Source organism: Sarcophilus harrisii, chromosome 3 (genome assembly GCF_902635505.1).
Source record: "Sarcophilus harrisii chromosome 3, mSarHar1.11, whole genome shotgun sequence".
Classification (NCBI taxonomy): domain Eukaryota; kingdom Metazoa; phylum Chordata; class Mammalia; order Dasyuromorphia; family Dasyuridae; genus Sarcophilus; species Sarcophilus harrisii.
The window spans coordinates 401,871,719-402,160,076 of NC_045428.1; the positions used below are offsets into that span (position 1 = coordinate 401,871,719).

Consider the following 288,358-nt stretch of genomic DNA (forward strand, 5'->3'; position numbering starts at 1 on the left):
AAAGAGTTGCAAGAAGAAATATATAGCAAAATTATATTAGTGGAGAATTTCAATCTCCGCTCTATTTTAACTAGATAAATCTAATGACAAAATAAACAAGAAAGAAGTTAAGGAGCTAAATAGAATTTTAGAAAAGTTAGGTAAAATAGACCTTTGGAGAAATTTTAATGGAAATAGAAAGGAATATACCTTTTTCCTCAAAGGTACAAGGCACTTAACACAAAAACTGATCATGTATTAGGGCATAAAAATTGGGGCATGAGATATAATCAAATACAGAAAGGCAGATATAGTAAATGGTTCCTTTTCAGCTCATGATGCAATAAAAATTATGTATAATAAAAGATCATGAAAAAAAATAGACCAAAAATTAATGATCTGATCCTAAATTTTGAGTGAGTCAAACAACAAATCATAGAAACAATAGATAATTTCATCCAAAAGAATGACAATAATGAGGTAACATACCAAAACTCATGAGATACAGCCAAAGCAGTTCTTTGGGGAAATTTTATACCTCTAAATTTTTACATGAATAAAATAGAGAAAGAGAAAATCAAGAAATTTAGTATTGAGAAAGGAGGACAGAAATGGATTGGTGATTATGGTGGGAAAAGATCCAAGTGAAGATTTATTTAGAAGTGGCTTTTAACCATATTCATAAAGGCAGTACAAAAGAGCCACTGGAGAGGGGAAGATAATTGTTGAATATGGAAAAAGAATGGAATCAAAGATACCAGTAAAGAGATAGGTCTTAGTAAGTTCTATAACCTCTTCATATGAGAGAGGAGAAAGAATAGATGATGAGTCTTGGCAGCTTTGGGAACTACAGAAATGAAGGGAATATTTATTGGATGGCCTTGATCTTCTCATCCTTCATGTTGATCCTGTCTTGATCTACCTCTAATCTTTAAACTAAACCTGCCTTCTGTCCCCTTACAAAGCCTTCTTGTGGAAACATATTATTTTTCATCAAAATAGAAATGTTATGAAATCATGTTTTCTCTTGTATAAAAATCTCTGAAGAGGACAAATAAACAGAATCAAACACTCCCCAGACTCACTTCTCTAAATAGGGAAAAAAGTGGGGGGAAATAAGAAAGAAACTTCTTCCCTCTCACCTGTTCAGCCCATAGTGTGGTTGAATTGTGATCTTCATCCTCTAGATACAGAAGATAAGAATGACAGAAAAGAACAGCATAAAGAGTGGACCCTAAACTAGTCTCACCAGTTTATTTTTATTAAAACTTTATTTTCAAAACATATACATAGATAATTTTCAACATTCATCCTTACAAAACTTTGTGTTCCAAAATTTTCCCATTCTTTCCCCCACCCTCTCCCCTGAACAGCAAATAATCCAATATATATTAAACATATGTAATTCTTCTATACATATTTCCACACTTATCATGCTGCACAAGAAAAATCAGATCAAAAAGGAAAAAAATGAAGAAAATGAGAAACACAATGCAAGCAAACAACAGCACAAAGAGTATTGTGATCCACACTCAGTCCTCACAATTTTTTTCTCTGGGTGCAGATGGCTCTCTTCATCACAAAACCATTGGAACTGGTCTGAATCATCTCCTTGTTGAAAAGAGCCATGTCCATCAGAATTAATCATCATATAGTGTTGTTGAAGTATATAATGATCTCCTCCTGCTCGTTTCACTCAGCATCAGTTCATGTAAGTCTCTCCAGGCCTTTCTGAAATCATCCTGTTGGTCATTTCTTACAGAACAGTAATATTCCATAATATTCATATACCACAATTTATTCAGCCATTCTCCAACTGATGGACATCCATTCAGTTTCCAGTTTCTGGCCACTACAAAGAGGGCTGCCACAAATATTCGTGCACATACAGGTCCCTTTCCCTCCTTTATGATCTCTTGGGATATAAGCCCAGTAGAGATACTGCTGGATCAAAGGGGATGCACAGTATGCACAGTAAGCCCTTTGGGCATCGTTCCAGATTGCTCTCCAGAATGACTGAATTAGTTTACAACTCCATCAACAAGGTGTATGAGTGTATGGATGCATGTGGTGTGTGGTCTGAGAAGAGACCAGTGCAAAGGAAGGGAGTGCAAGGGGCCATCCAATCTGATTCACCATGATGAACACAGTTATGCTGTGGGCAAACATGCTGTTTGTCTTCTCACTGATGCTGGCACTGACCTTTGGCTACTTCATCACCACTGGCTGCATGTCTCCTGAATTATGCTAAAAAAAATATAGAAAACGTCATGGGACCTAGAAAATGAAGTGATCTGGGATTCATTACATTTAATGTAACCACTGATCTAGAGAATATATTTGATTGAAATGTAAAGCATTCACTTCTATATTTATCTGCAGAATATCCAATAAAAAATAATTCTCTGAACTAAGTTGTCCTTTGGGATGAGATTGTTCTGAGAGGTGATAATCCAAAGCTGCTGCTGAATGATGTGAAGTCAAAATATACATATTTTTTGACAATGGAATGTTGTACCAAATGCTAGAATTCTACCTCTTGTGATAGGATCAGGATATGTCTCTATTCCATTCCCAAATACATTTGAAATAATAAAGAATTATTAAATTATTATTCTAAGTTTGAGCAACACATTTTTGTACTTAATGGATTTTATCTCATTTACCCCATCCATTTTCTTTTTTCTGTCCCCTCTTCTTTGGTCCTGAAAACAAGAGATAAATTGCTTTTAGTTGTAACTTTTACAAAGAAATTAGGTTTCTTTCTTTCTTTCTTTCTTTCTTTCTTTCTTTCTTTCTTTCTTTCTTTCTTTCTTTCTTTCTTTCTTTCACAAACCAAGATTGAAAAACATAACTGAGGGCATCTAGGTGATGCAGAGAATAGAGGACCAGCCCTTAAGTCAGAACACTTAAGTCAGGACAATCTGGTCTCATACACTTAACACTTCATATCTGTGTGACCCTGGACAAATCATTTAACCCCAATTGCCTCAGCAAAAAAAAAAAAAAAAAAGAAAAGAAAAAGAAAAGAAAGAAAGAAAAACATAACTGAAAGAGAAAGTAAATGGGTGACAAAAATTATTTTGATTGACCACCTGAATGAAATATTACCTTTCTTATTAACAAATGTTGAAAAACCCTCAGTCTTGATTTGTAAAATATGTTTAAAGTATTCTTTGCATTTCTATTATTCTTATAGAGTGAAGAATATAAAGGATAGTTAAAACTTTCCTTTTTCTTTCTTTTTTCTTTCTTTCTTTTATTTTTTTTACAAATAGATAATCAGCAATTTTTCCATTTAAAGGCTAAATATCTTCTTATATGCTGTAAATCAATCTGTAACAAAACTTTTTTAAAGCCTCTTAAGTGACCCAAATGTGTGTCTTTTAAATGCTTTTTTTTTTTTAAACTTTCCTTCCTGTGATCTCTTTATATAACTTCAACAGAGATTTGAAGATTTCAACATGGTTCCCCCCCCCCCTTTATAATAAGTCTGTCCTGGTGAGTATGCCTAGTATCACTGAAAGGGGATTCTTTAAGGTTCTACTGTAGAACTACACTTTGAATCTAACAGTGTGAAAATAGTACCATCTTGAGACAGCTAACAGGCCAGTCTATGGAGCCATATCTAGTCATCATGTTTATTACTCTGGATGCTCTGATACCTAATTATTATGTCATCTGGTGAGAGGGAAGGAGTGATTGTTTGTTTTTTTTTTTTTTTTTTTAATTTAATAGCCTTTTATTTACAGGATATATACATGGGTAACTTTACAGCATTAACAATTGCCAAACCTCTTGTTCCAATTTTTCACCTCTTACCCCCACCCCTCCTAAATGGCAGGATGACCAGTAGATGTTAAATATATTAAAATATAACTTAGATACACAATAAGTATACATGACCAAAACATTATTTTGCTGTACAAAAGAATCAGACTCTGAATTATTGTACAATTAGCTTGTGAAGGAAATCAAAAATGCAGGTGTGCATAAATATAGGGATTAGAATTCAATGTAATGGTTTTTAGTCATCTCCCAGAGTTCTTTTTCTGGGTATAGCTAGTTCAGTTCATTACTGCTCCATTAGAAATGATTTGGTTGATCTCGTTGCTGAGGATGGCCTGATCCATCAGAACTGGTCATCATCTAGTATTGTTGTTGAAGTATATAATGATCTCCTGGTCCTGCTCATTTCACTCAGCATCAGTTCGTGTAAGTCTCTCAGGCCTTTCTGAAATCATCCTGTTGGTCATTTCTTACAGAACAGTAATATTCCATAATTTTCATATACCACAATTTATTCAGCCATTCTCCAACTGATGGACATCCATTCAGTTTCCAGTTTCTAGCCACTACAAAAGGGCTGCCACAAACATTCGTGCACATACAGGTCCCTTTCCTTCTTTATAATCTCTTTGGGATATAATCCAGTAGTAACACTGCTGGATCAAAGGGTATGCACAGTTTGATAACTTTTTGAGCATAGTTCCAAACTACTCTCCAAAATGGTTGGATTCGTTCACAACTCCACCAACAATGAATCAATGTCCCAGTTTTCCCACATCCCTCCAACAATCATCATTATTTTTTCCTGTCATCTTAGCCAATCTGACAGGTGTGTAGTGGTATCTTAGAGTTGTCTTAATTTGCATTTCTCTGATTAATAATGACTTGGAGCATCTTTTCATATGACTAGAAATAGTTTCAATTTCTTCATCTGAGAATTATCTGTTTATATCCTTTGACCATTTTTCAATTGGAGAATGGCTTGATTTTTTATAAATTAGAGTTAATTCTCTATATATTTTGGAAATGAGGCCTTTATCAGAACCTTTGACTGTAAAAATATTTTCCCAGTTTATTGCTTCCCTTCTAATCTTGTCTGCATTAGTTTTGTTTGTACAAAAACTTTTCAGTTTGGTATAATCGAAATTTTCTATTTTGTGATCAGTAATGATCTCTAGTTCTGCTTTGGTCATAAAGACCGGGAAGGAGTGATTGTTGATAATATCTCAAGAATTTATTTATTGGCATTTTAAACATTTTTGTATTGTGAAAATTGGAGAGTTAAAAGGAACCTCATAGGCACAGATGAATTCATTTGAATGTTCAATTATAAACAGACTACAATTAGATATAGTTAGCATACATACTCACCTTCATTTAGTGCAAATCAAATAGAGGTACAGCAGGTAACAAAATTTTAATTAGCATTAAACTTTTTTACAAATTGGCCTTACACATGGAAAATGGGAAACCAGAGAACAACTTACCCTCAAAAGTACGTTTAACTTAATATAGTGATTATGCAATCACTATGCATAATTGGCAACAATCAAATGGCTAATTCTTTGTTAAGAATTATTCAGATTACCTAACAAAAATTATGTTTCATCTCAGTCATAATGATCACATTTTTATAAATGCAAATTTAACAAGTTGCTATTATGATTAATAACAAATTTAACAGATTACTGGTATGATTAATATTATAACCACTTATAAATCCTAGTCTTGAACTATTGACAGAATTCATCAGGATTGAATTTCACTTCTCTAAGCTTCAAGGGAAAAAAATAAGATAAATGTTTCCAGTGTGTGTTTGTGGCAGAGAGTTCCTTTTAGCACAAGGAATACTGCTTAAGAAAACAGCCCATTGGATAGGGAACACTATTAGGAAGGATAACCTATTCTGATCCAGCTTTTCCTTGTCCAGTAGCAAAGTAATTATCTTTTAGATTCTCCCAGGTCTTGCAAATTTAAATCTCTTTAGTTAATATGGACTAATATCAACTTGGAAACTTAGAGTCTAGGCAGACACTGAAATTAATTGGGCTCAAAGAATAAGGGCATGACCTGATTTTACAAAGAAAGCAATGGTATCCAATAAATGGTATCCAATAAACTTATTGTTTATCCAATATCTTATTTGAGCTAAAGACCTCAGTTCACATTGGGTGAGTTTGATGAAGATGAAAACTAAGATTGATCTAATACAATTTGTTTACTTGATATGTAAGTATAGTAACACCCCATTTAACCTGGAAAGTTTGACCATGGAGCAATTTGGTTAATTGATTAGTAGTCTATTTGTACAATGAATTTACTCAAGGCAAGGATATTCCAGTTTCTGAATAAAGGGCTTGTATGCCAGGAAAATTTTTGAGGGGTACAATCCTATTGGTTAATTAGTTAATCAGTTAATCAGCCACCAGATCAATTTTAATGTTAAAATTGTCTTTGAAAGAGGTTTCATTTTAAAAAAAAATAGAAAAATCAACTTGTCACTGACTTTTAAGTAAAACTGCACATAGAGTGAATAAACATTTCAGAAATTCATGAAAAATGATTTTGAAAAATAAAGTTTAAATCAAAAAGTCCTGAAAAAACTGTAGGCACTTGGAAGGCACTTGGTAAAGACTGTGTTGTGATTAAAAAAAAAAAAAAAAAAAAAAGGCTGTGATAAAAACCTAAAGCTTCAGACTGCCTCAGTTTTAGTTAATAATATGTTAAAAGGTAAATCCAAATTTCTCTTTAATCAAAATTACAGTCACTGTAGTGACAATGTTAGGTTAAAATGCAAGAATACATTAAATGTTCTTTGGGTATAAGTTAAATAAAATTTCATCAAACTAAATTGTACTCTCTTATAGTATTTTCCTGTACTTGCTGTGGGTCTTCCCAATCTGTAGACAAGCCTGAATTTGGTTCCTTTAGTTTGTGGCTCTTGAGAGTTAGTATTACCACAGTAATTAAAGTGGCTTAACCAGAAGATTGCAGTCAGATACATTTAGGTGCAAATTTTGAGTCGCAGAAGGCTGCACAGCTTTCTGCCTGAAACTTGTAGTTTAATATGATGGAGTTTGCTTGAAGGTTCCACTTCCTTGTGTGGATGCTAGTTAACCAGATTGTTACTGTGCATTAATTTAAAATGAAGTGAAATTCTTGGTGTGGTGAAAAGTCATAAGCTGGGAACTCTGGCAATGTTGGTAGTAACCAGACTTGTGCCCATACATTTCTACCTTGTTTACATGACAACATAAAACTTTTTTTTTAAGTTCTTTTTTTTTAAATAATAACTTTTTATTTTTCCTAATATATGCAAAGATAGTTTTCAGCATTTACCTTTGCAAAATCTTATGTTCCAAATATTTCTCCCTCCCTCCCTACTTCCTCTTTCCTTGAGATGGCAAACAATCCAATAAAGGTTAAACACATGAAATTCTTCTAAACATATATGAAGTAGTTTTTGTGGTGACTACCAATAGCTTAGAGACAATTTTTTTTTAAAAAGTTGCATTTTGTTCAATGAAGTTTGAGCAATTGTTCATTTAATAAAGATTTCATGAGGAAAACAATGGACTACTAAAGGCATAATTAGTGATGAGTGATTAATTTTCTTAATTGTAATAAATATTCAGCATTTTTATTAATAACATGGTTTGCAGAGGAAAAATGATGAAAAAACAAGAGTCCCATACCTACTAAATGTCAGTGGAGAAATGTGAACCCAAGTCTTCCGGACTGGGAGATGGTGGGGTCATTATGGTATACTGTCTCCAGAGGCAATCTGAAAAACTATCCTCATTGTACAAATTCAGAAATTAAGACCTAGTAAAGGCAAATTACTTTCCCAAGGTCACAAAGCTAGTTGGTGGCAAAGCCAAAAGGGTACAGTTAAGGATTCCTTATTCCTATTTTAGTGCTCTTTCCATTGCATCCAACTATGTCTGTAATTGGATTATTCTTGGAATTTTTGAAGGATTTTTTTGTTGAATTGTTGTTGTCTTAAATTTTAAAGTACATGCCTAATGTTCTGAGAGTGCTGCTGCCAAAAAAAAAAATAATAATAATAAATTCTTAAAATCTGCCATAGTGATTTCCAAATATTTTGGGACCTCTTTCTATTGTCAAACCTTTTTCATAGGCCTTCCTACATGATAGTAGTTATATTTTTAGTATTTATTGATTGTGAAACTGACTGAAACCCACAATGAGTTCGTTAAAATTGTAAAATGGATTTATATTTTGTTCATTGCAATGTCATCTATGCACATTTTAAAAATTGTAATGATTATATTATCTGAGGGGAAGTTAGGTGGTTCAGGGGATAGAGCTCCAGGTCTAGAGTCAAGAAGCCTCATCTTTGTGAGTTTGAATATGGCCTCAGACACGTAATAGCTCTGGGATCTGGAGCAAGACATTTAATTTCTGTTTGCCTCCCTTTCCTTTTCTGTAAAAAGGATATGATATTAATAATACCTACTTCCCAGAGTTATTGTTTAATATGGGCATTCTGCTATAGGGCAACAAGATGACATAGTGGATAGAGCATCAAGCATAGAATTAGAAAGACCTGAGTTCTAATATGGCCTCAGACACTTACTAGCTGTGTGATTCTGGGCAAGTTACCCAACCCTGTTTGCCTCAGTTGACTCATCTGTAAAATGAGACAGAGAAGCAAATGGTAAACCTCTCTAATATCTCTGCCAAGAAAACCCCAAATGGAGTGAGAATCAGACATACTGAAAACTGATTCAACAATATATTATAAGAGCTATCACTTCTTTAGGCTATACTTAATATTTACTTATGTATGAATTCACTTGTGGACTCATGACCCCCAGGTGTATGTAGTCAGGGAACACATGATAGGAGTCATTGGTCTGAATGATAAGCTGCCTCACTTTGCCCTCTGCTAAAACATTTTTCTACTTAACCAATCTAATCTAATAAAAAGTAACCTAAGTTCTCTAAACACTTTTAAAATGTACATTTAGGGAGAAAAAAGCATAACTTAACAGTCTTTATCTTATGTCAATAAAATATTTAGCTAGATAAGTGACTACTTATTGCTTGACTGAACAAATCACTTAACCTTTGGGGCAAGTTTCTTGAACTACTATAGATAATTCTTGTTGCTGTTCAATCATATCTGACTTTCTGTCCCCATTTGGGGAGCAGTTTGCCATTTCTTTCTCTAGCTCATTTTACAGATGAGGAAACTGAGTCAAGCAGCTAGGAAGTGTCTGAGACTGGTTTTGAATTCACAGATGTGAGTCTCCCTGACTCCAGAGTGAACACTTTTTCCATTATGCAATCCTTCTACCTCTAATCCTATGAAGCTAAGACTTGTCACTAGACAGATAATCAGTCTGATGATATTTGGGATTCCAGATACAAATAGACACAAAAAGAAAAAATTGCTTCTACCAGTTTGCTTTCTATTGTTATTATTGCTGTGGTTTGCTTTTATTCTGGAGGTGGACTATGACTTCAGGGAGGTGATGGCTTGCAAGTGAATTAAATTTAAGTGAGGGAAGGCTTTCTCCTTCAGAACCATCTGAAGCTGCCAGATATAGATCTGGATGACTGGAGATGACCCTGGAAGCAATGGGAGACCTTGGCTTTCTTAAGCTAAAGTCTTCAGCAGGTCTCAGGATAAGGCTTTGTTGATTAAGGCCATATGCATTTAGTGACTAAAGCTAGATAGCAATTGGTGATGGAAGACAATACATAAAATGGAGCTCTAATAGGAGAAAGGGGGAAGGTTCTCATAATGGAGCAAGGTGGAAAAAAGTAGTGCATTACTCTTTGATCCAATAGTGTCTCCTGGGTCTGTATCCTAAAAAAATCATTAGAAAGGGAAATGGACCCATATGCACAAAAATATTTGTAGCAGCCCTTTTTGTAGTGGCAAGGAGTTGGAAACTGAGTGAATGCCCATCAGTTGGAGAATGACTAAATAAGTTATGGAATATGAATGTTATGGAATATTATTGTTCTATAAGAAATGATCAGCAGGATGACATTAGAAACATCTGGAGAGACTTACATGAACTGATGCTAAGTGACATGAATAAAAACCAAGAGAACATTGGACACAGCAACAACAAGATTATGTGATGATCAGTTCTGATGGATGTGGCTCTTTTCAACAATGAGATGAGTCAAATTAATTTTAATAGACCTCGGATGGAAAGTGCTATCCATATCCAGAGAGAGGACTATGGAAACTGAATATGGATCAAAACATAGTGTTTTTATATTTTTGTTTGTTTGTTTTTCTTTCTCATGATTTTTTCCCCTTTTGGTCTGATTTTTCTTGTGTTACACGACAAATATGAAAATAAGAACAATAACAACAACAATTAAAAAAAAAAAACGATGAGAGTAAGAGGAGGAAAAGGATGCTCAGGTGAAAAGGGATGATTTCTTGAATTCTGGCTTTCCAACTTCCTGTGATTGGCTGGATTTCTGCAGCTTCACATGGGAGGAAGGGTAGCTAGGTGGAAGAGTGGCTAAGGCGCCAATCTTGGAGTCAGGAAAACCTGAATTTAAATTCAGTCTCTTACTACCTGTGTGACACCAGCAAGTCCCTTAACACTATTTTTCTCAGTTCTCTCATCTTCAAAATAATCTGGAGAAGGGAATGCAAACTACTGCAGAGTCTTTGCCAAGAAATGGGGTCACAAAGAGACAGATACAACTGAAATGACTGAACCACCTGGGCCCCCTAACTTCTCCCTGCCCATCTAACTTTAACCATCAGTGGTTCTGCTAACCGCTAACCTGTTGTGATTCAACAGGAAGGCTCAGATGTTGGACAAGTTCCAATTCTTTTCTAATAGTTATAGAGCCACTCTACTGGGTGGAAACACCTTGGGGAGCCCCAGACTTTCTATCTTTCTCAGAAGGTTAATGTCCTTTCAGAACTCTGCCTTCTTCTGGGCAGCTGCTCTATCCTGTCAGTCTACAGGGTGTGCTTGGTGGGAATTTTTCCAACTAGAATTAACTCTCAAGCCTTTCCCTCCTGACCAAACCCTGCTTGGTTCCTGTACCTGTATTATTTTACTGAGCCCTAAATCACCGTAACTCTGGGAAAATGGAGTTACCTCCCAACAGGCTCAAATACAAAGTGTTTTAGTTTTTGCACAGATTCAACAAAACAAAGCATAATAAAACATCACAAAACTGTGGGCTTACAGCTTCTCTTAGACCCAAGAATTCATCATGGGTGTGTTTCAGAGGAAATAACTTGGTTTATCTTTCTTTGAGCCAGCAAAGGAGTATAAGAAACATAGCATAGCCCCCAAATGATGCTCTCATGTCTCTCTCTGACCCTGGAGTATTTAATTATTATTTCTAAGGACTGAGAGATATATCTCCTATTAAGTTTATATGTTAAATGAATATAAACATATACATGTATACATATACATGTTTATGTGTGTATATACAGGTCAGTGTATAAGTATGTATGTATACAGTATACAATATACTGGGTAGCACACTGGATAGAGTAATAGTGTTGACAACAGGAAGTCCTGAGTTCAAATTCAATAAATCACTTAAGCTCTGTTTGTCTTTGTTGTTGTTGTTGTTGTTTTTTTTTTTTTTTTTAATATGGAAAGGGGAAAAATAATAGCACCCACCTCCCAGGGTTGTTGTGAAGATCAATGAGAGGATATTTGTACTATATAAGTGCTACTTATTATTATTGTTATTATTATTCCCTGTGTTGTTCTAAGTCCTCAAGTCTGCCTGCATAGTCATCCTCTTACTCTCTACTATCCATCTCAGGCTCCACCGTTCTGACCAAAGGAGGAAGAGCTGAGGAGAAAGAGCTCTGTATAGTCCCTCAGCTTTTACCCTTAAGACAAGTCCCTGATGTGTTTCTGCTCTTTAAGGTTTCCTTGGGGAACTGACTACATCTCTCAGTCTGTCCAGCTAATAAATTCAACAAATCATTCAATAAACCAGCTACTATGTGAAAGATGCTGTAGTAGTAATTGGGAACACAAAGGCATAAAAACAACAACCACCAAAACACACTATAGTCCCAGCCTTCAGGGAGCCTACATTCTACTAAAGGGCACAACTCATAGACAGATGCGGAGATACAGGTTAGTTTTAAAAAGGAGAGAGCATGAGAAATTAGGGGAATTAGGAAAGGTCTTCTAGTAGTCAGAGAAACAGAGAGGGGGAATTAAGTATCTAGGCAAAACCAAATGGTAAAAAGTAAGGGAATGCAAGAGTTGTTCTTGTCCTCCTCCTCCTCTTCTTCCTCCCCTTCCTTTTCCTCCTCCTCCTTCTCTTCCCCCTTCCTCCCTTTTCTTCTCTTTCTCTTTTTCCTCCTGCTCTTCCTCTTTCTTCTCTTCCTCCTCCTTCTCCTCCTCTTTGTCCTTCTACAAACACACACAATTTGGCAACTTGAAGCCCAGAATCCTGACAGAGACAGGTAAGTGTCCAATGAAGCATCTCTACAGGATGGTATTCTCTGAGTTTGTGAATCTTGAGTTGAGCAAGGGCTGGACATCCAAAATAGATTTCTTCAGAGTTATTTTCCCTTATTCAGCTCCACACGGGAGCACTGGTTAGAGTGCTAGACCTGGAATTAGGAAGCCGTCAGGTCAAACCTAGCCTCAGACACTTAACTAGCTAGGCGATGCTGAGCAAGTCAATTATGTGCCAGACGCTATCTTAAATGCTAAGGGTACAAATAAAGGGGGTGGAGAACCCTACTTTCAAGAAGCTCTTGGGGGGGGAGACAACAAGCAAAAAAAAAATGTACATTTAATTTATCTACAATGTAAAAGGATGGTAACCTCTTAAGAGAAGAGATAGGAGAAGAGAAGGGTGGAGTAGAGTAAGTGTGGTGGGAAGGAAGACTGAGAAAGGTTTCCTGAAAAAGGCTGAATCTAAAGACTTTGAGTTCAAATGTGAATCAAGCTTTTTTGACCTTAAACAGCTCACTCTATCTCAGATCTTACTTCCTCATTTACAAAATGAAGATAATGGATAGAAATAAAGTAAAAGTAGATCTATTTCATTTTTGTTCAGACAGCTAATGGATAGAACACTAGGCCTAGTGCGAGGACTATAAAAGTTCAAATCCTGCCTCAGATATACCTGTATAATCCTAGATAAGTCATTTACCCTCTACTGATCTCAGCCTCAGTCAAACTGAGACCAGTTGAAGATCTTTATTCAAAAAGGCCAAGGTCTCCCATTGCATCCAGGGCCATTTCCATTTGTCTTGATTTTTCTCATCAATAAAATGGAGATGATAATAGTTCCTAATTCATAGAGCAACTAAGGTGGCACAGTGAGCACTGGACTGGGAATCAGGAAGATTAATTTTCATGAGTTCAAATCCAGTCTCAAACACTTATTAGCTGTATGACTGAGCAAATCACTTAACCCTGTTTGCCTCAGTTCCTCTTCTGTAAAAATGAACTGGAGAAGTGAAAAAGCAAGTACTCCAATATCTTTGCCAAGAAAATCTCAAAATGAAGTCAGGAAGAGTCAGATACTACTGGAATGACAACAATAATTCTTTAAGTGTTGTGAAAACAAAATGAAAAAATGTGACGTACTTTATGAATCTTAAAGTTTTTTTATATAAATGTTAGTTATTATTAGTCTTTGTAGTACCTAGCATGGTGCCCGGCACACAGTAGGAGATTAATAGATGCTTGTTGATTGATTAGACTAGACTTTTCAGCTCTAAATCTATGTATGATCCCATATTCCCAGAAATGTTGATAGCAGAGAAGCCTAGAGCTAAAGAACTGATTCGCTACCAATCCTGATCATTTAAAAATAACAAAATTAATAATAATAGTAAAATATTAAAATGATGATGCAAATCAAAAAAACAGACAAAATTTAGTAGCTGTTTATACAGTTTTTTCAAGACAATCTCTATCACATAAAAGAGAGTGTAACTCTATCGTGTTAGTGTTATCGTAGTCAATGAAATTTTGTAATAACATTTTCCAAGAGAAAAAATATTAAACTAGTGGGCAATTAAATTTTTCTTCCATTTCATATACATGCTGATCTAACTTAAACACTGAAGTTCCTTCTTCCTTACAAAAAAAAAAAAGAAAAGAAAGAAAAAAGAAATTCTTTGAACAATTATAGGTCACATACTCTCTCATAGACACCTTACCACAAATGTTAAAGTTTGTGATAATGATCTTTTCAGAATCTTTATTTCATGATAGTTAAACCATATAGTATGTTTTAGGTATTCTATTTTGATAGCATCCTAAGTTTTCAATGACTGTGTCTTCCAATAATGAACTGATTGAAGCTGCACATCAAGTTCTTCAAGAAATATTCATGAAGTTTATCAAAAGACTCTCTTTCAGGTTCAAGTTAAACCAAAAAAGATACAAGCAAAAAGCTCTCATCATCTCTCTCTAGCCACCCTTGGAAACTTAGCACTTGGAAAATCTGAAATGTGGAGGGTCACAGATTTTAACAAAGCTTATACCAACCAGGAAATTGCCTGTATTGACAGGCAAGTGATAAGCAATGAGGACTTTTTATATGCAGAGGTTAGACCCAATAGATATCAAGCATTATAGCATAAGTATCATAAAGGCTTAATTAATTATACCTGTCCAATGCAAGGGGAATAGAAGGGTAAGGTATAAACAAATATTTGGAGAAAGGTATATGAGATTTTTATAAAATCTGTAGTTGAACTGAAGCAGAAGCAGATGAATAATTTGCTAGATCACAGGGTTATCATCCAAAAACATCTTCTCAAGTCAGAAAAATGTGCTAACTCTAACAAGGTAGATTTAAATAGCAGTAATTCAAGTTTGGCCTTTGAATTCATTCGTTGATGAGAAAGATGTGGTTCGATAGCAGCTTGTTTGAGAAAGATGAGGGAGTTTTCATGAACCAAATATTCAATATCAAATAATAGTGTTATGTGACAGCCACAAAAGCTAAGATGGTCTTTGAATGCATTGAGGCCTCACTTACAGAATATCTAGGGGATCTTGTGTTTAATTCGAGGCACTACATTTTAGGAAGGACATTGATAAATTGGTGAATTCCCAGGAGAAGGCAAACATAACAATAAACAAACATTCCACATGAGGATTGGACGGAGGAACTAGAGATTTGGGTCCTGGAGAAGAAAATCTTCTGAGATACAAGATGGAAATCTTTAAGTATTTGATCATGTAATGTAGAAGAGAGATGAGGTTTGTTCCATTTGGATCCATGGAATAGGACCAGGAAAGATGAATCCTAATTGCAGAGGCAAATAGATATGATTACATTGGATTTGCCTTCACTAACAATCTTCAAGCAAAATCTACATGAAGATTTGCCAAATATATTGTGGTGAGGATCTTTTTCAGGTTTGGGTTAGACTAGGTGACAAGTAAGGTCCTTTCCAATTCTGAAATTCTGTGATAAATCAAAAACCTCATAGCAATAGCAGTCTGATACATCATTTGGATAGACCAACACAGTCTATGCTCATGATGTCCCCCTGGACTGTTATATTCCTCCATCATCCAATAGGGCTTGATATAGAGTAGATACTTAAGAAATGTTGAAAGAATGAAGGAATAAATAATGACCTTGTATATAAGAAATATCTTACACAGTTGAGGATCATCCTCCTGGATAGTAGTAAGGAATTCCATATACAATTATATAGGAAAAACTCCAGCCTTTTTAGTGAATCATCTTAAAAAACAATAACAACAAAAACCCACCCCACTCCCAAAACTCTGGGACCAAAAGCTTTGAAATTGTGCCAAGACCTAGGCACATTGTACAAACTGAAAACAAGAGATGAAAGCTTCAAAAATAACTTTTATTACTGTATAAAAACAGTTAGGAAAAATAGATGCATTGTTCTACAAGTAATAAAATATTCAGATCATTTGAAAGTCTCCCATGAACATATTGAGATAAAAGGAATTCTTTCAAGATGAAAACCTTTTGTTTAGTTTAAAACAACTGTCTTCATTTTAAAGTACAATATACATGATAAGTAATGATTATTTATGTACTCTACTGTACTTTCTTATGATTCCTAGTTCAACATAACCATTATACTATGTGTTTCTATTTTAAAATGTCACTGTCAAGAAAAAAAATTTGCTATCATTTAACTCCTCACAATTCAAACAACAAATTCAATTCAAAAAACAAAGTTTTTTGGTTTTTTTTCCTCTTTTGGAGTCATAAATTAGTAATCACTGTGTTGACTAGACCTAATGGTTATGCTCCTTTTCTGGGACTTGGACGACACAGCACCATAGCCAGTTCCTTGGAATTTCAGGCTCAAGAGAGGAAAAGGCCTATACCAAAATGGCTTGTGCATTTTGGGTTCTATATAACCAAAACCTTTCTTACTTTGGACTCTGAATAACCAAAACCACTTGCCAGTATGTTCCTTTAAAGTGCTATTGGTTTCTTTGTCACATAATTGCAGGTTTTAGGGTTTCTCTTCTAAATATCTGGGCTTGAGGAAGCCATCTAAATACTGAAAAGAAAGTGGCATGGCAACCATTCATTTTGATTTATGGAGCAGGAAGATATTATCATTTAATGACATTCATTCAAAAAAGTATATTCATTTAAGTTTCTTGACAAAACCACCGTTAGAAATTACTTTGGTGCTGGTTTAAATAAGTGTTAAAATAAAGCTTTCTCTCCTGGAATTAGATTATGGGGTGAGCCAAGCCAGACCATCTCTACTGATGATATAAGCTATAATTACTTTGGGTAGATTCAATCACTTTTTGGGAATATTTAAGGTTTCCTTTTCACCTATTCTTTTAAACTTAATATGAGATATTTGGTGGTGAGGCAAGATCCTTTAAGGGGAAATATCAGTTTTTGAAAGATAAAGGTGCAATTATCATTAGTACAAAAGCCAATTAAGAGGAATCTAAGACGAAAAGATTTTCTAGACATATTTTACTATGGATTGTTTTTTTAAGAGGCTATGTAAGAAGGCAAAGACACTCCTCTAATGTCTTTTAAGATTACTCTTAAATTAGCTTACAAGAAAGGTTGAATAAAGGGCTAAGATAAGTGGTGGCCCAAATAATTAGTAATGGGGTAATAGAGTCTAATAGCAAATCAAGAATTAACTTTTCTCTGACATCCATTTTTTAAAATCCTTTATAAAATAAGAAAAGTAATCCCAAGTGCTAAGAATTCAGCATCCAAAACCCCCAAATCAACTGAAAAATGTCTTTGCTTAACATATAGTCTTTAATGAACCTTCTCATGAATCTTATTGAATTAGAATTAGAGCAGTGGTATCAAATTCTAATTAGAATTCTAATTAGAATTATAGCAGTGATGCCAATTCAAAGAGAAATGGATCCCTATAATCACATATTGATTTAGAAAGTCATAAATTTACATTACCTATTTTTATTTATCCTGTTAAACTTTCCCCAATTACATTTTAATTTGATTATGGCATCACTGTTGCTGGCCTAGCATGTGGCCCTTGAGTTTGACACCTCCATTTCAGATAATTCCCTCCAAAATGGGTTGCCCCCAAACTCCTAATGTATGTGTATACTTGAAACAATACATATACCTATGAAAAGTTATTTTTTCCCCAAGCAAAGTTTCAATCCATTTCTTTACTGTACCTAGATTAAGTTTAGTGGATTTTTTCTAAATTTATTTACTGATTTCATAGAAATTGACATAGTATGGAGTCACTATTCTGACAATGCTATAAATCCATGGGAAATAGTTGACAAAGCAAAGGAAGAATAAGATAGCGCATTTTATTGGCACTCAAGAAATACCTGAGTGACTAGCCAAAGCAGTAGGCTGGGAGTTTATAGATGAATATGATAAAATATAGATGGCTTTTTATCTATTTAAACAATTTCTGGTTACCTAATAAAGAATCAATTTTCCTATTAAGCATAAAAAAAAACCTTCTTAAATGTATTTGCAATATTAGTGCTATTACAAAACTTGTGGGAGGAAAATAATGAAACCAACCAAACACAAATTTTGAGAAGGTAGAGAGCTTTCCCACTACTCAAAGTTCCAATACAGGGGATACAATGGAACCTTGAGAGACTAAGTAATGATTTATAGACTTAGATCCTATTCACTTCTAAGGCCTCAGGAATAAAATTGTGGAGATTTATCCAAGATCTGGAAAACTAGCTATTAGCTCTGATTTATCCTACAGGCTTCTCTCTGACTTTCATACCCAATTTTGTCCAGATACTAAAATCCAGAAGAATAAAAACAGCCAGTGGTGGAACATTACATAGAATATAATTACATTACATCAAACTATCCAGAATCAAATGGACTCTGGTTTTGAAAGCCCATTTCAGCTGACAGGGGCAGAGAAAGACCAGTTATCTTTAAAGTCCCACCCCTTAGCTATTTGGAATTCAGTCACAGGAGAGAAATCCAGTAGGTAAATTCTCCTATTTCGCTTCTTCCTTAGTCTGATTGATTTTGGTATATCACTAAGATTCAATGAAGACTGAGGTGAGCTCAGGTGCGCACACTTAACTCTATAAAATTCCCTACAACATGCATCTAAATCCCATGTTACTCCAGTTTAGAGAAAATAAAGGGCAAAACATTACTTTAGAAATTGGTCAAGCATTAGGGATTGTTCTAGCAGAAGCTTGAATATCTCCCTTAGAATGACCCCTAGCCCCAGGACTGCACTGGGGCCAATTTGGAGGGACTCACCTGGCCAAAAGCCAGTGTGATCCCTGGGACCAACCAGTTACAAAGTCATTTCACAAGGATTCCAAAATCTAAGCTCATATTGTTAGGCCCAAAATGAACCCACATTAGGAAGCTCTTCTACAAGCAGAAAGGAAAAAATAGAAGGGCACAATATGCCCAGTTTATCTTGCTGACTTTTCTTAGATATATGTAATATTTTTACTATGAAAACAGAAAAGGGAACAAGCATTTATTAAGCACCTAATGACACCTAGGTTTCTATAAAAACAATGAGACTCAACAATAACTTTAGTCTTCCTTGAGACCTTTGATACAATCCTTCAGTCCTGTCTAACTCTTGAGATTAGGAAGCTGAAGGAGAAACTGAAGATGACAGACACTAGGTTATAGTTTAAGGTCAGGGATGTTCTAGTCAATCAAAGTAAACCATAAACATTGACTAGGTATGTGTTCTTTGCAAGGCACTTAGCTGAACATTTGAGGATAGAAAAAGATAGGATACTATCAGAGAACTTACAGTCAGTCTAGGTTCTGAAGAAGAAAAAAGTTATGTATGTCTCACAAGATTTTATCTAAATTGATCATATTCAAATCAGTTCTAGCCCTCAACCATAGCATATAATCTTTTTTTTTTTTTTTTTTAACAATGCAACTTAATACATCTGGTTAGAATAAATGGATATTATACAATTTAATGGTTTTTGTAGCTGAATAGAAAGGCACAGCTGAGCTGGAGATGTTTTGAAGTGAGATTATAAGACAACATGCAAGAAGTCCTTTACATGGTTGATCTCTGGCCAGCCTCATCCAGTTTGAAGTTCCTTTTTCTTGTTGCAGCTTCACTGTCCACATCAGATTTGTCCAAATTGCCAAAGTCGCCTGTCACAGAATAATCAACACCCTCTGGAGTGCTTCCATTTGGCTGAAGAAGTTTAGCATTTGGTTCTTTGGGACGCTGCCACTGAGGCCTAGTGACTATCCAAAAAATGATAGCACCAAACACCAGAATGAGAACGCCAAGAATATTGGTAAAAATAGCTTCTGGTGGTAATTTACTATATTCAGGATTTTTCCTTTAAAGAGAAAGAGAGAATGATTAAAAATAAAACCATACGTCAGTGTGTGAAATCGAATGTTAATTTATTGCTCAAAATAAAATGCCTGAAGAATTTATAGGACCAATTGGATATTGGGTTCCTGTGAACTAAATAGGGCAAGGATCAGAAGTATGTCTGCAGTGTCTCTGGGCAAAGTCATCACTTAACCTCTATAGGTTTTTTATCATCTTTAGAAAAGGGAAAGTTCAATGCTATATTACGTGCTTTCAGAAAGCAAATATTTAATACAGAAAGGATGAAGTAGAGAAATGATGAAATACTTCATATACTTACAAGGAAAAAATCAATTTTTCTGTCACTCCCATAAGTGCTGTTGCAATCACTATTCCAAAGATGAGCAGACCAGAATAAACATGGATTGGCATAAGAATTGCTCGGAGTGCCGGGGAAGCAAAAGGAAGCAGAAATATGAAAAAACCTAGAAGAAGCTAAACATAATAGACAAGTATTGAAAGGTTAAAATTTAATTTTTATTATTTCTACAAAAGGTACATTTTATTATTTATTACTACAAAAACACATTTTATTCCTTTTTTCTACCAAAAATGCTATTTCTTGAAAATGCAAGCTCAAAGTCAAGGAAATGTTTTTATCTCTAAAAAAACAATCATTCCTCAACGGCACATTCACCCTATCCAGCTCAGCCAAGAAAAGCTGCTTTGGTGATGAGAAAAACAATGTCATCATATGAGTAAGAGAAGAGATCTAAGGGAAAATTTTCTCTGTTCCCTTGGTAATTAAGTAATTGCTACAAAAGGCAACAAAGGATTGTTCTTTAAGTGGAGACAAAGAAATTTGTCCCTCTTTCTACAATATGCCTTGCTCCTTTCATTTTATTATCTCTTTCTTATTGTATCATATCCATATTCATATTCCCACATAAGTAGATACATAAATGGCTCTTAAAACTCCAAAATCTTCCAATTCCATATTGTTACATTTTAGACTCAAGATTGGTGTCAATTCAGTAAATAAAAAAACCCAGGTTACTATATATTCCTAGATGCTCAGGTAGATCTCATAGATCCATGAGAGCTCTTAAAAGGGCAGCTCCATATCTATGGGTACCTATGTGTAGATTATAAATTTTTGATCCTGTGAATAGCTCAGGTAACTTTTAGAAGGGCAGAGGGACCTGTATCATCCTACTCCAAGAATCTTGGGGATTCTTTATTTCCTTCCCCATTTACATCCTGAGTTCTTTTTTCAATTGTTTTACATTTGGAGGAGTTTTTGCCTCCTAAAGGACCTGTCACCCATATTAGCATTGTGAATATTCTCTCTGAAGGAAAGAATACATAAGCTGCTCCTTGCTGGTTCTTTTCTTTAGGTATCACTGCTCCTTTAAGTATAATGGGAACCCTATAGGTTCTTGAATTATTAAATTTAAAGGAATATTTTCAGGTACCTTCCCAGGATGGAGTGGGCGAGCTCTGTAAGGGTGGCAGCCTGATGAGAAAAGCATTAACGTCCACTCCACATCTTTCCTGATTGGGGTCAAAGGATTAATGGGAGATGAGAGGTGGGGGGGGGGGGGGGAAGATGGAAGGAAGAGAAAAACACAAAAACCTAATGTGCACTCAGAATGAGTCTAGGAGGAAATTATAATGAGGAAAAAATAATTAAAAATACTATCAATAGTCTGTTTTGCATATTTATTTAGCACTTAATACTGCAAATGGAAGCTCTGTGTATTTGAAATTAAAAATGGTTCACAGGATTTCCCCCAGTGATTCACATTGTTCCTGGTTCCCTGTCAGTGAACTTGGCTTCCTCCTTCAGTAATTATTTTAGAATTGAAGGGCAAGCTTTTTTATGTCTAGGTTTTGCTTCCTATTTCAAAAGATGGGGATCAGATCATTAACTCTAAGCATTTAACATGAGTACATTTCTGAAGAATCGATTTATAATTCTCCACTGGGTAAGTAACAGAAAAGGTGAGTGAAATAAAAGATGGAGAAGAGAAAGACCAAGTAAGTAAATGATGTGGAGACCACGTAGCAAGGTAGACAAGTTAGTAGCGGAATATTTTCTATAAGAGATGAACAAAAGGGAATGCAGAACAATAAAATGTAATAAAAAGAAAATAGAATAAAGGCAGGGAAGAGGGGCACAATTCTGCAAATGGGACCATAATAGTTGGAGAGGTTTGCCATAAATGACCAATCTTCATTTCCTAATATTTCAAGTCCTAATTTTCATGAGTTCCATTCTTCTTTTCTGTGTTATGGGTCTATCTTTGAAAATTTGAAAATATTTCTTTCATCCTTTGTAGTATTATTGTGATTTTCCTTACCACCATTCCTTTGTGGTCAATTCTTTTATGGTTTTCATTCTAGAAGAGGACCGTGACATCAGGGTGGTGATGCCATGACATGCAAATGAATTTGATTTAAGTGAGGGAGGATTGTGCAAAGTCACCTGCCTCACTTTCTCTTCCAGAGCCATCTGGATCCAGTGGCCAGATATAGATCAGGAGGATTGGAGATGCCCCTAGATAAAGTAGGAGACCTTGGCCTTTGTAAGCTAAGGTCTTTCCCAGGTCTCTTTCTGACTGAGACAACACCTATTCAATTCTTTTGTGGTACTGGGGAAAGAGGCAAGGAGAAGACTGGGTAATTAGATGGCCTATGAGACACAGCTCATTACTCCTGAGTAATTTTCTCACTTAAATTTTCCCAACCTTCCTTATGTTAATTTTAAAGATAGGGCAAGAATCCTCACAGAAATGCACATTTCTCATTCCAAGTCTTCCAAAATTCCTGAAAGGCCAAAAGATCTTACTGAGCCGTTCTGGAGTAATTAAAAAAAATTTTTTAATTACCCATTTTTGATCAAAATCTCCCAAAATCCAGAGTAATATAAATCAGTGTAATATAGTGGGAACTTGCCTACAAGTCAGGAGAAAACTGGGTTTGAATGTAAACTCTGGAGCTTAGTAGCTTTATGATTCTAGACAAGTCATTTACCTTCCTGGGTTTTGCTTCCTCATATATAAGTTAAGGATATCAAGGACATAAGAATGACCTAAGGGAAGCATTTTTGTAAAGCTTAGGGCACTAAATAAATGTGACTTTTAAAATCACTACTTATGCTTATTAAGTTGGCAAAGTGGTAAAACATACATGCAAATACTAAATCACAAGCAATAAAAATTCAGTGTTGGTGGGCCTCAGGATAGGTATCTTTTTGGAAAATAACTTGGTAAAATACAATAAAATTAGTCAGACTTGACCTAGTTATCCCACTACTGGCACCTTGTTTGAATGATGTTATTAAAAGAAGAAATATTGATCTAGCTAGCAAGTATCAGCAGCAGGTCTTTCTGAATCCCAAGCCAGTTGTTTCTCCACTATAATAATCATACACAAATACACATAATTATTTGCATGTCATTTTGATAATTTTCTTCTAAGTTCTTATAAAATTTTGATGTTATTTTTATATAGTTGTAATTAATGGGTCCTTCAAAGATCAGCACAAGTATTACTTCGTGTATGATATCTTCCCTTGTCCTCTCAGCTGCTAATGCTGCCCATTTTCTATTAACTTTTAACATATCTACTAGGATGTTTGTTTTCTAAGATAAAAATTTAATCTTAAGGTTAGGGACAGTTTCATCCCCAATGCCTAGCATAGTGCCTGATAAATAGAAGGCACTTTAATAAACGTTCATTGATTAATTGGTTGTTGCTATTATTCTGGTTTCTTCCTTCTACAACACCTTATGTGTATTTTTTTTGTTATTCTTTATATTTGTCTTTGTAGGGCTTTGTAAAGCTACCATGAAAAATTGCCATTAATAATTTCATTACATTGATTTATTTTAAATAATAATTGCATTTATTCAACTGTCCCACAATCTTTGAACAAATATTCTTACTATAAAGCTGTTACAACTGTTGTTGTAATAGCTAGATCAATGTTTTTTTTTTTTTAATAACATTATCTGTATAGGTAAACAAAGTTCCTCAGCAGGACTTCTCACTATCAATGAAATCACAGATTTAGTCTCTATCTCTTGATTTTTTCTTTTTTTTTTTTTTTAAAGTACAAAGTAATATCCCAAAGGATTAGTTCTGCTCATTGTTCTTTGCTCATTTTATATTTTTAAGGCTTATTCTTCTCCATAAAACAAAAGGCTTAAGAGAGAAAAAAATTAAAGTTCTAAAGTAAAATTTTTAGATAGTAATAAAAATAGGAAAAATAAAAATATTGAATAGGAAATTAAATAGGGAAAAATATTTAGAGAATAAAGAATAAAAACATTGGTTCCCCTTCCCCCTCCTAGAACATTTAAGATAGTCCTCCTTCTTCCAGGTACACAAACAATTCTAAGCTCATTGGACTCAATAACTTTTGTAATAACTTTTAGTTATTACATTCAACATATAGCTAAATGTGTCAATAGAACCTTCTTTTTTGGAGCTATTGGGTGGAATGGAGTTCAATTTGTTTTATAAAATTCTGTTGAACTCATACATATATAACTTGTACAGAAAGTGAGACAAAGTGAAGAAAAGAAAACTATTTTTGCATCTTTGTAAGTATTACATTAACCATATATATATAATATATATATACATACTTGCGCTTATAAATTTCTATCATTTACTTTTAAAATGTTTCCCTTTACAAACATGCTATAATTAGGCCCTTTTAAGATTCCATAAAGAGATTTTGCTCACTTTATGAAATAACGCTGTTCCTAAAAAACAGGAGTTTCCAGAATTTCAAGTTTTTATTTTCCCTAGGAGGGAAAAAAATACATTCACTATCTCCTACTGAAATTTAAAAGGAAAAATGTTACTCTCTGATTGCTGTGTTTCCTATTTAAGGTTATATGGAAATTTTGATTTTTCCATGATATGAAGATCTCTTCCTATTCTTGTGGAGAAAATAGCAGGGATGTGGAGTAGATGATAATACAATTAGACATATTTAGAGTCAGTTACATAACTACACTTAAAGAGTCTTTGCTAATGGTTCAATGTTAACATGGCAGGTTACCAGTGGAGTACTCCATGAATGTGGGTTTGACTCCTAACTGTTTAAAAATTTTATCAATGACTTGAACAGAAGTATAGAGGTATGTTCATCAAATATGCAGATGACACAAATCAGAGAGGGGTTGCTAATATATCAGATGATAAGAGTCAAGAGCCAAAAATATCTTAGCAGATTGGAACATTGAATAGAATAAAAGAAAATCAATAAAGATAAATGTTAGTCTTACACAAAAACAATGTTATTTATGTCTTATCTATCTCTCCCTCTTTCTAAATGAATAAATTTTATTTTTTTTTAAAAATCCCCATTTTAATATTTTAATTCCCCTTAGTCTATTGAATGATTTAATTCTTCCCTGCCAAACAAAAGGGAAATGAATTTACAATTTTCTGAATGTTCACCCTTTCAATAATTATTTGAAAAATGACATAAGAATAACAGGTGAATGATACTTACAGTTCCAGGCTTACATGGATCAAGTTTAATGTTAAGATTGTTCCTCAAAATTTCTCTTCAGTTGGTACTCACAGAATATTAGTAAAGGATTGATTTTCTACAGCCCATAAACTGCCCTAGGAATATACAAATATACTTCCCCACACATACACACATAGACAACCACACATATATATTTAACATATATGTTTAAAGGGTCCTAAGTTCTCATGAAACACTTAGGCTAGCAATACATCAAATATAGAAGGTAAGCCTAATTTTACTCCAAAGAAAATGAAAAATTCAAAAGACTGACACTCAAGATTGTAAATATTCAAGACAATTTCCCTTCCTTCTCTGGTGAACCCCATCTCCTCTAGAGAACTACACATTCCTCCAAAACACCTCTTTCACCTCCCACATGAAAAAGAAGGAAATAATTCTGCCAAGAAAACAAAATCTATAAGTTTTATTGAGTTATATAGACCTGTTTAGTCTACATAAATCATAGAAACAATAAAAGATAAAACTCAGATTTGTTCACTGCAACGTTGTCTCATGCTGCTCCATGGCATGGTGTTCTGAAAGTTCTCTTCTCTCAAATAGGCCTAATCTAGGAACTTGGTGTTATCCAAATTTCTGTGTCCAAGAGAACAGGTCCAAAAACTCAGCATTGGCAAAAAAAAAAAAAAAAAAAATCTTATTGCTGCTTCACCACCATGTCTAGCCATTACCATTTCTATGGTTCCATGATCCTTCCTTTTCAAAAAACAGCCACATTGTTTTTTGGAGGTGACTTGGCAATTAGTGAGCCTGGATGTGTCCAGCTGGCTTCTTGCTGGCTATCTCACCTCTTAAATCGCTTTTTGCTCCCTACTGTAACAGCCAGTTCCAAATGTTAAACTGAAATACAGGATTCACTATGACAAGAGCACTCATTCCCACTCTATCAAGAAGACATTATCAAAGTCAGAAGAAAGTCTCAAATGTAATGCCAGTGGGAACATTTTTATATCTTCTCTAGGTATTATCTTCACTGCTGGAATAAAAGACTTATCCTTGAACCTCTTAATTAATCTCAACCAAATTTCTATTGGTCATCCTCACTATATTTCATTGCAGAAACTCCTTTATTGTTCCTTATCTAGTTGGATTCTTTTTTGAAATTTATTTTGAAAATCTATCTTACTTTAATTGATGGGACTTTGTATAAAACCACTAATTATCTGTAAGAGCAGCTGGTAAGTTATTACTAGAAGTTGACATAATTTTAGACACCAAAAGAAAAGTCATTATTAGAAAATCTAAGGAAACAGCTTGCTGAAGTTGTTGCTCTTTCAAAATTTGCTGAGTGTTTCATGACTAAGTTGACCTTTTTCTTTTCTTCAGTAGGACAATGTCTACTGTCTTCTTTTTTTATTTTCTATCCTTTTAATAGGTTGCATTGCTTTTCACTATGGTCCTTCCAAGTTTATTCTCTTAACCCAACTTTAAAAATTCTCCCCTTCTGGAGATGATTTGACTGATGTTACTAGACTATTTCCATATCAATAATAGGTTATTGTGTGGTTTTTAGACAAAATGAAATTGCATACAGATGGAGTCTGAATGTAGATTGAAGCATTTTATTTTTTACTTTGTGGGTTTTTTTGTGTGTTTTTCCTTTTGTTACATTTTTTTCTTTCACAATATGATTAACATGGAAAATGTTTAACTTGATTGCAATATATAAGCTATACCAGATTGCTTTCCATCTTGAAGAAACAGGAGGGGAAGGAAGGAGGGAAAAAAAATTTGGAACTCAAAATCTTATTAAAAATTAATGTTGCAAACTATCTTTACATAAAATTGGAAAAAATACAATTTACATAAAAATAAGAAAAATTGAAACCTATCAAATGCCATTTATGGATGACTTATTTGTTTTCAATCAAATAGATGACTATGACTCTATTGATGAAAGGGGGGGAAAGCTTCTTAGATCATGGAGGGAGGATCTTAGCATTGAGATTTCCACATCTAGAACTTGAGAAACAAAGAAAAAACATTAGACAGTTACACCTTTTCTGCTTAGAAGTAGGTCCTTGCTGGACATTAATACCTACTAAGAATTTAATTTAGTCCCATGTAGTATCAGATTTACCTGTCACATTTAAAACAACAGTAGAAAAGATTTAGTATACTGGGAAAATAAGTATATGTATGTGTATAAAATAAGAAAGAATAAAAACAAAAAGTCCCCTGCCTCCTGACTATCCTAACAATTACATCCTCCTCCTCACCCATGCTTTAGCACTCATGAGAAATCAAGTCTTTCATTTATGGGTTTAAAGGAAGAAACAAAACCAAAATTCCCTTGTATTATGAAGGATAAGTATCTAGGGAGACCTGTCTTAATTTTACATGTAGGACTCACAGGGACAGCTACTGAAAGTGCTGGGAAAGAATATACAATCTTAAAATTTTTTCTTTCATTCTATATAGTCTTCATCAAGTATGTCCCTTGAGTGTGATGATGGGAAGAGGAATGCAGACTAATCTCAGATATTTAGATAAAAGCATTACTAAAAGCATTACACACATGATGATTCTTTAGAAACTAAAATACAAAACCGGTTCTTGTTAGGAGAAGTTTTTTAAGCTGTCAATTTGTAAGTTAGTGGCAAGCCTATTGAAGCATCTCTCTTACTTCATGGAAAGTGGAAACCCCAGGCACAACCACTTAAAAGTGAACTGATCCATTCTCAACAAGTGAAGCTTTATTTCTGCTCTTAGTTTGAAGTCAAAGAAGAAGAATCAACTTTTGTATGTGAACAGAAAGTTTCTGTTGTCTGATAATGTTACCACAAACAAAAACAATTAAAGAGATGGACATATTATATATATATATATATTTTTTTTTACTGAAGCAATTGGGAATAAGTGACTTGCCCAGGGTCACACAGCTAGTTAGTGTTAAGTGTCTGAGGCCAGATTTGAACTCAGGTCCTCCTGGCTTCAGGGCTGGTGCTCTATCCACTACATCAACTAGCTGCCTGGACATATATATAAAGTAAAATTATGGAACTTAAAACCAGTTTGTCAAAAGTGTGCTTGTGCATGAAAAGGATTGGGGGCTGTGGATGCTGATAATGCAAGATTAAAAATGGTTTCACTTTTTTTTGCCCTTTAGAAAAGGAGGAATTATTTCAGCTATTTCTTCCTTCTTCCAATAGAATTGGATCATACCCTTATATCAACTCTGGCAGTTCAATATTTCTAAAAATAGATTTCAGAGAACAAAAGAAAATAGCTGGAAACCAACTGTCCTGGAATGTGCCTTGTATGCCTAGTTTCAGACTGAATAAACAACAGTCATGAAATGTGTGTGTGTGTGTGTGTGTGTGTGTGTGTACTCATGCATGCATATACACATGAATATACACAAAGGGAAGCCAGAGCACAGAGAGGCAAGACTCTCAGACTTTTCTAAAATTTAAATATCATTGATAGGAATTGAGAGAAATTCATTCTTAGCAAAGATAAGCAGAAGGGCACACCTACTAAGGAAGGCTCCCTAAGTGGAATCAGTAAATGTGACTCAGGAGATATTGTTCGTTTTAACTATTCTATTTAGAAATGCCAAATCAGACCCTGTGAGAGCTGTCCTGAGGAGTCTGTATTGCAGCTATGATTTCCCACTAATGACATTCTTCCTGGAAGCCTTAAGACAACAAGAATTTAGTAGTAGACATGGAAATAATGTACAATGTAGAAAAGGAAGACCTACTATCTTAATATAGTAATGTAGGATCAAAGGTTTATAGCTGGAAGGGAATTTAGATAGCCACTAGATTACCCACTTTATTTTACAGATGAGGAAATGAAGTCTAAGAAATGACTTTGCCAATATCTCTTATATATTCACTCCCATCCCTTCCCACATCATCCAAGACTAGCTTCCTTTTCTTGTTCATCTTTAATTGCCCCTTCTCCACTGGACCTTTCCCTTCTGCCTATAAACATGCTCATCTCTCACCAGTCTTTGGGGGAAATACCTTCCTTTCTTCCCCTTCATTGTTAAATTTTCCTACTGAGTGGATGTCCATATGTTGGGGAATGGCTGAATAAACTACAGTATATGAATGTAATGGAATAGTATTGTTCTGTAAAAAATGATAATCAGACTGATTTCAGAAAAGCCTGGAATGATTTATATGAACTGACTGATGCTAAGTGACGTGAGTAGAACCAAGAGAACATTATGCAGAGCAACAACAAGATTGTGTGATGATCAATTGTGATGGACTTGGCTCTTTTCAATAATGAGGTGATTCAAGGCAGTTCCAACAGACTTGTGAAGGAAAGTGCTATTTGTTAGCAGAGAGCACTATGGAGACTGAATATAGATCATGGTACAGTATTTTCATCTTTTTGTGGTTTACTTGGTTTTTCTTTCACTTTTGATATGATTTTTTTTCATACACAATATGAAGAATATGGAAATATGTTTAGAAGAATTAAACATGTTTAATCTATATCAGATTGCTTGCTCTCTTGGGAAAGGGAGATGAGGGGAAAGAGGCAAAAACATCTGGAGTCAAAGTTTTGCAAAGGTGAATGTAGTAAACTATCTTTGCTTTTATTTGGAAAAAGATAAAATATTATTTTTAAAAATTGCTAAACTTTCCTTCCATTAACTCTCCTTCACTGTTCTTGAAAAAGTCCCTCATGATCCACTGGTTCCTCAACCCCTTCCAACCAGGTTTCATAATTCTACTGAGCCTATATATGTGTGTGTGTATATATATATATATATATATATATATATATATATATATATATATATACTGAGCCTATATATGTATAGATATATTTATATATATATATTTATATATACACATATATATATATATATATATATCTTTTTATTTACAAGATATATACAGAGGTAATTAATTTTTCAGCATTGACAATTGCCAAATCTTTTGTTCCAATTTTTCCCCTCCTTCCCCCCACCCTCTCCCAGATGGCAGGTAGACCAATACATGTTAAATATGTCAAAGTATATGTTAAATACAATATATATATACATGTCCATACAGTTATTTTGCTGCACAAGAAAAATCGGACTTTGAAATAATTTACAATTAACCTGTGATGGAAATAAAAAATGCAAGCAGATAAAAACAGTGGAATTGGAAATTCTATGTAGTGGTTCACATACTGAGCCTATTCTTTAAGATATTACCAATCCTCTTAATTGCCAATTCAATGACCTTATTCCAGTCTTCATCTTCCTTGACTTCCCTATAGGTTTGAATCTATTGATCACTTTATATTACTGGATATTCTCTCCTCTCTGAGCTTCAACCAATCAGCAAGCATGCATTAAATTTCTGCTATGTGCCTGGCATTGTAGTAGGTGTTGGAATTATAGATATATTAAATAACTCCTTTTTTTTTTTTTTGCAAAGGGCTTAAATTCTAATGGCTTCAAAGATTTGGCAGGATCCTGGTTAACTTTTTACTTCTCATACTCTACCTTACCCTTTAATGTGGATATTCCTCAAAAGTTCTTTCTTACTGTCCTGGTCATGGAGCCAGTAAGTGTCTGAGATCACATTTGAACACAGATCCTTTGGACTCCAATAGCTGATGCTTAATCCGTTGCCCCACCTTAGCTGCCCTTCAAAGCTTATTTCTGCTCCTCTTCACTTCTCCCTGGATATCCTTTCCCTTTGCAATTCATTTGCTCCCACAGCCTCAACTGCCATTTCTTCTTTTTTTTTTAAAATAGCTTTTTATTGACAAAACATACGCATGGGTAATTTTTCAACACTGACCCTTGCAAAAACTTCAGTTCCAACTTTTCCCTTCCTTCCCTCCATCCCCTCCCCTGGATGGCAGATGTTAAAGTATATGTTAAATACAATATATGCATACATATTTATACATCAACTGCCATTTTTTTTTCTAGAATGCATTTATTTATGTCTTTAAGGATTGATATTTTTCAAATAAAATTTTACTGGCATTTTGTTTTTACTTCAGCCTACATTTCCTAATGTATCTCTTCCTCTAGCTGACCCCTAGAAATCCATCTCTCATAGTGGTCCTATTTAGTGATTCTCAAAAGATAGTGGCCCAACAGTTTTGTGTTAAATATTTTTAATGGCATCTAAAGCAGTAAGTTTTATAAATAATTTTATTTTCTGTGACAGAAAAGTCACAGAATAGTGCATGTTTGAATAAGAATAAGAAGGTGCATGTTTGAAGCCCTATAAATTTGCAGTCATTGTAGTAATTATATGCCCTTAATAAATAAAGCTAAATGAGTAGAATAAGCTTTTGTTAAATTATCCAGGAGCTTCACAATATTTCTTTTTGTTATTAAAAACAGTTTGTTGAATGAAAAACTCTGGGAAACACTATCCTATAATGAAACATAAAAAAGATTTAAAAAAACCCAACAAAACAATCTAGCAAGAACAACTGAGACATCAAAAAGTTTGACATCATATGTGGTATTCCATACCTATAGTTCCCCACCTTTGTTCAGAAGAGGGTTGAGAGGAAGGTTAGGGATTCAAGATTGAAAAGTACTTCCTTTACAATTGCTCTTTGTCAGCAGTACAATGATTTTATCCCTATTTTGTTTAATGAGAAAACTTATGAAAGGCTCAGAAAGATGCAGCAAATTGCCCAGTCACTAAAGTAGTGACAGAGTTGAGATTTGTATAATAATCTATCAACTGCCATTTCTAAGAAGATGATTTACAAATCTATATACCCATCCCTAACCCCTTTTTTGAAGTCTGCATCTACATGTCTAAATACTACATGACTTCTTAATCTGGCTAACCCATCAACAAAGCTAACCCATCCACAATCAAGCTCATTAGTTTTCCAAAAAATATCTCCCTGCTTTGACTCCACTGCTTCTCTGTGGTACGTGGTTTCCTAAGTTTGAAACTATGGAGCTGCATTTGACTTTTCTCTCTTCTAATCTCTCTCCAAACCCTTTGCATCTGGTTCCCTTTCTCTATTCCCACTGCCAACACCCTGATCAAAGCCCTCACTAAGTGCCTCCTAACAAGTATTCCCAACTCTATTCTCTCCCCTTTGTTCTTCATGCTTCTTTGGGAATGATATTTTTAAATGTTGTATTTTTTATTTATTTCATTAAACATTTTTTAATTATATTTTTAATTTAAATTTTCAATATTTTATTTTCCAAATCATGTAAAGATTGTTTTCATTTATTTTATTTTTTTTATTTTGTTCCCTTTTTTAAAAATTTATGTTAACACATTGTTTTATGAATCATTTTGAGAGATAAAAATCAAAGCAAAAAGGAAAAACCATAAGAAAGATTAAAAAAAAAAACATAAAAAAGAAGTGAGTATAGCGTGTGCTGATATTTTCATTCAGTCTCCTTAGTTCTTTTTCTGGATGCATATGGCATTTTCTGTCTGGAATCTATTGTTTTGAATCACTTATCCGCTGAGAAGAACCAAATCTTTCATAGTTGATCATCACACATTCTTACTATTATTGTATACAACATATTCCTGGTTGTCTCACTCAGCATCAGTTCATGTAAATCTTTCCAGGTCTTTCTAAAATCAGCTTGTTCATTTTTTATAGAACAATAATATTCCATTATCTTCACATATCACAACTTGTTCAGTCATGAGAATAATTTTTTTAATAGATTTGTCATGTCTTTTTCTTGCTCTGAAGACCTGAATTCAAATCCTACCTCAGAAACTTACTAATTATGTAGATCTAGGCAAGTCTTGATTTTTCTCAATTTCATTCTGTAAAATGAGGATAATAATAATAATAATAATACCTAGTTCTTAGGGTCATTGTGAAGATCAAATGATATAACACATATGAAGCTCCTTGCAAATCTCAAAGTACCATGTAAAAGCTAGCTATTTTGACGTATTTATTCTTTTAGCCACAAATCTGAAATTCAGGATTTGGCCAAGATTGGAGGGATGGGAACTTTACATTGCCCTCGTGAGTCAATCCTATGTTATAATAGCAAGGGATTTCATTCATTTACTCTTTCATTATTTAAGAAATAATTGATATCCACAAAATCATAGTGCTGGAGAAGGTATGAAGACTATCACTTACAACAGCAATATCAAACACCTAGTCTGCCACCAACAATATTCAGGCTACAATTCTCTTTAGTGCATTCTGAGTCAGACTAAAATGTAATGGGAAATATTTAACAAAATAAAAAAAAGAATAGTATACAGCATACATATTGTTAAAATGTGTTTTTCTAAGTCAATATATAGCCAGTAGGAATCCTTGTGCATACTTTAGTAGACCCCATTTCTAAATGAGTTTGTCACCACCATCTTAAGTTGTTTCCATTTGTCTATTCTCCTGGATACCACTTTAGTTCATGCCCTTATGAATCTTACCGGGATTTTTCCAATAATTTCCTTGCCACAAGTTTTTCCTTATCTTTTAATTCATCAAAGTTTCCAAATCTCAGATCAAGAATAACTGTGTCACTTTCCCCATCAAGAAGAATTAGTGGGTCCCTATTGCCCCCAGAATAAAATACAAATTCCTCTGCTGGCACTGAATATCCTTCAGAATCTGGATGGAGCTTACCCTGCTAGGCTCAGTGTGCATTAGTTCTCTTTACTTACCCTACATTCAAAATGGCATTCTTGCTGTCCCCCCACATTTTATCTCTGGTCTTCCTGATTTTGGATAAACTGTCCTTTATATGTCTGAATGTTTTCCCTTCTCTGTTACCTCTTACATGAATCCTTTCCTGATCTCCTCGTTTTTAGAATCTTCCCCAACTGTGTCGATTTGTACATATTTTGCATTTACTTGTGAGTACATTTATGAATATGCCCCTCTGGTTTCCAAACTCTGCCACAGTGTGCTTGGGATACAAATTCATTACTTTATAAATGGAACTATTATTTTTTTTTTTAGCCCAGAGATACCATGAAAAAAAATTGTTGAGTCACTATGGGCTATATGAACCAAGAAAATTTAGGAACCTCTGTTCTATACATTATTTCTTCTTACTCATTGAGAAGAAGGATAGTTTGGGGTTTATGTTTTTGTATCCCCAATATCTCACATGGCATATAATATATATTGGGTGCTTAATGCATATTTAGAAAATGAATGAAGGAAATAAAAGCATGATCCTGGACTCAATTTGGGATTAAAAGATATATATTTAAATTTCCAAGAATATTAGTCAAGTACCATTTAATCTTTGTAACATCAGAAGAAAACTAGGAAGTTCCATAACACATGGAAAAGTGACCAAGGAGAAGCAAGCATGAATGTAATGGGTGGTGAACCATATACCTGGAGGAAACAACTACTGCTCCATTTAAGAATTATCAAGTAACCAAAATTAGATTTCATGAGGATGCTGCATGTATCACAAGCTCACCTTCATGCATATGCACTGACACATTTGCACACAACATAGACACATACATAGACAAATTCTAAATCTCATATTTTAGTTCAGTCACTAAATCCTACAACTTTTTAGGCTGCTTTAGGGGGAAATGCATGGTGAAAACAAACATAATAAAAATAAGGAGAGAAGAATGATGACTGCAAGAAATTCATCAAGTATAAAAGATCTTATATTATCTAATTTGCCCATTTGGTTTCTTTAGGTCTTGTTTATCAATATTTTTAAGATTCTGACCTGTGCAGTGTAAAGTATGACAGCAGTCAGTCCAATCCAGCTGTGCAGACTATACATGTTGGGAATGGATTTGGCATTGTGGAAGTCAAAAACAGATACCAGAGCAATAATTGCAAGGATCAGAGCAACAGCATTTAATCCAGCATGGATGGATTTCATTAGGAGTTTGCTGCATTTCCAGGTCCAGGGTAGTCTGTAGACAATAATTGCTGAGGAAAGAAAAAAAGGGAGGGGGGGAAGAGAAATATTTTCAAAATAACTAATAGAAAGTTAATGATTTATCTATAGTAATCATAAGTAATCATACATAGTATTATCCCAAAATTATCTCTAAAAAGTCTAGTTTCTCAGAAGAGAATTTTGAGCCACCATGGATTTAGTAGATAAAGAATGGGCCTCAGAGCCAGGAGAACCTGAGCTGAAATCCTATCTTTGATTTACATTTTGTACATACTTCAAGCAAACCACTTAACCCCTAAATGTTCAAGATAGCTCTCTAAACGCAAAATTTGCAGAGAAGGTGCTGTCTTGGATTTTTAAGGGAGTTTCTGCATCCAGTAGTTCATAGAAACCACATATCCTATCCCTAGTACTCACTTAATAGATTTCTAGGCTATTGGAAATAATGGAAAAAATGGAAGTAATTCTCTACAACTATGAAAAGTTATATTAATTTAAGGATAAATAATATTTTATTTTAAATAACACAAGCTAAAAACTTGCCAATTTATTAGGGTCCTAAAGTAACACATACATTACTTCAGGAAAAATGGAAAGCTCATGATAGCTGCTGAATTTCCTTATCATTTTCCTTTTCTTCTTAAGTCTTGGCAACTGTCTAAATACCACAATACCAGACATGTTATGAGCACTTTCAAATGTTTGCCAACTTGATTAACTGATGTGTGGTAAAGTTAGAGGACAGGTATTTACATAAAGCATTGGATCCCTAGAGAAGGGAATGGCTTATGTGTATTTAAATAAAAATAGTTCATACTTTCATCACGTTTCACACTTTTTGGTCTTAGGATCATTTTATGTTTGAGAACCCCAAAGAATTTTTGTTTATATGGGTTACTATTGACATTCACTATATTACAAATTAAAACTGATAAAATTTTAAATTATGTATTTATCATTTAAAATAATAAATCCCATTATGTTAACATAAATAACATATTAAAAATAACTATATTTTACAAAACAAAAAAAGACAGTGAAAAGAATGGCATTGTTTTACATATTTTTGCAAATCTCTTTAATGTGTTGATCAATAAAAGACAGCTGTATTATTCCCCCTGACCTCTGCTATTTTTTGCAATGATTTGTTTTTATTGAAGTATATGAAGAAAATCTGGTCCGAACCCTTGTTTTTGAATCTGTTTTTGCAAAAGGAAGGCATATTTTAATAGGGAAATAAAGTCTTAGCATTATTGCGGAAATACTTTTTACTTTGTTGATCTCCTGAAAAAGTCTTTAGAATTTCCAAAAGCCCACAGTCCATACTTTGAGAACTGTTGGTTTAGGAAATACTTTTGTTATTAAAAACCTTGTAAGTTCACCAATTAAATTTTCTGAAAGCTGTCAGGGATTTCTGTGGCTTAGAGCTCTACTTGCTACTCTAAACCATCTCCAAATAGTTCCTTTATGGTTTATGGTCTTTGGCAGCTAAAAAGGAGAGTTTCTCCACCATTTTCCTAACAATGAAATCACAGACCCAGACAGAAACAAAAAAATAAAAATGAAGGTTACATTTTCCCTTAGAGCCAAAATTTATGCTAACACCATCAGGGATTTTATTTGATGTAACTAAACATGTAGAACTGGATTCATCCCACCTGATACTGTGATGTATAATTGTGGCCAAGTTACTTAAGCTTTCTGTACCACTTAGGAAACTTTTAAAAATTCTAAATCATAGTTGCTGATCAGGAGTTTCCACAATGAGAATTTTCCCACTGTGATGAAATCATAGGTCTGGGCTTTACAAAGAAACAAACAAACAAAAAACTCCATCAAATCCCCAAAAGACAATGTCAGTGTTCTTTTTCTTCATTAAAAAAAAGTGTTGAACCAGAGGATACCAGTTTCAATAACTTTTCATTTCTAAGATAGCTACTGCAATTGGAAGCAAAGAGGACAAATGAGCAGTGTAAGCTTGAAATCATAGAGCTATTATAAGGGACTTCAAAGGTTATCTAATCCATTTTTTCATAATCTGTTCCTGCTTTTATAAATATTTAATAAATTGATCTCATTCCCAAGAATGACTGTCTACAATGAGTATATTCCATATGTATGTGGAGTCTGATATCTTTCTTCTATTTTTTCCCATTGCAAATCACCCATTGAGCTTTCTACAAGATTTTTCTCAAATCTCAAAAATAGACAGATTTGGGAATGTAGGATAATTTCTATGAAAATTTTAAGTGACCAGAATTTTCTAGACTTTTTTGGAGACAAGGGAAAAAAGAGAAATGCTTCTGAAACAATTATCAAGATAACTTTCTTAGAGATAACCTGAACAATTCTTGAAAATCTGGAAGGCTACCCCCACTTCCAAGACTTGCAAGTTTCCTATCATTGGATAAATTGGTTCAAGTTATCCTGATCATGGCTTTCTTTCAGGTGAGCTATTTCACTACTTATACTTCATCATTTCAACTGTAACTGCTTTCTTCAAGATGAAGGTTAACAGTGACCCCCTAACTGCAAAAGTCAATGGCTTTTTCTCAGTTCTTATCCTTCTTGATTGGCCTCCCACTAGGTTTGACACTGTTGACTAGACTCCCTATCATCCCCCACTCCTTCTAATACTCTCTTCTCCCTTGGCTTCTGTTATGCTACTGCTACTAAGTTATCCTAGTTTTCCTCAAACATTTCTTACTGCTCCTTCTCTATTCCTTTCAATGATTTCTCTTTCTTCACCCACTTCCTTAATATAAGCATTCACTAAGGTTCTCTACTCAGCCTCCTTTACTTCTCTCTGTCTCTGTCTCTGAATCTGTGTCTATCTCTGTTTTTTTCTCTTACACACACACTCTCTCTCTCTCTCTCAGACCTTTATTTTTCTTACTTCTACTAATTATACCAATAGCCATCTATTCACAAAACTTTTAATTGTTTGTTTTTTTCTGCCTCTCTACATCCTATTAATTTCCTGTTCCACATATATTTCCATTTCTACTGATGTCATCATAATTTAAATCATTATTAACTCTCACATAACCACTATTCTCTCTCATCTTCCCTCCTCCAATCCATTTTACAACCTTCTGTTAGATTAATATTCCAAATACATAGCTTTAGTTACAGTAATCCTCTATCCAAAAACCTTCTGTGGCTTCTTATTGCCTACAGAATAAAATATAAATATCTTAGTTTGGCATTTAAGTCTCACCCCAATTTAATGCCAGCCTACCACTCCATCCTTATTTCATACTACTCATTTTATGCTGGCCAAACGGGCTGTTTATTGTCCTCTGAACATGGTTTATGCCTTCCTATGTCTTTGCTTTTGGAGTATTCCTTGGAATGGCTTCTCCCTTCATCTGTTCCTTGTTAAACTCTCTCCATTCAATTCTCAGCTCAAATTCATCTCCTCCATGAAATCTTCCCTGATCCCTTAGCCATTATGAGCTTTCTCATTCCTGAACTCGCAACACTTAATGAGTTTTCTGAAATCTGAAGTTTTTTTTTAATCATTTGTTCTCCATTAACTTGTTTCATACATGTTTTGTTATTGCTTAGCATCATCTCCTCTAATCCTTACCATCTAAAGCTGTTTGTTGTTCCTCTTCCAAAATTTTCTTGGAATTCCAAATCCCTCTTTATATCACTTTCTTTTTTTATTTTATTTTTATTTTCTAAAATTTTTTTTTAATTTTCAAAGCATATTCATAGATAGTTTTCAACATTCACCCTTGCAAAAGCTTGTGTTCCAAATTTTTTTTCTCCTCCTTCCTATCCCCTCCCCTAGACAGCAAGTAATCCAATATATGTTAAACATGTGCAATTCTTCTATTCATATTTTTATAATTATCATGCTACACCAGAAAAATCAGATCAAAAAGGAAAAAAATGGGAAAAAATGCAAGCAAACAACCACAAAAAGTGAAAATACTATGTTGTGAACCATACTCAGTCCCCACAGTCCTCTCTTTGGATGCAGATGGCTGTCTCCATCACAAGACCATTGGAATTGGCTATGTCATTGTTCCTTTCCATTAGAGCTTAAGGGAATCCAACTTATGAAGAAGAAAACCAACCAAAAATGGTCTGAGTGGAAAAGGATTCCTTTGTTCACATTTCTGGAGAGAGCTGAGTCTCATGATCAAGTCACATTCTCAGCAGAAGGTGCAGAAGACTTTAAACCCAATTCCTCATTTATGTTCAGCCCCTTAATAATTGTTCATCAATCAGGGTTCACTTTCACCTGTCAGGAGCACTTCCTTTTTAAAAAGTATTTAAGCAGTCAGGGATCTCCATGGTTTGTCTTTGCATAATGAGAGAGATCACCGATCATCAATTTATTGATTATCAGCCAGACTAATCCCAAGCCCCTGGAATTCTTTCCTCTCTTATCTCCAACTCTTGGCATCTAAGACTTCCTTCAAGTCTTAGCTAAAATCCCCCTTCTGTAACAAACCTTTTTCTGGCTCTCCTTAGTGTTGGTGCCATGTCCTTCAATTTACACTGTATAAATCCGATTTGCATATTAGTGTGCGTGTGTGTGTGTGTGTATGTGTGTGTGTGTGTGTGTGTGTACTTTGCCTTTCTTTACATAACCAGCATTGAGCACAATACTTGGTACTTGTTAGATACTTGGTAATTGCTTGTTGATTTGACTTGACTCCTACATTGACTCCTACAACTTTGGTCAAATTATCATTTTTTCTCCTAATTATAACACTAAAACAAAATTTCCAAGGCCTGTTCCCACTCCTTCAGCAGGCAGACAACATTTCTTTTCATCACATTTTGTTCTGAAGAAGTCCTTTGCTCCTGAAGGCAATGGCGTGTCAAGGAAAATTCTAACTAAATGCATGTCATGGAATGAAAATACAGCCTCAGAGGATTTATATCATTCATATTCTTATAGAAAGATGGAGACATTGCATAAACTTATCAATTTCTAAACATGCAGAACAATTCAAAAACAAAATGAAAGATTTTTTTAGTAAGAGGTATCCTGAATTGATATTGAAAAGTTTGTACTTTCAAAAAACTAGAAAGGATACTCAAAAATCATTTAGTTCATTCCTTTGATTCTAAGTACAATCATGTATAAGCCAACTATTAGAAATCCAGTCTATGCTTAAGCAAAACAAGATGTCCAAACCTCTTGGTAATAATTTTATTTGATCATTCTCACTCTTAGGAAAATTTTCTTTCCATTCCCTCATGCTGGAATTTGAACTCATTATTGCTTAGCAGAGGTAACAAGTATTGGATGGACAAAACCCCAAGTCACAGATACAAGATGAAGCAAACTTCTGTCCGACCTATGATACATTGCAATTAACTGTGGCACCTTACCTTGTACTTGGTTGCCACCCCAGTCTTTCACTGCCGTAGCCCCCATTATGCAGGGAATACTCCCCCTACAGACAACCCTTTCCATTTGCTACTTCTAATCTCTGGGGATCAGTTTGTTGCTTGTACTACAGGGGTTCAGGGCTAAAGACACTGGGTGGTGGGATACCACTCTCCACTCCTTTCTTCACCCAACTGGACCCACTGGAGCCCTATTGTCCTCTGTAGCCCATGTTACGCTTCCGGGCAAAGGATCCAGCATGTAGCCAAATCCAGTCAGTGACAAGTCTTACTGAATTTATCTCCACAACATATTTGTCATCCATCCCTTTTGTTTTCCCTGACACTGTTATCCTAGTTTATTTTCTCATCATTTCTTGCTTTCATTTTGCACCAACCTTCCAAATGATCTTTGCTTCCAGTCTCTTTTCTCCAGCCTATTCTCCATCAAGCTGCCCAGTCTGAAATTAATATCTGCTCTAGTCATTCTCAAGATCAAGAAGCCTCAGAGGCTCCCTATTGCTATAAACTATGAACTTCTGTTTGGCACCTTAAAATCCAAATCTAGCTTCCAGGCTTATCTAGCATTACTCTATTCTTACACTCATTTTTCTAGTCAGATGGGTCTGTTTATTATTTCACCATCTGCCTCCATGCTTTTCACAGCCTTTCTATAATGCCTGGAATACTCTTCTTCCTTCCTTACCCCAACTCCTAAAATCCCTAGCACCATTCAGGGGTCAGTTCATGTGACCCTTCCTTATCTCCTCTACTTGTTAATGCTAAAACTTATTGGTCTGTCTGGGTTTTTTGCCTTTATATATACTTAATAGCTACCTGTCCATGCATAAGGCATTGGAGTATAGTGGATAAAGAGCCACCCTAGAATTAGATTCATGGTTTGCTTCTAGCACATTATGTCTGTGTGACCCTAAGGGAGTCACTTAATCTCTCAGAATGTACAATTCTATAAGAATGTAAATCATAGAGTAAGTGCTGACCTGCCTTGGTAGGAGTTTCTCCACTTTGGCATATAATTTTCTAGTGAAATCACAGATCTAATTTCTATCCTTATCCTATGTAGTCTTATTTCTCCCCAATAAAATATAAGTCTCTCAAGGACATTTGTGTCTTTTGCAAATCCAGTGTTTAGTACAGAATCTAGGATATAGCAAACACTTAATAAATGCTTACTGAATTTAATTTGGATCTTTCTTCCTATCCCTTCCACCTCCTTTGCTAGATGGATTTCTTCTTGGTGACTAGAATTCCTAGTTGTTTCTGATGCTTGGCATTCCACATACAACTGATATCTAATCCAATATCTAATTCTTCCTCAGAAAATATGAGAAAACCTTCCACAAGTTTTTATTTCAATGTGTGGCAATCTTTTTTTCTAAGCTAAATATATCTTTACAAACCATTTAATGAATTATCTTAATGATGGATTATTAAAATCATTAAATCTACTTTTATGTATCTTTACTTTATGGAGAAATAGATCCCTAATTGGTGTATAACATGTATTACATTCAAACCAAAGTTCAGATAAAATATCAATTAGAGCCAACTCCCATATAGTGGTTTCTTATGCAGTTATAGGTATTATATTTCATTCTTCCACCCATTCAGCACAATAGTGGTATTCTCTAGTAGCACAGACCTTTTCCAACAAGGCAGTCCTAAGGGAATTTGGAATTTAACCACAGAAATCCTATAAAATCTGAGTTTTAGACTGATAGTCAAAACACTAATGTATTCTTATTCTTATTGGCTCTTCTGAATTTCTCCTGGTTTAGTACTTTTTCTCCTTGTGGCCCCCATCCCCTTTCTCTAGTTGTCCTTTGCTGGACCTTCTATCTTCTCTCCACAACTAACTCAGTACCTCATTAATTCCTTCCTTTCTTTCCCCCTATTGCCTCTGGGCTCTGATTTTCAAAGATTCAGCTAGAAATTAAGGTTAATTAATCCCTAATAATATATCAAGAGAAATTAAAGAGTTAATGTTTTATGCCTTCCAGGCAATGCCTTCCTTTTGAAAAGGGACTTTGAACTTAAGGAGCAAGTATAATTATTCAAAGGAATACTTAATTATAACTGTGGAAATTTCAAGCACCTTAGCAGGAAAATGGAGATATTTGAGGATAGACTATTCTCTAATATTTCACAATGGAGTAAAGTTAAAGCTTAGAAAAATATAACTTCTTGATATCAGAGATCACCTCCAACTACATGGAATCAGCAAAAATCTTCCATAGATGATTCATTCTGCTAAAGTAAAACTTTTTTCCTTGTACCTTCTTTTCCAAATACTCCTTAGTCCTTTCTACCCAATACGCCCTCTGCTTTAACTTCATACAGTCACCTCTTTTTTGTTGCCCATGATTTGATTAAAGTGTGTTTTAGATCTCTAGTTCATTTTCCTTTTAATTTCCATTTTTATTATGGCCATAAGATGCAAGTTTCATGCCTATATTCTTCTCTTAGTTTAAATGAGAAACATAGAATCAATCAACCAATTAACAAACACCTAATTGAGCACCTACTATGAATCAAATACTATTCATAACAGCTTCAAAGACAAAAATGAAATAATTCCCACCCTCCAGGGGTTTATATTCTTATGAATCATAGATTTATAGCTATCAGAAATCATCTAGTCCAATTCCTTAATTTTACAGATGAAGAAAGAGAGGAATTGGACACACACACACACACACACACACACACACACACATGCACACACAGAGCAAGCAACATTTTGGCCTATCAGTCATACACAAGTACTAGTTCTCTGCTCTGCTGTAAGTAGAGCAAAATTTTTGACATTCCTGAATAAAAAGAAATGGCTGGGTTAGAGTTCAGGAATGCAATTTCCCTTAATGAAGAATTAATATGGGATTGTCAAGTATTAAAAGTTTTAGTTATATCACTGGGAAAAATATTCATGGCATCTCCAGCCTCTTCTTTTCTTTCTATCTGTCCTAGCACATAGCTTTTCAATATCACATTCTGAGCCCAAACAACTTGCTCTGTAAAAAATCAAACAGGAGAACAAGCTACAATTTCAAATATAAATGATTCAAACAGGTTATAGTGTCTGAGATAGAATAAAGTATTCCTCTGCTGTTTCCTTGATAACACTAACCTGGACACTGATTTTACACTATGTTCCTTGGTCTATGCAGGATGATTACATCTTTATGTTAGCTAATTTTAAATTTTCCACCTATTCACTAGATAGACACATTTCTCTATTTTGGTACAAATGTAATAAGATGAGTTTGATAAACATCATTAAGCTCAAAATGAAGAATCATCTACATCAGGTCTTTTCATAAGACCATTATTTGTTCTTTCTGGTGAATCCCAAATCCTCTTAGCCACATTGTAAAAGGATGTATAAATGCAAAACAAAAATTTTTCTTAAAGGGAAGAGGATTACACATTAAATTTTGGCAAAAGAATTCATTTTCAGAGCATTTTTGTGTTTACAACATTTTCTTACAACAATCCTATCGAAGAAGTTAGTTGTACAAATATTTTTACTCTGATTTTATAAAGAAAATGGAGTCTCTGAGGGGGTGAATCACTGAGCCAGCATTATTCAACAGTTAAGTGTTCAATGTATGAATGGAACACAGATTTCTTAACTTTAAGCCCAGTGCATATTTATGTGGCTTCCTTTTGAGCAGAGGTTAAAAATTTAGCAAAAGAAGTCACAGTATCTTGTATGAATATTCCTCATCTCAAGTGTCTTTAGTTTCTAAAGAACTGTTATTTGGATCAGCCCCCCCAGACAAACCCTGATATTTGATCCGAGGGCCCCTTTGAGTGGACTTTCCCCTTCTTGGTTGCTGTCAGCTAAGATTTGCTGTTTCTGTAGGGCCCCTTTTTTCCTCTGGGTCAGAATCTGAAAAGCAAAGGTATGCCAGTTCTAAACGATAAACCCAGAAAGCAAATATTTAGAAATTTTCATTGAAAAATTAATTATGAATGACAAATTACAGTAAGGCTCTATTCATAAGGTTACTTCTCTTCTTGGATTGCTGCATGTTAAAACTTGAAAAATTTTACAAAGAGAACTCTATTTGTAAAAATGAATGTTTTTCATTTTTAACATCATATGGATGGGTACCTACACAGCATATCACAAATTCTCACAATCCTTTATATAGAATAATAATAACTCATTTATGCAGCACCATTAGAGAATAAGCTACTTGACCTCAATTAACTTTCCAGACAGTTAAAAATCACCCTTTTAAAGTACCAATACTTTTAAAAATTTTAATCATTTTAAGAGAAATCTTTAAAAAAATAGTTTGTAGACTAACTTGCATCCTTAAGCAATGATTTGAAACAGTAACTTACTTAAGCTTTTCTTGATAATTCAAGATCATAATTATGAACATCAATTACTGTACCCAGCTATAATACAGTGGTGCTCTTAGGGGCCATTAAGGTGGGTGGGGCTATTTCCCCCACCTTATTGGCCCCAGAACGTTAATGGGTTTTTTGTTCATGTATTAGCTTTTTATAGTTTTTCAGTCTCCTCTGTTGTCAGCTGTCACTTCTTCCATTCAACACATCTGTTCCTAAAAGCCCAGCCTTCTAATAATTTACTGCTCTAGAAATCCTTATAACTAAGATTACTAATAAAAATAGACCAGAGTAGGGGCAGCTAAGTGGCGAAATGATAGAGCCAGCCCTGAAGTCAGGAAGACCTGAGTTCAAATCTGACCTCAGACACTTAACACTTCCTAGCTATGTGACCCTGGGCAAGTCACCTAACCCCAATTGCCTCAGGAAAAAAAAAAATAGACCAGAGGTGGCTAAGTGGGTGGATTACCTGAGTTAATTAAGCATTTCCAGTATTAATGAGATGATGAGACCCAATCTAAAGCAATGATGATAATGAAGATGAAAATGACAATGAGGAAGCTGAGGTTCAAAAAGGTTAAACAATTTGCTCAGGATCACATACCTTATTAAGTGTGTATTAGGCAGAATTTTAATTTAAGTCTTCTTCACTTCAAGACTGGCACCCTCTCTTATGTATCACTTAGTAAGATCCTATGTAAATGACATCAGGTTGTGGTTTGACACAGACATTTGTACTAATGAAATCGTACATACAAAAAAAAACCAGCAGAAGAGAATATACTCAATCTTTCTAATGTCTCTCTGGACTGAGCTGTCAATCAGCAACAGTTTTAATTCTTTATTAAACCATCAATTAAAGAGGGATTGTAGGAATGTCAATGGACCACCTGTCTTCTTCCTTCATCTTCCTTTTACTGATATAACTGGAAAAGGCCTTAGACAGGCTTAGGTGGCCCTTTGAAAATACAAAATTCTAATTAAAAAATTCCAGGGCAGCAACAGCAAATTCTCAGGATGCAACTTTATGAGTTACATAATATGAAAAAATTAAAACTCAGAGAAGTAATGCGCCCAGAACACCTGACTAGCAGGTGACAGAGATAGGATTTGCATCCCCATCCCCAGCTACTGATCCTTGTTCTACACCATGTTGCTGCTGCTTAATCTTGCCTTTACCACCTCATAAATAAGATGAATGAAAATTACTGCTGGCACATAAGTTCCCCCAAATAGAGCATTGACCACAAGTGCTCTAGTGATGTTACAATCCTGTTTCCAGATAAATGAAGCATTATATACTGCTAAATGTTTACCTAAAGTGGTCACATAACGACAACTCCTCTTTTTAAAATTAATCTCAAAAATAGGAAGTCATGGAATATATTATTTTAAAATACCACCAAAAAATTGCAACTGTTCTGTAAAGGAAATGAGAATTGATTGAAAGACTAAATAGGAATGTCTTTTTACTTAGTTAGATGCCTATCTGGAGGCTTTTGCCTGATGTAGAGGGAAAAGAAAGACATCTTAATAAAGGGAAGAGAGAGGAAATCAATAGCAGCTGTTTATAACTGAAACAAGAGTCTTCTGTCAGTCCTTCTAGTTACTTTTTTTTAATCCAGAAAAACAAGTTGAAATGTGAAAAGCAATGTATGTTTAAAGTAAATGAAAAACCTTTCATTTAAAGTTAAATTTCAGAAATCAGGTACTAGAGTATTATACAGGGCTGAATATCTAAGAAACACTGGATTCTAATGCTTTTTCATAATTAACTTTTTGGCAATCAGCTTTCCAAAGTAATGAACTTACCTGACTTTGAACTTAATTACTGGAAAATTTCTGAGCTCCTGCTGCAAATGCAAATATAAAACTCGGTAACATGATAACATACTATTTCTCTAAGATAAAGTCCTGGTTTTGACACTCGATGATCCCATCCATAATAAAAATACCATTGTTGCTGATGATTCTTACAGCATTTATTAAAGATCAGAAAATTTAGGATTCAATTCAAATATTTATTAAATGCCAATTATGTACAAGTCATTATGTTTGCTAAGCAAAAAAGATAGAAATAAAGATGAAAAAATGACACTGGCCTTTCTCTTAAGAAATTTAAAGTCTAACAAGGGGGGGATATCATGTATACAAATCTATGAACTTGTCAATAAGTCAACAGTTTGCCCAATCACTGGAGACACAAAGATAAAAGGGAAAGGGTCCTTTTCCTCTTAAAGAGCTTATATTCTATCAGGATGACACTCTTGTTTGTCTTATGATTGCGACACAGTGATGAATAATTAGTATGATACAATGCCAGAAATAATAAAGAGAAATGAGTCGTCTCAGCAATGAAACTGATTTCCAGAGGGAGAGATCACTATCAATCTAAGGAGGTAAAATTCCCCAAAGAATGGGCTTCCAAAAGCATCTTATTTCTGGTGAATCCATTTTTGCATTAAGCAGAAAACAAGAAATAAAAATCTTCCCACATAAAAAAACCTTAATTCTTTGAATTAGTGCCCTTGGGCAGAGAGGCAGCTTGATGTGGCAGAGAGTAGATTGACCTGAGAGTGAGACCTACTTAGGAGCAATGTGACCACAAACAAAGGAAAGTTATGTGTTGTAAAGGAAAGACTGCAAGATTTGGCTTCAGAAGACACAGGTTTGAATCTCAGCTCTGCCATTTTGACTAAGTCACAACTTTTCTAAGCTACATTTTTTAAAATTACTAAATATAAAAAATGACCTGAGGATAAGGCTGACTATAATTCTTATTTCATAGGATTCATGAGAATAGTTTTAAAGCAAGTAAATCCTTAAGTGATTATCTATACAGTTTCCTACCTTATAGAAAAAGAAACTGAGTTACAGAACAACTAAGCCACTTGCCCAGCATCCTACAGGTTAGTAATTGTTTAAACTGAGAGTTGAATTCAGGATTGTTGTCGAACTCAGACAAGATATTCATATCTCTGAATATTAGAGTAAGAAGATGCCTCAGAAGCTCCCTGATCCACCTGCATTTAAGTAAGAATTGCTTCAACAGAATCCCTGGCAAGTGATCATCAAAAAAACTCAAGGAGCTGGCAAATTCCTGTGTAGCCTGGCCAAGAGAGGCCTACCCTGCCATTCCTATTCAGGAGACCATTTCATAATATATTGAGTTAAAAATCTCTGTGGTAACCACTGGCAGGGTTTTTGTATTACAGAAACAGCAACTAGCTGTTCTCAAGTTTAAAAAAGTGAGGATGGGGGAGAAACAATTGGACATTTCTAAACAGAGTATTACTGCTAAAAGCTTTGTATTATATCAAATCCTATAAAATGTCAGCTAGTTAAAAAATGTTTTTAATGCAGACCATAAGAGCAGTTTCTCTTTCTCTTCAAATATGTGAAAGAATTATACACAGAATGTCAATTAAAAGTATATCCAACCTTCCTGAGACTCAAAGATTTTAGCTAGGAAAGGGTTTCAGGGCAGCTAGGTGGTTTGGTACATAGAGTGCCACTTGGAGCCTAGAGGACCTATGTTCAAATCCAGCTTCAAATCCACACTACCTGTGTGACCCTGGGCAAGTCACTTAACCCTTTTTTCCTCAGTTTCCTCATCTATAAAATGAGCTAGAGAAAGATATAACAAACCACTTCAGTATCTTTGCCAAGAAAATTCCAAATGGGGTCAAATCAGAACAAGACTAAATAACAAACAGCATAAAAGAATGCTAAAGAAAGACTTAAATATTAATTGTTAATAATTTTTATTGGCTAGAATTACAGAGTAGGTTGATTTGTCACATAAGGACAATATAGTTCCAACTAAGTTGGAAAAGAAACTCAGAATGGTTGTTTGTTTTGTTTTGTTTTGTTTTGTTTTGTTGGCTCTCCTTTAAGTACATTAAAACATGCATAAAGCAAAAAATAGGCATTCATATAGCTGCATATTTATGGTCCCTCTCCATCCTTCCTAAGTAAAGCCAAATACCTCAAAAGCACACCCACCCTAAAATTAACATGATTATACAAAAATAATAAATCTACTCTATTTTGGAAGATCCAGGCTTTCACAATCTACAGATGAACCAATTTAAAAAACCTGAAGACAAAATTTCTCTGATATTAATGCATTTCACCTAACCACATCTACATGAAGACTTCTGACACCCATGAATTAAATCATTTTTCTTACCTACTTCTTTATTCATCCCTTTATTTGAAAATGAAAAATAAAAATCCAAATGATGAACTCAGGTTGCAAACTCTTAGAAGTTTTGAACATCTGGTTTTCTGGTTAAAGGACCTAGCAAATGAGCATTTATCAATTTTTAAAAAAATTATTATCTCAATAACTAGCAAAATCAGCATTCAGCTCCCTTTGTTCTCTAACCCAACTCCAAATGTTATGCTTGCTCTGCTTTACTAAGCTGCCTCTCTCTAACCTTTACCACTTAAAAAAAAATCCTAGAGCTCTTTCATACATATTCTCAGTATTTCAAAAATAATTTCTCCCTTTTCTTAATTATGTTACCACTTGGTCCTTTTACTGAATTTTCACATTATATTTTGTACTGTAGTTACTTATATTTGATTATTCTATGCTTTTTAAAATGTGAACCACTTATTAGGAAGATCTTTTTTATTTGTTTGATTCCTTTCTGTGACCTTCTTTTTCAAAACTGCTTCTCAGATTTCCAGGTGATACAATATAATGAGAATTACTCCTTTTATGGAGGAATAAAATCCTTTTCAAAGTTCTCTTTGCCACTCTTTTCATTCAGCTCAGAAATTATGATATTTCCACTGGGTTTCTTAATTTCCTTAGGTTTAGAGTTTTTCTAAGTCTGTGTGTAATTTCATTGGTTTAGGAACTTCCTCCACCAAAACAGGTCAGCCTTTCTCTGAAATTCATAGTCTTAGGTATTTGCCTACAGCATTAAAAGTTTAAATGATTTGCTGAGGGACACACAACCAATCTATGTCAAAGATGGTATTTGAAGCCAGATGGTTAAACTTTCAATGTGAACATTTAGACATAGACAATCTGCAAATGCTACAAATTGAGGCTTGATTTGTTTTGTGAATTTTCTCTACTTAAGAAAGTGATTGAGAAAATGTTAAAAATGCAAATTAAATTTATAAGTGTGTTGTGAGTAACATCTTTTACCTTCCCTCTCCCTCCCCCCACAGAGAGCCAGCCATTAAACATTTGCCAGCATATCATTGCCTCAAAGTTCCCTTTGGCAGGTACCTGAGCAACTCTAAAGATTTGGTCTGAACAGTTGGAGAAGCTTTTCTTTTTACTTTTACTCAGTAGGGTGAGTGTTTAAATTGATCTTAACCTCTCTGGCTCAGACTTCAGATGATCTTCCAAGAACGAAATTATGCTTCAGTGGCTTTGGATAGAGTAATTTATCAGCATAATTTCCTCTTTTCAGTTTCACAAATAATGCCTATGAATTATGCTAGTAAATGGGGTATGGAATGGTCACTGGTACTCTTGTGATGTCTCATTTATTGTTACATGCCAGAGAAAGCTCCTAAAAAGATAGATAGTGCATTAATAGCATCCTTCACTACCTATCACTGCTGGAAGGAGGATTGCTACTTCCATAAGTACTAAAAGGCCCTCAAACAGGCTTGACCTGAGGACTTTTCCCCCTCTCCCAATGGAATGAGCTAGATGTACTTCTCTTTTGTAATACAAACTTAAACATCCAAGGCCATCTAATGTTAATGGGAGGAAAAACCTTATGGATAATTAAACATGGTTTCCAAATTTCTTTTTAAACATTTCTAAATGAATTTAATGTCTGACCAAAGTACAAACTTAAATCCCAGGCCACTAAACAATAACTTCAGAAATGACGGTTCCAGGTCCCCATTAATTACAGAACAAATTTGTGTATGTATATATATATATATATATATATATTATAAATAGTGGAGCTGAGACTTCTTTCATTACCCCTATCTACCATGCCCAACGTGGTAGGCTTAAAAAAGATTTATTCTGTGGGGTACAATTCCCAAATATATTATTTCTCAGTCCTTTCTTCCTCTGCCCATAACTTTACATTGTAGGATATTACAATGTAATTGCAACTAATTACATTAATTCCCACACTTTTCCTAAAAATATCTTTAGCCAGCAGACTCGCTGACCCACTTGGGTCATGGACATATTATGATTTATAAAACTTTTGATTAGATCTAAGGTTTTAAAGATCTAATTCTTATAAAGAATTTTAAAACTTTCTATGCTCTTACTATTCTGAGTTGTTTTATAGTAATGTGCTATATTTAATCCTCAGTCCTATGCTTCTTACACCCAAAAAGAAGTCTCAAGGCACAATCCAACACAGAACAGAAAATGAATGCTTTTATCTTCCAAAGAAAAGAACTTTGCTGTGTCACATCCCTTTGACTTCTACAGTACCAGAAGCTAGAATAAACCGCATCCTTCCCAAAACAAATATTGAAATGACCAAACAGAAGGGTCTATTGTCCAAAGCAATTACTTTACTTTACTTTTAACTTAGCCTCTCTGGGCTTCGGGTTTTCCTCTTCTATAAAATAAAGGGATTGACTTCAATTCTACATCTATGATCCTAGCATTCTGTGATCTCCCAGGAACTGTCAGTACTGTATGGCAGTCTGTATTCAGTCTTGCCCAAAAGGAAATCATGGAAACCAGCAGCAACTCAGCCCTGAGCAAAAGCAAATAAGGATTAAATCATCCAATCCCACATCTAGTCAAACCTAAAAGACTTTGTGTTCTCTTAAATACTTTAAGGGAGCTTAAATGATTTTTTTTAAGGAGGAACTGAGAACCAAAACAAATGAAGACTTTTACTGCGGTTACTGGATAACGTCATATATTATTTTGACAAAACTGTCACTGAAGTGAAGTTTTTTCCAAGAACTGGACTCCGACCTGGCCAGACCCAGAACCCTTCTCCTTTTGTCCCGCTGGACCAGCCCGTATCCTTCTCGTGACAATGCAAGAGAGGATGGATGTAAATCAAAGGAGGTGGGGAAAATGAGAGAGGTGGGGAAAATGAGAGAGGCGGGGGTGGGTGAGGGATGAGAACCCCTCAGCATCTGGGGCGCTCCCGAGTGACGGGAGACGCTACCCCGCTGAAGCACCACCCTCAGCTTCTGTCTCTGGTCCATGCCTGAAGATCTCCAGTGACTTGCTGCAAACAGTCTGCAACAATCATCTCCCCGCATCCAGTCCCGAGGCAGCTCTCCGGCTCACCCCCCGCGCGCAATCTACAAAGTGTTCTCTTCCGAGAAACTCTCAAACTGCCTCCCTCTGCAGCCTCCCGTCTCAAGCTTCTCCGGCTGACCCCGCTCTCCCGTTCCTTCCCCCCCCCCCCCCCCCCCCCCCCCCCCCCCCCCCCCCCCCCCCCCCCCCCCCCCCCCCCCCCCCCCCAGGACCGCCTCCCAGAGCCTTTTCTCTCTTGCGAAAGCAACAAGCGCTTCTCCGCGGGCCTGCAATCTGTGCTTTACAAACTTGTGCCCGCAGAGTGCTCTCGGCCAGCGCCCTCAGCCCCGCGCGGTCCGCTCTGGCCAGACCTCGGGAGCCCCGGTCCCCGCCTCGCGCTTTCCTTGCAGGACCCTCGGCCTTCCTCCCCCCACCCTCCAGCCCCAGCTCCCGCGTAACTTCCAGTACCGAGGCCCTGGATGAAGACGAAGCCGGTGACGGTCAGCACTGGATGCCAGTTAAACTCCGGGGAGCCCCCGTCCCAGCCGAGCCCATCCCGATAATGAAGGACCCAGATGAGGGTGAAGAGCACCGCCAGGAAGCCGAGCAGCAGCGCGGACACCAGCAGACCCAAAAAGCCCCGGTAGCCCTCCATAGCCTTCATTGCCCCATACTCCGCACGCTAGCCCGTGCCAGTCGGGAGCCCGAGCACCGGGCAGAGACGAGGGAAGGCGCAGCAAGGCCTCCGCGGCTGCTGGCCACCAGACTGGGCGGCGGGGCGGGGGCAGCTGCTTCTTCTCTGGGCTGTCCCCGCCCGGGGGAGGGGCCCAGCCACCCTTCTCCCCAGCCCTGGGATGTCCTGCCTCTTGCGGGGAAAGCTTGAAGAAGGTGGGATGGGCAGAGGAGAAAAGGAACTGGGCAGTTGGCCCTTAAAGAAAATGCTCTCGAAAAGGATCTCTGCGCCTCGGGGCTACTGTTTCTTTAGTCCCGCTGAACAACTCTCCTTCACATAGAGACGGTCCCTGGTTCCACTTACTGAACATTTCTTATTTTAGCGTAGTCCCTGCAAGCAGAAACTCTCGGGGTTTAGGTCTAGCGGGTTTTGTTTATTTTTGGTCCTTTTTCTTTCTCACCGAAAATGAGACCTGTCTGGGGGAAGTTGGGGCGAGGAGACAAGGGCAGGGAAGAAGAATGTTGCAGTAGAAGCTGAGCTACATTTGAATTCAGAGTTTGAATCATTTTGAAGAAGTCATTTAACCTCTCTGGCCCTCTGTTTCCTCGTCTGAAAATTGATAGGATTGACCTAGAGTCCAGAGGATCTCCATCTCTTCTAGCTCAAAGATCTGTTTGGGTGTGCTTATGACCTATAAAAGTTGTTTTTAAGTGGGTCCCGATCTTAATCTGTGTGGAAAATTTAGGGTCTAGCATGGACAAGGAAATATCAGGAATGTAAGTGCCTGATCTGGGATGCTATCCTGTTAGGGCTTTAGCTCCCCAAATAAGCATGTGGATTTCAGGCATTATGGGGATAAGATAGATGTCTGGCTCTTGTAACTTAATATTTGGTTTAAGGCTAGAGTTTAGCACTTGCGCAGGATTGTATAATGGGGGGGAAAGCACTGGATCTGTCTGGATTCAAATTCTGCTTTCTGAAGCTTAATACTTAACTTTCAGTTTGCTCAAATCTAAAATGAGAGAGGAGGTTGGTTTAAAAGACTTCTGATATCCCTTCCAACTCAGCAGCTATGATCCTTTAAATTCACATTCTCAAACTGCAAAGCCAGGATATTTTCCACTGCCTTATATTATCATCTAAAAAATTATGCCCATTTCACAGATAATTAAACCAGGGTTTGGAAGTTATTAAGGAACTTTGAGAGTAGGTCACAGGTGGTACAATAAGTGCTCTCACTTTTTCATTTTGTTGCTGTTATACATAGCCTCCTTTCATTTTTATATTTTTGCCTCTTTCCATAATAATAATAGCCTTCAAATTTACAAAGTACATTGTACCCAAAAGCTCTATGAAGTTGGCCACATAAGTATCATGCAAGAATTTTGATCACAATTTTTCATGGGACAACTCAAGCTTAGAGATGTTGGAACTAGTCCATATTCACATAGCTAGTTAAGTGCTCCATGTCAATCGAGCTGGAATACTATTATTCTGATACAAAGACCAGTGTTTTTATTACTATGCTAGCTACCTTTTTTATATAGCTAGTTCTCTATTTCTAATACAGTAATTAGTAGCTTGTCAATGTCTTTCCTAAAATGTTTTGCTTAAAAACAAACATGAGAAATTATATTTTGCTGAAAGTGTTGACAGGGCAATTCTTCATTTGGGCTTTCATTCTGACTGATGAGGCAAAAATTAGAACAAAAAGAATTAGAAGGATTTTATTATAAGCAAGTCAAAATAGCAACGCCTTGACAGGCTGATTATTGAAGATCATCAATGACTTCAAGGTGCAGACAGCTTTTATAAGTAATTTTAAGACAATCTAGGAAGTCCACCTCAGCAAAAGAAGTTAGGCCCTTGAATCTCAGTTCCTCCTAAAAATTTGCAGGTAAAGTTATGTGACAAAGAGCAGGTGATACAAAAAGCTATAGACTCCGTGTCTCCTTCCCTACCAGAGCCTCCCTAATACTGATTATTAAACAGGGCTGGGAACAATGGGAGGTTGTCTCCATAACTCTCAACAAACAGATACCAGAGAAAATGAATTAATTTCAATACTTAATGTGGCATAGTATTTAAATTCTTAAAAGAAGTTAAATTTCAGTTAATGGAAGAAATAGATAAAATTACAATGAGGGATCTCAATAATAATCTTTTCAGAGTCAGGCAAATCTAACATAGTATTTCTTGTATTACTCCATAAATATCTCTGTAATATATGTGTAAAATATATCCCATGTCAGATACGTAGAGTTAAATTTGAGAATAACATAAACATCTCTGAAATTTGGCTCATCTCTCTCCAAGGGAGATTCCTGATTTGACAGGAGCAAGAAAAAGGGTTTGTCTTTCTTATATGCTATCCAGATTATCAATGTCTGCCTTAGATTGTGGTGAGTACCAAGTTCTGAACATTTCGATTATAGTTCTGAACATTTTGATTACAGTTCTACCAGGGCAGGGGACAAAAGGATCATCATCACTCCCTTCTTTCTGGAAATAATATAGCCCAAAGATCCATTAGCTTTTTTGTCTGCCAAATCATAGTCATATTGAGCTTGTATTAAAGTCCACCAAAATCCTAGATCTTTTCAGACAAATTGCAATGTAATTAACTGTGGCTTCCCCATTTTGAATTGGTTATGAAAGACTTTTACTACATTTTACCAAATTACTCTCCAGAAAACTGCTACGTAGATTATCTGCTTGCTTCTCACAGGATGTTTGATATTGTGTTTGATCATTTTCTTTTAGCTAGTATGATAGGTATGTGTGCTTATGCATATATACATGCATATGTATACACATGCATGTGCACATACATGATGTATACACACATATATGCATATGCATATAATGTATACATTATATGCTATATATGTTACTGTAAACTTATGTTCCTCTGCAGAAAAAGATAATTTCAAAGAAATCTAGGTAGGTGGAGCATATCCAGAGGACAACTAGTGTAGCAAGAAGTGTGAACACCAAGATTTGTTGAAGGAACTGGAAATATTTGACCTAGAAAGAGAAGAATTAAGAGTTCTTCTTATAATGTGTTGCATGGGAAAATTGACTTCTAAAGAAGGAGAAAGACAAAAGATGAAGCACAGGTTTGGTAACTTGTCACTTTTACAATGGGAGGTTTAGACATAGGGTGCTCATGAAAGACATCTTTAATTTAACTAAGCTCCATGACATATAAACCAAACTAAAAAAATATGCTAGGTAACTCCATTTGGAAGCATTATAATGCATAAAGTAGCAGATTATGCCATTATTAAGCAGTAGCCTAAAATGTTTTTAGAATTTTATTTGCCTGTCCCCTATATTACAGGTTTGGCTTTATAGCCACAGGATTAAATGGTACAGCTAAATTCTCTGTCATTTGTGTATTTTTAAAGCCTTTCATATTTAATTTCTAAACATATGTGAGTTAAGGCATCCTTGATTTATAGGGTCTAGGAACTGTATCTATTGCATGAAGGGAGCCTGAAAGAGAGAGAGAACGAGAAAGAGTGCATATTTGATCCAAGAGAGATAAGAGATAGCATAAATCCAGAATTTAACTATATTTCTGAAAAGCCTACCTTCATATTTCCTGTCCTACATTATTGTTGAATTGCTTTAGAGTCTGAGGAAAAAAATGTGGCTTCATCCCCATCCCCTGACATATAGTGGATTATGAATACCAGAAACCAGTCTGACATATTGGAAATTTTTTAAACAATTCTTTGAGTACACAATATATCTCTTGATAATCTGACTAAGATATACACTGGATCTTCTTAATCTTATGCCATTGTTAAACATTGAGTTGCAACATAACTTCAAGAAATTTTTTACTTTGGTTTCATATTTTCCTGTTACTTCATTTGTGTAGCATATCTGTGAGCAATGAACAAAAAGTCATATTTCTTATTCTACCTGTTCCTAAATAAAGAGGTACTATTGTGAAATAGAAAGTTCTTTTTGAGCACACACACACACACACGTACACACACACACACACACACACACACACAAACACACACACATGCACCATTTCCTTTGCAGCTTAATTTTTCCTTTATTCCTATTCAGTGTCGATGTGCTGCCTCCTGCTTGCCTATGATCACCACTCAAGTTGACCTTCCACATGCAGTACACTATGGTCCAGACCCATCTCTTTCCCTATTCGAAAAATTTACCATTCTTGAGTTTCATTCCTTTTCATCAAACAGTTACCTTTGGAAACATCTGAGAGTTCAATCCCCACAGGTATTATTATCAACTGAAAAATGGCTTAATATATCACCACTTCAGAGATATTTACATTTAGGAAAACTATAGTAACTGAAATTGTTAACACTTTGCTCAAAGGAATGAATTTCTAAAGATAAACTTTCTGGCACTATGGCCCTCTTTTTTATAACCTTAGCACTTAACAGTACCTGGTGCATAGTAAGTGTTTAATAAATATTTAATTGTAGATAGGTATTCCAGAAGTCCATTTTCCTCTTGATTGTGTATAAAACTGGCTTTTTCTGTAACAAAAAATGAAAACAAAACAAACAAAATTACTGTACCCTGCAAGATCCAAGCTTCAAGAAGCTGAGCAATTGCTTTTTTTTCCCCCCTGACCCATTTTAGACTTGCTTTCCATATCCAGTAAATAGTCAAGATTGTCAAAAGGAATGAAAGGAACTATCTCATTTATATAGTACTTTATGGTTTTCAAACAAATTCTAGAGTGGAACTAGCTTTTTTATATCCTATGAAAAAGATGGATTTTGATTCTAGCAGTGTTTTTATAAATCAGAAAAATAAAGCTTAGTTCTGGGGGCTGTGACAGATAGAAGCGAATATATTGCATTCCCTGTATATCATCAATTACTCAGGTCCTCAATGACAGTTTTGTGGAAATATTATGCCATTCAAGTTTGTATTTTTTAATAGTTTTCCAGTTTGGCATTGCAAAGAAGAGTTAATAAGAGGAAATAATGGTGAGAAAGAAAAGGAATCTATCAATCCAGATTCAGATTCCAGGCTTACTACGGAATGCACTAATCAGAGCTGAACATTGTTCAACACCACACTGAGACTTTAATTCAATTGTATTTATACTGACAAACATGTGGGAGGCTTAAGTAACTTGAGATTGTGAAATCAAGCCATCTGTAGTGGAAGAGGCCAATGAGGGGAAAAATGAAAGCACTGCATTTCTGGAGAGTTCCATTAAAGTGAGATTGTTTCAGAAATGCATCCACTTAATACCAGATTTAGTATTAAGTCAAATATATATCTCAGAAAATTTTAAAAAATTTCTTACATCTCTTATGTTCCCCAATATATCTTCCATTCCTTCCAGAGAACCATTCCTTATAGCAAAGAATAAAAGAGGAAAAAAAATTCAGCAATATTTTTAAAAAGGTTTTTTTTCCTACTGTTTTGGTAACACATTAATAAATATGTATTATTTTCTTTGAATGTATGCCAACAGTTCATTTCTTTAAAGCTTCATTTTAAAAAAAAGACACATCTACTATTATAACATAAGACAAATAGGATAAATTGTTCTTGTAACACTTTTAACTAATATTGATTTTTTAAAAAAATTCCTTTTTATTGTTATGGAATATTATTGTTCTATAAGAAACAATTAGCAGGATGATTTCAGAGAGGTCTGGAGAGATTTACATGAACTGATGCTAAGTGAAATGAGCAGACCAGATCATTGTACACAACAACAGCAAGACTATGTAAGGAACAATTCTGATGGACGTGGCTCTTTTCAACAATGAGATGATCCAGATCAGTTACAATGATCTTGTGATGAAGAGAGCCATCTACACTCAGAGAGAGGACTGTGGGAACTGAGTGTGGAGCGTAACATAGCATTTTCACTCTTTTTGTTGTTTGTTTGCATTTATTTTTCATTTTTTTCCTTTTAGATTTGATTTTTCTGTGCAGCAAGATAATTGTATAAATATGTATGCATATATTGGATTTAACATATATTTTTACCATGTTTAATATATATTGGAATACTTGCCTTGTGTTCCAATTCCCCATTCTTTTCCCCCACCTTCTCCCCTATGAACATTATACACAGCAACAATAAGATTATGTGATGATCAATTCTGATGGACATGGCTCTTTTCAACAATGAAGTGATTCAGGTCAATTCCAATAGATTTATGATAGAGAGAGCCATTGGCATCCAGAAAAAGGTCTATGGGAACTGAGTGTGGATCACAACATAGTATCTTCACCTTTTTTTGTTGTTGTTTGCTTGCTTTTTGCTTTCTTTCTCCTTTTTTTCCCCTCTTTTCATTTGATTTTTCTTGTGCAGCATGATAATTGTGGAAATATGCATAGAAGAAATACACGTGTTTAACATATATTGGATTACTGGCTGTCTAAAAGAGGTAGTGAGGGAAGGGAGGGAAAAAATTTGGAACACAAGATTTTGCAAGAGTCAATGTTGAAAACCATCTTTGCATGTATTTGGAAAATAAAATGCAAAAAAGAAATAGTAATAATAATACATAGTCTAGTAAAGCATCAGGCATTGATGTGGAAAATATAGATCTCATTTTGCATCATCTTCTGTCAAGAAGTGTACTCTATGCTTCATTAGTCTTCTAAAATCATGATTAATCACTGCTTTGATTAGAATTCTAAAGTCTGTCAAATTATTTGTCACTTTGTAAATTGTTTTTTTTTTTTTTTTTTCACTTCACTCTGCATCAGTTTATGGAAATCTTTTGATTTTTATCTGAATTCTTCATATTTTTCCTTTCTAATGTGATAATATTTATTCCATACCATAATTTATTCATCCTTTTCCCAAAGGATAGAAACCCATTTTTTAAGAAAACCTACATTGTTTCCAGTATTTTGCTACAACAAAGAGAGTTGTTATAAAATTCTGATATATATATGGGTCCTTTCCCTCCATCCTTGTGTTCTTTGATATAAACCTGAAATTAATATCACTGTTTCAAAGAATGCATACATTTTAATACCTTTTGGGGAATAGTTCCAAATTGTTTTCCAGAATACTTGGACCAATGGACTTGGACCTTGAATGTGTAACCTTCTTTGGTCCACTCAACTTGGAATTTCTTTCTAAGGCCTGCTCCCTTCTCCCATTGGTGAATTTCTCTTGGGGCCTCCATTTTGGAAAGTATTCTTTGCTGTTCAACCTTAATTCTTCTGCCTTTGCTTCTGCCTTTCCAGACTTGGACATCATTACCTTTTCATCTCTTCCTTCCTTCTTTCCTGATTTTTAGCTCCCTTACTATGTTATTTTCCTTCATTAAAATGTAAGCTGCTAAGGGGCCTGCAGGAACCTTCTTTTTACTTATATTTTGTACCTTCAGATCTTAGCACCATACAGAGGATCAGTCCATAGCTCCACTAATAATGTATTAGTGTGCCTGTCCTTTTTGTTGTTGTTGTTGTTATTGTCTTTTGCCAGTCTGATGAGAGTGAGGTGGAACTTCAGAATTATTTTCAATTTCATATATTTTTCTTCATCAACAGGATGATTATGAGCCACATCTAAACCATAGCCCTTTTTACCAGTATATTTTGGTCTTGCTAGATAGTAGTATAGAATATGTATGTAGGCTAGTGTAATTTAATACAGATAAGTGAATATAATATTAATTGAATTCATGGTTGGACCAAGTGAAATCCAGTAATTTTGGAGTTAGAAATGGCTCACTTGTGAGACTCTTGAAAGCTAAGGCTAAGTTAAAAAGTCATTCTTTAGTAGCATAGTTTATTAATATGCATCTTTGAAATTGCTGTGAAACAGAACCTTTAAACTATCTTGCTTTAGGGCTAAATTCTAGGGTAAAAGAGAAATGCTTGAGGATTTTTATTTTTATCTCCTTTCCCTACCTTTGTGAACACTAGAATTTTAATTTACCTTTGTTAAGGAAACAGTATTCCAACTGATTTTACTAATCTCTAATTCCAGGTGGCTATGAAAGACTAAGAAAAAGTTTTCATTTACCTTCTGCCACAAAAATAAATTTAAAATGACAGTGAATAAAATATTTTCTTTTATTGAAAGAGTAAGATACACAACATACAGAAGCAAATGGACATAGTAGTTATTATTTGATAAACCCAAAAGACCTGAGCTACTGGATTAAGAACACATTTGAAGAAAACTATTGGGAAAATTGGTAAGGACTTTTGTGGGGAGCGGGCACTAATCTACAGCCACATAAGGCCAACCTTGAATAGGCTGAATCTCCTAATCACATTATACCAAAGACTTCCTGAATAGGAATCTCCTAAGCACATCCTAACTTTGAATAGGCAGATTATCTAGGCATCCCCTAATCACATCATAGAGCTTCCTGCCACCAGAAACATCTGAGCAGTTCATCCTTGGGCGGGATACCAACCCTTTGTCTAGGACCCCCACCCTGTACTGTGTTTGAACAACCCTGCCTTCTTTTCTACTGCTATATATATCTGTACTATTGCACCCATTAAAATGAGGCTTGATCAGATGGATTTGTCTTGCCTCCATTTTGCGCATCCCCTCTCTCTTGCCCTTATCTCTTTTCTTCCAGGATCCACACACTCTGCCTTGTGGGCAGAGGCAGACTTTGGCAAAACAAACAAACAAAAAACAAACACAAACAAGGCACAGATCATATCTCAGGTCATATGCTGAAGAACTCCAAATGGATAAATAATTCAGACATTAAAGGTGACCTCATACACAAATTAGAGAAACAAGGAAGTCATTGCCTTTCAGATCCATAAATAGAAGAGTTCATAACTAAACAAAGGATAGATAAAATGGACAATTTTGATTATGTAAAATTAAAGATTTTTGCATAAATTATAATTCTCTTTCTTGACCAGTTCTGAACTTTGAAATCATGCTTCCAGGGCCATGGTATCCCTGATCTCCCCTCAGTGCTTGGTGTTTCCTTGTCTTGGTACTACCAACTCCCTCTGAGGCTAACTCAATCAAGAATACTATCTCTCTGGAAGTTCTGATTCCTTTCCCACTGATGTGTTCTTTCTGAGGCCTCCATTTTGGTGAGAGGCCCTTGCTAGCCATCCTCTATTCCCTTTTTGTCTCTGCTTCTGACTTTCTGGACTTGGACACCAATACTATTTTCTCTCTCTTTTTAGATTTTTAGCTCCCTTGTTGTGTGTTATTTTCCTCTGGTAGGCAAAGGGGTTTATAGGAACTTTTTCTTTGCTTGTATTAGTGTGTGGCTCAGAATGGGGGCACCATTTTTTAAAAAGGCTGGAGAGATCTCTAGGAGCAAAGCAAAAGTTTATTGTACGTTCTCGTGAGAATCAGGCATTGCACCCATTGATTTTCACAGCTGTCCTGAGAGATCTCACCTCATCTTGTTCATTAGTATTTCAATACCTTAGTATCATGCAGGAAGCTAGGTGGCATAGTGAATGGAGTGCCATGCCATCTGGAATCAGAAAGACTCATTTTCACGAATGCAAATCCAAACTCAAATATTTACTGATTGCATAACCTTGAGCAAGTCACTTATGAATTGGAGAAAGAAACGGCAAACCATTATAGTATCTTTGCCAAGAAAATCATCTCTAAATCAGGTCATGAAGACTGGAACATGACTAAAAAACAATTAAACAACTAGACAGCATCATGTACACACTGGAAGTACTTAATAAATATTTCTTTTCTTCCTATGAGAAGGGAAATGAAAAACAGAAAAAAAAATTGCAGTGTTTTGCCAATAAGGGTCTATTTTCAAAGATATGTAAAGAACAGAGTCAAATTTGTAAGATTAAGAGCCATTCAGATTATAAATAAATTAGAGCATAGGATAGTTTACCTCTCAGACCTGTGGAGGAGGAAGGAATTTGTGACCAAAGAAGAACCAGAGATCATTATTGATCACAAAATAGAAAACTTTGATTATATCAAATTAAAAAACTTTTGTACAAACAAAACTAATGCAGATAAGATTAGAAGGGAAGCAACAAACTGGGAAAATATTTTTACAGTCAAAGATTTCTGATAAAGGCTTATTTCCAAAATATATGGAGAATTGACTCTAATTTATAAGAAATCAAGCCACTCTCCAATTGATAAATGGTCAAAGGATATGAACAATTTTCAAATAAAGAAATTGAAACCATTTCTAGCCATATGAAAAGATGCCCCAAATCATCATTAATCAGAGAAATGCAAATTAAGACAGCTCTGTGATACCACTACACATACCTCTCAGATTGTCTAGAATGACAGGGAAAGATAATGCTGAATGTTGGAGGGGATGTGGGAAAACTGGGACACGTTGTTGGTGGAACTGTGAATACATCCAGCCATTCTGGAGAGCAATTTGGAACTATGAGTCAAAAAGTTATCAAGCTGTACATACCTTTTGATCCAGCAGTGTTTCTACTGGGCTTATACCCCAAAGAGATACTAAAGAAGGGAAAGGAACCTGTATGTGCCAAAATGTTTGTGGCAGCCCTTTCTGTAGTGGCCAGAAATTGAAAACTGAGTGCATGCCCATCAATTGGAGAATGGCTGAATAAGTTGTGGAATATGAATGTTATGGAATATTATTGTTCTGTAAGAAATGACCAACAGGATGATTTCAGAAAGGCCTGGAGAGACTTACATGAACTGATGCTGAGTGAAATGAGTAGGTCCAGGAGATCATTATATACTTCAACAATACTATATGAGGATCAATTCTGATGGACATAACCATCTTCAGCAATGAGATGAACCAAATCAGTTCCATTTGTTCAGTAATGAAGAGAACCAGCTACACCCAGTGAAAGAAATCTGGGAAATAAGTGTGAAGTACAACAAAGCATTTCTACTCCCTCTGTTTTTGTCTGCTTGTATTTTTTATTTCCTTCTCAGGTTATTTTTACTATATTTCTAAGTTCGATTTTTCTTGTGCAGCAAAATAACTGTGTGGACATGTGTACATATATTGTATTTAACATGTACTTTAACATATTTAACATGTATTGGACTATCTGCCATCTAGGGGAGGAGGGAAAAAGTTGGAACAGAAGGTTTTGCAAGGGTCAATGCTGAAAAATTACCCAGGCATATATCTTATAAATAAAAATCTATTTAAAAAAAAAAAAAAAGATTATGAGCCATTCTTCAATTGCTAAATAGCCAAGGATAGGAACAGGCAGTTTTCAGAGGAAAAAATCCAAACTATGAAAGAATTCTCAAATCACCAGTAATTAAAAAAATGCAAATTAAAGCAAATCTGAGGCTTTATCTCATCCCCAACAGATTGGCAAAGCTAACAAAAAGGAAACAATAAATGTTAGACGTGATGTGAATTGGTTCGGCTGTTCAGGAATGCAATTTGGAACTTCAAGGAAAAATTACTAAACTAGGCAGCTAGGTGGTGTGATGGATAGAGCACCAGCCCTGAAGTCAGGAGGACCTGAGTTCAAATCTGACCTCAGACATTTAACACTTCCTAGCTGTGTGACCCTGGGCCAAGTCACTTAACCTTAATTACCTCAGGGGAAAAAAAAAGAAACTATGCAAAGCTTTGACCCTCCTACTAGGTGTATATCCCAGAGATAGAAGAAAAAAACCCATATAATGTAAAAATATTTATGGCAGCTATTTTTGTGGTAGCGAAGAACTGGAACTAAGGGAATATCTACCAATTAGGGAATGGCTAAACAAATCATTATTGAATTTGAGAAAGAGAACCCCAAAAGTTTGGAGTCACAGACTGCTATGGAGAGGTGTCTCAAAAGAATTTGCAAGCTTAATATATTTAACATGTATTGGTCATGCTGCCATCTAGGGGAGGGGGTGGGGGGAAGGAAGGGAAAAATTGGAACAAAAAAATTGTCAATTGTCAATGCTGTGAAATTACCCATGCATATAACTTGTAAATAAAAAGCTATTAAAATTAAAAAAAAAAAAAAAAAAAAGAATTCACAGCTTGAATTCATCTCCTTAGCCAAGGGGCAAAGCTTTATTGCAATTGTAATGTCATTACAAGTGGAATGAATTGTAAGGGAATTCAGCAGAGAAATAGAATCAAAGAGAGACATTTATCCAGCTTCTATCATAGATATGCTAATTCGATGGCTCCTAGGTAGGAAGGAATTTGGCACTCATTGACCAGATTATTAGTCAGCAATGAATTGAGGAGGGGTCTTCGGAATTTGGTTATCATTTACCATCAGATTATCTGTCTGACAGTCAGCAATGAATTGAGGAGTGGTCTCCGGAATTTGGTTATCATTTACCAACAGATTATCTGTCTGATAGTCAGCAATGAATTGAGGAGTGGTCTCTGGAATCAGTCAGATTGTCAGAACAGAAGCATTCCTAGGTTGGGTGTGTGTGTGGGGGGGAAGTCAGAGCACTTTGGAAACAGATAGATTGCCAGAACAGAAACCCTCCTAAAATCAAGGGATCACAAAGTCATATTACATCATCATGCTGATGCAGGTGTGGTCCCTTTAAGAATTGATTTGTTCCTTTTCCAATCCTTCCTAATTGATGCATTATCAATCCAGGACCTTTTGATTCACAAATCCTGGTCCCTTGGAATTCCAATAGAAGATCTGGGCCTGTCCCAGCCCCACCCGGATCAGCCAACTTGGGATTCCACCCACAGGCCCCTCTAGCTGAATCTCTCATTATAAAAGAGTTAAGCTGGAATCCTCTCTTTGCAGAGGTTCCAAACATGCCAGTCTTACACCTGGCATGCCAGGACCCTCTGTCCACTGGAATCCTGTTTCTGGTGCTCTTCTTATCTCTTTATCCTTACCTATTTCCTTAACCTTACATCCAAAACCCATACTAAACCTCTTTTATCAATCTAGCTTTTCGGGTCTGTAATTCCTATCCAGGGGACTCTTTGCTCCACTTCTAGACTCATTTAACTCCGTATCCTTGCGTGAATCCAAAAGGGTTGCAAGGGAGCTCTATTTGATTCCCTGTACCCCAAAGCTGCCACTAGACCTCAATTAAATCCTAATTTCATTTAGGTACCCCATATCTATCCCTCATCAATGATATGTGAATGTAATAGAATACTACTCTGTCATGAGAAATGATGAAGGGGATGGTTACAGAGAAACCTGGAAAGATCTGTATAATTTGATACAAAGTGAAATAAGTAGTCGGGAGAACAGTTAATATAATAAAACCAACACTAAAAACCTAACAACTTTTTGAAAGTCTTCAGGCTCTGATCAGTGCAATGACCATTCATAATTCCAGTAGATTGATAACAAAGCATGTTATCTACTTCTTGACAGAAAAAGTAATAAACAGTCAAAAGAAGAATCAGTTTAAAGTGTAAACTAATCTGAATGATCTTATGGAAGTATATGGTAGAAAACTAAGAGGAGTGTTGCCTCATAAAAGCAAGAAGCAGAAAAGGGCATAAGTTTGCACAAAGTTTGTCAAGAGACCTAAATTAAATGAAAATGAAATTTATCTAATCCAAGGCTAATCTCTTCCAGTTGAAATTTGTCAGATAATTTATTAATATATAAATATATCTGCTTGGATAGGGCTTCAGATAGTCAGAGGTGACTCTAGTAGTCAGAACATCTTTTCTGACCCAAGTAACTTCCAACTTACATTTCATAATGATCATGAAACAAAAACTGAAATTGCATAGTGATGTTTAATCTTAGTTTTTGTTGCTGTTGTTTGTTTTGGATAGAGGCTTCAGCTTGTCAGAAAAATTTATGTTTAAACCGTGCTATGGACACTTCATTAGCTAATTCCTTGACCTTAAGGAAGTCACTTAACTTTCATCTGCCTGTTTCCTAATCTTCAAAAAAAAACTCTTGCTTTGCTGTGTTGTTAGGAGACTAAAATGAGGTTTATGTAAAATGTTTAGCAAACACAAATAAAATCTAATAATTCTTCTTTATTTCTTCCTTCATGCCTTTTAAAAAAATAATAGTAGCTTTTTTTTTTTCAAAATACATGCAAAGATAGTCTTCAACACTTATTTTTGCAAAATTTGGTGTTCTGAATTTTTTCTTCCTCCATCTCTTCCTTCTCCCCTCCAGACAGCAAGAAATCTTCAAGACAGCAGAGAGTAGACAGAACTTTGCCTGAACTTTCTGACTTTCCTCAGAATCAACACTAGATCAAGATTCTAAACAGATTTTGGATTGACAGAACCCACAAATATTTGGACTATAACAAATTTCCAGCAAAAGATATTTTGGAAGGACTTCAAGAAAGATCTGTCTCAATTGGGCAGGAGTGGGGAGGGGGGAGAGGAGGAGAGAAAGGGAGGTAGGATGCAGTTCAGAGCAGAGAGGCCCCAAGCAGGGAATATAGTGGGAGGCTCTTAGCCAAAATACAGCAACTTTGGCTACCTCTGTCCTGTCCTTCAGAAGACCTTTTTTTTTTTTTTTTTTTTTTTTTTTTTTAAACTTGTTTCATATATTGGTTTGGTCAAAGAATACATGATGAATTGGGCTGTCCCCAATTACAAAGTTCAGATTTATAGGTTATGTAAATTTTTTTATTGAATCACATTATACTTAAATCTTATTATTTGTTTTTATATCACCTTCATTTTCAAATGTGCGATGTGAACTGGGGATTTACAGCAGGAAAAAATTTGGGGAGAAATGACTGCCATAGAGCATTCAAGTATTTGATAGATATATAATTCAAATACTTAATACTATATAAAAATCATTTCTCCCTAAGTCTTCTTCTCCAGGTCTATATCTCAGTTCCTTACAACAAATCAACATAAAGCAAGATGTGGAATTTATCAGACTAACTAATATTTCCTTGTAAAATATAGAAAGTCTGAAGGGATATGACACAGGATAGATATATTTTAACAAAGGAAGAAATAAGTCAAATCTTTGGATGACTTGAGATGAAAGCACAAGGCATAGAAAAAGAGAAGACCAGATGGGACAATTTAGTGGAGCCACTAATCTTATAGTGCTGTATAAGTGCTAGCTATTTATTGTTTGTTTTTGTTTTTTGCCAAAACATTATAAAAATGCTAGAGACTGGTGAACCCTTAAAAAAAAAACTTCCTAAAATCAATTATTTCCACCTTGTTACTAATCCTAATAATTTCTCTTTTTTTCTTTCTTTGGCAATCAGGGTTAAGTGATTTGACTAGAGTCACACAGCTGTGTCTTCCTGACTCTGTCTACTGCTCTATCCCCTGCATCAACTAACTGTTCCAGTGTTACTTTTTCAATCCAGTCCATGATAAAGAAAGGGATATACTTCTCTTAACTGAATTAAACAAAAAGACATCCTTTGCTGCATTTAATAGTTAATTATCCAGTCCTATTATATATTCTCTCTTCTTTGGGTTGTCATGATAGTTTTTTTCCTTGTTCTCTTAAAAAAAAACAAAACTTTTTATTTCAAAGCATATAGTTTTCAACATTCACCCTTGCAAAACCTTGTGTTCCAACTTTTTTCTCCCTCCCTTCTCCCCACCTCTTCCTTGAGACAGCAAGTAATCCAATATATGTTAAACTAGTACAATTCTTCTATAAATATTTCCACAATTATCAGATCACAAAGAAAAAAAAGAGAAAGAAAACAAAATGCAAGTAAACAATAACAAAAGTGAAAATACTATGTTGTGAACTATATTCAGTCTCTACAATCCTTTCTCTGTGTGCAGATGGCTCTCTCCATCACAAGATCATGGGAACTGGCTTGAATCACCTCGCTTTTGAAAAGAGCCATGTCCATCAGAATTGATCATCACATAATTTTGTTGTTGCTGTGTACAATGTTCTTTGGTTCTACTCACTTCCCTTTGCATGTCATGTAAGTCTCTCCAGACCTTTCTAAAATCATTCTGCTGATTATTTCTTATAGAACAATTATATTCCATATATTATATATCATATATATCATAACTTATTCAGTCGCTCTCCAACTGATGGGCACCCATTCACTGTCCAGTTCCTTGTCACTTTAAAAAGGGCTGCTAAAAATATTTTTGCACATGTGGGCCCTTTTCTCTTTTTTATAATCTCTTTGGGAGACAGGCCCAGTAGAGACACTGCTTTTCCTTGTTTTCTGTTTGATTGCTCCTCAGTCTTTTAAAAACACTTTAAATTAAATAACTAATTTTTAATGCATATTGCTTTATGAATCATGTTGGGAGAAAAAAAATCAGAGCAAAAGGGAAAAATAGGAGAGAAAAAAAACAGAAAAAAAGAAATGAACATAGTATGTGTTGATTTACATTCAATTTCCATAGCTCTTTTTCTAGATGCAGATGGTATTTTCTGTCCCAAATCTGTTGCGATTACTTTGGATCACTGAACTAACTACTGAGAAGAATCAAGTCTTTCCTTTCATAGCTGATCATCGCACATTCTTGTTGTTACTGTGTACAATGTATTCCTGGTTCTGTTTGTTTTGTTCAGCATCAGTTCATGTAAATCTTTCCAGGCCTTTCTAAATACAGCTTGTTCATCACTTTTTATAGAATAATAATATTCCATTACCTTCACATACCACAGCTTATTCAGCCATTCCCCAATCAATGAGCATCTACTTATTTTCCAATTCTTTGTTACCACAAAAAGAGCAACTACAAACATTTTTTGCACACGTGGGTCCTTTCCCCTCCTTTGATTTCCTTGGGATACGGACCCAGTAGTAGCACTGCTGGGTCAGAGAGTAGGCACAGTTTTATGGCCCTTTGGGTATAGTTCCGGATTGCTCTCCAGAATGGTTGGATTATTTCACAATTCCACCAACAATGCATTAGTGTCTAAGTTTTCTCACATCCCTTCAAACATTTATCATCATCTTTTCCTATCATTTTAGCCAATCTGAGAGATGTGAGGTGGTATCTCAGAGTTGTTTTAATGTGCATAGTGATTTAGAGCATTTTTTCATGACTATAGATGGCTTTAATTTCATCATCTGAAAATTGTTCATATCCTTTGATCACTTATCAATTGGGGAATGACTTATATTCTTATAAATTTGACACAGTTCTTTATATATTTCAGAAATGAGACCGTTACATGGCTCTCTTCAACAATCAGATGATTCAAACCAGTTCCATTTGTTTAAATGAAGTGATAAAGTGAGTCATCTATACCCAGAAAGAGGACCATGGAAACTGAGTGTGGACCACAACATAGCATTCTCATTCTGTTGTTGTTTGCTTGCATTTTGCTTTCTTTTGCAGTTTTTTTTCCTTCCTTCTTGATCTGATTTTTCTTGTGCAGCAAGATAACTGCATAAATATGTATACATATATTGGATTTAATATTTATTTTTAACATATTTGATGTATTGGACTGCCTGCCATCTAGAGAAGGGAGTAGGGGGAAAGAGGGGAAAATTTGGAACAGAAAGTTTTACAAGGGTCAATGTTGAAAAATTACCCATGCAATATTCTGTAAATAAAAAGCTTTAATTTAAAAAAAAAAAAAGAAAGAAAAAGAAATGAGACTGTTACCAGAAACACTGGCTGTAAAGATTTTTTCCCAGCTTTGTACTTCCTTTTTTTTTTTTTAATTATTATTATTATAGCTTTTTACAAAATATATGTATGGGTAATTTTTCAGCATTGACAATTGCAAAACCTTTTGTTCCAACTTTTCCCCTCCTTCCCCTCATCCCTTCCCCCAGATGGCAGGTTGACCAATACATGTTAGATACGTTAAAAGTATAAATTAAATACAATATATGTATACATGTCCAGTTATTTTGCTAGTATTTCCTTCTTAATCTTGTTTCTGTTGGTTTAGTTTGTGCAAAACCTTTTTTTTTTTTTTTTTTTTTATTTAATAGCCTTTTATTTACAGGATATATGCATGGGTAACTTTACAGCATTAACAATTGCCAAACCTCTTGTTCCAATTTTTCACCTCTTACCCCACCCCCCACCCCCTCCCCTAGATGGCAGGATAACCAGTAGATGTTAAATATATTAAAATATAAATTAGATACACAATAAGTATACATGACCAAAATGTTATTTTGCTGTACAAAAAGAATCAGACTCTGAAATATTGTACAATTAGCTTGTGAAGGAAATCAAAAATGCAGGTGGGCATAAATATAGGGATTGGGAATTCAATGTAATGGTTTTTAGTCATCTCCCAGAGTTCTTTTTCTGGGCATAGCTGGTTCAGTTCATTACTGGTCCATTGGAAATGATTTGGTTGATCTCGTTGCTGAGGATGGCCTGGTCCATCAGAACTGGTCATCATATAGTATTGTTGTTGAAGTACATAATGATCTCCTGGTCCTGCTCATTTCACTCAGCATCAGTTCGTGTAAGTCTCTCCAGGCCTTTCTGAAATTATCCTGTTGGTCATTTCTTACAGAACAGTAATATTCCATAATATTCATATACCACAATTTATTCAGCCATTCTCCAACTGATGGACATCCATTCAGTTTCCAGTTTTTAGCCACTACAAAAAGGGCTTGTGCAAAACCTTTTTAACTTAATGTAATCAAAGTTGTCCATTTTGCCTTTCATAATGTTTTAATTCTTCTTTGGTTATAAATTTCTCCCTTCTCCAAAGATCTGAGAAATAAATTATTTCTTGTTCTCCTAATTTGTTTATGGTATCATCCTTTATGATCAAATCATGTACCCATTTTGATCTTATTTTGATATGGAGTGTGAGATGTAAGTCTATGCTGAGTTTCTGACATATTATTTTCCAATTTTCCCAGCAATTTTTGTTAAATAGCAAGTACCTATTCCAAAAGCTGGAATTTGAGGTTTTATCAAATACTAGATTACTATAGGCTACTCAGTCTTTATTAAACCACCATTTATATGACACCTCCTAGCTATAGGTGTATTCTAAGGCTTTTTCTTGGGCCCTCTCCTCTTTTCTTTACACCTTCTCTCCATGACTTCATTAGCTCTCATGACTCAAATCATCATCTCAATGCATATAACTTCCACATCTACGTACCAGTTCTATTCACTCTTCTGAACTAGCCTGCGATTATGAACTAAAACTCTTCATTATCTGACTTCCTGCTTACCTTTCTGGTCTTATACTTTCATCCCCTCCACACACTATAATACCCAGCCTAATTAATGTTCCTTGCACATAACATTCCATATTAATGTACATGTCTAAGCTTATATTCAGTTGGCCCTACACATTGACAGAGAAGACAGTGCATAGATGGTGATTTGAAAGAAGCCAGAACAGAACTGGGACATATTTCAGAAAAGATGACTGCTTAAAATGTGCATTTCTTGAGTCTGGCACCTTAGACTGACATATAAGCCTTCCCTGAAACTTCAAATTCTCAGGATTGTTGTGAGGATCAAATAAGATGGTAATTGTCAAGAATTTAGCATACTATGTGGCACTCATGTTTTTCTTTATAATTCCCTAAAATGTTACCTGAAAGAAACAATAAGGAGAGTTATCTTCTGTCCTTCTCCCATTAGTTTATTGGTTTCATGGTATCTAAGGGGAAGGCCATCTAGTCCAACTCTTCCCTATTTAAACAAGAAACTCTTCTATAGCAGGCTGGAAAATGGTTTCCTATACTGCTGAGTTGTGCTCCCTGTAGTTTCTACCCATTTCCTCTAATTTTGCCCTCAGTCAAAAACTGACAAGGTCAAAGCCCAATTGGAACATCTGGTCATCTTCATCAAATGCCCTGTATCACCACTGCCCCTCCCTTCTTTTCTTTCCCCTGCAAAGTAATATTCATGTTATTAATGAAAGCTTTGGCACTGCAGCTGGAAAGGACTCTGCCAAAAAATAAAAAAGACAACTCTCCACAAAAACTATGGAAACTCCCCCAAATCACCAATTGACATCATTTTAAAAAACATATAAAATTTTATTAAAGCCATTTAACACCCTTTAGATCATCAAAGACAATTACTATATAAATACAACACCAAAGACAACATTTTCATTAAACAGATTGGCTAAATGGATAGGGACTCTTTAATAGATTTGCACATAGGCTTCTTCAATCAACAGAATTTATAATATCCACATCAGTTTATGATAATATTCATTGAAATGTGGTTTTCTTTATACCATTACTGCACAGATACCTATACATACATATATACACATATGTGCATACATATATATGTGTATCACAGTATCATAGATTTAGAGCCGGAAGAGACATCAGAAGCCATCTATACTCCAATACTCTCATTCTGCAGAAAAGGAAATAATGGATAAAGGAGATTAAATGATTTACCCAAAAATCACACTGGTATTGTTAATGTCACAGATTGGATCTGAACTCAGGATTTTGTTTTCTGCCCATACCCAGCTCTATAGACAAGTAAAGTAACAATTTATTTTAGCATCGGCTTACCCCAAATCTGCTCGAGTTTTACAATTTTAGGACAGAACATGTATGTAAAAAGTACTCAGCTTACATTTAAAGAACCTCATTTTCAGTGAGGTTTCTTACACATGGTGTAAAGAAGTCAAGAAAGATATGTCTTCTGAAAGGTGAGGGAATGATTATTAAATGGCTTCTTAATGGTCTTTTTCAGCTCAACATTTCTTTAGATTACTAATTCAACCTTTTTCAAAACAAAAAGTCCACACAAAATCTTCTAAAAACACTTTTTGCAAAACAAACTTAAAACATGACTTAAGTAAAGACTTAACTGTGAGGTCCTTGAAAGCAGACAGTAGGTTTTTGGGAAAAAGTTTTAGTCCTTTATATCCCCAGCATTAAGTACAGTGCATGATATACAGTGAGTGTTTAATAAGTAAATACTTGTTCACTTGATTTGATTTCAACAAAGACTTTGAGGCCTAAACAGATCCATCCATCTTATAGTACAAAGTTATGCTTCTCTGAAACAATCTTGGAAAAAGGAGTTCAGTCAGTCAACGTTTTGTTCTTGAATATGATTTGAGGTGTCCCAAACTCTAGTCTTTTTTCCCCTTGGTATCTGGCACTTGTCTTTCTCTTGGGGATATTCTTACGCAGTTCTCTTGTACTTTTTGTTTATAAAATCATTGAATTAGTCTGTACTTAGATACAGTTTGTATTTAACTGTATTTGGGATAGCACCAAGGAAACAGCAGACACATCACTGCTTCATTATAATCTTAATCTTGACCTATTGCTACCAACAAAAGTATTTGCTCTGAATTCCTCAGAAGCATTATATTAAATGTTGTTATTTATCATGCTTTGGGAAGAATGCTTTCTTCAATTAGCAGATACAGGAAAATACAACAATTCAATAATATGCATAAATTTTTATCTCATTAAGTAAGATTTACACAGGAAACAATCACTCTTACTATTTCAGAGCGTTACATATTACAATAATAGGGCCAGAAAGATTTTTTTTCACTCTATTCTTCTTGTTCCTAATTTTAAAACATCTGAGATAATTACTTCCTTTTCTATTAAGGACGTCACTCTTTTTTTTTTTTTTTTTTTTGATAATGGGAATTGGCTCTAATTTTTTTTTAACCTTCCAGTTCTATTGCCTACTCCACTAAGCTGGGAGTATTTGACATCTGTCTTTCTTTAGCCCTAAAGATGTTTGTAGATTTGGTTTTTATTTTTAAATTTCTAAAGGCAGAATTTAAAGGCAAGACTGATGTCCCTCATCATATGGGAGTAGGCTAAATCTGGACAAGAAGACTGTTAAAGATATTCATTTAAATGACCAAAGCTTAACTCTAATATTAAAAGCTTCCTGCACTTGAATATGTTTATGATTCTTCAGACTATTTCCTTCCCTTTTGTATATGCCAGAATTAAATGTCTTTGAAGCTGAAGTAAGGAAATGTGTTGAACATGTGGATGGTAAGCAATTGGATCTCTGAAACAGGAACCACACAAAAATCCTCCCTTTGCTTAGGCTACCTTTTATTCCACATCTTGAACAAAGGGGAGTCTTCAGTAATCTCCAAGGACCCTGATTCAGATCTGTTATGACAGAGAAGGATGAATGCTCCATTATCTTTAACTAGAAATTTGGCAGAAGGCTCATTCTCTCTAGCTATTAAGAAACTTACCAAGATCAGTAGATACTTCCTGGACTTTCATATTCAACATCTGAAGTAAAAAGAACTGCCATTATGAAGGGCATATCCAATCAGCTGCATCTGTGTGAAGCAGTAGTTTACAAAAGGATTCTGACAAAATGAGGGCAGAGGATGATCCACCAAATGTGGGGAGAGCCCAAGTCCAATCATCCCATCTGTGACAGTAAAATTTTATGATATCTTCAATCAAGATTAAACTTGGTTGTCTGATCAGAAATGAAGAGACCCTATTTCTCCAAATCCAGATTTATAACAAAACTTGTCAGGATCAGTCTATGATACAAATAACCAGCACCCTGTGGGAAACAACACTACAAAGAGTGTTTAAGGGAAATAGCACCTAATCTTGATAATGTATACAAATACAGCTCCTATGACACATATGTAAAACTTAAAAAAAAAATCCTGATTAACAGGTATTTTTGGCTCAAAAATAAGTCTTTACCCCATAGCTATAGACTTCCCCCACCTCAGGGCACAGAGGTTAAAAGAGGTATTCTCTATCTTTTCTATATTTTGCTTATTCCTGGGAGAAGGGAAAAGAGGGCAGGGAGCAGATGGGCATTTGGGGCACATAGTTTCTATCATTGAGAGCTTTGTTATGTTTTCTGTATAAGCTCTTTTCATATAAGTATTAGGGATTTAACCTGCATCTAACTGCTGGGTTCTTTCTGCTCTGTTTCCCAGGCTATGCCTCTTTTGGGTTCCACTGGGGAAACATAGTGGTATAAGAGATGTTGGAATGGCAAGTGGCATGTATGAGAGCACAGAGGTGTACAGCATTTCTTTCTGCTATAGACATCCTTTCCACTAGTTGCCATCAAGGAAAGAATGAAAAATTGGGCTCATAATGCAAGAAAGTCAGCTGGAACTTTAGCCTCAGTCTGAGCTTATCCATAGCTCAGTGCTTTGTCAAAAGTTTCAGGAGCTACAACTCAAAGAGTAAAGTTGTTCTCCATTCCTTTCCTCATCATCACCATTATCATTATCACCATTATTATCATAATCTTTTTCTTCTTGTCCCCCCGCCTTTTTTTTTAACTGTTCATGTTTTCATCTTCTTCCACAGCATCACATACCATCTGGTAAACATAGCAGCTGAAGACTCTGTTGGGTTTTTGTTCTATGTGCAAAACTAAGTCTCTGTCGAAGTAAACTTCATGGCTGTATGTCTGTAATTGAGAAAACAACCATGAATGGAAACTTCATTTGACATACCCCTATTTTTTTTTTAAATATCACATAAAATATTTCCATTAAAATCTCAACAGAAGAGACCAATGATCAGAATAGCAAATGCAATTATGTATCAAACATTTTGATCTAGCAAATATTTATATAAGCACTTATTATCTGTTATATATGGTAATCCCTTCTACAACCTGGGGATTAGGGGTACAGCACCTTTTTGATCTGGAAAATTCACATAAAAATTTTTGACCCTCTCTTCATACTACAGAAGTTTGGGTTATTATATTTAAAATAAAGTATGTTGACATTATACAATATTATACATATATTCTATGCATTTCTGAATTTCTTTTTTTTTTCCCACTGAGGCAATTGGGATTATAAGTAACTTGCCTAGGATCAAACAGCTAGGAAGTATTGTATCTGATTTGAACTCAGGTCCTCTTGATTTCAGAGCCAGGGCTCTATCCACTATGCCATCTAGTTGTCCTCCATTTCTGAATTTCTAAACTTTTTTGGTGTCAACTGCTAACTTTTGCATGTCATCTGTAGCTTCTGCAAAATTCCTATTTAATTTCTTTTGTGAACCTGAAATATATCAAGACTGCAATGAGGAAAGTCGTGATTTGGTAGGGATAAATGTGGTAGGGCTAGCTTACAAAGCCCCTCATATAAATTATCCTGCTTGGTTCTTAAAACAACTTTATAAGGTAGACACAAGGAAGGTGTTTTTCCATTTCAGGGATGAAGAAATTCAGACTCCAAGTTGTTAAATGACTCACTCAGGATCACGTAGCCACTTAGTGGTGATGGCAGTACTCAAATTCAGAACTTCTGACTTATGTCAAATATTATTTTTGTTATAAGCTGCTATTCAATATATTCTTAGCAGCTATCAAGACACGGGGAAGAGGACATTGTTTTCAACCTTCATAGAAGCAGAGATTACCACCACAGGAAAACCATCAAAGAAAACAAGAGATGATCAAAATCCCTGCCTCAAGATGCTACTCTTTGAAAGAAACCAAATAGAATAAAGAGCAGAGAAAAAGACAGGTGATAATGTGAGGGACTAGAAAATCATACATTAAGTGAGGGGAAAAAATACAACTCTCCTTTTAGGAGCGAGTCCCCTGCTAAGGAAAAAGTACTCATTATATTCTTCCTGCAGGATTTTGGATCCTGTTCATGCTTTCATTAGTAGTTGTAGAGAGTCTGGTTAGAATGCAGCACAATGCCAGACACACCCTGCCATAAATGTCAGATTAGAGAGAGGTTCCAAGGCTTGGCTTTAGTGGTCTTTACTCACCACATCCCATGACTCCACTAATGGAATGCTCTTGAGTAATGTCCCATGTTCATTACAGTGGAAATCCAGGTGAGCTTTTCCCTCAGTGTCCAGCTGAGTAACTGCCACCACAGAGAGCAAATCCAATTCATCTTCATAGTCTACAATTTTGAAAGTCTTGATGACAGAAGGGGGATGGATGATGTGGAAGGGAGAAAAGTAACTCTGGTTATTTAATTATAATCTCTGTGTTCATGCTTAATGTATTTTGTTTCTTCTGAAAAATGAGGAAGAACAGGCAGAAGGGAGAGAGGCAGGGTATTCTGGCATGTCTATTCCTGCATCAAGAAACATATCACAGCCACAAGATCGTTAATAGTTAAGCAGAATCCTGTAAAGGTCTTGATGATCTCAGGTGCTACTATTCCCTGTGCATTTCAGTGGAAAAATTATGGTTTAGAGCAGGTAAGCATGAGCAAACTAGGAAAGGATGGAAAGAGTAACTGATATATACCCCAATATTTTGGCACTGGTATCTGGTTGTTATCCCCATCTTGTCTGTTCTATTATGACTAATTAATTACTAATTGGATTAACTATACACTGAGGTCAATTCTCTATGGAGTTTTATTAGACAGATGAAAATGATGTACTAATATCTATGGATCACTGTGCAGGGTCTTGTAATCATGTGAAAGTCTTAAATATTCACTATGGGCATGGCTTACTTAACAGTGTACCTACCAATACTCCTTTACAATAATAGCAAAAAATATTAATATGTTACAACCAAACCTCATTTTAATACTATCTAAACTCCACTGCAACATGAAAGTGGCTATCCCTTCATTTTCCCTAGCAAGCTCTCTTTGCCTAGCAATTGATGAAGGATGACAAATTTGGTGGTCATAAAGCTATTCATTTCACTTTTTTTTTTTAGCAGCTCTGGTAGAAAGTTGTATCATATAGTGAGCCACAATACAAGTATATATTTTATAAAACATAACACACACACACACACACACACACACACACACACACTTTCCTCCCATTCACTGGTCTTGCTTATGTGTTAGACCAAATAAAATCAATTCCCCTGTCAAAAAGACAGCTCTTTGAATATTTAAAGCCAGGTAATCATGTGTTTCCTTTTTCTCTCACTTTCCCTATGTAAAAACAACCCTAGTTCCATCAATTGTTTCTTGTATAGCATAGTTCCTAAATTCTTCACTATACTGATAACCCTATTTAGTATTAATTTCAATTTATCAATTTCCCGCAAAATAAGGTCTCTGGAACTGAACACAATGCTTCAAATTTGGTCTGAGCAGTACAGAATATAGTAGGATAATAGTTGCTTTGATAGGTATACTCTACTATTAGTGTAATTTAAAACCACATTAGTTTTTTTGGCAGTTATTTGGCAATGTTGACTAATACTGAGTATGAAGTCAACTAAAACCCCTTGAAATCAACTAAAATTCCTTTCAGATGAATCAAACGAGGTTTCTATTTGGGCAATTGATTTTAGAATCTAAATGTCAGAATTTGAATTTGCCAAATTCAATTTCTTCTTGGTCATTTTGAACCATTCTTCTGGTCTGAGATATTTGATTTATGCAAAACCCTTTAGAATGCTTTATCACCTGACAATATACTTGAAAAGAAATATGGACATTTTTTCAAGGAAAAAGAAAAAAAAAATGCTATCTTCCAATCAATACTCAACAACTTAGGCCAGAGACTGCACTGACCTAAAATACTAGAAATACAACGTTCCCCACACTGTTGCTATCATTGTGTTTATAACAAGAAAACAGTTAGACAAACTCTACTAAATCATCAGTTTTCAATTTATATCTTTCCTTATTTTTCCAGTCCCTTTACAGATTTTCACAGGTGTGGCAGGGAAAATATCTCCTAGTATCCCCAGTCTTTTTTCCTTTAAAGGTACTAAAGTTGTTCTTGAGGCTTATTGGATCAAAGGACTAAAGCTTGGCTTGTTGATGTGCTTCTTGGTCACATTAAAGCACCACTACCACCAATTAAAAAAAGCACAGGAAACACAGAGAAAGAGAAATTGTGCTTAACTGAGTCAATGCAGTCTTTTCCACAAAATATACTTTCCTTGCTCTGAATGTCCTTCCTCAATAACTAACTATTAGGTTATAAGTATCTAATTTAATTCCAATACTGAACCCAAGATATCAGCCTGACCTGGTCAGCCCTGGTCTATTTTACCAGGGACATTCATACATTTATAAAATGAATATATTATGACAAATTGGTTCTATTCATCACCTGTAGTTAAATTCCTACCTCTTGTTCTGGGTCATCATCCAAAAGATTAAGACGTTTTTTTACCACTCGTCCAGAAGCTGTAACAGTTAATAAGCTTTTGGTCTAAGATTTCAGAGAAAGAAACAGATATGAAAGACTTTACCACATGCACAGAATAAATATGTCAATCTGCATTTAGAAAAATGAACTCATACCTCCATACTGTATTCAACAATGTCTTTAATCAACAAAATAACAGAATTCAGATTTTTTCCCACTAATATAATTAATATAAAAAGTTAATAATCCAAGGGTTTACAAATGTTTTTCTTTTTTGCAATCTACCATTACAAAGTTTACTGCCAGAAAGGGAACAAGAAATATGAGAAAAAGGGTCATACAATGAAATCATCACTGATCTTTTTTTTTCTTATGCATTAGTATGTCACAGTAGTTCTCAAAATTTCTGGTCTTCAGGACTACTTTATAAACTCTGAAGATCCCACAAAGAGCTTTTGTTGTACATGTTATATTTATCAATATTTATTAAATATTTACAATTGTTAGAAATGGAAATTTCTTATTATTACTATTACAAAAACAATTTTGACCTTACAGATCCCCTAAAAAGACCTCAGGTTGGGAACCCAAGATCTCTAGCCACAGTCTAGAATAATACAGATAAAGTGTATGCACTTTTAGGAATTTTGTTCTCCAAAACACCACTTAAATAAGGAAAAGGGTTCCTGAGGCTAGACCTAACTATGTGGCTCTTGAGAACCTCTAAATCTAAGGTAACCCAAGAATAAAAAATAATAATAGGATACAAAGGGCAGATGTTTAGCAGTGAAAACAAAAAAAGAACAGAAATCACAAGTAAAAGATGAATTCACTATAATTAACTTCTAAATCACACCTGTGCATATACTAAATATTCATGTCTAAAGTCCAAAGGACAGATTATTCTTGTAATCAGTATGGAAAGGTCTACAAGTCATGCCCAGTTCTTTTTGGCCACATTCATATGCACATAATGATGATATTTCAATATAAAAGACAATGGTATAAAAAGAATTTTATAGTACTATTGCCTTACTTTTTCCTCTCTGTCAGCCACAATGACAAAATCTTCAACGACCTGATGCTGGGTCTTGCTATTTTCTATTTCTTTTAATTTCAAAATTCTGAAAAAGAAAACAAAAAAGAGGATTATAAAATTCGAAGGCTCTATCTAAATGTCAAAATCAATTCATGTCAGCAAATGAAGATCACAGTAAAAACATCAAACTGCTTATAATTTTTCCTTGGTTCCTTTTGTAATACAAATACAATTATAAGTTCATGCCTTCATGTCTTCAATATTTTAAAGGCTTACAAATGCTAAATAGGGAAAGGAACTAAAAAAGTAGGTGCTGTTGATGTATGTGAAGAATACAGCAATGATTATGCACATAATTGAAGAACTTGCCAAACTGAGGTGAGAAAATTTACTCTGAAAACTGCATTATTTCCATTTTGCCTAAGATTTTCTACTTCAATAATGGCACTATAAAAGATTTTTATGGGTTTAATTTTTATGGATTTGCATATAAAATGAGATCTATAGGAACGACACTAATAGATTGTTTCAAATATGACTGAAATAGTAACTAAATTGAATTGGAGGACTTGTTTTTTAGGTAGTTTATGTCAAAGAGAAAGGACAATATTTAAACTTATCTGACTTACTCATTGTCCTCTCCCGCCCTTTTTTTAGTTACATGCAAAGTCTAGAGTTTGGCCCTTTAAGTTTTCTGAATGAAGATAGACCCACATATAGAGTTAAGTAACAACAACAAAATTAAATTTCTATATCCACCTATGAAATCCTAAAGGACTATGCTAAAGGGACAGAATAAGAGACAGGAAAAAAAGAGTTCTGGGTAAAAATAGATAAAAATGATGGAGTTGGAATGAGGAAGTCCTGAGTTCAAATCCTGCCTAAAACATTTACTTACTGTGTGACCCTGGGTAAGACATTCAAGATCAATTTTTTTTCAGTTGTAAAAACGAGGATATGTTGTGAAGATCAAAGGAAATAACCTATGTATAGTGTTTTGCAAATCTTAAAGTACTATTAAAATCTTTATTATTATTTTTATATGATTTTATATGATGATAACTCCTCCTCCTCTTAGTACATCCCAACATTTAAATTACTGGCAGCTTTTTAAAACCTGAAAGAGGCCTATTATCTTCATGAACTTTATATATCTTTACCTCAAACACAAACTATTTTAAAATAAACTGATGACAAAGAATAAAAGGCACATTTTATATGAGGTAAAATATCTCATGGGACCCCAGTGTGATCACTGAAAAATAAAAGAAGAAAAACTCACTACTCTATTTTTTTCCTATTGCATCTTTTCTCTCATTTTTTAGAAGTCAAAGAGAAACAATGAAGTTAGCCTAAAGACTGTGGAACAGGAGTAAGCAATCAACATGAACATGTTTCCCTTCCTAATTTCAATCTATCAATGTTAGAGACATTTTACTTTGCCATGGAAAAGTAATCAAATGGTCATTTTAAAGCTTTGGTGTGTTAGGCCTAGAAAGCAAGAGCACACTACAGAAGAGGAACCCTCCTTCCCAAAAAAGGAATGTTCTCTCTTTAGGTTAATAAATCCTTTCCTCTCCAGTTATAAAGTCAGATCATGTTGGTTTGTTTTCTTTATTTAGCACAATGTTGTGACATTAATCCCTATCAGAAAGAGGCATAGCTAAATATTCATCTGACATGCTCTTATTGACAAAGAAAAAACAAGCAGAGTCCTATTATCCAAGAGGAGAAAGCAACAATTATTTTCTTTCTGTTAGACTAAACATAGGGACTACAAATACAAACAAAAAGAAAGACAATCCTTCTCAAGAAATTTGCATTCTAATGGGGAAGACCACATATAAATGGCACCTGAAAAGGAGAAGGAAGGGCAAAACTACAAAACAAAACAGTTTGTTCAAACACTTACCAAATGGGTTAAAAAAGAGGGAGGCCGAAAGAATAAACTCAAGTTTTCCTGAGGCCTGTCTTTCAAGTATGCTAGTTAGCATAGCACCAACTAATTATTTCTGCAGCTTCTTCAGTAATTACCTCATAAAAACAGAGATGCCAATAAATGCTATGAAAAGCTATCTTTATAGCTCTATGATGACTAATGACAATACTTACTTGACCTGATTTGGACCCACATGAATTATTCTCCCAGAGGCATCAGGATGGAAATATATCCAGTCAGATTCAAGTGAACAACAGTTCATTTCTTGGATCCCATTTTTTGCCTAAAATTGGAAGAAAGAAATTAGGGGAAAGAGCAATAAATTATAGAACCTTATAATTATATTCATGCCTGCTCACAGATCAATGCTTACATGTCCAACTACTGTTCATTAAGGGATACTAGGATTAACGTAAGGTTCCAAACTAGAGGAAAACCCCCCCAAAATCAAAACTGGACAAATTCTGGATTTACTCTGTAGTTTCATACATATTTCACATACTAAGAAAAAGATTTCAAGCAAGTATAAAATGGGATAAAAAGAAAAACAAAAGCCAGAACGAAATCTTGTGTTTTTCACTGACATATAGGTAATCATGAAAATTTTCAGAGCTTATAATAATAGGTTCTATTGGCAACATCAATCAGAAAATTATATAATACAAAAAGAGTAATTAAATGGGATACTGCATAGAAAGTGCTTGAACAAGTTTAAAAGTGGTACATACATGTCAATTCTCAGCCCTCCACCCCATCCACCAGTGATTGGTTCACTACAGGGAAACTAGCATTTATTCCATAATTTATAATCTGTAGTTGCCTGGGGCATTAATGTAAAGGGTGTCTAGCCCAGGTTCACAATGTAGAGGTGAGGCATTGAAACTAGTTCTTAACTCTAAGACTAGCTTCCTTTGCATTGTTCAAGGCTGTCTCTCAACAATTATGATGATGATGGTTACTAATTATTATTATGTAAACTAAATATCAGGAAATACTTGCCACACAGCTCTATTTGAATCATGCATTCAATAATTTCTGGAAACACTTTCTTCAATTATATTACTGTGCTAAGAATAGGTATGCTCCATATAAACATTCTTTTCTCTGCCCCCTCCCTCCCCCCAAGAATCCAAAACACCTGGAATCCCAGTTGGGCACCAATTAATTTCTGTATCTTTTCTCAAGATGTTTAACTATTATCATCTTCTCGTGTGTAAAATGTAGCAACATCTTTCCTGTCAAAGTTATTGTCTAGTGTGTAAATGTGAATAACATTCTTGAAGGTTAGAAAATATGAAGAATGATGAGTCCTAGCAGAAGTCATTAAACATCAAAAAAGTTCTGGAAATAAAAACAGCTTAGTACAGCACTGTGGGAGGAAGGGTGGGTGGAGAGAAAAAAATACAACAACAAATCCTATATGAATAGTTTTTAAAAGAAATATACCCAAGCAGGAAAGAAATTCTCTTTAGAATTTGTTCCTGCACATCTGCTTTAACATAAGTATCTTTAAGGGCAGCTAGGTGGCACAGTGGATAGAGCATCAGCCCTGAAGTCAGGAGGGACCTGAGTTCAAATCTGGTTTCAGACACTTAACACTTCCTAATTGTGTGACCCTGGGCAAGTCACTTAACCCCAAATACCTCCTGAGCAAAAAAAAAAATAAAAATATATACACACACACACACACACACACACACACACACACACACACACACACATCTTTAAAATGCAAAGGTCTCGTTACCAACACTTAGTATCTACTCTGGGAGGGAGGAAACGGAGCAAAGGAGGTCTGGAAGCCTTGACCCAATGCCTTTTCTCTTCTTCACACTGCTGTTCACCAGAACTATCATTAAAAAACCCTAGAGGTGTCAGACCCTGTATTCTTTTACAGAGGGGTTGGTGAGCAGATAAAACACTGAACAGTGTTTTAGGTGGTAGGAAATATTTTTTAGGAACATATACTTCTGCAATGGTAAGCACTTGCCAGGAAGGATTATGACACTGGCTTATTCTAGGAAGATTGGACAAAATGAGTCACCCATTACCATGGTATGATCTTTGAGCGCACAAATATGGAAGACGCCTTTTTGTTTCTTCTTGTTAGGAGTGATGATGTAGTGCCACGGATAGCCACCAATCTGAAATGTGTTCTCCAGAGAAGATACTTCAAAAAGCAGCGGAGGAGTATCTATAGAAAGAGGAAAGAAAGTTACTATTTTACCTGTAGGATAGATTTTTTAGATCATCTTGAGCCTTCAACTTAGAATTTCTGTTGAATAAACTTATAACATTCCATTATAATAAGTGAGAGTAGCATGGAGAGAGAAATAGAGAGGCCTTGGAGTCTTGAGTGCAGATGCCCCTCAGACATAAATAGGCTGGATAACCCCACCCAAGGCCCTGAATTTCTCAGTACCCCAGACAACTCTTTTAAATCCGGGTTCGTCACCTTTTATGTGTCAAGGACTCCTTTGGAAGCTTGAGAAAGCCTATGGACTCTTTCTGAGAATAAGGTTTTTAAATACATAAAATGAAATATATTAGATTACAAAGAATACCAATTTCTTGACAGAGTTAAATATCAAACCAATTCAAAACCATAGCTTTAAAATCCTTGCTGCAAGACAACAGATGGCAAAAGAGTAACCTATATGCCCTATAGGAAAGGTTTAGCATTTCTACAGCTAGCAACTATGCTGTTTTTAAGTGAGCAAAGCAAATTATACAAGCTACTTCACCAACAACCATCCTAAGAGGTTGATGTTATTACCACCACTACTATCCATATGGCAATAACAGAGGATAAGAGATGTTGAATGACTTGTCTCACATACAGTTTATGAGGGTATGAGACAGGATTCAAAATCAAGTTTTCCTGATTCCAAATCCAACACTATACTGAAGTCATCTAGCTGCTTTCTAAGTTTACTTGCAAGGAGTTGCCTACAATCACTATTAAATCTAGTAGAATCACTAGTAAAGATGAAGTTCAAAACAAAAATAAAACTACAAAGAAGGCAGCACATCTAAGGAAACAAATACATTTATAATAAAGTTACTACATACCAAAAAAAAAAAAAAAATTGGAAAGAACAAATGAGAAAACCAAAAGGAAATGTACCTTTGAATAGAAGGCAGTCTCCCTATTTCATCTTTAAAAATTATCTACACCAGAGTTCATAAACAAAGGCTTCAGAAACTTCAAATAACTACAGCTAACTTTCTTTGACTGGAGTATCATGTAGGAAAGATATGTGAAGTAGATGAACTATAACTCAACAAATTAAATCCTTGGTGCAATGGAGAGGGAAAAGAATCAAAGAATTCCAAAGCACCTGAAAAACACATAAAGCTAAATATGTTTCTGAGCTTTATAGAATGGCAGCCATCCTTTGTAAAAACAATAATAGCTTTTTTTAAAAAGCACAAAACAATTTTGTGATATCATATTGCTTACCTTCTTAATGGATGGGAGAGGGGTAGGAGGAAGAGAAAATGGAAGTAAAAATGTTCAAAAATTAATATTAAAATAAATAAAATGTAATGAATAAAAAAACTCCAATAAATTATCAAAAGATAGGAATAGATAATTTTCAAATGAAGAAATTAAAGCCATCTATAATTATATGGAAAAACACTTTAAATCATACTGATTAGAGAAATGCAAATTAAGATAACTCCGAGGTACCACTTCACATCTATCATATTGGCTAAGATGACAGGAAAAAATAATGATAAATGTTGGAGGGGATGTGGGAAAACTGGGACATAATACATTGTTGGTGAAGTTGTGAACTGATCCAAGAGAATCATTCTAGAGGGCAATTTGGAACTATGACCAAAGGGCGACCAAATTTTGCATACTTTTTGATCCAGCAGTATCATTACTGGGTCTGTATCATAAAAGAGAGAAAAGGAACCACATGTGTAAAATGTTTGTACCAGTCCTTTTGTAGTGACAAGGAACTGGAAACTGAGCAGACGTTCTTCAGTTGAGGAATGATCTGAGTAAATTATGGTATATGATATGTAACAGAATATTCTTGTTCTAAAAAAAATAGTGAGGAGACTGATTTAAGAAAAGCCTGGAAAAACTTCATCAACTAATGCTGTGTGAAGCAAACAGAACCAAAATATCCAGAAGACTATAGGGACTGAATGTGGATCACAATATAGTATTTTCACCTTTGTTATTGTTGCTGTTTACTTGCTTTTTTGTCTCTTTTCCTTTTTTTGATCTGATTTTTCTTGTGCAGCATGATAAATGTATAAATATGTTTAGAAGAATTGCATACTTTTTAACTTATACTGGATTACTTGCTGTCTAGGGGAGAGGGGAGCAGGAAAATCTGGAACATAAGGTTTTGCAAGGATGAATGTTGAAAACTATATTTATTTTGAAAAATAAAAACCTTATTAAAAAAATAAAATTTTGAAAAGAAAAAAAGGAATGTTGAAAACCATCTTTACATGTAATTGGAAAAAAATATACTACTAAAATAAAATTTTAAAAAGACTTTAAAAAGGAGAAAAATTTTATACAAGTTTAATAGTGTAAATGAGGTATGAATTATATGTGTGTGTGTGTAAGATTATCTTTTTAATGCTCTTAAGCATTGTTTCTCAAAGATTAAGTGTGTTATGATGTCAAGGTAAACATTAAAAGAAATGAGATTTCAGATGTCATTGAGCAACCTGATCAATCTTGATTTCAGCAACCTCTTGATAGAGAAGTGATGATCTCTAAGGTTTGGAATGAAGATGTACTATAAGAGAGGTCTTTCCTACTGGAGGGACGCAATGGGAAATATCAATAATATATATATATATTTTAAAAGCATCAATAAAGTTTCTTTCTTTCTTTTTTTTTTTTTTAAAGATTAACGTGTTACTTATTGTTACTCCTAATAACTCAAGTCCAGAAAGTAATCTAAATGAAGTGTTTTAGGTTCCACAACTTAAAAAACCCTGAACTTTAAATATAATAACATTAAATTAAATATAACAATAAACATAATAACAACAATAATATAACAATACATAGTGCTATAAAGTTTATAATAAAGTTTAAACTTTATCTTCTTCATAATTCCTCCTTCTGAGGGATAGTACTGCATGTATCATTATCTGCATTTGACAGTGAAGGAAACTGAGGCTAGGAGAAATTACATGGCAGTGCTATTCAACTCCTCTGAATCTAATCTTTTTCCTCTAAATTATGCTGCCTCAATTATGTGTTATTTTTCTTAAATGAATGATTCAAAGATGAAAGAACTCCCTGAACACCAACATACTATTTTAGATTTCATATGTTTTTCTCTCAATTTAAAAAATCGTGATTTTTTTCTTTTCACATTTTCTAGCACAGCACAGTATAAATGCCTGGTTTCTTTAGTGACACCAATATATGAAAAACTATTTTCCTAGAGCAGTCCACTTTCAATAAACTGGTGATTTTAACCCTTCCACAAAATCCAAGGCGTATGTGTAAAAGTTAAACCTGAATAGCTTCATTAAGAACATATCACATTTTGATTTCTCTTACACAATATGACATATAGAACTGTATCAGGTTACTTGCTGTCCTGGGAGAAGGGGAATTATAAGAGGAGGGAAGAAAAATTTGGAACACAACGTTTTACAAAAATGAATATTGAAAACTCTATATGTATTTGGGAAATATTATTTTAAATATCTGGAAGAGAGCAATTGTGATGAAGAAAAGTCTTGTGTTCCTGCCATATGTCAGCTTGCTGACAGAACCAGAGATGGTCAGTCTAGAGAAGATAAGTCTCAGGGAATTATGGGATTTGTGGAAACCTCTTATTCATATCTTTAGTGACCTAGACATGAATCTCCTTTGCCTGATCATTCTTCAGATCATCGTTTCTAACTGTAGGTGTCTCATAGAGTTCTGTTTTGAACCCTTTCCTTGCCTCCCTCTAAACTACTTCACTTGGTGATCTCATCAGCTCCCTTGGATTTAATGACTATCTCTATGATGATGATTCTCAAATCGACCTATTCTGCCCCTAATTTCTCTGTTCACCTCCAATATTGATATCTCACTGCCTTTCAGACATTTTGACCTGATAGGCAAGTAGAACCTTTAATTCAACATCTCCATTATTGAATTCATTATCTTTGCCCCCAACCTTCTCTCCTTCTGGCCTTCCCTTTATACCACCAGCCTTCCAATCTCTCAGGCTCACAGTGTAGGTGTTATCCTTAAATCTTTACCATCTCTCATTCTCTATATCCATTCTGTTGATAAGGCTTATTGATTTTACCTTTGCAACATCCCTTAAACACAGTCTTTTCTCTCCTCTGACATGATCACTACTCTGGTCAGGCCATCATCACCTTATACCTGGATTATTGTAACAGCTTGTTGGTGGATCTGTCTGCCTTCTCCCTATAGTTCTCCCTACATCCATTCAGTCATCAGGAATGATTTTCCTAAAGTGCAGCTCTGACCATGTAATCCTCCTGCTCTTCCCCCAACCTCTCCTCTCCCCCCAGCAGAGCCATTGCCAGTCATCTTAGATAACCCATGTCTTGCCATTGGACTCTGAAGACTCTGGAGAAGAGAGTAAAGCTGATGACTTTATACAGCACTAGCTCATTTAATTCAATTTACTTGCAAGTCAAGACCTGACACTTCTGTTGTCATTGGCCCTCTTTGAGAATAAAGAACTAGCAACAATACCGTATTTACCGCCTAAATAAATTCCAGTGGTTCCGTATTACCTCTAGGATCAATACAAAATTTTATGTTTGGCACTCAAAGCCCATCATAATTCAGTCTTTCCTACTTCTCCAGTCTTCTCTTACCTCACTTTCCAATACATATATCCCCCATGTTTGGAATTCTCTCTTTCCATAATTCTATCTATGGTTCACAAAAATCTCAACTATAGGAAGCCTTTCCCAAACCTTCTTAATTCTAAGGCTTTCCCGCCCTTATTTCTTATTTTTCCCATATATAGTTTCTCTGTATATATTTGTTTGTTTGTTTGTTTCCCCAATTAGATTGTAAGCTCCCTGGAGGCAAAGAAAGACTGAATTTTGCTTCTTTTTTGAATCCTCAATATCATAGGAGGTACCTAATAAATTTTTATTACCTGACCAACAGTAACATTTAGAGATTTTCTCACAATAAACTTTGGATAGAAGTATAAGAGACATAAATTTGTGACTTTGGGAGAAACCTTCAAGATTATATCAAATTCACATAGGCCCAGTGTTTGGGGGACTGGATTAGAAGAGTAATAATGAAGAAATTGCTCTCTGATAAAATCATAGATCTTGTGAAGTCTGAACCTAATTTCGACATACAAATTATCATGAATATCATCTTTCTCAATAACTATGGTACTTGGCTCAGTCATGCTCTCCGTGCATTTCCTCCGCCATCATCCCCAGCGATAGATATAAACATTCATATTGATGACCTTTTGAATACTCTCCCTTCATAGCCTTAAATTTCTCAAAATTTTTGACCTCTATTGGGACAGTAAGGTATAGTGAATAAATCGGTGGATTTGGAAATAAGAAACTCTTAGTTCAAATCTTACTTCAGAAACTTAGTCAATGTGTAGTCACTTAACCTCTCTGGGCCTCAGTTTCCTTATCTGTAAAATGAGGAAGTTGACCCTTCTAGCTTTAAATCTATGATCTATCATCATTATATTTTAGCCACTTGGGTAGTAACACCATAAACTTCCCTGTCACTTTAAACTGTTCCAAAACCAAGATATTCAACTCTAAAATTTACCTCTCTCACCACAAGTTTGAGTCCACTTCGCTAATTACTCCTATAACTCAGATAAAAAGAAAATCTCCCTCCTCCTGATCTCAAAAAAGCTATGCTCTCTCAAAGAGCTCATAGTTTAATTGGGGAAAACATACTATATACAGGATAGATTGGGATAGTCTTAAAGAAATGTCACTAAGATTAAGGAGGGCCATAAAACATTTCTAGCAGAAGGTGTGATTTTAGCTGAGACTTGAATGAAGCCAAGGGTGCCAGAAGGTAGCTATAAGCTATAAGGAAGGAGAGAAGTCTAGACAGGGAAGACAGCAAGAAAAAATGCTTAGAATCAGGAGATGAAGTCTTGTATAAGCAACAGCAAGGTGACCACTTATCATTTGATAATAAAGTATGTAGAAAAGAGTAAGGTATAAGAAGGGTATATATATAGAAAGGTAGAAAGGGGCTAGGTTATGAAGGTCTTGAAAAGTTAAACAGAAGATTTTATATTTGATTCTGGAAATAATCAGGAACCAATTATTAAATAGGGGGAATGATGGTTAGACTTGCAGTTTAGGAAGGTCACTTTGATAGCTAAGTGTAAGATGGACTAGAATAGGGAAAGATGAGGCAGGCAGAATTACACTAGGGTATAATAGTCTAAGCTTGAGGTGATAAGGGGCTTGGTCAGAATGGTAGCAGTATGAAAGGAAAGAAGAGAACATACATAAGACATATTTCAAAGGTAGACACTATAAGACTGGGTAACTAATTTGCCTACTAGGGAAGTGAGAGTAAAAAGTTGAGGGTTACACCTAGGTTATAAGCCTGGATGACTAGGAAAATGAGGAATTTGTGAAAGCAATAGGGACGTCAGGATGCAAGGAAGGTTGGGAAGTTAAAGATAATGAGTTCAATTTTAGATACATTGAATATCCAAGTAAGATGTCAACCAGACATTCAGTTTTAGATGTCCAAAAAGTAATCAGAAATGCAAGAATAGAGGTCTTTAGAGGTTAAGGCTAGACAAATAATTCTGAAAAACATCTGAAAAAGAGATGACAACTAACAAATGTTGATGAGATCACAAAGTGAAATAATACAAAAGGAGATGGGGAAAGGACACAGGACAGCAATTCTTAGGGTATACCCATGGTTAGCAGCCCTGGAAGAAATCCAGTAAAGGGAGACTGAGAGACAAGAGTCAGACAGGTGGGAGGAGGAACAAGAGAGAATAGTGGCATGAAAACCTAGAGAAAAGAGAGTATCAAGGAGAAAAGGGTGACCAACAGTGTCAAAGGCTTTAGAGGAAGGATGAGGACTGGAAAAAAGACATTAGAATTGTCAAGTAAGAGGTGATGACTTTTGACAGAACTTTGGTTGAATGATGAGGTCAGAAGTCAAATCTTAACTAAAAATTTCTCTCTGGCAAATTTTCCCTCAGAGCACTTTATTTGGATCTTTGCTGTTCCTTTCTTATTCTTAACACTGTATTATTCTCATCTTTGTATGTCATCATCCCCTAGGCTCTCTGAAGGAAAAGATGATCATTTTTCATTTTTGTACTCCTACTGCCTAGCACAATTCCTTGCAGAGGAGGTATTGAATAAATGTTATGCTGAATTGAGATGAAGTGACCCTGAATAACTCCCGCTATCCAGACTCCATTCCTGTTCTAGAGCTTCCTCTCACTGAGTGGCACATCCAGTGAAATCAAGGGCCCTCAAAAGATCAAATGAGTCCACAAACCTGCCACACTAGATCTGCCCAGGTCTGACAGAGCTTTATTTTCAGTGTGTGGAGATGCGCATTAAGAGAATGTGGACAATTTTAGCAGCTAGTGATTCTATGAGGAGCTTTCTAATAATTGTGTAAATTCAGTCAAGAGCAATTATGATATTTGAAAATGAGGCTATGGTTTGCAGAGGGAATTTCAAAAATCTTTTTTTCAGGAAATTCATCCCTTCCACCTCTGAAATCAGGGAAACTTAAGAAAAGTCAAAGGACAGACAGATCCTGAGTTTAGGGAGCTGAAATTAAGTTAGAAGAGGGAAGGCATAAGCTGTTGATGTTCACATGAGAATTATAACAAGAACTAAAGCCAGGCATGGAGCAATAACATCACAGCCAAGAAAGGACAAAAGCTTTTCTCCCTACCTAGTCTCCATTTTCAATTCCTAAATGCTGCCACAGCCTAGTTGGGTTTTGTACATTACCTCAAAGATGTTGTGAAGCATTAAGAGATTCTTGGCTAACACATGTTCTGATATCTATAAAAAGTTCTATGGGAAAGGAGACGTTACAAGTGTACGGATATCTGGTAGGTAATCATTTATGTGTATTCTCTAATGCAGCAGAATGCAGGCTGGACTCAGAGGCAGGAAACTTGGGATCTAACCCTGGTTCAAACACTTGCCATCTGACTATTAGTGAATCATCTCTCTCGTTTTTGATGTCAACATCTGTAAAATGGGGATAATAGCATCTGTACTACCTATGCTAATAGGTAGCATACCTACCTACTGGAAGGAAGGCATTCTGTTAAAATTTTCACAATTATAATTTTTATAAATGAATCACTTTGATCAGCAACATTTATTAAGTATTTGCCATTTATTCTTTCAAGATGGTGAACATACTTTGAAGAGAACATACCTGTGATTTTAATATTACAAGGAATGCCAAAAGGTGATTCTCCTACAGTTCCAGATGTCCCACCCCATCTGCATGTGCGCCCCAGGTCAAGTTTCTGCTGCATGAACTAAAAAACAAACAAAAATTTCAAACCATGTCTTTAGCACTTCTATTCTTAAGAAGCACTTACTTCTCACCCCCACTCTCCCAATCATTTTAAAAGTTACATTTGCTTCTCAGAGGCTGCTCAGTTTCTTTAACTTGAAATCCACATAAGGTGCCTGTTCTCTTGATGTAAAAGCATATTATTAAAGAAGAGCCAACCTCAACTCATTCCCTGAAATTAATTTCAGAGTGGTAAATTCCACGTTTCATTACCTGCTCTGTGATGGCCTGGAAGCTATAGAGTCTGATCAGTCCTGAGTTATGCATTACAATCAACATTCCATGAGAAATCGTGGCATCTGTGACACCACTCCCAAAAATCTGGGAAGAAAGGCAGAGTTCACTTGTGAGAAACCCCAGAGAAAACATTGCCTCCAAACACTGTCGCTACGGATACATCATACTGCTTTGATAGACTTGTTTACTATTCAAATTACTCATCTAGACCTGCTGCCTGTTGTTTTAATTTCAGGATAAAAAAAAATAATTCAGCACTTCTTAGTAATCTATGGAATAATAGGTCTGTGACAGCAGAGAGCTAGAAAATCAGCTACAGAGCTGAGGTGCTATTACGGGTGAACTACTGGAGTCTAAGGCTCTGAACACTAATGGGATCGGCGTGTGCACAATGAGTGGAGAACATACTCCTTAATGATGCAGCTGCATTCATTTGGTTCAGAGAGCTTTGTACATACCCATTAAGAGCAACCCTGCTCTCCATGGAAATATGAATACATTTTGTCCATCTAATTCTTAATGGATACCACTCTACCATGCATGTACTGCCAGGTGCCCATTCTTTATGCTAAAATGTTCTTTATAAAGAGAGATTTTTATTTAGCTAATCATTGGTGGAGAGATTGAATCTGGGAAAGGAATTCAAATGAGAAAATGCCAATTCCAGAATTTTACCCATCCTTTTGTTTTCTAAATTTCTAATATCGTTTGATTTTTCAGTCAGCCTTATAGGGAGCCAGGTCTTTTATCCTTAAACAGTCACATCAAAATCATCAATAAAACTTAGAAGGAAATGCAGCATGAACAGAACTTAGCTAGTGATTTAGATTTCTATCAATGTCTTCACAATGGATTCTGTGAATGTTCTATTAATTCTCTATGAATAAACTAGATTCTGTACATGTAAAGCAGCTAAAGGCCAACATAGAATAATATCCATAGCAAGGAAGAACAGTTTGAAATTAACAAATTTCTACCTTGATGGTTAATAATGTTCGCTTAATTATACCTGCCTTAATGGTATGGAAGAATCTGGTGAGATTCATTTTCTAGTGTGAAATATAACTCTTACAGAAATTAAATACATATCTGTGTTATCTGTATGTAATATATATCTATATAGGTACATATTCACGATACATAGAAAACCTATTTCTATCTACATTCATATATATATCTTCTATTATATATAGAAATACACACATATATATCTCTATATATGTCAATACACACATATCATCTAAATATGTTAGAAATGGGTCTTCTATTACTTAATTGCTCCTGTTTTACTATTCAAATCACCTCTCTAATCTTGGTGCTTCAATTTCTGGTTTTGTTTTTAAAAAATAATTCTGTACTTCTTAGTAAAAAAGAAAAATATCTTTTGTTATACAAGTAGGTATTTAATAAAGGTTTAAAGAATAATTTAATTCAGAAAAATCAGATTTAGAAATAGCCACTAATCCAGGGTAAAGAGCAATTTATGCTAGGGGAATTTAAGACTATTGATTCTATATAATTTGAAGGTAAGCTGCCAAAAAAGTATTTTGGTTTCTTTTTTAATGAGCAGGTGAAATTTTTGAACTTATGAGAAGGCCAACATAGGTAACAGAATAAACTTTGAGATTTCCACTTTCAAATTAAGATAACATTCTATTTCCATTTTTGCCTATGTCCACATTTAGTTATGCTTTAATGAATGCTCTGATAAATATACTTCCTTAATTATTCAATATTAGAAGATATTATTTTGTTCATTAACACATCTACCATCATCTTATTCTTAAGATCTATACATAAAACAGAAAGATTAATCAACTTTAGAAAATGAGGGGGTCTAGCATTCTGAAACACTTGGAATGCAAAAATAGATTGATCTAACTACCTACTAATGTAAGGTACTGGGAATACAAGGAAAAAAAATAAAATGTTGCCTGTGCTCAAGGATCTTAAATTTTACTAAATTTAAAATTTACAAGGAATATAACATGTATCCTGACAAGCAAAATACAAGGAAGGGAGCAAAGGGGCAAGAAAAAGATCAGGCAAAGAGCCCTTAGAAAAGCATCAATAATTGAAAGGGAACAGGGAAAATCCATGAAAGAAATAGGAGTGCAATCCAGGTATCAGAGCTTGTGGGAATGCTTAAAAGTGGCAGATGGATTTGTACCATGTTTCAGCTAACTCTTCCCCAAATATATTCTCATAGATCATTAACATACTGGCATTAGCCATCATTACACTTTCCCCAATACTGTTGTTTGTGCTTAAGACTACCCTATTTTCAAATGTTATTTAGGAGACAAAACAGAAACCACATGGGTCATTTTGGTCATGAACCACAGCTCTGAAATTGTTTCAAATGTGCTCCTGGCTCTGTTAAAGGAGTCAAAACACTATTTACTTTAAGGTTTAAAGCCAGTGTGATTTTCAAACTTTGAGGTTGTAACACCTTTCTATATTATTTTTCATAGCTAAAATCTTATTTCTAGTGGTGTTGGGGTAGGGACTAGAAATGACAGAAACAAATTCAGAACATGTCCTTCATTCCTATAGTTTGCTTTGTGGAGTCTTACCATATGTAAGCCCCAAAGCAATGATTTTCAATGGTACATATAGCACTGACTGGCTTATTGCCTTTGTTTTTTAACTTGAAAGTCACTAAAACTTTAATTACCTATGCCATTTACCTATCCTTTTTCATAGATGAGCTAGGAACATTTCTTTTTTCTGCAGCTCTATTTTCTAAATCAAACCACTTCTCAATCCTTAGTCAAACCAGATATTATCTATGTAATATCAACTTTTTTTGTATCTATTATCCCTCTGCTCCTGATTTTAGAAGAATCTTGCCTAACACTCTTTAATGGATTTGGTATTATAATAATCAGGAAGACTTGACTTCCTGCTTACCTGGACTGTACTCAGATCATTATTATGATATTTTTCCCATCAAAGTTTCCTCATAAAAACTAAGAAAACCTTGTTCTAAAGAGGCTTGAAAAACAAAACATCCTAAGTCTAGTATCAAATGAGAACAGGAGAAAACTGTAAGAGAAGCAAGACATTTGATTTATTATGTATCAGTTGTATTGCATAGAAGAAAGGTACAGTGGTAGACATGTTTAGTTGGCTGGGGAATTTATTTATGCATCTAACTGGGTTCACAGATTTGCTCCTTTGCATAAACAATTATCACCGGCTATAAGTCAAGTAGTTGCTTACTCTTCTCTTTAAATGAATAGCATAGACAAAAACCTAATGAAGCAACAATTAAATGGGGGTGGCACTCTCTATTTTGAAAAAGAAAATAAGGCAGGTTTACCATATATCATTCTTATTATAGTTACTGCAGGTCATACTTAATTTAGAAACTAGTTCTTACTTTCTTATTGATCTCCAGCATTCCTATAAGTGAGAGAGGTATGACTCGAAATACGGCAAAGTACAACAGCACAGACGGTTGAATGCCTGCCTGCAAAGAAAGAAGGAAATTAGAGACAACCCACTAAGCATCTTTACTATGCTTCAGGCAACACTATGTTTTCATAAAGGAGAAAATGTCCATCCATCTAGAATGCAACTTACAGGCAAACAAGTTAAATTTGACATGAGGAAATAAGTATTCAAAACATCCCCACAAAACCTTCCATCATTGGAGCATAAAATTGGAAAAAATGATTGACACAAACCACAGCCGTAAATATTTCTTAGCAGTGAGAGACTCTGGGTTTAGATCATAAACTGAAGCCCAGAAAACAAACAAGCTAATCAAGAGAAGCACAGCTATCAAGACTCAATGTATCATTTAAAATTAGCATCATGTTGATAAGAACAGCAGGTCTTCAGGAAAAGAGAAAAAAAAAAGGCTCAAGAACTGCAGCCTGAATTATTTCTCTTCTTAAAGAAGAGATTCCCTAACTGGAAGGACAGGGTTGAAGCTAGGCCCCTTAAACAGTAATTGTGAAATTATGATCTGTGGGAAAACTTTGGAAATTTTCTGGGTCCCTAAGGATGTCAGGGAACTTTTCCATTCCTGAAGTAAGAGATGATGGTAACAGGGTGGGTAGGACTATGGGGTGAAAAGGAAAAAAAAGAGAGGTAACAATTTAAAAAAAAAAATCTTTCCAATATTGCTGTGGATTGTGGAAAGGAAATAAAGGATAGGGACCTACTTTTTAAAAAGTCATAGATTCAGGACTAGAAGGGACCTCAAAGATCAAGTCCAAATGACTCTTTTAACAGATCAGGAAACTGAGGCTGCGGAAGGTGAAGTAACTCACCTAAGATCACAGAAACAAGAAACAGCAGAGCTAGGATTCAAACCCAGGTCTTCTGACCCAGATCCAGCTCTTTTTCCCTGTGCCACACCGCTTCCAAAAGAAGAGAAGAATATTGGGGACAACAAGTGTCAATTATTTTGCAAATCTTAAAGTGCTATATAAATGAGCTATTCTGCTCTAAGGGAAAAATATGAATTCATTTGAGTTTTGCATGTGGGAGGAAACAGGGAAAAGGATGTGAGAAAGCTTGTAGTATGGTAGTTATCAGTTAACAGGCATTTACCAAGCACTTACTATGTGTGTTGCATACTCTTAAGCCCTGGGGATACAAAGAAAGGCAAAAACAAGATATCTGTCTTCAAGAAGTCCATATTGTATCTGGGAAGACTAAAAGTAAATAACTACATGTGTGTATGTGCACGCGCGTGCACGCGCACACACACACACACACACAAACAACTAAAGGTAGTTTCAGAAGAAAAGGCTTCTTTTAGAAGGTGAAATGTGAGCTGCACAAGCAAAGTCAGAGGAGACCCGTAAGGAGGGGTAGCCTTTCAGATATTAGGGACAACCAGTGAAAAAGACTAAAGAAGGAAGATGGGGCATACTTTGATAAGTCAGCAAGAAAGTCATGTTGTTAGAGATAAAACAAAGTGAAAAATCATAGGAAAAAAAGAAGCCAAGTTCATATATGGAAAGGATTATAAAGAGCTTCAAACATGAAACAGAGTTTATGTCTGATTCTGAAAATGCTAAGGAGCCCCAAAGTTTATTAAGTATGGAAGTCACATAGTTAGACCTGTTCTTTAAGATGTTTCACAAGAAGTAGGGGATGGACTGGAGTGGGAAGAGACTTGGGGCAGGCAGGCAGTCACCACAAGGCCACTGTGACAATCCAGGCATGAGGTAATGAAGATCTGCACTAGAGCACAGTCATGTGGCTGGAGAAAGAGGAACATATACAAAGGATATTGTGAAGAAAAAATGTCAAGGCCTCACAAATGATCTAAAATGTGAAGCAAGGTTGAATGAAGAGCTGAGGACGCTGGCCTCCTGGGTGACTGGGAGGATAGATGGTGGTGCCCTCAATAGTAAGCTGAGAAGAGAGAACAGTTTTGGGGGAAAGGTAATAATGAGTTCCATTTCGGACATGGTAAGTTTGAGGTTTCTGCAGTATCTAAAGTCAGAGAAGCAGTTGGTGATAGGAGATTATAGTTCAGAAGATCAGCACTGAATTTAGAGATGACAACTGAAACCATGGAAGGTAATGAGATCTGTACAAACTGCTTGACTCAGTTTTCTCAAATATAAAATGGGGGTGGTAATAGCACCTAACTCCCAGGGTCATTGTGAGGGTTAAAATATTAGCAAAGTACCTTAAAGTATTTTGTTATGTATTATTATTACTCCCTGTGACATCCTTTAATTTCTCCCTTTCTATTGCCTCCTTCTGTAATGGTATTTATTTAAATAGGCCCACATCCCTTCTATCCTTAAAATTCTTCTGCATTTGACCATATCAGCACTGCTAATAGTCTCTAATATCTCTCCTTTTCTTGGCTAAACTATTTAAGAAAGTCATTTACCTTAGGTGCTTCCTCTTTCTCTCCTCTCCCTCACTTCTACATTTTCTGAAATCTGACTTCTGATATCATCATCAACTGAAACCACTTTCTCAAATGTTTCCAGTGATCTCTTATTTGTTGAATCTAATGTTGAATCAATACTCATCCTTTTTGACCTCTTTGCAGCTTCTGATATTGCTAATACTGTTTTCTCTAGGACACTCTGTCCTCCTTCTAGGCTTTTATGACAGTTCCTTTCTTCTGGATCTTATCTGACTACTTCCCAATCTTCTTTTCTAGATCTTCATTCAAGCCATACCTGCTGACCTTGGGTATCCTCCAAGGCTCTGTTCTAAATTCTTTTTTGTTCTCCCTCTATACTATCTCACTTGTTGATTTCATCAGCTCCCATGATTTCAACCATTATCTCCTGAATTCCAATCTCCAAATAAATGCCTCTTAGATATCTTGTTGGATGTTCTACAGGTACTTCAAACTCAAACATTCAAAAAACAATCATTCCTCTCAAACCCACCTCTCTTCCCAACATATTACTGTTGGATGTACCACCATCTCCAATCAATCACCCGATATTGTGACTTCAGCTTTACCCTCCTATGCAGTAACTCCAGTGATTGCCTATTACTTACAGTTAACACTCCTCTATTTATTATTTAAAGCCCTTCACAATCTTCTTTACCTTTTCAGTCTTCTTATGTTTGCCTTCCCATCCACCTACTCTATGATCTATTGAATTTGGTCTTTTGGTTCTTCCTCCCACAGGCTACCCATCTGCCTTCTCCATGTCTTTTCACCAGCTGTCCCACATGCCTGGAATATACTCTTGCCTCACTTTTGCTTCCTAACTCTCCTGCCTTTGAGTAAGACTTAGTTCAAATCCCAGCTTCTGAAAGTCTTTCCCTAGCTGTTACTATTTTTCCCTCTTATCTTCCATTATTTTGTCTTTCACTTACTCTCTCTGTTTTTTGTATGCAGCTTTTTATTTTCGGTTTCTCTGATTTGAATGTAGACTTCTTGAGATCAAGGACTGTGTTTTAGATCTTCATTGTGTCCTTACCACTTAGCAGTATGCTTGGTACACAGTAAATGCTTTTTAAAAATGCTTACTGACTAACAGGTGGTAACAAAATGGCAAGAAAATGGTATGGAATAAAAAATGACACTATACTTCCCCATAGAGAAACATGTCATTATAAGAGTTAAAAAAAAAAAAAACAAAACATTACGTTGATTAAAAATTAAATTTTCAGCAAAGAAGAAGGCATTAAATAAAAGACCAGTGAGTAACTTAAGAAATTCTTGAAACTGTAGGGTATAAGTTTTATTGTAACATTTCTTCTAAAGGCTTCTGTAGGTCTGACTTTCTCAATCAATCAAAAAGCTAAACATATATATTTACCTGGCGTGCCAAAGCAGTGGCTTTGCTCTGAGCTGATTTGACAACAATGACCTCTTGGGGAGTGTCCCAGTTCAAATATCTTTTTGAAAGAAAAAAAAAATGTTTGGGATCAGCTTTTTAATGTATTTTTACTCAACTATGATGGATACAATATTTTATATGACAACAATCTTTTAACTAAAACGGAATGTTGTGAAAATCAAATGAGAGATTTGTAAAACATTTAGCATAGTGCCGCCTGACTCATAATACAATGCTTGTTCACTTCCTTGCTAAAACAAACTATTATAAATCACTGAAAAATTTCTCTGGAATTTATAAAATAGCAACTTGAAATGTATATTTCTCTTCTGAATAATTTTTGAGCCTTGGTCCTTTAAAATACTGTTTGATCTACCAGTATCAAAACTTAAAGCAAAAACAAGAATATATTTTAAAATGGAAATCTCATAAAAATCCCAAGTAAAAAAAAAAAAAAGTAGTTCTATTTCAGACTTCACATGCACATCTATTTCAAAACTTATCTATTTTACTTAGTTGACTGCTACCCACAGTTATGAGCATCACAGTAGGCCACTTCAGTCAGATTAATTGCTCCCTCCACTGAACTAACATTGCATTTTTTAACCTTATTTCATCTTCACATTTTACCTTTTATTATGGTAATTTGTTGATTCTCCTATTAGATTATAAGATCAATAAGGGCAGGGATGTTTTCTTACAATACATTGCCTCATCCATGGGATCACAGAATTAGCCAACCCTTTCATATTACAGATGAGAAAATGGGCTCAGCTAGGTCAAAGGACTTGTCTAGTGTCACAATAGTGGTATAATATATTTGAAACCAGGACTTCATGATTCTAAGTCCAGCACTCTGTCCACTACACTAGGCTGCCATTCAAGAACTCAATGCATGAGAGGAACTCCATGAATATTTACTGGATGAACTAACAAAGCAAACTTTTAAAAATGAAATGACCTTTAAAAGAAACTGCCTGAAATTTGGTGAAATTTAGTGACCTTCCACAAAATCCTGGCTTAAATTTTCTCTTACAGCCTAAGAAATGAAATTTACTTAAAAGACAGGCTAGAGAAATCAAAGGAATTGGTGTTATGAACCCAAATGCCAGTTATGTGTAGGGAAAAATATCCAAAGGAGAACTTGATACACTGTAAATAAAAAGTCCTAAAAAATAAGTATAGCGTTCTCAGTAACAAAAACTTGGCCTAAAAAGTGATTGACAGTCTCATACCTGAATTTGCAATAAGAAGCAAGATAAACTTTCTCCAATACTTCTCCATTATTTGCAGATATACGAAGTAGCCAGTTATGAGCAGTCAGTGCTATAAGGGAGGACCTGTAATCTGATGGATTGGGCAGTATATCCCCCTAGATAAAAAAAATAAGTGAGCTGTGAAAAGTCTGAATTTAGCCATGAACAAGGGATACTGCCTAGCATCCAAAGAAAACAGCCAAATTTACAAGAAAAAATTCAAACAAATATGTAGCCTAGGAGAGAGGCACATTAAATGTTTGAGTATAGCAGCCCCATAAATCAGGATGAAAGAGAGCTAAGGTTGTTGTGTATAGAGGTTACATTTGTCAATAACTCTTAAAAATAGATTTGTCATAAAAATGTCTCAAATTTAGCAATTAAGTGTCAAATGGAAGAATTTACTTTACTCCTCCTATTTTCTTTCCCTGTTCTGTATGACTTCTTTTACTTCAAAACTTTGCTAATATGCCTAAAACAAACTACACTAATTGTTGCTCGATATTGGTTCTATTCTGAGCTCAATTTAAAAAATGCAATTTGGAACTAAAAGGCAAAGGGAGAAGGAGAAGTAGATGTGCATAGTAATTCAGGGTCTTTTTACTTTTTATCAATGAATTCATCCAACAGTGTTGCTGCAGTGCCATCCTGGAAGTGTCCCCCTACTCTCACTGAGTAGTTGCCACAAGGTGGAAGTCTAATACAACAAGAGGGAGTAGAGGGAAAGGAGACTGCATTGGGTTTGAGAATATGGCTCTAAGAGGAACGATTAAGGGAAATTTCAGATCTAACTAAGCCAATGTTTCCTTAAGCAGAGAAGGAAGACTATACAATGAACCAGAAGCAGGCATAATCAGTCCTTCATAAATGGTTGTCAAATGACTGAATTATTAAATATATTTCACATGGGTGTGTGAATTTTTCCTTCTTTCCTAACTATTAAGAAAAGTTAAAAAAAAAAAAAAAAAAAAGACCCAAACTAAACCTGTCTTGCTTCTCTATTATATAGTGAGGCTATCATTATACGACACAATAATGCCTAGGTCCCAATTCACTTTAAACTACCACACTGATTATACTAGCATCCATTTCAATGCTTTAAACACCAGGGAACATTATTATAGAATCCTAGATCTAGACCTAAAAGAAACCTCAAAAACTCCAAACCCTCAGCTTTCTCCCACCCTACTTTATCCATAGGGTTTAAACATCTTCCACAAGCCTAAATGCTAATGGCATACCCAAATAGTGAAAACTTTTAGGAGTAGAATATTATCAACAGTATCTATTTCATTTTTGTCTTTGACTCTCCAGTGCCTAGAATAGTGCTTGTCCCAAAGTAGGCATTTAAATAAATGCTTGCTAATTGATAATATACTTCTGGATTTTTTTTTTCCATGAAAAAGTTTATTTTACTTCAAATAAGAAAAAAAAATCAGAGGCAAAATTTGGAATTAGGCAATGATATCTCCCACTTGTGTATGAATGGCCTTTTTTCAGTAGTAGTTTATCATGGTATTGTACAAAAATGCAATTAAATACTGAGAAAACCTTATGATATTAAAATAGTTTAGCAGCAAAGATCTCAGAGATCCAAAATGTATATACTCAGAAATGTCTGTTTAAATATTTATTTGACTTTCATTGTAATATAGTTTAAGTTTCTTGGCAAAATAAAACAAAACAAACCATTTTTTATGGCTAAAGTTCAGGTTTGATTTCTTACTCTGTGTAAGATATTGAGACCTATGCCTATTTCTATAATGTGTGGGTAGCTCTGTGATCTTGGTCATTACTTCTCTGGGACCTAATATCCTAAGTTCTTTTTTTTTTCCTTAAGAAATATTTATCATATATTTATTTTTAACAATCATTTAAAAAAAAATTTAAGTTCCAAATTCTCTCCCTCTTTCTCACCCTTCCCCCACCAATTGAAGAAGTAAGAAATGTGATATCAATTATATATGTAAAATCATGCAAAACATATTTCCATTTTAATCATGTTGCCAAAAAAAGGCAAGAAAAGTAAAGTAAAAAAATTATGCTGCAATCTGAACTCAGACTTCATTAGTATTCTCTTTGGAGGTAGACAGCATTTTTCATCATGGATCTCTTGGATCACTGTATTGATGAGGATAACTAAATTATTCACATTGGATCACTGTATAATATTGTTATCGTGTACAATGTTCTCCTGTTTTTGCTTGCCTCACTTTGCATGATTTCATATAAATCCTACCAGGTTTTTCTGAAATCATCCTGCTCGTTATTTGTTATAGGACAACAGTATTTCATCACAATCATAAACCATAACTTATATTCCCCAGTTGGTGGGCATCACCTCAATTTCCATTTTTTTGCCATCACAAAAAGAATTGCTATAAATATTTTTGTATATATATATATTTTCCCTTTCTCTTTGATCTTTCTGGGGTACAGATACACAGTAGTGGTATTATTGGGTCAAAATATGTTTACAGTTTTATAGCCCTTTGGGCATTGCTCCAAATTGTTCTACAAAATGACTAGACACGTTTACAATTCCATCAACAGGGCATTTGTGTGCTGATATTTCCACATCCTTTCCAACATCTGTCATTTTCCTTCTTAGTCATGTTATTCGATCTAACAGATATGAGGTGGTACTTCAGTTATTTTAAATTATATTTCTCTAATAAAAAGTGATTAAGAACATTTTTCCTATGACTATAGATAGTTTTGATTTCTTCTGAAAACTGTCTGTTCAGACCCTTGTCCATTTATCAACTGAAGAATGACTCATATTTTTGTAATTTTGACTCAGTTCCCCATATATCTGAGAAAAGAGGTCTTCCTTAGAGAAACCTGCTGCAAAACCTTTTCTTTACTTTCATGCTTTCCTTCTAATCTTGGCTGCATTGCTTTTATTTGCACAAAATTATCCATTTTATTTCCTAGGATCCTCTCATTTCATCATAAATTCTTTCCTTTTTCATAGACAACAGGTAAAAATTTCCATGTTCCTCTAATTTGCTTATATCACCTTTATGACTAAACTATGCCCCCATTTTCTAGGCTTTCAAATGAGAGGGAGGTTAGACTAGACTAGAAGCCCTCTTCTTCAGTGCCATAACTTTATAGTTTTATATCTATAATATGTTGAGCCAATGTACATTTAAAAAAAACCATAAATAACATTTAAAAATTAATTGTTTTCCTAAGGAACACATTAATAGAGTAACAGAAGAAGTCTCTATAAGTCCAAGTTGTTAACTGCAAAAGAATTACTATATTCTACCTTTTCTTTTGATAAAGGGCACAGATTCATATTATATGTTTATTTGAAAGCATATTATAATAGTTCAAATAGCCATGAAACACGATTTTTCCAATAAACATATATTGTATCATCATGCTGTTAAGACAGTAAATATAATTTAAAATTAGGGTTAAATTTAGGGTAATGAAGATAGTGATATAGTTTGATATTATTAAAATTTAAACTTTGAAAATTTAATCTATTTAACAAATATTGATTGAAAATGAAGTCTTTATTAAACTATCAAAATTTATTCTTTTTTTTTTGATGGCCATACAGTCAATCAAAATAAATAATCATTTTCTGAATTTCTTGTATATTCAGAAAATAATCCCCTTCTGAAATTCTCTTATCACAGATTATCTCTACTTTCCCCCCTAACCCTAACACTGTGATAAATGCCTTTTTGCCCCAAATTAGTAGTAAGCCATCTTTCTAGAATGTAACAATTGTTTTGGTTTTTTTTTTTACATTTACCAAAGGATTCGGGGGGGGGGGGGGGGAATCTTACCACAGGGCATTCCCACAATAAAGCGTCCTCTATTTTTTCTGATTTAGAACACTTGGGCATCTCATAACGCTTTCTTGGCTCTGCTGCAACACTGAGGAAAAATGATAACAAATGATCACTCTTCTTTAGAAAATCCACACTGTTTATAGCCTGTTTTTATCCATTCTGACTGGTATGAATTATTCTTTGACTGTTCTTCCTTTTCATTAAATGCTACCTTGACCTCATGCTACACAGAATGAAAAGATTTCTTTTTCTCCTGAGAAATCTGCAGCAACCTTTCTCCCCTGAATAGTTCCAGTTTAAAAATAAGTACCATTTAAACAGAAGAAATAGATTAATATTATAATGTTCAGCAAATCAATTATTCTCTCTGAGCCTCTTTCTTCAGTTATAAAATGGGGGGAGAAGAAAATACCTTCCATACAAAGTTATGAGCAGCAGATGAGATGTAGAAAGAACTTTGAAATTTTTAAAGTATGAGGTAAATCTGAGCTCATGTTATTCTTCAGGAGTTCTTTGGGGACACTGTCTCATTGGAGAATCAAGTGACTTTTATTCATTTTTGTCAGTCTATCAATACAGCATTGCACAGGATTGAAAATAAGGCCGTTTTCAATGAAAATTTTTGGTGCTTATCACAAACTTCCAATAAGAGAACCCAAATCAATACCAACCATTCACAAAAATGAATGAAATGGTCTCAAGACTAACCATACTCATTTTGGTAACTGGCTATTGTTAAACTATTATCTTTTACTTTTATGTGAGGCAAAACATCATCAGCATGTTAAAATATGTTATTTCAGTTATTTTTTTTTTTTATTCAGGATATGTGATTTCATTGACCGAATAAACATTAGGAGAACAAATGTTTATCAGTGCTGATTAGAAACTATTCAGCAATATAAAATCTTAGGAGTCTTGTCAAGAGGCACTGAGAGATTATGACTTTCTCAAAGTTATACAGCTCTGAATATGTCTGAAGTAGGTTTAAAATCCAGGCCACCCTGACTCTGAGTCTAGTTTTCTTTTTTTCTTTTTTTTATTTAATAGCCTTTTATTTACAGGATATATCTTGTTCCAATTTTTCACCTCTTACCCCCCCACCCCCTCCCCCATATGGCAGGATGACCAGTAGATGTTAAGTACATTAAAATATAAATTAGATACACAATAAGTATACATGACCAAAACGTTATTTTGCTGTACAAAAAGAATCAGTGAGTCTAGTTTTCTACTGAAAACTATAAGATAAAGCAATTCAAAAAATTGTAAGATGAATTTATGCCTTTGCTTTGTAATTTAAAGAGCTGAACAACAGATAATCTGGAATTCAAATACTCAAAAATTACATATTAGGTCACCAGACTTTATCTTAAACTCTTCAATCCTCCCCTTCTCCCCACTTGTCTCATATTGCTACCTCACCAAGCACAAGGTGGCACTTCTGCAGCAATTTTGAGGGCAGTTTAGAATCAGGATAAACAGTGGTGTTATAAGTGTGAATTTTCACAAAAGAATCACCTGCTGACACAACACCGGTAATTGTCAAAATATATTCTTCCTCTCTCATAGGCAATAGGCGATTTAGAATGAGTGGTCCAAACATTCTTGAATTTAGTGCTTTTCTGCAAGATACAATGAATGCTGTATTACAATTTGGTTAAGAGTTCGTTCATATTCCTTCCAAATGACAGGAAATACTAGCTTAAAGTTAGTTAGCTTAATGTATTTGAGATGCTTTCTAAAGTTTAAAAAAAAAAAAAAAGATTCCAACAATAACCTGGCAACTAGTAAATCATTCTCTGCTGATACTCTTCTTACATTAAAAAGTTATCAGAATAATAAAATTAGTTAGCAAGGCTTTTGGGGAAAGAGCAATTGAAAAAAGTTACACTATAAAAGGAACAGTGAGTAGGCACACACTAAGCAATAAAACAGGCAGTTTAGTAAACCAGCAGCAAAGCTTCTGCCTTGCTTTGAGTAAAACTTTTCAACCTATGGTGGTGGCAAGAGTTAGACTGGAGGCTTAGCTGGTTCCTGGAGTTTGCTTGCTCTGAATAGGTGAGAGTGAAAGATTTTTACTTGCTTTTGATCCTTACTTTCCTCACATATCTGTTTCGATGAAATGAATTATTGTTAATGTCAGTCAAATTTAAGTAAGAAATAAAATAAAAACATCTTGAGATTCTATTACTAGTACATCAATAAACTTTATTTCCAGGCTCTTCAGTGCTCCTCCTTCTCTTTACGTCTTCCTTAACAACAGCACTTCTAGGGAAACCATTCAGAATAACCCAATTTGCTGCTTTTCCTACTCCACCCACCCAATTCCAAGCAAAACCCATCGCCTCTTCTGGGAGCTATGGGGGAAAAAAATCTTTCTTTAACCGATCAGGGCCGAGTAGAATTCTGATCAAAGCAATGATGAACCAGGATTCTCGAAGCCAAATAATGAAACATTCACTCTACCTCCAGACAGAGAAGTGATGGACACAAGGGGGGGGGGGGGGGGGAACACTTTTTTTCCTCAGACAAAGCCACTGTTGGAATTCGTTTTGTTTGATTATGCATACACATTTATTGCAAAGGCATATTTTTCTTTTTTCAGCTTAGTGGGAAGGAGTATAAAAGAAAAAGAAAAAAAGTCATTGAAACGCAGAAGAAAATAGAAGGAAGATCAGAAAGAAGCACAGACAAGCAGGACAACTTTGAAAATCACTTGAACTGTTATATTTCTAAAAGAAAAGCAATGTACATAACAGATACTTAGAGTTTTATATATATATATCGTCTTTTTCTACGTATGGGAGAAATACACTTTATTCGGTATTTAAAAATCACTTGAACTGTTGTATTTCTAAAAGAAAAGCAATGTACATAACAGATGCCCGGAGTTATATATATATATATATATGTGTGTATATATATATATATATCGTCTTTTTCTACGTATGGGAGAAATACACTTTATTCGGTATTTAAAAATCACTTGAACTGTTGTATTTCTAAAAGAAAAGCAATGTACATAACAGATGCCCGGAGTTATATATATATATATGTGTGTATATATATATATATATATCGTCTTTTTCTACGTATGGGAGAAATACACTTTATTCGGTATTTAAATTCAGGATAAACAATTTTAAGTGAAACAAAAAAAATGCTTTGCAAAGGTTTGCGGAAGGGTGGGAGGGTAAAAATAAAATGACCACAGTTACCTGGCACACTAGCTTCCTCAGGATCCCCAGATTTGTCCTCTGAACCATCCCAGCATCATTGGTGAAAAAGCCCTGGGCCCTCCTGCTCAGCTGGCTGCAGATGTTGCGCTTCCCGCGAGCCCGAGCGCGCCCGGCGGCCGAAGCTGGGCACATCTGGGCAGGTGGTCGGCCGCGGGCCGGCGCGCTCGGAGGTCCCCCTGGGGCCGGGCGGCGGGCGCCAAAGCCTAGCTGGCAGGAGATTCAGAGAAGAGAGCGGACATCATTTCCCTGCCGGACCAAGACCCGGGCCGGACTCGGCCCCGTGCATCCCGCGCTCCCCGCCCCCATACCCGAGGAGAAAAGGCCTTCTAGTTCCCCCAGCTCGGAGCTCTCCCGGGGAGAAGGGGGACGGGGAGGCGGCGGTGCAAAATAGGGCCCGGGGCAGATAGGAGCGGGTCAAGTGGAGGAGGGGCAGGACCCAAGGAAAGGTGAGCCGGGGAGCGATTAGGGAAATCCGTGCTTAGCACTGGGGTCCAGAGCCCGGAGGCAGGTGACCCGGAGCCGGACGGGGGGGTCACACTATAGCACGCCGTCTGGGCGGGCGGAATGAGGGAAAGGAAATAGACCCACTTTCTAGAGGCCTCGAGGCCCGGCAGCGGCCGAGGCCAGAGGTAGTAGAGGATGCTCCAAAACCCAGCTCAAGCGGCGCTTCTTCCCCTCCCCCACCTCGCCCCGGGCACCCAGAGGAGAACAAAAAGAGGCCGCCTCCCCACCTTCGGCCTCCTGCTGCCGCTAACTCCCCCGGGAAACGTAGTTTCTGACTCTCGTGTAAACCACTTCCGGACTACAATTCCCATCAGGCTCTGAGGGGGGGAGGAGAGAAAATTGTCCCCTCTTCAGTGATGAGCCACGTGGCCTTTCCTGCATGGTGGGGCTAGGTTTGGGACCAAGGTGGTCGCTGAGGCGGAGGCGGTGCACAGTGTGGGAGAGTAAGAGTGGACTAGAGCCCGCGCACGTGGAGCGCTTTCCGCTCCTCTCGCAGGGCTCGGTCCCCGCCACCACAGCGCGCCCTACTTCCGGACCCTGAGCCTTTGCTCCCATCCTGGGTCAGGGACGGAGAGGGGCGCTGTGGCCCGGCGCCCCAGCTTTCTGTAGTGCGAGAAGGGGAGTGTCTTGTCCAACCAGAAAAGCGAGCCGCGCTTAAAGGTACGTGACTCCGCCCTTGGCCCCTTCGCTTTCATTCACGCCCCGCTCCATCTTTAAACCAGCTTCCTTCTCAGTGTTCAATATGCACTCCACAATCCGTTGTGTTTGTGACGCGCTGCTCAGCGTAGGGATACAAACCAAACAAGAAAAATTCGGTACCCTCTATGTACAGAACGCATGCTGAGCTTCAGGGATACGGGCATCTAAAGCATGGAACAACCCCTGCTCTCGAGGGGCTTTCCTTCTAGTGGAAATACCCAGCATCTTCCGCTTCAACATAAAGTGAATAAAGACAGATATACATATGCAAATGTATATGCAAAGTGGTTAAAGGCAAAGTGACTTATATGGGAGGACGTGAGTATTTGGAGGGGACAAGGAAAACTTTCATGCAGAAGACGGGGCTTGTCTGAGAGCGACCGTTAAGCACGAGTGAGGAAGGAATAGGTTCTGGGCATTTGCGATTGCCAGCCAGTCAGTTTCTTGTATGCAGCACCCAGCATGCTCTGGGCATTCAAAGGGAGGCAAAAGACAATCCCTCCCTTGGGGAGATCAGTCTATTGCGGGAGATAAGTAAACAACTTTTGCCAGTGATGAGACACCGAGAGGAGGGCAATTTGATTGGACCAGGAAGGTTAAGAATGACCAAGGAGACTGGAAAGATAGGTAGGGGCCAGGTTGTGGAGAGCTTAAGCCGCGGTGCCTGCCCATTAGTAGCTTATGATCTAATAAGGGATTGTAAAAGGATAGATTTGTGTTGGAAGAGACTGTAAAGCTCACTTGGTCCAATGCCCTCGCGCTTAGGAAATGTTAATCCAGAGAAGTGGTTTGTTCAGGGTCACATGGTTAATAACTGACAGATCTGGGAGTGGGGAGTCTCCCCACTATAGATCAGAGCTCTTTCCTCTACATCACATGGCATGGGTGGATAAAGATGTACAAAGATTGGGTGTTAAATAGAAGAGGGTTGTACACTAAAGTGCTGTAAGAGAACAAAGGATAGGATAGAGAATCATTTGTCTTGGAGAAGAGAAGATATTGAGAAGAGAATGGGGAGGCTTGATCATGACTGAACATAAGAAAGCTAGTAGAGAGTAAGAATAAGGCAGGGGGTGCCATAAGAAGATAGCTAATAGAATAAGATATTATAGGAGATTTTCTATCTCCTGCAATTAAGGAGGACTGCAATTAAGATCTAAAATGGTGTTTTGGCTTCTACTTCTATCTCTTTTAGGGGAAGAGGGAAGTTATGATGTGAAGGTTATCTGTGAAAAGTCAAAGGGTTCAGTCATTTCTGATTCTTCTTGATCACATTTGGAGTTTTCCTGGCAAAGATACTAATATACTTTGCCATTTCCTTCTCCAACTCTTTTTATTTTTTTTCTTTTGTAGGGCAATTCAGATTAAGTGACTTGCCCAGGGTTACACAGCTAGTAGTGTCTGAGGTGTGATTTGCACTCAGGAAAATGAGACTTCCTGACTTCAGGCCCAGGACTTTTATCTGTGGCACCTAGTTGCCCTAGGAGTAATGCAAGTGTGTAATGTTCTCCTCTAAAATGTAATGTTCTCTGGGAACAGGTTTCTTGGGGGGCTTCTGGAGGCAGCCAGTAATCACCCCAAATGCAGCCAGGTGTTAAAGTCCAAATCCTTGCAGGGGTCCTCAAACTTTTAAAATAGGGGGCCAGCTCACTGTCCCTCAGATTGTTGGAGGGCCGGACTATAGTAAAAAAACAAAAAGTTTGTTTTGTGGGCCTTTAAATAAAGAAACTTCATAGCCCTGGGTGAGGGGGATAATCTTCCTCAGCTGCTGCATCTGGCCCGCGGGCCGTAGTTTGAGGACCCCTGCTTTATTGTCTCCTTCAAAGTCTTGTCTCCTTCCTGGGGCCCGGTTAGCTTTCTTAGAGGCCTCTCTCCTTGGTTCCGAGAGCTCCTGCTGCTAGTCCTTTGCCTCTGCTAGCTTCAGCCTCCAGCCAGCACAAAGGTGGAAGATGGAATGAATCTGTCTCGGCCTCAGAAAGCTTCTAGTGGGCTTGTCCTTTCTGGCTGTGACAGCTCCTCCTTATATGCCCCACATTGAGTATACATCAATCAATATAACAACACTAGGAAACCATTCTTTGTTGTAGGATTAAATCAATGCTACACAAGATTTAACCACTGTCTCCTCAATTCCACTTACTTAGCACCTTGTAAGAATACTAACACAAGCAGTAGGGAATAAAGGGAGAAAACAGATGAAATTAGTCCACAAAAGAATTAAAGTATTGCTGAATTAAGCTTTGAGATGAGATTTGATTGCTTTACTTCATAGTTGGCTTAATTATAAGCATAATGATCTGACTTAGAAATGCTTGGAATCAGAGAAAAGTAATCAGGAGTTAGCCAGAGTTGAAAATTTTCAAGGCAAAATAACAAAAACTTGGAGTACCAAGAACATTTAGAGTCAGTCACTGTGTTCCAGTTCTTCAAGGTCTACTTTATAATACTGGGACCTTCTTAAGTAGGAGCTGGGATTTAAATTCTGATTCTCTCCAAATCTACCTTTCTTTCCATTGTATTATAGTATTTCCTCAGGGGTCAGGACTTGGTGGTGGGAAGATGTCAGTCATAATGAGATGGCCTGGGAGAACAAAGAATGGGAAAGTTTGTAATTTTTCTCGATGACTACATCTGTAAAATGGAAATAGTGACACCACTTGCATTATCAGCCTCCAGAATTGTGAAAATCATGTGATCCTCAAAGCTGTGAGCTAGAAATTGAATGAAACCTGAGTGATTGTTTTAGGTTAATAATGGAAACAGACTTGAAATGTCTGATTTTGGGAGTCCAGATTGAATGGGACCAGAGAATCAGAGATTTAGAGGTCTTCTAGTCCAAGCTCTTCATTTAATAGGTAAAAAAAGTGAAGCTCAGAGGATGATGTGACTTGCCCTTGGTCACATGACAGTGACAGAGTTGGGATTCAAATTCTGATACTCTCCAAATTTAGCTTTCTTTTCATTGTGTCATAGTATTTCCTCAGGGGGCCACAGTTTGATGGTGGCAAGATGGCAATCATAATGGGATGGCTGGAGGAACAGAGGATGGAAGTTTGTGATATTCTTTTTTTTTTTTTTTAATAGCTTTTTATTTGCAAGTTATGTGCATGGGTAATTTTACAGCATTGACAATTGCCAAACCTTTTGTTCCAATATTTCCCCTCCTTTCCCTCACACTCTCCCCTAGATGGCAGGATGACCAATACATGTTAAATATATTAAAGTATAAATTAAATACAAAATAAGTATACACAACCAGACCGTTATTTTGCTGTACAAAAAGAATCGGATTCTGAAATATTATACAATTAGCCTGTGAAGGAAATCAACAATGCAGGCAGGCAAAAATATAGGGATTGGGAATTCAATGTAATGGTTCTTAGTCATCTCCCAGAGTTCTTTCGCTGGGTGTAGTTGGTTCAGTTCATTACTGCTCCATTGGAACTGATTTGGTTCATCTCATTGCTGAAGATGGCCAGGTCTATCAGAATTGTTGAAGCATATAATGATCTCCTGGTTCTGCTCATTTCATTCAGTATCAGTTCGTGTAAGTCTCTCCAGGCCTTTCTGAAATCATCCTGCTGGTCATTTCTTACTGAACAATAATATTCCATAATATTCATATACCACAATTTATTCAGCCATTCTCCAATTGATGGGCATCTACTCAGTTTCCAGTTTCTGGCCACTACAAAGAGGGCTGCCACAAACATTCTTGCACATACAGGTCCCTTTCCCTTCTTTAAAATCTCTTTGGGATATAAGCCCAGTAGTAACACTGCTGGGTCAAAGGGTATGTATGCACAGTTTGATAACTTTTTGAGCATAGTTCCAAATTGCTCTCCAGAATGGTTGGATCAATTCACAATTCTACCAACAATGTATTAGTATCTCAGTTTGCCCACATCCCCTCCAGCATTTATCATTATCTTTTCCTGTCATCTTAGCCAATCTGAGAAGTGTGTAATGGTACTTCAGAGTTGCCTTAATTTGTATTTCTCTATGATAATCCCATTTCAAAGATCCATGTTTGTCTCATGTATTCTTTACAGAGATTCTTTTGTCGGCCCCCCCCTCCCCCAAGTATCAATTTTATGAAAAGTAACTCTGCAAAGACAGAGTTTTCTTTTTGATGGCATAAAATCAAATCTTCTAGAACCTCCAGAATTGATGTTTAATTGAATTCTGCCCCTGTTAAACTAACCTTTCAGGGAGGAACAAGTTTCTAGAGCTGGACTTTGGATTTAAAAAAAAAAAAAACATTAAGCATGATACTAAGGGAAAATGCTGATTTTGGAGGCAGAGGTTCAAGTCTCAGATCCACTCCTGTCCTTATGTGAACTCATATAACCAAATTACTTAATCTTTCTAGCCTCAGTCTCCCCTCTGTAAAAAGGAGATTGGATTAGATGATTTTTGAGGTTCCTCTACATCTGTGATATTAAAATACGCAAATATGAGAGCTCCTTGAGAATAGAGACTGTACTATGCCCCCTTTTTTTTTTATCTCCAGTGTCTGACAGTGTAGTAGAACAGACATAGTAGTAGTAGTCTGTCTGTAGTAGACAGAATAGTGTCTGACACATAGTAGGTGCTTAATAAACGTTTGTTGACTATTTTTTTTTTCTCATCTGTATCTTGGATGAAATCAGTAGAAGTTTAAAAACTGATTTCTGTTTGAGCCCCTTGTTCTTTCTTCACATGGAAATTTAGGAATTAATTTTCTAATTTTTTCCTTAGACTAAGTTGGAAAAATAACCAGAAAAAAATGTGTTACTAATAAGTTCTTGTTTTGTTTAATCATGATGCCAGGACTCATTTCTGACCCAGTGAGGAGCTGTCCAGCAGAAAGGTCACAGTGCTCCTTGGAAAATTTCAGCCTAGTTGACTGATTGGTAGCTGAGGAAGTTTTATTTCAAATGACTGATAAGTAGTATAAATACAAGTACTCTTGAAAAAAATGTGACCAACTTTCCTATTAGATGATTGCCCCAGAGATTTTTGGATTAAACCTGTGATTCCATTAATTATAAGGAACTCCTGAGGAGGAATCTTTCTTTACTCATGTAGATTTACACTTGCCCTACAACGTATGATCCTAAAGAATTTTAGGGGTAATAAAAAGTAAAATGACTTGTCTTAGGTCACACAGTCAGTACATTTTAAAGAGTAGACTCAACCCAAGTCTTGATTCCAAAGCCAATGCTACATTCTATATCATGCTGTTTTCCAGTAGCCCAAGTACTATATGGGGGAAAGGAGAAGGATGTGACATCATATAGAGACATTTTAATTAATCAGCTTGGTCAGAAACTAGGGCTTCCTACATGATTTAATTTGCCAGAGAATTGTATATCAGGTCAAATTTTCCTCAGTTTTTCATACTTTCCCTTTATTCATTTTCGTGTTTTCTTATCTGGCTACTTCCCCCATTTCTTCTCATTGCTAATCTTCACCATCAAACTTGATCTTGGTTATTTTCATTATCATCTGAGCTCTTAGGAAGTTTTCTTTATATTGAACTGAGCTTAGTTACTCTAAAACTTCTATTTATATGTTCTAGTTTCAGTATTCGAGCCTTCAGTTCAGTAACTAAGCCAACCATAGTTTCACTTATTTTGAATTTGTGTCTGATTTTAGAGGTGGCTCTTCGCAGTTTTCACTATTCATTTTTCAGGTTTGCCTCAGTGCTAGGCTATTTAGAATCACTTGTTGGGTTTCTGGTCCACTGATGTTTTCTTCCATGTGAAGGGGTAATCACAAAAAAATCTAATCCTCATGAATTAAATTCCATCCTTTTATAGCATTACCAGCCTTTTCTTTTACTTTATTTCCCCTTTCCCCTCATTCCTTCTTGTCTGTTACAAACCCTTCTAGATTTGGTGTATTATATGGAATTTTTATTTTTGATTGTTATTGTTGGGCATTATTTAATTTTAACTGAATATAACTGTGCCTCATTATATTTGTACTACTATTTTTTTCTTTGGCAGTAATTGTAGCTCTAAATCTATCAAGCATGAAAATGGGTTGGAAGAATTTGCCATGCTAGCAGCAAAGGATCCCCCAGGCACTTTGGAATTTAAAGAGAATCTTAAAGAAATAATATTGGAATATTTTACAGGAGCTATGATCTCATCAAAAAAGATTGTAACCCATTTCTGCCTTCTTCTTTATGATCCTCATTCATATTGTCCCATATGTAACTTATTTTTGTTCTTATTACACTTCATGGGTATTAGTAAAGCCCTTGGGCTGTCCATCTATTACACTTGACACTTTCTCCATAGATTTCTTCTTTGATGTATCATTGTGTTATGGAAGTGACCCTGTGTTCTAAGGCTGTCCCAAAAGAAAGTGTAAACTCTTCCATTCTGGAAAGCTTTCATGTCCTGCCTTAGCATTAATCCTGATCTGCTTGCCAAGGTCTAGATTAGTGGGTCTCCAACTTTTATTCTCAGTATTTTTATACTATTAAAAAGAGTTTTTGTTTATGTGGGCTAGATAGATAGATAACTATTTGTCATATGAGAAATAAAAATAGTTTTGAATTTGTAGACTTCTGAAAGGGTTTCAGAGTCTATCTCCTCAGGATTCTCTGGACCACACTTTGAGAACTATTGGCATAGACCAGCTAATTATAGACAGGCATATTATCATTAGGATGGCCACTTAGGGATAAAATCTTTGACTTAGGCAGCTCATTAATAAAAATGAAATGCTTCTTAATATAATAAAAGATTTAAAATGCTGTCATTTGGATTCTGATTTCTGATTAGATGATAAGGTTAAAAAATTCTATCTGATCAAATTCAGATTTGAGTTGGCATAATGTAAACTTTAAAATGTACAGTATTTATTTAGAGTACCATGAAAAAATTAGAAAAAAGAACTTTTTACACTTTTATTATGTACCTACACATTGGAAAATTTAGAGAGAATCCTTAAATTGTTGAAGGAGTTCATACCCACAAATTCACATAGTGTTATTTAATATTACAAATTTCTTAAGAATCAAAAACTGTTGCAGACTATAATTATTTGGCATGCTAATAAACGGTTTACTTTTTATGGAGAGTACCATAAAATTGGACAGCTAGGTGGTTCACTGGATAGAGTCTTGGCCCTCGAGTCAGGAGGACCTGACTTCAAATCTAGCCTTAGAAACTTATTAGCTATGTGACCCTTGGCAAGTCTCTTAGCTCTATATCCTTTAATACCTCATCTATCAAATGAGCTAAAGAAGGAAATGACAAATTATATCTTCAGTATCTTTGCTAAGAAAAACCCCAAAGTGTAGCATACAACTGAAACAACTCAACAACAAACAATAAAATATCAATATGATAGAAGACAAAGGGTCATTCACATCCTTAAGAGTGAATTAAAAAATAATAAAAATCCTTAAGAATAACCCCAGAAAGGCCAAAGATTAGAATGAGTGAAGATTTACAAATAATTCTTAACATGAATCTTATAGGATTTTTTTTTTTTTTTTTTTTTTTTTGGTAAAGCTGCTTAGATAAGTGGAATGATAATACCCAGTATTTGTGTAACTGTCCCTTTAAAGTTTTCAAAGTGCTTTAAATACATACAGGATCTCTTCTGATCTTACCAATAACCCCATGAATAAAGAACTGAAGGTTTTATTATTAAGGAACCTAAGGTTTAGAGAAGTTGATCAACTTGTCCATTAGTATACAACCAGGATATATCAAAGGTGGGATTTGAACTCTCAGTTCATCATTAGTCTACTGTTTTATCAGAATCAGTCAACTTCATTGAAAATTATTATTCTAATAAATATAAAATGCAGTTGAGTTGATAAAAGTTGATAAAAGATATGTGCTAGTCATATTTCCTTTTTCTTTCCATTAATCTTGAGAAAATGACTAGTATTCCATTGGTACTTTAACTGGCGTGATAGCAACTGAATTGTGATTACTCCTATCATTCCAGATGAGTACCACCTCCTAGTAGCTTCTGCTCCTTAGTGGAGAAACTAAACCAGGGTATGGTTTAGCCTGCCAGGCATTCTCTCACAGTGGTCTTTTAGAACAGATGCTAAGCATGAGATTTTAATTTTGCAGATGTGGAGTGTGATGTGGCCTGATCAAAGTGCTTTGCAAATGCTTATTGTAATTATTGCTGTTGTGTTCTTCTTGCTAATAAGCTAATTTCTACCCTGAAATTATAATCATCCAAAGAAAGATTAAAACAAGATGTGAGTAAGTTGCCTGAACTGTTTACTTTACAGATGGCCACCATCAGATTGCTCTGAAGTTGCTAAGGTTAATTGAAGCTTCAGTTTCTGATTCAGTGTATGGTGGGTATTCAAGTGTTTCTACCTGTCAGCTTTCAGAATCTTGAAAAGTGCCAACAAGAACACTTTAATTTACCCTCATTAATGCCAGGATCTCCTAGGAGCTCAAAGTGCTTGGTACAGATTGATACAAATGAGGAAATAATTTTTGCAGGAAAGTTGCAAAAGACCACTTCACTAATCTACTTTAAGGGATGCCATGAACTAGAAAATATTGAAGAAGTTCATATTTAAACGAGAGAATAGAATTTTCATATTCTATTCTATTTTCATATTCTATTTCATATAAACAGCAGGTCCTTTTCCTAGTTTCAGCAAGAGAATCCTTTCGGATACTGAGAGACAACATTTGTAGGGCCAAGTAAGCAGAAATAGTTGACTGTCTGGAGAATAAATGATGAGAAATACCATCTTCCTTAGCACATAAGTGGGAAGATTGAAGGAACTATATATTGTTATATAGGGGCAGCTAGATATTATAGTGGATAGAGCACCAGGCCTAGAGTCAGTAAAATCTGAGTTCAAGTCTAGCCTCAGACAGCTACCAGCTGTGTCCCTGCAAAAGTCACTTAATCCTGTTTGCCTCAGTTTCCTCATCTGTCAAATGAGCTGGAGAAGGAAATTCCTTTTTGCCAAGAATACTCCAAATAAGATCACAAAAGCCAGACATGACTGGAATGACTAAAGAAAAACAACAAAAAGAGTTGTCTTTGATTAACTTTTACTTTGTCACATGGGAAAATTTCAGGAGTGGGGACACATTCAGAAATCACTATGATAGATAAACAAAACACATCAGCAAAACTTATTTAAAAACCAAACAAATAGTTCTTATTAAGAGCCCAGCTTGTGCTAACTCAAAAAGGAGCTGCTAATAAATTGTCATGTTGATTATTTCATAAAACCAGCAGTCCTGTTTATGTAACTAGAATGTTGAGACTTCTGCATGGCCCAGATGAAAAGAGACCTTTGGTCTTTGCTCATATCTTACAATTTAGTTCCTGGAAACAATCTTCAGGGAAACAGAGTGTCTGTGGTTCATGTGGTTCACCAGTGGGAAGGCTCTTTTTGAATTTTTGCAGGCTTACAACCCTTGGGAGAGATGCCTTTTGCACTGTGGTTGAATAGCTGAAAGGGCAATAATAGAGGTAGGAAGGAGAAAATGGGGAAGGCCTCCTGGGCACTCTTAAATTGAGCCTAGTATGCCAGTGGCTATTGCATTACTCAGGGGCTTTTGCTTTAAACAGATATCTGAAAATATAGTTTACATGAAAGATTAAACTTAAGAACCACATGAAAAATTAAACTTGGGAATGATGCTTCACTTCACAGAAGGACACTTAACATTATAGGAGGTTACAGTTGGTATCCTTTAAAGATCAAGTTTCCCTAAAGTATTTAAAAAAGATTGTCTGAAAAAATTAAATTTTTACCTTTTTTGGGGGGAATACATCTATTATGAAAAGTGAGATGCTTTTTCTGTAGGTAGGGCCACAGGATGGTTCACTTAAGTTTTGCTGTAGAAGAAAGAATTCCCAAGCTAGACTGAAGGTAGATACACCACCCAAATCTTCCTGCCTTCTCCCTATATTTCTCCAAGCCCATGGAAATGTAAGTGGTGGTAATGGGCATGTATCAGGGAAAAAAATAAATTGAAAATATTAAGTTATTATACTGTTATATATGAGACACACTTTTTTGGGAGGAAGTAAGAGGGTAAGAGGAAGTAAGTGGAGTTAAATGACTTGTCCAGGATTATCCATCTAGTAAATGTCTGAGGCCAAATTTGACCTCAGATCCTCTGACTATAGGTGCTCTATCTGCTGAGCCACTTAGCTACACCATGTACTGTCTTTTAATTTAATTTAATATTTTATTTTTCCTCCAATTATGAGAACAATTTTTACATTTCTCCCCCCCCCAAAATTTTAGTTCTAAATTCTTTCCCTTCATTCCTTCCCACTCCCAGTTGAGAAGGCAAGCAATTTGATATAGGTTATACATGTGCAGCCATGAAAACATTTTTTATTTTTTGCTAAGTCATATTGTAAAGGAAAGGACAGACAAAAAAACCCCACAAGAAAAATAAAGAAAAAGTTTCTTTGATCTTCATTCAGATACCATAAATTCTTTCTCTGGAGATGGATAGCATTTTTCATCATTAGTTCTTTAGAATTGTCTTGGGTTATTATATTGCTGAGAATGGCTAAGTTATTTATAGTTGATCATCATATATCATTGCTGTTACTTTGTACAAAGTTGTCCTGATCCTGCTCATTTTACTTTGCATATGTTCATGTGAGTCTTTCTAAGTTTTCTGAAAGCATCGTGCTTATTATTTCTTATAGCACAAGAGTATTCCATCATAATCATATACAACAACTTGTCTAGCCATTCTCCTAATGAATGGACATCCCCTCAAAAATTTCTAATTCTATGTCGCCATTAAAACAGTTACTTTAAATATTTTTGGATATATGAGTCCTTTTCCTTTCAGATTTTTATCTCTTTGGGACGTAGAGCTAGTAGTGGTTTTGCTTGGCCGATGGGTATTATAGCTCTTTGGATCTAATTTCAAATTGTTCTATAAAATGCTTAAATCAGTATTCAACTTCACCAGCAGTGCTTTGGTCTCTTAATTATCCTACATCCCCACTAAGATTTGTCATTTTTCTTTTCTGCCATATTACCCTATTTCACAGGTATGGGATAGTAGCTCAAAGTTGTTTTAATTTTCATTTCTCTAATCAGTAGAGATTTAGAGAATTTTTTTCATATGACTAGTGATAGTTTTGGTCACTTCATCTGAAAACTGCTTGTTCATATTTTTTAACCTTTTATCAATTGAGGAATGGCACTTATTTCTGTAAGTTTGAATCAATTCTCTATATGCTTGAGAAATAAGGTTTTTATCAGAGACACTTGCTATAAATTTTGTTTTCACTCTTATGATTACTAACTATGTATTTCCCTCCATCCTGTTTTTCTCATTATCTTTCTCTTTTACCCTGTCCATTCTTAAAAGTATTTTGTTTTAGATATTTATCTCCCCTATCTGTTCTTCCTTCTGTCAATCCTCCCATTCTCCTCCACTCCCTTTTATGCCCTGCCCCTCCTACTTTTCTGAATGGCAAGATAGATTTCTACACCCCACTGAGTCTCTATATTATTATTTCTTTGAGCCAATTTCAATGAGAGTAAAGTTCACATGCTCCCCTCCCTTTCTTTCTTTCCCTCTACTGTAAAAGCTCTTTCCAAACTCTTTAATGTCAGATCATTTATCACTTTCTAGCTTTCCCTTTGTCCCAGTGCACTCTTCTTTTTATCTTTTAATTTTATTTTTTTAAACAATCATCCCATCATATTCAACTCTTACCCATTCCTCTGTCTATGAGTATACTCTTTCTAAATACCCTAATAATGAGAAAGTTTTTAGAAGTTACAAATATCATTTTCCCATGTAGGAATGTAAACACTTTAACCTTATCAAATCCCTTATGATTTCTCTTTCTTATTTACCTTTTTATATTTCTCTTGAGTCTTGTATTTGGAAGTCATGTTCTCTGTTCATTCTCTATTCACTTTTCATCTGGAATTCTTGAAAGTCCTTGATTTAATTCAGTCATCACTCCTCCCACCCACCCCACCCCCACCTCCTAGGATTATATTCAGTTTTGCTGGGTAGATGATTCTTGGTTGTAATCCTACATCTTTTGCCCTCTGGAATATTATATTTCAAGCCCTCTGATCCTTTAATGTAGAAACGGCTAAATCTTGTGTTATCCTGACTGGCTCTATGATATTTGAATTGTTTCTTTTTGTCTGCTTATAGTATTTTCTTCTTGACCTGGGGGCTCTGGAATTTAAGCGCTAGTATTACTTGAAGTTTTCATTTGGGATCTCTTTCAGAGAGTGAGTCAGGAAGTGATCTGTTGGTTCTTTCAATTTCTGTTTCCCTCTCTGGTTCTAGAATATCAGGACATTTTTCCTTAATACTTTCTTGAAAGATGATATCTAGTCTTTTTTTCTTTTTTCTTTTTTGTGTATGGCTTCTGCTGCTTCAGAATTTGTTTGGAGGCACTATTAAAGTTGCTTGAAGGGCTTTGGGAGAGCTCAGAAGTGTCCCTGTCTTTTTTGTTTTCCATCTTGACTCTGCTCTGTATTATTCTTTCTTTAGCCCATTTTAAACTCAGTCTTTTCTAGGATTGTTTTCACTTGTGTGTTTTCAAAGAGGTAAGCAATCAGAGGGCAAACTACTTAGTTAATTCCTTGGCATTTACAATATGCAATACATCCTATGTATTACAATAGAATCTTAATCAGTTTTATTGATGCTGCTGCTGTTGTATTGCTGATACCTATATCAGAGACTCATAGCAGATTTGATTTTCTTGTTGATGCGTTTAAGGCATACTTTTTCTCTAGTCCTAGGTCACTAGTAATGAGATCTTGTTGAAAGAAGTGGTGTGGAAGTGATGTTCTTTCTACTTTATTTTGACCTTGGCAAGACTTTTAAGGAGAGGACCACAGTAGGATACTGAAATGAAGCTGTTATTTGTAGATAAGGGGCAGAAATGCTGCCAGAACACACAGAATATAACTTGAAGCTAATGTGGCTGATCTCAGCTGCTAGAAGACAACACAGGTGTTTTGCAACAGGACAGTGTGCAACAAACAGGAATATGGTAACTCTGAGCCAAGCCATTTGTAACCTACTATAAGGAGAAAAACAAATACAATTCTGAGCTTTTGTAATAGTGTTCCAAGACCTACTACAGTCTAAGTCTTAGATATCTCTTCTCTTCTCTGACTCTGCAAGCTAAAAATCAACCCTGGCAATCAAAAGGTAGCTGCCTATACTTATGACTTCTTCCCTGCCTCAAATAACCATTGCAGTCTAACCCCAGTTAATACAGAAGAATATGTTCCTGAAAATAGAAGCTTTGTCTGCCAGAAAATTGGGACCGCAGATAAGATTAAAGTTTTGTTGTATCATTAAAAACTGCTCTAAAATAATTAATTACTAATTTTAATAAAACCTTTATTCATAAATTAGAGAATGCTAGAATGTTGAATCAAATGTATGGACGGAACTAAGGGTCTTGGCTTAGGGTTGTAGAATATCAGAGACATACTTTATCTACCCAAAATTTGTCCACAGTAGCCTGCTTGTTGGTCTTTCTGTCATAAGTCTCTCCCCACTACAGATCATCCTTCATTTAGCTACCAAAGTGATCCCTCTTCTGAAAGTGCAGGTCTGATCATGTCATTCTTCCCATTTCCACTCAATAAACTCTAATGACTTCCTATCACTTTCAGGATAAAATTTAAAGTTCTCTGGCATTCACAGCTTTTATAATCTGTACCCTTTCCCACCCCTGCCCTGTTCCATTTTCAGTCTTCTTACATCTTACACCTTGTTACACCTTCTCAAATCTTCTCACACTTTACACCTTATATTCCTCCTCATACTTTGCCTTCCAGGAACACTGGCCTCCTGGCTGTTCTTCACACAAGACTTTCCATCTCCTGAGTCCCAAGCATTTTCCCTGGTGATTTTTCATGTCTAGAATTCTCTTTTTCATCATTTCTGCCTTAGCTTTCTTTAATTCCCAGCTAAAATCCCCCCTTCTACTAGAAGCTTTTTCTATTTCTCTTTAATATCAGTGCCTTCCCTCTGCAATTATCTTTAATTTTTCTGTATATATTTTATTTATACATAGTTGTTTGCATTATGTCTCCCCCATCAGACTGTAAGTTCCTTGAAGGCAAGGACTGTTTTTTGCCTTTCTTTGTATCTCTAGCACTTTGCACAATGCTAAACACACAGTAGGCATTTAATAAATGTTTATTATTGACTCTGCTGTTTCTTCTCTCCCTCTTCCCCTCTCCTTCCCTAGATCATGTAGGAAATTATTTTCTGCCCCTGAAAATGGGGCTCTAAACCAGAGCAAGGCCATATAAAATGAATATTAGTAAGTCAAAAGATGTGGGTTCAAATGTAGGACTCTAATAAATAGGAAAAATTTTTTTACATTCAAGGGTCTTGATAAAGGCCTCGTTTCTAAAATTTATAGAGAATTGACCCAAATTTATAAGAATTCAAGCCACTCTCCAATTGATAAATTGTCAAAGGAAATGAACAGGCCGTTTTGAGATGAAGAAATTAAAACCACTTTTAGTCATATGAAAAGGTGCTCTAAATCACTGTTGGTCAGAGAAATGCAAATTAAGACAACTCTGAGGTACCACTACACACCTTTCAGATTGGCTACAAAGACAGGAAAAGATAATGATGAATGTTGGAGGGGATGTGGGAAAATGGGACACAGATACATTGTTGGTGGAGTTGTGAAATTATCCAACCATTTTGGAGAGCAATATGAAACTATGCTCAAAGGGCTATCAAACTGTGCATACCCTTTGATCTAGCAGTGTCTCTACTGGGCCTGTATCCTAAAGAGAACATAAAGGAGGGAAAGGACCCGCATGTGTTAAAATGTTTGTGGCAGCCCTTTTTTAGTGGCAAGAAACTGGAAACTGAGTGGATGCCCATCAGTTGGAGAATGGCTGAATAAATTATGGTAGATGAATGCTATGGAATGTTATTATTCTATAAGAAATAATCAGCAGACGATTTCAGAGAAGCCTAGAGAGAGTTATATGAACTGATGCTCAGGAAAATGAACAGAACCAAAACATTATACACAGCAACAGCAAGATTATACGATGATCATTTCTAATGGACATGGCTCTCATCAATAATGAGATAATTTAGGTTAGTTCCAATGGCCTTGTGATGAAGAAAGCCATTTGCACCCCGAGAGAGGACAGTGAGAACTGAATGTGGACCACAACATAGTATTTTCATTCTTTTTTGTTGTTGTTTGTTTGTATTTTGTTTTCTTTCTCATTTTTTCCTTTTTGATCTGATTTTTCTTGTGCAGCATATTTGTGGAAATATTTATAGAAAAATTGTACATGTTTAACATATATTAAATCACTTGCTGTCTAGTGGAGGGAGTGAGGGAAAGGAGGGGAAAAAATCAGAATGCAAGCTTTTATAAGGATGAATGTTGAAAATTATCCATGTATATATTTTGAAAGTAAAAATTTTTAATTAAAAAAAAAAAAGTCTAGAGCTCTGCCCTGTGATCTTGGATAAGCCATTTAACTAATTTGAATTTTACTTTCCTTAACTATAAAATGAGGGTGGTTGGTTTAGATGATTTCCAAGATCCCTTCCAGCTCTAATGGTCTATGGGTATTTTCAGTAATATTTTTTCAATAATAGCTTTTTATTTTCAAAATACATGCAAAGATAGTTTTCAACACTCCAAATTTTTCTCCCTCCCTTCTCTCAATCTCATCCCCAAGACAAGAAGCAATCCAATATGTGTTAAACATGCATTTCGTCTATACATATTTCCACAGTTATCATGGTGCACAAGAAAAATCAGATCAAAAAGAGAAAAAAAATGAGAAAGAAAAAAAAGCAACTAAGCAACAACAATAAAAGGTGAAAATACTATATTGTGATCCACCTTCAGTCCCCCAAAGTCCTTTTTCTGAACTCAGATGGCTCTCTCCATCACAAATCTATTGGAATTGACCTGAATCACCTTGTTGTTGAAAAAAAAACACATTCATCTGAGTTGATCATCATATAGTCTTGTTGTTCCTGTGTACAATGTTCCTTTGCTTCTACTCACTTCACTTAGCATCAGTTCATAAAAGTCTCTCCAGGCCTTTCTGGCTGATAATTTCTTATAGAACAATAATATTCCATAACCTTCATATATCATAACTTATTTAACCATTCTCCAACATTCTCATCCACTCAATTTCTAGTTTCTTGCCACTACAAAAAGGGCTGATACAAATATTTTTGCATGTATGGGTCCTTTTCCTTTTTTTATGACCTTTTTGGGATACAGGTCTAGTAGAAACATTGCTATATCAAAGAGTATGCACAGTTTGATATAACCCTTTGGTCATAGTTCCATATTGCTCTTCAGAATGATTGGATTAGTTCAGCTCCACCAACAGTGTATCAGTGTCCCAGTTTTCCTATAATCCCTCCAACATTCATCATTATCTTTTCCTGTCATGTTAGCCAATCTGAGAGGTTTGTAGTGCTACCTCAGAGTTGTCTAAATTTGCATTTCTCTATTCAGTAGTGATTTAGAGAATTTTTTCATATGAGTAGAAATGATTTTAATTTCTTCATCTGAAAATTGTTCATATCCTTTGACCATTTATCAATTGGAGAATGGCTTGTATTCTTTTAAATTTGAGTCATTTCTCTATATATTTTAGAAATGAGGCCTTTATCAGAACAGAAATTCTGTTTATATTTTAGATGTAAATTTTCCCCTCCCCCCAGTTTTCTACTTCCCTTCTAATTTTTTCTGCATTGGATTTGTATATACAAAACCTTTTTAACTTAATATAATCAATTATATAATATATAATATAATAATAATTATCCATTTTGCATTTCATAATCTTCTCTAGTTTTTCTTTGGAAATAATTGCTTCCTTCTTCCCAGATCTGAGAGGTAGACTATCTTGTTTTTCTAATTTGCTTATAGTGTCATAAAGAATGACTGAATCATGAATCCATTTTGACCTTATCTTGGCATAGGATGTTAAGTTTTGGTCAATGCCTAATTTCTGCCATATTATTTCCCAATTTTCCCAATAATTTTTATTATATAGTGAGTTCTTATCCCAGAAGCTGAAATCTTTGGGTTTATCAAACATTAGATTACTATGGTCATTGACTATTGTGTCTTATGAACCTAACCTATTCCACTGATTAACTACTCTATTTCTTAGCCAGTACCAAATGGTTTTGATTACCACTGCTTTATAATATAGTTTTAGGTCTGGTATAGCTAAACCACCTTAATTTGCATTTTTTGTCATTAATTCCCTTGAAATTCTTGACCTTTTGTTCTTCCATGTGAATGTTATTTTTTCTAACTATGTAATTTCTTGGCAATTTGATTAGTATGGCACTGAATAAGATTATTTTAGGTAGAATTGTCATTTTTTATTATATTAGCCAGGGCTACCCATAAGCACTTAATATTCTTCCAATTGTTTAGATCTAACTTTATTTGTGTGGAAAGTATTTTTTAATTATGTTCATTTAGTTCCTGGCTATGTTTTGTCAGGGAGACTGCCACATATTTTATATTATCAAGTTATTTTAAATGGAATTTCTCTTTGTATCTCTTACTGCTGGATTTTGTTGGTAACATATAGAAACACCGATGATTTTGTGGATTTATTTTATATCCTGCAACTTTGCTAGGTAATACATTTTAAATTTTATTTCAGTGATCTGCTCACTGCTCACTCCACCGAAGGGGAGAAGTCAGAGAACCAATCTAAAAAAAGTTATATATCCCTTGGTAGCCTCTGTGGAAGTCCCCTTATGGGGAAATTCATATCAGACTATCAACTGCTTATATTTCTGAATTATCAGTCATTATCTTTTGATTGCTTTTGATTGCACTAATAAAAGTGCTGCTTCCAAAAATTACTCCTTCCAAACAGCTTGTTGCCTAGTTGGAGAAAGCACATAAACCATACACATAAAAAGATAACAATAGAGGAAAGCATGTAATGGATGCCAAATTAATGGTACAATCCACAAATGCTAGAACTACAACTATTTGCATAGATCAAATAGAAAAAGATTTCTTTTAAAGTGAGGGTTGATTCAGACTTTTTCCTTTCCTACATTTATGTGGGTAGGATGGGGAAGTGGGTGGGATGGGGAGAGGAGTAGTATAGCAAAGAAGTAACTCTTTGGGACATGTTCTTTAAGAATACAATGGCTAGACTGGTTCTGGCTCCTTTCCCCCCCCAATTCTTTGATGCAGGGGGAATATAGGTCAATTATATTAGAAAAGATAAAATAATAATGAGAGAAACTATGTGCATTTATTTCCTCTGTGTCTGTCTCTCATGCCTTTCACTCTCTCTGCCTCTTTCTATATATATAAGTATATGTATACCTGAGGGCATGTGGATGATTTAAGGATTGAAATTTCCCTTTAATTTGGCCATCCTGGATTTAAGTGTTTGCCTCCATGCACATATTGAAACAGTTTGCCTCTTTCTAGGTGTATTCCATTTGTCCTTTTCAGCATGCAGGAGGTTTTAGAATAAGTTCTGATATAGAGAGCCTTAAAAATAGTTGTGCAAGTAGGGTTTTGGCCATCATAAGTGAGAAAAAACAAAGACACATTAGGGTAAAGGTAGTAGTATGTGGAGCTTTACATTTCCCTTCCTTCTTAAGGAATGCTTACATTAGGTAGAATAAGGAAAAAAGTCAAAAGCATAATCATCTTTATTAGCTGCTGAACACTTACTTCATTTCTTATCGCTATTAGTCACATTTGAAAAGAGCCATAATTAGTAACCACAATGTATTTTTAAAAAATTAAAAAGAGGAGAAATTAGAATTATATGTTTAGAAGCACTGTTAAATGTTTTGGGGATTTTTTATTCAATATAAATTTTTTATTCCTTAAGCACACTGACTTTTAGTAAAGTGAAGAAATGCATATAATAAATGTTATTTTAGTATCTAATCAGGCTATAAAATAGTTTCTCTTTCTCTTTATACACACACACACACACACACACACACATCTATATATATATATATATCTTTTAGCATCTCCATTTCTCATTGACAGCTTATAGCATTAAGCAGGGATCCTACAATGAATGAATGAATGATCCGTGTGAAATGCTTAGCAGAGATGGATTTCTGATAAAACTGGTGAACTCTTCAGAACAGCTTGTCAGATGTGTGTTTTAATTTCAGAGAGAAGCTTGGAAATATGAAATTAAGATGGCGCTACAGATCCACTATACTTGGAATTATTTTTTCAGGACTGGATATTGATCTACACTTCCTCTCACTTGGTTTCCCTTTGCTTATATTTGTGAGATATTTGGTCAAGATTAGCAAAACAGGTTGTGGTTGTGGAACAGTCTGTGTTTGATTATAATAACTCTGTATAATGAAAAAAAAATTTAATCAGACAATAGATAAAACTAAAGACTCACAGTATGCTATACATTGTCTTCATCATTCAATTTAGCCTGGGAAATGGAATGGAATAGATTGACTTTCCAATTCTCTGAGACTATTTATTTTTTCACCCCAATGCAGAGGAAGTATTTCTCAGAAATGTTTTCCTGAAGTTTACATAACAAAGCTCACTTAAAATATTTTTGATAAATGCAATCTAAATATTGGGCTCATACCCCTTGCTTATATTCTTTATGTTAATAAAATAATTAGCCAGCCAAGTCTGGTAAAGGCTTTGAGTTAATGCCATGCCCTCCCTATCTTCTTGCTCTCTATTCTAGCTTGAGTGATAGTGAAGGAGAGAAGTAGTGAAGCTTTCCTTCATCACAACCCTGAGGTACATTTTCAATTATCTACCATAGTATGTTTCCCATCTTTTATTATATCCATGAAGCACTTTTACTTGGAAACTATTGTTTTTACCTCCTCTATGCAGCATTTAACAAATATCAAGTAATGAATCACTGATAACTTTTCAGGTGTCAATTAAAATGAATGCAGTTCAGATACTTTTGGCTTCCCGTCTAATGAAAAGAAGGATACTGATAAGGTTTCAAAGTAATGATCGGCCAACTGTGCCTCTTGGATCACGGATTTTAACAGATCCAGCCAAAGTTTATGAACACAACATGTGGTGAGTGGTTATTTAAGTTTGATGTTGCTGATGTTATTAAAACTTAATTATCATCTTGTTTTCATGTAATGGTAGACAATGCCAGGGAAATGACTGACCAAATAACATCATTTAGAGACAGAGGTCAAAAATCTTCAATGAATGTGTGTGTCACCTTAGGCAAATCACTTCATCTGTTTGTCTCAGTTTCCTCATTTGTAAAATGAGGATAATATTACCTACCTCCTAGGGTTATTGTGAGAATCAAATTAGATAATAATCATAAAGTGCCTAAACAAATGTTTTGCATTTAGAAAGCACTGCATGTATGTTATTATTATGTTACATATTATTATGTGTACATTCCCATGGATTCTGTCTTTTGAACCTTGAATTCTCTTTAGGCAAGATTGGGAAAATGGAACTTTTCAAGTGTGCTTAACATATTTAGAGACATGAGATATATTCCTGCCTCCTTAGCTCTATACTCATCTTCTCTCATCTATCTGCCTAATGGACCATTAGCCTTCTTCCCAGTTAGGCTGCTCCAATGTTAAGTCTTCTTTATCCCCTCTTCCTCATACACATATCAGTGAATATTGATTCAAGGCCCCCCCTTACTTTTTAAAAAACATCACATTAGGAACTGTGATACAGATATATAGATATAGATATCGAGAGAAATAATATATGTGGAGATCTTTGAAAATTTTAAAATGTAATAGAAATATAAGTATTGGTAAAAGGAGTTTCCTCCTCTAGGGAGTTCCTTACCTGTACCAGTGAAGTTATAGGACCAGTCCCTATTCTTCTATGAATAGCGGTTATAATTTGGAGTGAATTCAGGAAGGAGGATGAGTTTTGAGAAGACATTTGATTTTGAGTTGAGTTTGAATTGGTAAAAAACATTATAAATGTAGTCTAGTAAATATTTGGAAATTCAAGATTGGCATTCAGGAAAGAAGTCGGGTTAGAAATCATTGTTTGAATATAAATAAGTAGTTTTGCCTGATACTATTAATACAGCCTCTACTTAAAACATCTTGGTATTTAAGGTACAGAATCATTTCTTTTAGATTTAAGGATGCTATTTCTTTGTTTACTTATTGAGCTTTCCCCTCTCTATTCCTAAACCACTTCTTTCATACTTTTAGTGAGACACAAACCAACCAATATTTTTCTTCAATTCAATTAATAAGTGTGACTTACCCTTTTAAATTTTTTCCCAAAAGGTCATTTTTATTTTAGCTTAATCATTAACAATTAAATGTTTTAATATACAAAGAAACAAAAAAGAGTATTGTATACGAAACTGTGAACTTTTTTTTACAATTTTTAAAGTATATATTAAACAAGGTTATTGTCCTTTAATCTCATTTTTTTGTTTTCTAGAACTTTTTTTAATTAAAGAATTTTAAATGGATTACTCTTGTCATTATCTCACCTTTTTTCCCCATTTGATCCTTCTGCCTCTCCCACCCAGTGAGCTATTCTTTATAATGAAGAACAAAAATAAAGAAGGGGAAAAATGCAAGTGAAACTAGCCACAAATCAACCAAATCTGACATTATATGCAGTGAAGAATTGCTTACATTACAGTCAGATTAGCCTAAAAATCTGTCCTTTATTTTAAGAAAAGAAAAGGGAAAAAATCCTATCCTTTTATTTCTTTTTCAGTGCCTTAAGGAAGAGTTTATTCCTTCTGAGAACCTGGTAGATACCTCTATATTAGAAAACAAGCATTAAGTCTACTACTAATACTGTTAAATGATCTCTTATTGTCCTTATTGGACACTGACAAAAATGTGGCCAGTTTAGAACACTTTGGAGGCACAGCCCAAAGCTTTGTTCCACTTAAGCAACTTAAGTATTTACTTCTAATGATGATTCATCATTCCATGACTGCCCTTGTATTAAGAAAGTACATTATGTGACAGTGTTGCAGAGGAAGGCAGGTTAGTGGAGGCCTGCTTGGTTACTACAGTATAGTTTCTCTTTGTATGTGTGCCAGTTTTAAATATTAATCTACCACTTGTGTTAGGAGGCCATTCTGGAATCTAAATAAAGATCAAATGTCAATTTTTTTTCTCCTAGCTTAGAGTGGTGATTGAATTAAAATGCCACATATGAGAGAGAGAGAAAAAGAAATAATATATTAACTAAAGAGATTATATGCAATAATTATATAATAGAACATTTCTTATATAAATTTACTAATATTAGCATCTAGAACATATAAATGTTTATACCTATATATGTTTATATATGGAACATATATGTGTTTTACGTAGTGGCAGATAAAAAGACAAATAAGACATGGTCACTGCCAGTTAGACATTGGAAAAGTGAGACATATATGTGAAAAAAATAACTAAAGCATAAGGCAATATATAAGAGCCCAATCAGTGGTATTGTAGAGAATGAGAGCAAATGCCAGTGTAGGTGAAAGACTCTACGGAACACTTAAGATTGAGGTTGGCCTTTGAGAATGACATTAGAATTACAAATATACACAGGCTGCTTTTAGAAGACAGAGAATGAATTAATTTGGATGGAGTAGAGTTCATCTTGTGGAGTTGTACAGATGAAGCTTGGAAAAGTAGATTTTGAAGAACCTTATGTGGACCCTGATTATGAAGGACCTTGAATGTCAGCCTAGCAGGGTATTTTGACTTTATCTGATAGGCAGTGGAAATCCATGGGCATTATGTTAGGCTAAGGCATGATTTTTTGTGAAAGCAGTGCTTTAGGAAAATTAATATGGAAAGATGTAATACCCTACCAATCAAACTGTCAAGAAGCTCCTTTATGGAACTGGAGAAATAATTACAAAACATATTAGGGGGGGGGAAAAAGATGAAGAATCTCAGGGGAAATAAAATTTTTTAGATGATGGAGAACCTAGTATTACCATACCTCATATATTATAAAGTAGTAATCATGAAACTATTTGGTATCTCTTGAAAAAATAGAAAAGTTTATCATTAGAATAAATAGGTAAACAAGGTCCAGAAGCACCCACACGTAGTAGCTTTATTTTCTATAAACCTACTAGAGCAGTTGATAAGAGCTACTAGAGAAAGTGAAAAACTGGTAGAAATTAGTTTTTGTCTGATACTATATGCTAGAGATAAGCTCCAAAAAAATAAATAATGTTAATTATTATTTTATGTAAAAGATCGCATTATTTAAAAATTAGAGGAAACTAGAAGGAGGTGCCATTCAGATTAATGTTGGATTGATCATAAAATATAAAATAAATTATTTTAATTGCATCTAGAATAAGAAAAGAAAGTATCAGTTGGGGGGGGGAAGCTTTTGTATTTCTCATCAGTTATTTATGATTAAGGTTAGATAGCCAAGATACATAAGGGATTTTATTCAAATCTATAAGACCCAAAGCCATTTCTAATATGAGCAAATAGTTTTCTTTTTCCTTTTTCCCTCCCTTTTTAAAGTAACTTATTTTTTCAAATACCACTTTTCAACATTCACTTTTGCAAAAAAAAATTGCTTCCTTTATCCTCTCTCTCCCATGGACACCAAGCAATCTAATATAGATTAAATATGTGTAATTATTCTAAACACTTCCATATTCATTGTGTTGCACAAAGAAAATCAGATCAAAAGATGAAAGAAAAAAATGAGAAAAAAACAAATAAACATCCACATAAAAACAAAGGTGAAAATTATTATGCTTTAATCCATATTCAGTCTCCATTGTTCTCTCTGAATGTGGATGGCTCTTTCCATCATAGGACTTCCATGCCAAGCCTGTCACAGCTAATTATCACATAATCTTGTTGCTGTGTACATTGTTCTCTTGGTTCTACTTACTTCATTTAGCATCAGTTCATGTAAACCTTTCCAGGCTTTTTTGAAATCAGCCTGCTTGTCATTTCTTATAGAACAGTAATATTCTATTATATTAATATACCATAACTTATTCGGCCATTCCCTAGCTGATGGGCATCTACTCAGTTTCCAATTCCTTGCCACTACAAAAAGCACTGCTACAAACAAAGGATGCACATATGGATCCTTTTCTCTTTTTTATGATTTCTTTGGGATGCAGACCCAGTAAGAAATAACGCTGGATTAAATTAATTAAATTAATTATTATTAATCATATAATTTGATAGACCTTTGGGCACAGTTCCAAATTGCTTTCCAGAATGGTTAGATCAATTCACAACTCCACCAAAAATGCATTAGTGTTCCAATTTTCCCACATCCCCTCCAACATTTATCATTGTCTTTTCCTGTCATTTTAGTCAATCTGAGAGGTGTGTAGTGGTACCTCAGAGTTGTCTTAATTTGCGTTTCTCTGATCAATAGTGATTTAGAGCATATTTTAAATGATTAGAAACGGCTTTAATTTCTTCATCTGAAAATTGTCTGTTTATATCCTTTGACTTTCAATTGAAGAATGGCTTATATTCTTATAAAGTTGAGTTAATTCTCTGTATATTTTAGAAATGAGGCCTTTATCAGAATCCTTAGATGTAAAAATTTCCCCCCCAGTTTTCTACTTCCCTTTTAATCATAGCTGCATTAATTTTGTTTGAACAAAAACTTTTTAACTTAATATAATCAAAATTATCCATTTTGCATTTCATAATGTTCTCCAGTTCTTTTTTGACCATGAATTCCTTCCTTCTCCAACAAATCTGAGAGGTAGAGTATTTCTCCTAATTTGCTTATATCACCCTTGATGCCTGAATCATGAACCCATTTAGACCTTATCTTAGTATAAGGTGTTAGATGTTTATCAATGCCTAGTTCCTGTCATATAATTTTCTAGTTTAACCAGCAATTTTTGTCAAATAGTGAGTTCCTATCCTAGAAACTGGAATTTAGGGGTTAATCAAACATTAAATTACTATAGTCATTGACTATTGTGTCTTGTGAACCTATTCCACTAATTAACTACTCTATTTCTTAGCCAATACCAAATGGTTTTGATGACTACTACGTTATAATTTAGTTTTAGGTTTAGGCCACCTTCCTTTGCAATTTTTGTCATTAATTCCCTTGAAATTCTTGACCTTTTGTTCTTCAAGCTGATTTTTGTTACTATATTTTCTAGCTTTATAAAGAGAGCACAGTTTTCTTTTTTTTATATATATCTCTTTCCTTACTTTATTTTTCATTAACTCACACATGAACTTCCAATGCTTCCCTGAATTCTTTCTAGTCATCATTTCTTATGGAATATTTCTTACTACAACAATCAATGTGCCTTTTCTTTGCTTCTAGTTCTTTTTTTAATCCATTCTGCTATTCAATTCTGTTTTATAGGAGAGTTCATCCCATTCACATTCACAATTATGATTACCATCTCTGTATTTCCATTGTTTTTTTTACCTATCCTACCTTATCTTGTCACCCCTCCCCCTTCTCTTACTAGTGTTTTTTTTTTAACCTACTTCACCCACTACCTTATTTTGTATCACCCTTCCCCCCTTCTCTTATCTTTTTTTCCCTTAGTGTTTGTGCCCTCCCTTCTATCCTTTCTATCCCTTTTTTTCTTCTTTCTTCTCCTACTTCTTTATAGCGTTAGATAAATTTCTATACCCAACTGAATAACTATTATTACCTCTTAGGGCCCAAACTGATGAGATCAAGCTTCAGACAATGCTCATCCCCCTCCATTCTTTCTCTGGATTGTAATAAGTCTTTTGCACCTCTTCATGTGAACTAATTTTCCCATTATATTTTCCCTTTCCTCTTTTTTCTAGTACAAACCTTTTCCCGCCCCTTAATGTCTTTTTCTTTGATGTCACCACATTAGAGCCCATTTACAGTGACACCTTCAGTCCATGTGATGCTTTCCTCTGTCTGCCCCAGTGACAGATATAGTTCTTTAGAGGTACAGATATCGTTTGCCCATCTAGGGGTGTAAACTGTGTAACTTTTAAATAACATATATTTTCCCCCTGTTTACCTTTCTTTGCTTCTCTTGAGTCCTGTGTTTGTAAATTAAATGTTCTGTTTAGTTGTGTTTTTTTCAATAGAAATGATTGAAAGTCTCTTACTTCACTGTGGTCACAAGGAATCAAATGTAACTGAAAGACTAAACAATAGTATATTTTAAGGTTTTGCACAGTATTTTTTATATGTTAATTCATTTGATCCTTGTGAGTAAGTGTTGTTATTAGGCTCATTTTTACAGATTAGTAAACTGAGTTGGGCATAGTGTTAAGTTATTTGCCTGGGGACACGTGATCTCCAGTTTATGCTCTATCCATTTTGCTACCTAACTGCTTCTATTTATTAGAGTTCTAAATAAAGTTTATAGAAATATAAATAGACAAAGTAACAATGAAAAGGAGAAGTAGTCCATTTAATTGAAGTTGATATTGTATTAGAGTGGCAGCTAGGTGGCTTAGATTGCTAGTGCTGGAGTCAGAAATATTTGAGTTTCAAATCCAACTTCAGACACTTACTCACTCTGTGACATGACTGAAATAACTGAACAGCAGCAACAACAAATGTATTAGTTGTCTGGATTTCTGTTAGATATAAAACCAGGTGAATGTAAGTTTAAAATACTTTATAACTCCTAATCACATAGTATTTTGAGATTTAATATTCCAATTTTGCTGATAAGCAAATTGAGGCTATGGGTGTATTACAAATTATAAACGATTTTGCTTGAATTTAGAATATACTCAATGATTATGTATGAAATCTTTAGGCCAAATGTTAATCAAGTTATTAGAACATTAGAAGACTTAGGATTCTTGAAATCTAGTCATCTGTTGAAGCCAGTAAACTTCCTTCTGACATGAATATTTTATGGCATTGATATTTAATTTACTAGATACCTGATACAGTTGTCAGACCTTTCCTTGACATTTGTTGAAGAGCGAATCTAGGCAAAAACCTATTTTTAAAATCAATAGAGAATATGGGAAGGAGAGTATTTTTTGATTCAGGTAGTTTATATTGGATATCTGTAGTTTGCATCCACTTATTCAAATAAACTAATATGAAATAATGTAAGCAACAAGCAGAACAGTGGAGGGTTTGTGAGATGGATGTTTTTTTTTTTTTAATTTTTAAATAAGTTTTTGTTATTATCTTTTTTTTATGTTACCATAATTTCCTTCAGCATCCTTCTCTCTTCTCCTTGCACAGTCATTCTATATATAAGAGGGTTTGTATGTATGTGTGTGTGTGTGTGTGTGTGTGTGTGTGTATTGACTAATATTTATTATTTTAAAAAAAACTTATATCTTCAGGAAAGAGATATTAGACAATAATCTAAGAACTTCTCTCCTTAGATTACTTGGAAAAATAAACTGTTACTGATGATTTCTTGTGTTATATATACATGCTTCCTAGATATTACAAAAATGATTATGTAGTCAATTCAGAATTACTTGTGAAGATGTAAGGGCACATAGATAATATGTATATTTATCATTACTTTCAAACTATTTACATTTTAGCTTCTTCTCTAACCTAGGCATTTATGATACTCATATTCCTTTTCTTTTTTTAAGTGAAAATTTCCCACTCTATTTTTCTTGGGGTTTTTTGGACATGTGGTTAGTATGAAAATATTTTGCTGATTTTGCATATATAATTGATATCATATTGCTTTCCTTCGTAATGCTTGAAGGATGGGTTGGGATGGATGGAGGTAGAGTATTTAGGATACAAGATTTTATAAGAAAAGAATGTCAAAGATAAATAAATGATATATTTTTAAAGATAAGAGAATAAAAGCAATAGAAAATAAACAGATTACTTTTTTATAAGGTCATTTACTGTTCCTCATCTCCCTGCCTATTTTTTTTTTTTTTTTGCTTTTAGCTTTTTATTTTTAAAATATATGCATAGATAGTTTTCAATATTTACCCTTGCAAAACCTTGTGTTCCAAATTTTTTTTCTCTCTTCCACCTACTCCCTCTCTTAGACAGCAAGTAATTCAATATATATTAAACATGTACAGTTCTTCTGTACATATTTCCAAAATTATCGTGCTACACAAGAAAAATCAGATCAAAAATGGATAAAATGAGGAAGAATATAAAAAGCAAACAAATAACAAAAAAAAAAGTGAAAATCCTATGTTGTGAACCACATTCAGTCCCCATGGTCCTTTTTTCTAGATGCAGATGGCTCTCTTTATCAGAAATCTATTAAAATTGGCCTGAATCACCTCATTACTGAAAAAAGCGGTCTATCAGGATTGATCATCACATAATCTTGTTGCTGTGTACAATGTTCTCTTGGATCTACTTGCTTTGCTTAGCATCAGTTCATGTAAGTCTCCCAGGCCTTTCTGAAATCATCCTGCTAATTGTTTCTTATAGAACAATAATTTTCCAAAAACATTTATAAACCATAACTTATTCAGCCATACTCCAATTGATGGGTATCCATTCAGTTTTCAGTTCTTTGCTACTACAAAAAGGGCTGCCACAGACATTTTTGCACATGTGGATCCTTTTCCCTGTTTCATGATCTCTTTGGGATACAGGCCCAGTAAAGGCACTGCTGGATCAAAGGGTATGCACAGTTTGATAGCCCTTTGGGCATAGTTCCAGATTCCTCTCCAGAACAATTGAATCAATTCACAACTCCACCAACAATATATTAGTGTCCCAGTTTTCCCACATCCCTTCCAACGTTTATCATTATCCTTTCCTGTAATCTTAACCAATCTGAGAGGTGTATAGTGGTACCTCAGAGTTCTCTTAATTTGAAAGTAGTGTTTTTAAAGACAAAACTAAAAAAGAGAGAAAAAATCAGCATAATTAATACATTGAAAAATTCTCCACATACGTACAATGTATGATACTTTTGCATCTCTCCCCTTGACAAAGGATTGGAGTGGAGGCATCTTCCCTTGTTGCCATGTACACAAAAATGGTTTTAACCTTTCTAAAACATCAAAACACAGAATTATATAGAGGGAACCCTGTTTACTATCCCAATTAAATTTCTGCTGCATTTGGGCTAAAAGTAAATCCAGTTCTGTTAATAAAAGTTTACCTTGTCCATGTCACAATAATACTTATTATCAACTTAAGCTTTTTGTCAAACTTCAGGGTACTTCTTTTTTTATTATTAATAGTTGGAAAATAAACTGCTCTAGCTAAAAGTTGTAATTCAATTTAAGAAATAAATAAGAACTTGCATCTTTGCAATTGGATGGCCATTAGAGGGTTCCCTCATAAAAGGCACTTTATAAATGATTGTTGAGTCAAATTGTGTATAAAACATCTTGCTCAGTCCCCAGATATTAGAAAGTGTCCATAGAACTTCTATTTAAATGGAATTTTTCATAGATGTGTTGAGCTTTATTATTTTAAAAATTATATCAAGACTTACTTTTAGAATTCTGGCTTCAAAGAATCAGAATAAAATAAAATAAAAATATCTAGAGTAAAACATACTGAAATTTGAGATTATATCAGCTATTGCTAAAATATTCCATGGGCTTAGTGTGTGATATAGGGTTAAGATATAGGGAAATACTATTTCCCTAGTATTTGAGCTCAGTTTATTTTCCAGTCAACATGTCAAAATTATGGAGAAATGTGTGGTGTGGGGAAGAACTACAAGAACCAGCAAAGATAAGAAGGAAGATGCACTAACAATATACAAAGAATGGTGAAGAGAACCCTTATGGAGTTCAAGATAGAACTCTCATGAGGGAAAAAGTTTTGAAATGTAGGGACCAACAGCTTCATAGATCGATGGGGGAAAGGTCAAAGAGGTTCTGATGGTGATTGGCAAAGCCAGCTATAATTAGCAGGTATATTATTCTTGTAGCTGACAAGAGCCCCAGTGGCAGTCTGGAGAGATTTATAGTCTTAGGCTAAAGCCAACTAGAAGATAAAACAAAGTAAATCATAGTCACATGTATTATGTGTTTAAATCTAGTCATAGAGTAGATTATTATTATGGATGGAAATCAATTAAATTCAACAAACATTTTAATGCCTACTATGTGCCATTCGAGCCATTATATTCATTTGAAATGATTATGGAAATTTAGTGAGTATAATGAAATAATAGGTAATGGAGCACAGGATAATCTGTCACTCAGAACTACCTTCCATTCTGTGGAAGACTGTTAGGATTCTTACAAGGTGCTAAGTCACTGGAATTGATGGAGACAATAATTATCTAATTTAGCATGATACTTAACAGTTCTCTAGTTCACTAATGTACTTAGTACTTATTAGAGTTCCACAAGATTCACACCTTTAAGAGAGCATATATAACGACAAGCCCACTAAAGGACAAACCCACTAGAACAAAGCCCACTAGAAGCTCTTGGGGGAGGAGACAGATTCATTCCATCTAGATTCAGAAGCCAGAGCTCAAGTTTTCAGAACTGAGACTACAGAAGGCCTCCAGAAAACTAGCCAAGCCCCAAATGAAGGAGATAAGACTTGGAAAGAGACAATAATGAAATTGGACCTTTAATACCTGGCAGCATTTGGGGTGATTATTCTGAACTGAAATGAAGGCTGCCTCCAGAAGCTCACCAAGAAACCTGCTCCCAGAAAAGATTACATTTTAGAGAAGACCATTACAGAAGACAGCAAGCAAGGAACAAAGAGTCACAATAAAACATCAATACATGCATGAGTAAATATAGAACTATAGCACCTTCTAGAAAGAGAAGTACATTTCTTTTGGAAATAGCAAAAAGGAGGGCGGAGCCAAGATGGCGGAGAAGACACACCCAACTTTCTAAGCTCCTCTCATTCCCCTCATAACCAACTATTTTATCCAGCCTCAGAAATAGCTCTTCACTGCTTCATGAATTCATGAAGATCAGAAGCATACAACTTACCTGCTGAAGTCAATCTGGAAGATGCCAGGAAAGGTTTGTCCTAAGGGGCCAGAAACAGACCAGCGCAGGCAGGGAGAGGCTAGCGTCCTGAGCAGACCAGGGGCGGGGGTGATCTCTGTGGCTAGAGAAGTTATAGAGACCACTCTGCTATAGGCTAACTGCTCTGCCTTGATTACAAAGCAGTAAACTGACAGAGAAATTAAAGCCTAAAACAGAGGGTACTCTAAAAAACCACCAGAACCTAACACTGGCTGTAGCTGCTCAAACCCGGAAGTGACTCAGGAGACTGAAACACAGCCCTGCAGCTACATCCTGCAGTTCTGGGCTTTTGCGGGGGCAGTTACAAACCCCACACGGGCAGGGGGCACAGCCTGGCAACCTCTAATCAGCACAGTGGGGGCTCGGCCTGGGGCGGAAAACTTCCCCAACAGGACTGTCCTTCTTGGAGCAGAGACACTTCGGTCCCTAAAATTTCACTGCTCAACTGCAAAACCCACAGCCCAGGGGGGTTTGGCGGGATAGTAAACTCTCACTCTCACCTCTAGCCCCAGGGCAGTTATTATCTCACACAGGGGGTTCTTTGCAAGGGCACTCCCAGCTCTGCCCTGCACCTGGTTTTCTGGAACTCTTTCCCAAAACTCAGTACCTCCTTCTTTTCCCGGCTAGGGACAGCTACAGGATCCCTCCCTGTCTCAGAGGAAGCTGGTAACCTCCGGCCCTGAAAGGCCAGACCCTAAAGGCTTTAACAAAAGGTAAGAAAATCAAAGGACAATTGATAATTTTCTCAGAAAGAACTTTTCAACCCTGAAGGACTAAAGCAGCAGTCTCAGACAATTTTGGTCCCCAATCAAAGGCTCTCCTAGAAACTTTAAAACAAAAAAGGAACAAAGAAAAAAATGGGAAAGGAAAGAAACTACAAGATACAGAAAAACATATAACTCACTAAAAAAAAATTTGACAAAGTGGAAAAAACCTCCCTAAAGTAAGTAAAGGAAAAAACTCCCAAGTGCAGGAAAAGAATTTGTAAGGAGAAAAAAATAACTCCAAAAAAAAAAAAAAAAAATTGTAAATGGGAAAAAATTCCATAACAAAAATCATTTAAAAAACTCAACCGGACATATACAAAAAAAAAAGCAAAAAAAAAACACACACTAAAAATAAGTAACAAAAAAAACACTCATTAGACAGGAAGAATCATCAAAACAAAAACCAAAAAAAATGAAAATTGGAAAAAAAATTAAATATTTACTTGAAAAAACAGGGACCTGGAAAATAATCAAGGAGAAAACCTAAGGATATTGGAAAAAAAATGAAAAAAAAAACCAATACTATTTTACAAATTAAAAAAAATCCCAAAAACAATCCAGGTAAAAACATGGAAAAAATCCCCAAAACACCTTCTGAAAAAAACCCTAAAAAAAAACTCAAAAATATTGTTCCAAACCAAATTTTCAATTAAAAAAAAAAAATCTACAAACATCAGGAAAAAGCAAATAAAAATGCCCAAAAGGGTCACCAAAAATTCCCCTCAACATTAAAATCAACCAAATTTATATTCCAAGGCAAAAATTTGGAACAGCCAAAATAAACTTCCACTATCACATTTTTCCCAGGAAGAAAATGGACATTTAAAAAACAACAATTCCATTTTCCAAAGAAAAAACAAAAACTTTGATCTCCAACAACAAACTCAAAAAGAAAAAAAAAAAATCGAAACTTTTTCTTTGGGAAACATAAAAATCACATTATAAGATTTTAATATAACAAAAAAGAAAAGAAGGGAAAATTCAAAAAAGGAAAAAAAAACTTATCGTTAAGGGCAAAAATCATCAATTCAGGGAACAAAGGGAAACATTGGCCAATCTTACTCTCATCAATTGGCTCAAAAAAAAAAATTTTTTTAAAAATCTTTCCTCACCTCATTAAAAAAGTGGGAAAGGGAAAAGGAAAAAAAAAAAAAATAAGGGAAAATACAAAAGGGAAATTCAAAAGGAAGTATACTAAAAACTTATCAAGGGGCCAAAATTTAATACTAAGAAAGGGAAGGAAACAAAAAAAAAAACATAATTGGGATAAGGATGGCAAAAACAAATTGAATCTTAACCTTAAAAAGGGAAACTCCCCATAAAAACGGATGGGAAACTGGATCAAATAAATCCCTATAATTTTCCCAAAAAACACATTTAAAACAGGGAATAATAAAATAAAAAAAAGGCCAAACTTTATTTTATGAATCAAAAAAGAAATGCCATTTTCTCGTCAGAAAAAAAAATTACAAAAAAAAAGGAAAAACTATATCTTGCAAATACAAACAAAACAAATCAGAAAAAAATAAGGGTAAGCACAATTCCTAAAGGAGGTTAAGAATTACGAGAAAAGAAAAACAAAAACAAAACAGCCACCACTCTCAAATTTGAAAACAAATCACAAAAAAAAAGAAAAAATTAAAAAGGGAAAAATAGAAAAAACATAGAAATCGGAGAAACAAGGTAAAAAAGGGTATATTTTCTTCTCACACTCAAAACCTATTCAAAATTTAAATTAAACAAAAACCTCAAAATTAAATGCAGGAAGGCAAAAAAAAATCTTTTCTTTTAATCACAATCAAAAAACACATTCAACAAAATTGGTCTAAAAAAATCAAAAAAAATAAATAATCATTTAAAAAATTGGGAAACATCAAATTATAACACAATTAAAACCCCCAAATAAACAAGGGAGCATCAACCAAAAATTTTAAGCAAAACAGTAAAAGAAACTTTATTCCTTAAAACTTAAAAAAAAAGAAAAATCAAGAAGGGCTTCAACAAAAACATAAAAAACCAAATTAAAAACCCCAATCAATTACTAAACAAATTCTAAAATTAAAAAGAAAAATATTTGAAACAAAAAACTATTAACTAAAAATAAAACTAAAAATTGGTTTATAAAAAACCAAAAAATTGATAAACCTTTGGTAATCATTGAAAAGGAGAAAAATCAAATTAGATCAAAAGAAAAGGAAACTTTCCACCAAAAAGAAATTAAAAAAAAAAAAAGGTTAAACTTCAAATAAATTTGAAACCTAAAAGAAGGAATACCTCCAAAAAAAGGCTTCCCAATTATCAGAGGAGGAAGAAAGTTAAAATCCCATTTCAAAAAAAAAAGAAAAACTTAATCAACTCCCTAAAAAAAATCCCCAAGACCAATGGCTAATTTACAAACATTCAAAAACAATTGTCTCAGGCTTTATAAACTATTTAAAAAGGAAAAGAAAATCCCACAAATTCCTTTTAACACAACATACTAACCTAAACCATAGGTTGAAAAAAAAAAAATAAACCAATCTCCCTAAGAAAGTCCAAAAATTTTAAAAAAAAATTAAAAAACTAAAAAAATCACCCCAGGATAATTCACCAATCAATAATTTATACCGGGAATGACTGGTTCAATTTAAAAAAACACCACATAATGGCCATATTATTAAAAACAAAAAACCAATCATCTCAAAATGCAGAAAAAAGCTTTATAAAATCCAACATCCACCTATTAAAAACAATAAAAAAACTTTTCCTTAAAAAATCAGACTCTAAAAACCAGCAAACATCATATATGAAAAACACAAAAAAAATCAAAATAAAAACCCACTATCACCCTTACTAAAAATTTTAAATTTAATAAAACAAAAAATATTAAAAAAAAAACAAAAGGCAAATTTCACTCTTTTATTTATTAAAAACCCAAAATTCCCTAAAAAATTTAAAAAATCACTTTTTTAAAATTCTGGTTAAAAATAAACCCACATAATCATAGCATTCATCCACTAAAAAATCCACATCAAGGTTACAAAAATCCCATTTTAAATAACACAAGATAAAAAAACTACCAAAGGGAAAATCAAACTTTATAAAAACTACAAAACACTTTCCACACAAATTAAGCATCAACTAACGGAAAAATTTAAATCTCTTGGGGGCAAAAAAAAAATACAGAAACCTAAACAATATTTATTTAAGCCTATACCAGTAACTTCCCCAAACATTTTTAACCTGAAAAAAAAAAAAAAAAGGAAAAACAAAATCCAAAACAAAATTAAAAAAAAAAAAATCAAAAAGGGCCAACTTACCAATCTAAAATTATAAAGCAGGGTTTACTAAAACTTTCTGGTTTGAAAAAAGGCATTGTAATGGAAAAAGGGGTTCAAAAACAAACAACCAACAAATTTCTAGTTTTAAACTCAAAACCCCAATTTTTTAAATAAAAAAACAAAAATTCTGGGAAAATGGAAATTAAATAAACTCATTACCCACAAACATTAACAAAATCCTCTACCATCTAAAACATTTAAAACAACCAAAAACATTTGGTAAACAAAAAATTAAAATCAGGGAAATTATTCACAAACAAAAAATCAACTGCAATCTAAATTTACAAACCCAAAATCTAACTATTAAAGAATTCATTATTTAAAAACTACAAAAACTAGGCGAAAAGGCAACCCCAAACACTTATAAAAAATCAAAATTTCAATCTAAAAAAAAACAAAATAAATTAAACAGGATATTTACCTCCAACCTGTGGAAGGAAGAATTTATGATCAAGAAGAACTAAGAATCCCTATTGACACAAAATTGAAAATTTTGAATATATTAAATTGAAAAGTTTTAAAAAAACTTGAGGCAAGATTAAGGAAACAATAAAAAATAAGCTGGGAAAACATTTTTACAGTCAAAGGCTCTGATAAAGGACCCATTTCCAAAAATATAGAAATTGACTTTAATTTATAGAAATCAAACCATTTCCAATTGTAAATGGTCAAAGGATATGAACAGACAATTTTCAGATGAAAAAAAATATTACTACTCAATGAAAGAAAATTTAAATCCTATTGATCAGAAATCAAATTAAAAAACTCTGAGATACCACTATCGCCTGTCAGATTGGCCAGAATGACAGGGAAAGATAATGCAGAATTTGGAGGGGATGTGGGAAACAGGGACACTAATACATTGTTGGTGGAACTGTGAATCCAACCATTCTGGAAACAATTTGGAACTACCCAAAAAGTTTCAAACTGTGCATACCCTTTGATCCGGTGTCTCTAAACCTACCCAAGAGAATTAAAAAGGAAAGGACCTGTAGTCCAAAATGTTTTGGCAGCCCTGTTTATGGAAGAAGCTGGAAAATGAATGGAACCCCATCAATTGGAGAATGGTTGATTTTGGTATGTGAATGTTTTGGAATATTTTGTTCTGTAAAAATGGGGACAAATACAAGAGGATTGTAAGACTTCATGAACTGATGCTGGGAAATAGGCAGAACCAGAAATCATTATATCCTCAAAAATCTGTGAGGATTATTCTGAAGGAGTGTTTCTTCAAAAACAAGATCTAACTTAGTTTCAATTGATCAAGGATGGACAAAAGCTACACCCAAAAGAAAGAACACTAGGAAATGAATGTAAACTTTGCATTTGTTCTTCTTCCCATTATTTATCCTTCTAAATTTCTCCCTGAGAACAAAAAACTTTGGGTTCTGCCACATATATTGTATCCAAGATCTACTGTAATCTATTTTTAAATGTTTGGACTGGCCATCTTGGGGAGAGGGTGGAGGGAGGGAGGAAAAATGGGAAGTGAGTCAAGGGATAATGTTGTAAAAAATTCCCTGTAGGTTCTTTCAATAAAAAGTTATTTAATTAAAAAAAAAAAAAAAAAAAAGGAAATAGCAAAAAGGGTAATTGCCATTGGAATCAATTTGGTTCAGTTTATCAAGTGCCAGGTATTATGTAGGTTCTCAGTGAATAAAGACGAAAATGAGATTGTCTCTCTCCCTCAAGGATCCTGTTGAGGGGAACAGCATTTACATGATAAATTGAATATAAGTTTCAGCAAGAAGGCTTCTTGTAAGAAGTTGTACTTAGCAATGACATAAAATTAAGGTTCTGTGAGCTGGAGGTGAGGATAGTGATTTCCAGACATGGAAGGGATAGTTTGTTTAAGAATGGAGATGGAATTTCATATATAAGGAATAGTAGAAAGACTGATTATCATATAGAGTACATGACCAGAACTGATTCTTACCACGGGGCCAGATAATCTCTAGTCTAGTGGCATTTTATATATCCCCTAGTAGTCAAGCTGACTTAGATATGAATAACTAAACACAGAATACAGACAACCAGGTTCTGCATGTGTCTTAATAACAAGGAGAGGTCTTCCTCAACAGCCTGCACCATAAAAAAATAAACAAATACAGATCCTAGTTTTCCCTTTCCCAGAATCCAGTAGATATAATCTTTCTTTGATGGTTTTGAAAGTATTTCAGAATTGTGCAGTACCTAAGACTTGTCATTTTATGATATTATAGATATGGAAAGAATAAAAAATTGAGCAGAATCTGCATTGACCCTGTTACCTATGCAAAGTGACTGTAAAGTAGGAAGAATGAATCTACCAGGTTCATGTACAAATCTTTCATTACTCTCTAGATTTGTCTGCCAGTTTTTGATTTTTAATTAACTCCTTAATATCATCTTGTTTGACATTTCATAAAAGCAGAATTTTCTGATTGCTTAGATTATAATAATCATTTGATGTACATGGGTAATATCAAGCTATATATGGCTTCACTGCACTCCCCCCCCAAAAAGAAATTTAAATATTCCTTCACCTTATGGAATCTTTCTCCAATGATGCCAGACTGTCATTTGTAAATTCTTAACTTACACAAAGAAAAGATAAGAGACTGAAGGTGTTGTGTTCTAATAGTGAAGTCAAATTGAACCAATAAATAAAGGTGGTAATAAGATACACCCAGGATGCTCCACAGAGACTGCTGTACCTGAATATATTAAGAAACTTATTGGCATCCTGAAATCAAAGTTCAGTGGGAAGAACATATGTAAAATGATTAACACTTAATATTAATGTGTATACTTTTGGAATTGTAAAAAGGATCATAACATATTTGTCCTAATAAGGATCTATTTAATATTAACAAAATTTTGGGCCTCTAAAACAGGGTGAAAGATTAGCACTTTCTTACCAAAGAAGAGAAAGAGGATTAATGTATGTTTTCAGGGCACAAATTTACAGAAATACTTTTCACCAAGGAGTAGTAAAACCTGTTAACAGGTATATGACATTGAATTTCTCAAGTGTAAATGAAAGTATTTTACTTCTAGAAAGGAGCCTTTGGAATGTCTAAGATTCAAGAATGGAATCAAAAACCTCCCCTGGCTAGTATTGATTTATACTCGAAGCCTGGAACAAATATTTGTATTATGGAGATTTATTTGTAGAAACATGGTTTATGATGACATTTCCAGAATAGATTGCCACCAAAAATTGTAGAAGGGTTATCCTTAAAAAATTTAAAGATTTGATACGTTCGAAAATGTAAGAAAATGGTAGAAATTGTAACACATTATGATAGGCTCTAAAATTTTAGCATCTGTTGAAAACCTGATGATTATAATTATACACCAGAAATTAGCTATATTTTAATGAACCAACAGATAACAGTTTCTTATCCTATCTAGGCTTTAAAGTAACCTAGAAAAATTAATAAACTACACTGGAACTGGAACATTATCACCAATTGAAATGTTGCCTACAATCTCCTGGTTTTAACAATGATCTAAAAGATTTAAGAACATTATTCTTAATAGATGTCATTAACTCAGATATTCACAATTGCTAAGAGACATGAAACAAAAAGCTTAAAATATAGATCTAGCAGAAAAGTAAAAAATTATGTAGGTACATAATGTCTCTAATATCTGGCCTGCTACTTGGATTGTAAGAAGATTCCCTCTGTATACCTGAAGAATATGAACTTACAAACTAATGTGTTTTTTTCTGCAAAAAAAACAAAAACATTATTGAGCAGAACTAGGAGATCATGTACAAAGCAACAACAATATTATACAACGATCAATTCTGATGGACATGATTTTCCAACAATGAGATGATTGAGGCCAGTTTCAATGATCTCATGATGAAGAGAGCCATATACACCCAGAGAAAGGGCTATGGAAACTGAGTGTGGATCATAACTTAATATTCTCACACTTTTTGTTGTTGTTCACCTGCATTTTATTTTCTTATTCATTTTCTTTCTTTTTTGATCTGATCTTTCTTGTTCAGCAAGATAATTGTACAAACATGTTTACATATATTGAATTTAACATACAGTTTAAAATGTATAACATATATTGGATTTCTTGCCATCTAGGGCAAGGGGTGAGGAGGAGAGGAAAATTTGGAATACAAGGCTATGCAAGGATCAAAATTATCTGTGCATATGTTTTGAAAATGAAAAGCTTTGATAATAAAAAAGCATTAATTTTCCTCACCTGTAAAATACCTTTCCATTTACTTTGATTGCTTAAATATCAGACAAAAGGGAGTATGTTATGTTGAGATATTCATCCATAAGGTATGGGTTTAAACCCATTTGGTTTAAACAGTCCAAATTAGTATTTAGAAGTTTTTACTAGTAGTGCAGTAATCTTTGCAAAATATTTTCAAACCGGTTTTCCTTTTCCTTAGTGATTTGTCAAGAATTATGCAGTTAAGTATCTGAGACTGAATTTGAACTGGATTCCTGACTCCAAAACTGGCACTCTATTCACTGTACTACCTAACTGTAAAAATATAAAATTTCAAAACTATGAGAGACTCCAGCGACCATCCAGACCAATTCATGCCTGGAAAAGAATGCCCATTAATAATAGATCACATTTCTGTAAAACTTTTAGATTTGCAAAGTGCTTTATATACACACAATCCAAACAGCCTTGTATTAGATGTTCTTATTATCCCCATTTTACAGTTTAAGAAAGGTTAAATGATGTGCCCAAATAGTAAATATTTAAAATAGAATGCAAGCCTAGATCTTCCAGTCATTTAGTTTTATGTTCTTTCCATTGCATCATGTTATTGCACCGTACAAATACCAGACAGATAGTTATTCAACCTTTGCTTGAAATTTCCATGGAGGAGGAGCCCTCTATTTCCTGAACGCAACCCAGCCCACTCCTTTTATTCAATTCTCAGCCCATTTAACCCATTTATATATCTAATCCAGATGTTTGTTTTGGGTATATGGAATCTATACACTGTCCAACTATTTTGTAATCTAAACAACAGATATTCTTTATCCATTTGGTGTTTCCTATGTGGATGGTCAAGATAAACTCTTTTTAAGTGGTGATAGATCCTTTCCAGAACATTCTGTACTGTTGTAGGGCTTGATAAAACCAGCATAATGTCATCTGCACAGAGAAACATCTGGAGTTCCTCAACATTCACACGAAATTTTCTTTAGTTTGGAGTCAGTGTTGGCTTTCTTCCATCACAGAAATAAACAGCATTGGTGAACATGTATCTTCCTGCTTTATGCCTCTTTTAATGTTTATGATTATCAATCCATGAATGGGATTATTTTTGTTGTTTTATCTTCTAATGAAATTTTGATCACTTTTTTGGTGTGTGGATAACAGAAACCTTGATCTAAGAGACCCTTTAAGGCAGCATTTTGGTCTTCTGAATCTATGCACAATAAGTACAGTGGAATCTCATCTTCTTTATATCATTCAGTTAATTTTCAAAGGATACAGAATGTAATTTGCAAAAGTCTACCAGTTCTGTATTAATAATATCCTTGATTCATGTATAGATGGGAAGATAAACATACAGATGAGCAGTTATTGATATTCTTCCTTGTTGGTTTTTTTTTTTTTTTTTTTTTTGGCTATTAATCACCAAACGATTTTACATAATTCCTTCTCATACCTTGTAAATCAATCCTTTAATTCCTTGCAATATAGCTTCCATTGTGAATTTCCTCTGTATACATTTAGTCCAATCTGACTATTGTTCCCTTCTTCTCTTTAATATACCTTCTACATCCTCTGTAAGCATATTCAGGTCTGGGATATGCTATATAGATCCAAATGTAAGTAGTTCTACTGTCCTTGTTAGTTATAACAATTCATTATTAAAAACTTTGCAAATATTATTTATTTTTCTTCTGTTTGCTTCTTCCATTCATTTCCAAATTTGTATGTCCTCAGGTTGACTTTGCTTAGTTGGATATCTTGTCAGCTTGCTTTTAAAATGATTTTATCCTCCATTTCTAAATACTACTTATAATCATTCATCATCCTTCAACATAAGTTTTTACAAATGAGTTTATATTATAAACTGGTCTTGCCTTTGGTCATTTTATCCTTCTCCTTGGCAAGTAAGATAAGCATTTGCTATCTAAGAGACTTTTTGGCTATAGAGTGACAGAGAGTAGTAATGTAATATACAATAAGCTTGGAAACATAGATCAAAGTATGGTTGTGAAGGAATTTGTATTTGTAATAGGTAATCACTTACAACTCTAGATATTGTAATAATTATACTTTGATAGGGTAAGCTGAAACCTTTTCCTCACCCTAGTTTAAGATTTTTGTGGTGATAAGATATCTTGTCTTTTATTCCCAATAAGCTTATAGAACATGATATAAATAATCTGCTCTTAAAGCAGTAGAATGATATCACATTAAGAGGCGAGGTAGTAAGTTGGAACAAAAGGCTTGCAATTGTCAACGCTGAAAAATTACCCATGCATGTATCTTGTAAATAAAAAGCTATAATTAAAAAAAAATAGTCGAGATAGTAAAGTTCTTTTGGACAGCCATCAAGGACAGGATATCGAGGAACCATTAATGAAAAAGAAGTGGGGGAGGTTTTGAACGTGCCTGTGATTGATGAAAAATTGAATTCTGCCTCAGGCCTGATGGATTTACAAGAGAATTTTAACTGACTTTTGAAAAATAATACCTATACTAGACAAATTATTATCAAAGAGTAAGAAAGAATGAATTTTGCTTAATGTTCTTTGAGTCAGATGTACTTTATATCTAAGCCAAGGAAATATAAAAGAAAAAGATGATTATGAATGAATTTCAATAATTAGGGAATCTGGATGCCATAGTAGATAAGAATATCAGGCCTGGAGTTAGTTTAAATCTAACCTCAAACCTTTACTAGCAATGTAATCCTGGGCAAGTCTGCCCTGTTTGCCCTGAGGCAAATCTTCTTTGTCTCATTTTCCTCATCTGTAAAATGAGCTTAAGAGAGAACAGCAAACCACTCTAGTATTTTTGCCAAAGAATACCCCAAATGGAGTCACAAAAAATCAGATGAGTAAAACAACTAAAAACTCATTGACTAAAAATTTTATTGATTGATATAATAAAAAAAACTTCTCTAAATTTATTCAAAAATTAATTCATTATGACAAGTTTGATTAATTCCAGAAAAGAATGGATGATTCAACATTTAGAAGATAATGAAATGAATCATATTAAAAATAGAAAATGTCCAAAATGACATTATTTTAATAGATACAAAAAAAGCCTCTGACAAAGAACAATGTTCATTCTAAAAAAGTCTGCAAAATATAGTTGTTAAGAGATCTTTCTTAAAAGTAAGGTTTTTTTAAAAAAATATTTTGTATTTCTTATATTTCCCTAGTATCCCAAGAAACTCTAACCTACTGTCTCCTAGATAGATGTCCAAATGTCAAATAATAATTTTTTTGAGAGGGAAAAAGAGGTAAGTACAACTAGTTGATACATGGAAAATAATCCAAAAATTTGGGTAGTATATAATATACATGGACCTTCCACCTCTGTGAAGGTGTAGTTAGGGGTAGAAGATGTCTTCATATATTGGAGAGATTTTTTTAATATGATAAAACAGTATTTAAAACCAAAAGCAAATTGTATATTTATTGAGGATACACTAGAAACTTTCTCAACAAATATAGGGTAAAGTAAGGGTGAAAAGGTGTCCTCCTTCCCTTTATTATTAAATACAGTTATAGAAATGCTGGGAATAAGAAAAAAAAATTTTCAAGACATAAAGATAGCCAAAAAGAAGATGATTATCCTTATTTACTAATGAATGGTAGTTTCTTTATTTTTAAAAAAGGTTTTTGGAAAATCATAGGAAATCAGCAAAGAAACTAATTAAGCCAGTAAGTTCATCAAAGTTGCAGGCTACAAAATAAACCCACAAAAATCAATAACGTATAAATGTACTATTAACAAAATCCAATAGGCAGTTATAGAAAAAGAAATACTATTCAAAATAACTACAAAATGCATAAAATATTGGGGAGTCAATTAACCAAAGCACTTTTAATATTTGTATAGCTTAATTTTTCTTTCTCTTTTTAGTCTCTCCTCTCTTCAAAAGTCTATTTTGCTCCACAGTATTGCCTTCTTTAATCTACCCTCCTACTTATTACCTCCCATAGTTACTATAAGCCCCTTCCTCTCCTACCAATTTGTTGGGTACATGCATGTGTATGTGTGTATTTTTTTTCTTCCCACTTACCTAGTGAGTAAGATGAATTTCTATATTCATCTCTATGTGTATATGTGTGTGTATGAATTTTTCTCTATGAATTAGTTCAGATGAGAATGAAGTTCAAGCCTTGCTTATTTATCCCCCCCGCCATGTTTCCCCCTCCATTGTGAAAATGTTTCCTTATGTACCTTTTTTTATTTTCCTAATCTTCCTCTCCATACCTCTTTTCCCAAATGCATGCCTCTTTATTACCCTCCCATTCTTCTTTTGAGCTCTTACCAACACAATAGACTTATATCTGTGCCTTCTATCTAAGAAGATTCTCTAATGATGATAAATGATGGTTTCTTATGAGTTATATGTATCATCAAATGTATGAATGCAAACAATTTAACTTTACTCACTTTTTAATGATTTCTCAATCATATTTTTTTTTATACTTCTCTTGAGTCTTGTGTTAGAATTTCAGATTTTCTATTCATTCACTGTAATATTCTTTTCTAAAATATAACATTCTCTGTGAACAGGTTTTTGTTTTTTTTTAATTTCAGTTCATTAGTCACAAGTGCAGCCAGAGATTAAAGTCCAAATCCTTTATTGTTTCTTTCAAAGTTTTGTCTCCTTCCTTGGGCCCGGTTAGCTTTCTTAGAGGCTTATCTCTCTCCTTGGTTCCGAGACCTCCTGCCACTAGTCCTTTGCCTCTGCCAGCTTCAGTCTCTATCTCCCTCCGAATCCAAAGGTTTGTACTTCAATCTCTAGCCAGCACAAAGGTGGAAGATGGAATGAATCTGTCTCCTCCTCTGAGAGCTTCTAGTGGGCTTCTGTGTCTGGCCCTGAGAGCTTCTTCTTATATGCTGTACACTGAGTATACATCAATCATTATATCACTAGGAAACCATTATTTGTTGTAGGATTAAATCAATGCTAGATTTAACCATTACCTCCTCAATTCCACTTAGTACCTTGTTTCAATTTCTGGCCCATAACATCTCCTTGTAGAATCAGATAAATCATACTGAGCCATACTAAATTAAATAATTATTGTCTCTATCAATTCCACTGACTTAGTATCTTGTAAGAATCCTAACAATTCACCTCTGATCTTTTCATCAAGAATACTTTAACATCTTCCATTTTATTAAATCTGCTTCCCTCCCCCCCTCTCCCCCAATCCCCTGGAGGATTATTTTTAGTTTTAGACATTGATTCATACTTAACATCATATACCAAGATAAGGTGGAAATGGGTTCATCATTAAGACATAAAGAGTAATATTATAAACAAATTAAAAGAACAAAGGATACTTTAGATCTGTGGAGAAGGAAGGAATTTGTGGTCAAAGAAGGACTAGAGTACATTATGGAATGCAAAATGGATAATTTTGATTATATTAAGTTAAAAAAATTTTGCACTAACAAATCCAATGCAGAAAAGATTAGAAGGGAAACAATGAACTAGGAAAAAAAAATTACATCCAAGGGTTCTGATTAAGGCCTTATTTCTAAAATATATAGGGAATTGACTCAAATTTATAAGAATTCAAGCCATTCTCCAGTTGATAAATGGTCAAAGGATATGAATAGACAATTTTCAGATGAAGAAATTGAAACCATTTATAGTATACGAAAAAATGTTCTAAATTACTATTGATCAGAGAATGCAAACTAAGACAACTCTGAGGTACTACTATACACCTCTCAGATTGGTTAAGATTACAGGAAAAGAAAATGATGAATGTTGAAGAGATGTGGAAAAACTGGTACACTAATACATTGTTGATGGAGTTGTGAACTGATCCAACCCTTCTGAAGAGCAATTTGGAATTATGACCAAATGGCTATCAAACTTTGCATACCCTTTGATCTAGCAGTGTCTCTCTTGGGTTATATACCAAAGAGATGATTTAAAAAAGGGGGGGGGAAGGACCACATGTGCAGAAATGTTTGTAGCAGCCCTCTTTGTAGCAGCAAGAAAGTAGAAACAGAGTGGATGCCCATCAGTTGAAGAATAGCTGAATAAGTTATGGTATATGAATGTTATGGAATATTATTGTTCTTTAAGAAATGATCAGGATGCTTTTAGAGAGGCCTGGAGATACTTACATGGACTGATACTAAATGAAATGAATAAAACCAAGAGAACATTGTGCACAGCAACAGTAAGATTATATGACTAGGAATGCAGGGCTGGTTCAATATTAGGAAAACAATTAGCATAATTGATTATATCAATAAGCAAACTAACAAAAGCCATATGATCATCTCAATAGATGCAGAAAAAGCATTTGATAAAATCCAACATCCATTCCTAATAAAAACACTTGAGAGTATAGGAATAAATGGACTTTTCTTAAAATAGTCAGAGCATATATTTAAAACCATCAGTAAGCATCATATGCAATGGCGAAAAACTGGAATCTTTCCAGTAAGATCTGGGTGAACAAGGTTGCCACCTTCACCATTACTATTCAATATTGTATTAGAAACACTAGCCTCAGCAATAAGAGTCGAGAAAGAGATTAAAGGAATCAGAATAGGCAGTGAAAACCAAACTATCACTCTTTGCAGATGATATGATGGTATACTTAGAGAACCTAGAGATTCTACAAAAAAGCTTAGAAATAATCCATAACTTTAGAAGTTGCAGGTTATAAAATAAATCCCCATAAATCCTCAGCATTTTATACATCACCAACAAAATCTAACAGCAAGAGATACAAGAAAATTCCATTCAGAATAACTGTCAACAGCATAAAATATTTGGGAATCTATCTACCAAAGGAAAGTCAGGAATTATTTGAGCTAAATTACAAAAAAATTTTCCACACAAATAAAGTCAGACTTAAACAATTGGAAAAATATCAAGTGCTCCTGGATAGGTCGAGCAAATATAATAAAGATGACAATACTCCCTAAACTAATCTATTTATTTAGTGCTATACCAATCAGACTTCCAAGAAAATATTTTAATGATCTAGAAAAATAACAACAAAATTCATATAGGAATAATAAAGGTCAAGAATCTCAAAAGTTAATGAAAAAAAATCAAATGAAGGTGGCTACTGTACCTGACCTAAAACTATATTATAAAGCAGCAGTCACCAAAACCATTTGGTATTAGCTAAGAAATAGATTAGTTGATCAGTGGAACAGGTTAGGTTCACAAGACAGAATAGTCAACTATAGCAATCTAGTGTTTGACAAACCCAAAGATCCTCACTTTTGGGATAAGAATTCATTATTTGACAAAAACTGCTGGGATAACTGGAAATTAGTATGGCAGAAATTAGGCATGGACCCACACTTAACATCATATACCAAGATAAGATCAAAATGGGTCCATGATTTAGACATAAAGAACGAGATTATAAACAAATTGGAGGAACATAGGATAGTTTATCTCTCAGACTTGTGGAAGAGGAAGAAATTTTGACTAAAGGAGACTAGAGATCATTATTGATCACAAAATAGAAAATTTTGATTACATCAAATTAAAAAGCTTCTGTACAAACAAAACTAATGTAAACAAGATTAGAAGGAAGCAACAAACTGGGAAAACATCTTCACAGTTAAAGGTTCTGATAAAGGCCTCATTTCCAAAATATATAGAAGCTGACTCTAATTTATAAGAAACCAAGCCATTCTCAATTGAGAAATGGTCAAAGGATATGAACAGACAATTTCAGATGATGAAATTAAAATCATTACCACTCATATGAAAAGTGTTCCAAATCATTATTAATCAGAAATGCAAATTAAGACAACTCTGAATACCACTACACACCTGTCAGATTGGCTAAGATGATAGGAAAAATAATGATGAGTGTTGGAGGGATGTGGGAAAACTGGGACACTGATACATTGTTGGTGGAGCTGTGAGCGAATCCAACCATTCTGAGAGCAATCTGGAATTATGCCCAAAAAGTTATCAAACTGTGCATACCTTTGACCCAGCAGTGTTTCTACTGGGCTTATACCAAGGAGATACTAAAGAGGAAAGGGACCTGTATGTGCCAAAATATTTGTGCAGCCCTGTTTGTAGTATAGAAGCTGGAAACTGAGTGCTGCCATCAATTGGAGAATGGTTGGGTAAATTGTGGTATATAGATGTTATGGAATATTATTGTTCTGTAAGAAATGACCAGCAAGATGAATACGAGAAGCTTGGAGAATTACATGAACTGATGCTAAGTGAAATGAGCAGAACCAAGAGATCATTATATCGTCAACAACGATACTGTATGAAGATGTAATTTGATGAGCGGATTTCTTTGACAAAGAGACCTAATTCAGTTTCAGTTGATCAATGATGGACAGAAGCAGCTACACCCAAAGGAAAAAAAAAAAAAAAACACTGGGAAATGAATGTAAACTGTTTGCATTTTTGTTTTTCTTCCGGTTACTTCTACCTTCTGAATCAATTTTCCCTGTGCAACAGAAAACTATTTGGATCTGCACACATACATTGTATCTAGGATATACTAGGACATATTCAACATATATAGGACTGCTTGCCATCTAGGGAGGGGTGGAGGGTGGGAGGGAAAAATCGGAACAGAAGTGAGTGCAAGGGATAATGTTGTAAAAAAAAATTTACCCAGGCACGGATTCTGTCAATAAAAAGTTACTATAATAATAAAAAAAAAGAAAAGAAAAAAAAAACAGTAAGATTATACGATGATCAGTTTTGATGGATGTGGCTCTTCAACAACAGCAAAGTGATTCAGGCTGGTTTCAGTGGTCTTGTGAGGAAGAGAGCCATCTGCATCCAGAGTGAGTGTGGATCACAACAGAGTATTTTCACTTTTTTGTTCTTGTTTACTTGCATTTTTTTCATTTTTGACCGGATTTTTCTTATGAAGTATGATAATTGTGGAAATATATATAGAAGAATTGCACATGTTTAACATATTGGATTACTTACTGCCTAGAGAAGGGGTTGGGGAGAAGGAAGGGAGAAAAAAAATGGAACACAAGGTTTTGTAAGGGTGAATGTTGAAAATTATCTATGCGTGTGTTTTGAAAATAAAAAAGTTTTAATTAAAAAAAAGGATTTTACTTACTTTTGATAAGTAGTTTATTCTTGGTTATAATCTTAACTCCTTTGTCTTCCAGAATATTATATTTCAATCACTCTGCTTTTTTTTATGGTAGTAGTTGCTAAATTTTAGTGATTCTTATTATGCATCCATGGTATTTGAATGATTTCTTTGCAACTAGTTATAATATTTTTCCCTTGACTTGGCAGCTCTAAAATTTGGCTATAATATTCCTGGGAGTTGTCATTTTGGATTTCTTTTAAAGATGATTAGTAATTTAATTTTTTTTTTCTTTTAACTTTTACTTTGCCCTTTGGTTCTAAGTCTGAGTAATTTTCCTTAGTAACTTTTTTGAAATATGATGTTTGAGTATGTTTCATATTTCTTTATATAGGTATAATCTGTAATAGATGTCTTGGCCTATATGTAGGAATAAGCATATATTTTTATATGCTTTTTTTTTTATCTTGAGTGTTATCTTGAGTAATTCTTAAATTCTTTCTCCTTGATATATTTTCCAGCTCAGTTTTTCCTGTGAAATATTTCACATTTTCTTCTATTTTTTCAATTTTTACTTTGTTTTGTTGTTTCTTGGTATCTCATGGAGTCATCACCTTCTACTTTACTAATTCTCATTTTTTTAAAGGAACTTATTTTCTTCAGTGAGGTTTTTTGACTTGTTTGTTTTTGCTTCTTTCATCATTTGGCCAATTCTGCTTTTTAAACAGTTCTTTTACTCAATAACTTTTGGTGGCACTTTTTACCAACTGACCAATTCTCATTTTTACGAGTTATTTTCTTCAGTATTTTTTGTGCTTCATTTACTAAGTTGTTAGTTGTCTTTTCATAAGTTTTTGCATTGTTCTCATCTCTTTTCCCAGTCTTTGCCTTACAGCTTTTATTTGATTTTTAAAATACTTTTTCATGCTTTTAAATTTTTTCTTTCTTTCTTTACCTTTTCTAGAACTTCTTGTTGAACTTGAGTCCAATCTGTAATTTTTTTCTTTGAAGCTTTGCTTGTGGATATTTTCAAGTTAATATCTTCTCAGTTTGTGTCTTGAGCTTTCCTGTCACTGGTGAGGTTCTTTTTTTGTTTGCTTATTTTTCTATATTTCTTGACTTTGGACTTTATAGAGTTGCATTTTGCTCAATGGGAGAGGGTAGTAACAAGAATGAGTCAGGCTTTTATGTTCTACTATTTTTACAATGTGGTCTGGGAAACTATAAATTTTCAATGCTTTCAAAGTGGCATGATCTTTGCAGCCTGATTACTGCCTCCCTGGTCTACAATCTGGTCCTTAGTCCTTAGCCTTAGGGCCCCTGATTTCCCATGGCAGCAGTTCTTTCCACCCTGGAACCTTGACCTAGAACTGGATGCTGGACAATGGAGATACCATATGATGCTGATCCTGTACTAAGTGCTAGCACTGGGGTTTGCCTGGATTCTCTTTCTGACTAAATATTCAGTCTCCTACCAACTCTAAGCCTCAGAAGTTCCCAGTGCTATACCTCTGTTAGCACTGCTGTTAGCCACCACAGCCTCCAAGACCAAAGTCAATGTTACTTCTGCCATGCCATTCTTGTGGCTAGTTTCCACGCACATTTCTAATGATGTCTATTTCTCTTTTTGTCCTCCTGAGTTCCCCTGGTATAGAAAAATTAATTACTGTGATGTTTTGTTGATTAACTGTTGATATGCAGCTTGATACATTTTTAAAAGTTGTTTAGAGGGGTGGATTGGGAGAGCATGGCAGAATTGCTGACTTTATTATTCTATCTTGGCTCCACCCATCAACATATCTGTAAATTCAATTTTAAAGGAATATAAAGCAAATTAAATAGAGGAATATTCAGTACTCATAACTGAAGTACACAAATATAATAAAAATGTCAGAACTACTAAAGTTAATTTACAGATTTAGTGTTACACTAATAAAATTGCCAAAGGGATACTTCAAGGTGCCAGATAAAAAACAATAACAAATTTCATTTGGAGGAAAAAAAGGATCTATAGTATCAAAGAATATAATAAAGAGATAGGAATGAAAGGAGAACAATCTAATCCTCAAACTATATTATAAAGCAGCAGTCATCAACAATGATTTGATATTGGTTAAAAAATAAAGTAGTAGAATAGAGTAGTAGATCAAGAGGATAGGTTAGAAAGGGATAATGTACGAATAATGGAACTCAGTAATCCAATTGATAAAACTGAAAATATAATTTAGGAAAGAAATTCCTGCTGGATTGAGTTTAATCTGATTAAATCATATTATATGATAAATTCAAAGTTTATACATAGTTTGAATATTAAAACTCATACCACAAAAAATTAAAAAAGAAGCAGATCATATGCCTTTCACAACTCTGGATAGGAGATAAATTATTAGCCAAACAAGGAATAGAGGTAATTATAGAAGATAAAATAGTTCATTTTGATTGAGTGAAATTAAAAACTTCTGCACAAACAAAATTAATGCAACTAGTATAATCAAAGAAAGCAATAAATTAGAGGAAAAATCTTACCAAATCCTGCTCTAATATTGCTTGGGGAGCAAATTGTCACAGTGCAAAGAGCATTGGACTTGGAATCTGGAAGACTCCTTTTCATGAGTTCAAATCGAGCCTCAGATACTTACTAGTTGTGTAATTCTAGTTAAGTCACTTAATCCTATTTGCTTCAATTTCTACATTGTACAATGATCTAGAGAAGGAATTTGCAAACCACTCCAGTATCTTTCAGTATCCAGTAAAACCCCAAATGAGGTCATGACGAGTTAGACACAACTGAAACAATCAAGCAACGTCTTCCTCATCTGAGAAAAAGATTAGGTTTTTTAAGATTTATAGACAACTAATACAATCATATAAGACCAAAGTCATTCTCCAATAGATAAATGGTCAAAGGACAAGAATAAATAATTCTCCAAAGAATTCTCAAAATTCTTAACAGCTATATGAAAGAATGTTCTGAATCATTAGTAATAAAAGAAATAAAATCAGAACAATTTTAAGGTTTCACATCATACCCAGCAAAGTGACAAAGATGACCAAGCTTGGGAATAGTTAATGTTGGAGGAGTTGTTAATTATTACAACCATTCTGGAAAGCAATTTGGAATTATATAAATAAAGTGCCTAAAATTTCCATAGATAATCCCTAGTTAAACACATACTCCAAGGATATATTGACAAAAAGAAAGATTCCATATTACACTGAAATATTTATGGCAGTGCTAGCCCCTCCAAACAAATCCTGAGCAAATTAAGTATCTATCAGTTGGATAATGGCTAAATAAATTGTGGCACATGAATGTTATAGAATGTCAACTAATGAAAAATAAAATTATCACAGCCAGGGAAACAGCATTCACAATGACTACAACAATGTAAATGGAAAGAACAACCACCACAAAACAATTGAAACGAATGTTATTCGTTATAATTATAATTATAAATAATTATAAAATAATTATAATAAGCTTGACTTTCAAAGAAGACAGATAAAAAATATTTTCTTTCCTGTCCAATTATTTTTAAAGATTGAAGTTGGTGGTTATGGAACATTGCAAATGATTTTAGATCTTAAAAAGTTTATTGATCGGTTTTGTTATTTTTTTTTTTACTTTTACCTCTTTTTAAAAAATTATAATTTCTATAGAATATAAAAATAGTTACAAGAGATGTTTTTCTAGTAGAGAATAGAGGAGGAATGTGGGGGGGGGGCATCTAGACATTTTAAAAACAAAAAGTATTGGTATAATATACATTTTGTTTAATTTAAATGGTAAAAATATGCCCACACTTGATGAAAAATTATTCTGGCTTAGTCATTGGTTTGTAATGATCATGTTTTCAAAGGTCTTAACAAAAGCACACAATTATATGTTAAATGTCATTTGTGCTTATATTGTATTGGGTGTCCTTTTGATTCCTCATTTTTACCAAGCCTTAAAAAAATTAGAGTGAAAATAATTCAATTAATTAATTAATGCCAATATTCCTATCTTGACATTTTCATTGCTGGAAAAAAGTTAATTTTATGAGCTTTAATAATGTCATTGAGGTGCTCTGCTTTCACCTCTGCAATATGACACACAATTATTGCCACTATTTCATTAGGGTAATATGACATGATAAAAATTTGGGTAACTTCGAATATAGGAGTAGCCTACTTAATTCACACTTTTTAAAATTCAAAGATATAATTATTTAATTTATAGTACATAAATTTACTTTATTTTCTACTATATATAAAATATGCATATATATGTGATATATATAAGTATTTATACTTATAAAATATACCAGGATAGAACAAGTTTTGAAATAAAAACTTTTTAATATAAATGATATATCTTGATTTTGATGCATTGATAACAAACACTCTTTCATTTAGGTCATTGTCAGTTTTAAACCCACTTATCAATTTTCAGCCCTTATCAAGGCATTTCATCCACAAACACAGCATGATAGATCTATTAAATTTTTTGATGAAATCTCAAAAATACCAGAAATGTTTCTTTACTTATCTTTGTGTTTCTACTCCCTACTAACTAGTGTTGTTGTCTTCTACCACAGAACTGCCACTCCTTAACAGATAATAGAAGCAAATAAAGAGTATCTTTGCCACAAAAATCTCAAATGGCCTCATGAAGAGTTGGACACATCTGAAACAAATGAACATTGACAAAGAAGTTGATAACTTCACCTTTCTTAGCACCGTCTATTGCTATGTGTCAAATTGAATTGACTTGAATCATGTTTTATCGACTTGTACGTTCTTTGATCTGCCACTGGCCCTCAGCATACTTGTTTTTAGAATTTGTTGCCATTTTCAGGTTATTTGGCATTTTTTTTAATCTTAGGGGTTTTTTCTATGTTCTTCTGTCCATCTTCAGTTACTAACTCTACTTTTTATCTTTATGACCTGCTTTTTTTTTTTTTTATTGGAAATTATCAACAAGGTCCCTGGCCTACCCCATCGGTTTCTTAAAAAAAAAAAAAAACTCCCCTTTGTCATCCTCAGTGAAATAATTTTATTTGTGTCATAAGGTTTTCATAATTAAGAATTTCCTATCCCTCTTGCTCTCAAGGACTTATTGTAATATTAAAGCCATTGGATCCTACTTATCCTTTTCCTGAACTCCTTGAAATTCATGCATGGCTTTTTCTCTTTTCTGTCACAAATAATCACACTGACATTCATTTGTCTAATACCAAATGTTTTGTGTCCATTACAACTTTGTCATCTCTTGTCATCAAGATTCAGTTCAGTTAAAGTCAATTAAACTAATAGGCAGTAAATATCTACTTGATCACAAGCACTTTGCTGGGTAGTAAGGATTTAAAAACAGAAGTAAGGTAATCTTTGCCCTCAAGATAAATATTAATTGATACAAGTATACATTTTTCACTGCTCTGATTTTGAAAATAAAATATATAATTTGGAGGGGAAACACAACAAAAAAACATAGCTTTAAATTTCTTCATAGCTAGATTTATTTGTTCTTACTCATTTCTCCTTTGATGCTCTGGGCTTTAAAAAAATGCCAAAATTATTTAAGTCAGCAGTTATTATTAAAAACTTCAGATCTGGCAGGATTGCTCAGTACAAATGTCAGCGCTATACTCTACTGTTTCATCAGCCCTTTTGACATAGTTCATTATTGAATCTTAAAATCATGAATTTAATAGTAGAAGAGACTTTGTCTCTTCATTTTACAGAATTGAATCCCAGAGAAGTTAAATGATTTGTCCTTCCCCCTTTTCTCTTTTCCCCTGAAAATGATTTGCTTAAGGTCACATAGGTACTAGTAAGTGGCCAGGGGAAATTTGAACCCAGAGCCTCTGAATATATGTTTGTAGGAATGCTAGTGTCTTACCTTTGCTGATTATCTCTAATTATCTTGTATATAATTTATATATATTTGCATGTTGTTTTCCCTACTAGAGGCAACTAAATGAAATAATAGTTAGATAATTGTGCCAAGAGTCAGTCTGATCTGAGTTCAAATCCAGCTTTAGACACTTATTAGCTTTATGACCTAAAAAGTCATTTAACCTCTTTCTGCCTGGATTTCCTCACCTTCAAAGTGGGTATGATAACAACTCCTTCCAGGGTTGTTGTAATGATCAATTAAGATAGTAATAATAAAATGCTTAGTATGGTGCCTGGTACATAGAAGGTGCTAAACAAATACTTGTTGACATGTAAATTGATTAAAAGAAATTTGGACAACTCATGGATTCCTAATAATAAATCCTTCTGGAGTTGTCCAACAATAATATTGCTTCCTCTTCCTCACCCAGCAGATTTCCATATACTAGAACTGTATTTAGGTATAATTGGGTACCGATTAATACAAGTAATGAATCCTCTGAAGTAGTTGCATGTATTCAGATTTGCACTACTGAAGTTATAATTTGGTTCCAGCCCATTGGAAATATGCAGTGTGAATTTGAATTAATGTGGCCAGCTAGCTACTCATTATTCGCACTAATTAGGCTCTAGCTATACTAAATTCAAAGGAGTTAGGCTTTTCCATCTATACGGGAAAGCTCAAATAGATGAAGAATGTTTATTTCTCAGACTTCAGCATATATCTAAATGGACACCTTATAGATCAGGGGTTCTTACCCTTTATATATGTCCTTTGGCAGTCCAGTGAGATGAATAAAAAAACCTGAGAGGCAGTTTTTGGGTAATTAAGAAACAATTTATTAATTAGACTAGTTGATAGTAAATGATGGTCAGTGGTCTTTCAGTAACCAAAGAAAAAAATATGAAGATCACTGAATGCTTAAATACCTTTTGAAAAGGAGTTGTCCCTCACTGGTAAACAATTGATAAGAAGATGGGCATATTAATGAGAAGATTAGCTAAGTCTTCAGTTCCTTCTATTGAGAATATGGCTTGATCATGAAACTCCCTTCTTCAGCAATCTGGACAGAGGAATCTATCTCTATTTAAACCACTCTGGTTGAGTGGTCTTCATGAGCTGGCTTACCCTAGACTCCGGTGGTAGGGTTAAGAACATAGACTTCATGCTTTGGGACTGGAATTCACCTAGATTAGTTTCTGTTAACACTCAACAGAAATAAGCTTTCCTTATTGCATGGGGTCCCATCCAAATTCAAGAAACTTGTTCCCAGAGAATTTGGGCAATTTCATTTATCAGCTTCGTCCTCCAGAGATTGACTCTATGACCCATAAGTGCTGATCCCTGAATAAAGAAATAAATAGGGGAAAAAAAAACCTTATTCCTAATTTAATAATTATTTATTAATATAATAGAAAAATAATTTCCCTTACTAGTGAAGTCTGTTCACTGGTCAGAATGTTTTTAATGGCATAAAATGATGTACATAGGATTTAAAAAGGAAATCAGTTATATTGATAGTCAGAATTCAACAGGTTTTTTAAAAAAGTTCCTGGACCTCTGAGATTGAAAACCCATATATATCCAAGATAAACAAAATAGATGAACAGACAGCAGACCCAAAGTTTAAAAGGAGAAGGAGATCAGGATGGACTGCTTTGGGAACTTGTAAAGTGCTTTAATTGACCCCAACTTCTTCATGATGACCATAGACCATTTTGTAAATATGAATTTTATATCTTCGTTTCTGTATGAATAAGAGAGCTAGAACACAGTTAGCCTTGAAAGAATTCAAGATGAGTATCATAGACAAGGCAATAGAAAGGCTCTGGGTGAATGTGAGTAGGCTACAATATAGAACCTCTAAGGAATCTGAAAGCAGAGAAAGAACAAAGGAAATCAATCATTAAGGGACTGTATGAGAGAAAGCAAAGATTAGTTGGTTAAATGGCAAGAGGGAAAGATGGCAGGTATATGTTAGAATCCTAGTGATAACACACTGGAATTGGTAGAAACAATGCTTGAATTTACACCTTTGAGAATTCACACATTGGCTCACACTTGGAGTTCACAAGTACGGGAGATACACAAAATTAACTTTGTAACTTTGTGAATTCACATTTCCCATAATCCTACTCTCTCAGAGGAGGAGTCAACCTTTTGAGTTCACACCTTTAAAAGATCATATATAAGAAGCTCTTAGAGCTTCAGTCAGTCAGTCAGTCAGTCAGTGGAGGAAATTGAGTTGGAGTTGAGCTAGAGGCAGAAGCTGGGAAAGGCAAAAGGCTAACAACAAGAGCTCTTGAAACCAAGAGACAATAAAAGACTGTATTGAAATCCCTGACTGCATTTGAGGTTATTATTGATCTGAACTGAAACTAAAGCTGCCTCCAGAAAACCTCCCCAAGAAACCTGCTCCCAGAGAGAACCATTATATGTTATACAAAAGAAGAGAACACCACATTTTGGTGCCTGAACATAGGGCTGACTGGACCCTGATTCCAGTCGAAAAGCCTCAGATCCTGATCTCACTGGAAAAACCTCTGATCCTGAATCCAGTGGAAAAGTCTTCTCAACTCAGAAATTAGGATGAGTACAACAAAGAAATTTTGTTAAAAGAGTTAAAGTAGAATTTCAGCTAAAATGGGATAGATGTTTAGAAAACAGCCTTCTGTTTCTGTTCAAGGAAAATATTTAGAGAATATTGTCAAGATTATGGAAAGCCGAGGTTTGATTATAATTTTGGAGCAGATCATTGAACTTTTAAAAACTGTAAAGTACACATCTCCTTGGTTCTCTATGGAAAAAGAATTGGATCTAGATGAGTGGAAATTAGTAGGAAAGCAACTAGGTGAATACTACAATTCTAATCCAAACTCAATACCAAAAATACACTTTATACATACAATTTAATACAACTGGCTATTAGAAATTATGTAAGTGTTAGAATGAGAAAAAAGAAGAAAGAGCAGGAGGGGGAGGTGCCAACTAAACTAGGTGAAAAGGAGGAAGAATCAGATAAGGATGGAGTTAAGTACTATTTTGAGTGTGATACTTCACAGTAGGAGAAATTAGATCATTCCTCATCTATGACCCTCCCCCCTCAATCAACCCTTCATGGGTGGAGGAAGAAGGAGGAGGGGGAGAGGCAGTAATGCAATCAGAACCACCTATTAAGGAGCCTGTGACAAGATTAGAAAAGGCATTAATTAAGGCAAAAAAATGAAGGACAAGATGTATCTGATTTTATAAATGCATACCCTGTGATCAAAGAGAATGACTCTTCAAGTCAAAAAGGGAGAGGATACACTCCTTTTAATTTGGAAAAAAATAAGGATTTGAAAAAGGGTTGAACGCTCTATGGGGCTACATAATCTTATGTTAAGATGTTACTAGATAATTTGTCTTATGAAATCTTAACCCCGAGTGATTGGAAATCCATAACTAGGACATGTTTAGAACCTGGACAAAATTTGTTGTGGCTTTCAGAGTTTCATGAATTATGTAGGATTCAAGCCCAACACAATAGGCAAACAGGAGCTAATGTACAAATAGCTTTTGACCAACTAGCTGGTGAAGGTCAGTATGGGGAGAATTCAGAACAGATATAATATCCCTTACCAGTGCATGAGCAAATTTCTAAGGCTGCAATAAAAGCTTGGAGTTCCCTCCCAGGACAAAAAGATCGAGGGGAAGCCTTCACAAAAATAGAGCAAGGTCCCAATGAACCTTTTGCGGATTTTGTGGGACTTTTTCAAACACCTGTAATAAGAACCATTGGAGATAATGCTGCCACAGAAATAATGACCAGACATCTGGCTAAGGAAAATGCCAATGAGGTTTGCAAAAGAATTATATGGGGACTAGACAAAGATGCTCCTTTAGAGGAGATCATAAGGCACTGTGCCACAGTGGACACAAATGCTTATTATACTCAGACTATGATGAACATGGGAAGACAGGGTCCCTCTTGGCAAAGGACTTCTAGAGAAACTCGTAAATGCTTTCAGTGTGGAAAAGTTGGACATCTTAGAGCTCAGTGTAGATAAAGAGATAGAATGAGAAGACAGAATGAGAGAAGACCCAAAACCCCATGTCCAAAATGTAACCGAGGCTTTCACTGGGCTTCAGACTGTAGATTGACTCAGGAAAATGAGAGGCAGAGTCCAGCCCCAAGATATCAATCAGCAGACAGGTGGGGCATGATGGCAGCTGAGGTTACACCCAGAGAGTCTTTAGAAAGTCAGGACTCTTATGTGATCAATCAGCCTAAAAGTAATTACATGGCAGAAAGAGATTACAGTTGGGGAGAATACAGGCTTTTTAACCCAACAGGGCAGTGTCCAGTACAAACAGCTCCAATGTAATTGCCAGATGATGATGAGAAATTCTAAAAGTGGTAAATAGAAGGGGATTAGATAGGTTAAGGAGAGAGGGTTTGCTTGTATTTTTACAAGCAGAGAAGGAAACAGAATGGGTGGCAACCAGCACCTGGAGAGAGACAGAAAAATCTCAAAACAAAGAAGATTTAAGAAACATCTGACACTGAAAGAATGTGGCTGACAATAAGACTGTTAAAAGAACTTTAAAATCTTCAGGAGTCATTGGATTCCCTAATACAAGATGAAACTGTTGCAAGGACTTGAAAACCAGCAGGATTCCTTGAGATGAAAAATTGTTGATGAAACTATTGCAGTACTTCAAAGCTTGCAGGAATTATTGGATTCCTGGCACATGAACTATGGACAATGGATTCTTTTTGGACTATTTCTAGGACTTATGGTCGTAAATTCTCATGTTGATTCATGTTATTTGTTATATCACTTCTAGTCTGTTATATTGCTATGTGCTTATGTAATTATGTGTAATACCTCCCATGTTGATGGATTTATGTTTACCTGTTTCAAATGAGCCCCTTCAGAAACCTGCTAATCTGATTTGATTTCCCATTTCCTTTGGTGTTTTCATCTCCCTTCCTGAGATGTCAGGGAGGGTGTGACTACCTTCTTTTTATGGTGTTTTCACTTCTTTTTTGAGCAGTCAGGGAAGGCGTGATCACCTTCTTTTTGGGGTTTTCACCTCCTTGAGAAGTCAGGGAGGTCATGACCACCTATGTTCTAAATCAAAAGAAAGTGGGAGATGTTAGAATCCTAATGATAACTCACTGGAATTGGTAGAAACAATGCTTAAGTTTACACCTTTGAGAATTCACACATTGGCTCACATATTGGAGTTCACAAGTATGGGAGATTCACATCTCCCATAATCCCACTCTTTCAGAGGAAGAGTCAACCTTTTGAGTTCACACCTTTAAAAGATCATATATAAGAAGCTCTTAGAGCTTCAGTCAGTCAGTCAGTCAGTCAGTGGAGGAGATTGAATTGGAGTTGAGCTAGAGGCAGAAGCTGGGAAAGGCAAAAGGCTAACAACAAGAGCGCTCGGAACCAAGAGACAATAAAAGACTGTACTTAAATCCCTAACTGCATTTGAGGTTATTATTGATCTGAACTGAAACTAAGGCTGCCTCCAGAAAATCTCCCCAAGAAACCTGTTCCCAGAAAGAACCATCATATATTATACAAAAGAAGAGAATACCACAGGTATACAGAGTGCTCTAGTGGTATCCTTATATGAAAGTATCCAATACCCTGAATGGACTTTGGCAAACTTTTGGGAGAACATGGATCAGAACTACACAGGATTGGCAGCCATGGTTATGATCTGCATTGCTAGAGGAAACTTCCAAATCAGTGAGATCGTAGATCCATTTAAGTATTAAGAGTGCATAGTTATAGTCATATAAACACAGCCTGGCACATTAAAGACAGAGCAAGTTGGGGCAGCTAGGCGGTTCAGTGGATAGAGCACCAGCCTGGAAGTCAGGCGGACCTGAGTTCAAATGTGACCTCAGACACTTAACACTCCTACCTGTGTGACCCTGGACAAGTCACTAAATCCCAATTGCCTCAGGAAAAAAAAAAGATAGAGCAAGTCTCAGAATCAGGGAAGATGTGGATTTAAGTACTATTTCTGATACATACTGGCTGTATGACCCTGGGCAGATTGCTCAAGCTTTCAGAGTCTGGGCAACTCTTTATTTTCGTTTCTTTTCTTTTTAATATTTTTTAAAATAAGAACAAATTTTAAAATTCATTAAAAAATTTTTTTAGTTCCCAATTTTTCCTCCCTCCCCCTTCTCCTTCCTAAGACAGTAAACAATTTGATATAGGTTACATATGTACAATCATGTAAAACATTTAATAAGATGGAGAATAGTTGCCAGTCTCTAGATTAGCAGGGAGACTTTTCTCCCTAGGAATTCTGTATACCAATAAAATTACATTTTTTGGGTAGGGTAAGATAAAGAGGGGAATAAAATCTATCTACACTGAACAAAGTTTTTATGAAAAAATACTTTTCAGAATAGTGATAAGATTAGAAATGTTCTAAAAAGTGCTAAATTACTATAAAAGAAGCTATCATTGAAGTGGTTTAAGAGGTAATGAAGGACTCTATCTACCTAGAACTGATCTCAAAACAACAAACAAAAAATTCATGTTCAGTTTCCAACAACCAACTTAAGTAAATGAACTTCGTGAACAGGACCTTTTTCTGTAATTGCATTTATTCCTTAGAGAAAAGTTAAAGGTTCTTATCAGAGATTCTTAGCATTTAAGTATAAATGAACTAGAATATAATACTATTACTACCTAAAGCCTCTAAACCAGTGGGAAGTTCTTATGAATATGCGGTAGGATGGGATGTCTTATATAAAAATATATTCCATGTTGGTATCCATAACCATACAATGAAAAAAAGCCATTTTGCAGGAGTTTTGTCTGCAACATTCCCCCTCACATAGCAGTTAAGAAAATGAAGCAACATAAAATACACTGTAAGCAAGTTAATTCAATTTAAAGAACTAACTAAATCTATTAAATGCTCTGGGAGAAGGGAGTTAAACTAACATTAAAGCAAATGCTAAAAGCCAAAGAACCATAAGTACTAGTATTGCCTCACAGCTTGTTTCTTTACAGGGAAACTGTTCATTTTGCCCTCATTCCTTTACACTGAAGATATTTCTAGATTAGAAACTTGATTCATAGCTTAGTGAGACCTAGTTTTCTAGAATATGTCCAGAATAATAACTGAGACTTTTGTATCTTAATTGTTCTAATTAAAATTATTTTTAAAAATTGATTTCCATCGTAGTTGCTATCTCTTTAAGTTCCACATGTCTGTTCACATGCCATAATACATTTCCCCACTCATGAAAACCAAATGGCAGAGCTGTTTTGTCATTATTTGGTCTGTGTTGATTCAGTTTCATCTGAAATTCTAGTGATTATGTTATAAGAGTTAAAACTTTTTTTTATGAAGTTGGGACTTAATTATAATCATTCTGAAAAGAAATCAAAAAAATTTCTCATTCTTAAAATTTTTTTCAATAGTGTTTTATTTTCTAAATACATGTAAAGATAATTTTACAGCACTCATTTTTGTAATATTTTTATTTTCCAATTTTTTCCTCCCTTCCTCTTTTACCATTTCTCCCTCCCCAAGACAGCAAGTAATCATATAAGTTAAATATGCGCAATTCTTTTAAACATATTTCCATATTTGTCCTGTATAAAAATCAGACCAAAGGGGGAAAAATCATGAGAAAGGAAAAAAACAAACAAGAAAAGGTAAAAATACTGTGCTTCAATCCATATTCAGTCTTCATAGTTGTTTTTCTGGATGCAGATGGCATTTTCCATCCCAAGTCTGATTGGAATTCTTTACTCTTTAAAGCAATATTAACTCAAAATATATGTGTCACATAACACACACAACACTGGAGGTTTCTGAGATCTATCTACCTATTCACATCTAATTTAATAGCATGTCCTCAACTGTACCAAATTCATATTCCCTCACCCCCCCAAAAAAAATCAACTGCCCACTATATCTCATTAATTTCATCAGTACTACTCAGATTTAAAATACTGGATTTTGATTGATATTATGTTTCTCCTCTCCAGCCCCACATATACTTCTAGGAGGTCCCTTTTTTGTTATTCTGGATTTGTGGGGGGGGTTTCAATGGTAGAAAATCCCAGTGTCAAAACTCATTTTACTAATGCAGATTCATAAAGTTGCCTAGGTTTCTGAGAGGTAAAAATTACTTGAGAACTTGATCTCAGGTCTTCTTATCTCCAAGACCATAACGTTATTATAACTGCTTGTCAGTTATTTAGTCCTGTTAATTTTGATTTTTGTCTATCTCTTGCAGATGTATCCATTTCTTTCTGTTGCTATGCTTTCTCTACCCCTTCTCTGGGCTGTTTGTTATATCACTAACCAACCCCCCAACTTCTAAACTCTACTCATTATCCATCCTACACATCCAGGCTGGATTTCTTATCCTTAAAATATCTTTTATAAATGTTAACTTTTCATACTCCAGCAACAGTCCTGGCAAAAGCATCCTATCTGCTCAACCTGGTGTTTCTGGCAATTCATGATAAGCATTCCCCATCTTACCTCCTATCACTCTTCTACTGAAATACCTCTGCTGTAGGCCAAAGAGGTCTCTTTTTTATTCCCTGTGGGCACTACAAAATTCTTTCTCCCTTTTAGAAGAAAGTTCTCTTTCCAAGCTGTTGATCTTCTACTGGAATCATCATTGTTGTAATCATCCAGGTTCTCACAGCCTCATATATTACTCCTCCTATATTTAATTTTCTTTCTGAAAATTCTTATTTTTATTTTCAAATATCAAGTACTTTTTAAAATCAAGTCCTTCCCACTAACCCCAACCCTAATTGAATTGATATATCCTTCAATACATATAGTAATGGCCAGCAAAACTTATACTTACATTAGTCAGCCATGTCTGAAAATAAATTTTGGTTTTTGCATTTTAAATTCATCTCTTCCCTGTCAGGAGATGGGTGGCATGGTTCACTTTCCCTCAAAGAAGTTTATTATTGTGCTGATAAAAGTTTATCATTGGGCTGATCAGAATTAAAAATCTTTCATATATTTTTCCCTCCTCTGAAATGTTATTATGATAAACTATTCTCTTGCTATTGCTCACTTTGCTTTGCATCAGTTTCTAAGGATCTTCCCATTGTTCCCACGTGTAAAAATGTCCTTTTCATTATTTCTCATGGCACTGTAATAGTTCATTCTTTTCCTATATTTAGCTATTTCCCAATAGGTTATCAGTCTCTTAATTTCCCTTTTTTTTTTTTTTGGCTACCATGAGAAAAAATTAGATTAGATATCAACCTAAATATCAATGTTTCAAATTTGAGTAGTATTAACAAAAAATGCAAAGAAAAGATATTTGTACATATAGAGACTTTTCCTCATTCTCAGATTTCTTTGGGGAATAGACCTATTAGTGTTATAGTTGGGTCAAAGGGTATGTACAGTTTGATAACTTTCTGGGCATTGTTCCAAATTGCTTTCCAGAATTCCTGGACTAATTCATCAATTCATAACTCAATCAGCAGTACTTTGTTTTCCCACAGCCCCTTCAATATTTACCATTTTCCTCTTTTGTTATCTTTGCTTGTCTGATAAATTTGAGATTTAAAATAACCTTAAATTTATTTTAATTTGAATTTCTTTAATTATGAATGCTTTAGAGTATTTTTTCATATGATTATTGATAGCTTAGATGTCTTTCTTTGAAAACTGTCTATTCATATACTTTGATCATTTATGTGTTAGGGAATGGCTTTTAGCCTCATAAATAGGAATCAATTACTGGTATATCTTAGAAATGAATCTTTCATCAGAGAAACTTGTTCTAAAAAGTTTTCCCATGTTATTCATTTCTTTTCTAATTTTTACTACTATTAACCAGAAAAAACAAGGCAGTGGCTTCATTTTTGACACTTTCAGGACCTCCTGCATATTCCAGGTCTAGTGTTTCTAGAAAAATATGGCAACTTAAAAAGAAAAGTTCAAGGAACCCTTCTGCACTTTTTGTTTTTGCAACAAAACAAAAAAAAAAGTTTTTTAAATGATCCATCACATAGATTATCTTCCCCCCTCTCCCCTTATTCTCAATTCTAGTATTGCTTTTTGCATGGTCATTTCTGATCATTCCAACCTTAATGAGCACTACTTCCTTCCAACTTCTAAAATAATTATTATTTTTAGCACTTATTAGCATTAGCTTTTTTTCTTTCCAAGAGAATATAAACTTGTGTAGGTTAGAGTTCATATGTAATGCTGATCTTTTCCCCCTAAGACATAAGACCAACCTGCACACAGCAGCTGTTCAATAAATAACTGTTAATAATGTAACATTGCACCTAGACAACCAGCGTATTTATCTGTTTCTCATTAATCAATGGCTCAGAATATAAGTTTGGCATTAACTTTGGGATTTCTTAGTTCCTGTTTGGTTACTATTCACAAGTTACCTATAAGCTGGGTAGATTTTAAATTCTCAACTTTTATTGTTCTGAAAAACTATTTTATTATTCAGAAAAACCATGAGATTTTAAGCCTAAAGCTGGAACCGACCTCAGATAGTTCATTCTAGGAGATTTCTTCTCTCATTTCTAATCCTACCTGTGCAAAGGAAAAAATAAATATTTAACAAAACGTTTTCATATAAAACCTTTCACCTGTTCTAAAAAAGTAAAACTCTTTCTAACAAGAAAATAGGAAAACAATACTTCCCCATTCTGGAATAGCAAATTCTATAGCTAAAAATACCTCTAGGAAAATTCATTTTTTTATAAAGGTGACATTTTCTTTTGTCATGTCATGCAGCCTATCATTTGCATCTAAATGAATCAGTTTATAGAAAAATAAAGCTGTTCAGACAAACATAGGCTATCAAGAATTTCTTGAATGCAAAAATTTCGTGTAGAGTTTATTACATTGGCATCCGAATTTAGAATACTGGGAAAAGGAGGAAGGAAACTATTACAGAATAGGATGTCCTGAATAGAAATTAACAAAAAGGCAAAGAAATTTAGATTAAAGGGGGGAAAATACCTCATGGATACTTCTGCTCAGATGCCAGAGAGTTGAGTAGGACATTACAGTAGCAGGGAGCTATTAGAGGCTGTTGGTTCTGAGAATAAAGCAAGAAATGAAAAACAGAAGAACTGTAGGAGTTTCTGAATGTACTGGGGACTGTCAGAAAGAACATCTTGCACCAAAATGTATTCATTTGACATGAGAATAAACAATGTAGTTCATTTTTTTCGAGAAACTAGAATGAAAGGTTCTAAACACCCCCTTAATAATCACCCCCACTGATGTGTTCTGTGTGATATCTTCCTACAGGGACCACATAGAATGGACAGAAGAAGAAGAAGCGATAGCTAGAGAAAAAACAACTGAAAACTCATCTGTGAAAGTGCAGCTGGAAGACCAAGGTAATAACCACTAGTTTCTAGGAAGCATGTAGAAATAATGGAATGAATCTTTTTTGCCTTATCATTTCACAGATTCAATCCATTCCTTGATCGTTTTTGCTCATTTTGTGATCTTCCTGATAAGGTATTCATTCGCTTTTGCTAGGCTATCTTAATTTCCCTTTGGAAGAATTCTGCTGTTCTCCAAAGTGATAGGGCTAAGGTCATCCAGTTCAATTATATTTAATATGCAGCTAGCATTTCTGACTCCTGCTTTATATTTAGAGATCAGGATATGGCAATGCTCATTCTGGGTTTATGTTCATCATAGTAGTCATGTTTCAGATGTGGTGCCAACAACTATTGTTTAGAAATTTTCCCCATGCTAATACTTAGTTTCAAATAAGATTTTGTAAATGGAAGATTCCAAAGCACAGGTATGCCCTTGTTACTCACTGTTCAGGAAGCTCCCTTGTTTTCTTATTGCTTCTCAGATAAAATATAATGTCCTCTGGTTGGCATTTAAAGCCCTTCAATAGATTATTCCAATCTACTTTTTAAAAGCTAATTATGTATTCATTTTATAAATTCTACATTCAGGTATGCTAACCTGTTAGGCCTTTTACACAATATTCCCTCTTCTTTCTCCTCTGCTTTGCACACAGTCTCTGCCCCATTCCTGGAATGCATGTCCTCTTCATCTCCACTTATTAGAATCTCAAACTTCCTCCAAAACTTACTTCAAATGAACTCCTACATGAAACATTTCCTGATTCCTCTCATTGCAAATCGTACCCACAGCTTGCCTTGTATTTACTTATATGTGTACACGTCATTTTCCTACAATAGACTGAACTCTTAGCGAACAAGGCCTTTTTCATTTTTGTCTCTGTATCCCCAGTGTGTGACACAAAGGCACCTGGTCAGTGTTTGTTGGCTGGATATTATTGGATGCCATGCCAAGTACTGTTGTTGGATTTGATTCACTTCCTTGCTTGTGTCTTTGAATAAAAAGGAGCTAGGCCCTCAAGACTATCTTTAGTTCCATCCCAAGTGTGGGGAACACTTTTATAAGCTGGTTTTTTAATGGGAATAATTTAAGAAAAAAAATGGACACCAAGAGCCACTGCCTATTAACTAAATGGTCAGAAGATCTGTACAAGCAGTTTTTCAAGGAAGGTTTGCAAACATTTAATGAGCACATGAAAGAAACTATGCTCCAGATTACTACTAATAAAAGAAATGCAAAGATAAACAATGCCGAGATTTTTCCACATACCCTGCAAATTGACAAAGAGGATAAAAAATAGAATAGTCAAGTATAAAGGGACTGTGAGAAAACATTGGTGAAGTTGTGATATGGCCCAACCATTCCACATCTATATTTGAAGTTATTCAAGAAAAGGTACTTGTGTCCATACCTTTGACCCAGCCATCCTACTATTGACCATCTACACCAAAAAAAGGTAAAGATGGAAACGAAGGTTGACAATACCAGAATATTATTATTGCCCTCACTGTAGTAGCAAGTAGTGGAAACAAAGTGGGAATCCACTGATTGGAGACTGGTTAAAAAAACTCTGGTATGTGACTACCGGAATATTATTGTATAGTAAGTTATAATGAATATAGGAAATTCAAAGGAGGCTTGAAAGGTTTGTGCAAACCTAATGCAGAACAAAATAAGCAGAATTAAGAGAACAACTCATATGATGACTACAACAATGTAAATGAAAGGATTATTGAAAATCATCTTTTGATCAATTAATTGAATACCAAGTAATGAAAAAGCAATTAAAAGTATTAAAGAAGTAATAAAACAAACCTCTCCAATGACAAAAAGGAGCATACTACTAGGGCAGAAAAGTGTGTGTGTGTGTGTGTGTGTGTGTGTGTTTGTGTGTGCACACACGTGCGCACACACATATATATTTTGTTAAGATTCATATATTGGCTATTTTTGATGAATTGCTTTTGTTACAGAGGAGGGTTCCTTTTGGGGATGTGGGCTGAAATAGCAGATATGAAGACAAAACATATCAGTAAAACTTACTTAAAAGTTGTTTTGTTTTTTTTTAATAAAGAAGATATTTAATTATCTGTGTTGTTACCCACTTATAAGGTATAAAAAGTTTCTTTAGTCATTTAGATTACTTTTAAAATTAGGATCTAGAATCTGAATTTTTGTGATTGGAACTTGCTATATTTTAGAAATGGCAGCTTCTTTTACTTTACCCTTATTTGGGAAATAGAATAAAGAGTTAAACACAGAATAAGGAGAAAGAGTACATTCAGCTCTTAGCCACAATGAATTTTTCTATATGCCCAAGAATCCACCCCATTTCATAATTATCTTTCCCATCTTCCAGACTCTATGAGAGGCATGGTAGCACAGTCAATAGAAAGGTGGACCAGAAGTCAGGAAAACTAGGTTCAAATGAACAGCTCTTTAAGATTTACATTATAAAAATTTTCTAATCCATACCAGTGAAGGAAATTTGTACATTGGGATTTCCTTACACTGATGAAATCACAGGTCCAAATCACCTAAATAAGAATACTGTCTATATGTATTTATCCATTTCCCCTCCTCCCCCAAGTCTTTGCTTAGGTTATCTTTAGATTATCTTTTTTTTACCTTTTATTTGGAGAGGGGGACTTAGCTATAGGCAAAATTAGTACATCTGAGGTCTAAGATAAAAAAAAAAAAAATTAAGGGTTGGTTTGTGCATCAGGAAGCCAATCTAAAATTTCCCAGATAAAGAGCCTTGCATTCTTCTGAGGAAGCCATGTGTGGCAAGACTTATTAAAATCACTGGTAAATGAATATTGTTCCAAGAGCCTGAGATTGAATATGCCCTCATTTCTATGTAACTGAGGTAAAAAAGTCAAAGTAAAGATATTTGGGAAGGTTACTCTATAGGGGTCTCCTCCCTCTCTTGATGATCTGCCCCAGGGTGAAGTTTAGAGACAGTGAGAAATGTTTTTTCATCTTTGGTATCATTGCAGACTCAGAAAATCTCAGAATTGGACAGATCCCAGAGGTTATTGAGGGTATTGTCCAGGCCACTTGATTCCCTGTGGGGACCAAACTAGATTAAAATGTAATTGGGAAATGTTTAATAGAACAATAGAACATATAAGCTCTTTTCGCAGGGAAGGAAATTGGAGATTGGGGAAATGCCATCAACAAGTTGTGGTATGTGATTATGAAGAAATATTAATATTCTGTGAGAAAAGATGAGCAAGATGCTATCAGAAAAACCTGAAAAGTCCTCTATGAGCTCAAGCAAAGTGAAATGTGTTGTGTATACATAATAATAGTAAAGTTGTGTTGTGATCAGCTGTGAATGACTGCTATTCTCAGCAATATAGTAATTCTGGACTACTCAGAAAGACTTATGATGAAAAATGCTATCCATGCTCAGAGAAAGAATTGATTGTGTCTGAATGTAGACTGAACCATACATTTTTTTTTTCTTGAGGGTTTTTGTTTTGGAGGAGCAACAAATATATTTTCTTTTTGCAACATGACTTTTATGGAATTGTTTTGCACAACTTCACATGGATCTTCTTAGTAGGGGAGGGGATGTGGGGAGTAAGTTTTAAAAACAAATGTAAAAAAAAGTTTTTTACCTATAACTGAGGAAAATAAAAATATTAAAAAATGAAAAAATACAATACAACATGAATAATGCCAATTTGTGGGGTTTTAAAGTAAATATATGGGTCACCAGGAATTGAATAAAGAATCCTTTCTACATCATATCTAGTAAAAATCATCTATTCTTTGAATCTTGAAGACTCAAATGATCTAGAACTTCAGTAACTTTATCAAAGAAGGAAATTAGGTGACTGATATAACCTTTCTTAATGAAACCATGCAAGCTTTTTGTAATCACTGCTTCCTTTTCAAGGAAGATAGATTCAAATCTGAGAGTGAATTGAAGTGAAGTTCATTAGCCTACAATTAGAAGACACAATTTCCTTCCCTTTTTTTTGAAAATTGGGATATTGATCCAAGTTATTTATCATTATATTTTTGAATATCACTGAGTATAACTTAGCAGTCACATCTATCAGTTCTTTTAATATCTGAGAATGTAGTTTATCTTGACCAAGTGGTTTGAATTCATCTATAGCAACCAGATGTTCTTCCTAGCGCCTTACTTTTCTTGAGTATCACCTTACTATTGGCCATTTTTCATTTTGTCATTTCCAATACAGAGGAAGTTTTTCATGATAGATAAAATAGAAGAAAAACAAGAATCAGGCAAATTGGGCAGCTCTCCTTTTTGTCACATCCAATTCCAAGCATCAGTTCTATATTTCTGGATTTTTTTGGATTCCCAGTATTTAGCATAATGCCTAGCACATAGTAGATACTTAATTAAATCCCTCTTGACTGACTGACTGGCTAATTTAGAATTTCTTAAGTGTTGATTTTCCTGGCAAATGTAAATGAATTGATGCTGCTTGTTATAGAACATATATATGCATACACATAGTTATATTAAGGTTTTTTTCCTTTTGTTAGGAACTTTGTATATTGGAAGTTTATGTCTCTTTCCTTGTAGAGTTAACATTTATATTTAGAATCCTAAGAAGAAAGCCATAAACAACTTCATAAGGCCTTTGATTCCTCACTTGAAAAAATAAACAAATTGATTCTATTAGTTTCCCTCCCAAACTCTTTGGAGTCTCCCATGGAAATTCATGACCATTACAGTTTGCTTGTATGTTGTGATATTTGGTTTTCTTTTTAGTTTTAGCTCTAAACCCTAGAAGGTATCCACCTGTTTCTTTAATAATTATAGAGATAAAAAAGTTTCCAACTGAACCAAAATGGCTTCATATTATTCTCATTATAGATAAGATCCTCCATGTTGGTTTTGTTAGCTGACCTTAGAATAATCAGCAAAATATTCCAAAAACCTTCATTTTCCTCCCCCTCAACCAATTATTGTGCTCAGTGATGCATGGAGTTAGAGGGGGAGGTATGAAGGTGTAATAAATCGAATGCTAGAGTTGGAGTCAGGAAAAGCTGGGCTGAAATAATACCTCATACATTTATAAACTATATGATCCAGGTCCTCAGTTTTCTTACCCATAAAGTGAGGGAGTTGGACTTCGAAAATATCTCCCTGCTTTGAATCTGAGATCTATAATACCTTGTTCCTCACCATTCACTATCCTGGAACCCTTGAGAAGGAGGAAGAGCATTTATAACAAAACGCTTCATAAATTAGACTTTTCCTATAAAAAGGGGAAAGCTAGGAATCTTTGGAGCTGCCACACCATTCTAGTCTGGACATAGATTTGAAAAGCCACAATATTCCAGTCTTATCTCAAACCTCAGTTTTTTTTGTGTTTTTTTTTTTAATCTTCCTGTCTTCCTTTATTTAAAAATTTGTTTTTGAAAAAAATGTTTTCAGTTCCAAAATCTCTCCCTCCTTTCACCCTTTCCCCCACCCATTGAGAAGGCAAGAAATATGATATCCATTATATGTAGGAAGTCAGACAAAACATTTCCACACTATGTGTGAGGGGAAGGGAAGAAAAGAAAATAAAGTGGGGAAAAATCTGCTTCAGTTTTCTTTCACTTTTCAGGTAGATAGCATTTTTATCATGAGTTTTTTTTGGAATTTTCGTGGATGCTTGTATTGCTCAAAGTATCAGAATCTTTCACATGTGGTTATTGTTACCATAATGCTGTTACTTTGTGTGGTGTTTTAATTCTGGTTACTCAAATTTGCTATAAGTCATATAAGTTTTCCTGTCATATGAAGTCATAAAATTTCCTTCAGTTTTTCTGAAATAATTCTTTTTACCATGTTTTATAGTACAGCAGCATTCCATTATGTATATACTACATATACTATATCTTGTTTAACCATTTCTCAATTGCTGGACATTCCCTCATTTGCCAATTCTTTGTTACCACAAAAGTAGCTGCTATAAATATAAATATAATGTAACATAAATATAAATATGGGTCCTTTTCCTTTTTCTTTTACTTTTTTGGGATACACAGACCTCTACTAAAATAGCTAAATCAAGGGGTACAATTTTATAGTTTTTTGGGCATAATTCCACATTGTTCTTCATGTAACTTAGACAACTTTACAGTTTTGCCAACAGTGAATTAATGTGTACCTGTTTTTCCCCCTCTTTTTTCCCTTTTTTTCCCTTTTCTGTTATCTTAGCCAATCTGATAGGTGTGAAGTGATACCTCAGAATTGTTTTAATTTGCATTTCTCTAATTATTTGTGTTTTAGAGCATTTTTATATGACTTTTGATAATTTTGTTTTCTTCTGAAAACTGTCTGTTCATATCCTTTGATCTTTTATCACTTGGGGAATGGCTCTTATTTGTTTTATATATATATATATGTATATATAAATTTGACTCACTGTCTTAAATATTTAATAAATGAGACCTTTATCACAGAAACTTGCTGGAAAAATCTCTCTCCTTCTCCCTCAGTCTTCTGTTAGTCTTCTAATTTGGGCTTCATTTCTTTTGTTGGTGCAAAACCTTTTTAATGTCATGTAATTGAAATTATCCATGTTATCTTCCATGATCTTCTCTATCTTTTGTTTGATTATGGATTAACTCTAACCTTAACTACAAATCTGACTGGTAATTTCTTCCCTGTTCTCCTAATTTGCTTATGATATTATTGCTCTTTATATCTAAGTCATATTCCCATTTTTACCTTATTTTGGCATACAGTCTTTGGATGGAAGAGATGTATGAGATATTGGTCTATGTCTATTTTCTGTCAAACTGCTTTCCACCTTACCAACAATTTTTTTTTTTTTTTTTTTTGTTAAATAGTAAGTTCTTGCTTCAAATGCTGGTGTTATGAAATACTAGATTACTGTTGTCATTTACTTCTGTATTGCTTGTTGTTGTTTTTCAGTCATGCCCAACTCTTCCTGACACCATATGAGGTTTTCTTGGCAAAGATAGGAGTGGTTTACGTTTGTTTTTTTTTTTCTTTTTTTTTCCCCTCTAGCTCATTTTACAAATAGGGAAATTGTGGTAAACAGAATTAAATGATTTGCCCAGAGTCAGACAACTGCTAAGTGTCAGAAATGAGATTTGATCTTAGGAAGTTTAGTCTTCCTGATTCCAAGTTCAGTTTTCTAGCCACTCTTCCACCTACCTACTCCTTTACTTCTATAGACTGTGTATCTAATCAGTCAACCAATCACTAATTAACCATTCAATTTCTTATCTAGTACTAGATTGTTTTGAGGATTTCTGTTTTGTAATATAGTTTGAGTATCTGGTAACTTGATCTTTCATTCTTCCAGGTAAATTTTGTTATTTTTTCCAACTCTTATAATTATATAATAATTCTCTGCTAGTTTGATTAGCATGACACTGAATAAGTAAATTAATTTAGGAAGTATTGTAATTTTTATTATATTGGCTTAGCCTATCCATGAGCAATAATTTTTTCTTCAATTATTTATATTTGTCTTTATGTGAAGATAATTATATTCATATAGTTCCTGTGTGTGATTTGGAAGATGGATTTCAAAATGTTTTTATGTTGTCTACATTTATTTTAAATGGAATTTCTCTTTTCATTTCTTATGCTGGGCTTTCTTGGTAATATGTAGAAATGCTTATGGTTTTTATAAGTTTATCCTGCAACTTTGCTAAAATTATTCCTTGTTTGACTAGTTTTTAATAGATTCTCAAGGGTTCTTAAGATATACCACCAGCTTATCTGCAAAAATTATGGTTTTGTTTCCTCATTCACTATTCTTATTCCTTCCATTCCTTTTTCTTGTCTTATAGTTATAATTCACATTTCTAGTATAATATTGAAAATAATGGTGACATCCCTGCTTCACTTCTGATCTTATTGGGGAAGGCTTCAATTTTATTCCTGTTACAGATAATGCTTCCTCTTGGTTTTACAAAAGATAATACTTAATATTTTAAGAAAAACTCCATTTATTCCCATGCTTTATATTATAAATAGAAATGAGTATTGTATTTTGTCAAAAAAAATTCTGCATCTATTGATATAATCATATGATTTTTGTTGTTTGTGTTATTGATAAAGTCAATCATTCAGTTATGTTTATAGTTTTCTTAATATTGAGCAAACCCTGGATTCTATAAATCTAGCTTGATCATAGCACAGTGATCTATGTAATATATGCTGTAATCTCCTTGCTTATTTAACATTTTGCATTTATATTCATTAGGGAAATTAGTCTATAGTTTTCTTTCTGTTTTTGGTCTCCCTGGTATAGATAACAAAATCATATTTGTTCCACAGAAATAATTTTGTAGGGTTCTTTCTTTAACTTTTTAAAAAAATAGTTTTTATAGGATTGGAATTAATTGTTCTTTAATTGTTTGATAGAAATCACTTATAAATCCACTTGGTTTGTGTTTTCTAATAATTATTTTAGTATTCTATTTTTTCTGTTAATTTGGGTAATTTATGTATTTTTAAATGTTCATCCATTTCACTTAGATTATCAATTTTGTTGGCATTGCTTTAATTTTATCTTTATTGGTTGTATGGTTAAACTTTTCAGTTTTGATACTGATAATTTAAGGTTTTTTTTAATCAAATTAACCAATGATTTAAATATTTTGTCAGACTTTCCCTCTCCCCCTGAAAATTAGCTCCCAGTTTTATTTGTTAGTTCAATGTTGTTAGGCTTTTTGTACTTTGAGTATTATTAATCCTTTGCTTTTCAAGATTTCAATTTGGTGCTTAATTGGAAATTTAAAATTTGTTCTTTTTCTAATTTTTGTTAAGTTATATGCCCAATTCCCTTATTTGCTCTTTCTCTTTTTTATTGATTATATGCATTTAGAAATATAAAATTTCCCCTAACAATGCTTTGGTTGCATCCCACAAATTTTGATATGTTGTCTTATTATTGTCATTCTTTTTAATGAAATTATTGATTGTGTCTTTTTAATGAAATTATTGATTGTGTCTATAATTTGTTCTTTGACTCATTCTTTAGGATTTGATTATTTAGTTTCCTATTAACTTTTAATTTATGTTTTCAAGGCTTTTTATCAAATATAATTTTTTTATTACATTGTGGTCTGAAAGGGTGTATTTAATACTTCTGAATTTTTTTAAAGATTTTTATTCCCTCCATACTGCTTGTAACAATAAGTTTTAATAAATCCTTTTTGTACATGTATGTTTTGTGTATGGGCTTCTTTTTTCCATTTCTTACTGTAGAAATAATACCACAACTAATTTGGAAAGATATTTGCCACCAAATGAAGAAAATGAAGTGGCTCAAATAATCTTATCAGTACTTCTTCTAATTCTTAAATTCTTTATACCCAGAGAACTGTCATTCTTTTTGCTCCAACAAGTGGTCTTAATTTAGGAAGAGGTTCTTATTCAGATATCACTTGGACTATATATAGCTACTGAAGTTCCTTCTAAATCTGAGGATCTTTGATTATATGGGGGGAAGGAGATAAAAGAACTGGTGGTGGTAATAATAATAATAATAATGATAGCTAATATGTGTATATATTTATAGTTAAAGTTTGTAAAACTCCTTATATTACATGTTTTGATCTTCACAATTTTATGAAGAATCACAGTTAATAAGTATCTGAGGTAGGATTTGATTTCACTACATCATCCAGGAAAAGAGTAGGAGTTCTCTTTGTACTGGTTGCTATGCAGTCCTAAAGTAGACATATAGATTCTCTGGCTTGCATAGCAATCAACATGGCATTCCTTTGCAGGATCCTTCTGAGGAAGTACATCCAATCTTTGCCAGCTTGCCTATAAGTCAGACTTCTTGCTAGTTGCCAGCTGAATTTGATGGAGAAAATCATGCTGTGTGAGATGAAAGTTATCAGTCATTTTAGCTTATTTCTAGGTAGTTATAAATTTTCTTTAGTTTATTTCCAGAAGATATGCAGATCTAAGGAATTTTTAAAAATCTCTCACTTTCTCTTGCTCACCCTTCCGAATGCCTCTGTTTAGAACATGAATAGATGAGTAGTTCTGGTAATGTTCTCTTAAAATGCTTCAACTTTGCTCTGTAAGTGGCTGCCCATTTTGGCATATTTGTGTTAACAATGAGCTAGAGTGAAGCTAATGAGAAGGTTATTTTGGGGCCTTGGAAACGGCAGTAAAGGAAAATGACAGTTCCCACAGAACCATAGGGTTACTGAAATAGAAAGATGGTGACTGGCCTCCCTCTATAGAAGCAGGAAAAGCAGGCTGCTGTGGACTGATGATCACACTTTGAGCTACTTGGTTTTCTTATTAGCATGCTCAGCCTCTTTGTGAACAAGTTTGCTTGCTGCCCTGGAGACAAGGACAAAAGAGCCCATTTAAATGAGACAAAGTGGTGGAGGTTTCTTATTGCAACTGCCCCTTTGCACCAGTCATCTGTATGGTTGACTTCATAGATGTCCCAGAATGAAGAAAGAAATGATGGCATGCCTTGGGGCAGCTGTCCCATGGGATGTAAACAAGGTCATCTGGAGCAGCAACGATAAAACTGGTATATAGACATCATCAGGGTAAAGAAACTTTGGTGAGGCACTGCCCAGTTTTATCCCTTCAGATTACAGCTGCGTGTGTGTTCATGTCTTTAAACCTCCTACTTGTTATAAGCTTCTTGAGGGGAGGGACTTTGCTTTTGGGTTTTTTTTGGGGGGGAGTTACAGTTAATATTTTGGGTTTTTCCCAATTACATATAAAAACAGTTTTCAACATTCATTTTTGAAAGGTTTTGAGCTTCAAATTTTGTTCCCTCCCTTTTTTCAATTTCCCCTTCCCAAGACAACAGGCAATGTAAGTTATACATGTGTAGTTATGTTAAAAATGGTTCCACATTAGCCATGTTGTAAAAGACAAATCAAGAACAAAAGGGAAAAATCATAAGCAAGAAAAAAAAAACAAAACAAAAGTAAAAATAGTATGCTTTGATCTGCATTCAGACTTCCTAGTTCTTTCTCTGGATGTGGATGCCTTTTTCTACCACGAGTCCCTTGGAAATCCTTGGAATTGTGTCTTAGATCATTGTATTGCTGAGATGCCAAGTCCATCATATTTGATCATCCCACAATACTGTTATTACTGTATATAATGTTTTCCTGGTTCTGCTCAATTCACTCAGCGTCAGTTTGTATAAGTCTTTCCAGGTTTTTCTGAAATCCCCACCTTCATTTCTTATAGCACAATAGTGTTCCATTACATGCATATGCCACAGTTTATTGAGCCATTCCCCAATTGATGGGCATCCTTTCAGTTTCCAATTTTTGCCATCATCAAAAGGATTGCTACAAACATTTTTGCATATGTGAGTTCTTCCCCCTTTTTTTTAATGATCTATTTAGATGCAGACCTAGTAGTGTTATTGTTGGATCAAAGGATATAACTGTACCGTTTTCCAGTCTTGTATCCTTAGAGCATAACATGGTACCAAGTTCAAAGAATCAAAGATTGAGGGCTAAAAGGGACCTTAAAAGGCATTGATCCCCTCATTTAAAAATGGGAAACTAAAGCTCAAAGAGAGTAAATGATCTGTTTGCCTAGAGTCACAGAAGTATTAGAATCTGTCTTTGAACTGAGGTGAATTCTATGTAGATGGTTAGAACCCACAAGCCCTCTGGGCTGTTTGGGGACCACAAGGAAAAAGTTATGAGATTGGTGATTCAGTAAGCTCTGCCTATACTTTTTGAGGCTTGACAAGATTTTTGACACATTCACCTGCTTGCCAATGGCTCTGTAATCATTGTGTCATTTCTTATACAGGAAAGCCCAGAGTCTTTGAATGAATCAATTTTCTCTTGCATCTCAGATGCAGATTGTTGTTGAATTTCAGTTCTGTTTACCTCTTTCACCCTGCATATTTTAGTGCCACTGAGAAAAAAACTACTAGTTGAGTTTCTGATATGCCCAAGTCAATCTGCATATTTCTTTCAATCTCTTCTGGGTCTGTCTGTTTGTCCTGTCACAGGCTAGCCTTGGTCCCTTTGTCAAATGTCACAATAGATTGGCTAAAGCTGAAAGGAGGAAATCCATATATGGTACTGATAGTAAGCAGAGTTCCTTGATGTAAAAAATAACAAGGACTTTTTTTTTTTTTTAATTGAGGTGCCTTTTTTTGGCTGTTAGAATTTTGTTACCCTCAGGCCTTGTAGCAATAGCTGATCTTATGATCCAGTTCCCCAGTTCTACTTACTGCTGTCTTTAAAATGAACAGCAAAATGAAATTATTTCCCTTTTTCTTCCTTCTCCTCTCCTTACCCCTTTTAGACAGGTCCTATTCCAAAGAAAGTTTTAAAAGTATACACTTGGCAATTTAAGATAAGGGTGTGGAAAACTGTAATTTTTTTCATCCCTTGAAAGCATTTCTAGTCTCTTAAGTCATAGCTGGTTAGCCAAGAAATATGATGGTTACTAAGCTCAGTAACACAAACAACTGTTTCATTTTAAATCAGCCTTGAAAATAGCCAGCTACCTTGGGCAAGCTATTATTTGTATCAGGCAAATAATAAAGAATTTTGCTTCATCTTGCCATTTGATTAGCCTATATGGAGGTGGTGAGTTAATGAAAAATTTCTGTGGACTAATAAATTTGGGATATTTTTTTGGCAAGGCTGTTAAAATGCTTAAAATTATCACATAGGACACACTTCAGAAATTTGCTTTCATTGTAATAACCTTTAACAGGTTGTGGTGTTTTGGGGGGTTGGTTTGTTTTTTTTTTTTTTTTTTTTTAGTCTGAAAACTTTATCAGTGATTCCTAGACACTTGGAAATTTCCAACTTTAAGAGCTGAGTTATTTGCGTAATCAGTGAGCAAAAATAACCTTAAATTGCTTTTTGTTACATAGCAACTTAGAATAAATTTTCATAATTCATATTAATCATATCATATATGTGTCAGAGGCATAAATGGTTTAATACATTTTCTTGTTTGTGATATTCAATGTGATTCAGAATGAATTCTGAATATTTATAATTGGCTAGTATGTGTCATATACCTTCTTACCCTCGGCAGTGTGTGAATAATTGAAAAGTTGCTTCATTCTGCCATGGTTAAAAAGGATTGCTGCATCTCTTTCTCTGCCATCAGCAACCATACGGCAATTAACTCAAGAGTTTGTAACCCCAGTAGAGTAAACAGCCATGCTCCAGCAAGGAAATTTCTAATATCATTAGCATACCTGGTTAGAAGGTCAGAGAGACAATGCTGAAGAAAAGACAGGGTTTTTTTTTTGTTTTTTTTTAAATCATTATTGGACTGAGTTCAGGGTAATCCTGAACAGTTGTTTAGATAAACAACTGTCTGAAAATCCACCTGTGCAAAGGGAATTAACCCTTCCACAATCTAGGTATCCTCAACAATACCCATCTTTCAGGGAACTAAACTATGCCCTGGAAATATCTGTTGTCCTGATATTATTGCATCATGTTGATTAGTCCAGTGTCTACCTCCTACCAATTGCTTTTACTTGATTACAGAATTCCCAGCTGTTGTGTGAGTATAATGACCAAGCTTAACTCCAGTGAAGAGATAGGGGAAAAAAGTCCATCTCCTTTGCTTCTTTGTAGAAATAAGGGGCTGTGGGTTTGGAATGTTGCCTATGATATTGTCAGATTTTATTGTGTTTGTTTTGCTATACGGCTTTTTATTCTCTTTCTTTTTTTTATTCTTTGTTATGAGAAATGGCTCTCTGAATTTGGAGGGGAGAGGTTCCATTCAGAAATAAAAATTATATAAAGTAAGTCAATAAAATCTCAATAAAAATTAATTTTCAAAAAACTCCCAGTATTGACAGAAATTGACAGGAGCTGTAATAGATAATACAGCTTTAAAAAGAAACCTTTCCAATTCATTAACCCTGACCAGACCTCTGTCCCCACTGAACTCTAATCCCAAATTATATTCTCAATGCTTCTGCTATGCAGTGGCGTCTCTCCTTTATGGTTTATACACTGACTAATTCAAATAATGCAAATTGCATGAATTCTGGATTCTCATGTTTTGCTTTTGTCCATTTGCATGATTATATTTCAGAATACCTTTTTGGTACTAGATTTTATGAGTTAAAAGCAATTGACATTAAATTTATAATTTGTTTAAGGCTAATCTGAATCTGTTGATTCAGAAGGCATGGTAAAGTTTTAATTTAGTTTAATGCTTCATAATTTAGGGATGAGGATAGGAATAGCATAACTAAAATAATGTGTTGATTGGTTTTAGGGGTTAAGTTGTGATTTTCTTCTTCTCCTGCCCCTCCCCCATTACTTAATGTTTCCTTTGAATTCATGCACAATTTTTTTCTTTTCTTCTCCTATCCTAATCTTTGAGTGGATTAACTATTGAAAAGTGAAAATATTTAAATAAACAATTTCTGGCACTCATTTATGTACATTTCTCATTTTTGAAACCACAGTTCCGGCTTTAACAAATTTTTGCCATTTTGATATTATTAGTATTTTGTGATAATTATGAAGGATGACATTAAATTTTGATATTTCATGAACTTGAAGAGGAAATTGTGGTAACACATTTAACATCTAAATCAAATTAGCTGTGTTCTTGGAATCTCTGCTGAACATTAATTTTCTTTATAATTCAAAACTGAAAGTAAAAGCAATAATGAAATGTGTCTAAAAGAATATGCCTTTAGAAAATTTGCAACTCAAATTTTTTTTAAATGAATGTTTAAAATTACCTTTACGTGTAACTGGGAAAAAAAAATTTTTAAGTGTGTTTTAATGATTTAAAGAACTGGCAGAACACAGAAGAGTAAATCAGGTTATTCATTGTAGCTTATCCAAAGCAATGCATAGTTAACAAGGTTATTGACATTTAACCACTACACTTATTAATTAGTTGGCTTATTGATATTTCAGAGTCTTCTTAAGTAGGGAATCCTACTTTCATTCATCAAACCCTTTCAAGTCCTTAGATTTAGCTACTTGATTACTTACTTAATTACCTCTCTGCTTAGTTCTGGGAAATTTCTGAGGAAAGCAGTTTATCCTTAGATTGGAACTTTTTTATTATCAGTCTGAGAGTCTGTCCCTAGCATGAAATAGATTTATTGGGAGTTATTTGGGGAATGAGGAAAAAAGGCAAAATGCAGAATGTAGATTGATTTCTAATTCCTTTTTGAGTCAATTATTTTCTTTAAGTTTCTAATATATCAAGTATAGTAATGAAAAGTTAAGTCTTGAAATATTCTAGAAACAAAGATATTTAATTTGGAGAACCTTCATAAAGAAGATCCCATTTCTTAGGGTCAATATGGGAATTAACTCTGATAATATGTAGGATTTAAACATACCTTGAATCTGGTATTCATAAGATAATGTTTTAGACCTTGGATCACTTCTTAAAGCTTAAATTCAGAAGAGTATATTGGCTTTAGAACATTTCCTGAAACTGTTGCAATTTTATCTTGATAGGAAGTAATTTTGGGATCATACGAAAGGAACTCATTATAGATAGTTTTCTTCCTTCAGGATAAGCTATAAGATGTAAAGAAAAGAACATTCATTTTAGTCAGAACACCTGAGTTTGAATGCTATTAATTATCAGTGTGTCTTTGAGTAAGTCATTTAATTTCTCAGGATTTCATTTCCCTCATCTATAAAAAATGAAGGGGTTGCATTAGATGATCTCTGAAGACCGTTATACAGATTATCTAAAACTTTTAGTGCACTTTTGAATTTTTAAAATTTAGGGAATAATCTCTAGTTCTTGGCCTGAGCAAGAAGCAGATCAGCTTAGCTCAATCATATCTACTCTAGCAAAATCTAGAAATTCACATCAAACATCAAGAAATCCAATAAGAAACTACATTGAGTGACTTCTTCCATGCTAGAACTGTGCAAACAGTAAGCTAGAAGCCTAAAGGCAATAGGAAAGGAGACTGTCAACATGACCAGGACCAAAGTTGGTAAACAAACCCAGCCTTCTAGCATTACTAAAAGACATTCAAGGTTCTGTGCTAATAGGGTTTTCCATTTCTTCCCCTCCCCAAAGAAAGTCCTAAAGAGGTCATGGAGGAACAAGGGCCCAGTCTAGGGACCTTGAAAGCTCTGGAGAATAGCAGTAACATAATCAAAGGGATAGATGACTTTAGAGAATCCTAGGTAACTGATGCAGAGTGAAAAGAACAGAAACAGAACAATTTATAAAGTAACAATAGCACGATAAAGACAGTTTTGAAAGACTTAAGAATTATGATCAATGCAATGCCCAACATTGTCTTACCTACTCCTGACAGAGATGTGATAGACTCAAAGTGTAGAAAGAAGTATATATTTTTAAACAGGACTGTTATGTAGATTCAATGTGCTTGACTATGTATTTGTTGCAGTATTGTTCTTGTTTTATTTTATTTTTCTTCCTTTTCTTCTCTCTTGGCTTTTAATTGAGGAGGAAGTATCAGATAGCAAAGAGGCTAGTAATTATGATGCCCAAAAAAAGTCAAAAGGAAGTATAGATGAGCAGAACTCTTTTGAAAATAATGCATGGAATTTTAATATATTTTTAAAGAGCAATAGCTTTGAAACACAGATTATTATTTTATATACAGACCTTTTTATGTTTATATATTGCACACACACACATACACATACATATATGGAAATACTCTTTTTGATGTTTAATGTTTGAATTTAACAAATTTTAAGTTATGTACAACTTTAATCATGTAATTTTACAGTGATATAAAAAGTAAAAATTGAAAGGAAAACAAAAGAAAATCTTGAAGAAAACCGAGTAGAACCATATGCCATGCAGAGTTACATATCAGGTTCCTTGGAACAACATCCTAAGGATGGAGGACCTTCAAATCTATGAAGAAAATGAAATGTGCTTGATGGTGTATTCAAAAGTACTTTAGGGGCAGTTTGGTAACACAGTGGATAGAACACCAGCCCTGAAGTCAGGAGGACCCGAGTTCAAATCTGGTCTCAGACACTTAACACTTCCTGGCAGTGTGACCCTAGGCAAGTCACTTAACCCCAATTGCCTCAGAAAAAAAAAAAAAGGTACTTTAAAACCCCAGCCTCAAATGCTGAGTGTTTCCATTAGGTGTAACTGGATTAAGATTTGACAAAGGCTAGAATGAGTGAAGAGACACTTCCAAAAGAAAATAAGAATTAGAAAATGTCTTTCAGTTATTTGAAGGGTTTGGGCCATGAAAAGAGATCTCAACTTAATCTTCTTGTCTCTAGAAGGTGCTATTGGGACCAGTGGTAGGCATTATAGGAAACCTGATTTTGACTTACTATAAGGAAGGATTTCAAAGAGTCTGTTTTTAAAACATCTCTGTCTCTTCAGATAGAGAAAAGGTAAATTTGTGTTCTTTGGAGGAAAAATTACTTTAAATGAAAAATTTTAAAATCAGGTGGGCCGCCATGAAAAGTAATGAATTCTCTATCCCTGAAGAGCTTCATGCAGAATCTAGAATGATTACTATTTGTCAGGGATGTTAAAAAGACAATTCATTTTTCAGTTAGGGGCTGAACTAGATGTCTTCTAAGAATCTTTCTTAAGTTCTCATGATGCAATGAATCAAGCCATGCCACAAATCTCAGAATACTTTGTCATGACCACAGGTAAAAAGGTATGCTAGAGAGAATTCTAATATGAATAACCTCTGTTCTCATATTTTTTTCCTATCCTTCAGTCTCTGTTAAGGAGAGCTTTGCATTTAAAAAAAAAAAATGTATTAAAACTCCATTTGTAACCTTACGGAAAATGTCTTTTTCTGAATTATAGATTTATATAAGTATATAAGATATTCATGAAAATATATTTATTAAGGAGTTGATTCAAGGTGTAAATTAAGAAAAGGCATTTGTTATGATGTACTCTGTATTTTTAAGGCCTTGGACTGTGAATATATAAGGTAAATAAAGAGAAGTTAAACATAAAACACATCAAAAGTCTATATTTTAAATTTGGATTGTTTTTAAGCTTTAAAAAAATTGTTTTTAAATACTGCATATAAAATGATTGTCACAATGAATAACATGAATAATATACTAAATGCAGATTTCATAAATTTTTTTTTTCTTTTAGTCAAATATGAAAGTCAAGCCAGTAAATATTGGAATAATTTTTACAAGACTCATAAGAATAAATTTTTCAAGGATCGTAATTGGCTATTGAGGGAATTTCCTGAAATTCTTCCTTTTGGACTACAAACTAAAGAAGAAAAGGGAAAATTGTCTTGGGATCATGTAAAAACTAATGCTACAGACTCTTTCTCAAAAATACACTGCCCAGCCCTGCCTAAAGGAGTGGAATCTTGTAAAAATGATTCTGTTGGTGATTGTGCCTACAGCCAGAGTGAAATAAGTTCTGGTGACAACCAACACACTAAAAAGAAGAGAAGAGAGGCTGCAAAGACCCAGTTGTTTCCTGGTAGCCATGCTACTTTCAGGATTCTAGAGGTATTGTATGTAGTAGAGAAAATGTGGGCAGAACACCTCAGAGACTGAGTGACCTTAAAGTGGACAGTCTGTATAATTTTCTTCAGTCTCCCCTGGTTTGCAATTAGTAATTCCAAGCCCATAGGCAAATGAAAAAAGAAAAAAGAATTAAAACTGGTGAGCATGAACTGGTTCCAGACTGAAGTGCCTAAAGAAATCTACATGAATTATGGAAGGGAGTAGAATCAGTACCCAATAGCATGTGGCTATTGTCTCCAGTGATGCAGTTTGCAATCTAGTGTTCCTGGCTAAATTTTCTCTTAAGCTATTTCTTACACTAATTGTATTTAGGTGGATGAAGGTGTGACAGCTCTAGGATGACTGTTTCTTGAGGTAATGGTATGCTATTCAGTCCATGCAAAAGCCCCTATTCCTGTTGTGCTTTAAAGCCCAAAGTTTCTTCCTACTAGTTATTTAGTGAAGTTATTAGTGTAATCACTTTGCAGTTGGGAAAGCTGAGGCAACAGCTTTCACACATCACAAAATTAATAAAATATTAGCACGAGTTTGGCATTAGAGTAATGAAAGTCAGAAACAATTCCTAATTGATAAATATTTGGGCAGGGGAGACATTGGCTGTACTGTTCTGATTTTTATTCTCCTCCCTTTTTTTTAATTTCAGGTTGGCTGTGGTGCTGGAAATAGTGTTTTCCCCATTCTGAATGCTCTGAAGTGAGTATTAGATATTCCATTATAGGCTATTGGGAAAATTATAAAAAGCTGTAGTCTTGTAAATGGTATTTAGTGTCTACACTTGTCAGTGAAAGCTGACTGAAACAAAGTAGCCAGCAGAAGAAAGAATTGTCTTAGGTCCAGCTCATATGTAGTAAGATATCACCTGAAAATATTGCTGAACAACTGTTCATTTCCCCTTAGAAAATTGCCATAATTTCTTGTTATTGAATCATTTTAGTCGTGTCTGACTCTTCATGACCCTATTTGAGGTTTTATTGGCACAGTTTTGCCATTTACTTCTCTAAATCATTTTATAGATGAGGAAACTGAGGCAGACATGGTTGAGTGACTTGCCCAGGATCACACGGAAGCTACTAAGTGTCTAGAGCCCAATTTGAACTGAGGAAGATGAGTTTTCTTTACTCATGTCATTATTTATAGTTATTTTTTTTAACTTTATTTTTTTATAATAACTTTTTATTGACATATTTATGGTTATTTAAAGCAACAAGGAAGTCTGTGTGTGTGTGTGTGTGTGTGTGTGTGTGTGTGTGTATTTAACCATGTGTGCACTTACCAGAATGATACAATTGAAATCATAGGACATAAAATCTAAGAATTAGCAAGAAATCAAGATGTCATTCAGCCTTTTTCTCCCATATTTTATAGTTAAGGAAACTAAGGCCATGGAAGGTAAGGGGTTTGATTATAATCACACAGTAGAATTTGGGCAGAACTGGCACCTGCCAGCTTTTGGCTCCTAGTAAAGAATTTTTTTTTACTCCCAGAACATCACAATGATTACTTTCAATTCCTTTGGAAAGGAAATCACTTTTTAAGAGTAAAGATGTACTTACTAGTTAATACATAAAAATAGTTCACATTTCTAATAATGCTTTTAAGGTAAGGTCTCCAAAGGGCTCACTTCACAACAGTCCTGTAAGGGAGATAGTGAGGTAATTATGATGTTCATTTTTCCAGCGAAAAAGGAAAGGCATAGAGAGGCTGCATGACCTACCTAGTATCACATGGCTAAGAAAGGTCAGAATCAGGATTCAAACCTAAATCTCTTGATTCCAAATTCAGCTCTATTTCCACTAAAATATACTGCTTTTTCAGAGAATTTGGATTTATACCCCCCACACACACCCCATTCCCCACACACGGGCACACATGTACACAAACACCCCTAAGATACCATTTCAGAACTGCAGTGGAAAGTATACTTAGAGGACCTAGCTTAAATCCCACCTTTGTTACTCTCTGCCTTTGTCACTTAGGTCACATCACTTTGTGACAAGCCTTTTTGGCTCCTTAAATAGAGGACTGGATCAGCTGGTTGCTGAGGGCCTTTTCAGCTCACCTGCTGTGATCTTATGATCTTATTCATAGGGTGTTTTAATGAATATTTTTACTAAATGACTTGGACTGGAAGGTGAGAAAAATAAGACACAATAGTATGGAAACTGACTTGACTCAGACATTCTTTACCTGATCTGTCCCTTCTTATTCATATACCTGTCCTCTTGAATGTTTTTTCCCAGGATAAAGAAAACACAGGGGCTTCCAAATTACTTCCTTTTAGTCTTCCAGATACTATTCTTAAAGGAACAGAACTTTGGACCTATTGTTTTTTGGTGGCCAAACATAGCTTGCTATTGATAGGCAGTAGGCAGGTGTAAATATCACTAGATATTTGACTATACTCCTATTTGACTCTTCCCTAAACCTCTAGAATAAAGATTTCCTTATCCCCATGTTATCTTCAGAGTGATCTTTTCTTCTTTCTGAGGTCATGATAGGAGGGCTCTGCAGTCCTATGTAAGGACTATGAGTTTGAAAAGTAGAGTGGTAAATTTATTTCCACAAAAATAGCATCATGCCTCTGGGCAGTAAACACAAACACATCTATATGACTTATTAACTATTATTTATATAGTACTCTGTGATTTTTCTTGGCTTATATTTTTATTTACTTTTGCCAGTCTTAATGCTATGAGCTAGATTAGAAGCTTCCTGAGAGCAGGAGTCTTCTTTCAGACTTCTTTTAATCTTCTACAGTCTAGCACAATGTGTAATAGGTACTTAATAAATATTTGTTGATTGATAACTTCTAAGTTGATGGTGGTTTCTATTTGATAATCTTTCTAACATTTAATAAATAATTGTTTTTAAATAATTGAAAATCCTTTTCTCTTTAGTCTCTGAACCCTTGCTTCTTGGCAACTTTTTTCCCCTGAGGATACATACCCACATATTGGGAACTATTGTTACCCACTGAACTGAGATGATGAATTTATTTTCAAGAGAGTCAGTTTAGTGCATTTCAAAGGGAGGAGCAGATATGCATTTTTTCCCCTTAGAATTGAATTTTATTGTTTGTGGAATTGAGGTTTAAAACCTTGAATTATGTACTTATTCACTACTTTGCAGTTAGAGACTACCTTACTGTAATTAGCCTGTGGAAGGAAGAAGTCAGATCATTCTCCAGATTTTATTTCTTAAACCCCCTACTAGGAGAGTGCCCCACATCATGGTAGATTCTAGTGATATTTACACCTGCCTGCTGGGAACAGGGCCAAGGCTGTCGCCTGATTTCACAAAATGCCACAGAAAGCCATTGGGTAGTCATAAGTTTTAAACATAAGCTGCTGATGTAAGAGGGAATTATTCAGTAGCCTTCCTGGTGAAATAAAAGTATCCTTTCCCTTGGCCCACACACTGTTCTGGTCTGCATTGTTGCCTGTGCAGTAAAGACTGAAGGAATCTTACATGACAGAAGGCAAAGGTTAATTCATTTCAGTTCAGTGTAGTTCAACAAACATTTGTTGATCACCTTCTATAAGCATGTCTGCTGGTAGATATAAAAAGACATCACAGGAGCAAATGCCTGGAGCTACAAGGAACATCTAAGGTCAGCTTGATGAGGTTTCGGTTTTGGGGTTCCCTTTAATAGGGAACCAAATGATAAGGTCTAGATTTAGGGAACTATTATGAGATTGGGTTTCTGGTGGTCAGGGAATTAAATGATAAGATCAGTGGCAGGTTTGGAGTTCAGGGAACCAAATGGAGAGGTTTGGCTCCCTTGCACCCCTTGGGATTTGGTGCAGAGGTAGGGAGTTTGGGGGATTCCCCTTCTGGCTGCGCAGAGATTCTCTGTAAAAGAATTTACAGACCCAAAAACCTAGATTGATAAAAGATGTTTATTATGGGGATTGGGAAGTAAGGTTAGAAATCCTGACAGAGAGGCATAAAGTCTAGAGAGGCATGAAGTCTGGATAGGGAAATAGATTGAGAGTAAAGCAAGGATAACACTGGAAAAGAATATTATTCCAGCGGGCAGAGATTCCTTGGCATAGCATGGCATAGCCTAGCATGTTTAGAACCTCTGCAAAGAGAGGATTTTAGTTTGGCTCTTTTATAATAGGAGCTTTGGCTACAAGCTGAAGGGGGCTCTTGGGTGGAGTTCTACAAGTTGGGTTTCAGCTTGGGCTGGAATTTGAATAGAATGAGTTTCTTGAATAGAGTTGGAATTCTTTTGCTAGATAACTGAGTAAAACTGTCTTGTTTCCCTTGGGCGAGGTCCCTCACTGAGGCAGAGTTGAAGGAGATTTTCTCCTTCAAGGAGTTTTAGAATTTCAGGGTCCCTTCTTCAAGCTCTTCCAGTGCTCTCACAAAACCGAAGCCTAGAGAAGTTAAGTAACTTATCCATCAATCACACAAGTAAGAAGTAACAGAACTGTGATTGGAATCCAGATCCTGTGGTGCTAAAGCTAGCACTTCTTTTTTAGTTCCTCTTGGATGGGAAATAAGTCTTGATAGTCTGAAAAGGGAAAGTCAGTAACAACAGCAAGAAAAATTAGTTGGAATGGGGGATGGACAAAGGGAGTCCCTTTGCAATCGCAAGAATCAGGATGTAAGAAATTTGGGGAGAAAGAGGTCACTTCCATCTGGATGATCAGGAAGTCTTTCTTAAAAGGCTACCATTTCAGTTGGCCTTTGAAAGAAGAGCAGGAACATCAGTAGAGATAATGAAATAAATCCATTCTAGGCTCAGGGGATAATACAAACAGAGACCTGGAATAGGAGATGGCAAGACATGAGCAATAATAGTAGTATGCATATGTGCATGTCCGTGTGTGTGTTCATATATGCATGTACATCATACATGTGTACTATATGTACATGAATATATGCATAAGTTTATGTATATACATATTAAGGGGTATGTGTGTTTGTGTAGTCTGTATTTAAAATAGATGTTTAAATATGTCATATAAGGTATATTTATATTAAAGGCAGGGAGAGGAGAGGTGCACACACAAACATACACATCTCTTCAGATTTGCAAAACATTTTCCTCACAACAATTCTATGAGATAAGTATTATTATTCCCTCACTTTAAAAAATGTTTTATCAGTAAACAAATATTAAAGATTTACCATACACTGCAAGAAAATATTTTCTAGATAACATTTTGATTTTTTACAATAAACATTCCCTAACACCTTATTATATGTACATATTTTAAAAAAATGTTTAAGAAAAGAGAAGAATGGTTTTCAGCATCATTATTCATTGTAATTTATATGAATTATGTTGTCTTCATTTATATTGTTGTAGTCATTGTGTGTGTTCTCTTGGTTGTGATTTCTTTGTTTTATATCATTTCATATATGGCATCCTATGTTACTCTGAATTCTTCATACTTGTCATCCCTTATAATGTTAAAAATAGTATAGTAAGGTGGCAATGGATAGAGTGCCAGGCCTGGAGTCAGGAAGACTCATCTTCCTGAGACCAAATCTAGCCTCAGACATTTATTAGCTGTGTGACCCTGGGCAAGTCACTTAACCCAATTTGCTTCAGTTTCTTCATCTGTGAAATGAGATAGAGTAGGAAATGGCAAGCCACTCCAGTATCTTTGCTAAGAAAACCCCATATGGGGTCATGAAGAATTGGACATGACTAAAAAACAACTGAACAACAAAATAATGTAAATAGGTAATTAATATACTTAATTATATATATATATATATAATTAAGTATATTAATTACATATATATATATATATGTATCTAAATACTTAGATTTGATCAGCCATTTCCTAATCACAGCACCTACTCTGTTCGCAGTATTTTTGTTTTCTTGTTTGCTTTAAATATTGTTGTCAATGTTTTATTAAATTTATTAAAAATGGGACCTTTTTTCTTATTATTGACCTCCTTGGAGTATTTTTCCAGTAATGGTATCAGTGGATTAAATGGGATGAACATTTAGTGATTTTTCTCAAGTAACTTCAAATTATTTTCCAGAAAGGGTGGAGCAATTCATAGCTCCATCATCAGCATATTAATGTGCTTGGCTCCCCACAAACCTCTCTATTATCAACTGTTTGCTTCTTTGATCTCTGCCATTTTTTTAACCACAAGAAATATAATAGATGTCAGGTGATAACTGAAGCCATAGAGATGAATAAAATCACTAGGAGAGGAAAAAAAAGAGGCCCAAGGACAGTATCTAGGGTTTTTTTGGAGGGAAATAAGAATGAAGAATCAATAAAAGATAAAAGAAAGCTAGAGAAGAAATTGGAGAGTTAAGATAGGAAGAATATACTGCAGTATCACTCAAACCAAGATAAGAAAGGATAATGTTGGCTCGTCCATCAATCATATCTACCTGCAAAAAGGGTAAAGAGGGATAAAGACAGAAAAGTTTAGATCAGTGGTTTGCAACCTGAAACCAGTGGAATACTGCTTTGAAAAGGTGTCTACAAATTCATATGCTAATAAATAAATAAGGAAGCATATCTTTTGTTCAATGAGTAAATATATCTCAGAATATGTATTACTATTTTTAAAACGTTTACTGTTGTAATTTGTACAATACAAATTCCCTTAAAAGAACTACTGAATTCATTGTAACATTTTGTAACATTTTTCTCAATCAATAGTTATTGTTAATAGAACTATATTATGTAGAGGCTCATGAAATTTTTTTTTTTTTGACATTACAAAAGGGGTTTGCATTTTCCAAGTGGGGTTGAGGGATGCTAGTTCTATTTAATCACTAAATATTAGAGTTGTTATGCTTGAAAGTCTTTGGGGAGATAGTTATGGATGTGCTTTCTCATTATGTTGTCCTTTGTATCACACCAAGCATCTACTATTAAGTTCTGTTTGAGTGAATTTCACAAATTTGTGACTGTTTATTTGGTTATTCAGTAAAATCTATCCCACCAACCAAAGAACTGATTGCCTAAGAGGTGGAAAGCCAAGGACTAGAATAGATATAGAAAATAATCTCAGCTAACTGGTGTGTGCATTTCACTTTAGTCTGTTTCCTTTTTTTTTTTTTTTTTAATAACCAGCTCCTGTTCATCACACATTAACTTATTCAGCAAGATTTTATATTGAATGCAAATCCCTAGAGCCTCAGAACAAGTGTATTTTGTGTGAACATAGTATTCATCCTCCAGAAATATATAGGTGTGTAAAAGGATCCCAGTTGAGAGTTTGCTAAACACATATTTGTATATCTATTTCATAGGATCATAGAAGCATTGATTTAGAGTTCTCAGGAGTCTCAGATCATGTAATCCAACTCCTTCATTCAGTAGATGAGGAAAAATGAACGAATATTGGCCCCAGGTTTGGCCCCTGACTTTATATATAGTAATTGAACAGCCTCCCTAAGTAGATAATAAAAGACTTATTATGAATCTCAAGAGGTTTTATTACTAAATATCTTTAATTATTACCCTTACAGTCTTTTCTGTGTGAGTTAGGGCTCTGAACCAAGCCTTGTCCCTACTATTTGTCTAACCCGTTTCCCTTTCCTCTACCTCACTATGCCACTTAACGCTACAAAATTTAGATCTTTGATGAAATCTTCTTCAGGACCCTTCCTAAAATTTGTGCACAAGCCATTTAACCCTGTTTGCCTCAGTTTCCTCATCTGTAAAATGAACTGGAGAAAGAAATGACACACCACTCCAGTACCTTTGCCAAGAAGTTCCCAAATAGGATCACAAAGAGTCAGAACACATCTTGTAAAGGGCTGAAACTCTGAGTTGATGCACTGAGGTCTGACAACTGAGCACTTGAGGCTAACTACCGATTGGACAATATTCTATTAGCATATGCTTGGAAAATGGCCCTTCCCACTATTCTGTGCTGATTCAATCTTTTGTTGTATACAAAGAATTGTGGGAAGGATTAGGGGGTGGAATAAGACAAGCCAAGGTCACTTTTGGTGGTAGAGGAAGAGAAAGAAGGTCCTGTGTCTATCCTGTTCACTTCTACCCCTAAACATCAAGAATAATGACCAAGGACTTTTGCTTATCCTGATTCCGGCTGATTCTAAGGTATCCAGGGTGCTAACTCAGTCTTCACAACATCTGAAGTGGATTTGAACAAGAGATGGTAAGCAGGATGAATGAATTATGACAATAGAAATAAAGAAATATGGAAGGAATACTAGGTGTTCCTATCTCACCTCCCCCAGCACCCAGCCTAATTCATCTTGTCTTTTCTGCGGTTTTGTGCCACTGCTTCCTTGTTTCTCCACCTGGCTATCTGGCTATTTTTTTTTCTGAATTATCATCACAGTCCTTTTACCATGGTTTGCCCTAGACCCTCTTCCCTTTTCTCTTTTTATCCTTTCTCTTGGTGATCTTCTCAAGTTCTATTTCAAGTTCCTGAGTATCGGATGTCTTGCTTTAAAGACCCTGTGGGATAGACAGATAGAAATATATAGTAGGTAGTATCAGATGTAGAACTGTACCTCAGAAGGGACTGAGGAGGGCTCGATATGTAGATTTGGGGGACTTCTGTCTGGAGATAGTGAAATCATCAATAAAGAGTGTAATATTCTCCTCTAAAATGTAATTTTCTCTTGTTGAGGTTTCCTTGCGGTCTCTGGAAGCAGCCTTAGTTTCAGTTCAGTTATCACCCCAAATGCAGCCAGGTATTAAAGTCCAAATCCTTTATTGCCTCTCTTCAAGTCTTGTCTCCTTTCCTGTAGCCCGGTTAGCTTTCTTAGAGGCTTTTTGTAGTCTTGGTTCCGAGAGCTTGAGCTCTAGCTTCTGAATCTCCCCAACTGCCTTCTCTGGCTTCTGAATCTCCCCAACTGAATCCTGGCTTCTGAATCTCCCGGCCTGAATCCTGGCTGAAGCTCCTAGCCTATATATGCTCTCTTAAAGGTGTGGATCTTATAGAACTAGAGTAAATACTAAGTACATGTACTGAACTAGAGAACTGTTAAGCACCATGCTAAACAACCATGGTCTCTATCAATTCCACTGACTTAGCACCTTGTTTCAAATTCTGGCCCATAACAAAAGAGACTGCAGAGAGGAGAAGAGCTGAGACACACTCCTTAAAGAGCAGTCTAAAATTCTATTTTTTCAGTCATTTTGTGTCTCACTTTTCATGACCCTATTTGGGGGTTTTCTTGGCAAGAATGTTTTGCCATTTCTTTCTCCAACTTATTCCACAGATGAGGAAATGGAGTCAAATACTGTTAGGTGACTTGCCCAGGGTCACACAGCTAGTAAGTGTCTGAGGGTGGGTGTGAACTGAAGTCTTCCTGACTCTGACACTGGCACTCTTTCCATGTCACTATCTAAGTGTCCTAAATTCTATGATCCTGAGTAATTATAATCCTAATAATGATCCTGATCATTATAATTATGGCTGACGTGTATAGTGGTTTATGATTTGCAAGATAATTAGTAAATATTTATGAAGTACCTGCTGTGTGCCAGGTGCTGTGCTAAATGCTAAGGATACAAAAAGAGACAAAAACCAGTCTCTTGACTCTAAGGAATTTGCAAATTGATGATGTAATATAATCTAGAACATTTTATATACATCTTCTTTGAACCTTACAAAGACTGATGCATTATTACCTTCATTTTACATGTGAAGAAACTGAGACTCAAAACTGAAGTCCTATATAGTTAGGAAATCTCAGAACTGGGATCTAAATCCAGTTTTTCCTGACCCAATTCTGGCTTCTTATTCATGTATCATGTTTTCTATCATAGCAATTGTACAAATTTAAATGCCCTGTAATTCAGATAAAGAAGAATATTTTAGTTTTGCTCCCTTGTAGATGCTCAAGAAATCTTTTAACTTCCTGCCCTGGGCTTTGGCTGGAGTAGTTTCATTAAACTGTAACCAGAGTTACTGGAATAACTGGTACTTCCATTGTTGGCCATCTTCCTTCATTTACTCATTTGACATACATTTATTAAATTCCCATGACAAAAACAAACAAACAAACAAAAAGTCCTTGTCTTCCAGAAGTTTATATCTTCTTAGGAGATACAACAAAGACATAGTTTAGTAAAATACTAAATAATTTACGGAGGGGGGAGAGTACTAATAACTGGGGAAATCAGAAAGACTTTATGTGTAAGATGGTACCTGAGATGAATAAAACTAAGAGTTCTGAACAGTAGAGATAAGGAGGGAATGCATTCCAGACTTAGGGAATGGCCAGGTAAAAAGATAGAATATTGAGTTTAGGGAAATAGTAATGCAGTTTGACTGGAACATAGAACGTGTAAAAGGAATATCACAAAATGAGTCTGGAAAGATACTAGACTTGTTGGCCTCACTAGAAATAGGAAAGTTTTGGGAAGGAAAGGATTTAGAAGTAGGAATTATGTGTTCTATTTTGAGACACTAGTAAGATAGCCAGATTGAAGAGAGAACCCCAAAACTCTGAAAATCCTTAAAGAAGAAAATCTCCTTGAGCTCTGCCTCAGTGAGGGGACTCCACCCAAAGCACAGTTTCATCTTTGTTATCTGGGTGGGGTCTGCTCAGTCCTGAAACCCATTGAATTCAATTCAAATTCTATCCCTAGCTGAAACCCAGTGAGGAGCCAACCTGGGACTCTACCCACGAGCCCCCTTCAGTTTATAGCCAAAGCTCCCTATTTTAAAAGAGTCAAACTAAAACCCTCTCTTTGCAGAGGTTCCAAACATGCCAGCACCATGTTTGGCACCCTAAGGAGCTTCTACCCACTGGAATACTCGTTTCCAGTGCCCTCTTCTCTTTATCCTCATCTATTTCCTTAACTAGACTTTAACCTTACTTCCAATCCCCATAATAAACTTCTTTTATCAATCTGGGTTTTCGGGTCTGTAAATTCCTTTACAGAGGATCTTGCACCACTAGAAGGGAGTTCCCCAAAACTCCCTACCCTTGCGCTGCCACTAGACCTTATTTAACTCCCTGACCACCAGAAACCCTAATTTCATTTGGGTACCCCAAATCTAAACCTCATCAAAATGAAGATATCTAGGAAGCATTTAGTGACACAGTACTGGAGTTCATAGGAAACATTGGACTGGATCTATAGATTGTGGAATTACTTGCCAAATTACAATCCTTTGAACTGAAGAGTTCATTATAGAAGAGAGTGACCAGGACAGAGCTTTGAAGAGGGACAATTAGAATAGGCAACCACCAATGGCAACCTTTATGTATATCCTAAGAGGCCCATTTGAGCCATATGAGGTCATACTTGACAAAACAAAGTGTTAAATTCATTCCCATAAAAGATTCTAGTACTTATGGGCAGAATATGTAATTGCCAAAGTAATAATTAGTCATATTTTTTAACCTGTTGATTACATGTCTCTGCTGCCTTGAGTTAAAAAGCCATTGTATAAAATTAGCCCAGAGTAAAGGCTATGGAGAATTTTCATAAGAATCATTTATTTGCTCACTGCTTCAACACACCCAAGGCATTTTAGTTTTTTGACAAAAGATCTAGTTGCAAGGAGGAAAAAGAAATGAAAGATCTTGTTGACAAAGCTAATGTCATACTTAATGATACACCCATAATTTTTTTTTTTTGGAAAGGGCTATTGATGTTAAAAGAACTATATAATATAATCTTACAGCTATATAGACAAAACTTTGGAACCCCCATATCCAAAAGAAAGGAATCCAACTTCTAGCATTGTATGTTTGACATTATTTTATTTTACTACTCAATTTAACAATTCAAATAATCAGTTATTAAATGCCTTCTATAAATGACGTAGCATGAAAAAAATACTATCCCAGATTTCAAGAATCTTATATTCTACTGAGAACAGTAAATATTCCCATATATGTAAAAAGTTGATCATTTGAGGGGAGAGAGAATACTAACAACCAGGTTATTTGTTTGTCCTTTGTTCTTAAAGAGGACCATTTCATCAGGGAAGTAGTGCCGTGACATGCAAGTAAATTGGATTTAAGTGAGGGAGGGCTGTGCAAGGTCATTTTTCTCCCTTTCCCTTTTAGAACCAGTAGCCAGATATAGATCAGGATGACTGGAGATGGTCCTGGATGAAATGGGAGCAACCCAAAGATTTAGTTGGGTAACCCAAGTTGAGCATGGAAGAAAGCTAAGGCTTCTAAGAAGTGGTGAATGCAAAAGGGTGAGATTCAAGGAGACAGTCCAAACTCAGGGGGACAGTCTATGCAAAGGAAGATAAAAGACTGTTTGCATAATAGTTAAATAAGCTAGTTTAGTGGGATCATAAAGTATATGAAAAAAAGCAATATGCAAGAAGTTCAGGCCTCTGTACCATTTCCTGATTATCTCCAATGTCTCTGACATGAGTCTGAACATTACTCCACTCCCACTTCACCTCCTTTCTCTTCTCAGCCTGTTCTCTGTGTTATGTTTCCTATTTGAAAGCAAGTTCTTCAAGGGCAGAGATTATTTTCCTGGCTTGTATTTATATCCCAAACTCATTTCACAGTATTTGAAACACAACAACTACTTAATAAATGCTTTATCCATCTATATAGTATACTTTAGCAAAAGCATGTAAAACAACCATACATTTATATTCCTAGGTTTTTAAAAAACTCATCATTGTTATTGGAGTGTATCAAAATAAGATGAAACAAGAAAAAAAAAAGCTTGAATAACCAAAGTTATGATGACAAAATAGATGACTATGGACCTAGCTTGATTACCACATCCCAAAAATATTTGAAAAACACAAATGCCTCTAATTTCTAATGACTCTGATTTTGAACCTGATGTTAATTTTTTTTAAAGTTCTGATATTGCCAGCAAAATGACAGTCATTTACGAATAAAAAACACAGTTTAAAAAGAGCTCTTGAGGTTTTCTTTTTCAAGGCAAAACCATGATGAACTCAAAGAATCTACCAAATGGTTTATATGAGAAAAAAGGAAAATGAAAACTGCTGAGAAACGTCTTGTAAGATGAATTATAGTCCCCAGTAATATTTCCAGTCATAATATACACTGATAGCAAATAACCCCCATCTTATCCCTAAGTACTTTGTTTATAATATTATTACATCCAGTACCAACTTGATCAGAAATGGATTTTTAAAAAAACAGGCTTAGCTATTTCACTACCCTTAGGAATCATACTTGTATTTCTTTTTGAAACAGTGAAAAGAATGAATATCTTAGTCAGGAAGATCTGAATTCAAATTCTGCTTCAGACATTAGTTATTTTGACTCTGGGCAAGCCATATAACTTCTTTCTGCCTCGATTTCCTAATCTGTAAAATTAGAATAATAGTAGCATCTACTTTTTAGGGTTATTGGGAGAAACAAATGAGATAATATTTATCAAGCATTTTGCAAATGTCAAAGCTTTCTACAATTCTTGATTATTGTTTTGTTAATATAATTTTAAAATATTTTACCCCACAAATTGGACTGAAGTTTTATTTAAGGTGACGAATTTCTCCAAAGAGGTTAGAAGTGAAAAGGTCCCATTTATACTAAAATATTCATAATTGTGCTTTTTTTTTTTTTATGGTAATAGAACTAGAAGCAAAGTAGATTGCCCATTGCCTAGGGAATGGCTAAATCAGTCAGTCAACAAGTATTTATTAGCAGCCTTCTATGTGGCAGGCACTATGCTTGACTCTGAAGATATGAGCAAATTGTGATACATTAATATTAATTGAGTATTACTGAGCTGTTTTTTTAAGACAAATATGAGAAATTAACAGAATCACAAGATAACTTATGAAATAAAATAAGGAGTTTGAGGAAAACTATTCACATTGACCACAACAATGGAAATGGAAAAAACAGTAAAGCAAAGCTGAATCTTTTATGATTATAATGACTTAGATCACCCTGGAAAAGAACTAAGAAAATGCATTTCCCTTCTATGGTTGCAGAGGTGGGGAATGATGGCTGTAGTATACTTACTCTCTGATGCAGTCAGTAGGTTTGATTTTGTTAAACTGTTTTTTTCTTCCTTTTTTCATTTTTATTCCAAGAGATGGCTAGAGGAAGGGAGGAGTATATTCATAAATGAATTGTGATGTAAAAAAGAAGGCATCTCTTTTTATAAGCATAACTTGTACCAAAAATAATAATAAACAGTTTCACCTTTATAAGAACTTTGAAAGCTATATTAGAAAATATATTAGAAAATTTTGATGACAGCAAATGCTGGGTGACAGGCAAGTTGTACAGTTGTTAAAATCTTGCAGAAATTCAGGAAAAGAAAAAATTCATCAGTGACCGCAATATTTTGGAAATTTTCTTTAGGGATATTGGGACTTAAAGTAGTCTTTGAAAGAAGGTTAAACTTAGATAAATGGAATGTAGTGGAAAAGACATGCCTGCCTGGGGAAAATGGTGTGATTGAACAACCCAACCCACTGTGGTAAACATAAGTGCATTCCTTTGGTTGGAAGGAAAAGGGGAATAAATAAAGGTGAAGTTTGAAGGATGGACAGGAGGCCAAATTTTAAAGGGCCTTGAATGCCAGGCAGAGGAGTTTAGATCACCCTGTAGGTGGTAGGAAGCCACTGAAATCAGTGTCAATTCAGAAGTAATGTGGGGAGAAAACCCCACAGTGCTGGTATAAAAAGCAGCACTAGTATTACTATTTCTAATCATTATTGTCACTTTTTATTGATGATAGTGATGATGATGCTAATGAAACCACATAAACAATAATAGGTCAAGGCTTGCCCCAAGTTATATAAGAATCCCTATTAATAAGTCATACATGCAATTTCCTCTGTGTGTAGCTTGAATATATCTATGGCAACAACATAATTAGAGTGTTCCCTTGCTTTCATAGGAATGCTCCAGAGACCTTTCTTTACTGCTGTGATTTTGCTTCTGGAGCAGTGGAGCTAGTAAAGGTATCTCTTTTATTGCCTTTATAATTTGAGAGTTCCCCTCCGACACCTCCATCCAAAGCCTTCAGTACTGAGATAAGATGACTTCTGGCCATTTTAATCTGAGTTTTTGTTATTTCTGAGGAAAAAAGAATATTTTTTTCTGAAGATATCAACCAATTGTTCTGATTCAATTTAATTTTTAAAAAGTTTATTAAGCACCTATTATTAATTTTCTAAATGAGAGATAGTATAATATGGTAGCTAGAGAGCCAGCTTCAGGGTTGGAAAAATGAGAGTTCTTTTGCTGCCTCTTGATCCATTTTAGCCCAGAGTAGAATAATCCTGAGCAAGCCACTTAACCTCTGAGTACCCAGGACAACTTCCTAAAACAGTTAAGTTTCAGAACAGGTATTCATCTTCATAGAGTGAATTTACTTACCAGGAGTTCTCTATACCTGTGAACGTATAAGTTCAGTCAAAAAAAAAAAATGAATACTGTGCTAAATACTGGGGATATGAAGACAAAAATGTCACATTCTACTGGGCATACAACATGTACATATGTAAATACAAGGCAGATTGAAAAAGAAGCTCCAACAAGTGAGGAAAGAAGGAATCAGGAAATACTGATGGTACAGTAACGAATAGAATGTAGGGCCTGGCAGCAGGAAAAGCCGACTTCAAATGTAGTCTCAGATATTTACTGGTTGTGTAATTGGGCAACCTACTTTACCTCTGCCTCATTTCCCTCATCTATATAATAGTATCCATCTCTTAATATTGTTGGAAAGATCAAAAAAGATAATTGTCTGACTCTTGGTAGTCTCTACATAAATGTCAACTATTATTATTCCCTGAAGCCGTGAGGAAGAATGGGATGCATTACTTAGGAGACAGATAGTCTTTGTGAAGAGATGAAGAGACAATGGGACATCAAATTTGGGGAACAACTAATAGGCCAGTTTGGCAGGAGCATTAATACTGATGTGACGAAAGACTTTAAAAATGAAGAAACTATCAGGAGGTCTATACCTAGATATTTTGATATACTTTGGATACAAAATAAAACACACATCATCCTATCTTCTTATCCTTGAATAGACCACATACTACCCTTATTGCTCTGGCGCCCATTTGTCAAAAAATAAAAATAAATAAAAAATAAACTAGATTAGAAACATCCAGTTGGAAAGCACTAAAATATCAAGGTCTCCATGCAAAATTAGAAAGGGAAAAAAAAAAGTTACGAGTGCCAGTGTCAGAAGACAAAGCCTGAAAACATTATCTACAGTGACTATGATAATATAAACTAAATCAACCAGAAAAGAAAGCCAGGCTCTACTTAATTGCAATGACCATGTTTGGTCAGGATAAAAAATGAGGAAACATATTTTCTTTCTCTTGAGAAAAGAGGCAAAGTGACTACAGGTAGAGAATATTACATGTGATCAAATGAGATATTTGTAAAGCACTTAGAATAGTGACTGGCAATTAGTAGGTATTATATAAATTAATTTTTATTCATTGTTATTGTTACCATTATTATGTGCCATCAAATTCAGTCACTTCTACTTAACTTCTGTCAAAAGGAAAAGTTCAGTGAGGGAGGAAGGTATCGTTCAATGATAAAAATATATTAAAAAATAAGGTTCTCTAAACCATTTAAAAGCAAAGAAAGGAAAAGGGGTGGTGGAGGAGGCAAAGCCTGAAACAGTGAATAATCAAAACCTTTATAATCTTTTAATGGGAAGGAAAGTACACAGATCTGTGATTTTGTGAGAAAGTACTGGCGTGGAAATTTCTCCCCACTACTACAAAAGAGCAATTTAGAGTCTAGGATTTTGTCTGGGGGCACTGATAAGTTGGGAATAGTTGGCTGGTGCTATAGCTCAGAGTGCTAGAGTGAAAGTCAGGAAGACTCATCTTCCTGAGTTAATATCTGGCCTCAGGTATTGCTAGCTGTATGACCCTGGGCAAGTCATTTAACCCTATTTGCCTCAGTTTCTTATCTATAAAATGAGCTAGAAAAGGAAAATGGCAAACCAGTCCAGTATCTCTGCCAAGAAAACATCAGATGGAGTCACAGAGAGTTGGACATGACTGAAATGATTCAACAACATTAATGGGTTAAGTGATCACAGAACAAAGTTGAATCATAAGCAAGACTTTATTCTAAGTCTTCCTAATTCCAAAACTGATCCTCTATCCACTACTCCAGGCTTTCTGTTTACAGTTATAAAGGGTAAAGAAAAGTTAGGATGTTATACTACAGTTCTCTTTTATTGTCCTGACTCAGGTTCCCTAATTATCCTGACTCAGTCCTGACTCAGTTTCTCTGCTTCAGTTTATAATTATCAGTTCAAAGCTTAGTCCTGCAAAACCTCCCCTCCCTCTTTATCAGACTATTTGATAAGGACAAAAGATCTTATGTTTTAGAATATCAAAATGCCTCTCCCCATCCCAAGCTACTAGAATGTCAGATACTATCTTATCTCAAGATGCTTCTCCCCATGTCCAGGGTGCCTCCCCCTATTATGTCATCCCTCTATGGAGGCTCACCCTATTCTGTCAGAGTCCTGTTCTGCTCTCTGCACCCTGACTCCGCCTTGCCTCAATATACCCCCTGAGTCTGAGCCATGTGCATATAGGTCATTGAGAACTCGCATTGTTTGCTCGATTCTTGGAGACCATAGTCTCATTCAGCCAAACCATAGATCCATTTGGTCCCAGTAAATCTCTCCCTTTTAAATAAATTATTAAATACTCTCTAATCTCTATCTTGCCTCAGTTTCTCTGGCATTACAAGGAAGCATGGACTTGTTTACCAGATCCCAGATTTTTAGGGTATGCTTTTTGAAGACTTAAGAAGATAATTTTAGAAAAAAATCAAATATTAAATACTATTTTAGTAAGTAAACAATAAATACATGAAACTTTTTAGTGGGCCAAAAATATATTTACAAATAAGAATTTTGATAATTAAATCTGTCAATCATGAATTTAAGGGAAAATGCAATATTTGGAACAATTTTGTAACTTTATCTTATCATAGTCAAGGCAAGCAGCTTCTGTCACTGATTCCTTCTTCCATTTAGTCAGCAAGAATTTATTGAGGACCAAACTTGAGCAAAAATGTTAAAAGTCAGGAAAGTTCGTCTTTAGGGTCCTAGGCTATACTTTAACTTCCCTTTCCCCCTAAATTGTCAACTTGTAACCTTTGTATCCAGTGCCCATATATTCTCTCTATTTTTCTCCTACCCAGAGATATGGATTCATTATAAATGGATGTGTGCTTCAGTATAAATAATTGCGTTAATGTGACATTTTAACTTCAGAGCCTTAAGACAAAAGGAAGGAACGATACCTCAAATATAAGGAGACTAGCTTAGAAAAAGCTGGTTGAGGCTCAGGATCAAAATCATCATTTGTGGTTAGAAACCTGGTCAATCATTTTGTGAGGCCAGTCTTCTTTAGCACAGAAAATATTTTATTATGAAAGTGAATTGACAAACATCATTTCTGATATCCAGATGTAAGAAATATGAACTCTGGCCTATAAATCAAGTGTTTCTTAATTCTCTAAGAAAAGTTCCTTAGATGGAATAAAAAAAGATTTGACCTTTTAAACAATAGAAAACAACAAAGCAACCCCCCTGAAGGTCTGCTTAATAACTTTGGAATTCTTCATCTTTCTCTTCTTCCATCATGACAGTCCCACTCAGCCTATAGCCCAGCCCAGTGTTCTGCCTTTGTTCATGATGTGTGTGATGATGGCTTATCCTACCCCTTTCCTGATGGGATCCTGGATGTCATTCTCCTAGTCTTTGTGCTCTCTTCTATTCATCCTGACAGGTAAATGCAGACTAAAGGGCAAAGCAAATATGTTAAAGCTTTTTTTTCCCTTATCACTAGTGGTTTTCAGGAATATCAAAGTGAAATGACAATTCTTGAATTTATTATTTAGCAAGCTACATTATGTATAATGTGCCTTCTTTTAAATGCAGTCCCCCCTCCCTTTTCAGAATTTTAGAAAGAAACTGGTCAAACTACTTCATTAGTGAGCTTTCTGTCACTGTCAAAATGAAGTGAGCATATTCTGGCAAGACACATACCTATTAAAAATGACAGTGCTTCAAGGAAATTACAAATTCAGAAACAGCCTAATAGGCTCCCGGGGGTAGGGGGGAGATGAGCATGGGAACAGCAAGTTGTTCTTGGAGATCAGAAACAAACATCCTGATTTAACATCCTACCACAATTCAAAAAGAGAGGCCACAAATCTACATGAGTTCACAAAGGAGGAAGGAGAAGGAGGAGGAGGAAGAAGAGAAGAAGAAGAAGAAAAGAAGAAGAAGAAGAGGAGGAGGAGGAGAAGAGGAGGAGGAAGAGGTGGAGGAGGAGAAGAAGAAAAAGAAAAGAAGCAGCAGCAGCCAGCAATGGATTGTTTATACTTGTCAGTTTAATCCATGTGGGATCTGTTAAAAAATTTAGCTAAACTTCTTGTTAGTATGGTCTGTGAGGCAGGAAAAACCCTATAAGAGCACTCAAATTTATTATTTAGTTGCCTTTGTCACATCTCACTGTGTTGGGAATGTCAAGGTAAGCATGTAGGAAGTTTCTTGAGATTTGCATGAAATAGAGATTGGCATGCTCGACAGAAAGCAGAAACATATGCTTAGCTTGAATCACATCAGATTTGGTGATCATCTTCCATTTCCAAAGAAGCTGGAGTTTCTGGTATAAGAAGCTTGGTCCTTTTTTATACGTTCTATCTGTTCTTAACTTTTTCTTCAGATATGATCACTTAGTTAAAAGAATGACAAACTGAAGTCAAAAACACTCTTGTATAGACATAAAAATTCTTAAGCTTTGGAGCAAGGGAACATTTATATGGATCTACTAGCTATACTTTAGCCTTGTGAAACTGCTATTTTATCACAGTTTCCTTATATTATTTCTTTCCATTAATTGACCTAAATGGTGATTTTTTTCCAGGAGCTAGTTGAATTATACAATCTGTGTTATTTTGCCTCCCAATATGATTAGTCAAAAGATGAAGCAGGAGGATAAGGAGGAAGGTTTTCTGTTCCCTGAATCAAGTAGGAAATGCTTAAATTCTAGATAAGAACCAAGAAAGAATATTTGAACTTATTTTTTTCTAAATAATGATTTGGCTTGGATGTCAAAGAACAGATTTAAATAGATGTAACAGAAAAACTTTTTACAGTGAAACATACTGATTTTTAAAAATTCGTTTCAGTCAAGCATGATATTAATTTATTTTTGCCTAACAGGGAGACTTTTTTTTTTTTTTTAATGTTCATAGTCAGGGTCATTCAGGATTCTGTGATCAGATGTGACCATAAGAGAAATAGGCTACTTGGTTGTTTAAAATATCTCAGATAATTCGGCCAGGAACAGCTAGGTGGCCCAGCAGATAGAGCACCAGCCCAAGAGTCAGAAATCCCTGACTTCAAATCTGATCTCAACCATTTCCTAGCCTTGTTACCATGGGCAAGTTGCTTAACCCTGGTTACCTCAGTTTCCTCATCTGTAAAATGAGCTGGAGAAGAAAATGGCAAACCACTTAAATATCTTTGCCAAAACCACAAATGGAATCACGAAGAGTGAATGACAACAAAATTCCACCAGGTCCTGAACCATTAAGCCCAGAGAACTTACTGTAAAACCACAGTAAGTTTTATGAGAAGAGCCTGCCACATTCATTTACTTTGTCTTTAGTCCAGAGAAAGCCAAAGTAGAACAAGGACTCAGGTAAATGAGGAGAAGAGAAATAAAAATTTCATTTTCTTTGTTTCCATCATTCACCATCCTTAGAGCCAATTTGGGAACTTCATTGTTAACCAAAATGAAAAGAATTCTGTTCATCTTTATTCACAGTCTTCAGTTTTGTCCAATTCATTTCAATTCAACAAGTAATTATCAAAAACTTACTGTATGCAAAGATAAAAATATGATAGTCTTTGTACTCAGGGAACTTACATTCTACTGGAGGAAAATGATCTGTTTGCAAGTAAGTAAACTCAAAGTCATGTGCAGTAAATTTCAAGGGGGAGATAGTGCAAATAAATGGAAGATCAGGAAGGCCTCTTGTAAGAGGTAATACCTGAGCTGTGTTGTGAAGGGTACTTCCATACTGAATATTGGAGTGTCTAGCTGTTTGTTTTTCATTTTGGTTCTGTATGAGTTTTCTAATCAATAAGTTCATGTATCGTGTTTTTCTAACATATAACCTAAGAGTGAAGTGTGTTTTAAAATGTAAGGCATGTGTTTTTTAAAAGCCAAAATTATCATTATCAGAGGCTGTGGAAAAGCACACAATTTGAAAATAGTCTATAACAGAATAAAGCAACCCCAGAAAACCTTTTCCTTCTAAGCTTGCACATACCAAAGTCCCTTCCTCCCACTACCATTACATATTTAAAAAACAAACAAAAATAAAACCAACAAACCATATAACTCTTCACTTAAAATCCGTAAAACGCTTTAGTTAATTCTGGTGTTCTACCCATAGCCCTCTCTCTTTTATGTTTCATAATCAATTTCTCAAATTCAATACAGTTGAGCTCAACAATTCAGATGCAAATAATTCTTTAGTCTACATCTCCATTCCTGTCCTAACAATCTCTTTCCAATCTTATACTTCTGAACATCATCTGAAGCTTAACCACAAATTGAATTCATTAACATACCAAGACAAGAATTTCAAATATTCCGGCCACATTGGAAATGGCCACTTGGGTACTCACAAAGTTACAGAATTTTAGAGTTAGAAAGGCACCTTAAAAACTATCTAATTCAACCAATACCACCCCCTCCCCCAAAGCAATCCGGAATATAATGTAAATAACAAGTAGTTTGTCCATCCCCTACTTAAAAGATTTTTATGAAGTCTCTGCTTCCCACCTTGAAATCAATTTGTAGAACTAGGGCCCATCAGTAAGAAGACCTTGGCTGAGTCATTATTAATCAGAGAAATGCAAATTAAGACAACTCTAAGATACCACTACACACCTGTCAGATTGGCTAAGATGACAGGAAAAAATAATGATGATTGTTGGAGGGGATGTGGGAAAACTGGGACATTGATGCATTGTTGGTGGAGTTGTGAACGAATCCAACCATTTTGGAGAGTAGTTTGGAACTATGCTCAAAAAGTTATCAAACTGTGCATACCCTTTGATCCAGCAGTGTTACTACTGGGATTATATCCCAAAGAGATTATAAAGAAGGGAAAGGGACCTGTATGTGCACGAATGTTTGTGGCAGCCCTTTTTGTAGTGGCTAGAAACTGGAAACTGAATGGATGTCCATCAGTTGGAGAATGGCTGAATAAATTGTGGTATATGAAAATTATGGAATATTACTGTTCTGTAAGAAATGACCAACAGGATGATTTCAGAAAGGCCTGGAGAGACTTACACGAACTGATGCTGAGTGAAATGAGCAGGACCAGGAGATCATTATATACTTCAACAACAATACTAGATGACCAGTTCTGATGGATCAGGCCATCCTCAGCAACGAGATCAACCAAATCATTTCTAATGGAGCAGTAATGAACTGAACTAGCTATGCCCAGAAAAAGAACTCTGGGAGATGACTAAAAACCATTACATTAAATTCCCAATCCCTATATTTATGCACACATGCATTTTTGATTTCCTTCACAAGCTAATTGTACAATAATTCAGAGTCTGATTCTTTTTGTACAGCAAAATAATGTTTTGGTCATATATACTTATTGTGTATCTAAGTTATATTTTAATATATTTAACATCTACTGGTCATCCTGCCATCTAGGGGAGGGGGTGGGGGGGGGTAAGAGGTGAAAAATTGGAACAAGAGGTTTGGCAATTGTTAATGCTGTAAAGTTACCCATGTATATATCCTGTAAATAAAAGGCTATTAAATAAAAAAAAAAAAAGAAGAAGAAGAAGAAGACCTTGGCTGAATTGAGAAATATACAATATGGAAGATGGAAGATACTTTAGAAATGATCTAGGCCAGACTGATTTTTTACAGACCTAGAGAAAGTAAGTCTCTTGCTTGTGACCACATGGCAATTACCAATATAGCTTGACTAGAACCTGAGCATAGAATTTCCAGTTTAGAAATCCTATCTGCTATACTTGCATGGTATTGTAATTTTAATTGGTAGGGTATCAGTTAAAGAAGTAATATTTCTTAGGTATTTAACTTCCAAACTGTTCTGCTGAAGATAAGAACTCATGCCATTCAAAAAAATGAAGTAATTGTATTTCATCAATTCGTTGACTAAGGACAAAGTAAAATTGGTAAACAATAGAATTCATTCCTAACATTGAATGTCTCTTTAGTCTAAAAGGAAGGGTAATTTAATTCTTAACTTTTCTTTAGGAATTTAGGATTTTCTTTTTAGCATTGTGACAATATACTAAAATCCACAATATCAGTTTCACTTAACAGTATTTTATACTGGATAATGTTATAACCATTTGTACGATCATAATATTCTGATTTTTCACAGGAGTCTCGGCCCCTAGACTTAGGAGACTGGGCCCCTGTGGCATGATGATATATATATCACTCTTTACTTAGCTTGGTCATGTAAAATATCAAGGAAAAGAAAAAACATACCAACTCCAAGTAATTTGACTCCCTTAGACTTATTTTTAGTAGTCTGGTAGGTGTGATAGCCTACATCTCAGAAAAAAATATTATTAATATATAGTAGAAATCAATCAATGAACATATTTTAAGTATTTGCTATGTGTTAGCCACTATGGGCTTATATCAAAAATGAAAGTTAAATAACTCTTGCCTTTACAGAACTTACATTCCTATTGAAAGAGCTTTGGTTTCCTCATCTATAGATGATTTATAATATATACACATATGTGTATATTGTATGTATGTGTGTGTATATGTATATATGTATGTATATGTGTGAACTGAGTGAAAATTAAAGCATAATTTTTTTACTTTATTTTTTTTCTTTTTTTGCAACATGGTTAATATGAAACATTTTACATAATTTCACATGTATAAGTGATATATTGCTTGCAAGCTATTTGGCAGTTCTATTGCGTTACCCATTTCTGGGTCACAGTTCAAGAATGGAGAGGAGCATTGTCAGTAAAGAGAGATTGGAAGCCCTAAAAGAATTGGACCCCTGAGAATAGCATTGATTGTAATCCCAAGAGATTAGGAGACCCTACTGAGTAAGGACCAGAGTGATGATGAAGAGAGCAATAACCACATTTCTCCCCAGGTCTCACACCATCTTGGAAGTACTAAAAACTTTAAAATACCCATAACTAGTTTGGAAAACAGCACTGTGAAATTGAGAAGATACTCCTCTACCTTCCTGCATTCTAGCAACAGGACTTAACATTAGCATAAAGTTCCAAATCAAGAAGAAAAGAGCCTGATTATAAAAAAGCTTTTGTAGTAAAATAGAAGATCAAGCCCAAACTCAGAAGAAGACAATGAAGTAAAAAGCTACAAGCAAAATCTCAAAGAAAAATGGGAATTGGACATAAGCCCAATAAGAGACAGGTAGGTAGCACAGGGAATATAGGATTAGCCATGGAGTCAGGAAGACTTGAGTGCAAACTGGCCTCAGTGATTTATTAGCTTTGTGACCCTGGGAAAGTCACTTGCTTCAGTTACCTCCATCCAAAAATCAAATAAGAACAGTAGAAGAAAGGTTAGGCAAAGAAACAAAGGCAAAAGAAAAAAAAATGATTTTTTAAAAAAGACATTTAACAACCTGGGAAAAGAGACACAAAAACATATGGGGAAAAATGCCACTTAAAAAAAACAGAATAGCTAAATGAAAAAAGAGGTATAAACATCACTGAAGAAAATAATTCCTTAAAAATTAGAATTGGACAAGTGGAAGTTAATGACTCCATGAGACATCAAGAAACAATCAGACAAAGTTTAAAAAAATTAAAAATAGAGGAAATGTGAAATATTTCATAGGAAAAATACCTGACCTGGAAAAGAGATCAAGGGGAGATAAAACCATGATCAAAGAAAGATGTAAGACATCATATTATATGTAAGAAATTATCAAGGAAAACTGCCCTGATATCCCAGAACCAGAAGGTAAAATAGAAATTGAAAGAATCTACTGATCACCTCCCTTAAAGAAATCCCAAAATGAAAACTTCCAAAAATTTTATAGTCAAATTCCAGAGCTCTCAGATTAAAGAGAAAATACTTTCAGGAGCCAGAAAGAAACTATTTAAATAATATGGAGCAACAGTTAGGATTACACAGGTTTTAGCAGTTACTGTAGTACACTAAAGGAGTAAAGGGTATGGCATATGATATTCTGGAAGACAAACGAGCTGGAATTACCACCAGGAATAACCTACTCAATAAAATTCCTTCAAGGAAAAAAAATGGATGTTTTATGAAATAGAGGAATTTCAAGCATTCTTGATGAAAAGACCAAAGCTGAGAAGAAAATTTTACTTTCAAATGTCAGACTCAAGAAAGGATATAAAGGTAAATATGAAAGAGAAATCATAAGGGACATAAAAGGATAATGTTTATCTTTTATCTATCTCCTCTTTTGAGGAGATGATATATATCATCATCATCTTTTTTCTTGTTATTGCTCTTCCTTCTTTTTCTTTTTTTTTCTTCTTTTCTTCTCCTTCTCCCTTCTTTCTTCTTCCTTTTTTCTTCTTTTGCTAAAGCAATTAGGGCTAAGCGACTTGACCAGGATCACACAGCTAGGAAATAATAAGTGTCTGAGATCAGATTTTACTTCGACTCTGGTGCTTTATCCATTGCACCATTTAGATGCCCCTACATATATTGTCTAAGAACTGTTTCATTATTAGGACAGTTAGAAGGATTCTAAGTAGAAAGATAATGTGAAAATGAGAAGATTGTTTTCTAGATTTCAAACTATATTCCAAAGCAGTAATTATCAAAACAATCTGGTACTAGCTAAGAAATAGAATGATGAATCAGTGGAATACATTAGACATACCATATACAATAGTAAACAATCATAATAACCCACTATTTGATAAATACATAAACCCAAGCTTTGGAGGTAAGAATTCATTATTTGACAAAAGTTGCTGGGAGAACTCTTGTCAGTTCAGCAAAAACTAGGCATAGACCAATATCTTATATCATGTATCAAGATAGAATCAAAAAAGATAAATGAATAGATAAGTGACTTACATATAAAAAGTGATATCATAAGTAATTTAGAGAAGCATGAAAAAATGTACCTGTCATATCTATGGATAAGAGAAGAGTTTATAACCAAACAGGAGATGAAGAAAATTACAAGAAGTAAAATAGATAATTCTAATTACATGAAATTAAGAAGTTTTTGCACAGACAAAATGAATACAACCAACATTAGAAAGAAAACAGGAAACTAGGGGAAAACTTCACAACAGGTTTCTCTGATCCAAAGCAATCCCAATAGACTTTGAACAGAAAATGCCATCTATATTCAGAAAAAGATCTAAGGAGAATGAATGTAAATCAACACATGCTATGTTCACTTCTTTTTTCTGTTTTTTGATCTCTCCCATGGTTTTTCCCTTTTGCTCTGATTTTTCTCTCCCAACATGATTCATAAAGCAATGTGTATTAAAAATAAATACATTTGCTCAAAACAAAAACAAAAACAGATTTCTTTGATAAAGGCTTTATTTCTCAAATATGTAAGGAACTGAGCTAAGTTTATAAAAGAGCCATTCTCTAGTTAATAAATGGTTAAAGAATATGAAATAAGAAGTTTTGAGAATAAGGAATTAAAGTTATCAATAGTCACATACAAAATGCTCTAAATCACCACTGATTGGAGAAATGCACATTAAAACAACTCTGAGATATCACTTCATTCCTATTTGATTGGCTAACATGAAAGAAAACAAAATTGAAAAGTGCTGGAGGAAATGTGGGGAAAATACTGCATGAATGCACTATTAACAGTGTTGTGCAAAGTTCATATGGAAAAACAAAAGGTCAAGAATTTCAAGGGAATTAATGAAAAAAAAAATCAAATGATGGTGGCTTAGCTGTACCAGATCTAAAATTATATTATAGAGCAGCAGTTTACAAAACTTTTTTGGTATTGGCTAAGAAATAGATTAGTTGATCAGTGGAATAGATTAGGTTCAAGGGACAAAACAGTCAACAAATATAGCAACCTAGTCTTTGACAAACCCAAAGATCCCAGCTTTTTGGGATAACAACTTACTGTTTGATAAAATTGCTGGGAAAATTGGAAACTAATATGGCAGAAACTAGGCATTGATCCATACTTAACGCTACACCAAGATAAGGTCAAAATGGGTTCATGACCTAGGCATAAGAATGAAATTATTAATAAATTAGAGGAACACAGGATAGTTTACCTCTCAGACCTGTGGAAGGAAGGACTTTGATGACCAAAGCAGAACTAGAGATCATTACTGATCACAAAATAGAAAATTTCGATTATACCAAACTGAAAAGTTTTTGTACAAACAAAACTAATGCAGACAAGATTAGAAGGAAGCAATAAACTGGGAAAATATTTTTACAGTCAAAGGTTCTGATAAAGGCCTCATTTCCAAAATATATAGAGAATTAACTCTAATTTATAAAAATCAAGCCATTCTCCAACTGAAAAAGGGTCAACGGATATGAACAGACAATTCTCAGATGAAGAAATTGAAACTATTTCTAGTCATATGAAAAGATGCTCCAAGTCATTATTAATCAGAAATGCAAATTAAGACAACTCTAAGATACACTACACACCTGTCAGATTGCCTAAGATGACAGGAAAAATAACGATGATTGTTGAGGGATGCGGGAAAACTGGGACATTGATGCATTGTTGGTGGAGTTGTGAAACGGTCCAACCATTTTGGAGAGTAGTTTGAACTATGCTCAAAAAGTTATCAAACTGTGCATACCCTTTGATCCAGAGTGTTACTACTGGGATTATATCCCAAAGAGATTATAAAGAAGGGAAAGGGACCTGAGTACACGAATGTTTGTGGCAGCCCTTTTGTAGTGGCTAGAAACTGAAACTGAATGGATGTCCATCAGTTGGAGAATGGCTGAATAAATTGTGGTATATGAAAATTATGGAATATTACTGTTCTGTAAGAAATGACCAACAGGATGATTTCAGAAAGGCCTGAGAGACTTAACAACTGATGCTGAGTGAAATGAGCAGGACCAGGAGATCATATATACTTCAACAACAATACTAGATGATGACCAGTTCTGATGGATCAGGCCATCCTCAGCAATGAGATCAACCAATCATTTCTAATAGAGCAGTAATGAACTGAGCTAGCTATGCCCAGAAAAATAACTCTGGGAGATGACTAAAACCATTACATTAAATTCTAATCCCTATATTTATGCACACATGCATTTTGATTTCCTCACAAGCTAATTGTACAATAATTCGAGTCTGATTCTTTTGTACAGCAAAATAATGTTTTAGTCATGATACTTATTGTGTATCTAAGTTATATTTTAATATATTTAACATCTACTGGTCATCCTGCCATCTAGGGAGGGGTGGGGGTAAGAGGTGAAAATTGGAACAAGAGGTTTGGCAATTGTTAATGCTGTAAAGTTACCCATGTATAAATCCTGTAAATAAAAGGCTATTAAATTAAAAAAAAAAAAAAAAAAAAAGATAATTAGATTTCTACTTAAGTTATGAATCTTCAGATGTGTTGACAATTTTCATCTAGTATAAAAGAGATTCTATGTCTGGTATATATAAAATGGAAATACATATTATTGCTCAAATTATTTTAATGATGTTTGAATTAAAATTATTTTCCCAAAAATAAAAACATGTCTTCCTCTTTATCTGAAATATATAAAAAAAAAAAAAAAAAAAAAAACAGTGTTGTGAACTAGTTTAACCATTCTGGAAAATAATTTGGAACTACACCCAAAGAACTATAAAATTGTGCATACCTTTTGATCCGGCAAAATCATTATTAGGTCTGTATCTCAGAAAGGTCAAAGAAAAGGGGGAAAGGACCTATTTATATAAAAATATTTATAGCAGCTCTTTTTGCAGTGGCAAAGAATTGGAAATTAAGGGGATGCTCATCAGTTTAAAAAAATGGCTGGATAGGTTATAGTATATGATTGTTTTTTTTTTTTTTTTTAATTTAATAGCCTTTATTTACAGGATATATGCATGGGTAACTTTACAGCATTAACAATTGCCAAACCTCTTGTTCCAATTTTTCACCTCTTACTCCCCCACCCTCCCTAGATGGCAGGATGACCAGTAGATGTTAAATATATTAAAATATAAATTAGATACACAATAAGTATACATGACCAAACGTTATTTTGCTGTACAAAAGAATCAGACTCTGAAATATTGTACAATTAGCTTGTGAAGGAAATCAAAAATGCAGGTGGGCATAAATATAGAGATTGGGAATTCAATGTAATGGTTTTTAGTCATCTTCCAGAGTTCTTTTTCTGGGCATAGCTGGTTCAATTCATTAATGCATTGGAAATGATTTGGTTGATCTCGTTGCTGAGGATGGCCTGGTCTATCAGAACTGGTCATCATCTAGTATTGTTGTTGAAGTATATAATGATCTCCTGGTCCTGCTCATTTCACTCAGCATCAGTTTGTGTAAGTCTCTCCAGGCCTTTCTGAAATTATCCTGTTGGTCATTTCTTACAGAACAGTAATATTCCATAATATTCATATACCACAATTTATTCAGCCATTCTCCTACTGATGGACATCCATTCAGTTTCCAGTTTTTAGCCACTATAGTATATGATTGTGATAGAAAATTATTGTGCTGTAAAAAATGATGAGCAGGATAGTTTCAGAAGACTTATGTGAAGTCTTACAAACTGAAATGAGTAGACTCAGAAGAATTTTGTATTTAGTATTATAAGGATCAGCTATGAAAGATTAGCTATTCTGATCAAAATAGTGATCCAAAACAGTCCAAAGGACCCATGATGAAAAATGCTTCATTTCAGAATACTCAGAGAGAGAATTGATTTATTTCTGAATGCAGATCAAAACATGGTTTTGAAAATTATTTTTATTGTTTTATTTTGTTTGTGTTTTCTTTTGCAACATGGCTAATATGAAAATGTTTTGCATGACTTCACTTATATAATTGAGATCAAATTGCTTGCTTTCTTGAGGAAGGGGATGGGAGGGAAAGACAAATTTTGGAACTCAAAGTTTAAAAAAAATTGTTAATAAATTTTACATATAATTGAGGAACTTTTAATGAAATATATGTTTATATATACACACCTATATATGTGCCTATATACTATATATAATATATATTACAAAATGAGCAATCCCAAGACAGCCTTGACTAATTATCCAGTGAATGGAATGCATAATGAATGCACAATAACTCTAAGGATTGAGAAATGACTAGGACTAGAGTAATCAGAGAAGGAAGCACCTGAGGTAGGCCTTAAGGTTTAGATAGGTGGAGAAGAAGAAGATAGCATTATAAATGAGGGATGTGGAGTTAGCAAAGGCATTGAATAAAACAATGGAAAAGTAATGTATTGAGTAGAATGAATAGACTAGGCTTGCACTAGAGTGCACTGAAATTTAGAGTTAGAATGTGTTGAGATCAGATCATAGTGAATAGCAGGATAAGAAAACTAGATTATATTTTGTAAATCAATAACAGGTAGCTGGGTAACACAGTGGACAGAGTGTCAAACCTGGAGTCAGGAAGACTCATCTTCCTGATTCAAACCTGGCCTCAGGTATTGAACTAATTGTGACCCTAGGCAAGTCACTTAACCCTGTTTCCCTCAGTTTCCTCATCTGTAAAATGAACTAATGAAGAAAATGACAACCCACTCCAATATCTTTGCCAAGAAAACCCTTAATAGGGTCATAAAGAGCTGGACATGACTGAAATGACTGAATAATATCAATAAAACACTAAAAATTAATAACAAATCGTTGGAGATTGCTGAGGAGTGGATCAATGATAATAACAGTATTTGTGAAGATTAGCAAGTAGGATGGTTTGGTTCAGAAAGAATATGAAATTAGAGATACTATTTTAGAAGTTTGTTGTTCAGATGGGATGGTGATGAGAGGTAAAGGAGGCGACAGTGAAAGTGGAAAAGAAAAGATTGAGAGAAAGCATAAAGAAAGAAGAACCTTTAGGATCTGGTGGTCAGTTGGATATGGGACTACAAGAAATATAGAGGAGATGACAAGTTACAGCCTCTCAGGGGCTTCCTAATCTTTAGAATGATGGAATAAAACTAAATGGTCCCAAAAGTCCCTTCCAGCTTCAAATATATGATCCTGGTAGCCATCTGACCTCCACGATTTGAGCTTTGGTGACTGATGATACAGTTTATAGATAATCATAAGGAAGTTATGGACTTGTGGGAAAGAAAGTCATTTTGGAGGAAAGGTGAGCTTGGTCTGAGACCAAGAATTCTTGACTTTTTGTGTATCGTGGATCTCTTTAGCTTATCTAGTAAAATCTATGGACTTCTCAGAAGACTGTTTTTATATGTTTAAGAATTATAAAGAAAACCAATTACATTTAAATAGATTGATCAAAATAAAGGGGGGAAATCCATTTTTCAAGTTTACAAATTCCAGAGAAATAACTGTTTTAGACTTTTGAGGTATGAGATAATAGTGGCACAATTACATCCTCTATTTTGTAAAAGATTTACAAGCAGAAGCACCCTGCAGTTTTTCTTTTTTCTTGCCCTGCAGCCAATTAATTTTACTGTGGTTATTGGAAAATATCTATGTGATTTTTCAAAAAAGCTTTGTTAGACATTCTGCAGAAACCTCTACGAAGCCACCAAATAGCTCTGGTCACTTGGGTGGTCTCTGTAGACACTGTAGGCTTCTTTGTCAGTTAAATTTTCTTTGAATCTGCTTATTTCATATATGTGAATCCTGCCTTCCTTCTTGGTAAAAGCAATTTTTGTACTCATTCTTGATTATATTTGTTGTTTATTTTCCTGTGGCCTTATAATGAGCTTGATGACAGGCTTTTCATATTTTGACTTCAAAATATAAAGGTTCACTCTGGCAGAGAAAAAAAACAAGATGAAATTGAATAGGGCATCATGCTTTGTCTTTAAAGGATGCAGGGCGTTGTAAACAGACTGTCCAAGTTACTGAGACCTGGAGGAATGTTGCTATTTCGAGACCATGGAAGATATGATCTCACTCAACTTCGTTTCAAAAAAGGTATAATGAGATCCTTTTTGTTACCTTGGTGATTTTGCATATTTGTGTCTTGAAGAATGTTTACCGTGATTTTACTCATTTTTATCTCCTGGTTCTCAAATAGGAATTTTAATTTCCACTTTTCATAACTATCTTCTGTAGGATGCTGTTTGTCTGAAAACTTTTATGTTCGAGGAGATGGTACTAGGGCATATTTCTTTACGAAAGGTAAGAAGAGTTACATTCTAAAAGGATACAGTTGGTTGGAAAAAAATAATTCTTAGTTTCTCTTTGTGGAGAGAAAAATTCAAAAGTTATAGTATTATATAAGTATCATAATGTCAAATAATTGAGTAAAGGTCACCTTCCAGTGTTTTTAAATGTTCTATTGGGAGTTTAAATTGAAAGGTTCAAAAAATATTTTTAAAAATATTTTTCCCAAGCGAAATTGGCCCACCAGCCTTATTATTTCATCATAGTATCACCTGCCAGATGATGTGCATTGGTCCACAGTTGGGTGTTGTTAGCATGAAGCAAAAAGAGTTGATAAAAGTGTAGAGCCAATCAAGAGAGTTTTATTCATATGAGTCCCATAGTAAATGACTTGTCTCATCAGATTTTCATTCTAAACTACATTTTTGACAGTGATGTACTAAATGAGTATTAAATAAGCCTTGTATTCAAGGATTTTCCCAGTCTTTTGTAAACACATTTACAATGTGGCATATTTGGGCCCTTTTATTAAGTGGAAACTCTAAAAATGAACATTTGTTAAAATATCAAAATTGGTAAACACAGTAGCTCCTGTCCCTTCTGTTTATGCTATATCATACCTCCTTATTACATTGTATTAATGCAAGTAGGATGTATGCATTCTTCTTAAGGCTTTTATCCTCATTTATATCCTAGAGGGGGTGTTTTGTGAAAAGTTCTGTTAAAGGATAAAAATCTGGATAGTTAACTGAAGCAATGATGTGTCACTATTTTCTTGTCCTTAATTGCTTGTCATACTTTTGCTTTTTATTTTTGTGTCACAGGGGAAGTCCACGATATGTTCCATCAAGCTGGGTTAGATGAAAAGCAGAACCTGATTGACCGGCGTTTACAAGTTAATAGGAAAGAAAAAGTGAGAATGCATCGAGTTTGGATACAGGGCAAATTTCAGAAACCATTGCATTCATTCCATAATGACTCTGATGATCTCATTCCTGGAGTTTCTGCTGGTTGAAGAGTGTACTTTTTTTCTGTGTAAATCAAGATCACCCCATGCAAAGGTCTCTTCAAAAATTCTTCTTGAAAGAAGAATTAGAAGCTAGAACTGAATTATCATATTTGGTTCTCTTATCATGGGTGAGACCTTCCATTAAGCTTATACATATGTACACATATTAAGTGATATGGAAGGATTTACTCATTACATTTGACAATTTTTAAAAATCAGTAAATGTGAATTGCTCAGACATGTTTGTTTGTGTTTGTTACTTCTAAGCCTTTGTCTTTTTTTTGAAAATGGTTAAAAAACAAAATATTACCCATTCAGCTTACTGCAGTAATTGAGATCACTTGAAAAAAAAACAAAAAACACAATAGCCTGCCTATTTTAAGAAGTAGAGACAATCATCTGCTTTATTTATACCATTGGGTTCAGTAATCAGTTCACAAACACATTCTAGCTGTGCTCAATTGTCATCTGTCACCAAATAGACATCATATCTGTTTCCAGGGAAATTCAGGAACAGCCCAAGGTTTTGCTCAAAGCTATTTTTTCTCTCCTAATTCAGAGACTATCTGGAATAGATTTTGACTTTTTCTTTCCTTTCCTGTGTATCTGCTATTTTGTTCTTGTGACAAGTGGCCCATCCTCAAGTATTGTTTCTAAATGTTACCAGGTACACAGATTATTGAATTTTTTCTAAAAAAAAAATAATACTTCTGAAAATGTTAAAATTAAAAGAATTTAAAATTTCAGCATACAAAAATGAGATTAATTATATGTTTTTCCAAAACATATTCATTCTTTTGTAGGGCATGCAAATGAAGTGGAAGACCCTGCCCACAAGAAACTTGTAGTCTCATTGGGAGTAATAAGATTAAAGAAATGCAAAAGGCTGAAATGACAGCATTTAGACTAAATATGAAAATTCTTATAAGCAATGTAAGAACTCATGTTGTCTGGAATGGCTAGGGAGAGACCTGAATTAGACTCAAAAAGCTATTTAATATTTTGATAGATGACAAGGATATAAGGAGAAGGAAGTGAATTTCAGCATGAATATAGTATGATTGGACTAGCCTAGCTGAAGTTAAGGGGCTTGTGTCAGGTAACATTGAGAGAGGTTGGAAGAGACTGCTATAGCCATCAAATCAACCTGCATGTTTTACAGATAAGGAAACAAAAGGCCCCAAAAGGTTGTGACTCACTCAAGTCATACTGACACTAAGTATTAGATAATATGATTTGAACTACAAAGCTATTCCTCTTCTCCCAGCATTACTGCAGCCTGCTCTTTCCATGTAGGTTGGAGCCAGATGTCGGAAGACCTTGAAGCTAAAAAGTCCAGATTTTATCCTATAAGCAACTGAGAAGCATTGAAGATTTTTGAACTTAAAAAAAAAAAAAAAAAACAATTGAAAGGGTGCTGTAGAAAGATTAATCTGGCAGTGGTATGCAGGATAGATTAAATAGAGGAATTATTGTAAATGAAATGAGGACAGCCTTGACTGGTTTGGTGGCATGTGTCAATAGCAATATTAAGGTTACATGTATAAATCAGTACATGTAAAAGCCAAGATTTGCATCAGAATCTTAACTCATCTACATTTCCCATAATTAAAGTGTACATTTAAAAGCCAAACTGGTAATTGAAAGTATTCCATACAGCATGGGCAATTTGGATAAGTTAATGTTGCTATGGGAACCTGAGCACAACCTACTTCTTGTGTTTCAATTTAAAAATCGTGGCCCAAGGTGGTTTAAAAAACAACAGAAGGTAAAATTATGCTCACATCTTCACACATGGAAATTGTACTGTCTGCAAGTTGTAAATAGCAGGTTCAAGCCAGCCATTTGACAGGCACAGTAAAAACCAGTCTTGTGTCTTTGTACAGTATGTTATAGCATATACATTGACCTTTTAAAGCTTTAAAAATGTCAACCAAATTGGGACCTACTCACTGCTTGAGTACCAAGTGGGGCTTCCTTTGGCTCCTGCCCAGAGCTACTTTTCTATCTTTTATAGATTGTCATCAGAACCTTATTCCTTCTCCTATTCAATCTGTGTGTCCCTTCACCTGTCTACCTGAATCAGACCCCTGTGCAGGAGAAGCTACTTGGGTAAAGTGAGTTTCAGCAGAGAAAGAAAGGAACACGTATTGAGACATCCAGAGCGTCCAATTCAATCCAATTTTAATAAGTGCCCTATATGCCCAGCACTATGTTAAGTAGTATTTTCCCTCAGAAAGCCTATGTCTCTGCCTAGAAATCATAGGAAGACAGAAAAATTTCAATAGCACCAGATTAGAATGACCTTTTAAATGTTTCATAGCTGTGTGGAATCCTTATTTAACAGCCTTCCATGTGCTCGCTTTTTTTCTTGTTCAGGTTCACAAAACCAATGACGGAGTATGATATGTGAGAGTTTATCAGCTTTTAAATGAATTGAATTTCAGAAAGCACCCATTTTCTCATATACTCAAGAGGAGTATACTTGTTTACTTTCTCACAACCCAGAAACTAAACATTTTATTTTAAATTTCCTTCCTATTTTACTCATTTAAAAAACTAAACTAAATTGATTCTGGGCAATAACAAAGTATGAAAAGTTTCAAGCTTAATGAGAAATATTTCAAAAAGTAAAAAAAGTCAATATAGCTGTTTCTATTATTAATGTTTTACATTTGCTGTGACACATCTGTGGAATTGAAACACTCAGCTAATGATGACTTCAGAAAATTTGTCTATTTTGTTTGCCCCAGCCTCTTGAGATGTCTGCCATGTCCCTCATTTGTGAAATCATTTTATGTATCCCAGTTTTCAATGTTTGGTGATTTAAATGCTTGATGTTATAGTCCAGATGTGGAAATATGTCCATTTGCAGATAGATGCTCGACTAGGGAACAGCATTTAGAGCCATTCTGGAATATTTGGGTTGTTAAACTTTAGGTAAGCTAACTAAACACCTGCCTGAGAACTAACTAACATTTCTGTTGCTTTCCTAATATAAAACTAAGTTGGGAAAGGTTGAATCTCTCACAAATCTTGCCTCTTATTAGTTTTTATGTTGCGTTTCTTATAAGTTTGCAAATTTACATTAATTGCCCATTTTCAAAAGACATTGATCTTTTCCTTCTTTCTTTTTCTTAAGTTTTATTCACACCATTTGTTTTAACAGCAAAGTCATTTTCAAGACATAGGACTCTCTCCTCCCCCGTAGCCCTCATTCCCTTATAACAAAAGTTGAGCAAAACCAAGTTTCTACCAACTCCAACAGGGTATGATAAATCCATACCCACAGTTCTCTGCCTCTTCATCTGGTTTTTGACTGAACTCAAATGCTTTCGTACCTTTAGATAGAGTTTGTTAGCCTATTTGCAAATCAGCCTAGTAATCTCAGGCCTCTAACTTATAATTAGCCTATTTAAGCCAGTGTTTTTTTTCTCTGCTTCTAATTAGGGTAAGCTATATAATGTGGTATAATGGAAAGAGCACTAGATTTGAAGTCAAAAGATCTAATATTGAATCCCAGATATGCTCCCTGCTCCTAGTATTCCCCTGGGTAAATCATTTTTCTCTGAAATTTGTTTTATCACCTTAAAATGGAAAGGATTAGACATGATGACCTTTAAGCTCCAAATCTATGATCCATTTATTTAGATAAATGGATGTTGCTTAGTTATGATTATGAAGACTTCCTATAAACAGATAATTGGATTTTTATTTATTTTTAAATTTTTAACTTTAATTTTTGTAAATTTTTGAATTCCAAATTCTCACCCTCCCTCCAATATCCCACTTGTTGAGAAGGCAAGCTATTAAATGGAGCTGATTTAAAGTGACATATTCCTTTGCACTGACTGCCCTCCATGCATTGTATCTACCCCACCCCCCCACCTTAGTTTCTCTGGTTTCTTTCCAGACAGACCAAATTCTATTTTCTTGATACCCCTACCAAGTACCCCTACTTCATTTCAAAAATTACCTCACATTTACTCTTTTTATGTCTTGTATGTACCTAGTTATTTCCCAGAAATAATACATGTGAAGTACTTTGCAAACCTTAAAATGCTATATAAACTCTAGCTATTATTAATTGTTGTTCAGCTTTTTCAGTCAAGCCCAACTCTTCATGACCCCATTTAGCACTTTCTTGGCAAAGATTCTGGAGTAGTTTGCCATTTCCTTCTCCAACTCATTTGACAGCTAAAGAAAATGAGGACAGGGCTAAGTGACTTAGCCTGCATCTCACATGCAGTAAACATCCAAGGCCAGATTTGAACTTAGGAAGGCGTCTTCCTGGTTTTGTAGCACTTTATCCACTGCACCACCTAGATACCTCTACTGGTAGCAGTAATATTTATTTTGATGTTTGTTTCCCCCATTATAATGTGAGCTCCTTGAGGGCAGGTACTTTCTTTGCATTCCCAATACTTAGCACAATAGCATATACTTAAATAATTTTTGATGGAAAAAAAATAAAATTTTATTTTTACTAGTCATTTGTGCTTTATTGATAAAAAAAAAAAAAGGAATTCTATTTAAAATAAACATAGCCTAATTTTGGAAAAGACATTAATTTAAAACATAACATACAACAAGAATTTTTTTGTTTTCTAATAATAGCTTTTTATTTTCAAAATATATGCAAAGATAATTTTCAATATTCACCTTTGCAAAATCTTGTGTTCAAGATTTTTTCTCCCTCTCCCCCATCTCCCTTCCTTAAACAGCAAGTAATCCAATATAGGTTAAATATGTGTGATTCTTCTAAACATATTTACACATTTATCATGCTGCACAAGAAAAATAAAAAAAAAAAATGAGAAAGAAAAATACCGAGTAAACAACAACAAAGAGAGGGTGAAAACACACTTGCTTCTACACACTTCATTTAGCATCAATTTGTGCAAGTCAAATTTCGACCCTTTTCTGAAATCATCCTGCTGATCGTTTCTTATAGAACAATAATATTTCATTACATTGTGTACCATAACTTCTCCATCCATTCCCCAACCAATAGGCATGCATTCAAGTTTCCAGTTCCTTAGAACAAAAATTAAATTATTACAAATTGAAGAAATACACACTAGTTAGGAGCATCATTCACTCATCTTTATTCTTAGCCCAGTTTTCTTCTCTAGAATTAATTCACCATAAATCTTGACTCAGAATCAAAATCTTCCCAGCTGTGCACATCACTTGATCACAATTAGATCTTCAGGACATCTTTAAAGACTCTGGCCAACTCCCTTTCTCATTCTGTCCAAGTGACAAGGGGGTCTCTTTGTGTAGTTCATGGAACTTGCCGTTTTTTTTTTTTTTTTTTTCCTAGCTTCTCTGCTTTCAGATTTTTGGATTATAGGCCACAGTATAAATAAAAGTATACTAGCCCTGCAGTGTTAAGGACCATGCCTAAGTGAAGGGGCAGGTCAGTTCTCTGAGAACCTGTGAATCATAACACTTGAAGGAGTTGCAAAGCAGCCTTTGACACACATGTTCCTTGAGGATTGGGAATGAAATAAACTGGAGGCAGAGGAGAGGAGAGAGGTCCGACAATGCAACTGCCTCTCAGTCTTCTAGTATCATCATCATCCTCTCACATGAAGATGTGAGTTAGGTCTAAGTTAGACCTTCAGTAGCCACTGGCAGGTGGCTCCCGTATCGCAGCACTATAATATGACAACACCTTGGCAGAGTGAATTCCGGTAGGGTCTTTTTCCATACATGAAACAGTAATTTTTTTTCCTCCCCATGACACTTTCTGTTGATTTTTTGGAAAACACCAGTCTTTTGCCTCTTCTTAATTGGTTTCTTCTTTTCACTCCCTGCCATTCAGTCTCTTGTTAACCAACTCTAGCTCAAAATATTAAGAGCTTTAAATTATCCAAAGAAACTCTCCAATGTTACAAAAATGTGGCTTTTAAAAACATCAAAATGGGGGGCAGCTAAATGGTGCAGTGGATAGAGCACCAGCCCTGAAGTCAGGAGGACCTGAGTTGAAATCTAATCTCAGACACTTAACACTTCCTATCTGTGTGATCCTGGGCAAGTCACTTAACCCCAGTTGCTTCAGCAAAAAAAAAAAAGAGAAAAACATCTAAATGAAACAGATTTTTAAGAGACATATAAAAAGATTTCTCCAAAATTAAGTTTCTGAATTTGGATCATAACATTGTTAAGGTGACAAAGTTTATCTTTAACCATTCAAACAAAAATTGTTTATCATTTTGAATAGAATAGTATTCAAAAATCTTAGCATTTCATTCTTCTCTTAGGTTTCTGTCCCATTTATATCCAATTTTCCTTGGATTTAATCCAAAACCATGTCTTAATGGGTGGGGCTTGTGTAAATTGCTTAATATTTTTAAGATTGGAAAAAATTTAGCATAATCTTCAAGCATTCTTTGAATATATAATACCATAGCTAAAACCAGGCTTGTGTAAATAATGAATCCTTATGGGGCAATCATATTTATTCAAATTCAGACTATGATCATTGGTTCCAGTGTGATGGAATTAATATGTAGATTTGAATAATAGGTTCAATTCACTAGGAATTCAAAATGTACACTAATCAGGGCCTAGAAGAGTATTTTTTTTCCTTTAAAGGAGATCAAAATACATATTTACTTTCATACTTTTATGAAGTTCACCTTTCTATTATCTGAAGGAGGTTAGAAGAGCGGCAGGAATTATTATTAGATCCATTTTACTGATTTAAAGAGGAAAAGAAAGATCTGAAAATGTTAATTGATTTCTCTCTCTCTCTCTCTCTCTCTCTCTCTCTCTCTCTCTCTCTCTCCTCTCAAGTGAATAGGTTTGGGGAATCTTTATCCTGTGATAAAGGATCCTCAATCTTTCTGCCTCTCTTTTTAAAAACTTGATTTTGAAAAACTTCTCATATGAGTTATATATAGCAAAGAAACAATTTCACTCACTATTGAAAAGCAGTCCCCTCTAAAACATAACCGCCAAGAATTACAATGGAGGTAGTAGAAGAATAGTAACTATTTTTTAAAATAGTCATAAATGAATATACTTTGGAGTTGGTTTGCAAAGGCTGCTTTGCTTCCAGTAGAATGTAAACTTAAGGACAGGACTAACTCCAAGATAGTTTCATTTTTGTCTCTGTATTATCAGCATCGAGCACAATGTTGGACATATAGTTAGCACTAAATAAATGCTTATTGTTCTGCTGTCAAAACCTTTGTGTACCCAAAGACACTTTTCTGTCATGGAGTAAGAAGTTAGTAACTGAACTGAAAATCATAAAATCTTAAAGTTAAGTCCCCTCAGAAGCCATCCAGTCTACTCCCTTCTTTCTCCTGCTCTCTGGTATTGATTTCTCCAAATCCAAAAATCTCCTTCACAATATCCCTGGCCTATAGTTAGTAACTTAGCTGCTGTTGGACAGGATGATCTGTCCAACAAATTATCCCAAGTGATACTGGATTTTAGGGATGTTGAAGAAATCATGCCTACACTTACTGGTTTGGAAATTGGAAATCCCTTCTGACCCCAAGTCTGCAATTCTAGGGAACAGAGGAATTGGTTATCCTTTCTTCCATAGGTACAAAATGGGAAGGAGGGGATAAGAACAAAGCAAAGAGCAAATGTCAGCCTTTTGTCTCTCCTCAGCTGTGTTTATCTCTCCAATTCTATTCTCTCCCCCTCCCTGTCTCAGCCTCCTACTTGGCATCCCATTCAAGCCCTGTGAGCAAAGAACACATCACTCATCCTCCCCTGATTTGGAAGAAAAAATAGTTATCATTCAGTAGTACCAGGGGAAAAATCCTCAAAATGTCTTCAAAGGGATTTAGCTCTAGCATGATCTAGAATAATATGTGAATTCAGGGAGTGTCAGCTATAAAATATGAGCGGAAACATCTGTAATGTATAAAATATTTTATGTATATTAATGCCAATGAAATCATGAAATATTGAGGGGTTATTTTAGGGATTCAGTTTGGGAATTCAGAAGCCTGCAGGTATCTGGAAGATAGACTTGGCATGGACATAAATCAAAATTGAAGTGGAATAACAACTGCATCTGCATTTATGCTGGCTTCAAAAATGGGACCTTAACACTGCTTAGCAAAGGGAGCACCAGGATCTAGCTGGCCTCTAATACTAGCATGTGGCCAGGATGGGAGGGGAGAAAATAGCAAAGCAGAATTTCCTTTTTTTGCTCTGAGTATGAATCAGCATCATGCAATAACAAGCGAGGGGAGAAATGCAAATGTAAACCTCCTATAACAGGCAGCGTAAATAGCAGATTTGTCTTTGCAGGAGCCCTGTGAGTTTCCAAGCACGTCTCCCTTGAGCTCTGTCATAAAGAGTCACAAACAAAAGCAAAATGGCCCTGACTGCAGAGAGACAGGTTAGCCTGAGACTGATGGAGCACATTAAAAACTTCAAGTGGTCAAAAACAAACCACCCTCAGGTGCCAATAGAGCTTTTCAGAGTGAAGCCATAAGATACTGCCACTTGGACAAGTATTTAAAGCAACAGAAACCGATCCTGCAGGGCGGACAGTTTCACAACCACTTAACCTTTAGTGAGAAACAGCAAGAAGCAGGTGAATGAATAAACAAAAGTCAGCATTACTTAAGGGGAAAAACAAGACTTTGGAGCATTCTGACTTCAAACAGCATTCAGCTGGGTCCTTGGTATCCTAGTAATCTGTCTCACTTCTTTGATTTTTTTTTTTCCAGCAGGTAGGCTCTAAGTAGAGTCTGTGCCCCAGAAAAATAAATGTTTTCCTATCAAATATTGCCTTCCAAATAAAAAAGACTTATTGATTGTCTTCCCAAAAGGCACAGACATCATCCATCCTACTTGGGTTAATGCAATAGAGCCTGGGCAAAATAAGAATGTTTTAGGCTCATAAAAATGCTCAGTTCCTTGGCAATATTTTAGGTCCATTGTGCCTTTATGAGAAGGTTCCCAGTTCATCACAGGGCAGGTAGAAATGGCATTTTTCCCCCCTCAGTTGATTTTTGTACCAAGCTGTGGTTTGAGAAAATTATTTCACTCAATAGAACAAGGTATGGATTTTGAGGTTTTTCTTAAACAAGTCATCCCCTATACCTACAATCTTAAAAATAAGGTTCAGTATTGGATACTCTTATACCACAATTTTTGCTAAGCAGGTTTTGAGTACCAACATCAAGAGATAAGGAATAGCAACCAGACCTGTCATTTCATTGGTCTGGAGAAGTTGCCTGGTGAGGAAAGTCCATCCATCAATTCAAATCAATACCTTTTTTGCAACTTAATAGTCTTAGAATGTTTCCAGGAGCACTGAGAGGTTAAGCCACACACAGAGTCACATAGCCAGGATGTGTCAGAGACTTCTTCTTGACTTCAAAGCTTACTTTCTAGCCACTATTCCACAGTTCACAGATGTCACTGGGATAATTATACCATGTTTCACGGACTTTCCACTAAATAGCCTCCTCAGTGAGATCAAAGATAACCCAAAAGTTCACTCTAACCTCCCACCTTGGAAAAACATAGTAAATGAAGAATGCATGTCATTATATGACAATTAGTCCATTGACATAATTCATAAAGAGAATTATGTTGGATAGGTGCTATATAGCTGGACAGTAGTCTGGGCCTGAAATTGAATGAGAGGAAATAGGACTGAAATGTTTGGGGGAAGTGGTACCACCATTTATAAATGATTCCTAAGGTTCTCAGTGCTTCAGCATTTCCCTACTTATTAGCCACATAATTCATCCGGGGATCCTATAAGGTTACATATTATCAAGCAGCTCAGAAGAATCAAAATAGCAAATGCCCTGCAAAGCAATGCAGAGATATATACTGGGTGCAAGTCTGCTGCAACATATTAACCAACAATGATTGCAATTAGAGATGCAGAGTAAAAAAATAACATCAAATCCATGTATACCTAGAGATTCTGGACTTCTAAAAGATGGAGAGAAGAACTAGGCAGCCTGTATTATAGTGCTGGTGTTCACACATTGTCAGAACCAAGGGAAAGCCTACAATATGTTGGGTAGAGTTTTTATGGAACATTTACCAAAAGACAATGATCAGAATTTCATATGATGAGAAGCCCTGGGTGGGACCCAATAAGAGGAGAGAGTATCCATAGCTATGAAATTATAGATTTGTAAATATTTCAAAATAATAATTTGGGAAAATAACAGATTATCTCAAATATTTATGGGATCCAGAAATTTTTTTTCTCCAAAATCCATGTAACTTTCTAATGTACCTGTTTTCTTTTCTCTTTCTTTTTTTTTTTTCCTGGAAATGCTTTGATTGAACAGGCTGGGGGAGAATAGGAATCTTTCTATCCCTCTGTTTTCCTTTCTAATTTTCCTTGAATTATTCTGCCTTTCTTCCAGTTACATCTAAGCATTCATGACTTTTTTTTTCTTTTACCTGACTCTAAGGTCAGGAAGCCTCCTGTCTGTGCAACTTCCATCTAGACAGGTGCATGTCTATTGGAGAGCTATACATTTCATACACGGACAGAAACATTGTGTAAAACTGTATATCAGTATAAGCAAAATGAAACAATATGACAGGGATGACTGACACGAAGGCATTGCCAGGAAGTTCCTTCTATAGCTAAGCAGTATCTAAATATACCAGCTCAAAATTTTTTTCTTCTTTAACCTATTTGTAGCCATATAACCGCCCAAATATTATCAGAACATCTCTCACTCCAGTAAATCAGAAAAATCACCTATAATTTGTGACACCTTTCTTTATCTCACCTCACCCTAGATCTAACAGATACTGTTTAGTCTTTCCAACTTGGGCACTGGAAAAAGAATTGCTCAAATTAATTGGGAGATAAAAGTGAATAAATCCCATCAGGGATTTGTTTAGCTTTGGTTTTTTGTTGTTGTTTTGGTTGTTTTTTATGAAACATAATTAGCTAAAGTAACATTAAACAATTGCAATTTATCTTTTCCTATTTCATCTAGCCCAAAACAAGTTTCCTATCTCCAGAGACTATCCTACTAGGCAGGATATTTGAAGGAAAGACCATGATAGCTCTCCTGAACATCCTTAGTTCTGCTCCACTCCCTCAGATGAGCTGGAAGAGGTTTCCCTTGAGTAGCATTTTGAGACTGCATGAAAATCTACTCAGGTGAATAGTTCCATCCCATGCTGCATGTGAATAAGGGAGGAAGTCTCCCCTAAAAGGGACTGTGACCTAACAATCCAAGAGGACTACTGTGGTTAGCTCACTACGCATAGCCCCATGAGTGTACTTTCTTCTAAGAAATAGCAAAGGTGATAATCAGGTAACAGAAAATTGTTATTCCAGTTCTCCTTGCTATAGATCTCTCCCTAATTGATCCAATGTCAATTTAAAAAAAAGAAAAAAATCCAACAAACTTATGAAATCATCTTATGACATAGCACTTAATACCATAGTGATTAATGACACAAAGCCTCATTCTTAGAAGTTTCCCATTTTTGTGACATTTCTTTCAGATCCATAGAAGTAAGTGTGCCTTCGTTTCCTACAGAGATCTCCAGGTGCTTCTTTCTCTTGCCAAATATCAAGGAAATACCTTCTCCTGCTCTTTTGTTTCCTTTAGAGAATACAACAAGGAGCCAAGCATAGGAAATCCATTTGGGAGCTCTCCTTTTCTCCTGACTGTCCTTTGCAATCTGACTGAATAGCTAGGTGATTTGGGGTTTGTTTTCTACCAAATGTGAAAAACTCTAGAAGCTCAATTCCTCCATGCTAGAATTGGAGCTAGACAGCTTTGCTCATTGTCTGTGTGGCAAGCTGACATTTTTTTTCTTTCCAGTTTGTTTGTTTTCAAAACATTCATTCATTACACCAGGTATTATCTTGTTGATTACTCATCCCCACACTCATAATCCAAAAAAAGTATTGACTTCTTTATTCTCTTTCAGCTAAGAAAATGAATAACAATCTTTATAAAAAATCTGAAACTCACCTACCAGAATGTGAACAAAGGGTTATACCTGGAAGCTAGATCCCAAAGTTCCACTGGGTAGACTGGAAACAAGATAGGAAATATCAGTGAAAACTCTGAATAACCCACCAGGAAGAGCAAATTAATGTTCAATGCCTTGTTTAGAGAGACATCCTAGTATAACCCAAAAAGAATAGGATTTGAAACCAGAGATCAAATCCCCGCTTTTCTACTGACTCCCTGTAGGATGTTGGGCAAATCAAAATAAATTTTCTGGGCCTCATTTCCTTATCTGTCAAAGGAAGGGATTGGGTTAGAAGGCTTCTAAACTCTTTCAGTTAGACATCTAAGATCCCACAATCTTTACAAAAGTTTCATAAAACATTTTAGTTGTGTCGAAATTATTATCCCCATTTAACAGATGAGAAAACAGATCAAGAGGTTAAGTGCCTTTCCCAGAATTACATGACTGGTAATTGGCTTAATCAGGAATTCAGGCCAGATTTTCTTACTCCAAATATCACCTTTCCATAAAATAGAATGGTATACACAGTGGGTAGTCATTGTTTGGAATGATCATTCCAGCACTGGTAAAATATTGCCTGACTGAGCTATTCAAAAGGAATTAGGGAAGAGGACAAAAGCAAATACAAGAATATTAAAATCCTAGGGAAACCAATATCCTACCAACTATGGAGACTTCCCTATAAGACTAATTGGCTTTGTAGATGTGATAGGTACCTGAAGGCTTTCAGAACTGTTGTAGACTTATAGCTATGCTGGTTTACTCCAAGAAAAATGCTCCCTTTGGGCAGGAAAGCATCTCTTAAAAGTTCATAGCATCATTGATGAAAACCATCCTAAGGGAACAGCAAATCACAGTTCCAAAGGACTAAGTCACCACTCAATCGACATGGAGTGAGTCATATATATTCTGAATTCAGAGGAAAGGCTGAAGTGCAATTTTTAAAAAATGATATGAGTAATGGGTGGAAATGAAGAAGCCAGTTGCCCAGATGAGGATTGGAAACTATTTAAACTGGATAATACAGTATGTGTTTTGGCTCTGTGAAAACAGAAGTTGAACTTTTGAGGAGTAATCAAGGACGCGGTCTTGAAGTATTCGCAAATAGTGCTGGTATGAAGAACAGATGCTCCCATTATTGCCAATGGGAGACACAACATGATAGTTGGGAGTGAGAGACAGAAAGAAACTACAGGGAATTTTTGTGGAAAGCTCAGTATGGAGAATGATTTATGGTTGATTTAAGAAGGAGACAAGGAAAATAAGGCTGCAGTGTATACCATCAGACTGCTACAGACAAAGGATGTAAACAGTGAGCCATAACTTTTAGCCCTCCTGGAAATTAGAGCACTCCTTCATACAGAAAGAACCAAGTGTCCTGACAGAGCAGGCGCCAGGGTGTTTTTCTGAGCTAAGCGCATACCATTTTTTTCCTTTCTAAAAGTAGTTTCCCTTCTTTCCTCTACCCTCACTGTTTATAGCATAATCCTAGAAAATACCCAGCAGCTTATTGAGGGGATCTTGAAGTCATCCAAAGTATTCTCCAGGCCAACTTTATTACTTCCTAAAGGAACCAGCAAGAATCTTTCATAAAAAGAGGCATATCCTGAGTTAATGAATTAGAACCATGAAAATAGGACATTAAGTAAAGCAACCTTATGGAGGCCAACTAGACCATATAAGTATCCTGGTCTAATTGGCAATTATATTTTTAATACATTGACATTCTGGGAAAATTGTATTTGCCACAAAAAAACCCATAAGTGAGTAGTGGGAGCTAAAGAAAGGGGGTAGGGGTGGGGAAGGGTTGCTTGATAATGTACTAGTGCTATTAAATTATGGTAGAATATCAGTATATGACCAATATCCATGCAAGTTCTGTCCCTTCCCCCAACCAAGTGCTAAGGGACTAACAAATGGATTATAGGAATTTCTTTTAATAATAATAACTGACATTTTTATTCACTCATTTATTCAACAAACATTTGTTAAGCATATACTGTGAACTCAAGCACTGTGCTAGGAACTAGAGACACAAAGATAAGAAGCAAACAGCTCTGCCTTTAAGGAACTTCCATTCGTTTATGGCATCTTAAGCTTAAGAGGTTTTATACATACATGTATGCTCACATAATATATTTATGCAGTAACATATTAAGAATATTATGTAACATTTTAACATATAAATTATATAATAAAAATATGTATATATGTGCATACCTTCCTATAATTGTGTGTATGTGCATGTGCCTTAATCTCCACAGCAATCTAATAAAGAAGGGATTACAGGATCTTCATAAAAACTCTATGGGAAAAAATGAGATTACTTTTATTATCTCCATTTTGTGAAAAATAAAAGACTTAGCTAGATCTTGGTGGTATTTCTGTGTTCCTAAAATCTGGTCATGAGTTTGACTTCTTTGACTAGTTTAGTCATTTTCCCCTTTTTGATGTATCTCATGTACCCAAAGTGTGAATGTTCCCCAAGGCTCTTTCATGAGCTTTTTCCTCTTATTTTCTTCTTTCTCTACATTCACAGTCCCAGGAAATATCATCCATTCTCATGCTATCCCTACTGAAGACTTTAGAAGCTATTGAGTTCAGCCCATACTTGAACAAGAATCCCCTCAATTAATATACCTGGAAAGTTTTCATCCATCCTTTGAAAACTCTAGTAAAAGGAAATCTACTACCTTTTAAGGTCCTTTCATTCTCAAAATTTCTAATTGTTGAGAAAATTTTTTCCTGTCTCCCTAAAGTTTCCTTCTACTATTCTAAGCTCTGTTTTCTGGAAAAGCAGAATAAACACAGCCCTTCTTCAGCATTACAGTGCTTAAATACTTAAAATACTTAATATGTCAGCTCTGTCTTCTCTTCTCAAGACTAAACATTCTAAGTTCCTTTAACTTGTCTTCAAATGACCTGAACCCCAGAATCTAACTATCTTGGTTGCTTTCCTTTGAACACTCCTTTGCTTATTAATGTCCTTCCTAAGCTATAGTATCTAGAACTGAATCCAATCTCACTTGTAATCTGAGCAAGAATCTCTTTATTCTTCTTATGTAGCATAAAATTTTATTACCGTTTTTGGCTTCCGTGTTTCACTATTGACTAGCATTGAATTTACATTTTACTACAACTCCAAGATATATTTCAGATAAGCTTCTGTCTGGACAGAACTCCCCCTCTTATACTTATGATAGTGCCTTTTGAACCCAAACATAATAAGCATTTATCCAGATTACATTTCATCTTTTCCATTCAATCAAATGTTATAGCCTTTTTTAATCCTGTCCCATCACCTAAAAATACAAGGTATGTGTCATGAATGAATGAAAAAAGCATTGTGTTAAGTTTCGGAAATATAAATATAAAACCTAAGGTAGTACCTGTTCTCAAGGAGTTTGCATTCTAATATAGAGGGATATTGGGCATTGGCAGGTAGAAGCTAGAGAGGTCATTTTGATCTCTAAAGTTACTGAAATGGTGACTATACAGGAATATATTAAACCATCCTCTTCCAGAAATAATGGAGTTTCACAGTTTCAGAACTAGAGGTGAATATGTATATGGGGAGTTAATTCAACCTTATAGTTGAAAAGAGCCAGGCCTATTACAGTTGATCATCACACATTCTTGTTACTGGGTGTTCTCACAGTGTTCTCTTGGTTCTGTTCTCTTCACTTAGCATTAGTTCATATAAGTCTTCCCATGCTTTTTTTTTGAAATCCACCTGCTGGGGGCAGCTAAGTGGCATAGTTGATAGAACACCAGCCCTGAAGTCAGGAGAACTTGAGTTCAAATCTAACCTCAGACATTTAACACTTCCTAGCTGTGTGACCTTGTGCAAGTCACTCAACCCCAATTGCCTCAGCAAAAAGAAAGAAAGAAACTGTATAAATATGTATACGTATAATTGGATTTAACATATTTTAACATATTTAATGTATTGGACTACCTGCCATCTAGGGGAGCGAGAGGGGAAAGGAGAGGAAAATTTGGAACAGAAGGTTTTACAAGGGTCAATGTTGAAAAATTACCCATGTATATGTTTTGTAAATTAAAAGCTTTAATTAATGGTATTGGCTAAGGAATAGATTAGTTGATCAGTGGAATAGATTAGGTTCAAGGGATAAAACAGTCAACAAATATAGCAACCTAGTCTTTGACAAACCCAAAGATCCCAGCTTTTGGGATAAGAACTTACTGTTTGATAAAAATTGCTGGGAAAATTGGAAACTAATATGGCAGAAACTAGGCATTGATCCATACTATAACGCCGTACACCAAGATAAGGTCAAAATGGGTTCATGACCTAGGCATAAAGAATGAAATCATTAATAAATTAGAGGAACATAGGATAGTTTACCTCTCAGACCTGTGGAAGGGGAAGAGTCTTTATGACCAAAGCAGAACTAGAGATCATTACTGATCACAAAATAGAAAATTTCGATTATACCAAACTGAAAAGTTTTTGTACAAACAAAACTAATGCAGACAAGATTAGAAGGAAGCAATAAACTGGGAAAATATTTTTACAGTCAAAGGTTCTGATAAAGGCCTCATTTCCAAAATATATAGAGAATTAACTCTAATTTATAAAAATCAAGCCATTCTCCAATTGAAAAATGGTCAAAGGATATGAACAGACAATTCTCAGATGAAGAAATTGAAACTATTTCTAGTCATATGAAAAGATGCTCCAAGTCATTATTAATCAGAGAAATGCAAATTAAGACAACTCTAAGATACCACTACACACCTGTCAGATTGGCTAAGATGACAGGAAAAATAATGATGATTGTTGGAGGGATGTGGGAAAACTGGGACATTGATTCATTGTTGGTGGAGTTGTGAAGCGAATCCAACCATTTTGGAGAGTAGTTTGGAACTATGCTCAAAAAGTTATCAAACTGTGCATACCCTTTGATCAAGCAGTGTTACTACTGGGATTATATCCCAAAGAGATTATAAAGAAGGGAAAGGGACCTGTATGTGCACGAATGTTTGTGGCAGCCCTTTTTGTAGTGGCTAGAAACTGGAAACTGAATGGATGTCCATCAGTTGGAGAATGGCTGAATAAATTGTGGTATATGAAAATTATGGAATATTACTGTTCTGTAAGAAATGACCAACAGGATGATTTCAGAAAGGCCTGGAGAGACTTACACGAACTGATGCTGAGTGAAATGAGCAGGATCAGGAGATCATTATATACTTCAACAACAATACTAGATGATGACCAGTTCTGATGGATCAGGCCATCCTCAGCAACAAGATCAACCAAATCATTTCTAATGGAGCAGTAATGAACTGAACTAGCTATACCCAGAAAAAGAACTCTGGGAGATGACTAAAAACCATTACATTGAATTCCCAATCCCTATATTTATACACACCTGCATTTTTGATTTCCTTCACAAGCTAATTGTACAATAATTCAGAGTCTGATTCTTTTTGTACAGCAAAATAATGTTTTGGTCATGTATACTTATTGTGTATCTAAGTTATATTTTAATATATTTAACATCTACTGGTCATCCTGCCATTTAGGGGAGGGGGGGGGGTAAGAGGTGAAAAATTGGAACAAGAGGTTTGGCAATTGTTAATGCTGTAAAGTTACCCATGTATATATCCTGTAAATAAAAGGCTATTCAATTAAAAAAAAAAAAAAAAAAGCTTTAATTAAAAAAAAAAAAAAACAGAAAAAAATCAGCCTGCTTATCATTTCTTATAGAACAGTAACATTCCATTCCATTCATATATCATAACTTATTCAGCTATCCCCCAACTAATAGACATCCACTCAATTTCCAGTTCCTTGACACTATAAAAACAACTGCTACAATTTTGCGTATGTCCTTTTCCCTATTTTATGATCTCATGGTATGCAGACCCATTAGAGACACTGCTGGATCAAAAGATAAGCACAATTTCATAGCCCTCTGGGCTTAGTTCCAAATTGTTCTCAGAATGGTTGGATCAATTCACAACTCCACCAACAATGTATTACTGTCCCAGTTTTCCCATATGCCCTCCAACATTCATCATGATATTTTTCTTTCATTTTAGCCAATGTGAGAGGTAAGAGGTGGGATCTCACAGTTGTCTTAATTTGCATTTCTCTAATCTATAGTAATTTAGAGCATTTTCTCACATGATTAGAAATGGCTTTAATTTCTTTGTCTCAAAATTGTCTCTTTTTATCCCCTGATCATTTATCAATTGGGAATGGTTTGTATTTTTTATAAAATTGAGTCAATTCTCTGCATATTTTAGAAATGTAGCCTTTATCAGAAACACTGGCTTCCCTGATTTGCTTCCCTGATAATCTTGGCTGCATTGGATTTGTTTGTGTGAAATGTTTTTAATTTAAAGTAATTAAAATGATCCATTTTACATTTCACAATGTTCTCTAGTTCTTCTTTGCCCATACATCTCTCCTTTCTCCACAGATGTAAGAGGTAGATTAACACTTGTTTCCTAATTTGCTTATAGTATCATCTTTTACATATATATCATGAACCCATTTAAACCTTATCTTGGTAGAAGGTGTTAAATGTTGGTCAATGACTAGTTTCTACCATGAAATTTTCCAGTTTTCCCATCAATTTTTATCAAATAGTGAGTTCTTATCCCAGAAGCTGGAGTCTTTGGGTTTATCAAACACTAAATTACTATAGTCATTACATATAGACAATTACTATTGTCTATAGTCATAGACACTATTGTATCTTGTGAACCTAACCTATTCCATTCATCCACTATTCTATTTCTTAGCCAGTACCAAATAGTTTTGATGATGTCTGCTTTATAATATAGTTTTGGGTCTGGCATAATGAAGCCACCTTTCTTTATAGAAAATATATAGGATTTAAAAGGAAGTCAGTAATATCAAAAGGGTTAGCAAAATATTTTAAAAAGACAAATGCAAATTCGTGGACCACAAGTTAAGAGCCCTTGATGTAGGACATGTAGTAAACTCTGGGTAAGATATCAAAATATATAATGTAGAATCCTACTTTCACAGAGTTTATACTTAGTTGGGAATAAGAAATACACAAAAATACAATATAAATCTAAGTATGATAAGAGCAAAGTACTATTCAATAGAGCATAAACAAAAAAGCAGAAATATAGTTGTGATAGATACTACTGTGCTATAAAAAATGATGAGCTCATTGATTTAAAAGATATGGAAAGGCTTGCACAAAATGAAGAGCGAAGTGAACAGAATCAAGAGAACATTGTATACAGTAACAACAATGTTGTTTTAAGAACAACCTTGAATGATCAAGTTATTTTGTCTATTATAAATACACAAATTAAAAATAATGTACATATGAAGAAAGATGCTATCTGTATATGGAGAAAGAACCAATAAATAGAAGTATGTATGGAATAATTTTACATGTATATATATACATATATATACCCACACACCTATTTGTATCTAATGATAGCTATCTCTGAGGGTTGGAGGGGAAGAGAAGGAGGGGGAAACATTTACAGGATAACTATTGTACATTTGCAGGAAATAGCTAATTGTGGGTAGTAAATTTGCAGTTGCATGTGCAATCATGTTTTTTATTGTATTATGTTCTGGAAATGCTTGTTTTCTTCCCTGAGTTGAAAATAACTTTTTTTCTTTGTTTTTTTTCTGAGCCAATTGAGGTTAAGTAGCTTACCCAGGGTTACATACCCAAAAAGTGTTAAGTATCTGAGGTCAGACCTGAACTCAACTCCTCCTGACTTCAGGGCTGCTGCTCTATCCACTACACCAATTAGCTGCCCCTGAAAATAGCTTTTTTTTTTTTTTTTTTTTTAATATAGAAGACCCCTTTGTAACTTTCCAGATTAGGAAATGCTTCATAAAGGATATGAAATCTGAGTAGGACTTAGAAGGACTACCATCAGTTCTGAAGTCTAAAGAGTACACATACTATGGAATCAAGAAGATCCAGCTTCAAGACTTGCTTTTGAGATATCCTCTGTCATCCTGGGTAAGTTACTCTCACTGCCCTAATTAAGTGTCTAAAATTGTAAGTTAAAGAGAAGGTGCCAAGTTTCCTCAGGCAGGAGTTCCCTATGCCAATGAAACTGCTACCTCCTATTCTTGAAAGATTTCAGATAGAAGGGAATGATGGAAAGTGTTCCTACCATGAATAAAAGCTTACAGTTGCATAGGGGCAACCCTCACACCATTTTAGAGTGAAATTCCATTAGCTCCCTAGTTAATACTGCTGTCAATGATATATAATAAAGGACCATTCTAGATCTCTGAAGTGTTGTAACTCTAGAGTAAGTGTGAACACAACTGATCCTTAATCCACGTAGTAGGGAGAAGTAAAAACCAAGGAGTCAACATTTATACACTGGGAGAGTACAATTAGCTGGACAATAAAGTTGACTTTTTGGTGGTTTTTTTCTGATTCTAGCAAACACCATGTGTTTTTCAATATTATTAAAAAGATGAAAGATTTATGAAGCCTGTTTATCCTCTTTCCTGAGAAAATTCCTTCTTTTTTAGGAAGGCTTAATTTGTCAGAGAGTTTTAACCCCTAAGTAAATGGGCAAAAGTAAAAAATAATATCAGGAATTATCTGAGCATACTAAAATAACATATTCTGAGTGAAGAAAGATTGATTCATTCCACATGTCCTATTCCAATTTAAATTAGTATTAGAGAGTCATCAGCTATCCTCACAAAAATATGACCTTTCTTAAAGTCAACTTTAATACATCTGTAGCCACCATATATAAATGGCAATAATGGCTATTATGGTTATAATAATGACAAATCATAGCTATGATAGGGATAAGAATAGGGACTAGACCTGGGATTTCCTAGCATTTATTAAAGGAATTATCATAAGTATAGGGAACTCTTGAATAAGTGATACAGGTTGACAACTTCTCTGTATCTTATAGTCTTAGAAAGCTTCTTATGTAGCACATACTTTGGGGAAACTCTCAACTCCTAATTGCATGGATGGTTTATGTCCCCAGAGTTATGGGTTAACCCTGAAGAGTCAGGGTGAATCTTTCTGTAGCTAGAGAGTCCTCACCTATGTGCTTCCTGCCATGAAATCAGTTGATATCAATTAGTAAGCCAGACCCAATAAAGTTTTTAAAAAGTGGGAAAATGTACAAAATCTTTCCTCCATATCTGGTACATATTTTCTCTCAAGTCCATACAGAGGACAGTTGAAAGCAAACTCAAACTTAGAGCAAAGAAGTGACTCATAACTCCTGGAATTCCTTTTGCTGGATCTTCAAGGTGATCTCATAGATATGGTGTAGCATTAGGGTAGGGCTCTGTCAACTGAGATGAGAGACTAGATTCAAGGTTGAGACCTGGATCTCTGCTCCTCCCATCCAAGTTAATTCCTACTCAAGGATTTAAATAAAATACTTTTTCCAGTCTGCTACCATACTTATAAATTCTCTTGGTTTTGAACTACCTTGATATCCACAAGGCAATCCAAATTTTTCCTTCTGTAAAAGAGATCTTTCTAAAGTGCTTATCTCACCATGTGACCTTTCCTTCCCCCAGGTCCCAAATCAATAAATTTCAATGGCTCCCTATCATCTTCAAAATCAAACACGCAATCTTGTTTAACATTCAAAGTCCTTTATAACCTGCTCCTTCCCCCACAAACTTTAATTTTTTTTTTCATCTTACTTGCCTCAAATGCACTCAGTAAACTGGCCTCCTTGGGGTTACACACACAAGCTACTCCAACTCATCATTTTTAAATTTTTTCCCATTTCTCCCTCTTTATTTTTTCCCAATTACATGTAAAGAGAGTTCACAACATTAATTTTTTTTTTTTGGGGGGGGCTAGGTAATTGGGGTTAAGTGACTTGCCCAGGATCACACAGCTAGAGTTAAGTGTCTGAGGCTGGATTTGAACTCAAGTCTTCCTAACTTCAGGGCCAGTGCTCTATCCACTGTGTAACTGCTCTTCAATATTAATTTTTTTTTAATTTTTGAATTCCATTTTTTTCCCCCTCTCTCCCTTTTCTCTCTCCTTCCCAAGATAGCAAGCAATCCAATATAGGTTATACATGTACAATCATGTTAAGCACATTTCCATATTAGTCATGTTGTGAGAGAAGAGTAAAACAAAAGAGGGAAACCGTGAGAAAAAAATTAAAAATAGTATGTTTCATAGTTCTTTTCCTGGATGTGTATAGCCTTTTTATCACAAGTTCCTTAGAATTGTCTTAATTGGAATTGTTATTGTATTGCTGAGAAAAACTAAGTCTATCATAGTTAATCACATAATAATGTTGTTACTATGTATAATGTTTCCCTGGTTCTGCTCATTTCACTCAGCATCAGTTCATGCTGAAGTTTTTCTCAATTTTTTTTGGGAATCTGCCTATTCATCATTTCTTATAGTGGAATAGAATTCATGCATCACAACTTGTTTAGCTATTCCCTAATCGATGGGCATCGCCTCAATTTCCAATTCTTTGTCACCACAAAAAAGGTGCTTATAAATATTTGTGTATAGATGGGTTCTCTTCTCTTTTTCATTATCTACTATGGAATTTTTCCCTGGATATTTCACATGCTTGGAATTCTCTCACATTTCATCTCTACCACCTGACTTTCTGGACTTTTTTCGGTCTAGATTCCCTTTAATTCTAGTGCCTTCCCTTTACTGATTTTCTCCAATTTACCTTGTAAATACCTTGTTGTACCTAGTTGTTCACATGTTGTCTTTCCTCATTAAAATATGAACTCTTTGAGAGAAGTCCTATCTTTTAACTTTCTTTGTCTCTCTGGCACTTAGTGCAGTAACTAATATATAGTAGTTGCTTAATTGACTCATCACTACAATACAATGCGGTTCAGAAGTCAATGATCTATTTAATTTAAAAAATGATATAAAAATATCAGTTTAATACTTTAAATGGGATAGAGTGTTTGTTTTACTCAATGGAGCCCTACTCTTATACCTAAAGGATTTGCTTAGGGTCACACAGTATATTTCAGGATCAGGTCTATCTGGCCTTGAGACCAGTAGTCTATCCATCATTCCATAGAAAGCAGAATAAATTTTACCAAAGTAATAAAATAATTCTCAGAAGTCCTTGCCTACTGAAAACTCAAAATGACAAGAGTAGCTAAGATAAATGTCTCTAATAGAACCATAATTAAGCAGGGGTAAGTGGATTCTTATCCCAGGGTAGTGAAACTTGAAGGACACATAATCAAGGGTCAGAACTAGCTCTGACCTAGTTCTAATAGCCAATTGTTATACTTTCATTTTGAAGTCAATGAAATTCACTTTCACCTCAAGCAATAAATATGAATCAGGATTTGTTTTGTTTATTACTCACATAAGGAAGTATTGACCAGCACAAATTTTAAAATGTAGGGCATTCATTTTTTTTTTTTTTTTGGAGAGTCTGGTTGTTAAATATTTACTATAATACCCTTGAATTGCTCTATAAACGTTGCTTGAGCAAGATTGTAGTAGGAAGGCTCAGAAAATGATGTCAACATCTGACTAGAGGCTTGGTAACTGGAAGATGCTAATTAATAATAATAACAATAATAATAATAAATGACTGCTTTAAGGTTTGCAAAAAACTTTACATTCATTATCTCACTTGAGCTTCACAATACTCCTGCTAACAATTTTTCAGTGGGTGTAGAAACAACTGAACTTAGCACCTAGTTAGCAAGACTAATTAGCTAAAAATAGGATATACCACATACCATGCTACACCCTCACTCCCTCTCTCCATGAGTTCTTTTCCTGCCTCACCCTGTACTACCCCAATCCTGTAAACTCTGTAATGGTGAAATCTCCACTCAGCAGAGCTGATGTCTCCAGGTCATTCATGTTCTTTTGCTCCATGACTTGGTGTCAAAGGATCTCCTCCTCTCCTCCAAATAAGTTGACTCACAAAACTGGTTTGATGGTACATTTCCTACTATTTCCATGAGTCTACCCTACCACATTTGTATTCAGGACCAAAATTATTCCTTTAAAAATCTTTTTCAAACCAACCAACCAATCAATCCCTCATCCTCTTCCCCTTCTTTTCTGGGGGGAAAAATCCATTCACAATTTGCTAATTCTAGAGGCAAGAATGATTTCCCTGGGCCCTTAGAATTCAGGACAAGCCGCTGCCTGGGAGCAAAATGTTATGCTTACAAGTCATTGCAGGTGCAAAAAGAGGCCACACTCTCACCTTTCTTTTCCCTCATGCTTCCTTTTCCTCTTCTAGACGCGAGCTGTTCAATGTTCAATGACACGAGCTGAATATATTATCTCCCCAAACTGTTCTGCTGTACATTCAGGAAAAGGACTTGATTACTCAACCCATGTTTCCAGGAGTCTTATTTTGGCTCTTTTGTGGAGCCATAGGAAAAGTGCTGAGCATACTCTCTGTTTTGTTTTGTGATTTGCCTACTGGGCACATTGTGTGTGTGTATTCCTCGAGCTTCCACAGATGATCTCTCCATTGAGGTTGTAACATATCTATATTTAGGAAATCATAAAAGATGTATAAGATGTAAAAATGAGGAGACAAAATGTCTTCTGGGTATGGGAAAGGGGTAAAAAGTAATTGAGTTCTTTGGATGGCTGGATCCTTCCCTCACTCAGCAATCCATGCTTCATTTTTAGCTGACCAAGTATTTCCCCATGTGATGTTAATAAATGTTGAGGTGATGGGAGGAAATTAAGGAGGAAAGATTGCCAGTGAAAATATAGTTCAAACAGTCTATGGACTCTCCCAGAGTTAGCATCTCTGGATCTCATACTAGATGAAATGTGAGAATCAAAGAAGGAATAGATATAGGGACATGCCTTTTGCAGTCGTCATATCTATTAAGGTCACATATAATCATCCATTCCTGGAGTGTTGTTGTCAGCACATGAGCCTTCTGGCAAGACTGATAGATCCTTTCAAATGGATGGTGGTTTTCATGGTTTTCTTGTAGGCCTGTTGCCCATGGACACGATGCTGAGGCTTCTGAATTCCAGAGGCAGACATTACCAGAACAAACTCTGCTTTGTTTCCACTGGGACATGTGTTGCTGTGAAGAAAGTAAATGCAAGAGATTTTGAGGTTAAAAAGAAAATAAAAGCAAATTAGGGCATAGGATGTAAGGACATAACTGAAAAGGAGAGGTGAGAATATGGAGGCAATGATCCATACAGAGGAGTCTAGTAGTCTTATTAAGTCTTCACCTTTATTTTCTGGTTTTTGTACATGTAAGTACTATATCATTTTTGGTTTGTATTCTGCCATATGAATATTCATTACATATTCATCTATGTTGCTTTTAGATTTTTAGTTCCTAAAAGTTTTTGTCCAAGTAGCCCCAGCAACCTACCATCATACTCAACACACAGTAGGTACTTAATAAATATTTCTTGATTAATTAATAAAGCCTTGTCAAATGGAATTAATTTGGATACTCATTTAATTTAAAAAGGGTTGTTGAAAGAATCAAAGGTCTATTCTCTTGCTAACAGGAATTGTTTCATTGTTGTGTTTGTAACTTTAGTGCCAAATATACAGCAGGTATTTATTAAATGCTCATTGAATTGAATTAAAATAGATACTCATTTTCTTTATACCGGGTTTGTAATGAGAATCTAATGAGATTATAAACAGGGAAAGCCTTTTGAAAACTATGTTTATACAAATTCAAGGCATTACTAGTATCATTATTTTTCTTTACAATTGAACTCCCAGCTGTGCTGTCCAGAACTGGAATAAGTATATGCATACCTGGATTAAATACCTCTGACCCTTGAGGGACCAAAAACACTATAATTAACCCTTCCCTTTTTTCAAAAAAAAAAGGAAATGAAATCAATCCCTTATCTTGTTAAGCTGACAAGGAACCATAGCACTTTAGTAATTGTTAATGTAAAGCTCTTTGGAGTTGATTTCTCAGGAATTGAGATTAGTAATTAATATAATTTCTTGTTAAAAGTTCCCTCTTTGCTGGTATGTCTAACTGGGAGATTTTTCTGGAGCTTAAAGCTCTGTCTAATGACATCTAAATCCTATAAAAAGGACAACAGTCTCATGAGATGGACAAGCATGAACCGGGGTATTCTCTATATCAGTAGAGGGAGCAATCATTTTATTACTTGGTGGTGTTTGTTGGTTATTAAGTTCTTAATTAAGACCAATTTTAAGCCTCTGTGTGTGTGTGTGGTTTAACATTCATCCTAAACTTCAGTTTGATTTTGCCACCGCTGCTATCATTCTTATAAGACTTTCTTATTAATCCCTCTTTCCCCAATTTGTTAAACTGCAGATGGCAAACATTCTCATACTAATTAAAAAAGGCAAGGCCTTTAGATGGATTGCTTTTAGATAGGTATTAAAGACAGATTGGTAGAACATAGGATATATCGTGCCCTAAACTTAGGGTCAGGAAAATTGGAGATCGATTCCTTACACAGACCCTACTAGTTGAATAACTCCAGGCAAGTTACTTACCTCTCAGCCTAATCTATAATAATAATAATAATAATTACCTACTCAATGATACAATCTTATCTTTACAAATCTTTTTTTAAATTAGTATTTTATTTTTCCCTCATTACATGTAAAAACAATTTTTAACATTCTTTTTTTTTTTAATTTTGAGTTCCAAATTCTCTCCTCTCCTTTCTCTTCCCCTCCTCTCCTCTCATTGAGAAGGTAAGTAATTTGACATAGACAATACATATGCAATGATGTAAAAACATATTTCTATATTAGTCATATTGTGAGAGAAAACTCAGAACAGAAAAAGAATAATAAAGAAGGTTTAAAATATACTTCAATCTGCATTTGGAATCTGTTGATTTGGGGATAATAGCATTTTTCATCATAAGTCCTTCAGAATTGGGTCTTGGTTCATCGTATCACTGAGAATAGCTAAGTCAGTCATGGTTGATCATGATCTTTTCATTTCACTTTGCATCAGTTCATGTAAGTCTTTTCAGGTTTTTCTGAAATCATCTTGCTCATCATTTCTTATAGCACAATAGTATTCCATTCCAATTATATACTACAGTTTGTTCAGCAATTCCCCAGTTGATGAGCATCCCCTCAATTTCCAATTTTTTGCCACCACTGAAACAGTTGCTATAAATATAAATATAAATATTTGCATGTAGGTCCTTTTCTATTTTTTTTTTTATCTTTTTGGTTTATAGACCTAATAGTGGTATTGTTAGATCAAAGGGTATGCATGGCTGCAAACTATTCTATAGGATGATTGAATATGTTCACAATTCTACCAGCAATGCATTAGTGCCTCAATTTTCCCAAATCTCCAACATCTGTCATTTTTCTTTTCTTTCTCCCCTATTCTGCTCTCCTTTCTATCAATCCCATTCTCCCTTCTTTTATTCCCTTTCCCTTCTACCTTCCTGTAGGGTAAGATAGATTTTTATGCACAACTAAGTGTGTATGTTATTTTTTCTTTGAGCCAAATATGTCTTTGCAAATCAAGGTGATATATAAATGCCAACTATTAATATTTTTTTAATTTTAAATATATTTTCATATGCAAATTTAATAATAATCATGACAATAATGCAAAGCCACCAATAGTTTTTGAGCTATGGAGGTGAAAAGAACAATTAATTGATCATTTATGGAGCACATATTGACCAACATTGTCAGTATATGCTAGGACAAGTATAGGATACAAATATGTGTAAAATCTATTCCTTCTCCTTAGGGAATCTAAAGTAGCTTACATTTTCATAACATTTTAGAATGTACAAAGTGTTTTCGCCTGTACCCTCAGTGACCCAGTGAAGTAAATAGTGAGTAATTTTATCCCTATTTTAGGAATAACTACAATAGTAGTTCATATGTATATAGCATATGTATATAGCTATGTATATAGCACTTTAAAGTTTCCAGAGAATCTTCTGTACAATAGCCTGTGAAGTAAGTATTACAAATGTTATTATCCCCATTTTACACATGAGAAGATTGAGTCTCAGAGAGTTTCTTTAGTTAACTTCATTAATCTTTCTGAACTTCAGTTTCTGCATTCATGAGAAGATTGGATTAAATAATCCTTTCTGGCTCCAAAGTCTATTTTTTGTTCATTATTTGTCCAAAGTCTCTTTTTGTTCATTATTTCCCTAAAATAAACATACATGGTAAAATAAGAGAAAAATTAAAGATGCTTTGTAGTTAAATGCTAAATTGTATAGTAATTAAATTCAAGGTAAAATAAGATAACATATTTAATAGTTTTGCAAAACTTAAGGCAAGGCACTCTATAAGTCAGATATGATGAATTAGTAAATGATACCAGAGATTTAGACTTCAAAAGTCAGAGCATGAAGTTAATATTAATATTAATATTCTTTGGCCATTCTCTAATTTTAATAGAAGATAAACTCCCTGAGAGCAGAAAGTGTTTGTTTTGGTTTTGACTTGCTATCTCCAGTCCCTAGCAGAGCATAGTAGGCAAGTGATAAATCTTTTTTGCTGTTCACATTTTTGTTAAGAATCCAGAATCAGTTACTGTCCACTTCAAGAATGCCCTTATCCAATAATAGTAACGCCTGGCTGGGCTGTCATCAAATTAGCAGATTTCAAACCCAATTGATGCTACACTTGGAGGAGTGAAGGGAGAATGTTGACATTTATACTTCATCCTCAACTCTGTGATGAAAATAGGTTTTCTTTGCTTTGTAACTTGTACTGAAGGCAGATGATATTTTTTTCATTAATGTGCTAGATGATGTTTAATAAATGAAAGATGGCTAAAGAAACCCAAGTCTTTTATTTCTTTCTGTCATTCTTCCTGCTAGGGATAAAAGAGCAGAAATCAAGAAAAGAAAGAGTTCAGTTTAAGTAAAGAGATTATATTCATTCTTCTGTCTCAACTGTGAAATTAGGAGGAGAATATTTTCACTTTCAGCATCATAAATTGGGGAAAGAGAGATTAACAAGAAAACCCTATTAGAATGATGTTAGAAGTGTTAAAGCCAAGAATTATCTGAAGCTTGTTATGGGTACTAGACACACACACACACACAGAGCTTTAACAAAATTTTTTTCCTATCATAAACTTAATAACCAATAACAAAAACCAAGTAAATAATTAAATGGTTCCTTCCTGAACTGATGCAGATAATGAATCCTTGCTTGTTCATCCTATGGGACTCATGTCTTTTTCATTAGGGTCATAGATCTAGAGTTGGTACCTCCATATGTCATCTAGTTAAAAACAGATGAGGAAACTGAGGCCCACAGAGGTTAAATCACTTCCCCAACAGCACACAAGTAAGTGGCAGAGGCAGGATTTGAAATCATTCTCCAGGACTCCAAATTCATTGCTTTTTCCACTGAACAATACTGTGTATCTGTCTTTGTAACAACAAAGTGAGCTCCCTGAGTGCAGGGATCATCTTTTCTCTTCCTCCTTAGGGAGTCTAGCATAGGGCCAGGCACATGGAAATGAAGATGGAATCTGGAACTTGACTGAGACTTCCCCCACCCTTCAGCCTCATTGGCTCCTCCTCTCTACCAATCTTTACCCCTGCTTTCTTCCTTAGAGGCATATAATTGCTATTAACCTCATTTGAATTTCCTGCTCTGGGTTAAATTTCTCTCCCTGGCAAATAGCCAACATTTCTGCAAAATCCTATTTCTAAGTGAACAGGTCATCAGTCTCTTACAATATCCTTTGAATAAGTTGGAGAGATGAAAGCTTGAGAGTATAGTTGAGTGAAATTGAAACTAGAGAAATGGATAGATGATATGGTGAAGTAGAAAGAATACTGAATTTTGAGTTGAGATCTGGATTAAAGTCCTAGTTCTGTCATCTATATCCTATGTGCCTTGAACAAAAGTCACTTAGGCTCTTCAAGTTCCAGTTTTCTCATCTGTAAAATGATGATGGTTAGCCTAGAAGATCCCATAGATCCCATCCAGCTCTAAATCTATGAGCCAACCATCTGATGTTATAAATAGTGTCTCCATTGAGTGGTGAAAATAATAGTTGACATTTATATAAAACTTTATGGTTTACAAGTTCTATGTAATGTCTGTTGCTGTACAAACATTATCTCATCTAGTCCTTGTAATAACCCTGTAAGGCAGGTACTGTAGTTATTATTACCCCTATAAAAATAATTAATAGATCAATGTCAGCTTGGAGGGAGGTTTCTGGCAGAATGCCACAAATTCTGTCCTTGGCCCTCTTCTCAACATTTTTATCAATTGCTTAGATGAAAGCACAAATGGCCTAGTTATCATTTGTGAATGCCACAAAACTGCAAAGGATAGCTACCATAGTAGATGACAGAATCTGGATCCATAAAAAAATTTAACAAGCCAGAACAAAGGGGTTGAATGCATCAAAGTAATAATAGTTTAAGATATGTGCATGAGTTTTCTAAATTATATAAATGTGATTTGTAGGTGGCATGTGAGCCTGGGTTTAGAAGAAAGGCTCCCTCCTGAATGCTTTTCAGGGGAAGGATAGTCCTTATCTTATACTCAGCAGCTTAGAGCGTCCTCAACAAATGTTAATTATACAAAAAGCTATCATAAATAAGAAAAGTCAGTAAACCCATTTGTCCAAGCAAAACACCATCAGGAATTGAAGAAGTTCTACATATTATAATACACCAAGTGTATTATACACACGAATGAATGAATTCTTCAGCTAGGAGCAAGATAAGAGTTCAGTTCAAAGCTGAAAAGAGAATGATTTCCTCCAGCCAAGGTTCTCTCTCAGAATACTCTTGAATTACAAGCCCTGGAGATCAGAGACATGATAGAACCAGCTCCCATAGATATTTACAACTTGGAAGTCTCCACTCTCACATTCAAAAATTTGTCTGTCTCCCCTATTTCCCTGGAAGTCCTTTCTTCACATGTCTCTTCGAAGAATCTCAGGAACCAATTGTGCAAGTCATGTTCAACATTCTTTAAACTAGTCAGGAGTAATAACTTACTCTGCATAAATTTGCATGCAGCACAAGGCTATCCTTCAGGAAAGTGCCTCAAGCCCACCCAGTCTGAATGGGCCTACTCTAGTGATAAAATATGAAGTTCCCTATGTAGTTCAATAAGTATTGGTATACAAGTACAGGGAGCAACATGGCTAGAATATAAATTATGTGGAAGGAAAAAAATAACTTGTAGCTTTCAGTGAATCACAAGCTCAACAGTCTCATATATAAGAAAAACTAATGTAATCTTTCCACACATTAGCAGAAGCATAGTGTCAAAAACAATAAAGGAGCTAAATCACAATTCCTGCACTTTGCTAGGACTCACCTGTTGGGAGTATTTGGTTCAGTTCTAAGAACCATGTTTTAGAAAAAACACTGACAAGTTTGAAAAAAACAAGAAGACAACCAGGATATTGTGGAGACTGGAAACTAGGCCATATGAGAATCTGTTGGATAAACTTGGGAAGTTTAGCCTAGAGGGGGGAAAAAATACAACAGAGAGGATATGATAACCCTCTTCAAGTATTTTATGTCATTTTATGAAAGTGGAATTGTACCCAGAAGGCAAAACTAAGGAAAATAGGATTATTGAGAGGCAATGAGGAACATTAAAATAAGACACAATATAAATATAAAGCATTGAAATCAGTACATAATTTAACATCTACTGGTCATCCTGCCATCTAGGGGAGGAGGTGGGGGGTAAGAGGTGAAAAATTGGAACAAGAGGTTTGGCAATTGTTAACGCTGTAAAGTTACCCATGCATATAACCTGTAAATAAAAGGCTATTAAATTAAAAAAAAAAAAAAAGAAATCAGTACATAAACACCAATCAATTGACAAGCTAACTAAAGACCACTCTGTATCAGAAATTGTGCTATTGTATACCTAATACTATCCTTAGTACTGAGGGATAGAAATAGATACAAAGTTTAAGATTCAATTCCTATCCTCAATAGGGCTTAAAATTTATTTGGGAAGATAAAATAAAAATATGCTTCAGGAAATTATCATTAAGTGAGTGATATGGATAATAGAATTGGAATGATTACATTTTTATGGGGAGAAAGATTTTAAAAATATTTTTACAAACAACAGTCCCTCCCCCAGCCTAATATAAGCTAGTGGCTTTGTTGCTAATAGTTTCTAACTGCCTTCTTTGTCAACCTTCCTCCAACCTACCCCACCCCCACTCTTGTACTAGGAATCTGGGGAGGAAGGGCAGAAAGATTTTCCTGTGCCCAATTCTGATCCCTCTGATCATATGTCTGCTTCTGACCTTTAACTTCCCATTTCTCGCTGCCTAGCCACCCTTAGTGCATCAGAGCATATTTCTTCAGATAGAAAGAGCAATATAAGCATCCTGATTCCCCCAATCCACAATAAGGCCCAAGGAAGAGTTAGATGAAAAGTTAACTATTAGTATTTCTTCTTCCAAAGGGGTAGTTCATGGTTACTTCAGGCTAAAGGATTTGTTGATATATAGCAAGAGTTAGATCCAAAACTAACACTGGGTTTGGCTAAAGTGATCATATTTCAAATCCATGACTGTGGGTTGGGAGGTGGAAGGGGGATGGGGTTGGATTAAAGATAAAAGAGAGAATAGTGGGAAAGAATAAAAAGACAAGAGAGGAATGGATGAAAGACAAATGAGAAGGGAGGAAAAGAAGAAAGAAGAGGGCAAAAAAGGAGTGAAAGGAAGAGATCCTTTCCCCCAATTTGGTGACTCCCAGGAGAATCTGGAAGACCCAATTCAGAATTGGATTCTTTCCATTTGACAAGCATTTATTAAGCACCTGTTAGGGGCTAGGCACTGTGTAAGAGACAAAAATAAAAAAAGAAAAATGGAGATAAGATCTGCCTTTAGTCATCTGAGTCCAGAATGCAAAAACACATACTATTCTGGTCAGTTTAGGACATCTGGAGGTCACCTTGAAGCTGGGATATCTTTATACCTTCTAAACCTCTTCCCCTCACTGACTCCAATCATGGAGAATAGCTCATTTGCTTGATTCTAACCAACTTCAAACCAGACTTCCTCCTGCAACAATTTGCTCCCTGTACAACTGATAACAGCACACGAAACAGATTCTATTTGCCACTAGGATCTAAATTCCAGCCTATAAATGGTATAATAGTGGGGAAAGCTCTTAAAATAAACTGGCCTCCCTCCCCATCACTACCAGACTGTTCTTACCACTCCCTGAGCTGACAGGGTTAGTCTAACAGAGTGAAGAAAAATTCTGCAGACTGCTACTCAAAGTAGTCTCTTCTCTCTACATTGTGATAGGTTTCCTGTGTTTCTCGCCTATCTTTTCAGAATTATATATTAACTCCCAAACTGCTTTCCCTGAAGAAACCTCACAAAATAAGCCATTTAATTTTTCCCTTAATATTTTAATAACAAAGTCAGATTCAAAGTCTTCATTCTCTCTTTATGTCCAGAGACTCTTAACAATAATGATTAGCATTTACCTAGCACTTTTTATTGTATCTTCATGATAACCTTAGAAAGTAGGTACCATTAATATCCCCGCTTTACAGATGAGAAAACTGAGGCAGACAAAGATAAGTGACTTGCTCAGAGTCACACAACTTAAATCTGAAGTTTGATTTGGAATCAGATCTAGATATGACTTAGATGCCTCAATTTATTTGGGTGATTCCTCTGGGAATAAAGCTTACCTTTTTCTTTCTGTTTTCATTTTTAAACAAAGTCAGCTTGAGAATGGAGAATGCTTTAAGTAGTTATTTTCTACTGGATGGGTTGGTGGTGGTTGTGGTTGGGGAAAAAAAGATGTAACCCCAGTCCCAAAGCCCATTGGTATGGGACTCTCTCCTTATTGGTGGAGATCAGTGCTCTGTGCCAGCATCTAGAGTGGGGCAGAATTGGTAAGAGGGGAGAGGGAAAAGCCAGATTCTTTCTCCCTTTGGGGGATGAGAGCTCATGTCAGTCTCTTCCCAGAATCTTTTCCATAAGCAATCTGAAGTTCTCTTTTAAAGCAGAAAGCCAGAAGTTCCCTAAGTCTGAAGAAAGTCAGGATATGAAGAAATGGATATGAAGAAGACATGAAGAAAAACTGGAAAAACACTCTTCTCTCCTGCTCTCAACAACTGACAGTCCCCTGACATACCTGATACAGACATAGGGCATTGTTCTCCACTAGTAAAGAGAGAGTGCCTTATCAGTGAACTTTGGGACTGTAATTACCAGAGAATGGTTTTACTTAGCCTCTCTTAGAGAGACATTATTTCCAGATAATTAGTTATTAATAATACTAGCATTTTAATAAAAGGTTAGTGGCACTCTTGAATGCCAAACACAATAATGGTAGGTGGATTCACAGTTTATATGTCCTTATCAAAGGGGTATTCCTGAAGATGGCAATCAGTTTTGGTTGATCAATAATTAAAAAGAAAATGAATTTTATAATGAGGGGCTAGACCTATTCTAAAAAACTTTGATTATGTCATTTACTTCTCATTTATCCAGCCTTGGATAATCTATTCAAAGAATTTATCCTCACCCAAACCTAAATAGAGGATTAGGTGGGGTCTGACTAAAATTGAGGAGAATTAATTCAATTTCATTATCAGTAATATCCTACAGGAGACTGAACTTGGAAGAAGACTATAGAAAAAGGGTTCTACTTTTTTTTTGGGCGGGGGGGTTCTACCAAAATCTTTGATTAATAATATTTAATATTTCTCTCAGTGGTCCCAAGTCTAGGATTAGCTAAAAAAAAAAAAAAAAATCACAAAGTCTGGTTACTTTAGAATGGGAGAGGCAATTCCTGAGTTGAATGTGGTCTCTCAGAGTTTATGCCAAAAGGAAAAGGGGAGACCACTCTGTAACTGGAGACCACTTCATATACAGATGGAGGGAATAACCTACTGAGACATAGTGGAAAGAAATTTATCTCTTGTGGTACATCTACTGACTTCAGAACTTAGTTCATGAGTTCAGAACTTAGGTAAGAATTGAGGCAAAGAATGATTTCTTTTACCAGAACAACATAAAAATCAATCAGGAAGGGAAATAGGTTTCTCACCAAAATAGAAACAATTGCTATTTACATTCACTCAGAGTCAATCAGGGCCCAAATAATGACTAACTGGGCCTTGGCCTGGGACTGATTGTTGGCTAGTCAGTGAGAGCTTTCAGTGATTTAGGTTTGAGGTGTGGTCCTTAAGAATAAAAACCAACAGGCAAACTCCAAGATAATTTGGAAGATTTCAGTGATCAAAAAAGGAAATTTATATTCCTTTGGGCAGAGCACTCACAGGTAAGGATATGGTGCTCTATGTGGACTGAGGGAAAGAAAAGGAAGGGGAGAGGAAGGAAAAGAAAAGAAAAGGAGTTGTGTTTCCCTATTCACAGAGGTTGTGTCCTTCATTCTCAGAGACCATGCAAAAGCAAGTGAATTGGATTTAAGTAAGGGAAGCCTGTGCAAAGTCACCAGCCTCACTTTCTCCTCCAAAGCCATGGTGAGTCCAGTGGCAAGCTATAGATCAGAATGACTAGAGATGGTCCTTGGGTGCTTTAGGACCTTGTCCTTTTTAAGTTAAGGTCTTTAATAGGGCTCAGTTTGAGTGAGGCTGCACCCATTTAGTGATTATGGGCTCTCCCTAAATGTCATACCATCACCTCCCTAATGTCAGGGTCCTCTTCAAAAATGAAGGACAAACAACAGCAGCAACAGGACTTGGAATCAGGATACAGTTACTTCTGTAAAATTAGGAATAATACTAATAACCTACTTTATAGAGCTGTTTGGAGGCGCAAACATATAATAATTGTAAATTGATCTCATAAATCTAAAAGTTCACTATTAGTGTTTGCTATTATGGTAATTTTGACCAAAATTTCTAACAATGAAATATAGTGTTGAAATGTATCCTTTTTATGGATGACAATGGTATAATGAAATCATTTCTCTGAAGTTTTCCTCTCTCATATCAAGTCACAAGATAACAAACCCCTTGCTCCCATCCCTCAGCTTCTGACCTATATGAGGTTCTTTTGCCTTTGTCATTTTCTTCTTGATTATCATCAGTGCTTCAAAAGAAAATGGTTTTATGTATTCTGATGGAAGTGGATTTCTTTGACAAAGAGAAGATCTAACTCGGCTTCAATTTGATCAATGATGGACAAAAGCAGCCACACCCAAAGAAAGAACCCAAAGAATGAATGTAAATTGTTTGTATTTTTGTTTTTTTTCCCCGGTTATTTCTACCTTCTGAATCCAATTCTTCTTGTGCAACAAGAGAACTGTTCGGTTTTGCACACATATAGTGTATCTAGAACGTACTGTGACATATTTAACACGTATAGGACTGCTTGCCATCTGGGGGAGGGGGTGGAGGGAAGGAGAGAAAAAGTCGGAACAGAAGTGAGTGCAAGGGATAATGTGTAAAAAATTACCCTGGCATGGGTTCTGTCAATAAAAAATTATTTTAAAAAATGGTTTTAATATGAAGGATTAAGATAAGCCTTAAGAAAATTGGTAAAGTCTTCAAATATTTTTGCAACAATTGCCCTCTTTATAATCATATTTTGAAAATGAAATGTGAATTGTAGAATGTTTTGCTTTGTTATCACATAGTTTTGATGGAAAAATTCCACCTCCAAAAAAATCAATACTTGGTTCTAAGAATTATGACATAGTTGGGCTTAAAGCCTAAATTTTGTTAAGTATAAGGTAAAATAATTTTTCCCAATAGTATTTTATTTTTCCAAATACATATAAAGTTATTTTCAACATTTATTTTTGTAAGACTTTTCATTCTAAATTGTGTCCCTCCCTCCCTTACTTCCTGCTGCTCCACAACAGCAGGCAATCTGATATAAATTGGCTAAATATGATCCTTTTAAATATATAAAATAAATTTATTTTGAAAAATTTAGCATGATTTTTAAAGATATAAGTTCAATTAGAGCAATTTGGAGCTATGCCCAAAGGGTTAGAAAACTGTGCATATCCTTTGATACAGCAGCGTTTTTACTTGATCTGTATCCCAAAGAGATCATAAAACAGGGAAAAGGATACACATGCAAAAATGTTTGTAGCAGTCCTTGCTATAGTGACATGGAATTGGAAATTGAGTGCATGCCTATCAGTTGGGAAATGGCTGAATAAGTTATGAATAAGTTATATGAATGAAATGGAATATTATTATTGTATAAGATGTCATGAGCAGATTGATCTCAAAAAAGCCTGCAAGACTTACATGAACCAATGCTGAGTGAACAGAACCAAGACAACATTGTAGAGTAACAAGATTATGTGATGATTAACTGTGATGGTGATCCAAATCAATTCCAGTTGAATTAGGATGGGAAGTCCATCTGCGTTCAGAGAGAGAACTATGGAGACTGAATGTGTTTCAAAGCATAATATTTTTGCCTTTTTGTTGTTTTTATTTGTTTGTTTTTTTCTTTATCATGTTTTTTCCCCCCTTTTGATCTGATTTTTCTTGTGCAGCATGATAAATATGGAAATATCTTTAGAAGACTTGCAAGTGTTTAACCTATATTAGATTGCTTACTATCTTGATGGGGGGAGAGGAAGAAAAATTTGTAATATAAGGTTTTGTAAAGGTGATGTTGAAAACTATCTTTGCATGTATTTGGAAAAAATAAAATACTATTAAAAAATATAATCCCAATCAAATCTTTTCCATCTGTTGACTATAAAATGTTTTACATGGATTCATTTTCAGTGGACCTTTTTCTGCTTCCAGGACTTAATTCAGTGGTCAGTAAGGTGGCCAGGGAGGGTCTTTGAGTAGAGGACAGGTCATTCCTCTACTCAAAGTAGTGATGCCAGAAAGATTCTACCTCGGTCTGGAAGCACAGAATGGAAGGGAAATAGTCTGGCTCAAAGATCACATTCATCTCAGGAAATGCCTCTCCCACTCTAAGGTAACTAGACTTTGTGAAAGAGAACTGGTTAGGAAGCTATTATAATATTCTACTTAAGACATAGGGTTTAAATAAGTGTGGCTATAGACTTGGGGCAGCTAGATAGCATAGTGGATATGATGAGGTCAGGGTAGCAATAAAATGAGCTGGAGAAGGAAATGACAAAGCATCCCAGTATCTTTCCCAAGAAAACCCCATCACAACTAAACAACAATAACCACAGAAAGAAGAGAGATTGCAGAGTCAAAATTGGTAGTCTAACTACAATAGCATTTACCCTATTGTAAGGCAGGTTCATTTTGGGACCTATTGAAGCTGGGTGATGAGTGGGAAGGTTAATTACTTCAGTACCAAAAAGTTCTTAGAAAAAGTCCCCTGCTTATCATGAGTTTGTTGAGGCTGTAATGTTGTATTTCAGAGACACAGCAGAATGACCTAGTAGACCACATGAGCATGGGTAGAGTGGACTTCGATTTCTGTAGCATTGACTCATTTCAAAATAAATCCAGATGGAAGAAAAGAAAAGAAAATAGTCCCTTGGAACAGATCCTGAAAATAAAATTATGACAAGACTCAAAATATTAAGATCAATAACTCAAATTTATCATCAAACATACAAAATCTCTCACTTGTATGACATGACCATTTGGGAGACCTTTACAATTTTCTCATCTATAAAATGAAGGGGTTGGGGGTAATTGGCCTTGTAGGTTCATTCCAGCTCTATATGCAATCTATGATTCTTACAACCTGTTCTGTTTGTGTTTTGGGAAATGGAAGTTAGCTCATTCTCCTCCAGAGATTCACCCTTTATAGGACAAATTCATTCAGTCTTTTCTGTTGCCCTAGAATCTGTTTGCAAAATTGTGATGTTAATAAATAACCTGTAGAGTATTATAATAAACCTTCCTATTGAGTTCAGGGGGTAAGGGGGACAGTGAACTGTAGTCTTGAATAGGATGGTGTTCACATTTTTCAAAATGGTCACCTTCACTTCTTAAAGTGTGAATCAAAACTTAGAGGGGCGGGGGTGGTAGTGAAAATAAAATCCACGTTTACTGCAGCTGAAAGCTGGTGTGGCACGATTTGATCTGAAATTTAAATGGGTGACAAATAATGGAATCATTTTTAGTTCAGATAAATCAACTCTCTTATTATTCCAAAGCAAATATTAGTGGGTTGAATGAATCCCAAGCTGCAGACATTTCTCAAGTCTATTTTTAAACTCAAACTGGCTATTTCCCAAAAAGAAGAGATGAAAAAAAAAATCCACATAACCCTATTGGCAGTAAAGACTTTACCTTATTTCAGTGAATTTTCTGCAGGAGGAAAAAAAAGATAGCATCGTACAAGGTGAAGATGAGAGAAGGGAGAGCTGACAGAAGGAGCCATAAAGATAGACATTATAAAGAACATTACAGAAAAGCAGAGTACTTTTCAGAGTACTTTAAAGAGAAAGAATCAAGTATCCAAGAAAATCTGACTTTTTTTTTCTCCTTTGGGGATGACTAGAGGCAAAGTATTAAATGCAGTAAATATTTGATCTTTTTTTTGAAAGAACTGAGAACAATAAAAGGCTAGTGTAGTAAATTATTCTCAGGATTGATCTATAAGGCTCTAACTCCTGGAAGGGTGTTTATAGAATACCTCTAAGAAAGAAGATACTTGAGTAATTTGGGTAATGCCTCAGAGAATTTATAAAAGTATTGCTTATCAATATCCTGTGTCTATCTTTTTCTTCTGACCTCCATAAGACCATCACTGGATGAGGACTTGCCACTCAGACTAGTTAAATAAAAATTAGCAAAAATTCTACAAAGGGAAAAAGGAATAATAAAGAAATCCCAAGATATATCAGGCATGCTGTAGGTTCAGAAATGTTCTTTCTCTCTCAGGACAGGTTATGTAATATTCACTCACAAACAAATGATCTGTGTCAGGTGCTTGGCTCTTTATAATAGTTGAAACAATCTGTGAGTAAGGGGGAAAAGGCAGGGAAAGGAGACTAAGGGGTATGAGGAGGAGCTAGAGTTCTAATCCTACCACTATTTCCCATGAGTCATTTTTCAGTCTCGCAACCAGACTTTGAGAAGTCAAGCTCCATAAATTTCAACCTTCCTCCAATACCCCCCAGCAAGAAAAAAAAACCATGTTCGATTCAGGAAAAGTACTGGAGAGTAGACTCACAAATGCAGTGGTGAATCATTGCCAGAGTAGATAGATACAGTGTGTTTAAAAAGAAATAAAAGTCACAACAAATCTTTCTGAATTGCAAAGAGCAAAATGCATTTCCATTTTTCTATGAATAAAGTAACAAATACACAAAGGACTTAAATTCAGTCTTGAGAATAAGATAGAATGAACATATTAAGCTATAGTTAAGGAGAAAAAGAAAAAAATTAAGAAATGAAGCAAAAATATAATTTATTTAATAAATGTTGCAATTTTTATTACAATCATTTATTTAAAGTATATTACAATTTCATTATAATAATTTATTTAATATACATTACAAAATTGGGCTTGAAGAGACCAGAGCAGCAGACGTCATGGCTAAGGATTTGAGGTGAAAAAAAGGAATACATTTTATAAAGATTAAAACAAAACAACAAAATAAAAAAAAATTAAAGATTAAAATAAAGGGGCAGCTAGTTGGTGCAGTGGATAGAGCATTACCCCTGAATTCAAAAGGACCTGAGTTCAAATTTGGCCTCAGACACTTAACACTTCTTAGCTGTTTGATCCTGGGCAAGTCATTTAACCCCAATTGCCTCAGCAAAAAAGGAAGGAAGGAAGGAAGGAAGGAAGGAAGGAAGGAAGGAAGGAAGGAAGGAAGGAAGGAAGGAAGGAAGGAAGGAAGGAAGGAAGGAAGGAAGGAAAGGAAAGAAGGAAAGGAAGGAAGGAAGGAAGGAAGGAAAGGAAGGAAGGAAAGGAAGGAAAGGAAGGAAGGAAAGGAAGGAAGGAAAGGAAGGAAGGAAGGAAAGGAAGGAAGGAAAGGAAGGGAAAAAAAGATTAAAATAAAAAAGTGCATTCCCAGCCAACCTAACTCTAATATTGCAATTTGGGGGCCAGTAGGGATTGCTGTACCTAACTTTCAGTTCATCAGTGCCTGAGGTTGCCTTAGTAAATGAATTTGCAGGCCTCAGACTGGATGTTCCCCCTCAGGGAATATAATCTAAATATAATATAAAATAATAATAAACAAATAGACATATAAATAGGGTGACTGAGAAGGCAGCTGAAAATACTGGAAAGGCCTCCTGAAAAAGATTATATTCCAACTAAATCTCCAACTGAAGGAATCTAAAGAAACTAAAAATGGAGTTAATAGGGCAGAGTGTTCCTGTGTGCCTAGAAAACAGAATGCTTAAGTAACATGCCCAGAGTTACCCAGTTGATATGTGCCAGAGATGGGACTTAAACTTAGGTTATCTTGTCCTTGAGATTGACTCACCATGCATTACATCAGATTACCTCTCATTAAAATAAAATAGGACATTGAAAAACAACAACACAGTTTTAATTTATTTTTCTTTAACAAATGCTTTTATAAACATTTCCTGTTCAACTGTTTAAATTCTTAAACAAAAATCCAGCTTCTGTTCAATGTTGTCTTATGAGGTCACTTCAAATCATCAGGTCCCATAGTTAAATAAAAATAATGGCCTTTCTGCCTCCTTGCTCTTGCCCTAATCATACCTGGCTACCAAAGCAAGGTTTTTAGAAAAGCATTATCAGAAACCTTTCTGGACCTCAGAATGACATGGTAAGAAAGGTGGAGAACTAGAAAGGCAGCTAAGGGAATGAAAGATGAAGATCTGCTTTTATGTAGGGGCAGAAAGGAGGATTCTGTGCTAGTCACACCCAAGTCTTAATTGTCTTTTTTAGACAAGTCAACAGATTTTTTTTTTCACATAATAAATAACTCAGGAGGGGCTGAAAGGCTGACTATCCCTGTTTGCTATTGTTGGCAGAAGAAAAAAAAGTGATGATCTTTGTCCACACTGTTATTGTTCAGTCATTTTCCAGCCATATCTGACTTTGTAGCCCATTTGGGGTTTTCTTGGCAAAGATACTGGAGCAGTTTACCATTTCCTTCTCTATCTCATTTTATAGATGGGAAAACTGAGGCAGACAGGGTTAAATGATTTGCCCAGAGTCACAGATTTGAGCTCAGGTTTTCCTGGCTCCAGTCTGATGCTCTTTCCCACTGTGCCTCCTAGCTGCCCTTTATTCACATTAGGTGTTACCAAATTGAGTTGGACATTCCATGTGCATCTTCAGTGTCTAGCACTGTGTCTGGCTTGTAGCAGGCAAATTCTTGTTGGTTGATTAACAAATAGATAAGCCCAAATATGGTCAAAACCTGTACTTAAATCTCAATCTTTACAAAATGTTTTTGGAATTGTCTAATTTATCTGTTGACTCTTCTGAAATATATTGGCTTTTTTAATCTCAGTAAGATGTTACTGACAATTATCAGCATAATCTCTACTTTGAGTTGTTTCTCTAATAATAGATATGGATTTCTACAAATGTATTCCAAGTCTCTTCTCCTGTTCCCATTGGAGGAGGGGCAGGTATGAGATAGGGAATATTTACAAGACGGCTAGCTGAATTTGAGGCTGGGGTTTTGGGTCTAATAATTATATATTCTAATGGGGCAGGTAGGAGGTACACTAGAGTACCAGGCCTGTAGTCAGGAATCCCTGATTTCAAATCTGGTGTCAGACACTTAATAAATGTATGACCCTGGTAAGTCACTTGATCTCTGCTTCTTTCAGCTCCCTCCTTTGTAAAATGAGAATAATAATTGTACCTATTTCTGAGGTCTGTTATGAAGATCAAGCACCATGAGTAGCTATTATTATTATCAGAAAGGTAAACTAATCGACCTCTGCAGGGGATAAGCCTTGGATCTGTGATTTCCTTGGGATAGCAAACTCTTGGATGAGGCATCTCCCACTCCCAATCAAGCTGTCACTTTTCTAAAATTTTTGATTGAGAGTTACCTAGAGTAAAAGAATTAAACAGGTGGCCCATAGGTCACAAATGGCCTGAGATGTTCCTCAGTGAAGCCTAAACCAGATTAAAATGTAGCTTCTAGCTGTTCAATGTGTTGATAGACTCAATAATAAAAAATATATATATAATAAAATCTGTGTTTTTCTAAGTCAATATGTGGCCCACAGAGATCCTTATTTATGGCTTAATGGTCCCTGTTTCTATTTGTTTGATATCCCTGGACTAAAGCACTAAGAGATAAAATTATTTTCTTAAGGTCAAACAGCTAGTATATGTCAAAGGTAGAACTTGGGCAGCTAAATGTCACAATGATAGCTGTGGTGTTTTTCTTCTTTAAAATAATAATGGTTCTCTCTAGGAGCAGGTTTCTTGGGGAGGTTTTCTGGAGGCAGCCTTAGTTTCAGTTAAAAGTAATAATCACCTTAAAATGCAGCCCGGTGATAAAAGTTCAGATCTTTATTTCTTCCTCCAAAATAGTCTGACTAGTTTTTCTTAGAGGCCTATCTTTCTCCTTGGTTCTAAGAGCTCTTGCAGCTTTGTCCTTTGCTTCTGCCTCTGCTTTCTTCAGCCTCCAGCCAGCACCAAGGTAAAAGTTGTAATTAATCTTTCTTGCCTCCAAGAGAGGGCTTGTGGGCTTCCTCCCAGAGTGCTCCTCTCCGACCCCTGACAATGAATAAGTTATCGTATATGAACATTATGGAATATTATTGTTCTATAAGAAATGATCAGGAAGATGATTTCAGAAAAGTCTGGAAAAATTTACATGAACTGATGCTAAGTGAAGTGAGCAGAACTAAGAGAACATTGTTCAAAGCAATAAGACTATGTCATGATCAACTGTGATGGACCTAGATTCTCAGCAATACACTGATTCAGGATAATTCCAATAGACTTGGGATGGAAAATGCCATGTATGTTCAGAGAGAGAATTATAAAGACTGAATGCAGAAAGAAGCATATTATTTTCACCTTTTTTATTTGCTTTTTCTTTTTTGTTCTGATTTTTCTTTTACAATATTGCTAATGTGGAAATTGTTTAAAATGATTGTATAATGTATAACCTATATCAGATTGCTTGCTATCTTGGGAAGGGGGGGAAGTAAGAGAGGGATTTGGAACTCAAATTTTTTTTTTAAAAATGAATGTTGAAAACTATCCTTACATGTAATTGGAAAAATAAAATACTATTAAATGAAAAAAAAAATACTTCAATGAACCAGGAAGTCACCAATGTGGATTCCCTCCATGAGTCCAGATGATATCCCATTTCATTGCCTTTCCATCCTGGATAATTCTAGTCCATTTTAACCATAGATTTATTCAGAGAGGATTTACCCAATGACTTCGATGTCTTCTGATAGATCTTAATTTTGCTACTATTGGTACAGTTGTTCATTTGTATCTTTTGTTCTTTATACATGATCAGTCTATCCTCATTTTTAATCCTAAATCTCTTAGATAACATTCCTTATGCCAATTAACCTGAGTCATTATTGGCTCATTTGTGCCACCATGCCTCTCTCCATTGCCCTTTGTATAATTCTCAATTTTGATTCTTGGAATACGGGGAGGTTGTCAGACGTGGGGGCACATGCCTGTCATCCCTGCTCTTGGGGAAGTCAAGTAAATTGATTTAGTTCAGGACTTCTAAGCTGCAATAGGGAAATAGTGCTGATTAGTTACCTGCACTAAGTCTAGCATCAATATGGTGAGACACCAGGAATATAGGTAGAACCACCAAGCTGCCTAAGGAAGGGTCAACTGGCTCAGGTCAGAAAAATGGAGCCAGTTAAAGTTTGCATGTCAATCAGTATTAGGATCAGATAAGAGCTTGTGTTATCATTGCACTTCTGGTCTGGGTCTTTTAGATAATCCAGATCTCCAGAGAGAGACAAATAGCCAGAACAGAGAGAGAAAAGAGAGAGGGAGGGAGGGAGGAAAGGAGAAAAGGAGGGAGAAGAGAGAGGGAAGGAAGAGAAGGAAAAGAAAAAGAAAGGAAAGGGTAGGAGGGAGAGGGAGAGGGAAAAAGAGGAAAGGAAAGGTTGCAGGGAGGTTTCTGATTTCATAATCACATTATCACCAGTAGCTTCAATATTAGTCTTGAAAAGATTTATGCAAGGAGCATCTAAGGATTTTACAAAGCACAAGGTGATTTCCCCAAGTACAATCTTCCCTCTCTTCCTTCTATTCAGTTTTGGGTTCAGCCCAAAGTTATAGCCTTAGTTACATATATAGTAACACATAAATATATAGGAATATATTATATTGAGTGAATTCACCACCAAACTGCCTGCCATATTCTAAACAATAGGTATTTTCTATCACTTTTAGCTTTTGCTGAATGAACTGTTAGGCTGATCCCTTATGAAAATCTAATTTAATGTGTTTGTAGTGTTCTGGAATTTGATGCTATCACATTATCATTTACTATCAGTAGTATATAAAACACCTCACTATATACAGGGAATCTCTTTTTGTTGGAGTCCTCCCTGCACAAAGCATCCCCCATAATAATGATGCATTCCTTTAGTGAACATATTATCTCCTTGTTTTTCTCTTCCACTGCAATAAATAAACTGAGGGACATTGAATAAAATAATGATCAATTTTAAAAAATCTTCTATGCTCTTAATTTTGCATGAAAAATTTCTTGGTGAAGAGGAGTCATCTGAAATTGCATTTAGTTCTGCTGAATAAGATTTCTTTAGTGATTAACAAGTAAAAAATACAATGGAGACTTGTATTCTCTTTAATTTTCCATTAATTTTGCAACTTCAAAAATATGTTCTGCATGTAGAAAGTCATTTTTGAAATCCTACCTGTTCCCTTCTCATATTTTCATCAAGGATGTATTTGATACATGTATAGATCATGTTCATAAAGATTTCATAAAGAAACTATGTGGGTTAATATTGATGTACTCTTGACTTGCCTTTTTGTAGTTTTTCATAATTTTTCCCTCCCTGAAATATTTTATAAGAAAATTATTTAATTTTCATGAAAATTTTTGAGATTGTTGTTCTGTTTACATTTCCTCTTCTGTATAAACAGATTGGATCCAACTATTCTTCTTGAATACATCTTACTAAATTCCATTTCAACTTGATACAGTTTTTGTTGTTTAGTCATTTTCAGTTGTGTCCCACTTTTTGTGATTCCATTTGGGATTTTCTTGTCAAAGATCCTGGAGTTGTTTGCTATTTTCTTCTCTAGCTTTCTCTAGATGATGAAACTGAGATAAACAATACAGCTGACTGAGGCTAGATTTGAATTCATCTTCTTATGACTAGGCCAGGCCCTCTAATCAACTGCATCATCTAGTTGCCTCTTGATACACTATATCCGAGACTGAAGTTTGAGAGTCCAAATCCAGTCATTGTCCTATCCTTTTTTGCTGAAAATAGATCAATACAGAACTACAAATGAATTGGATCCATTTTCCATCTATTTATGGTCCTCTGGGATGACTCATAATAAGTTATCATGTCAAGGCTTTTTACAAAATATTTTTATCACCATTGATTTTTACCATTTAATGATGTAATACTGCTACAATCTTCTGTCAACTCATCTCCATAATATTTTATGTAAAATTTTATACTTTAAAGCAATATTGCCCTAGGCTGCCATTTCTCTATTTGGCAAGTAGAACCAGGGTTTACAAAAGTCACTTTCTACTCTTTTACCCTCCTTTTATGGCAACTATTTTTCAGTAGATAAATTTTGGCAGGAAATGATGATTGTTCAATGCCAATATCTTTGCCTTTATGTATTTCCCATTTTTCAGCATTGACAGCTTGTTTGAACTGATCAGGTTGAAGTTACTAAATCATAAACAATATCTTTTTTTCTTTATCATTTCTACTTTGATACTGTTTTTCTTCCTTTTCTTTTTTTTATGTTTTTGCTCTCAACTAGTCTATAATCTGACTGCACTATTTTGAAATGACTGTTTCTGAAATGGCTCCCACATCAGAAACCAATCATTTCCTGTCTGTTACAAAATAGTCACTTCCATTTTTTTTTTTATAATGTTCATGGCTTGCCATGTCCAATGTTTTCTGCTGCTCTTCTTTAAAAAGTTTTCATAATATCTATGTGTTGCTTCTGAGGAGTCTATAAGTATTTGGACTTTTTTCCCTTGTATCTTAATTCTATTTCTTACCTCACCTGTATCTGTCTTCTAGTTGGAGTCACAAGGCACCAAAATATATAGTGATTTGATCTGAATGCTTTTGTTAAGTTTCTCACAGGATTTCTTTACTTCTTCATCCCTAATAACAGATATTTAGTGCCTTGGTTGAAATTATCTTCTTGGTCATTTTTTTGCTTATGCTCAAAATAAGTACTATAAAAGGAAATAGCCAAATGTACTATAGAATGATGTTTCTTCTTATCTTTGGGTATCCAGCTAAGCAAGTATAACTTATCTGGGTCTCTCCAAAAAGAACCTGTGAACTTATGAAAAATGCTATTCATCTCCAGAGAAAGAACTGATGAACTCCGAATACAAATTGGAGCATACTTCTTTCTTTCTTTCTTTTTTCTTTTTCTTTCTTTCTTTCTTTCTTTTTTTTCTTTCTTCTCTCCCTCCTTTTCTTCCTCATTCCTTCCTTCCTTTTTTCTTTCCTTCCTTCCTTCCACTCCTTTCTTCCTTCTATTCCTTTCTTCTTTTCTTCCATTCCTTCCTTCCTTCCTTCTTTCCTTCCTTCCTTTTCTTTCTTTTTTTTTTTTTTTGGCAACATGGCTAATGTGAAAATATGTTTTGCATGATTGTATATTTATAATGGGTATCATTGTATGCCTTCTTAATGAATGGTATAGAAGCTGGAGGGAAATTTTGAATGTCTATATTGTTATAATTCAGTTTTTTCAATAATATAGATTTATTTCCAATAATGGTGATTCAGTAGAGAAGACTTCAGATTTAGTGTGCTGATAGCTATTGTTTAAATAACTTATTAATAAATAAAAGAGGATTTAAAATTGTTCTTTGTACCCTAGGGTTCCTTTTCTGCCATTATCTACTGTCATTACTGCAGAAGTGGAAAGGGGGCTGACTGTGCAGGATTAAGGGACATTTTGTTCTTGTTGTTCATAGCTTGCCACAACTAAAGAAGCAATTACTTAGTGATCAGACTTCCCTCTGATGACCTTGATGCTACATTTGCTACATAATTTTTCATTAGTGAAGTTGTAGCCTATATATATTCACAGTACCCCACTCCCTTTCTCTCTTAACAACCTGCAAATTTAATTCTTCAAAGAGTATGTGAAATTCCAATTCAAAGAGGAATCCCCTGAATGTGGTGAGACTTCCAGATGTTCCTATTTATGGATAACTTTGTGCCCACTGAATCAAGCCCCAGAACATCTCAGAGCTGAGTAAATGAGATTTATAATCACTGTAAAAAGTCTGTCCTTTTCATCCACACAGAAAAAATCAAGTGAGTGAAGGATGTTGATGGTTCCTGCTATGATATGCAGCTAGATAATCAATCCATAGAATAGGTTTATCAGTACACATATCCTGAATAAACAATGCAGATGGACCATGATCTGTACTCAGAATTGACCAAAACGAGACTAGATTGGATTACCTTTGACAAATTATGTCAATCTTTAAACATCAATATCCTTCTAACTATGTTGTATGAATGAATGTTAGGGAATGCCACAGGCTCTAAAGAAATAATTCAAATTGATAATTTTAGAAAATATCTAAATCATTTTGACTATAACTTATTGAGAGTTGATGAAGGAGAAAGGAATGGTTATTTTGTCTCAGTTTATCATTTGAGAAATGAGTTAATGAGTTGATCTGATTTAGATCAAAGTTTAGCAAATATGTGTCCTTCAAGACAGCATTTGGTTCATGATTCTTTTCAGACTAGTTTCCTAATGAGTCCTCACTGGATTTTTAGACAGAAAGCCTAACTTGTACTCTCCCTTTACCAATTCCTAGCTGTGTGACTTTGAACAAGTCAAAACCTCTTTGAGACTTAGTTTGCCCACCCATAAAATGTAGATTATAATTCTTTCTCTATCTTTTTCACGGGTGTGTTTTGAGTCTCAAATGAAAGACTGGATATAAAAATGTATTGGAATTGTTAAGTACTATACTGATTGGAGCTAAGATACTGCTGCTGCTGCTGCTGCTGCTGATGATGATGATGATTCAAAGAACTATGGAACTTCAGGTAAACTCTCCTAGATAATTGCTTCTCTCTGTGTCTCTATTGTTAATTCCACTCCCAATCTTTGCCAGCCTAAGCTGACCACCAGAAATATCATCAAGAGTAGATAGGCTAAACCAGGTTGAAGGTAACCTGCAGGCTTGTCAGTGATTTGGGGAGGTGTCTTCCCCAAGCATGTGAAGACTTCTCCAGCTAAATGGGTAAGAATGATTTGTTCCAATAGCCATGAAGGCAGCTGAAGCAGGAGCTGTGGAGAGTTTAGTGCTTTGTCCAGGATGTCAAGATCCTCCACTGTATCCACGACCATCAGTGGTTGACCTGACTTTGGACATGGATGACTGGAAACCTGACAACTCTGTGTGACTCTGCCTCACTTAAATCCAATTGACCCAGAAATCTTAGCTATCACCCCTGATGGAATTGGACCTCTTCAAAAGTGAAGCACAAACCCAAAAAAACAACTCGGGGCTCTGAACTTTTACAACTCTTCCCTCCCTCTATCTTCTTTTCATCTTACTTTTATATTCCTTCCCTCATTAGATTGCAAACTTCCTGAAGTAGACTTTTTTTTTTTTCTTATTTGTATTACAGTGCTTACCACAGTGCTTGGTACATAGTAGGTGATCAATAAATTTAATTGAATAATGATCAGGATCTCCAATTTGGTTGTTACTATATACCATACCAAGATGTGAATAACTTCAAGCTTGTTGTCAAGTCAATGGGAAAAAACCAATACCTTCAATTGTATGACATTAGCAATGTCTTTTTCCTCTTTGCTTGATTCACTTCTTGCCTCAGGACAACACCGTTTGAAGATGTGCTTTGAGGTGTTTCCTGTATAGAGAGACAAATGTTCCTAGATGAACCTGTGTCTCTCAGAGCCACTCTTGAGAGTTTCTCTCTAGCTGGTGCAGTGAGTAATTTCCAGGACAGATGTAGGACACCCACACATCCTTACATCTTTTCATACAGCTCCTAATTGCAATACAGTCAGCTCTCAATTTTCCACAGTAATGGAATGGGAGCATTCAAAAATGAAAAGAAATTTATGGATAACTTTATGCCCATTGTATGAAGCCCCAGAACATCTCAGAGCTGAATAAAAGAGATTTACAATCACTGTAAAAAGTCCCACAGTTCCATTTCCTGCAGCAGGGAACTGTGTTGTAGGGAAAGTAGTGTTGGATTGACAACCAGAAGACTTGGGTTCAAATTCTGCCTATGTCCTCTTTTAACCTGTGTGTTCTTGGCAATATCTTAAAGTTTCAGTTCTTCATTCCTCTAAATTCCTTATTCCTATAAAATGAGGAGATCTCATTAATTAATCTCCACAAACTCGCCTGCAGCTCTAATTCTAAATGTATGTTCCATGATCCTAAGACTATTTCTATGAGATGTGGTATATCCCCTACCACAAGGACAGCTTGGTCGTCACATTGGAGAGTGTGCCAGGCTGTGAGTCAGAAAGATACAGTTTCATGAGGTCAAATCCAGCCTCAGACACGTACTAACTGTCTGACCCTGGGCAAGTCACTTAACTCTGCCTCAGTATCCTCATCTATAAAATGAGCTGGAGAAGGAAATGGCAAACTACTCCACTAACTGTGCCAAGAAAACACCAAATGGGACCATAAACAGCAAATACCGATATGGAATCTCCAGCACCCACAGGGAAAAAAGAAAGAATGGGGTGACTACCTGCTGGTTCTTCAGGCCATGAGACTTCCCTTTTCCCTAGATTAGGTCATCATCCCTTCCAGTATAGAATACCAATTACTGGGATTTGCTATTGCTGTGTTTATTCTCTATTTCTCTTGTGTTGGATTCTTCCATTAAGCCTCTTTTTGTAATGAGAGTATGCAATAATCAATAGAAGGCTGGCCTTAGAGTCAAGGAGACCTGGGATCAAATGTTGCCTCTGACATAGACTTGACTGTGTGATCCTGAGCCAGGCACTTGTCTCTCGGTGCCCAAGGCAGTTCTCCATATCTATACAGAAGATAGACTCATCTACATGGTATAGGTGCTTCCTCACCCAGAACTCCCTTTTTCATCATCTGTTTGTGGATATTTCCTCCTTGTAAGCATCTCAAACTCAATTTATCTAAGTTTTGCTCTCTTCCTCTCTCCCACCTCTATATTTCTCTCTTTCCATGTAGTTACTCAAGTTCACAACTTCAGAGTCATCTTTGACTCTTTCCTCACTAATATTATGGATTCTACTTCCATAACATTATATTGTGAGCTCCTGAAAAAACTGTTTTTGCCTTTCTTTGTATCCATATCCCTTAGCAGAGTGCCTGACATTTAGTAGATACTTAATAAATGCTCATTGGTGTGGCTTGTTCACAGCATCTCTAACATTTATCTTTTTTTTTTTTTTTTTTTCATTTACGTGGCCACTACCTTAGTTCAGGTACTCATCACTTTCTTGTCTAGACTACTGGAAGAGGCTCCTAATTAGTCTCACTTCTTCCAGTTTCTTCCTTCTCCAATCTATCCTCCATATAGTTGCTAAAGTCCCATTTCTAAAAAACTGGTCAGATTGGGTCACAATCCTGTTGAAAAATTATCAGTGGTTCCTATTTCCTGTCGTTAAATACAAACTCTCCTTGGCCTAGTATTTCAGGCCATCTACAATATGGCTCCTATCTATCTCTTAAGACTTATTTCACATTACTTCTCTATTCTTGCTGTAGTTTCTAGCTAACCTAGTCAGCTAACTATTCTTTCCATTCAACATGTCATCTCTCATCTATATATAGACCAACCTGCCTGAGTATATGCCCTCCTAATCTTGCTTTTCAGAATTTTTGTCTTCTCTCAAGGCTCATCTCAGATGTTCTGTCTCCCATGAAGCTTTTCTTGGTCCTCCCCAAGGGCTAATTCTCCTCCATCCTCAAATTACCTTGATTTATCTTTATTAGAATGTATGTTGAATCAGTCCCCACAGTAAAATATGAGTTCTATGAAGGCAGTATCTACATTGTTTTTGTATTTTTGTCCCCAAAGCCTTTGGCATAATGCCTTGTATTAAGCAGATGCTTAGTAAATATTTGTTCATTTGAATAACTGTAATAATATAACTTGGGATTGAGTTTAGCTTTTTTTTGCTTCCATGAACAAATGATCTAGAGGCCAATTAAATGACCTCTGAGCTTTCTTCAACTTCTTCAACTGTGACCTAAGTAGTTAACTAGTTTACTTGTGACAAAAATTTCTGCCCCACTTCCAACCATGTATACATTTTTAAAAACTATCAAAAATCTGTTTTCTCCCTATCCCCACTATGGAAGTGGGGGAGAATCTTGTAACAAATATGCCTAGTTGAAAAAAAAATACCTTATTGGTCATGTCCTCCCAAAATATATCTCATTCTGAACCCTGAGTCTCATCCAAATACCCATATACTTCTCCTACCTGCTTTTTGATGCATTTGATTAAAGATGAGAATTGAATAATATTAAGGGAAATGATTGAAAGAACCTTTCTTTTAAGCAGATTTTAGTAGGGGAAGAAGAAAGCACTTGAAGGGAGGTATAGAGAAGGAACATCTTGGTGGGAGAAAAGAAACAAGAGAATTGATGTGAGAGGCACCAATCACAAATTTCATGTTCTTCACAATTTTGCCAAAAACTGATCTCCTGATCTAGAGATTTCTTGTGATCAATTGGATATGATCCTGTGCAGAGCAAACTTATACACCCAGCCTAAAAAGCTTGACTTATTTCAATAAAGAGGAAGGGAGGTTTCAAGTCAGACATTTGTGATCTCACAAGTTGCAAAAAGTCTATTTTGGAGAATGATGCAAGAAGACTCAAAGAAACAAACTTTTTTCTTACTTATTCTGAATTTAACAAATACCAAATAAAATGAGTATTTCCATGTACCTAGTAGAATAAAGAAAGAGCATTGTACACAAAACTACAGGTCCCAATTATGTATAGCTTGCTTTTTAAAAGGTATAAGTTCAACCTGTCATTTTCAAAGCTGCTCTGCTTGTCTGTGCTTCTTTCTGTTCTAGAAGATATATATAGTATAAAGGGAAGGTAATTTCCTAGAGAAGGCCCAGGCAATAGTGTTGGTAGGAGGGAGAGGAGAATCAGGAAAGGTCTCCTATGAAGAGTGAGATGTGAGCTGAGTTATTCTCCTGCCTGTATTCTGTATTCCAATCAAACTGACCCTCCACCTCCCTCTCCAGGTATTCTTTACACAATCTATTCCCAAACCTGGAATGCATTCTCCTCAACTCGGGTTTTTTTTTTTTGAAGTCTTCAACTTTCTTTAAGGTTTAATTTAGATACTAGTCATGGAGAAGGCTTTTTCTGATCCCAATTGATGTCACTGATCTCACTCTCCTCAAATTATATTATTTCTTCTTTGTGTAAATATTATGTGTTTCCCATCCCCAGCCTGGAGTCCCTGCCTAGTGGAATGTGAACTCTGTAAGAGCAGGATCTGTTTTTCTTTCTGTCTTTATATTCTTTAGGACTAGAACAGTACCTTGCACATATCAAGTTCTTAATAAATGCTATGGGATTGAATTGAAATAATCACTTTATAGGGAAAAAAAAGAGGTCAGTGGGATATTTTATCAATGGTCCCCTGGAATGTTGGTCATTGCATTGATCAGAAATCCCAAGTCTTTCAAAATGGAAAATCTGATTGAAAATCACAGTATTATAGAACTAAAAGGAACTTTACAAAGTCCATTCTTTTCTCTCAAAGCAGGGTTATCACCTACATCATGTCCAGCCAGATGGGATTGTTCTATTTTTTTCCTCTTCTGGTGCCAGTAAAATATTTTCTACAATCTCCATTGGTAACCTACTTCAGGGCTGAATACTCCTTGAATATCTTACAATCGCTAATATTTTCCCATATCTTTTTGGAAAAAGTGGAGCTTTTGGAAAGCATTAGCTCATCCTAATAAGCTCTTTGTGTGTGTGTGACTCCTGCACATCACTGTGGAAAGACACAGCTCAAAGGCAATAGCTTTAGCAAAGCTTCCCTGTAGCTGATAGGGAAGATTCGTGCTAAAGAACAACATGGAGAAGGTAAAATGATTTAAAAAGAAATCTGAAAGATGAAATCAAGGCATTCCTAGGGCTCATTCTTCAGGTGGACGTATGTAACTGAATCACCACCTTTCTCAAATCCCAAAATGAACCAGAATCATTTATGTTTAGAGTCTTTCTGATTCAGATGGTTTATTTACTCTATTTCAAACCCCAGAATCTGCTTGCATAACATATGCAAATACAATACTTTTGCCTAATTTTAAAAAATTTAATATAACAAATAACATGGATTACAACTCTGTTTAATCTAAAGAGTTGGGGAAAAGCTCTTGTGACTTGTGATTGACACAATTCACAATTTCTCTTTTCCTTTCATGATAATATCACCTAATTCATATTCTGACATGATAAGAATCTAATCTATCTGAAATTATTTGATTTGTCAGAGAAACGGTGTGAGGACAGGGGAATAAATGAGCTGGTTTCTCATTGTCTCTTTTAGTATTGTATTTCTGAAACTCATAGAAGTCCTGCTAATATCACTATTTCCTTCCTGCTTGGGGTTCTTGACTCTCAAATTTTATTATTTTTATTGCAACAATATGCCATTTTATTTATTGGAGTGCTTATTATCGTTTGGTTTTTGCTTGACTATTTTTACATTGCTGAAAACTGGAAAAAGAAAAATCATAACTTGTGTTGAGATTCATTTGCAGAATATTATCTAGGTCAAAATATTGAAGGAAAATAAATTGTTTGGTAAAACCTTTTTTTCCCTTTTTTAAATGGTTACCTAACAATATTGATACTAGCAAAATACTTTGAGATGTAGCATAGCACTATATCGAGAGGGCCAGTCTTCCTCACCATATTCTCTGACTGCCCCCATTTCTGGGATGCTCTCCTTCCTCATCTCTACCTTGGCTTCTTTCAGATCCCTGACAGAATTCCACCTTCAGCGCGAACCCCTCTCAATTCTAATATCCTCCCTCTATTAACTTTTTCCTATTTGCCCTATGTTTCTTCTTATTTGTATCCCTGTTGTCTCCCCCATTAGACAATGAAGTTCTCTAGGGTAAGGACTATCTTTTGCTTCTTTCTTTCCCCAGTACATAGTTCTTGGCCCATAGTAGGTGCTTAATAAGTGCTAATTGACTAACTGGTCAGAGCAACATATGACCCAAAGACAAGTTCCTTGTGTCTACTGCTCTTTTCATATGCCAACGAGTTATTTGTCAATCAGCTAGTTAGTTAATAAACATTTTTTAAGCTTTACCAAGTGTCAAGCACTGTGCTAGGAGTTGGGAATACAAAGAAAGGCAAAGGGAGCTCATAGTCTAATGGAGAGAATACATGCAAAAAACTAGGTACAAGCAAGATATGTGTGTGGAGTTAATTTGAGGTATCAATGGAGAAAAAAACTCTAAAATTAAGTACTTTGGGAAAGGAGGAGTGATCAATGAAGGAAAAGCTCTAGAATTAAGGATTATTGGGAAAGATTTCTTGTAGAAGGTAGAGTTTGAGCTGGAACTTGAAAGTATCTGCAATAGCCTGAAAATTTATAGAGGTTAGAAAGAACATTCTTAAATGCACATATGCTCTTGCATCTACAGAATATGCAAAATGCAAAGAATATGTGTATATATTTACATATATGTGCATGTGTATACACACACACACACACACACACACACAAAATCTCATTATAGTCTCACAACAATCCTAGGAGGAAGATACCTCATTTATCAGATGAGGAAAATGAAGTTTATTAATAGAAAACATTATATTAATGATACAATTATAACTTTAGGGAACATTTTATTGTTTGCATGCACTAATAAAGCATAACCGGTGAGAAACCTTAAGATAACATTCACGTTGGGATATTTTTAATGAAATACGTGAATTATCATTAGTTGGTGAAAATAACCCAAAATCATTGTCTCTATAGCTTTTGCCTCTCCTAGATCCAGTAAGCATTCCTTGAGACTCCTTCTTATATCCATTTTTACTGCTTTTTGTACTGACAGCCTCAGAGGAAAGATTGTTAAATTACTCTTTGCAGAGTTCAGTTCTTGTGTAATGTGGAAGGATTCTCAGAAAACCAAGGTGCATTTTACACAGTAAGTTCAATGTAAGTAGGAATGCTATTAAGTGAAGGAGAAATAAATATCCTTTTCTGGAATAATATGAAAAAAGAAGCATTGTCCGTGATAGTTCCATGTATGACTGCTGTTTTTAGTCATTATTCCCCAGCTTTGAGTTAATCTAACAGAGGTCATTGCTAAATGGCATAAATTGCTTGATGACTGAATATCTTGCCCCTGCTACTAACATTTTTCAAGGTCAGTTTAGTCCCAAGGGCAAAGTCACATTTCTTGATGTGTGTCTTTAGAGGTGAGTGAATCAAGGACATCTTTTGGTAATCTGGAGATCTTTTCTGTGGCATCCAAGGCCTCCCTCTACAAAAAGAGAACCTTAAATAGCCATATTTCAATTAGGCTTCCTTTTTTTTATTTTTACTATAATCTGGACAAATTTAGTAATGCATCTTTTCTATAGTTGTAAAATTTTTGTGTTTTTATTAATATTGCTGTTAATAATAGACTAGCATTTATATACCTTTTTAAGGTTTGAAAGTTGCTTTACAAATATTACTTTACTTGATCTGCCACACATACTTCAGGAAATTATGTCCTTTACTATTTAAATAATCAATTGGTTTGTTGATATTCATTTTATAGATGAAGAAACTGAGGCACAGAGAAGTTAGGTGACTTGCCCACAATCACACAGATAGTGTGGATTTGACTGGATTAGGTTGTTTTGAATTTAAGTCTTGCTGACACCAAATCTAACACTAACCACTGTACTATCCAGCTACTTTTCCATGTATTGTCTTTACTATAAGAATATAGGATGGAAAAAGAAAGAAAAAAATTTATTGCAGCCTAGGGATGAAAGTAAAATAAAACACAGATTTTATCTGAACAAGTAATTTAGCATCTCTGTTCCTCAGTTTCACCTCTCAAATGAACTTAATAGGACCGTCCCTTCCTAACTTACTTGTGAAGCTTCAAGATAATAGAAATGAATATGTTTTGAAAATTCCATAGCATTGCACATATCACTGAAGATCTCATTACTAAAGATTAGAGATCAAGCGAAGGCCTTACATTCAAAAGAAATTCTAAAAATTCTAAATGGTTTTCAAATGACATGAAATTATGCCCTTATTATTTTGATTTTATTTATCTTGTGACCAAATACCTAGAAATAAAGGAAAAGAAAAAAGAAATAAAAAGCAATGTAGAGTGTCATAAGATTGCGTGATTATAATCAACAATAAACCTTCTTTTTCAGCTTGTACTGGAATAGCCACATTTATCTTGTATTGGCTTTGATTTGTTTTTGAACAGACTTAATAATGTTAAGCATGTATTTGAGAATATGGGAGATTTCATTCTTTCTTTGATCTCCCTTGTACAGTTTCTTTGTGAAAGTGCCTAGCTATCTGTATGAATTGATATGTAAAAGACTGAATAAAGTTAAGGAAGATGAAGGGGTGGGGGGGGAAAATGGGATTTTCCCAGAAGACAAGGCTCTTTTTCTTGAGTCCCAGAATCTATACTGTAATGTTATACAAGTAGGGGTTAAGGGCACTTGAAGAGAACAGCACATATAGCTGCATTTAAGAGTCTGGTTATAGGCCAAAATGCCTCATAAAACAAAAACAAAATTAAGCTTCATTGGCCAGGAACTACAGAAAAGGGGGCATTGGCCACTAAAACCTGGCACATAGTAATTGCTTTATACACTGATAAATTGATTTATAAGGTGATTGATAGGCTCACTTAACTTCTGGAGCTCTGGTTGGTAAAGGGGAAGATTAAGATACAAATGCAGAAGACAATATTCAAAATAGCTACAAGCAATACTTCAAAGAAAAATGTAAATTGCACACAAGCCCAACAAAAATTCCCAGAAGAACCAAAAAATTATTTTCAAAATCAAATAAGAATGGTAGATCCATTTAAGTCCTTAAAGGAATATTTGGATAAGAAATAAGGAAAGATTCTGAACCGACCAATTAGTTTAGAATAAAGAGGCAAATTGGAGGCAGAGAGAGGGGGTAGAAGGCAGAGCATAGATGGATAAATAAATAGACAGACAGATAGATGCTCTTTGGTCAAAACATAGAGTGAATGAATATGAGTATTGTAATATCAGGTTAGAAAGTTCATCTGAAGCCAGATTGGGAAGAATTTGGTGAAGAAGCTGGTATTTTATCTTAGAGGCAAAGAGGGGCCAGAGTTAATGTTTGAGCAGAAAAATGATGTGATCATACCTACCTCAGTAACAATATTTTCACAGTTGAAAAGAAAACAAATACCAAGTTGTCTGAATAGGGGGAGAGTGTGAATAACTGTAGGATCAGATATGATCTCATGGTTTAGGTGGCAACTAATCTAGACAGTTTTGAAGGAGAATAAGGATTCTGAGAATTAGAAAAGAGGAAGGAGTGCCTTCAGGCACAGGAAATTGCCTATACAAAAGCATAACTTAAACTAGTCACACTATGATTTTCATTTATAAAGTGAATCAATTGTAACAAATAAGTTTTAAGATCCCTTCCAGGTCTAAATCTATAAAAATGTATACTCAGAAGTTTGTTTAAATTATACGACTTTGATGAGGGCATGCCTCTTTTTGTGATTTTGTAGTAAAAATTAGACTGGAATTACAAAGAAGAAAATATTGCATAGTGCACAAGTATGCCATATTGTATTCAATTAATTTTGTGCAATTGATTTATTTAATTAATTTATGGTTTAAATGTGTGTAAATATAATTTAGATTTTACCAAATATAACATCATTAATGAAAATGACAGGTGACAGGTAGATAACTAGTATCTCATATTAAAATTCTACAATTTCTGTTAAAAATTTGGCATCACAAAGTTGGTGCCTCTTGTTTGGTGAGTAGCTGAACAAACTGTGGTTTATGAATGTAATGAATATTATTTTGCAGCAAAAAATGACAAACCTGAGAAATTGTATGTATTGATGAAGTAGAACTATGAAAAGAACAAACATTATTACAATAGAAATACCAACAGCAAAGAAGTAAAAACTTATTGTTGTGAAATCATAATGCCCCAGAGAAGAGATATTTAATGAAATTAAGGCATTCCAAACATTCCTAATGAAAAGACAAAAAGTGAGTAGAAAATTTTACTTTCAAATGCAAGACTCCAGAACAGGTTAAAAAGATAAACAAGAAAGAGAAATCATAAGAGACTCAACAAAGTTAAACTGTTTACATTTATATATGGAAAGATAATACATGTATTTTCTAAAAGCTTTATCATTTTTAGGACAGTTAAAAGGATTCTACATAGAAAAAGGGTGAACAAATGAGTCAAAATTATATCAATATGATATAAAAAATAATGGATAAATAAGAAAGAGGGATGTCCTGGGAAAAGGAGAAAGGGAAAAAAGGAATGGGGAAGATTATATCACATAAAAGAAACATGCAAAAAAGAGCTTTGATAATGGAGGTGGAGATGTGGGTGGCAATATTTAATTTAGATTTGTTCAAAGATAGAAAACGTATATGTGTGTATACATGCACAACTATACTTATATATGTATATCTGTGTGCATATATATATATATATATATATATATATATATACTCAATTGGTAATAGAAATCTATCTTACCCCACAGAGAAGGAAAGGGGATAAGGGAAAGGGGGAAGCAGTGATAGAAGGGAAGGTAAAAAAAAAAAAAAAAGAAAAAGAAAAGAAAAAAAAGAAAGCAGTGGTCAAAAGTAAAACAGATTTTAAAGGAGGGACAGGACAAAAAACAAGACAGAAAAGGATTAACAGAAGAAAGTAGGATGAAGGGAAATGCATGGCTAGTAATCAGAACTATGAATGTGAATGGGATGTACTTATTCGTAAAACAAAAGGGAATATCATAATGGGTTAGAAACCAGAATCCAATGATATGTTATTCAAATGAAACACATTTGAAAGGGACTCATACACGAAAATTAAAATAAAGGAATAAAATACAATCTATTATGCTTCGCCTGAAATTAAAAAAGGCAGAAATGGCAATCATGATCTCAGATAATGCAAAAGCAAAAACAGACCTAATTAAAAGAGATAAGTAGGGAAACTATCTCTTGCTAAAAGGCACCATAGATAATGAAGTAATATCAATGTTAAACATATATGCACCAAATGATATACCATCCAAATTATAAAAAGAAAAATTAAATGACTTACAAGAGAAAATAGACAATAAAACTACTAGTGGGGGACCTCAACTTTTCCCTCTCAGAACGAAATAAATCTAACCCAAAGAATAAATAAGAAAGAAGTTAAGGAGATAAGTAGAATTTTAGAAAAGTAAGATGTGATTAGACCTCTCGAAAAAATTAAATGGGAATGGAAAGCAGTAAATTTTTTCTTTAAGATATGTGGCAGCTACATGAAAATTGCCTTTGGGGGCAGCCAGATGGCACAGTGGATAAAGTATCCAGTACAGGAGGCAGGAGGACCTAAGTTCAAATCCAATCTCGCAACACTTAACATTTCCTAGCTGTCTAATACTGGACAAACTACTTAATCCCAATTGTATCAGAAAAAGAAAAAGAAGAAGAAAAGACTGTGTATTCAGGCATAAAAGCCTCATAGGCAGAAATATTATGTTTTTCATTTCAGAATGCATAAAAGTAACATTTAATAAAGGGCCATGGAGACATATAGTAAAGAGTATTTGGAAAATAAACAACCTAATTCTAAACAATGAGTGAAAGGACAAATTATAAAAACAATAAATAATTTCATTAAAGAGAATGACAACAATGAGACAATATACCAAAACTTATCAGATTCAGTTAAAGCAGTACTAAGAGGAAAATTTAT

At 34.9% G+C, this 288,358-nt stretch overlaps 3 protein-coding genes, 1 long non-coding RNA gene and 1 pseudogene across 12 annotated transcripts; 2 read left to right on the forward strand and 3 right to left on the reverse strand.

Annotated features, from left to right (window-relative positions):
• Nucleotides 1-1,909: 1,909 nt before the first annotated feature.
• Nucleotides 1,910-2,586, forward strand: LOC100928444 (annotated as a pseudogene).
• Nucleotides 2,587-15,594: 13,008 nt separating this feature from the next.
• LOC100931214 (cytochrome b reductase 1) lies at nucleotides 15,595-52,721 on the reverse strand. The gene is made up of 4 exons (XM_003763965.4): nucleotides 52,361-52,721; nucleotides 34,765-34,973; nucleotides 19,890-20,044; nucleotides 15,595-19,571 (listed from the first exon to the last, which is right to left on the reverse strand). Exons 1-4 carry the CDS (start codon nucleotides 52,554-52,556, stop codon nucleotides 19,277-19,279), a joined length of 855 nt encoding a protein of 284 aa, XP_003764013.1. The 5' UTR covers nucleotides 52,557-52,721; the 3' UTR covers nucleotides 15,595-19,276.
• An 18,525-nt stretch (nucleotides 52,722-71,246) lies between these two features.
• On the reverse strand, nucleotides 71,247-109,637 carry DCAF17 (DDB1 and CUL4 associated factor 17). 7 transcript variants are annotated; one of them, XM_031960466.1, is made up of 17 exons: nucleotides 109,535-109,637; nucleotides 108,783-109,010; nucleotides 107,083-107,186; nucleotides 105,556-105,646; nucleotides 101,726-101,862; nucleotides 100,470-100,548; nucleotides 96,587-96,676; nucleotides 93,178-93,285; nucleotides 92,821-92,926; nucleotides 84,458-84,600; nucleotides 82,580-82,689; nucleotides 80,465-80,552; nucleotides 79,408-79,491; nucleotides 77,110-77,265; nucleotides 75,689-75,781; nucleotides 74,580-74,619; nucleotides 71,250-74,490 (listed from the first exon to the last, which is right to left on the reverse strand). In XM_031960466.1, the coding sequence occupies exons 1-17, from the start codon at nucleotides 109,616-109,618 to the stop codon at nucleotides 74,216-74,218; spliced, it is 2,016 nt and encodes a 671-aa protein (XP_031816326.1). In that variant the 5' UTR covers nucleotides 109,619-109,637; the 3' UTR covers nucleotides 71,250-74,215. The 7 variants fall into 7 exon arrangements, with proteins under 7 accessions (XP_031816329.1, XP_031816327.1, XP_031816326.1 ...); XM_031960468.1 differs by lacking the exon at nucleotides 109,535-109,637 and adding an exon at nucleotides 109,392-109,528 and having other exon boundaries at nucleotides 71,251-74,490; XM_031960471.1 differs by having other exon boundaries at nucleotides 74,442-74,490; nucleotides 74,580-74,669.
• A 179-nt stretch (nucleotides 109,638-109,816) lies between these two features.
• On the forward strand, nucleotides 109,817-227,546 carry METTL8 (methyltransferase like 8). 3 transcript variants are annotated; one of them, XM_023499283.2, is made up of 10 exons: nucleotides 109,817-109,967; nucleotides 129,928-130,082; nucleotides 175,461-175,552; nucleotides 193,618-193,991; nucleotides 194,653-194,702; nucleotides 208,811-208,874; nucleotides 212,566-212,705; nucleotides 226,001-226,107; nucleotides 226,249-226,314; nucleotides 227,124-227,546. In XM_023499283.2, the coding sequence occupies exons 2-10, from the start codon at nucleotides 129,940-129,942 to the stop codon at nucleotides 227,312-227,314; spliced, it is 1,227 nt and encodes a 408-aa protein (XP_023355051.1). In that variant the 5' UTR covers nucleotides 109,817-109,967; nucleotides 129,928-129,939; the 3' UTR covers nucleotides 227,315-227,546. The 3 variants fall into 3 exon arrangements, with proteins under 3 accessions (XP_023355051.1, XP_023355052.1, XP_003764011.1); XM_003763963.4 differs by lacking the exon at nucleotides 109,817-109,967 and adding an exon at nucleotides 110,002-110,633; XM_023499284.2 differs by lacking the exons at nucleotides 208,811-208,874; nucleotides 212,566-212,705.
• LOC116422446 lies at nucleotides 174,596-202,651 on the reverse strand. Its single transcript, XR_004233090.1, has 4 exons — nucleotides 202,492-202,651; nucleotides 190,868-191,051; nucleotides 175,167-175,245; nucleotides 174,596-174,734 (listed from the first exon to the last, which is right to left on the reverse strand). It is a non-coding gene; the product is annotated as an uncharacterized LOC116422446 (long non-coding RNA).
• Nucleotides 227,547-288,358: the final 60,812 nt, after the last annotated feature.

Bases quoted from the DNA above. Each gene is read 5' to 3' on its own strand.
- LOC100931214 (XM_003763965.4), bottom strand. From the start codon at position 52,556: ATGAAGGCTATGGAGGGCTACCGGGGCTTTTTGGGTCTGCTGGTGTCC. The intron at 34,974-52,360 runs GTACTGGAAGTT...TTCTTTCCTCAG, and splicing joins CGTCTTCATCCAGGGCCTCG to CAATTATTGTCTACAGACTA. The intron at 20,045-34,764 runs GTCAGAATCTTA...TATTATGTTTAG, and splicing joins TCATACTTTACACTGCACAG to CTTCTTCTAGGTTTTTTCAT.
- DCAF17 (XM_031960466.1), bottom strand. From the start codon at position 109,618: ATGGGAATTGTAGTCCGGAAGTGGTTTACACGAGAGTCAGAAACTACG. The intron at 82,690-84,457 runs GTAATGGGTGAC...TTCCAATTTTAG, and splicing joins CGCTCAAAGATCATACCATG to GCAAAAAATGGGATCCAAGA. The intron at 75,782-77,109 runs GTGAGTAAAGAC...TCTCAATTACAG, and splicing joins TAGTGGAGTCATGGGATGTG to ACATACAGCCATGAAGTTTA.
- METTL8 (XM_023499283.2), top strand. From the start codon at position 129,940: ATGAATGCAGTTCAGATACTTTTGGCTTCCCGTCTAATGAAAAGAAGG. The intron at 130,083-175,460 runs GTGAGTGGTTAT...ATCTTCCTACAG, and splicing joins GTTTATGAACACAACATGTG to GGACCACATAGAATGGACAG. The intron at 194,703-208,810 runs GTGAGTATTAGA...TTGCTTTCATAG, and splicing joins CCCATTCTGAATGCTCTGAA to GAATGCTCCAGAGACCTTTC.